The sequence below is a fragment of the Ornithorhynchus anatinus genome, chromosome 14 (genome assembly GCF_004115215.2).
Source record: "Ornithorhynchus anatinus isolate Pmale09 chromosome 14, mOrnAna1.pri.v4, whole genome shotgun sequence".
Lineage (NCBI taxonomy): Eukaryota > Metazoa > Chordata > Mammalia > Monotremata > Ornithorhynchidae > Ornithorhynchus > Ornithorhynchus anatinus.
Genome location: NC_041741.1, coordinates 2,801,749 through 3,081,932, shown reverse-complemented (window position 1 = coordinate 3,081,932; position 280,184 = coordinate 2,801,749). Strand labels below are relative to the sequence as shown.

The window sequence follows — 280,184 nt, the reverse complement described above, 5'->3', positions numbered from 1 at the left end:
CGAAACAGACGAGGGGCAAGAAAATCAGTGCGACGGCATCAAACAGATGTTGAAACAGTCATCTTACAGTCATCCACCAACAGTATTTCTTAAACATCTACTCCCTTCAGGGCTTCCTTTGTAACAAGCACTGTTCTAAGCCCTGAGGGAGACCGAGGTTAATCAAGTTGGACCCAATCCCCCTTCCCACATGGAGTTCACGATCCAAGTAGGAAGAACGGGTACTGAATCCCCATTTTACAGCTGAGGAAATCGAAGCACAGAGATGTCAAGCGACTTGCCTGGGGTCACACAACAGACTGGGGGTGGAACCAGGATTAGAACCCAGGTCCTCCATTTCCCAGGCCATGCTGCTTCCCAAGTACCGTGTGCACTCTACTAAGAGCTTGGGGGAATTACAACCGGGAAAAGAGACAAAACTCCTGCTCTCAAGTGGCTACGTGATGACTGCTCTAAACTCCTAGCAACTTGCTCCTAGCTCCTTGTGGGTTAGGGATCGTGTTTGCCAACTCCACTGCCCTGTACTCTTTCGAGCGCTTAGTACAGAGCTCTGAATAAAGTAAGCACTCTATAAATACATTTGATTGCTGCCTTTTTTTTTTGAGCGCTCTGCCAAGAAATGCAGCTCCACAAGGGTCAGAGATAATCCTTTTCCCCTGGTTTGAAAAGCTTGCTGGTAAACCTTCTTAAGGAATGAAATTCTGTGAATTTCAATAGTTTTTCTATTTTACTGATTTTCTTCAGGTCTGAGTACTCTTTGCGTGGTACAAGACTAAGCAGTGCAGCTAAAATGTACTTTTCCAGAGACCCGTTCATTTCATTGGCAACCACGCTAGTGAAATGCTTTATCATGAAATTGCCATTCACGTTTTTAACCTTTCCTATATAAAACATGCTACACATACTAGCAAATGGATCTCGGACAAGTGATCTAACCCATTCACCGGGTAGATGACGAGAGGTACATATTTACTATGGAACATGTGTCTGTTTTTTTGCACGGTATTTGCTCAGTGCTTACTTTGTGCCAGGCACTGGGGTGGATACAAGCTCGATGAATGCGTTCAACTTGCCTTCAGTAGGAGGAATAATTGCATTTGTGTCCAAAGCCCTCGTGAGAAGTACTGAGAGAAAAATACATGGATCCACACCAGTGCTTAGAGCGGTGCTGGACTTATAGTAAGCATTGAACGGGCAAGTTCACCTCGGCAATTTTGATTCCTTATGATGTAAAAATCACAAGGGAATCCTACACATCCAAACAGGATCGGCTGCCCATTCCCCAAACTGGAAATCAGGGAGGTATACCAAGTTAGTTGGGCTGGGGGAGCAGGGGTGATTTATGTTAAAATATCCGTGTGAAAGTGCAGTTTCCCATAATGTAACGGGAGCTTACAAATTCTGAAGTTACCCCACCGGCCTTCAGACGGAGCCACAGAAGAGGAAACCTCTCGCGTATTCCGAGGATCCTGAGCGTATCGTATACCACACCCCCACCCCTTTTTTCCCCCCTCCTGTGAATCAGAGCCCAGCCCAGGTTTGGGGGTCCTGGGCTGGACTAAGTGTAAGATCAAAGCTCTGGGCCACTCATGATGAGAGGAGAGAGGACTGGGAAAGCCCAAAGAATCAAAGACACAAAGGAAGCAGTGAAGAGATAAGGATCAACCTCCCGACATGACATTCCAACCAGATCAGATCCCAGAAGCTCAAATGGAAGACAAAAAAAAAAAAAAGTAAATACAAGGGAGCGGCGGGGATTTCATGGACCCAATTCCCCATGCTATCCCAACTTCAAGGAGTGGAGAGAGACCCTTATTTGCCAGACACTCAATCAATCAATAGTATTTACTGAGCACTTACTTTGTGCAGGGCACTGTCCTAAGCGCTTGGGAGAGCATAATGAAACTAGTTGGTAGACATGTTCCCTGCCCACGATGAGTTTACAGTCGAGAGGAGAGACAGACATTGTTATAAGTAAATTACAGATATGCACTTCAGTTTACTGCGCAGAAGAAGGCCGTGGTAAAGCACTTCCATATTTTTTTTTTTTAACCAAGAAAACTTTCTGGATCCACTACCAGAACCATTAAAGATGGAGAGGTGGGGCTTTGTGGGACAGATGTGTCCACGCTACGGGTCGGAGACGGCTCGACGGCATAAAACGAGACAAGACCTAAAAGTACCCCGGGGCTGAGGGAGGGGTGCTAATCCAGTTTCAAGGGCAACGCAGAAGGGAGTGGGAGAAAAGGAAAAGGGGGCTTAGTCGGGGAAGGCCTCTTGGCGGAGATGGGCCTTCAATAAGGCTTTGAAGGTGGGGAGAGTCATTGTCGGATATGAAGAGGGAGGGAGTTCCAGGGAGGACGCGGGCGAGAGGAAGGCGGCGAGATAGACGAGGTGGAGGGACAGCGAGAAGGTCGGCATTAGAGGAGCAAAGGATGCATGCTGGGTTGTCGTAGGAAATCAGGGAGGTGTGGTAGGAGGGGGCAAGACGATACCTATATTAGCAGGTCTGGGAAACAATTATCACAGACACCCATTTGGGTACAACAAGACTCTCGTCGCACTTCTGGGAACATATAGTTCACACACAATGGTGGTTGTGCCCTAAACATAGATCCCCATGACTCTGATCCAAACCAAAAGCGGCATGGCCTTGTGGAGAAAGATCAGGCCTGGGAGTCGGGAGGAACTGGGTTCTAATCCCGGATCTGCCGCTCGACTGCCGTGTGACCTCGGGCTAGTCACTTCATTTCCCTGGGCCTCAGTTCCTTCATCCCCGAAATGGGGATTAAAACTGGGAGCCCCATGAGGGACAGGGATTGTGTCCAACCCGACAACCCTGTACCTACCCTAATGCTTAAAACAATGCCTGGTACATAGTAAGCACTTAACCAATACCATTTAAAAACACCCAAACTCAATGGTAACTTTTAAGGTGTAGACCTACAAATTCGGGAAACCCACACGCACATGAAACAAAGGAGCCATGTAGCATGTCTCTCTGAGTCAAAGAGATACAAGAGCCAGTGGTGCTCTCCCAAGTGCTTAGTACAGTGCTCTGCACATAGAAAGTGTTCAAGAAATTCCCTCAATTGAAATGGTTCACGTTTTGTAATTCCTAAGAACCCGTGCGAGCAAGGAAAGAGGTTAGGGGAAAAGCTGGCAGGAGTGGGATAAATCCTCTTGTCAAGGAAGGACAGTTGAATAGTTCCTCCTTCAGATTGGAAACTCCTCGTGGGCCGGAAACAGTCTAGCAACTCTGGTGAAATCTATCAAATCGATCGATCCCTACTTATTGAGCGCTTGTTGTTTGCAGGACACTGTGCTAAGAACTTGGGCGAGTATGATATATCAGAGTTGGTAGAATGAATGAATGAATGATGGTAACTGTTAAGCACTTATGTGCCAGGCACTGTTCTAAGCACTGAGGTAAGTATGAGTTAATCAGGTTGGACAGTCTGAGCCCCAAGTGGGTCAGGGACCGTGTCCAACCGATTTGCTTGAATTCACCCCAGCGCTTAGTACAATGCTTGGCACAGTAAGCGCTTAAATACCATAATCATTCTAATCACGTGAGGCTCAGTCTTAATCCCCATTTTCCAGATGAAGTATCTGAGGCCCAGAGAAATGAAGTGACTCACCCAAGGTGACGCACCAGACAAGTGGCGAGGCAGAATTAGAACCCAGGTCCTTCTGACTCCCAGACCTAGGATCTATCCACTAGGCCATGCTCCTTCCATTGGAAGACTCTCCCCCAACACTTAGTAGAGGGCTCTACACACAGTAAGCGCTCAGTGAATACCACTGATTGATTGATGGATTCCACGGTGCCCAGGTTCACAAACTGGGGGAGTTTGGAAATGCATCCACCAAATCTGTGGATATGTTGAAATGCCACCCTCATAGTTAGCAACATTCCTCCCGACTCTCTCCTGGAAACCAGAAACGCCCCGTTTTCAGAGCTGATACAGAATTTCCAGCCAGATTTGTTTCTGACCGTTTGGGTCTCGATTCGTTCTAACAGCGGGTCTGATAAATTGGGGAATTCAATACGGTGGTTTGGGAGGAAAATCAGGTTTCTGCAGATGGGGGTAGATAAAACGTGACTGGCTTTTCTAGGCCTATTTGTCACTTCATCTTAATACAAATAAAAAATTGCCTCGTGAGCCATTTGCAAATTCAAACATAATCTCTAAGCTTAGTTATATCCCATTAAATTAAATTAGGTTAGCATGCTTTTGGATACTGTTTCAGAATACTTTATTGTATTCGAATTGTTAAAATTCTGAATCATTAGCGACTGAAGGTTAAGCATGAAAAAGGTATGCTCCAGTCTGGTTTTCAATAGATGTTTCAATCCTTCCTATTCTTCCTAGCCTTGAGCACATCCCAAATTTTTACTTAAAAGATTACCCTGAATGGCTGAAAATCTGAATTAGATTTTTCTATACCGAGTTGCTAAACTTGGCAGCTGTGTGACTGTGGGCAAGTCACCTAACTTTTCTGTGCCTCAGTGACCTCATCTGTAAAACGGGGATGAAGACTGTGAGCCTCATATGGGACAACCTGATTACCCCGTCTACCCCAGCGCTTAGAACAGTGCTCTGCACATAGTAAGCGCTTAACAAACACCAACATTATTATTTGAGAACAGTTTACACTGGAAGGTTTGAACTGTTTGTGACAAATGAGGTACCAGGCATTTAGACCAAAGAAATACTGGTATCATTTCCATTAATGACCTAAATTTGCACACATTATTTAGAAAATAGGCTCCGGTACCAGCTGTCGGTTAAAAGTATGAGGCGCTTGGGAGAGAACGATACGGTGGCACTGAAGTATGTGTATCCCTGTCCATAAGAAGCTTACAGTCTAAAGGAGGAGCCCGAAAGTAAAATAAATCACAGAGGGGGGAAATGGCAGACTTTTAAAGGGCATGTACAATAGTGCTGGAGGGCTGAGGTGACAATCAAGTGCTTACGTCTCTCTCGCCGCCAACCTCTCGCCCCCGTCCTGCCTCTGTCCGGGAACGCCCCCCCTCCTCATAGCCAACAGACAGTGACTCTCCCCACCTCCAAAGCCTTATCGAAAGCCCATCTCCTCCAAGAGGTCTTCCCCGACTAAGCCCACATTTCCTCTCCTCCCACTCCCTTCTGCATCACCCTTGCATTTGGATCTGTACCCTTTCTTCGGCCCTCTCTCAGCCCTCCAGGGCTTATGTCCACATCTGTCATTTATTTATTTCTATTAATGTCCATCTCCCCCTCTAGAACGTACCCTTGTTGCGGGCAGGGACCGTGACTACCAAACTCTGTCATATTGCCCTCTCCCAAGAGCTTCGTACAGTGCTTTGCACTTAAAACGGTGCCAGGCACACAGGAAGCGCTTCACAAAGATCATCATCGTGTTAGAGTCCCGTCTGCACCCTGCTTGGCTGTCAGGAGGATTTCGTGTCTCTTGTTCTGGGGCGGGAGGAGGGAGGTCACGGAGGGAGGGGTGAGGCTAGGATAGAGGATGACACTGGTGGCATAGTGGCTACTGTGTCTGGTGGCCAGGGGACAGGGGAGGGTTGGATAAAGTCCTCGCCGGCCCCCAAAATGCTCCTCACTTTTATAGGTGAGGAGAAAGCAAGGCGAGCCAGCCGGCCGGAAACTCCCACAGCTCTTTCAGAGGGGATTGTTGAGGCTAAGATATTCGTCTGTGTGCCCACACACGCACTGTAAGAAAAGCAACCTCAGTTAAGAAAACTTTTCATCCGATGGCAGTGTCTCAACAGGGCTGCTTCCGTCCATTTTCCCTTTTAGGTTCCAAACCTCTATTATGAAATGACTTTAAAATTCCCCATACGGTAATTATCTAATCATGCCTTTACCAGCTGTTAACATGTCTTCCCCCTTGATGATGGTGCGTGTTTTGTTTCTTCTTTTTTTTTTTAATGAAATAGGCTTGAGGAAGAGCTGTTTATGCCACAGGCTGAGACCTTTCACCGGCCTGTCTCAAACACGGTGAGACTCACCATTCGGAGGAACTTCCCTCAGCTCCCTGACCGCCTTCAACTAACTACAGCACATCCCCTATCCACAAGGCGCTTACACTCTAACGGAGAAGACACGTGGAGAGATGCTCCCTTCGATACACCCCAAAACGACTGCAAATCTACCAGCAAACTTCCCAAGCTATAGAAAGTTCTGATCAGGGATACGATCTGTCATCATCGATACTATTTATTGAGCACTTACGGCGCAGAGGGCACTGTATTAAGCAGCCTGGGAGAGTACAAGAGTCGGCAGACACGATCCTTATCCTCAAGCAGCTTCCGGTCTAGCTCCAGGGCCACGAAAGGTGGGAATCCAGCCTCAGTGAGAGTGGCAACTCCTCCCCTTTGACTGTATGCGCATTGTGGGCAAGGAGTGTGTCCGTTTATTGTTGTATTGCAGTCTTCCAAGCGGTCAGTGCTCTGCACACAGTACGCATTCAATAAATACAATTGAATGAACTGGCAGAGGCAAGATTAAAACCCGGATCCTCGACCCGTGCCCTTTCCACTAGGCCACGCTGCTTCATGACATAAAGCTGGGATTGTCCGAGCCCTAAGGAAGAAGGCTGAATTGGATTCCCACTTCAGGTTAGGCCCAAAGTCCTGGTGTCTTCCTTCCCTTCGGCTGAACCGCAGTTCTCTAGAATCCTCCGGAACTGTATTTGTTTTCTTTTTAAATGGCATTTGTTAAGCGTTTAGTATGTGCCAAGCACCGCGCTAAACCTGGGCTAGATGTAAGCTAATCACATTGGACACAGTTCACGTCCCATGTGGGGCTCACCGTCTTCATCCCCATTTTACAGATGAGGTAACTGAGGCCCAGAGAAATGAAGCGACTGGCCCAAGGTCACACAGCAGACAAGTCTCTGGACCGTAAGCTCATCTCTAGACTCTAAGTTTGTTGTGGACAGGGAATTGGTCTGTTTATTGTTATATTGTGCTAGGCACTGTTTTAAGCGCTGGGGCAGGTACAGGAGAATCAGGTTAGACGCAGTCCCTGTCCCACATAGGGCTCGCAGTCTTAATCCCATTTTACAGATGAGGTAACTGAGGTCCAGAGAAGCTAAGCGACTTGCCCAGGGTCACACTGCAGACCAGTGGCAGACCCAGGATTAGAACCCATGACCTTCTGACTCCCAGGCCCGGGTTCTATCCACTAGACCATGCTGCCTGTCATGCTGTCATACCGTACTCTCCCAAGCACTTAGTACAGTGCTTGGCAGGCAGTCAGCGCTCAATAAATATGACTGAATAGAAGTGACAGAGGAGGGATTAGAACCCAGGTCCTGCTGACTCCCGGGCCAGTGCTCTACCCTCTAGGCCACACTGCTTCTCTGACGCCTAGGGCTTCCTCCTTCCGGATGGAAAAAGCCATCTTGGGTTGTCACAAATGTCAGCAGCAGAAAAGAATGCTCCACTGACGCTCCATTGTTCTAGAATGGCAGGAACCAGAAGGCATTTAGAACACACTTTTGACGTTGGAGATTTTTAAGGAAATATTTTTACAGTCTAAGCTGTTTAATTCTTACTTCCACTAATTGGAGAAATCCCTCTCTTGTGCTGCTCCTTTGTGTATTAACTGTGATCTACAGAACGGGACCCAACCCATAATAGGCTTTTTTCCTGAGGAAAAGTGGAGCTTAGAGGAAAGAGCCTAAATCGGGGTGTCGTGAGCCTCACCCCTAGCTCTGCGGCTGGGCTGCCGTGTGATCTTGGGCATGTCTCAACCTCTCCGTGCCTCAGTCACTTCACCTGTAAAATGGGGCAAGATTCCTGCTCTCCCTCCCTCTTAAGCCTGTGAGCTCCCCTGAGTCTTTTTTTTTTTTATGGCATTTGTTAAGCACTTACTGTGTCCCAACCGCTGTACTAAACGCTGCGGTATATTCAAGCTAATCATACTAGACGCAATCCGTGTCCCACATGGGGCTCACAGTCTTACTCCCCATTTTACAGGTGAGGGAACCGAGGCCCAGAGAGGTGAAGTGACTTGCCCAAGGTCCCCAGCGGACAAGTATCAGAGCTGGGATGAGAATCCAGGTCCTTCTGACTCCTAGGCTCTACCCACTAAGCCATGCCGCGACAAGGCAGAACATTTAGTGAAATCTAAGAACGCTCAGATAGCGTAGAGGCAGGGAGGGACAAGGAGCTACTTGTCGCCAAGCCTTGCGCCGAGCGCTTGGCAAAAGACCATGAATGCAGTAGCCCAAAGGTGGGGGGTGGGCCTGTCTCCCTCCCAGTCCATCCCGAAGGTGAGGGGTGGGGTATAGGAGACCCCTTTAGCCCTGAACTGTGGGCTTCACTGTGGGGATCGAATAACCCGCCCTCAAAGCCCCCCGGACACAAGCAGATGTCAAGAAGCTCCGCTGGCTCTCAGAGAACACGCAGGGGGAGTCTTAGACCAGTGGAACTCCACCTTTGTCTTCTATAAATTTTCCACCATCTTCAAAGCACTCCCAGAGGCCCACCTCCTCCAGGAGACCTTCCCTGATTAATGCCCACCACCCCGAGTCACGTCAACACGACACCCATAATACTTGTCGACTGACACGCTCGGCGCCCTCAGAGAAGCAGGTTGGCCTAGGGGCTAGAGCCCGGGCCTGGGAGTCAGAAGGAACTGGGTTCTAATCCCAGCTCTTATCTAATCAGACCACTTGTCTGCCGGGTGACCTTGGGTGAATCGCTTCACGTCTCTAGGCCCCGGTTACCTCGGCTCTTAAATGGGGATTAAAACTGTGAGCCCCATGCGGAACGGGACTGTGTCCAACCCGATTTGCTTGTATCCTCCCCAGCGCTTAGAACAGTGCCTGGCACATATTAAGTGCTTAGCAAGTACCATTTTAAAAAAAGAGCACTGATGCACATACTGTGCACTCCGCTGGAGGGCTAGATGGTTTTTGGAAAATTCAGGATAAATAAATACCCACTCACTCTGTATGCAAAAGCTAGAAGCTCTTTGGAAAATTCAGGATAAATAACCACTCTGTGCTCGAAGGCTAGAAAGTATTTGGAAAATCCAGGATAAACAGCCACTCACTCTCTGCTGGAGGGCTAGAAGGTTTTTGGAAAATTCAGAATACCCACTCACTCTCTGCAGGAAGGCTAGAAAGCTGTTTTAGGGAATTTGGATGCTGCTTGAGTCAACTCTGGGAATTCCACTGCACTTGGGTGAGTTGACTACAGAGGCATATGGAAGTAGGACTCTGGTTTCATAAACGCGATCCAGGCACACCTAAGTGCTTACTTTAACAACATCCTTTCCTTGCTTTTCAGAAGAGGGCAAACTGCTGGCCTGGTGGAAAAACGGGCCTGGAAACCATTAATGTATCGATGCTCTAAAACGGAAACCCTACCTGGAAATACAGAGTAGCCCACACATGTTAACGCAGATCAACTTTTCTTAGGTATTTTCATCCTAAAATGTCACACGGATGTCACACCTCGGGTAATTTCACAATTACTGATTTATATTCGTGTCCGTCTCCCCCTTTAGAAGGTAAGCTCCTGGTGGGCAGGGAATGAGTCCGTTATGCTGTTCTAACATACTCTCCCAAGCGTTTAGCACAGTGCTCCGTACTCCCCCTTCTAGACTGTGAGCCCGTTGTTGGGTAGGGCAATCCTCTATCTATAGACAACTCTCTATTTCCAAATTGTACTTTCCAAGAGCTTAATACAGTCTTCTGCACACAGGAAGCGCTCAATAAATACAACCGAATGAAGGTAAGTGCCCAATAAATACAACTGATTGATACCGTGGAGAGGTTAGGTGACTTGCCCAGGGTCACAGAGCAGGCCGGTGCTGGGACTAGAACCCAGAACTCCATGGGTCTGTACATTGTTCTATTATAGTCTCCCAAGTGCTTAGTCCAGTGCTCTGCGCGCAATAAGCGCTCAATAAATTGAGCAATAAATTAAATAAAATTAAGGGCTCTTGGGCAAGTCGCTTAACTTCTCTGCGCCTCAGTTGCCTCATCTACAAAATGGGGATTGAGATTGTGAGCCCCTCGTGGGACAGGGGACTGTGTCCAACCCGATTTGCTCTTATCCATCCCAGCGCTTAGTACAGTGCCTGGCACATAGTAAGCGCTTAAATACCATAATTATTATTAATAAATAGCATTCGTTGATTGTTCTCCGGTCCCCAGCCCCGTGCGCCGGCTCTCCCTTATATCGGACAGACAGTTCCTCTCCCTGCCCCTTCAGAGCCTTACTGAAGGCACACCTCTGTCCTCCCCCAAGTGCTTATAATAATAATAATAATAAGGGTATTTGTTAAGCACTTACTGTGTGCCAGGCACTGTGCTAAGCGCTGGGGTGGATACGAGCAAATCAGGTTGGTCCCTGTCCCACGTGGACTCACAGTCTGTCTTCCCCTCTAGACTGTAAACTCGTGGGCGGGGTGGTATTTGTTAAGCACTTACTATGTGCCAGGCGTTGTACTAAGCACCGGGATGGATAAGTCCCTGTCCCACGTGGACTCACATAGTTTGCCTTCCCCTCTAGACTGTCAACTCATTAGCAAGAAAGGTGTCTGTTGTATTGTCTTCTCCCAAGCGCTTAGTCCAGTGCTCTGCACACAGTCAGTAAACCCAAACGATGGATTTACTGCTTCCTTTCTACGGGAAGGGACCCAGGAAGGCTGGACTGCCTGGGGGCCCGTCGGAGCCTCCAGGCCTGGATTCGGGGCTTTTAACCACCTGAAACAGGGGTCTGGGGGTGACTCACCTCTGGGGGGTCGGGGGCACCCGGAACCTGGACAGCACACCCTGCCGCAACGCGACCCCCGTCTTCGCCGGGCAGGCGGGGGGAGGGGGATGAAAACTGCGTCTCTTCCCGGCCCCCTCCCTGTCAATGCTAAAACCCTTCCACCTGTGCCCTCCCCCCCTCCTCTCCATCAACTCTAAAACCCTTCCACCTGGGCAGGCTCCCGCCTCTATTTATTTCTATTCAAGCCTGTTTCCTTGTTCTGATGTCTGCCTCCCCCAACTTCCCCCCCGCCCCGGACTGTAAGCCCGTTGTGGGCAGGGATTGTCCCTCTTTATTGCTGTACTGTACTTTCCAAGCGCTTAGTACAGTACTCTGCACATAAGCCCTTGAGAAAGACGATCGAATGAATCTCCCCCTCCCCCCCTTCCATCAACCCTAAAGCCTTCCACCTGTGCTGGGCCCTCGTTCCTTCATTCATTCAATCCCCTCCATCGACCCTAAACCCCTCCACCTGTGCCCACTCCCCCCCCCCCCCACCCCACGTGCACAGTACTAAACGCCAGGGTAGAGAGGAGATCATCAGGTAGGACACGTTCCCTGCCCCGTATGGGGCTCACAGTCTAGATCTCTGAGAAACCTGCCTCTCAATCTCTGTTCCCTTCAGTAAAAAAGGTGAATATGAAAGCGAAATGGGCTTGGGGGGGAGGAGAGTGGAATAATGCCCCCACTTTATCCGTTATCACATCAGCAGCAGTTCAGGATTCAGGGCCTAAGGCTCTAGAAGCAGACTGTATCTCTAATTCTATTTATTTATGTTGATGCTATTAATGCCCGTTTACTTGTTTTGATACCTACCCCCCCCCCCTTTAGACGGTGAGTCCCTTGTGGGCAGAGATTGTCTCTGTTGCCGAACTGTACTCTCCAAGCGCTCAGTACGGTGCTCTGCACACAGTGAGCGCTCAATAAACGTGATTGAATGACTTTAATGATTTGTAGATACGTTCCTGCATTCAAGTTTATTAAGCACTCACTGTGCGCAAAGCACTGTACTAAGCGCTCGGGAGAGGACACCAGAACGATAAAGAGATACATTCCCTGCCCACTACGAGCTCGCAATACATATGGCTAAAGACACTTTCAGATAGTAATGATAGTAGTATCGGTTAAACACTTACAGACGAGGGAACTGAGGCCCAGAGAAGTGAAGCGACTCGCCCGAGGTCACCTAGCAGACAAGCGGCCTGGTGGGGATTAGAACCCATGACCTCCTGACTCCCAGGCCCGGGCTCTGAATGTTCACGTCTGTGGGGCGGGGACCGTTTTCTTAACTAGGCACATGCGATTCACAGAATTTCACGGTAAATTCCCCAGACCAAATATTTGACTGAACAAACAAACAACATTATCGGTTCCTGAAAATAAGCCACTAAAGATGGGGTGGGGGGAGAGGCGAGAATGTGGCCCGGGCCGAAAGCCGCTGGGTCCCGGGGGTCTGGGATAATTAGGGTTAGGGGCCAGAGAGCAGGCATTCCCCTCTTCAATGACACGGAAATTTCAGGAACTTGTTAGAAAACGAGCAAAACCAAAACAGGGCTGCCTGAGGGGGAGAGACGGGCCCCCTGTTTCCCTTGAAAGATTTATTCATCCTCTGTATGATTACAGAAAGGGGCCAGGCGGGTGGGAGGGAGGGAGGAGAGGTGGGACAAGGGGGCTACTTGTCTGCTGTGTGACCTTGGGCAGGCCGCTTAACTTCTCTGGGCCTCAGTTCCCTCATCTGTAAAGCGGGGATTACGACTGGGAGCCCCACGTGGGACAACCTGTGACCTTGTATCGCCCCAAGCACTTAGAACGGTGCTTGGCGCGTAGAAAGCACTTAACAGACACCGGCATTATTATTATCATTTTCAGGGAGTTGGAAGAAAGAAATGCCTTCCCGGGGATCTGCCCTCGTATTTGTCCACCTGTGCTACCCGTGGATGAGAGATTTTGGTGACCCTCTCCCCATTTGAACTAAGCTGGCCCTTTCGGGGCGCCAGAGGACTTCGCTGCTCATTATGGGCGGTGATTGTCACTCTTTATTGCTGTGTTGTATTTTCCCAAGCGCTTAGTACAGTGCTCTGCACACAGTGCTTAATAAATACGACTGAGAGATTAATGATTCAATGTCAAGGGAATATCGGAGTACTTGGAACCCAGGCACAAACCCTGCGCTCCATCACGGGCCACTTGTCACTGACACAAGCTCCTAAAAAGCAGCCTGGGAGAGAGACCAGGGCCTGGGAATCAGAAGTTCCTGGGTTCTCATCCCGGCTCTGCCACTTGTCTGCTGGGTGACCTTGGACAAGTCACTTCACTTTTTGGGGCCTCAGTTCCCTCATCTGGAAAATGGGGATTGAGACGATGAGCCCCACGTGGGACCAGGGACTGTGTTCAACTTGATTTGCTTGTATCCACCCCAGCGCTTAGAACAGTGCCTGGCATATAGTAAGCACTTAACAAATACTATCATTATTATTATTATATAGCGTCTAAGCCCAAATCGGCTGCCCGGATCGGGGTCCACGCCCCCAAGGCCACGGCTTGCCCCATCCCGGCCTCCTCCCCGGGACCCCGTCTTCCCTCTTCACGCTCCCACACATCTGCTCGGTCCGACCCCGAGCTCTTAGAGGCGTGGAAGTAGGGAGGTCTCCCCAGTGAACCCCGAACCTCGGAGTACCTCAAACCCGAGCGAGCCCTGAACCCAAAAGCCCTGAATGCGACAGAGCCCCAAATCTGAGCGAACCCCGGACCCAAATGAACCCCAAACATGAGCAAATCCTGAACCCAAGACCCCCAAGCCCGAGGAAGCCTCAAACCCTCTGTGCTTTGAACCAGAGCAAACCCGAAACCCGAGAGGACCCCAACCTGAGTGACCTCCGAATCCGTAAGCCCCAAAGCCAAGTTATTAATAATAATAATAATGGTATCCGTTAGTAATAATGATGATATTTGTTAAGCACTTACTATGTGCCAAGCACTGGGGTAGATACAAGGTAATCGGGTTGTCCCTCGTGGGGCTCGCAGACTTCATCCCCATTTTACACATGAGCCAGTTGAGGCACAGAGAAGTGAAGTGACTTGCCCAAGGTCACCCGGCAGACGAGGGGTGGAGTCAGGATCAGAACCCATGACCTTCTGACTCCCAGGCCTCTGAACTACCCACTACGTTAGGCTGCTTCTCAAGCGCCTACTATGCCTCAAGCACCGTTCTAAGTGCTGGGGTAGATACGAGGGAATCAGGTTGGACACAGTCCCTGTCCCTAACAGAGCCCCAATCCCGGGTGAATGCCGAGTATCGGCGAGTCCCGGAACCCCGAACCTAAACGTACCCCGGCACCTGAGAGAACCCGAGTGAACCTCCAAACCCGAGAGAGTCCCAATCCCAAATCCGAGCCCCGGAGAAGGTCAAGGAGGGTTCCGCTACCCCAGCGGAGGGGCCGGGCCAAACCCCGGGGAGCTGTCAGTGGGCGTTACCTTCTCCCCGCTGTCCCTGCAGGGGCAGGGGAAAAGACGGGGGGGCGTCCCAACAGTAAGCGCAAGCTCGTGGCCGAACCCCGACTCCCGGACCGCCCCGCTAGAGAGGAGAAGCAGCGAGGCCTAGTGGATAGAGCCCGGGCTGGGTGACCTTGGGCAAGTCTCCGGGCCTCATTTCCCTCATCTGTCAAATGGGGATTACGAGTAGGAGCCCCCAGGTGGGACACGGACTGCGTCCGACCCGATTAGCTCGGCTCCGCCCCAGCGCTCGGTGTGGTGTCTGGCACAGAGTCAGCACTTAGCAAGTACCGTAAAAGAAAAAATAAAACGGGAAAGCTGCGGGCCTCGTTGGTTCTTATGCATTCCGTCCCTCGTCCCGGGGCCTGGAGGCACTTCGTGGTCCAGTCAGAAGGGAACGCTAAACGCTTGACGACGCCATGTCGGAAGGAAAGACCAGCTCCTCACTGGCACACGGCGTGCAGGGAAGAACCCCTGTGCTCCTCCGAGCAGCACGACTCCGCGCTGCCTGCCCTGATGCCCACCCACCCCATCCTAACGATAAAGCGCAATAATCACATCGGTGGCATCGGTTGAGCGCTTACTATGTGCTAAGTACCGTGGCAGAGTCATTGCAGGCAGATGTGAAACAATAACAATAATAATAATAATAATGGTATTTTATAAGCGCTTATTATGTGCCAAGCACAGTTCTAAGCACTGAGGTAGATATGATGAAATCAGGTTGTCCCACGTGGGGCTCACAGTCTTCATCCCCATTTTACAGATGAGGGAACTGAGGCACAGAGAAGTAAAGCGGCTTGCCTAAGGTCACACAGCAGAGAAGTGGCAGAGCCGGGATTAGAACCCACATCCTCTGACTCCCAGGCCCGGGCTCTTTCTACTAAGCCACACTGCTTCTGTCCCACAGTCCCTATCCCACAAGGGGCCCAAGCTTTAAGGAGGAGGGAGATTGCATCTTTCATCCCTACTTTAAAGAGGAAGGAACTGGGACCCAGAGAATAACCGTAGTGTTCGTTAAGGGCTTACCATGTGCTAACGCCGTACTAACACTCGGCGCTTACGCTGTACTCGGCGCCGGGGGGGGGGGGAATACAAGCAAATCGGGTTGGACGGGTTTCCTGTCCCAAGTGGGGCTCACAATCTAATCCCCATTTTACAGTCGAGGTAACCGAGGCCCAGAGAAGCGGAGTGACTCGCCCGAGGTCACCCAGCAGACGAGCGGAGATTGGAACCCATGACCTTCTGACTCCCAGGCCCGTGCTCTATCCCGACAAGTGAAGTTTCTTGCCCCAGGTCCCACCGCGGACAAGCGGCAGAGCCGGGATCAGAACCCGGGCCTCCCGACGTCCTCGCTGTTTTCAACTCGGGAGGAAAAGGGGCGGGGGAGGGGGAGGAGAAAGGAAGGGGAGGAAGCGGGGGGGCACTAAAACAGCAAAAAAAAAAATGAGGTTTACCTTTAAAATAATGACTCCTTTTATTTTTTTCTTTTAATATGTAGTTATAAATATATTTTGTCAAAATATATGATCAATATGGTCAAGACATTTGCACGTAAAGTCATAAATAAGGTCAAGGTGAGAGTTTAAGTTTTCCTTTTTTAAAAAAAAAAACAAAACCCAAAACGATCGAAGTCCGGCTATAGGGAAGCGGTCCGTGGGTGGGAGAGTGTGTGTGTGTGTGTGTGTGTGTGTGTGTGTGTCTGAGCGTGCGTGAGGACGAGGGGGCGGGCAGGGCGGGCGGCCGCCCGTCAGCGACACCCGCAGCCCTCCACCACCATCTCCTGATAGTTCTTCAGCACCACCTTGTCGTACTCGTCCAGGTAGAGCATGGAGATGGCGCTGAGCTCCGTGGGCACGCAGCAGGCCTTGGGGATGCTGGCGTTGACCGAGTTGACCAGGGTCTGGACGATGGCGTGGTTGGTGGAGTTGAGGTGGTCCGCCAGCGGGAAGGGGCAGTCCCCGTGGCAGTAGAAGGCCTGGTAGCCCGGCGGGGCCACGATCCAGTCGTTCCAGCCCACGTCGCTGAAGTCCACGTAGAGCGAGTGGCGCCGGCAGTTCTTGTTCTTCTTGCGGGGCCGCGGCGGGGGCGGGTGGTGGTGGTGGTGGTGCGGGGACGGATGGGGGTGGTGCTGCTTGGGGCTGCGCTTGGCCCGGCCCGCCCGGCGGGTCAGGGCGTGGCCCCGGCCGTCGTGGCCGAAGGTGACCAGGAGCGGCCTCAGCTGGGCCCAGTCCCCGTCGCCGTGAGGTAAGGAGCGGCTGACCCGGACGTGGCGGGCCTGCTGGCGGCGCCGCTGGTGGGCCCCGGCCCGGTGCAGGTGGGTCACCTCCACGGCCAGCCCGTGGTTAGGCCGCCGGCCCCGGGTCCAGCGGGCGACCGCGGGGCTCACGTCGAAGCTCTCCCAGCGGCTCACGTTGTGGTGGACCAGCCGCGTGTCCAGCAGTCGCGTGATGAGGGGGCCGGGGCCGGCCGCCGAGGCCGCCGGGGGCTTCACGACCTCGTAAACGTTTATCCGGTGGAAGCCCTGCTCCCATTCGGGGCTCTGGTCGACCTGCTCCCGGTACAGCCGCAGCTCGGCCGAGGAGATCACCTCGTCCTCGGGGATGGTGCTGAGGTTAAAGACAAAACGAAAAGCCAGGTTTTCGCCGGTCCCTGGGATGCTGTCCAGATGTTCTAGGCACGGCGGCGGAGGCGGGGGGGAGAGTCAGAGAGAGAGAGAGAGAGAGAGAGAGAAGGAGAGGGAGAGAGAAGGAGAGAGAGAAAGAGACACACAAGGGGGGGGCGGGGAGGGAGAGAAAAAAAACACACAAGAGAAGAAAAGGAGAAGTGAGCGTTTTTTCTGTCGCGGTCGACGGCCCGCAGCGGGTGGAGAAGGTGGGGGGCGGTGGTCTCGGCCCCCGGACGGAGTCGAGGGAAGCGCCACCGTCCACCTGCCGGCCTGGGCCCGGTCCCGGAGCCGCCGAAACGGGGAGCCACTCCACCGCCCCCATCCGCCCCCCACCCGGCTCCCCCCACCTCCATCCCGCGTGTGCGCCTCTAATAGCTTCCATGTGTCTGTCCGCTCCTCGCTCCGCCATCCTCCGACTCCCCAGACCCGCCTCCCCTTTAAAAAGCCTCTTGGCTTTGGGGATGGTGTTCTTTACGAGGGACTGTAAAGAAAAGCAGTGGGGGCAGAGAGGAGGAAAGAAAACACACACCCACACGCTTACATTCACACACGCATACTCCACACTCCATAGCAGACACTTTACTCTCTCCCCTTCACTCTCCTTCCTCTCCTTTCTCCTCTCCCCTTTCTCTGTCTCCTCTTCTCTCCTCTCCCTCCCCCTCTCTCCCTCTTCCCATTTTTCCCCTCTCTCATCTCTCCCTCCACTCTCCTCTCCTTTCCCTCTCCCTCTCTCTTCTCTGTCTCCCCTTCTCTCCTCTCCCTCCCCTTCTCTATCCTTCTCTCCTCTCCCTCCCGCTTCTCTTTCCCTCCATCTCCTCATCTCTTGCCCCACACTCTTCTCTCCTCTCTCCCTCCCTCATTTTCTCTCTCTTCTCTCTCTGCCTCCCCTTCTCTCCTCTCCCTCCACCTCCTCGTCTCCCCGACTCTCTCTCCTCTCCCTTCTCTCCTCGCTCTCCCTTTCTCTCCATCTCTTCTCTCTGCCTCCCCTTCTCTCCTCTCCCTTCCCCCATCTGCTCATCTCTCCCCAGTCCCTCTCTCTTTCTCTCCTCTCTCCCCCTTCTCTCCCCTCCATCTCCTCATCTCTTCCCCCACTCTCTCCTCTCCCTCTCCTTTTCTCTCCTTTCCCCCTTTCTCTCTCGATCCCTTCCCTCTCATTCTCCCTCCCATCCTCTTCTCTCCTGCTCCCCTTCTGTCTCTCTCTCTGTCTCTCTCTCCCTCCCTCTTCACCCTTCCGGCTTTATTGCTAAACATTTCCCTGACGATCCCCAAGCACAGAGCCTGCCTTGTTGATCATATTACAGAGGGGGAAATAAATTCCAACGCTGTAATGATGCTAGTGGATTAATAACTCAGATTTACTATGGTAAAGAAACATCCGCTAGGAAACATTCGGCTCGGATTACAAGCCCCCCCGTTGAACAGACCCTACGAAACGTGCGGCTTGAGTATTAAATTCGGTAGGTGCTTTTAAGGAAGAGAGAATGAAAGGAAGACAGAGAGAAAAAAAGGGGAAAAAAAAACTTCCAAAATGCAGGCGGCGATGACTTTGATGTGGCCAGAACAGGCCTGTAGGAGGGGGGAGAGATTTTGCTGTGGCCGGAATGAAGGGGGTCACTCCCATTGCCCGGCCCCTTGGCCTCCCCCAAACCAAACGGGGCCAGGGATCTGGGGCCTGAAGGCAGAAGACAGCATGGGGTGCTGATCTGCCGGTGGGGTCGTGTGTGTTTTTTTGGAGGGGGAGGGCGGGGGAGGAGGACTGGCTCCTGGCTCTATATTAACGGCACCCCCGGGGGCAGTCAGTCTTGCTAAGAGGGGAATCCTACTCAAAATCCAGATTCCTCTACACCAAGGCCCCCAGCCCCGCCGGCCCGGACCTTTGGTCTGGTCTTGCCCCGCCTCCATTCACCGAGCCCCCATCCTGACCTCATTCATCCAGGACTCCTGATTCCCCCAGTCCCCCCCATCCTACTCTGGCCTGTCCCCGGTGTCCCGCTGCCCCCCGACTGCCTCCCCATTTCTCAGGGACCCCGTCCTACCCTGGCCTGATGCCCCCTCACTAGCCCCCCCCCGTCTGCCCAGAACCCCCTATCTCCCGGGGACCCCGTCCTGTCTCCCGGGGACCCGGTCCTAGACAGTGAGCCACGTGAGACGGGGACACTTGGGTCCAGCCTGATTTGCTTGTTTCTACCCCAAAGCCTGGCACATAGTAAGCACTTTACAAATACCACGATTATTACCATTACCCTGCCCCATCTCCGGTCTCCCAGCACCCCTATCCTTCCCTGGCCTGTCCCCAGTCTGACGGGGGGGCCCCTCGCTAGCCCCCCGTTTGCCCAGAACCCCCCCGCCATCCTGCCCTGCCCTGTCTCCCGGGGACCCGCTCCTAGACTGTGAGCCCCACGTGGGATAGGGACACTGGGTCCAACCTGAATTGCCTGTTTCTACCCCAGCGTTTAGTCCGGTGCCTGGCACATAGTAAGCACTTAACAAATGTGACGATTATTATTATTACCCTGCCCCATCTCCAGTGTCCCAGCACCCCATCCTTCCCTGGCCTGTCTCCCGTCTTCTGGCACCCCCTCACTAGCTCAGAAACCTCTTGCCAGCCCGCCCTGTCCTATCTCCCGGGGACCCCGACCTGGACTGTTGAGCCCCACGTGGGCCGGGGACCCTGTGTCCAACCTGATTTGCCGACCGCAGCGCTCAGTCCGGTGCCTGGCACCTAGTAAGCGCTTGACAAATACGACGGCTATGATTATGACCCTGCCCCACGTCCGCTCTCCCAGCACCCCTATCCTTCCCTGGCCCGTCTCCCGTCTTCTGGCACCCCCTCACTAGCCCGGGACCCTCCTGCTACCCTGCCCCGTCCTGTCTCCCGGGGACCCCGTCCCGGACAGTGAGCCCCACGTGGGCCGGGGCCACTTGTGTCCAGCTTGGTTTGCTTGTGTCTACCCCAATGCCTGGCACCTAGTAAGCGCTTGACAATCGGGACGGTTATGATCACGACCCTGCCCCATGTCCGGTCTCCCGGCACTCCCATCCTTCCCTGGCCTGTCCCTCGTCTTGCGGCGAGCCCTCGCCGGCCGAATCGCTAACCCCAGCGTTCAGTCCGGTGCCCGGCATCTAGTAAGCACTTAACAAACAGGAGGGTTACGATTACGACCCTGTCCCACGTCCGGTCTCCCGGCACTCCCATCCTTCCCTGGCCCGTGCCCCGTCTTTCGACGACCCCCCGCCGGCCGAATCGCTAACCCCAGCGTTTAGTCCGGTGCCTGGCCCCTAGTAAGCGCTTGACAAATAGGAGGGTTACGATCACGACCCCGCCCCACGTCGGGTGTCCTTTCCTGGTCCGCCCCCCGTTTTCAGGCGCCCCACGAGAGCCCCGAGGGGATGCTGACCTTCGTGATGGAAGCTCCTGACGGTGTTGGCGCGGCTGGCCGGCCTGTCGGGGTAGTCGAGGCGGCCGGGGCGGGCCGGGGGGCGGCCGGCGGCCCGGTCCCGGCGGCGGTGGGGGTCTTCTTCTTCGTCGTCGTCGTCGTCGACCCCGGACTGGAGGCGGTAGAGGTCCCGCATGTAGGCGGGGACCACGGCGGCCTTGCTGGGCTGGGGCCTGCGGCGCAGGCCGAACATCTGCAGCAGCGACGCCTCGAAGCCCCTGAGCAGGTCCTGGGCCGGGGCGGGGGGCGGCCCGGGGGTCCTCCGGCCTCCCGCCCGGCCCGGGGGGGGCTCGTCCTCCGCCTCCGCCCCCCGCTTCTTGCCCGGGCCAGGGATCAGGCTGGCATGGCCCCCGCCGCCCAGCACCACTTGGCAGAAGAAGACCACTACCAGCATTCGGTTACGAGGAACCATGGTGTCTCTGCGGGCCGGGGGCGACACAAGGGACACACGATCACACCGAGGAAAACGGGGGGCGGGGGACACCGGACACGGGGCGACCCCCACCCGGACAGAGCCCTGTCGCCTGCCCGGGGCCCCGCCAATTCCTCCCTCTGACTTCTTTAAGGCCCAAGAGGGCCTCCCTGCTCATCCTAGATTTTGTCCCCTTTTTTTGGGGGGGGGTCCTTTTGGCTATTCGTCCATTCGATCGTATGGACTTACGGGGTGCGGAGCACTGTACTAAGCGCTCGGAAAGGTTCGGCAACAGATAATATAATAATAAGGATGATGATGATGGCATTGGTTAAGCGCTTACTGTGTGCCAAGCGCTGATCTTAGCCGTCAGGGCAGGGGGGATGGATGGAGGGGGTGACGAGAGGGGGGTCGCTCAAACGCCAACCTCCCCGGACCCCATCCCCTCTCCTTGCCCCGGCCGCCCCCCCCCCCCCCCCGGGCTGGGTCCGGAGGGGCGGTGGGTGAAGCTCGAGTTTAAAGGGGAGGGGGATTTGGGTGGGGAGGGGGGTTAATGATCTGGGTAATAAAGGATGCGGGGTTGGAAGGGGGGGATGCCCTTAATCGCTCTGGCGAGGGGCCGTGCCCACCCCGAGAAGTTTTGCCCCCCTGGCACTGAACGTGTCAGAGGCCAGTCCTTCATTCGATGGCACTTATTGAGCGCTTACTGTAGGCAGAGCGCTGTAGTAGGCGCTTGGATGTGGCTGGGGTGGGGGGCTTAAATCCAGCTTCTCCACCCCCTCCCCCGTTTTCTGCCCCCCGAGGGGGGCAGCGAGGGGAGGGAAATGGGCAGGGCAGGGGCAGAGGGGCGCTAAAGGAGGAGGAGGAAGAGGAGGAAGAAGATGTGCTACTCACTGCCAGAAAACAAGGCACATAAAAACAGTCCATGGTTGTTGGCCACCGAGCCGGAGCCGAGGTCGCCGGACAGGAGGGTCTTCGGGCCGCTGCGGTGGGGAATGGCTCCCGAAAGGAATATTGGAATATAATGAGGCTCCCGGCCAGAACCGGCTGTTTTTCTTCCAGCCCCCTCCGGGTCACGTGAGGCCCCGGGCCCGCCCCCCCCTCCCCACCCCAGTCCCGCCCCCCAAATCTCCCCGCCCTGCCATTGACGATACTAGCGACGAAGCGCCGCCCGACGCGCCGAGCACTGCTCTGAACGCTGGGCCGGCCGCGGCTCCCCCGTGGTCGCCATCCCCATCTTCCAGGTGAAGCCACTCGCCCCAGATCCAAGCGGGTGGCCCAGCTTGGGTGCCGGCCCCTCTTCGAGGCCCTGCCGAGAGCTCCCCTCCTCCAGGAGGCCTTCCCGGACTGAGCCCCCCCTTTCCCTCCGCTCCACCTCCCCTCCCCAGTCCCCCCTCTCCCTCCCTCTGCTCTCCCCCCTTCCCCTCCCCACAGCACTCGTCTCTATTTGTATATATTTATTACTCTATTTTATTCACGATGTGTACATATCTATAATTCTATTCATCTGTTTTGCTAAGGCCTGTCTACTCGTTTTGTTGTCCGCCTCCCCCTTCTAGACTGTGAGCCCGTTGTTGGGTAGGGATCGTCTCTCTCCGTTGCCGAACCGGACTTCCCAAGCGCTCGGTACGGTGCTCTGCACACTGTAAGCGCTCAATAAATACGATTGAATGAATGAATGGGTGACCTTGAGCGGGTCACTTCACTTCTCTGGGCTTCAGTTACCTCATCTGTAAAATGGGGATTAAAAGCGTGAGCCCCACGTGGGACAACCTGATTACCTTGCGTCCATCCTAGCGCTTGGAACAGGGCTTGGCGCAGAGGAAGCGCTTAACAAATGCCATTATCGTCATTATTATTATTATTATCGAAAGGGCCACATGATCCCATTCCACTGGGAAGTCCCGACCCCGACCACGCCGGGAAGCAGCCACCGGCCCAACTTCCCGGGAAGAGGTGAGGGGGCCTTGCTGCAAGCAGCCTTTACGTCCCCGAATCGCAGCAAACCGTCCCACTTAAAAATGGGCACCGCCAGGCACTGTACTAAGCGCATGAGGTCGGATGCGGTCCCCGTCCCGCGTGGGGCTCACGGTCTTCATCCCCGTTTTACAGATGAGGGAACCGAGGCCCGGAGAAGTGAAGTGACTTGCCCACGGCCACACGGCAGCAAGCGGCAGAGCTGGTTTTAGAACCCGTGGTCTTCTGACGCCCAGGCCCGTGCTCTAGCCGCTACACCACGCTGCTTTCCCCTGTTATGTCATCCTCTCCCAAGTGCTTAGGACAGTGCTCTGCACCGCAGGAAGTGCTCAATAAATTCCACTGATCGACCGATTGATTGATTGATCGTGCCTCTGGCGAGAACTGAAGCCCAAGGGCCTGGTTCGCCAACATTAGCCAGGGCCGAGTCGGCCCACACCCTCTTCTCGCCCTCTTCGGCCCTGGGCAGGAGCGTTCCCCGACACAGGCCTTCATCCTGGCTGGCTGCAGATATTTACTGAGGGCTTCCGCTTCCCCTCTCTAACTCTGTTTTTTCTCTGCCTCTGTCTTTCTGTCTCTCATCCCACTCCCTTCCTCCCTCCTCCTTCCCATTTCTCTCTGTCTCTCTACAACTCTGTCTCTTTCTCTCTGCTTCCCATCTCCCTCCCTTCTTCCCTCCCCCTTCCCTTCTCTCTCTGTCTCTCTCTAACTCTGTCTCTCATTTCCCTTCCACCTCCCTCCCTTCCCTTCTGTTTCTCTCTCTGTCTCTATCACTCTCTCTCTCTGTCCATCTCTGTCTTTCTCTCTCTCTCTCTTTCCTCCCCTCCCTCCCGTCCTTCCTTTCTCTCTCTCTCTGTCTCTATCTCTGACAGTCTCTGTTTCTCTCTCTGCCTCTTATCCCCCTCCCCCTCCTTCTCTCGCCTCTTCCCTCGCCTCCTGCCTTTTTCCCTTCTGTATCTCTGTCACTCTCCCTCTATCTGTGTCCATTTCTGTCTTTCTCTCCTCCCCCCCTTCTTCCTTCCCTTCCCTACTCTATCTCCTCTCCTTCCCTCCCCCTCCTTTCTCCCTTCCTTTCCTTCTGTGTCTATTTCTTTTTCTCTTTCTCTCCTCCCTTTTTCCCTTCCCTCCTTCCTCTCTCTGTCTCTCTGTGTCTCTGTCTCTCTCTCCTGCCCCGTCCTTCCTCCTCCTCCGCTTCTCCTGCCGAGCCCCTTCGTCCGGCCCCCCAGGACCCCGAAACCCCAGCCCTGTCCCCCGGTTTCCCGGCCCGTGCCCCGGCCGGGCTGGCGGGATCGACCGGCGTACCACGTGCCCTGCTACTGGAAAGCATGCTGGGACCAGTCTCCCCGCTTACCCCAAATACCCATGGGAGCCTGGGCACCCCCCTCTCTCCCGGTTTAGAGTAACTGCTGCCCAAACCCATGATTAAAACACTGAGTAATCCCAATTTGCCCGGAGTAATTAGAGATAATGAAACACCTCTAAAAATCAGGTTAGGGAGAAAGGAGCAGTCTGGTTAGTTTGAGAAGTGGCCCTCTGCAGATGGCTGGTGGGTGAGTCGTTCCCGAAGGTTACCGGAGGTTCCCGGAGGTGGTTCCCGGAACCTCCCGGGGTTTCTTGGAGGAGGAGGGGGTGCCCCGGGGGTGTCTTGGGGTGGGGGGCCTCAGATCTCCCAATCGAGGCCCGCGGGAAACAGAGTCAGCATCCGACAGCGTGGCGGACGCGGCCTCTTGGCCTGGCCAGAGACTCCCCAGATGGTTTGGGGGTGGGGGGTGAACACCAACGGTTTGGGGGTGAGGAGGGTGGGGGATAGACCATCGATGTTTTTCCACCCCCTTGGATTTTATAAAGGGCTCGAGAAGGAGGTTAATTATTTTAGCAGTTGGGCGGAACTTGAGGCTTCAGAATCAGTGACCGACATGAAGGAATTCACACCGTCCTGCCACTGCTGTTGAAGCAGAGAGAGAGAGATAGCCTCCTCCTTCCCCATTTACACACAGGGAAAGGGGAGGAAGGAGACGGGCTAATAATAATAACTGGGGTATTTGTTAAGCACTTACTACGTGCCAGGCACTGTCCTAAGCGCTGGGGTGGGGGCAAGATCATCGGGGTCGGACAAAGTCCCTGTCCCCCACGGGGTTCTTCCCAGCCGTAATCCCCATTTTCCAGATGAAGGAACCGAGGCCCAGAGGAGTGAAGTGACTTGCCCAAGGTCGCCCAGCAGACGGGGGCAGAGCCGGGATTAGAACCCAGGTCCTTCTGACGCCCAGGCCCGGGCTCTAGCCACTAGGCCACGCTGCTTCTCTGGACAGGTTAAATGACTTCCCCAAAGTCCTTAAGCAAATGGTTGGCTCTGCTCCTAATTTCTGAGCCCGGACGAACAGACTTGCGTCGGGTGGAGACAGCCGGTCGCAGGCTCTGCTCTCCGGCTGGACTGGTTGAGCATTTCCTGCCCCGCCTTCCTCTGCCTCCACGTCGATGAAAGCCGTCGAAAAAGCCGGACGGAGAGGAATCGGGAAAACCCCCCGAGGTGGGAAAAGGGAAGCCGGCATTCCAGCGTTCCGAAGGGCAGTGTCAGCGGCCAGTCTTTGTTTAGATTCCACGTCTTCCTGGGACAGTTGAGGGGAGTAGGGGCCAGTTCTCTGCCTCTGATATAATAATAATAATGATCATGGTATTTTTTAAGCGCTTACTACTTGCCGGGCACTATACCAAGCGCTGGGGAGAGTTCAAGCACATCGTGTTCGACACATCCCTGTCCCACGTGGGGCTCTCGGTCTTGCTGTCCATTGTACAGATGGGATAACTGAGGCCCGGAGAAGGGAAGTGACTTACCCAAGGTCACACAGCAGACGAGTGGCGGAGCGGGGCTTAGAACCCATGACCTTCTGACTCCCAGGCCGGGGCTCTAAACACTACGCTGTGATATAGCGTGGCTCAGTGGAAAGAGCCCGGGCTTGGGAGTCAGAGGTCACGGGTTCGACTCCCAGCCCTGCCACTTGTCAGCTGTGTGACTGTGGGCGAGTCACTTCACTTCTCTGTGCCTCAGTCACCTCATCTGTAAAATGGGGATTAACCGTGAGCCTCACGTGGGACCACCTGATTACCCTGTATCTACCCCAGCGCTTAGAACAGTGCTCTGCACATAGTAAGCGCTTAACAAATACCAACATTATTATTATTATTATATCCGCTCCTCTTGCCCTCTCTGTCATTCGGATCCCAACTCAAAGCCCACTTAATAACAACCGTGATGCTTATTAAGCCCCTATTATATGCTAAGTACGGCATTAGTATTATTACTAGTTATAATAATCATAATAATTGTCATACTTGTTAAGCGCTTACTATATTCCAGGCACTGTACTAAGCGCTGGGGTGGAAACAAGCAAATCGGGTTGGACGCAGTCCCTGTCCCAAGTGGGGCTCACCATCTCATTAGGGACAAGACACGATCCCTTTCCCAATCAAGAATGATAATAATGATAATTGTTGTATTCATTAAGCACTTAACTGTGTCAACCACTGTACTAAGCGCTGCGGAAGATTCAAGATAATCAGGTCCCGTGTGGATCTGCAGTCTAAATAGGAGGGAGAGCGGATATTATATCCCCATTTTCTCTACCCCCTCTGGACCGTAAGATCGATATGGGTTTGGGCGTGTACGACAGAATTACTAGGTATGATCCCTGCCCTCAAGGCGTTTACACTCTAGCTGGGGAAACAGAAAGTTAAATAAATTATCGATAGGAGGAACAGTCAATCAGTCAATCAATCGATCACATTTATCGAGTGCTTTCCGTGTGCAGAAGATACACATTCCCGGCCCACAAGGAGCTTAGAGTCTAGAGGGAGCAAGGGAGTGTATAAGGTTGCTACCTAAGGGCAAGCAGCGTGGCGTCGTGACTAGAGCCCGGGCCCGGGAGTCAGAAGGTTATGGGTTCTGATTGCGCCTCCGCCACTCGTCTGCTGTGTGACCTCGGGTGAATCGCTTCACTTCTCTGGGCCTCAGTTTCCTCTTCTGTAAAAATGGGGATTAAGGTTGCGAGCCCCACGCGGGACAACCTGATTAGCTTTGTATCTACCCCAGCGCTTAGTACAGTGCTTGGCACACAGTAAAAGCTTAATAAATACCATAATTATTATTCTCTGGGCCTCAGTGACCTCATCTGGGTTCTAATCCCGGCTCCGCCACGTGCGGGACCTTGGGCAAGTCAGTTCGCTTCTCTGGGGCGCAGTTGCCTCATCTGTAAAATGGGGATTAAGACCACGAGCCCCAAGTGGGACCCAAATCTGTTCCGATTTGCTCGTATCTACCCCGCCGCTCAGTATAGTGCCTAGCACATAGTAAGCGCTTAATAAATACCGTGATTTTTTTCATCAAAGGAAGAATATTTCTCCATCCCCCATTCAAAGGACCAGCAAATCTTGCGCTGTAGAGTTCCTTCCGATCTGATTTCCAACCCTTCTAATAATAATCACTGTGGTATTTGTTAAGCGCTCAGTATGTGCCAGGCACCGTTTAAGCGCTGCGGTAGATACAACCTAATCGGGTTGGACACAGTCCCTGTCCCACAGAGGGCTCACAGTCTTCATCCCCGTTTTACAGATGAGGGAACCGAGGCCCAGAGAAGTGAAGTGACTCACCCACGGTCACCCAGCAGACACGTGGCGGAGCCGGGATTAGAACTCAGGCCCACGTTCCATCCATTAGGCCAGGCTGCTGCTGCCTAAGCCCATTCTTTATTCCTCTCCCAGAGAAGAGCATTCCCCCATGATCCTTCTAATTACCTTTGAGGCGGTTATTACTGCAAATTACCCCTCCGAATTCTTTTCAGGCTAATTGACCCTGACCATCTTTCATAGGATTTTCCTGCTCTCGCCACTTTCTCCACCCACCGCGAAGCCCCCGGCTTTGGTTTTGGCAGGGCGTGACCCATGGCAAGGTAGAGGGGGATTTGCTCCGTCGTTCATTCCTTCATTCCATCGTACTGATTGAGCGCTTACTGTGTGCGGAGCGCTTGGGAGAGTACGGTACGGCAATAAAGAGAAACATTCCCTGCCCACGACAAGCTTCTGTGTTGAGCATGGTAGGGATGGATACTCCGGCTTCTTGGAAGACATGAAAAAGTGGGTGATGGATTGTGGACAGAGAGAGTGCCTGCCAACTCTGCTCAGTACAGTGCTCGGCACATACAGAAAGTGCTCAGTCAGCAGCGTGGATTAATGGAAAGGACGCAGGCCTGCGAGTCGAAGGACCCGGGTTCTAATCCCGGCTCCGCCACCTATCTGCTGTGTGACCTTGGGCAAGTCACTTCGCTTCGCTGGGCCTCCGTTCCGTCATCTGCAAAATGGGGATTAAGACCCCTGTGGGACAGGGACCGTGTCCGATCGGATTAGCGTGTATTTACCCTAGCGCTCAGTACAATGCCTGGCACACAGTAAGAAATGACAAAAAAGATTTTTTTGAAATGAATTTTTATACTCAGGACCAGAAAGGGGAAGTTTTCCCAAAGTATCCGGTGCCTACATCAGGTAGGCGTTTCTTCCGTCTAACATTCCTGGGATCACAACTGGAACTGAAATGGCTTTAAAGCAGTCAGTCCCCTCGCCCCCTCCTACCTCACCTCGCTCCTCTCCTACTCCAACCCGGCCCGCACACTTCGCTCCTCTAATGCCAACCTTCTCACCGGGCCTCCATCTCCTCTATCTCGCCTCCCGACCCCTCTCCCACCTCCACCCTCCGGCCTGGAATTCCCTCCCTCCTCAATTCCGACACACCATGACTCTTCCCCACTTCAAAGCCTTAGTGAAGGCCCATCTCCTCCAAGAGGCCTTCCCTGACTAAGCCCCCCTTTCCTCTTCTCCCGCTCCCTTCCGCGTCGCCCCGGCTCGCTCCCTTTCTTCACCCCCCTTCCCAGCCCCACACTACTTATGTCCCTTATCTCTCATTTATTTTTTTCTATTCATATCCATCTCCCCTCTAGACTGTAAGCTCACTGTGGGCAGGGAAGGTATCTGTTTATGGTTCTGTTGTCCTCTCCCCAGCGCTTAGTTCAGTGCTCCGCACACAGTCAGCGCTCAATAAATCCGACTGAATGAATGAACCCGGCTTCTGAACAGTGCTGAGTCTGCCGCCGCAGCGAGGAATCAATTACCAGCCCCTCTTCCCCAAATGCTTCTTTGGTCCTGGGAGCAAAGGAGAGTAGATGTGATTTTTTTTTCAAGAAAAAAAAAACCAAAACCCCCTCAGCCAGATTCCCAGAAGGGCAGATCCGTCACCTTTCACCCCATTAAGTGGGCTCGGATGAATTAATGCACCAAACACAAAACTTCATTCAGCCTGGCAGAACTAGGGAGTTTGTTTGCAATTCGCCTCACCTGATGAGCAGATCCCCAATCTTATCGGAAGGGAACCACCTACCTTATTCTATTTCTGTTCTGTTGATACCTAAACTCCCCCCACCCCCCTCCTTTCTTTTCTTTTCTTCTCTTTTTTGGGGGGGAACTGAGAATGTTTAGGGCCCGAGGCCTGCTTCTGGGTGTTCTCAAGCCTTAAATGCCATTGCTTAAAGAGTTAAAGATCTCAATGGCCTCATGCAGTAAAAGGATGATAAGGTAATCCCTCACCCAATGCTGGTTTTATACCTAGCTGGGAGAACCTTGGAATGTGTTCAGCAATTTAAAGACACTGGCCAGGGGAAGACCGAGGATTAATATTCGGTTTTCTCTTTCAAGTTCACACAAGAAAGTCTTCCTTTGTGATCATTTGTCTCCCAAAACAAGCAGTCCCTTTTTTTTTTTTCAGAATCCATCAAGATCTGAAAATTCCCTCTCAGCAAAAAATGTTTCAAGTCGATGCTCCGAAAAACGCTCCCTCATAGTATACCCGTGTTCTCCAAACTGCAGACTTCCTTGGGAAGAAAGAATGGTTAGCCGTCTTTAGGGACTGGATCTCGCTCTCCTGTGTAAGAGTCGGTTCCAAAGGAAGACCATCTTATGCTATTATAGCCTAAAGAACTGTCTTTCATTCATTCAGTCGCATTTATTGAGCGCTTACTGTAGGCAGAGCTCGGTATTAAGCGCTTGGGAGAGTACATACAACAATAAACAGACACATTCCCTGCCCACAACGAGCTTACATTCAGGGGTGAGGGGGGAGATAGACATTAATATAAATAAATATAAATAAATAAAGAACAGATGTGTACATGAGTTCTGTGGGGCTGGGACGGGGGAAGAACAAAGGGGAGCGAGTCAGGGCGACACGGGAGTGGGAGAAGAGGAAAGGGGGGCTTAGGGAGGGCCTCTTGGAGGAGATGGGCCTTCGATATGGCTTTGATGTCGGGGAGAGTCATCGTCCGTCGGATTTGAGGAGGGAGGGCCATCCAGGCCAGAGGCGGGAGGTGGACGAGGAGTCGGCGGTGAGATAGGTGAGACCGAGGCACGGTGAGAAGGTTGGCATGAGAGGAGCGGGATGAGTTGAAGCACAGCTTTCTTTTCTTTTTTTAAATGGTACTTGTTAAGCACTCAGTAGGTGCCGGGCGCTTTACTAAGTACTGAGGTGGATACAAGGAAATGGGGTTGCCTTTAAAGCCTCATCGAAGGCTCATCTCCTCCAAGAGGCCTTCCCTGACTAAGCCCTCCTATCCTCTTCTCCCACTCCCTTCTGCGTCGCCCTGACTCGCTCCCTTCATTCCTCCTCCACCTCCAAGCCCCACAGCGCTCGTGTCCCTATTTGTAATCCATAATAATAATGATGGGATTTGTTAAGCGCTTTACTATGTTTCAAGCGCTGTTCTAAGAACTGGGGTAGATACAAGGTAATCGGGTTGGACGCAGTGCCTGTCCCTCCTGGGACTAACAGTTTTCATCCCCATTTTACAGAGGAGGGAGCTGTGGCCCAGAGAAGTGAAGTGACTGGCCCAAGGTCACTCAGGAAGCAAGGGGCGGAACGGACATGAGAACCCAGGTCCTTCTGGCTCCCGGGCCCGGGCTCCATCCACTAGGCCACGCTGTTTGAAATACTGTTGACGGACTGATGTCGGACCAGGCTGGCCAGGGACTGTCTCTATTTGTTGCTGAATTGTGCTTTCCAAGCGCTTAGTACAGTGCTCTGCACCCAGTAAGCACTCAATAAATTTGATTGAATGAGAGTCCGCATCCTGCTTCATAGCTAGCAGCCTGAAAAAGGTGGTGGTTTCTCCCAAGCGTTTTCACCCGGCGGGTGGAATGAGGGGGAGGTGGGGCCCAGGGTTTGCGTCTGACCCTCCGTCGATCGAGCGGTCGGGAAGTGACATTTATCTAGTCCTTACTGTGTGCAGAGCACTGGGCTAAGCGCTTGGGAAAAGATGCCGCGGCAGAGCTGGTAGACACGCTCCCTGCCCACAAGGAGCCTACGTTAAGTTCTCGGGGGGATCAAGCGTTGTAGGCGTAAGCGTCAGATAATCAGATCAAGCAAGAAGTGGTATTTCTCGAGTGCTTACTGTGTGCAGAGCACTCTACTAAGCGCTTGGGAGAGTATACTATATAATCCTTCCTTTTCTCCCTTGGAGTTTTCAGTCAAGGCAAGGAAGGGGAAGCAGCGTGGCCCAGTGGAGAGTCCAGATCTGGGTGTCCAAAGGACCTGAGTTCAATCCCAGCTCCGCCCCTTGTCTGCTGTGTGACCTCCTGCGAGTCGCTTCACTTCTCTGAGCCTCAGTTCCCTCACGTGGAAAACGGGCATCAAGACCGCGAGCCCCACGTGGGACGGGGACCGTGTCCACCTTGATTACCTGGTATCTACCCCAGCGCTTAGAACAGTGCCTGGCACATAGTGAGTGGCTCTCCCCCCAGCCCCCGTTGTACGTGTATTCAGTCGTATTTATTGAGCGCTTACTGTGTGCAGAGCACTGTACTAAGCCCTTGGGAAGTACAATTCAGCAACAGCTTATCTGCTGAGCGCTTACGGTGTGCAGAGCACTGTTCTAAGCGCTGAACTTAGCTACCGTTGGTGGGTAACTTGGGCTCCGGGCTGCTCGCCAACAGCAATCACGAATTAAATCCCGACGGAACTGATTAGGGAGGCTTCGGGCCGGGAAAGATATTGTTGCGGCTTCTGTGGTGCGATAGCTCTGGGAGCGGGAGGGCTGTGGGGAGAGGCTGGTTGGCCACCAAGCTGTTTTCTGTTGCCGGATCCAATTTTCCTTTGATGTCCCCAGGGGTCTAAAGAGGTCCTCTTTCCTTTGATACACTGAAAATTCAGATTCCCTGCTAATCCTTAATTAATTCCCAGATGGAGCCTCCTCTCAACTTCTCCAAATGGACGATGGGATTTCTCCATTATTCGGGACGTGAAGCCTGAAATCTCTCGGTCCCTATAGAGAACTCATTCATTCGTTCGATGGCATCTCATTCATTCGTTCGTTCAACTGAATTTACTGAGCGCTTACTGTGCGCGGAGCACTGGACTCCGCGCTTGGGAGAGGACAACGCAACAATGAATAGACACATTCCCCGCCCGCAACCAGTTTACGGTCTAGAGGTGGGGGAGAGAGATATTAATATAAGTAAATAAATTACAGATATGTATATGAATGAGCATTCCACCGGTGACGAGTGCTAACTGAAGAAGCAGCACGGCCTAATGGTTAGAGCCCGGGCCTGGGAGTCAGAGGACCTGGGTTCTAAACCTGACTCTGCCCCTTGTCCGCCGGCTGACCTTGGACTAGTCACTTCACTTCCCTGGGCCTCATTTTACCTCATCCGGAAAACGGATATTAAATCCTCCTCCCTGACTTAGACCGTGAGTCCCACGTGGGACGGGGCTGAGTGCACCCTGGTTATCTTGTATCTGCCCCAGTGCTTAGATCAGCGCTTAACCCCTACTTGCCTGCTATGTGACCACAGGCAGCAGGTCACTTTACTTCTCTGGGCCTCAGTTTCCTCAGCTGGAAGATGGGGAATCGAGACTGTGAGCCCCACGTGGGAGAGGGATTGCGTCCTGTCCGATTAGCTTGTATCCACCCCAGTGCTTAGTACAGAACCTGGTGCATAGGAAGCTCTTAACAAATACCATAATTATTATTATTAAGTGTTTAACAAACAACATTAAAAAAACTGAAATGCCGCTTGAACGGAGACCAGGACCTGGAGAAGACAGAGCTACGAGAAACTCCTCTTGGCCTCTCCGTGAGGGTCAGCGACCTCAGAGGAGCGGGCGAGAAGGCCCATCAGAAGGCGGGCTTGGATACCCACTGGGCGGTGCTGAATTCTCCCCCTTCCGTCTTTCCTCTGCCTCCCTCTCCCTGCCGTCTTTGTTTCCCCTGTCAATCGCTCCGTCGGTAGTAATTCCCGAGCCCTGTGCGAAGCGCTTTGGAGAGGACACTGAGCAGGAGACCTCTGGAGGAGGCTGAGGTCGTAGGTAATGTGGCCGGGCAGTCTGAGGTGCTGGATTAAACCTCCAGTCTCTTCGGGGGTGTGGGTTCACTCATTCATTCATCCATTCATTCATTCAGTCGTATTTATTGAGCGCCTACTGTGTGCACAGCACTGTACTGCGTGCGTGGGAGAGGACAAAGGACGATAAACAGACACATTCCCTGCCCGCGACCAGCTCACAGCCGAAATGTGGTATCTGTGAAGCGCCTACTATGTGCCGGGCACTGTTCTAAGCACTGGGGTAGATACAAACTAATGGGGTTGGACACAGTCCCTGTCCCGTATGGGGCTCACAGCCTTCATCCCCATTCTCCAGGTGAGGGAACTGAGGCCCAGAGCAGTCCAGAGGGGAGGCCGACATTGATACACATGGACAAATAAATTACATAGAATTTATTTCTGTAATTTATCCAAGAGGCCCTCCCTGACCAGAGGCAGTTAGCCGGTCAGTCCCCTACCCCAGACCCAGGGCCCCTCGGCCCAAACAAACACACTCAGCCAAACACACACACGCAAACTCACGCATGTGTCCATCCCTCTCTCGTCTCCACAGCCCTGCTTGTTCATTTGGGTTTGGTTTCCAGTTAGAAAGTTTCAACCCTCTGGTCAAACGGGGAGGGGCGGAGAGGCGAGGGGGAGAGGTCGCTATCTTTTTTTTTTTTTTAAAGAATAACATCCTCTCCGGGCCTACTTGGGACAAGTGCTTCTCGAGGCGGTAAGGACTCCCTACGTCACACGTAACTTGGAAACCCGGACCTTATTTACTTTACGTTTCGACTCGTCCTCGCACACGGGGCCATTAGGGGCGACCAGAGCCGTCGGGATTTCTTTCGCGGATCCCCCGCGCCTCCCGCTTCCCCGCGGGCCGTTCGGCGGCTGCCGGATGGGTTGCCGGGAAGCTCGCAAAAGGGAAGGCTGATCTCTGGGAGGGGGACCGCGTCCCTCTCTCAGCGGCGAAGCGCCTGACGGAAGCGAAGCAGATGGACGCCCCGTCTCGGTGACGGAGGAGAGGCGGCGGGGCCTAGTGGATGCGGCCCGGGCCTGGGATTCGGAAGGACCTGGCTTCTGATCCCGGCTCCGCCGCTTGTCCGCCGTGTGACCCTGAGCAAGTCACTTCTTTTCTCTGGGCTTCAGTTCCCTCATCTGGAAAATGGGGATTAAGAGTGGGAGCCCTGTGTGGGACCGGGACTGTGTCCAACCTGATTAACTTGTAACTTCTCCAGCTCGTAGAACAGTGCTTGCGCACACAGTCAGCGCCTAACAAGTACCATAATAATAATAATAATAATCTTTACTCCTATCATTATTAAAGTTCTGGTTTCTGGTTCCAGCAAGGTGGGCTGGTATCCAAGACGTGGCAGTAGGAGCTGAGCAGAGGAGGTGAAGGATTCAATTCAGGACATAGTCTCTGAATTATTTCATTCATTCAATCATTCAGTTGAGTTTACTGAGCGCTTACTGTGTGCAGAGCACTGTACTAAGCGTCTGGAAAGTACAATTCAGCAATAAAGAGAGACAATCCCTGCCCACTTCAGGCTTACAATCTAGAAGGGGGGAGAGAGACATCAAAACAAGTAAACGGGCATCGATGTAAATGAAGAGAATTAGAGATATGTATGTGTCAAAACAAGTAAAAAGGCATCAACAGAAATAAATAGAATTATAGATGTGTACATATATACACAAGTGCTGTGGGGCGGGGAGAGGGGGGTAATTATTTCCTCACTGTGGGCAGGGAACGTGTTTATCATTTCTGTGGTGGTGCATTTCCCAAGTGCTTAGCATGGCGTAGTCACTAGGGCCTGGGGGTCAGAGGTCATGGGTTCTAATCCCGGCTCCGCCGCTTGTCTGCTGTGTGACCTCGGTCAAGTCACTTCACTTCTCTGGGCCTCAGTTCCCTGCTCTGGAAAACGGGGATCGAGACAGTGAGCCCCACCTGGGACAGGGACTGTGTCCAACCCGCTTTGCTTATATCCACACCAGTGCTTAGAACAGTGCCTTGCACGCAGTAAGCGCTTAACAAATACCATTATTATTATTGCAGGCCACACAGAAAGCGCTCAATAAATCCACTGACTGATCGACTGATTTCCGTGTCTGTCTTCCCGGTTAGACGATAAGCTCCTCGAGGGCAGGATCGTGTCGACTCGCTATGTCGTTCACTAGCTCTCCCAAGTGCTTGGTTCAACGCTCTGCGCAGAGCGGGTGCACGATAACCATTACTACTATGGATCGATTGGCATCTGGTATTCGCCCCACCCTCACCCCACAGCACTTCTGTAAATATCTATAAATGACAGGCTCTAAAGCATTAATTTTCACGTCGATTTTCCCTCTAGACTGTGAGCTCACTGTGGGCGGGGAACGGATCTTCCAGCTCTGTCATACGGTATTTTCCCAAGCGCTTGGGTCGGTGCCCTGCACCCGATCGATACGATCGATCGATCGCGGAGGCTCTCCAGGCCTCGGCGAACGGCACTCGTCCCTGGGAGGAGAGCGGGGTCTTGGGGTTTTTTCTGGAGGGGGACTTGGGAGCACAAAGGAATGCCGATTCCACGTGTCTCCGGCACAAGCTCGTCTTTATCTGGTTTTCGCTCAGAATCCACGGGATCGGAGCGCCGGCTGAGGTTCGGACGTACAAAGGGGAGAGAGGCGGGAGGTTAAACCGAACTGTTAACTGCGTCTCTTCAAAACTGACATTTAATACGGGGCATAAATCACGGGGGAAGTCGCTTATTCCTTCAGGAATGCAATTACATAGGGTCAAATAAAACATGAAAGAACCCAACAAGTTTTAAAATGTAGTACGTTCTCCCGAGCGGGCAAGAAGGAATGTCAAGCAGTTCAAATATGCTAACATCTTCATGCTGTCCCGTAGCCGGGGATTAAAAGGAAAAGGTTTCACCTCTTTGACGATTATGTTGTTAAGCGGGGGCGTGTAAACAGGTTCAAGAATCTAGCTAAACACCACTTTACTCTGGGGCTTAGGTAGATTACTTAATGTATTCATTTAAAGCAGGTGCCTTTGTCCGGCCAAGTCAGCCATTCGGTCGATCCTATTTACTGAGCGCTTCCTATGTCCCTCTAGACTGTGAGCTCGTTGTGGACAGGGAATGTGTCCGTTTACTGTTGTATTGTCCTCTCCCCAGCGTTTGGTCCAGCGGTCTGCACATAGTAAACGCTCAATAAATACGACCGCCCCCCCCGACCGCCAGCGCCCATCGGCGAGGGGGCTGTGGGCTTGAACCGAGGAAACCCCGGCCCTGCCGCCCCTGCCCACCGGCCTTGGCAGCCGCCGCTCGAGCGGCGGCCTCCATCTGGCCCGTCCTGCACTGGCCGCCTCTTGGGAATCGTCCGGCCTGGACCTGTCGGCCGGAAGCGGAATCCGCGGCCTTCCAGCCCTGGCCGCCCGGATTCTCGATTCCGGAAATGTCTCGTCCGGCTCTGGCGGGCCTCGGTCGTCCTGAGGCGATCCCCTTGGAGTGCAGTGCTTGACGGAGAGCCTCTCGTTAACGCTCTTTTGTAAACCGATGGTATTTACTGAACGCTCACTAGGTGCGGAGCACTGTTTTAAGCGCTTGGGCGAGGACGATACACCATTCACCCATTCACTCATATTTACTGAGCGCTTACTGTGGGCAGAGCGCTGTACTAAGCGCTTGGAAAGTACAATTCAGCAACAGATAGAGACCATCCCTACCCAACATCGGGCTCACAGTCTAGAAGGGGGAGACAGACAACAAAACAGAGCAAGTAGACAGGCAGAATTAGCAGACTTGTTCCCTGCCCATAACGAGTTTACAGTTTGGAGGACTGTAAATGAATGAAAAAAGCTTTTTTTCTTCCACCCTAGGTCTCTCTCTCTCTCTCTCTCTCTCTCTCTCTCTCCCTCCGACTCTCAACCAATATCCATTTGAGATCATTCACCAGGGAGGCAGAGAAGCCTAAAGAAAGAACCCCGTACTAAGTCAAGAGACCTAAATTCTAATCCCAGCTCTGCCCCGGCCCGCTGGGTGACCTTGGGTCCGTCAGCTAACCTCTCTGGGCCTCCGTCTTCTCATCTGTAAAAGAGGATAAGAAACCCGTTCTCCCCACCTCTTCGACCGTGGGTCCTACGTGGGATGGGACCGTATCCGACCTGGTGATCTCGTGTCATCCCCGCGCGCTTAGCCCGGTGTTTGGCAAACGCTAAGGGTTTAATATCATTTCTGTTATTATAACGGTGGTATTTGTTCAGCGCTTACTATGTGCAGAGCACTGTTCTAAGCGCTGATATTACGAAGGACATCTTCTGGAAGTAATTTTTTCAGGTACTGGTTGAGTGCTTACCATGGTGCAGTACTAAGCGCTGGGGGAGACAGAAAGTAAACAGGTGGTCCCAAGTGGGGCTCACGGTCTTAATCCCCCTTTTCCAGATGAGGTGACCGAGGCCCAGAGAAACGGAGCGACTCGCCCGAGGTCACACAGCGGACAAGTGGGATTAGAACCCAGGTCCTTCTGCCTCCCGGGCCCGGGCTCCATCCACTAGGTCACGCTGCTTCTCTAAGTACCGGCTGGAAGAGAACAGTCGGTCGGCAAACCATCAAAGCTAACAGATGAACATGCCCTGCTTTGAAGGAGATACATAAAGTGCATCCAGAGAAGGGGGATATTCTGCCCTAAGACAATTATAAAAGAATTCAAACAAAACAGGTCAGGTGGGTTCAGATTCCTGTATAATCACTCGCTGACTTCTAGAAGCCAGTTCACACTTCTCCTAAGGAGAGGGAGCAAATTGGAGAAGAGAAGAGATGAGGAAAGAGAAGGGAAAGGGGAAGGGGAAGGGAAGAGTCATTTTTTCGGATCTCACCGCCGAGACGCATCGGTCCGCAAACCAAAACTGAGAAGTGATCACCTGGAAGCTTGTAATAATAATAATGTGGGCATTTGTTAAGCGCTTACTATGTGCAAAGCACTGTTCTAAGCGCTGGGGAGGATACAAGGTGATCAGGTTGCCCCACGTGGGGCTCACGGTCTTAATCCCCATTTTCCAGATGAGGGAACTGAGGCCCAGAGAAGTTAAGTGACTTGCCCAAAGTCACACAGCTGACAAGCGGCAGAGCCGGGATTTGAACGCACGATCTCCGACTCCCCAGCCCAGGCTCTTTCCACCGAGCCACGCCGCTTCTCTAGGGAACGTGTCTCCCAACTGGGTTGTATCCTGCTCTCCCAAGTGCTCAGTAGAGTGCTCTGCACCCACTAAGTGCTCAATAAATACCGCGGATTGCTCAGTTGAAGCGATGGGGAGAACGCAAATGGAAGCCCGCTGCAAGCGAATCGGTTTGGCTCTCGGCAAGTCAGTCGTGCCCCTCCTCTCCTGCTCCCCGATGCCTCACCTGGGCAGTGGGGTTCTTCTTTCTCCCACCTGCCTCTCCCCCCTGCCTCCAGCCCCTCCCAAGGGTGCTGGGCGGGTTAATGACCATCTGCAAAGCGCTGGGAGATGAAAGGGGTTTTAGAGGGAGAAGTGTCATTAAGAACCTGATTGTTAGTCTATTGCACACTGTGAAAGCCAACCTACCCCGGTGTGCAAGATGAAAGCACAGGCCCTTAAAGGACTAGTTGCCGTGTGCCTGGTTGCACGCACGCACGGAGGTGCACGCACGGAGGTGTACGGCGGCGCCGCTGATCCACCCCTCCCACAACAGGGAGGTGAGGTCGTTCGTAAGCACGCCTCCCCGCCTCAACTTTCAGAAGTTGGGGAAGGCTGTGGCTAGAGAAGCAGCGTGGCCTAGTGGCTAGAGCCCGGGCCTGGGAGTCGGTAGGACCTGGGTTCTAATCCCACTTGTCCACTGTGTGACCGTGGGCGGGTCGCTTTGCTGCTCTGGGCCTCATCTGTAAAACGGGGATTGAGGCTGTGAGCCTCACGTGGTCCAGGGACTGCGTCCAACCTGATTCGTCTGTAACTATCCCAGGGTTCAGTACGGTGCCTGGCACATAGTAAGCGCTTAACAAATACCGCAGTTATCATCACTATTACCGTTGCCGTGGCTACGAGCTGGCGTAGCCTAGTGGAAAGACCTCCCGCCTGGGAGTCGAAGGACCTGGGTTCTAATCTCAGCTCTACCATGTACCTGCTTGGCGAGGTCGGGTAAGGCGCTTTGGTTCTCTGGGTCTCAGGTTCCTCGTCTTTTAATGGGGATTCAATATCTACTCTCCCTCCTATTTAGACTGTGAGCCCCAGGTGGGACGGGGGTGTGTCCTACATGATTTTTTGTATCTACCCCAGTAAATACCATCATCATTATTATTATTATCATTATATTAATTAGTAGAGGACTTCACACAATGCCAAGTACTTAATGAAGACCATAATTATTATTAGTTGCCACCTCGGGCCCAATAAGGGAAAAACTCAATGCCCACGAAGGGAAAGGGCTGGCAGTCAAAAAGAGACAGTGTTGCCTAGTGGATCGAGCCCGGGGCTGGGGGTCTGCCGTGTGACCTGGGGCGAGTCGCTTCACTTCTCAGTTGCCTCGTCTGGAAAATGAGGATTAAGACTGTGAGCCCCACGTGGGATGGGCACCGTGTCCAACCTGAATAACTTCTACCTAGTAAAATGCCCTGCGCATAGTAAGCGCTTGACAAGTACCGTAAAAAAAAAATAGCCAATCAAGAGGCTTTTGTTTAGAAAAGTATTATCCTCCTGGAGCAGAAAGCCCAAGGAACCAGCCAAGGGAGAGTGGGACAGATTAGCGAAGAGTCCATTTCCTCAAGAAGTCAATGGTGTTTGCAGGAGAGTAGGGGAAGAAGGGGAAGGGGGCTTTACTCGTCTGTGGGACGCAAACTGGCTCTCCGCCGGAGTTCTGACGTACATTCGGAGTCTGATTTAAACACGGGGTGGGTTCAAGAGGGGGGACACTCAGGCTTGACATCCCGGACACCATCTTTAGAGGCGGCAGTGGAGAGCGAGGAAAACAAAACCACCAAGGAACGAAACAAAGGGGAAACGACCATATTAGATTCCCTCATCCAACTCATTAAAAACCCCCAATTTCCCTGCCCCTCTCTCCTCCCGGACATTTTTGTTTGCTGAAAAGTACAGGTGCCTGAGGGGGTTGATTTGCCTTTTGCCCTTTTTAATGGTATTTGTTGAGCACGTACTATGTGCCAGGCACTGTGCTAAGCGCTGGGATAGATACAAGCAAATCAGATTATTTTTAATAATCACAGTGGTATTTATTAAGTACTAACTATGGGCCAGGCAATGGAGGTAGATATTCCGGTTTGACACAGTCCCCGTGCCTGATGGGGCTCACAGTCTTAATAATCCCCATTTTCCACATGAGGGAACCGAGACCCAGAGAAGTGAAGTGACTTGCACAAGGTCACACGACAGAGAGGTGGCCGAGCTGGGATTAGAACCCAGGTATGTAATTTATTTATTTATATTAATGTCTGCCCCCCCGCCACCCCACCCACCTCTTGACTGTAAACTCGTTGTGGGCAGGGAATGTTTCTACTGACTGTTGTACTGTCCTCTCCCAAGCGTTTTGTACAGTGCTCTGCACACAGTAAGCACTCAATAAATGATTCAATGAATGAACGAAGAGCCTTCTGATTCCCAGGCCTGTGTTCTATCTGCTAGGCCATGCTGCTTCTCCCACTTGGGGCTGACAGTCTTAATCCCCATTTTCCAGATGAGGGAACTGAGGCCCAGAGAAGTGAAGTGATTTGTCCAAGGTCATACAGCAGACAAGGAGCCAGGAGCTGGGATTGGAAGGTAGGTCCTTCCGACTCCCAGGCCCGTGCGCTGTAATAATAATAATAGTTTTTGTTATTATTAATGGTATCTGTTAAGCGCTTATTATGTGCCCAGCCCTGCTCTAAGCACTGGGGTAGGTACAGGGTAATCAGGTTGTCCAATGTGAGGCTCACAGTCTTAATCCCCAATTTACAGATGAGGTAAGTGAGGCACCGAGAAGTTAAGTGAGTAGCCCAAAGTCACACAGCTGACAGGTGGCAGAGCCGGAATTAGAACCCATGAGCTCTGACTCCCAAGCCCGTCCCCTAGGCCATGCCGCTTCTCTGAAGTGCTTACGAAGTGCTTCACTGGGGGCCAAGCACTGCGCTAAACGCTGAGAGGCAGTCAGGTCGGACAAGGTCTCTGGGTCCCATGGGGCTCCCGGTCTTAAAGGGAGGGAGAACAGGCATGCAACCTCCATTTGACAGATAGAGAGCAGACGCCGAATTGTACTTTCCAAGCGTCTGGTACGGTGCTCCGCACCCAGTAAGCGCTCACTAAACACGATTGAAAAATCGAACGAATGAATAAAGGAAACTGAGGCCGAGAGACATCACGTGCCTTGCCCTAGGTCACACGACAGGCAAATGTATGGCGGGGGGGGGGGGGGGAGGGCGGCGGGGGGTCGGTGAGTAGGACTGGAACCCAGATCTCCCGAGGCCACGGCCCGCTCTTTCCGCTAGGCCACGCTGCCTCCTGCTGCCTCCTGAGCGTCTAGCACTCAGTGGATAATAATCATAATCATAATGATCGCAATGACTGTGGTATTTTTAAGTGCTTACTAAGCACCGAGCACTGTACTAAGCGCTGGGGTAGACACGAGATAATCAAGTCCCTCGTGGGGCTCCCAGACTAAATGGGAGGGAGAACGGGGACTGAAACCCCATTTTGCAGGTGAGGCATCCGAGGCCCTGAGAGGTGAAATGACTTGCTCAAGGTCAGCTGGGCGACTGCACACAGTAAGCGAGTCCTGCTAAGGGCTCGGGCTTGGGAGTCAGAGGATGTGGGTTCTAATCCCGGCTCCGCCACTCGTCTGCTGGGTGACCTGGGGCAAGTCACTTGGCTCCTCGGGGCCTCCGTGACCTCGTCTGGAAAATGGGGATGAAGACTGGGAGCCCCACGTGGGCCAACCTGACGACCTTGTATCTCCCCCAGCGCTTAGAACAGTGCCTGGCAATAATAAGCGCTTACCAAATATCATCATTAGTATTAGTATTACTACTACAGTTATTACCATTGCCAATAACACTAATAATAATGGTGGTAATTGTTAAGCGCTCAGTATGTGCCAAGCACTGTTCTAAGCGCTGGAGGAGATACAAGGTCATCAGGTTGTCCCACATGGGGCTCCCAGTCTTCATCCCCATTTTACAGATGAGGGACTTGAGGCCCAGAGAAGTGAAGTGACTCACCCAAGGTCACGCAGCAGACAAGTGGGCTACTGACAGTGTTACGACTACTATAACGTGTTGTCAGTTGGACAGTCCATGAGGGGTTCTAGCAGCATCTTTAAACACCCCGATCGACATTCATTACAGAATTACAGAAGCAGCGAAATATTACAGGAATCCATTCATTCATTCATTCATTCAATGGTATTTATTGAGCGCTTACTATGTGCAGAGCACTATACTAAGGGCTTGGAATGAACAAGTCGGCCTAAGATAGAGACAGTCCATGCCCTTTGACGGGCTTACGGTCTAATCGGGGGAGACGGACAGACGAGAACGATGGCAATAAAGAAATCCAAGAATCCATGAAACAGGGTCGTCCAGGCAGCCATACCGAAAAAAATGGATCGGTGGGAGACCGTAAGCTCCAGGTGGGCAGGGAATGCGCCTGTTTATTATTACGGCGGACCCTCCCACGCGCTCGGTACCGGGCGCTGCGCACAGTAAGCGCTCAATAAATGCCATCGGCAGGCTTAGATGACTTCTTGGCTCCTTGCGGGGAGCCTTTAAGCACGGTCACAGATCCGAAATACTGTTTACCCCTTTACGTTTAATAAAAATTAGCACTTAATTACAGAGCGGTTGAAAGGATTGGCAGATGGAGACCCCCGGTCCAGTGAAAAAGTCACGGCGTTACCGACCGGAAACAAATAGACGCTAATTTGCGTGTTCTTTCGGATTTGCTTTTGCAATGTCTGTTCTCCGTCAGGAAGTACAGACGGTGTGTTTGACCTCTGCTCCTTCCCTTTCATCGTCCTCAGCCCCTAGTAATAATAATAATAATAATTTGTACTCATATCTGTACTTACAGCTGTAATTTATTTATTTATATTGTCAGTCTCCCCCTCTAGACTGTAAGCTTGTCGTGGGCAGGGAATGAGTCTGTTTATTGCTGTGGTACTCTCCTAAGCGCTTAGCACAGTGCTCTGCACACAGTAAGCGCTCAATAAATGAGATTGACCGGCTGGCAATGATCGTGGTATCTGTCAAGTGCTTACACTGTGGCTGGCACCGTACAAGATAATCGGGTTGGACGCGGTCCCCGTCCCACATGGGGCTCACAGTCTTCATCCCCATTTTCCAGATGAGGAAACCGAGGCCCAGAGCAGTGAAGCGACTTGCCCAGGGTCACACGGCGGACAGGTGGCGGAGCCCGAATGAGAACCCCGGTCCTTCTGACTCCCAGGCCCGGGCTCTAGCCACTAAGCCAAACCCTTCACCGGGCACGACTGGATATTCCCTGCGGGCGGAGCGCCGCACCGAACCACTACAAGGGGTAAGGCAGGCGCTGTACTGGTCACGACTGGAGGCTCCCTGAGGGCGGAGTACCGTACTGAACGTCCAAGGGGGGGGTAAAGCGCCGTACTGGACACGTGCTCCTCCACCCTCTGCCCTCGGCCCGAAGGCCAGCTCTCTCTCCGCCTCAAGGAAAGGACCGGGAGGGTCGGAAGGGGTGGGATTTCAGGATGACCCGCAGGATCCCCGGGTCTCTAATGGGTTTCTTCACCCCGGTCTGCGTCCAGCCGCCGGGGCGAGATGGGCCGGTCGACGGCCCCGCTCTCCCCCCGGACCCCGGGGTGTGTCCGAGTACGTGTCCCTGTCCGGGTCTGTGTGCGCGTGTCTGTGTGCGTGCCGGGGAGGCGGGGGGTGAGGGGGCGATCGCACCGATGGATCATAAATACCGTTCACCCTTGTTTACCGAGGACACTCTCGGGTTCGGGGCGAGGAGCACGTTCACCGGCTCCGGGGATCAGAGTGCTCCCGGGTGCGTTCCGGCTGGGCCGTGGAGGCGGGGCTGGGGGGGGGGGGGGGAGGAGGAAAATGAGGAGGAGGGAGGAGGACGTAGTGGAGGAGAGGGAGGAGGAGAAGGAGGAAGTGGAGGAGGAAGAGGGGGAAGAGAAGAGGGGGGGAAGTGTTGGTGGAGGAGGAGGAGGAAGAGAAAGAGGAGGTCCTGGTGGAGGAGGAGGAGAAGGAGAAAACGGAGGAGAAGGAGAAATTAGAGGAGGAGGAGGAGGAGGAGGAAAAGAAGAAGGAGGAAGAGGTGGTGGAGGAAGAGGAGGAGGAGGAGGAGGAGGAGGAGGAGGAAGAGGAGGAGGAGAAGGAGGAGAGTGAAGGAGATGGATGGGGGTGGTGGAGGAGGAACAGGTGGTGGAGGAGATGGGGGGGGAGGAGGAGGAGGAGGAGGAGGAAAATGAGGAGGGGGGAGGAGGAGGAGGAGGAAAATGAGGAGGAGGGAGGAGGAGGAAGAGAAGGAGGAAGTGGAGGAGGAGGGGAAGGAGATGGTGGTGAAGGAGGAGGAAGAGGAGGACGAGGAGGACAAGGAGGTGGTGGAGGAGGAGGAGAGAGAGGCGATGGGTCCACGGTCCGCAAGAACGATCTGTGGCCTGGTCAGATGCCCAAGTCAAGCTCAGCCGCTCCGGCCCGCCTGCCGCTGCTGGGGGTGGGGAGGTGGGGTGGGGTGGGGTGGGGTGGGGTGAGGTGTGTGTGTGTGTGTGTGTGCGTGTGTGTGGTGGGGAGGGCGTGTGCTCAACTCCCGGGGGGGGGATTTCCTTCTTGCGAGGTAGGATTGGAAAAATCCCAGCCATGCCAGAAATGTGCGGGAGGTGTCCTCTCCCGGGACCCGGCAGGCGCCCCGGCGGCTTTTAAGCCCCCCGCGTCTCTCCTTCCCCCGCCCCCCACCAGGGGAGCAGATAAAGATCCCGCCCTCCCCCACCCCCGCCTCCCACCCCCGTCCCCCCCTCCCGCAGCCGCCCCCCGCTCACGCGAACTGGTACTTGGTGCCTTTCGGTCGCCTTTCTGGGGTTCCCTCATCTAGAAAACGAGGATGAAGACTGTGAGCCCCATACGGGGCAGGCGCTGCGGCCAACCCGATTATCTTCCACCTACCCCAGCGCTTAGGACAGTGCCTGGCACATAGAAAGCGCTTAACAGATACCACGATGATGATCATCATCATCGTTATCACGGCAATCCGTGAGCGAGAGCGACGCGTAGGGAGGTCCCCCGCTCAGACCGAGCTGCCGGCCTGGACGGCCGCCGGCGCCGGTATTCGTTGAGCGCTTACTGTGCGCCAAGCGTTGTTCTAAGCGTCGGGGTGGATCCGAGCCGATCGGGACGGACGCGGCCCCTGTCCCACTTGGGGCTCGCCCTCTCCGTCCCCGTTTTACAGACGAGGTCGCCGAGGCCCAGAGAAGTGAAACGACTGGCCCCAGACGAGCGGCGGAGCCGGGATTAGAACCCGGGCCCGGGTCTTATGAACTGGGCCGCTTCTCGCGATCTGTGAGCGAGCGCGATTCCTGCCGGCATCCGGCTTCCCGTCCGGCGGGAATGGAGACTCTGCCGCCCGAAGAGCCGGCGGGGATTTTGCCCGGCGGCGGCGTCTCCTTGACGCCCGGGGGGCTGCCCCGGCGGACCTACGTGTCCCGGCTACCTCTGAGCGCCTAGTAAAACGCTCCGGACGCTTTCAGAGAGAGCTCGGATGTTCAGAAGCAGGATGACTTCGCCTCCCTTGACCCGTTTCACCCTTAAAGCGAGGTATACGATAACGTTTGCACCGACCCGAGCCCCAGTTTTAGACCTTTTTTTTTTTTTTAATGGCATTCGTTGAAGCACTTGCTACGAGCCGGGCTCTGTGAGAAGCAGCGTGGCTCGGTGGAAGGGGCCCCGGCTTAGGAGTCCGAGGTCACGGGTTCTAATCCCGGCTCCGCCACCTCTCAGCCGTGTGACTTCGGGCAAGTCGCTTCACTTCTCGGCGCCTCGCTTACCTCATCTGTAAAATGGGGATGAAGACCGTGAGCCTCAGGCGGGACAACCTGATGACCCTGGATCTCCCCCAGCGCTTAAAACAGAGTTCGGCACACAGTGAGTGCTTAACAAATACCGACATTATCATCATTATTATTATCGTCACTGTACGCCGGAGTGGATACAAGATAATCGGGTTGGACCCAATCCCTGTCTCCCGTGGGGCTCCTTCCCCATTTTACAGACGGGGTAACTGAGGCCCAGAGAAGTGAAGTGGTTCACCCAAGGTCACCCAGCAGACTACTACGCCGCGTTAAAGAGGTCTGTCATCCAAACTGGCTGATCGGGGTTGGAGGATTCGTGGGGAATTGCACCATTTCAACCCTTTGAAGTATTTCATTTATTCCAAGTACCTTTTGGCCTCTGAGCCTATAAAAGCAGGATCCGCTCAGGGATTCTTAAGCGGGTTCCTCGGAGGAGCGCGTCAGAGGTGAGCCAGTTCGGACAACTCCCGAGATACTCGCACCCGCCTCCTGCCAACTTCCGGCCGCAATTCCAGCGGGAAACTTTCACAATCTCCTGTTACCGTTCCCCCAGGAACACTCGATTTTCTCGGGCACTGACCCCTGTCCCGGCATTTCCGGGCTCCCAGCTGGGATAATAATACTACTGATAATATGACTAACAATAAACCCACTGACCGACCGATTGCGATATAACAGAATGGGTAGATCCATCCATCCATCCATCCATTCATTCATTCACTCATTCGGTGGTGTTTACTGAGCGCTTACTATGTGCAAAGCACTCCCTGCCCCCAACGAGCTCACTGTCCAGAGGGGGGGACAGACTTTAATAGAAATAAATATATTATAGAAATCAAAAAATTGTGAAGCAGCGTGGTGTGGTGGATGGAGCCCGGGGCCCGGGTGTCACCGGGTCCCGGGTTCTAATCCTGACTCCGCCACCTGTCTGCCGTGTGACCCCGGGCGAGCCACCTCACTTCTCCGCGCCTCGGTTACCTCGTGTGGAAAACGGGGGTGGAGACCGGGAGCCCCCGGTGGGAAAGGGACGGTGTCCGACCGATTAACTCGTCTCTACTCTCACGCTCGGTACAGTGCCTGGCGCGTAGTAAGCGCTAAACAGATACCCTAAAAGCGAAACAAAAAAACTACACGTCGCTGATTTTGGCTGGTCCGCTGATGGGCGAAGGTCGACGGTGGAATTTGGACACTGCCAACGGAACAACAGTAATAACAGCAATGGTATTTGCTAAGCGTTCGCTTTGCGCCGGGCACCGTATTGAGCGCTGGGGTTTATACGAGCAATTTGAGTTGGACACCTTCCCTGTCCCCCGTGGGGCTCACAGTCTTCATCCCCGCTCTCCAGACGAGGTCACTGAGGCCCAGAGGAGAGAAGTGCCCAAGGTCACACAGCAGACGGGGGAGGGGGCGGAGTCGGGATCAGAACCCAGGTCCTCTGACCCCCCCCCAGGCCCGGGCTCTAGCCACTAGGCCCCGCTCCTCCTCTACTCCGGGCGGGGGGGGGGGGGGGGGGCGGGAGAGTGGGTCGGCCTGCTCCACGTCCCCGGGGGGCGGGCGAGGAAAGAGGAAAGGAAGGAACCACGTCGTCGTCTCTGAGGTTTGCGAATGGAACCCGACCCGCCCGACAACGTGAACCTCAAAGGGCATTTCATCTTCCCCCTGACGGAGGCGGATTTTGCCCTTTCCTCTGGACAAACGTTATTCTCAGAGACGGAAGAATTCGGCCTCCAGGATTTATCACCCATCCGAGGGGGCGGGGGGAGGAGTCGCAGAACAGATTTATGGGTTCGGGGTTGGGGCGGCGCAGGGGGCTGGGGGCGTTTCAGCTCGATATAATCTTAACCGTGCTTCGCTTTTTAATTGAACGTTCAAACGCTGCCTTCCTGCTCTGAGGCTCAGGCTCTCCGGGGTGTCAACGTTTCGGGGAGGTATCACGGGAAAGACTGGGGTGGGTTTTGGGGGGGGGGGGGGCGGGGCTTAATGGAAAATGGTGTGGCAGGCATGAGGAGCAGCGTGGCCGAGTGGAAAGAGCCCGGGCTTGGGAGTCGGAGGTCGTGGGTTCTAATCCCGGCTCCGCCGCTTGTCAGCTGGGTGACTCTGGGCGAGTCCTTTCGCTTCTCTGGGCCTCAGTTCCCTCATCTGGAAAATGGGGATGAAGACTGTGAGCCCCACGTGGGACATCCTGGTCACCTCGTATCCCCCCCAGCGCTTAGAACAGTGCTTCGCACGGAGTAAGCGCTTAACAAATCATCATTGTAGTGATATTTCGCTTCAGAGAAGCGAGTCCTTTCGCTTCTCTGGGCCTCAGTTCCCTCATCTGTAAAATGGGGATTAAAAGTGTGCGAGCCCCCCGTTGGTATCTGTTCAGCGCTCACTATGTGCCGAGCACTGTTCTAAGCACTGGGGTAGACACAGGGGAATCAGGATGTCCCACGTGGGGCTCACGGTCTTAATCCCCATTTTACAGATGAGGTAACTGAGGCACAGAGAAGTGAAGTGACTCGCCCACGGTCACACAGCTGACAAGTGGCAGAGCTGGGATTCAAACTCATGACCTCCGACTCCAAAGCCCGTTCTCTTTCCACTGTGCCACACTGCCTCTCTGTCCCACGTGGGACAACCCGATTCCCCTGTATCTCCCCCAGCGCTTAGAACGGCGCCCGGCACCTCGTAAGCGCTTAACAAATACCGACATCATTCTCATCGTTATTATTTTTCTCTGGCGTGGGCCGAGATACCCTGGGAACCCAGCTCGCGGAGATAAACTGGGGCTGTCGCCATCTCCCCTCCCTGTTTCGGGGAGACCAGGACAGCCAGGAGGGTCTTTAAGTTTGTCTCTAATAATAATAACGGTATTTGTTAAGCGCTTACTATGTGCCAAGCACTTTTCTAAGCCCTGTGGGGGGATACGAGGTGATCAGGTTTTCCCACATGGGGCTCACAGTCTTAACCCCCATTTTCCAGATGAGGTAACTGAGGCCCAGAGAAGTGAAAGGACTCGCCCGAAGTCACAGAGCTGACAAGTGGCGGAGCTGGGATTAATAATAATAATAATAATAATAATGGCATTTGTTAAGCGCTTACTATGTGCAAAGCACTGTTGTAAGCACTGGGGGGGATACGAGGTGATCAGGTTGTCCCACGTGGGGCTCCCAGTCTTCCTCCCCATTTGCCAGAGGAGGGCACTGAGGCCCAGAGAAGCGAGGGGACTCGCCCGAAGTCACCCAGCTGACAAGCGGCGGAGCCGGGATTAGAACCCACGACCTCTGACTCCCAAGCCCGGGCTCTTGCCACCGAGCCACGCTGTTTACTCTAGACAGTGGGCTCGTTGTGGGCAGGGAATGTGTCTGTCTATGATTCGGTCGTCTTTTCCCAAGGGCTTAGTGTAGTGCTTCGCACAGAGTCTGTGCTCAATAGATACAAATAGAGAACGGGAGAGCAGAGAGAGCTCCTTGTCACAGGACACGGAGAGACAAGGAGGCTTGGGGGCTGTGACGTGGACCCCCGCAGGACAAGGACTGGGTCCAACCCGATTAGCTTGAATCTCCCCGGGCGGTTAGTACAGTGCCTGGCACACAGGCTACCCGGGGCCCCCGAGCGTAGGAGCCGCCAGCATCGAGACATTTCGGGCACCCGCGCTTCACATGGTGTAGCGGATAGAGCCCGGGCCTGGGTGTCGGAAGGTCGCGGATTCTAATCCTGGCTCCGCCACCTGTCTGCTGCGTGACCTTGGGCGAGTCACTTCGCTTCTCTGGAACTCAGTTACTTCATCTCTAAAATGGAGATCCAAGACCGCGAGCCCCATGTGGGACCGGGGCTGTGTCCAACCCGATTTGCTTGAACCCATCCCAGCGCGTAGCACGGCCCCTGGCGCATGGTAAGCGCTCAACAAAATGCCATCATCATCACTATTAGTATTATGATGTCCCAACTTGAAGAATGCTCTTCAAAGAAATTCTCAAAAAGCAGCAGCTCAGTCTGGTGCATAGAGCACAGGCCTGGGAGTCAACAGGACCTGGGTTCTAATCCCGGCTCTGACACACGTCTGCCGTGAGACCTAGGGCAAGTCCCTTCACTTCCCTGGGCCGCCGTTCAGTCATCTGTAAAACAGGGATGAAGGCCGTGAGCCCTCCAACCCGATTACCTTGGATCAGCCCCGGCGCTTATACGGTGCCTGGCACGGAGTAAGCGCTTCCCAAATTCCTTCATCCTCATCATCAACAGCAAAGAACATTAAATAAGTAAACGAGTGGGAGAAGGAACGAAGAGAACCAAGCTGGGCTCTCCCCCCCAAGGGTAAACGAAGCCCCGCGGAAGGGCTTTTCCCGCAGAGAGTTGGGCTGAAATGCTGTGGAAAAGCTCTTCCGGGGAATGGTCCGGGTTTGGCCACCCACACGGGTCCTGAGCGGTGCCCACATTCCGCTGGCACGATCGCGGAATGGAATGCGCGGAACGCGTCCGCCCTCCGGGAGGATTTTGGACAGGGCTCCCCGGCTAGGCCCCGGCGGACGACGACCCTCTCCCTCTTCAGAGCCTTCTCGAAGGCCCATCTCCTCCGGGAGGCCTTCCCTGACTGCGCCCTCCTTTCCTCTTCCCCCGCTCCCTTCTGCGTCGCCCCGACTCGCTCCCTTTCTTCATCCCCCCCGTCCCGGCCCCACACCACTCATGTCCATACCTGTATATTTATTTATATTGATATCCAACTCCCCCCCTCTAGACCGTGAGCTCGTCACGGGCAGGGAACGTATCCGTTTATGGCTGTACCGTACTCTCCCGAGCTCTGCACACAGGAAGCGCTCAGTGAATACCGTCGATCGACTGATTGATTACTGAACGGAGGCCACAGGCATTATTATTAACTCCGGGGTGCCTCTTCCTCTGAGGCCCGAAAAAACCGAGGGGGAGATGGATGGCTTTTTTCCCCCTTCACCCCCTCTACCCACGCTCCCCGCCCCGCCCCCCGCCCCACATGCACACGTTCATTCGTTCCATCGTATCTACTGAGCGCTTACCGTGCGCAAAGCACCGTACTAAGCGCGCGGGACAGTAACGGACGCATCCCTGCCCACGACGAGCTCGCGGTCTAGACGGGGAGACAGACACGAATATAAACGCACAACCAAGCTGGACACCCCACGGCCCACCTCTGCTGCTCCGGGTCTGACTTGGAAAAGGAGAACTTGGAAAATCGAAAACGTTTCCGGAAATCCGGGTGAAGAATGAATTAGCTCGGCTCATTCTCGGAGCAGAGGGTGATTGGAGCTCGGGAAGAAAACAAAACGAAGCAAAACAAAAAGCCCCATAGTCTTATGAAAATATTGCTGGCGCTTGGGACATTTTGGCAAAGCACCTTGGAAACATCTGGCCGCGTCCTCTCGACGCTAATTTCTTCCCTAAATGTTGTCTCTAATATGTCACAGTTGTTAAATTTGTAACGAGAAATGCCCTTGAGACTAAACAACGGGGCCCGGTATGCGAGAAATGAACAATACGTTTCCAGCCGTAAACCAGGAGGAAATTTTAAATAAACATTTAATTGAGGACAAATCGTCTGAGAGTTATTTCGACGGCACTCGCCCCGTCTGGGCGCTGACAGGAGCAGCTCGGGGGTCCTAAATAAACTCGGCCGAGAAAGACGCCGTCTCCTGGGTCAGCGGCGGGACGGGTCGTCCTCGGTCCCGGCCGGAGGGCCCGTAGGAAGGGAGGGGGGCGGTCAGGCTTCGGGGCAGGCCCGTCCCCGCCACGACTCCCCGGTGGGGGACGGACTGGGCCGACCGTTCGTTCGTACTAATGACGATAATGACGACGATAATCGTGGTATCTGTTAAGCCAGCCACCGTTCTAAGAGCTGGGGTGGATGCAAGCAAATCGGGTGGGACACAGTCCCCGTCCCGCATGGGGCTCACAGTCTTTATTCCCATTTTCCGGGTGAGGTAAGTGAGGCCCAGAGAAGCAAAGTGAGTCGCCCAAAGTCACGCAGCGGGCAGGCGGCGGAGACCGGGACCCGGCACTGGAACCCAGGTCCTTCTGACTCCCAGCCGCTAGGCCGGAAGGAGGAAACGCGTCGACCGGCAGACGATATCTGCCGGGCGGTCGCGGTCCCGGGGTCCGATTCACTTCCTATGTAACTGGAAGCGTTTTTCGTTCGAGATGACGGCTGTTTTTTCGGAAGTCGCGGGAAGCAGCCGGGGCCGGTGGAAAGAGCCCGGGCCCGGGAGTCAGAAGCACCTGGGTTCTCCTCCCGGTTCCGTCACCCGTCTGCTCTGTGAGCTTTATAATAATAATAATGGTATCGGTTAAGCACTTACTACGTACCGAGCATTGTTTTAAGTGCTCAGGTTGGACGCGATACCTGTCCCGCACAGGGCTCGCCGTCTTCATCCCCATTTTCCAGATGAGGGAACCGAGGCCCACAGAAGTGAAGTGACTTGCCCGAGGTCACCGAGCAGACAAGTGGCAGAGCCGGGATTAGAACCCAGGTCCTCCTGACTTCCACTTGGGAGAGTAGAATACAATGGGGCTGGTAGCCATTAATTCACGTGCCCCTACCCCAGTGCTTAGAACAGTGTTTGACACAGAGTGAGCGCTTAACAAGTACCATAAAACAAACACACAGACACATCCCCTGCCCACAGCGAGCTTCCGGTCTAGAGGGGGAGACGCACATTCACAGAATAAATAAACCTCATGGGAAAAACGGAAGACAGAGAAGCGGACTGGCTTAGTGGAGCGATCCCAGGTTTGGGAGTCAGAGGTCGTGGGTTCTAATCCCGGCTCCGCCACTTGCCGGCTGTGCGACCCTGGGCAAATCACTTCGCTTCTCTAGGCCTCGGTTCCCTCGTCTGCAAAATGGGGATTAAAAGTGCGAGCCCCACGTGGGACAACCCGATCACCCTGTATCTACCCCAGCGGTTAGAACAGTGCTTGGCACATAGTACGCGCTTCACAAATACCATCATCCTTATTTTCCCCGTCCACAAGGAGTTTCCGCCTTAATGGGGGAAGATGGCTTCATCTCTCCGGTTCCCTCGTGGTTGCAGTGAAGATGTAATCATTCGTTCGTTCATTCGATGGTATCCATCGAGCGCGTACTGTGTGCACAGCACTGGGGTAAGCGCTCGGGAAAGCACAACGCCCATTTCCCTTCCCTCTTGGACCGTGAGCCCCGTGTGGGATGGGAACCGTGTCCGATCTCGTTATCTTGTATCTGGCCCAGTCGGTCAGTTGCACGTATGGAGCGCTTACCGTGTGCAGAGCACCGTACGAAGCACTGGGGAGAGGACAAGAGAACAAGAGAACGGACACACTGCCTGCCCACGGTGAGTTTACAGTCCAGACGGGGGAGACAGACATGAATAGAAAGAAAGAAACGAGAGATGTGGACAATAGCGGTGTGGGGCTGGGGGCGGGGGCGATGAAGATAGGGAGCGAGTGCGGGAGATGCAGATGGGACAAGAGGAAGGGAGGGTGCAGTCAGGGAAGGCTTCTTGGAGGAGACGGGTCTTCGGTAAGGCTCCGAATGGGGGGGAGAGATCATTGTCCGTCGGATACGAGGAGGGAGGGCGAGAGGTCGGCGGCGAGATAGCCGAGACGGAGGCACGGTGAGGAGGTCGGCATCAGAGGAGCGAACCGGGCGGGCAGGAGAGCGGCGAGATTGGGGGGGGGGGGGGGGGGGGGCAAGGCCCAGGACTCGACACAGAGTGGGGGCTTAACAAATACCACCATCACCGCTATCGTCAGGCGCTCGGTAACCGCTCCGTACACACCACCGACCGACTGACCTATACACAGTCGCACCCCCACGAGGCCTCAACTTCATATTTGCTGCGCTTCTGTGTTTTTCTTACGAGGTAACTGACCGTTCGGAGCCCTTACTAACTCAAACTTCAACTCGCGCGTGGATTCTTTCATTCAGCTGGTATTTACTGAGCGCTTACTTTGTGCAGAGCACTGTACTAAGCGCTTAGGAGAGCACGCCGGAACGATAAACGGACACACGCCGATCCGATCTGGAGAAGTGAATATCATCGACGGGGGTGATCCTTTCAAGTCCCTCTTGGCCCTGATGAGAGACGTTTCTCATCGAGCCTAGGAAATCCGTTTTGGTTTTTGGGGTGGCTTTTTCCCCTCCGTACTTCCTGAAACCTTAGACCCCGGTCTCACCGCGGCGGTTCTTACCCTCCCAGACCGCTCACGCTATCGACGCATCCTTTTTCCCGAGGACGACCCACCAGAAAATCTGCATTTTCCTTCTTCTTTCCGCTCATTGTGTACCCCGGGGGGTGAGGAGATAAGTTCTGGCTCAGGGTTATGCAATCAATTTCAATAATTACGGTACGCGCTGAGCGTCTGCTATGTGCCGGGCACCGTTCTGAGCGCTGGGGTGGATACGAGCGAATGGGGGCGGACACGGTCCCCGTCCCCCGTGGGGCTCACGGTCTCCATCCCCACTGTACAGATCAGAGAACCGGGGCCCAGAGAAATGAAGTGACTCGCTCGGGGTCACCCAGCAGACCTGCGGAGGAGGCGGGATCAGAACCCATAACCACCCGACTCCCGGGCCCGCGCTCTATCCGCTGCGCCGCGCTGCTTCTCTGTTCAATCTATTTCTTGCCGTCAATATCTGGTAAGAGATTTATTCATTTATCTGTCTTTCTGTTTATTCATTTCACTAGTTTACGAGCTATGTACCAGGCCCTGGATTAAGCGCTGGGGTAGAAGCAGCGTGGCTCAGTGGAAAGAGCCCGGGCTCGGGAGTCAGAGGTCATGGGTTCGAATTCCGGCTCTGCTTCCTGTCAGCTGTGTGACTGTGGGCGAGTCGCTTCACTTCTCTGGGCCTCAGTTACCTCATCTGTAAAATGGAGAAGCAGCGTGGCTCAGTGGAAAGAGCACGGGCTTTGGAGTCAGGGCTCCTGAGTTCGAATCCCAGCTCTGCCACTTGTCGGCTGTGTGACTGTGGGCGAGTCACTTAACTTCTCTGGGCCTCAGTTCCGTCATCTGTAAAATGGGGATGAAGACTGTGCGCCCCACGTGGGACAACCCGATTCCCCTGTGTCTACCCCAGCGCTTAGAACGGTGCTCGGCACATAGTCAGCGCTTAACAAATACCAACATTATTATTATTATTATTAAAATGGAGATTAACCGTGAGCCTCACGTGGGACAACCCGATGACCCTATATCTACCCCAGCGCTTAGAACGGTGCTCTGCACATAGTAAGCGCTTAACAAACACCAACGTTATTATTATCATTGTCGTACAAGTTCGGTCGGACACAGTCCCCGTCCCACACGGGGCCCCTGATCTTAATCCCTATTTTGCAGGTGAGGGAACCGAGGCGCGGGGAAGCGAAGTGACTTGCCCAAGGTCACGCGGCGGATGCGTGACGGGGCCGGGATTCGAAACGGCACCGTAAACCACGCCGGTTTGTGCCCCCACCAGACCGGGCACCACTGACGGCTAAGAACCGAGAGAATTCAATCAGCGAGAAGAACGAGCGCCGAGCTCCCTGTAGAAAGAGAAACCGCAACTTCACCTCGGGGGACACACGGCACGAAAGCGATCGAAAGATCTGGAACATTCCCTCTACGGGGTCTTTAAACCCCTGGTCACTGGAAACGCCTTCGCGTTCAGAACGCTCCGCTTTGCGGGGGACGCGGGGAGGAAATGAGATTCTCAGCATTTCACCCCCCCCCCCCCCGGTCCTTGCCAAGTTAGGGCCGTAAAACACGTTCTGTTATGTGTTTGGCACAGCCCGTGGATAGCTCCAACGCACGGTGTAACTGTATTTCGGGACCCGGGGATTCTCGCTCCGCTGGGAATTCACGGTCGTCGGTGACGGGAAAAGAGAAACGCTGAGGATCAGCAAGTCCGGGCTAGGTCGGTAGGAAGAGAATCAGTGGGCGAGGGAAAACGGGAACGGCTTCAATCCGCCCAACACCCGTTCCCTAGAGCCGTCAGCGACGGAGTCCGGCGGCTCCGGCGGCTTTCGGGCCGACGCCGAATCCGAGCCGGGTGAGCTTCTTCCTGGCGGATCCCCCTCCGTGCCCGATCCCGTCTCCCGGCCCCGACCGCGTCTGAGGGCGTGCCCCTTTAGAGGTCAGTCGGGAGCAGCGAGGGTCATAATGATAATGACGATGACGGCCGCGGGTGAGCGCTGACTTCGCGCCGGGCACCGTACCGAGCGCCGGGGTGGATCCCAGCAAACCGGGCGGACGCAGCCCCCCCCGGCCCGCGGGGGGCTCACGGTCTCAATCCCCCTTTTCCGGATGAGGGGACCGAGGTCTGGAGAAGTGAAGTGACCCGCCCGGGGACACCCAGCAGACAGGTGGCGGAGCCGGGATTAGAACCCGGGACCTTCCGACTCCCAGGCCCGGGGTCCGGCCGCTGGGCCGCGCCGCTTCTCTAGTGGGGGCACTTGTGGAGTGGGGAATGATAACAAGAATAACTGTACCGGGCTTTTGGGAAATACAAAACGAAGAAGTGCTCACCCCCTGCCCACAAGAGGCTTTACTCTTTCGAGAAAGGCGGCTGGAGAGGTATTTATTGGCAGAGTAGGCAAAAGGAATAATCGAACGCCCCACTGGATAATCGTTACTATTATCAGCTGCCGAGCCGTTGCCAATTCACAGTGACTCTACGGATGTACTTACTTGGGAAGCAGCGTGGCTCAGTGGAAAGAGCCCGGGCTTGGCAGAGGTCACGGGTTCGGGTCCCAGCTCCGCCACCTGTCAGCTGGCTGACCGTGGGCGAGTCGCTTCACCTCTCGGTGCCTCGGTGACCTCATCGGTGAAATGGGGATGAAGACCCCGAGCCCTACGGGGGACAACCTGATGACCCCGTCTCTACCCCAGCACTTAGAACGGTGCTTGGCACCTAGTAAGTGCTTAACAAATACCAACATTATTATTATTATTATTATTTACTGGGCGCATACTATGTGCAGAGCACTACACTAAGAGCTTGGGAGACTAAAACTATAACAGAGTTCATTCAGTCATATTTATTGAGCGCTTACTGGGTGCAGAGCACCGTACTAGACACCCACCCTGCCCGCAATGAGCTGACGGTCTGGAGCGGGGAGACAGATGTTCAAATACGGATATGATCATCGACATCAATGGTATTTATCTAATAATAATAATAATGATATCCGTCAAGCGCGTCCTACGTGCCAAGCACCGTTCTAAGCACTGGGGTGGATGCAAGGTAATCGGGCTGTCCCACGTGGGGCTCGCGGTCTTAATCCCCATTTTACAGATGAGCTGACTGAGGCACAGAGAAGTCAAGTGACTCGCCCAAAGTCACAGAGCTGACGAGCGGCGGAGCCGGGATCGGAACCCACGACCTCCGACTCCCAGGCCCGGCCTCTTTCCACTGAGCCACACTGCCTCTGCCTGTGTTCGTGTCAAGTGTATATCTGTATATTTTATTTATTACTCCATTTATTTTGTTAATGGTGTTAGAGAAGCAGCGTGGCTCACTGGAAAGAGCCCGGGCTTGGGAGTCGGAGGTCGTGGGTTCTAATCCCGGCTCCGCCGCTCGTCAGCTGTGTGACCTTGGGCGAGTCACTCGACGTCTCTCTGCCTCAGTGACCTCATCTGTAAAATGGAGGTGAAGACTGTGAGCCCCACGGGGGACAACCTGATCGCCCCGTATCCTCTCCGGCACTTAGAACGGTGCTTTGCACAGAGTAAGTGCTTAACAGATGCCATTATTATTAGCAGCGCTTGGCACTTGGTAAGTGCTTCACAAATGCAAAAAAAAATAATAATAATAAATACGACCGAAGGAACGAACAACTGAGCGGAGATTCTAGGGGGGGCGCTAGGGGGAAGCAGCGCGGCTCGGTGGAAAGAGCCTGGGCTTCGGAGTCGGGGGTCGTGGGTTCGACTCCCGGCTCTGCCGCTCGTCAGCTGTGTGACCGCGGGCGAGTCACTTCACTTCTCTGGGCCTCAGTGACCTCATCTGTAAAATGGGGATTGACCGTGAGCCTCACGCGGGACGACCCGATGACCCCGTATCTCCCCCGGCGCTTAGAACGGCGCTCTGCACGTAGTAAGCGCTTAACAAATACCAACATCATCATTATCATCATCACCTCTGAGGTCTTTCCAGATGCCCCTCGGGAACAAGGCCAGCGGACAGAGGACGGCACGGCAGACAGAGGATGCCCTTTGAACTCAATCCCTCGGCCCCGCTCACCCTCGCCGTCCCGGCAGCTCGTTCCGTCTCGCTACCGTCGGCCTGTGGACGGTCGGAATGCCCTCCCTTACCCTCATTCCGGTCCGTCAGCACGGCCCGTTATCTCACCGATTGCTATTTTCTGAGAAACCCATCCTCATTACTTTGGGAAATGGGATTTGAGGGCGGGGGGGGGGGGGGGGGGGAGCTCCCGACCACACAGAGCCGCCCCGGCATCTCTGAATGCCAGCCGACGTCCTGGAAGCGGATCCGCTCCGGGCCGGGCCGTTTCGAATCTCTCCCTCCGTTTCTCGGGGTCGGGATCGCAGATTCACCTCGGGGGAAAAAAAGCCCTCGGTTCACGTTCGCTCGTTCGATCGTCACCTGTTAGCCGCCCGCTTTGTTCGCGAACGGCGGCGCAGACTGAGACTGTGAGGCCCACGTGGGACGGGGACTGTGTCCCACGCGATTCGCTTGTATCCGCCTCAGTGCCTGGCGCTCAGTAAGCGCTTGGCAAATTCCACGATTATTATTATTACTATTCGTTCGGTCCTAGCCGCTGAACGCCTACTGTGTGCAAAGCGCTGTACGAAGCGCTTGGAAGCGGCCGGTAGAACGAGAGACACATTCCCTCCCCACAACAAGCGCGTAGTAATATTAGCAACGACGGCATTTGTTGAGCATTTACCATGTGCCCCGACTCTGCCCCTTGTCAGCTGTGTGACCGTGGGCGCGTCACTTCACTTCCCTGGGCCTCGGTTCCCTCATCTGTAAAATGAGGATAAGGACCGTGAGCCTCACGTGGGACAGCCTCATTCCCCCGTATCTCCCCCGGCGCTTAGAACGGCGCTCCGCGCGTAGTAAGCGCTTAACAGATACCAACACCATTAGGTGCCGAGCACCGTGTTAAGCACTGGAGCGTATATAAGCCGATCGGGTTGGATACAGTCCCACGTGGGGCTCACGGTCTTCACCCCCATTTTGCAGACGTGGCGACGGAGGCCCAGAGAAGTGAAGTGACCCGCCCAGGGTCACCCAGCGGACGAGCGGCGGAGTCAAGATTAGAAGCCAGGGCCTTCCGACTCCCGGGCCCGGGCTCGAGGAGGGAGAAGGTCTGCGGAGCCAACGGGAAGCTCTCTCTCCGAACGGGCTAGCGGGGCACCGCGCCCGACGGGAAAGGGGTGGGGAGGGAGGATTCGGGAGGCCAACGGAGGTCGAGAAATGGATTCGTCATTTACTGAGTGGTGGCGGGAAATCGCCTTTTCTTCATTCTCCCTTTCGATCGTCCTTCTCGGGCGCTTACCGTGTGCAGAGTACTGTACTAAGCACTCGGGAGAATATACCGTGACAAGAAACGGACCCATTCCCCGCCCGCAGAGAGCTTACGGTCTAGAGGGGGAAGCCCGTCTCCTCCAAGAGGCCCTCTTTTCCTCCCGCTCCCTTTATCCACCCCCTCCCCAGCCCCACCTCTGTCCGTACCCCTAATTCATGGATCTCGATTCACGCCGGTCGCCCCCCCCCCCCCAGGCCGTCGGCTCGTTGTGGGCGGGGAAAGTGCCCGTGACTTTGTTGTATTGCCCTCTCCCGGGCGCCGGGTCCAGCGCCCTGCACATCGTAAGCGCTCCATAAATACCATCGGTCGACTGATCGATTCTCTGAGCAGGGGTTTCGGAAGTTCTCGGCCCCTCCTTGGGCCTCGCGGACCCCACCCCCCATCCTCCAGTGACCACAACCACGGGGAGGGGAGGAAGGAAGAGCTTAGCCGGACGCCCCCCTCCCCGGGCCCACCGCTTCTCGCCCCTCCCTTTTTCCACCCCCGAAAGCACATTCCGATCAGTCCATTCCTCCCCACCTCTCCCGCCTTTAAACCCCGGAAACGGCGGCGGCCGACGCCCCGGCCCCGTGTCCCCTGACGGACACGGTCATCCCCCGGTCCCCGGGCGGGACGGCGGGAGCTCCGGGAAGACCCCCGACAAGGGGCCGTGGCCGGACCTGAGCGGGCCCAGGAAACCGAGGAAACGGCGTGGCCTAGCGGTTAGAGAACGGGCCCTGGGAGTCCGCCACGTCGCGCGTCGGCTGGGTGACCTTGGGCAAGTCGCTTCACTTCTCCGGGCCTCGGTTCCCTCATCTGGAAAATGGGGGTGAAGACCGTGAGTCCCACGTGGGACGGGGCCCGTGTCCAACCCGATCACGTCGCACCTTCCCCGGGGCTTAGGACGGTGCTCGACGCAGAGTAAGAGCCGAACGAACACCAACATCGTCATCGCTATTATTCTTATTATTCTTAGTGAGCCCGGTCCGTGATTAGGATACGCTGGAAATGGCCGGGGGGGGGGGGGGGGTGGAGCGGGGAAGAGTAAGGGTCACCTTGGGCCACCCCCTCCCGCCGCCCCCCGCCCCGGGGGATTTCGTCTTGGCCGCACGGTTCCCTTCCTGCCTCTCCGTGGGCGGAATTCTGAGCCTTGGCCAATCCTCCGGCCGCCCACTCCGAGATCTCCTACGGCCGCCGGCGACAACGCCCATCGGCATCTTCCCGCTCGGGTTATGAGATTCCCACTTCCCGAGCGGCTCCGAGGCACTGAGGAATCAATCCGTCCGGGGGCTCCCGGGCCCGGCCGATCGATTTCTGTTCGGACGGAGAGTCTACCGCCGGTTTCCCGCATGGGAAAAGGGCACGTCACGGTGACTCGGATCTCCGGAATTCTCTCTCTTAAAATGGTACTTATTAAGCGCTGATTTACCGGGCCCCGGGCCGAGCGCTGGGGCCGCTACGAGATCATCGCGGAGCAGCATGGAGAGAGCCCGAGCCTAGGAGTCGGGGGGGTCACGGGTTCTGACCCCGGCTCCGCCGCTTTGCCGCTCTGCGACCTCGGGCGGGTCGCTACGCTTCTCCGTGCCTCAGCTACCTCGTCTGTAAATAGGGATTGAGAACGGGAGCCCCACGTGGGACGGGACCTGCGTCCAACTTGATTAGCTTACATCCACCCCGGCGCTTAGAACAGTGCCGGGCACGTAGTAAGCACTTAACAAGTACCATCGTTATTCTTATAGTCAGGTTGGACACGGTCCAGCGAGTGAAACCTGCCAACTCCTTCCTCCTCCTCAATTTCTAACCCGTTGGCTTGTTTTGGGCCACACAGAGAAGTCACCCGCTTTTCCCGGGTCGCTGAAACCCGGGGAGGCGGCACGGCCCGGTGGCTGGAGCCCGGGCCCGGGAGCCGGGAGGACCCGGGTTCTAATCCCGGCTCCGTCGCCCGTCTGCCGTGTGACCTCGGCCGGGCCACTTGGCTTCTCTGGGCCTCGGTTCCCTGGGCCGTAAAACAGGGATGAAGACCGTGAGCCCCGCGTGGGAGGGGAGCTGGGTCCGACCTGATCGGCTTGACTCCACCCCAGCGCTTAGAACGGTGCTGGGCACACAGTAAGCGCTTAAGAAACCCCCCGTTCACCGTCACGCCCCACGTGGGGCTCGCGATGTTAATCCCCCTTTTCCGGGTAAGGTAACTGAGGCCCAGAGCGGCGAAGCGATCTGCCCGGAGCCCCCCAGCAGACAGGTGACAGAGCCGGGATTGGAACGCGGGTCCTTAAAACCTCCAGGCCCGGGCTCCGGCCGCTAGGCCACGCCGCTTCTCAATTCCCGTTGCCCCAAATCACGGATTCTGGGGAGCCCTGTTCCCCTAGGGCCCGAGCACAGGAGCACAAGTCGTGATGAGAATAACGGCTGTGGTATCTGCTAAGCGCTCACTACGTGCCGGGCACCGTACTAAACGCTGGGTGGGGACGAGCAAATCGGGTCGGACGCGGTCCCCGGTCCCCACGTGGGGCTCACGTCTCAATCCCCCCCGTGCAGATGAGGTCACTGGGGCACAGAGAAGCGAAGCGACTTGCCCGGGGTCCCGCGGCGGACGGGCGGCGGAGCCGGGATTAGAAGCCACGGCCTTCTGACTCCCGGGCCCGGCCTCTACGCTTCCGCTCCCCTGAGGCGTCGGGCGGGACCGCGCCGGGCCGCCGACCGAGGGCAGGGCGCCGCGCCGGGCGCCTACCTCGTGCAAAACCCTCTGCCGGGCCTCAGTTGACAGGAGTGGGCTCGAGCTCGCGTAACCGAACCATTCCCGCGCCAGGGCGAGAGTTTTGAAACGGGTACTACACGGGGCTAACCGAATTACAGGCCCGGGGAGCCCCTTCACTGCCGTCGTTAATTTGATAACTGAAGTTGGCGGCTCGCTTCTTGTTTTTAAACCGTTTTTAAACGATCCGGGAGCTCGCCGCGGGCGGGGGTCATCACCGTTCACCGCTACGTTGTTCTCTCCCGGGCGCTCAGCACAGCGCTCCGCGCACGGTCCGCGCTCAGGCGGTACGACCGAACGAGCGGACGTCGGTGAGCGCGGGCGTCCCGGCCCCGGTCGTCAGGACACCCGTCGGAGAGGGGATTGTGTCTCCTCCGCGTCCTCCCTCCCGCCCAACCCCGGGCCCGTCCGCCAGCCGGGGCGGAGACTCCGTATCCGAGGTCGACGGGGACGTGTCCGTTGGACCAGCGGATGCCTGGGCTGGGACACGGGAGGCGTCCAACGCGGGCGACCGGCGTTTGGGACGGTTCCTCCTCCGACGGTCGGCCCCCAACGCAAGGCGAGACCCGGCATCCCGGCGGGAAGGATAAGGAACCACGGAGTCGGGTTGGTTCCCTGACGGCCGACCGTCTGGAACGGTGCCAGCAGGGACGGGAGAGAAGGAGGCCACCCCCGTCACGAGCGAGGCAACGAGAATTGTGCTTTCCAAGCGCTCGGTCCAGTGCTTGGTACACTGCAGCGCTCGATAAACAGGACCGGATGACTGAACGAATTAGACGCAAAAGCCGCCCCCCGGAGGAACCGACTCCTAAAGGGCGGGACGAGTCCGACGATCGGGCAGTCAATCCATCGGTGGTATTTATCGAGCGCTCGCCGTGGACGGGGCACTGTACCCCTTCGCTTCTCCGTGCCTCGGTTCCCTCAACTGTAAAACGGGGATTGATAGTAATAATGTCGGTATTCGCTAAGCGCTTTACTCCGCGCCGATCGCCGTTCTAAGCGCTGGGGTGGACACAGGGGGATCAGGTCGTCCCACGTGGGGCTCGCGGTCTTCATCCCCATTTGACAGATGAGGTCGCTGAGGCCCCGACAAGTTGAGTGACTCGCCCGAGGTCGCACGGCCGACAGGTGGCCGAGCCGGCATTCGAACCCATGACCCCTGACTCCAAAGCCCGCGCTCTTGCCACTGAGCCACGCTGCCGATTAAGACGGGGAGCCCCGCGCGGGACAGGGACGGTGACCGACCCGATCGGCTTGTATCCACCCCTGTGCTTAGTACAGTCCCTGGCACATGGTAAGCGCTTAGCGAATACCACAACTATCGTTATTATTATTATGACCCAAAGCACCTGGTAGAGTCCAACACGACAGAGTTGGTAAATTGCCTCCCTGCCCACGGCGAGCTTCCAATCCAGAGGCGGGGCTCGCAGCGTAGACATACACGGATAATAACGATAACGATGACGGCATCTGTGAAGCGCTTACTACGTGCCAAGCACCGTTCCAAGCGCCGGGGTAGATATGAGACAGTCGGGTCGGACACGGTCCGCGTCCCACGCGGGGCTCACGGTCTCGATCCCCACGTTACAGATGAGGTAAGTGAAGCCCAGAGAAGTGAAGTGACTTCACGATCACGATAATAATAATGATTTGAGCATTTGTTAGGTGCTCACTACGTGCCGGGCACTGTTCTGAGCACTGGGGTAGACGGAAGGCAATTCAGGTCCGACCCGGTTCCCCGTCCCACAGGGGGCTCGCGGTCTTCCTCCCCATTTTACAGGTGAGGCAACTGAGGCGCAGAGAAGTGAAGCGCCTCGCCCAAGGTCACCCAGCAGACACGCGGCCGAGCCGGGGTTGGAACCCATGTCCTCGGACTCCCGGGCCCGGGCTCCATTAATGGTAATGATGATAACGTCGGCATCTGTCAAGCGCTTACTACAGGCAGAGCGCCGCTGTAAGCGCTGGGGGAGACACGGGGGCAGCGGGTCGTCCCACGTGAGGCTCACGGTCTTCATCCCCATTTTGCAGAGGAGGTCACGCAAAACGGGGATTGGAAACGCGCGCCCCGCAGGGGACCGTGTCCAATCCGACTTGCTCGTAGCCACCCCGGTGCTCAGGTCCTGGCACATACTAAGCGCTTAACAAATACCCCGATCCTCCTTCTTCTTTCTTCCATCTGTAGCGGTAGAAGAAGCGAGCGGCCTCCAATTCCACCCCAGGTCACCTCGGGTAATTCTCAGTCGTCCTCCCTGACGAGCGGGACCCACCGTGCGGATCTCGAAAGAGCCGGGGGTCGCCCCCCTCTTCGGAGCTTAAAAGCTTCCCTGCCACCCCGCGGCGAGTCCCGGGCCCCCCCGGGGAGCCGACCCGGATCCGGATGGGGCCGGGGGGGGGGGGGGGGGGGGGCCGGGCTGGGAGCGGGAGGTTATCCGATCCGGTCTCCCAGCCGGGTGGGCGCCGGGGCGGTTTCTCGAGGCGGCCCGGGCATCCGCCTCGCCCCGCCGAGGGAGTTCGGGCTCGGGTGCGTTCGCGTGGGCGGGTTCGCTCGTTCGTTCATTCGATCGCATCTACCGAGCGCCTACTCCGTGCGGGGCGCCGTACCGAGCGCTCGGAACGGACAACCGGGCAGCAGATTAGAGACGGTCCCCGCCCGACGCCGGGCGGCAGAGCGAAAGAGAACGAAACGAGGCGACGTCATCGAGATAGACGGAACGAGGGAGACGCACGCCTCGTCGACAAAAGAAACAGGGTAGTAAACAGTAAACGCAGAGTGCCAGCGTGGGAGGGTGTCGCAAGGTGGATACTCCTCCACGGGGTGGGGAGCCGACAGAAGCGACGGAGCGGTTGACCGGGGAGAATTCACCCAACCCCATTTTCTTCATCATCATCCGTGAGAGAGAAGAACGGGCGGACGGGCATTTCCCCGGGTAATCGCGTCTCCTCCCCGGAGCGTCCCGCGCCGCGCCGAGCGCCGGGGTCGATACCGGATGATTAGGAGAGATGACGAGTGACCGAGCGTGTGACCGGGGACGATTCACCAAATCCCATTTCCTTCATCGTCATCGGTGAGGGAGGAGGACAACCGGACGGGCATTTCCCCGGGCAACCGCGTCTCCTCTCCGGAGCGTCCTACACCGCGTGCCGGGCGCCGGGGTCGATACCGGGCGATTAGGGTGAACGCAGCGAGCCACCCCATCTTTAGAGCAGGGGATGACGGCCGCGAGCCTCGAGCGGGACCCGAACCGGATCCAGCCTGATTATCCGGTGTCCGTCCCGGTGCTCAGCAGAGTGCCTATCGCGGAGTCGCCGCTCAGGAAGTACCACACCGAAGAGTACAGAGTGACAGAAAGGAAGAGCAGGTCGGTGCTCCCGGGGGTGGCGAGGTGAAGAGAGGCGGCTTTATGGACTCCTACGTGATTTCACTCATTCGGTCGTATTCACCCAACGCTTACCGCGCGCGGAGCACCGTACCAAGCGCTTGGAAGGTCCCAAAGAGCAATAGAGAGAGACGATCCCTGCCCACACTGAGCTCACCTGTCGCTTCCTCGGCGTCTCCTCGAGGGAAGCAGCGTGGACGGAGCGGAGGCCCGGGAGCCGGAAGGACCCGGGCTCTAATTCCGCCACGGCCTCTTGCTGTTGGGACAACTTGGGTGAGCTCTTAACTTGCGCGCCTCCGTTTCCTCATCTGGAAACTGGGGACGAAGACAGCGATCCCCACGTGGGGCAGGGACTGCGTCCAACCCGGTCGGCCCGTATCTCCCCCGGCGCTTAGAAGAGCGCCCGGCACACGGTGAGCACCGAACACCGCCGTCATCGTCATCACTGTTATTATCGTCAATACCTTGGGGCCGGTGGGCCGTTGTCTCGCCGCGGTTCTGGACCGGTTCCCGTGGCTCTGGGATCTGGCCATCGCCCCGTAGGGTTCCGCTCGGGTCGCGCCGCGTCCGATTCCGGCCGAAAGGCCTGGGCAGAACTCTGCTCCGCCCTAGAGGGGAGACCGGGTCCGTCGCCCGGAGGGAAGGACGAATAAAGGGACCGAATCCAAGCGGAAGGAGGACGCCGAAGGGAGTGGGAGAAGAGGAAAGGAGGGCTGAGTCCGGGGAGGCCTCTTGGAGGAGTTGGGCCTCCCCCTCTATAATAATAGTAATAATGATAACGGCATTTAAGTGCTTACTATTTGCAGAGCACCGTTCGAAGCGCCGGGAGAGACACAGGGTAATCAGGTTGCCCCACGTGGGGCTCACGCTTTAATCCCCGTTTTACAGATGTATATATCTTCACTACCCTATTTATTCTGTTAACGAGACGTACGCCGCCCTGATTCTATTTATCTGCTCTTGTTCCGATGAGATGCTCTTCCCCTCGACTCTATTTATCGCCACCGTCCTCGTCCGTCCGTCTCCCCCCGATCGGACCGTGGGCCCGCCGAAGGGCGGGGGCCGTCTCCGCCTGTTACCGGTTTGCCCATCCCAAGCGCTCAGTACGGTGCGCGGCACACAGTAAGCGCTCGATAAATAAATACCACTGAACGAAGAGACCCGTCTAAGGTTCCACAGCAGACGAGCGGCAGGGCCGGGATTAAAACCCACGTCTTTCGACTCCCAAGCCCGGGCTCTTTCCGTAAGCCACACGCCGCTTCTCTAGACCGGAGGCTCGCTGTGGGCAGGCCACGTGTCTGTTCGCTGTCGTGCCGTGCTCTCCCAGGCGCTTAGCACGGTGCCCCGCGCACGGTAGGCGCTCAATCGATACGACCGAACGAGTGAACGAACGAACGGCTTCAGTGAGGCTCCGAAGAGGGGGAGGGCGACGGTCCGCGGGATACGAAGAGGGAGGGCGTTCCGGCGGGACGGAGCGGGAGGTCGGAGGCGAGACGCGAGCTAGACGGTCTGGGGTTCCAATCCCCCACCCCCCTCCTCCCCCCCCCCCGGTCTGCTTCGTGACCTTGGGTGGGTCACTTCCCTTTTCTGGGCCTCAGTTTCCTCATCCGTAAACTGGGCATCTCGACCGTGAGCCCCAGGTGGGACAGGGACCGCCTCCAACCCAGTTTGCTTGCTGCATCCACCCTAGCGCTTAGTACGGCGCCTGGGCCACAGTAAGCGTTCAACAAATACCGAGGGTTTTACCATCATCATTACAGGAAGCGGCACCCGCCCAACGCCCACCCGATACCACGCGGCGGTGCGACGCAGAGCGCCGAACGTTCCCCGCACCCAAGGGGCCGACGGTCCAAATAACCCCACGTCCAGCCGAAGCAGCGCGTTTCCGCTAACGCCCGTCTCCCCTCTGGACGGCGAGCTCGCCGGGGGCAGGGAATGCGTCCGCTAACTCTGCCGCTACTCTCCCAAGCGCTCGGGACGGCGTTGGGCCCGCAGGAAGCGCTCGCCGAATACCGCCGAGCGATCAGCCGACGCGCCCGAGGGGCGAGGCCGGGAAATGAAAGCCAGCAGCGGGAGGCTGCCGGGGGGTGCCGGGCCACGGAGCCGAGGAGCCCTCCGGTCTCCGGGGGAGTACGTCGGCACGGCGCTCGGTGGAGTGCTCTGGCTCACTGTAAGCGCTCGGTAAATACCGCTGATTGATGGACGGTACCAGGACCAGACCCTAAGATCCTCTTCTCCTCCCCCAAGAGGCCTTCCCCGCCCAAGCCCCCGCTCTTCCTCTCCTCCCGCTCCCTCGGTCCTCCCCTCGCAGCCCCACGCCACTTCTGTCCGTGTCTCGCATTTCGTCTCAATCTCCATTCGTGCCCGTCTCTCCCCCTCTAGACGCACAGCTTCTTGGGGGCGGGGGATGTGCCCGTTTATTATTAACAGTAATAACGTTGGTGCCTGTTAAGCGCTGACCACGCGCCGGGTAGATACAAGGTGATCAGGTCGTCCCACGCGGGGCTCCCGGTCTTCAATCCCCACTTTAACGGATGAGGTCGCTGAGGCGCGGAGAAGTGAAGCCGCCCGCCCGGAGTCACACGGCCGATAAGCGGCGGGGCGGGATTAGAACCCACCGGCCTCTGACTCCCGGGCCCGGGCTCTTGCCACCGGGCCACGCCGCTTCTCGATTATCGCCGTGTCGCGCTCACCCGGGCGCTTCGTACGGTGCTCCGCCCGCGGTGGGCGCTCGACGAAGACCGCTGACCGAATGAACCGAGGTGCCCGCCCACTCTTTTATATCGCCCTCCCCCAAGCGCTTAGTACGGTGACCCGTAAATACTATCGGATGAATAAACTCCCCCCCCCCCCCAGACCGGAAGCTCGGGGAGGGGACGCGTTCGGCAACCCTGTCGCGTCACACTCTCCCGAGCGCTCGGGACGGCGCCCGGCGCCCGGCGGGCGCCGGGGAAACGCCGCCGGCCGACCGGTCGGCCGACCGATGGACGGAGCGTGTGTGTGCGTTACGTCCTCCCGGCCGCCGGAGAGCTCTCTTCCGCTCTCCCCCGATTAGACCGTGAGCCCGTCGACGGGCGCAGAGCGGGCGCTCAACGGATACCGGCGAATGAACGAGAAGGAGCCCGACGCAGGCAGTGAGAAGCGGAGAGATGGGATTTTCCCCAAGGACACACCCGGCGGGCCCGGAGCCAACGGGGATGAAATCCGAGTTTTCCGACTCCTCTTTAACTTTTTATCCCCTTGACGCCGCTCTTTCAAAGGGCTCGTAAAAATCCACCGGACTCGCCGTCTCCCCCCCCCCCGATGGGCAGGTGCGGGTCAGAGAGTCTCGGCCGCCGGCCGGCGCCCGGGTGACGTCGGTGAATAAGCCCGCCGTCGGCGGGGAGGGGGTCCGCCTCCGCCGGGAGGGGCCGGGGAGGAGGGAGAGCGCCGGGCGGCCCCGGTGGTTAGAGCCCGGGCCCGGGGGTCGGATCCTCATCTGGAGTTGAGACCGTCAGCCCTCGTGGGACAGGGACCGCGTCCGTCCCGATTCGCCTGTACCCACCTCGGCGCTCACTACGGTGCCTGGCACGTAGTAAGCGCTTACCAAACGCCATAACCGTATCATCATTCTTATTAAGGGAGAGCAAACGGATGACCGAGAAGGTCGTGACTACGTATTAACGTCTGTCCTCCCCTCCAGACCGGAAGCCTGTCGAGGGGAGGGAACGCGTCTATCGGGTCGGGCGTACGGGACCCCCCCCCCCCCCCAGCCGTTCGGAGGCGAGTTCCACCGACTTCCGCCTCCCCCTCTCGACTGTCAGCTCGTCGTGGGCGGGGGATGCGCCCGATACGACGAAACGATTTTTCGACCGCCTCGGGCGCCCCTCCCCGCTGGGAGCCGGATCTCCCGTGGCTCGGCGGGAAGAGCGCGGGCTTCGGAGTCGGGGGTCACGGGTCCGAATCCCGGCTCGGCCGCTCGTCGGCCGCGTGACCGTGGGCGAGTCGCTTCACCTCTCTGGGCCTCGGTTCCCTCGTCCGTCAAACGGGGAGGAAGACCGTGAGCCCCACGTGGGACGACCCGGTGACCCCGCGTCTACCCCCCCGGCCGCTTAGAACGGTGCTCCCGCACGTAGCAAGCGCTTAACGGATACCAACAATACTATTATTATTATTATCTGGGAAGGGGACGGCTTCCCGCCGCTGGGACGGCGGGGGGGGGGGAGGGTTGGAACCCAGGACCTCCTGACTCCCGGGCCCGTGCGCTAACCACTCCGCCGAGCTGCCTCGGTGCCTGGAGGGGTGCGGGAGAAAAGTCTTCATTCCCCGTCCCCGTCGGGCGAGTCCATCCGGGGACCCGGAGAAGAGACTGAGACGATTTCCGCTTCGACTCGCCGACGTCCCTCCCGAGATTAGCCCGTGAGAACTCCGGGGATGTCGCCCGGGAAACGACGGGCTTCTATCCCCTCCGCGGATCTCGGTCCGTCCGCACCGTCCTGTTCAGCCTCCGGACGGGGCCAGGAGACATTCCTTCCCTCATCCGCTCCCTGGCGTTCGCTGAGCGCTTACCGCGTGCATGAGCACCGTGCCGAGCGCCGGGAGAGGACGGCGTAACCACCAACGGACCGTGCCCCGCCCGCATCGGGCCGGCGGCCTGCGGGTCCCAGGCTGGCCGTGGGAGAAGCGGCCGGCCCGGTGGCTGGGGCCCGGGCCTGGGAGTCACAGGGTCGTGGGTTCTGATCCCGGCTCCGCCGCCGGTCCGCTGCGTGATCCTCGGGCGGGTCGCGTCACTCCTCCGGGCCCCGGGCCCCTCGTCTGGAAAACGGGGATCGAGACCGTGAGCCCCACGTGGACGGGAACCGCGTGGAACCGACTGCTCGGAACCACCCAACGTTCGGTAACGGTGCCCGGCACAGAGTAAGCGCTTACGAATGCCGTAATTATTACCGATTATCATATGACCACCTCTCCGAGCCTTGGTTTCGTCATCTGTAAAGCGGGGACGGGACGCCCGTTCTCACTATTCCTTAGACCAAGCTGACATCCCCGAGCTACTCGCGGCCTGCGGGAGGAACGTGAGCCCGGGAGTCGGGGCCCCGGGTTCTAAACCGCGACCCGGCCACCCTTCTGCGGGTGACTTTGCCCGGGGCAAGTGCTTCACTTCCCTGGGCCTCGGGGACCTCACCCGGAAAATGGGGATCGCGACCGGAGCCCCACGTTGGGACAGGGACCGCGCCGACCCGGTTTGCTCGTATCCGCCCCGGGGTCGCCACGCGGCCGGCGCGTAGTAAGCGCTTAACGGACGGCACGGGGGGTAGAGGGATCCGTCCCCGCGCTCATCGATCCATCGGCGGGATTTACCGAACGCTGGCCGCGGGCCGAGCGCCGCGCTGAACGCACAGGCGAGGGCGAGGAGCAGCGTGGCCCGGTGGAAGGGACACGGGTCCGCCAGTCAGACGACCCGGGTTCTCACGCCTGTCTGCCCCGTGACCCCGGGCGGGTCGCCTCGCTCCTCCGAACCTCGGTCCCCGGACCGTGGGGCGCCCCCGGCCCCCGTCTCGAAGCCCACCCCCCCCCGGCCCCGCCGCCCCCGGCAGCACGGGGCGACGGGGCCCAGGGCCGAGGGGAAAGGCCCCGGGACGGACGGAGCCCGGCTTCCCCCCGAGCGGATCGAACGGCGACCGCCGCTCCTCTTCAGGTTTTATTAATCCCGCCTCGTCGTTCCCGCCGCCTCGTCAGTCACCTCCTACTTGGGCCGAGCCGGCGGGGGGGGGGGGGGGCGGCGGGCCGCGGAGGCCCCCCGGCGGAGGCCGACGGGTCCGTCCGGGGAGCTACGGCCCGGGCCCGGCGGTCGGGGGGTGGTGGGTTCCAATCCCGGCTCCGCCGCGTGTCTGCCGGGTGACCTCGAGCGAGCCACTTGGCTTCCCTGGGCCTCGGTTGCCTCACGTGGAAGACGGGGCCCGAGATCGCGAGCTCCACGGGGGACGGGGACTGCGTCCGACTTGATTCGCTCGCCTCCCACCCAGCGCTTAGTCCCCAGCGCTCAGAACAGCGCTCCGCACACGGTAAGCGCTCACCAGATAACGTTATCGTCATCACGGCGCCTGGTGTGCAGTAAGCGCCGAACAGATGCCATTATTCTCCCCCCGGACTGTAAGCTCGTCCCCCTAGACTGTCGCGGGCCGGGACCGTGTCCGTTTACCGTTGCGCTTTACTCTCCCGAGCGCTTAGCGCAGTGCCGTACACGCAGTGAGCGCTCCATAAATACGACCGGATGAATTAATGGCGACGGCGGTATCCGTTTAGTGCCCGCTACGTGCCGAGCACCGTTCCAAGCGCCGGGGCAGATACGAGGTCAGCGGGGCGTCCCCCGCGGGGCTCCCAGTCTTCCTCCCCATTTTACAGACGGGGGAACTGAGGCCCACAGAAGGGAAGCGACTCGCCCACGGTCACACGGCCGAACAAGGGGCGGAGCCGGGATTCGAACCCACGACCTCCGACTCCAAAGCCCGGGCTCCTTGCGCCGAGCCACGCCGCCTCCCCGTGGATTCGGCCCCGGGGATCTCTGGGCTTCCTGGGAGGCTCCCCGGCTACCCGCAGGTGCCTTCGTATTAGCTCGTTACCCCCCCGCCCCCGGCGCTTCGCACGGTGCTCGGCACATAGCGTGTGCTTAACAAATACCGTCACCGTCGTCGGCGTCGTCACCGTCGTCGGCACCTCCCAACTCCGGCTCCAACACCCCATAACGCCCCCTAACGGGTTCGAATTCCAGCAGCCACTCCTCCGGTGCTATTTACTGAACGCCTGCCGGGCGCGGGGCACCGTACTAAGCGCCGGGGACGGTGCAGCAGAACAATAAACGGCCACATTCCCCGCCCCCGACGAGTTGGGACCGTGGGATTTCTTTTGAAGCGCTTACCGGAGGCGAAGCGCCTGGGACGGGACGGTCGGAGGACACATTCCCCGCCCGCGACGGGTTAGGACCGTGGGATTTTTTTTTTTTTGAAGTGCCGGCGATAGGCTGAGCACCGTACTAAGCGCTTGGGACGGTACGATACAGCAAGGAACGGACACATTCCCCGCCCGCGACGAGTTAGGACTGTGGGATTTCTTTTTCTAGTGTTTACTATAGGCTAAGCACCGTACTGAGCGCTTGGGACCGTACGGTAAAAGGACACATTCCCCGCCCACAACGAGTTGGGACTGTGGGATTTTTTTCTTTGAAGGTACTCACTTTATGCTAAGCACTGTACTAAGCGCCTGGGACAGCCCATTAGAACAGTAGGCAGACACGTTCCCCGCCCACAGGCTAGGATCGTGGGAACTTTCTTTAGGCGCTTACCACGTGCCGAGCGCCGTCCTAAACACCGGGGCGGACACGGGTTGGACACGGTCCCCGTCCCCCACGGGGCTCACAATCTAGTGGCCCGGGCCCGGGAGTCAGACGGTCACGGGTCCGGATCCCGGCTCCTCCACGCGTCCGCTGTGTGACCTCGGGCAAATCATTTCACCTCTCCGGTCCTCGGTGACCTCATCAGGAAAACGGGGATTGAGACCGTGAGCCCCACGCGGGACGGGGACCGTGTCCGACCCGATCTGCTTGGGGTCCGTCCCCCCATCCCCCCCCCCCGGTGCTCGGTACAGCGCCTGGCACACAGTAGGCGCTTAATAAGTACCTTAAGGGGGCCCCGGGACCCGCTCGGAATCTGGTCCTTTTTCCGACTTTTTGTTCGGCAGGTGACCCGTTCTCCGTTTCCCACCGGGCTCCGACCGGACCGCGACACGCCGTCCGCCCCCCCCCCCCGCCCCCGCCTTCCAGCCTTCCGCCCCAAATCGGGAACCCTGCGCGGTCCCTCTTCGAACGGCGACGGAATGTTTTCCTCTTCAGCGGGCCCGGTTCCCGGCAACCCGTCTCCGCCACGATTAAAGCGATTTTCCACGTGAATGCAACCCCGGCCCGGGAAGGAATGACCGCTTCCCAAGCCCTCCCACGCCGTCTCACGATCGTCCCGGCCGTTTAAACGTCCTGACCCCGCCGAGCTACGCTCGGCATCCGGAAGGCACCGGCCTCCTCTCCGGAGCGGGAAGCGTGGACTTCTCCAACGGTGACCGGGCCGCGTCGTCCCCCGCCGGGGATCTCCGGGCCGCGACCCCCGTCGCGGGCAGGGAGCGTGTCCGTTGTCGTTCGGTGCAGCGCTCGGCACGCGGTGAGCGCTCCGTAGGTACGACGGAATAAGCGAACGGGAGGGCGGCCGGCCCTCGGCTCAGAGGCAGCCCCTTCCCTTCCCCGCCCCGGCAGGGGCGTCCGACGGCGCCCTCCGTCCTCGACGATCTGCCCCTCCGGGCCGGGCCTGTCCAGGCCGTCTGCCCCCCCCCGATGATAATACTCGCCGAGCGCTTACGGTGCGCCGGGCACCGTACTACGCGCCGGGGCGGATCCAAGCTAGCGGGGTTGGACGCAGTCCCCGACCCACGTGGGGCCCGCGGTCTCCATCCCCGTTTTCCAGATGAGGGAACTGAGGCACGGAGTCGTGAAGCGACTCGCCCGAGGTCACCCGGCGGACGGGGGGGGGGGGGAGCCGGGATCGGAACCCACGATCTTCTGACCCCGGACCCGGCTGTGGGACCCGGGTCCCGAACCCGGCGCCGCCCCTTGTCCGCTGGGGGGCCTCGGGCGAGTCGCTTCACTTCTCTGGGCCTCGGTGACCTCACCAGTCATTCGATCGACGGCATTTTTAGAGCACTCGCTGCGTGCAGAGCGCTGTACCGAGTGCTTGGGCCGAGCCGAGAGATGACAAAATATCTAAAGATGTATTCTGCATTTCTCTATTGTATATAATAATTACGATGCGATAAATGATACAAATTCTCATCTGGAAAATGGGGACTGAGAAGTGGCGCGGCTCAGTGGCAAGAGCCCGGGCTCGGGGGTCAGAGGTCGCGGGTTCTAATCCCGGCTCCGCCACCCGTCGGCCGTGGGACCTCGGCCAAGTCCCTTCACCTCTCTGGGCCTCAGTTCCCTCATCTGGAAAACGGGGAGGAGGACCCGGAGCCCCACGCGGGACAACCTGATGACCTCGTATCCACCCCAGCGCTTAGAACGGGGCTTGGCGCATAGTAGGCGCTTAAGAAATACCATCGTTATTATTGAGCCCCGCGTGGGCCAGGGTCCGCGTCCGTCCCGACTAGCTCGGATCTACGCCAGTGCTCCGTACAGTCTGGCACGTAAGTAAGCGCTTAACGGATGTTATTTTAAAAAGCTCCAGAACGCCGAAAAACCCTCGCGAACAACACGCCGCTCCAGCGTCTCGGGGTCCTCTCCCTACCGCCGGGGCGGGGGGAGGTCTCTAGCTTCGGCCGGACCCCGGGACGATACCGGGGGGGGGGGGCGCCGGCGGGGGGCCGGCGGACGGCCCGGGATACCCGAGTACCTTGGGAAGAGAGAGGAGTGGAATCTTTTCACTCGGCGACCTAATGGAAACTAGGCCGACAGCCTGGCGTTCAATATATAGTTTCCACCGACCCGGCCTTCTTTCGTTCGGAACGATCCTAAGCCCTCAGGGGGAAGAGACGGTTAGATAGAAAGAAATGATTTCCCACGGATGGGTGCGGTGCGGGTCGGCCAAGGCCCGCGAAGGCACAGAAGGCCGAGGAGCAGCGCGGCCTCGCGGAGGAGCCCGGGCCTGGGAGTCGGGAGGGCCGGGTTCGAATCCCGGCCCCGCCGCCTGCCTCGCCGGGCGGCCCGGGGCGAGTCACTTGGGCTTCTCCCGGGCCTCATCTCCCTCGTCTGGAAAACGGGGACCGAGATCACGAGCCCCGCGTGGGATGGGGTCCGTGCCCAACCCTAGCCGGGTGACCCCGGGCAAGTCACTTCGCTTCGCTCAGAACAGCGCTCGGCACGCAGTGAGCGCTCAACAAATGCCGTCGTTACTGTTATCGTAGTGAGCGCTTAACAAGTACCGTCGTCAATATCATTCTCCCTTATCTCATCTGTAAAACGGGGGATTACGGCCACGAGCTCCGTGGGGGCCGGGGGCCGTGTCCCACCCGAGTAGCCTGTATCCCCCCCCGGCGCTCAGCCCGGCGCCCGGCACATAGTAAGTGCTCGACAAAATACCCGAAAGAGTGGCGCTCCCTCACACAGCCATTTCACCGCGCTGACCTTTCAGGAAAGACGATGGAACGCCGACGGGCGGAACCCGGTCCCCGTCCTGCTGCCCGCCTCCCCCTTCTAGACCGTGAGCCCGTTGCGGGCGCGGGGTCGTCTCTCTCTACCGCTGAACGGCTCAGGACGGCGCCCTGCACACGGTGAGCGCTCAGTAAGTACCACTGGATGAATGAATGAATGCTTCGCTCCCAGGAAGCGCTCGCTAAATAAGAGTGACTGGACGAAAACGGTCCACCGGGGACCGGCCGCAAATGACTGAGAGCGTGATCCGGGTCGGGCCGGCCTAGTGCGGCGCCGGGCCCCAACTGAGCGCCCCATCGATCCGTCGGCGCCGTTTACCGAGCGTGGGCCGCGGGGGCTCCCCGTGTTTTGAACGTCTGGGAGAGGGCGATGCCCCAGGGTTGGCAGGCCCGTTCCCCGCCCTCAGGGAGCTCGGGGTCCGGAGGGGGACTTTACGCTGACGAGCTCGTCCGGTCCATCCTTGAAGCCGTCCGTCCCCTCGCCCCCTCCTCCCTCACCCCGCCGCTCTCCCCCGCCAACCCGGCCCGCGCGCTTCGCTCCCCTCACGCCGACCTCCTCACCGGGCCTCCATCTCCTCCATCTCGTGGCCTGTTGGCAAGAGCCCGGGCTCGGGGGCCAGAGGCCGCGGGTGCTAATCCCGGCTCCGCCGCTGGTCCGCTGTGTGACCCCGGGCTTCGCTTCTCTGGGCCTCGGTGACCTCGGCTGTGAAACGGGGATGAGGACCGAGAGCTCCGCGTGGGACAACCCGATGGCCCCGTATCTCCCCCAGAGCTCAGAACGGTGCTTGGCACACAGTAAGCGCTTAGCAAACACCGGCATCATTATCGCCATTACAGGGAGCGCCGCCAACCAGCGGCGCGGCGAAAGGAAAACGGAAAAGATGTCCCCTCTCCCCAACTCGCCCCGGTCCCCGGTTCAGGGGCCCGCTCGGTGAAACGCGACAGTGTTTATCACCGCATTTGAAGTCCGTGATTGGGAACACGGAGAGCCCTCAACTAGAAAGGTTTCCAGCCTGTAATCTCCCTCCGGTTCTGCCCCGGACTTCCTTACCGGGACGCTCGCCGGCCTTTTTTCTTCCTTACCGTGTCCATCGTCAGCTTGTGATTATTGCCGTTCTCAAAGCTATGCCAGATGGCCTCTTCAGAAGCTGGGATCCAGCTCGTTCAGGAGAGACCGGGGGGGGGGGGGGGGGGGGGAGAGATGGGGAGAGAGAGAGGAAGAGAGAGAGAGAGAGCAATGGAGAGAGACAGAGAGAGGGAGACAGAGACAGAGAGATGGGGAGAGAGACAGAGGGGAGAAAGAGAGGAAGAGGGGGTGACAGAGAGAGAGACGGAGAGAGACAGAGGGGAGAAAGAGAGGAAGCGAGGGCGACAGAGAGAGATATGGAGAGAGACAGAAAGAGGGAGGGGGGAGAGAGAGATGGTGAGTGAGAGAGACAAAGAGAGAGACAGAGGGAGGGAGAGGTGGGGGAGAAAGAGAGGAAGAGAGGGCACAGAGAAAAAAATGGAGAAAGAGAGGGAGAGAGACAGAGGGAGAGAAAGACGGGGGAGAAAGTGAGGAAGAGAGAGTGACCGAGAGAGAAATGGGGGGGGAAGAGAGAGATGGCGAGAAAGACGGAGAGAGAGACGGAGGGAGGGAGGGAGAGAGACGGGGGAGAATGAGAGAAAGAGAGAGTGACAGAGAGAGAAATGGAGAGATTCAGAAAGATGGAGGGGGGACGTGAGAGATGGGGAGAGAGAGACGGAGGGAGGGAGAGAGAGATGGGGGAGAAACAGAGGAAGAGAGAGCGACAGAGAGGGAAATGGGGGGGCGGGGGGAGAGATGGCGAGCAAGACGAAGAGAGAGGCGGAGGGAGGGGGAGAGACAGGGGGAGTGCAAGCAAGAGGAAGAAGGGAGGAGGGGATAGAGAGACAAAGGAAGAGAGACTGACAGAGAGAGAGATGGAGAGAGACGAAAGAGGGAGAAACAGAGAGGAGGAGAGAGACGGGGAGAGAGACGGGGGGGGGGAGGGAGAGAGAGAGGATGAGAGTGACAGAGAGAGAAATGGAAAGAAAGGGAGAGAGAGGAAGAGAGACGGAGACAGAGAGGTGGATAGAGAGACAGAGGGAGATGGAGAGAGAGAGGGAGGGAGGGAGAGCAGTAACGTCACTCTACCCAGAGGCCCCTCTGGTGGAGTCCACTCCTGCCCCAGACAACTCCCCACACAGAATGTATGTCCATACCTGTCGTTTCTCTATTCGTCTCAATGCCCGTCTTCCCCTCTAGACCGTAAGCTCCCTGTGGGCAGGGAACGCGTCTCTTCTACTGTTACCTCGTCCTCTCCCAAGCGTTTAGTACAGCGCTCTGAACACAGTGAGCGCTCAACGAATACGATCGAACGAATGAACACTGGCAGCGCGCAAGAGACATCTCAACCTACAGCCCCCTAAGGCCGAAGCCCCTCAAGGGCAGGGAACGCGTCTTTTCTTTCTGCTGCGCCGTCCCCTCCCGGGCGCTTGGTAAAGTGCCCCGCTCACGGTAAGCGCTCGGTAAATACCGTCGACGGATCACGGACCCCCGTGGACCTCGCCCGACTCCATCGGTCCGGGTCTACTCCGGCGCTCGGAGCGGTGTTCGACACAGAGCGAGAGCTTAACCGGGACCACCGTCGTCGTAAATCGACACCCGCTCCCCGCCCACGACGGGCTCACAGCCTAGAGGAGGTCTCCGAGCCTCTCCCGGGCACGCGGTCATTCTTTCGATCGCATTTACCGAGCGCTTGCCGGGTGCGCGACACTGTCCCGAGCGCCCGGGAGAGTACGGCCTAACAGCAGACACGTGTAGCGAAGCGGCGGGGCTCGGCGGCAAGAGCCCGGGCTTGGGAGTCGGGGGTCACGAGTCCGAATCCCGGCTCGGCCACTCGTCGGCCCCGTGACCGCGGGCGAGTCGCTTCGCTTCCCTGTGCCTCGGTTCCCTCGTCCGTAGGACGGGGACTAACCGTGAGCCCACCCGACGACCCCGTATCTGCCCGGCGCTCACAACGGGGCTCGGCACACGGTAAGCGCTTAACAAATACCTACGTTATTATTCGTTATCATCAAGTAGCTCTAGGGCTAGAGCCCGGGCCGGGCGTCAGAGGTTCGCGGGTTCTAATCCCGGCCCCCGCCGCACGTCCGCCGCGTGACCTCGGGCGAGTCACTCGCCCTCTCTGGGCCTCCGTCCCCTCCCCCGGAGGACGGGGATCGGGACCGCGAGCCCCACGTGGGGCAGGGGCCGCGTCCGACCCCCGGCGCTCGCGCCCGCCCCGGCGCTTGGCGCCGAGTCTGGCACGCAGTAAGCGCCCGACAGGTATCGCGGTTATTGTCACTCGGGGCCATTCCCGCCCGCGGCGAGCTGGCCGTCTAAGAGGGCCGGGGTCCCGAGCCCGGTCGGCCCTCAGTGAATCCGGTTGACTGACCCGCCTGTCCGTGGAGATGAGGGGGTCAAGGGGGTGAAAACGGGGGGCAACAGCCCGGAGGCCCCCGGGGGGGGGGGGGGGGGGGTCGAGCCGGCCCCGGGCCGCCTCGATCGGCGCTTAATGAGCCAAGCCACTTTCCACTCGCAGAAGCTTTTAGCCGTCTCCGTTTACTTTGATCCGTTTCGGTTCACCTGAGCCTGGACGGGCTCCTTTTCCCTTTCTGTTTTTTCTTTTTCCCTCCAGATAGACGGCCTCCCCTTCTCCACCTCCCTAACCCCGGACGATAGTATCATTTACCGACCCCCGGCTTAACAAGTCTGGAGATCTCCCGTCAGGGTCCCCGCCACGGTGGAATCGAAACACGGCCCGGCCCGGCGCGGTATCGCTGCGGGAATGTCATTAAAAAGAATCCCGGCGGCCCCCGGAGATAAAGGAGAGGGAAGTCCGGGGTGGGTGACGCACCCGGGAGAGGCTGCGTTTTCGGGGGAGATTTCGAGTTATCTGTTCCTGATTAGGTGAAGTGCTCGTTCTTTTCATCCCTTGTTATTTTATCCGCGTGATGCCAAGAGAGCTTTCTTCGTTGAAAACGTTCCCCGGACGGATAAGACTAATTTGCTGGAATGGGAAATGATCCAGAGAGTAAGGGCGGGGGCGGGGAGGAGGGCGGGGCGGGGGTCCGGGAGTCCTGGGCCAGGAGGAGCCCCGCCTCGGCTAGCGGACTCGCGGGAAGCTTGGCCTGCTTGTCTCTCGGACCGAGCTCCTGATGACGGTGATGACGCCAAGCGTGGTGTTCGTTAGGCGCTTACTACGTCGTGGCGCTGTCCTAAGCGCCGGGGGGAGGTACGAGGTCACCGGGTCCCACGTGGGACCCGCGGCCCAAGTAACGATAATGATAACGTCGGTATCTGTTAAGCGCTTACTGTGGGCAGAGCACCGTCCCAAGCGCTGGGGGAGACACGGGGGAATCGGGTCGTCCCGCGCGGGGCTCGCGGTCTTCGTCCCCATTTGACAGATGAGGGAACTGAGGCCCAGAGAAGTGAAGTGACTCGCCCACGGTCACACGGCTGATGACGAGTGGCGGAGCCGGGATTCGAACCCATGACCCCTGACTCCAAAGCCCGGGCTCTTTCCACTGAGCGGAGGAGGAGGAGGAGGAGGAGGGAGAGCCGGGATGGAATCCCCCTCTGCGCTCGTGACGGAACTGAGGCCCGGAGAGGTGAAGTGACTGGGCCGAGGTCACCCAGCAGACAAGTGGCGGAGGCGGGATTGGAACCCACGACCCCTGACTCCGACGCCCTCTCCACGGGGCCAAGCTGCTTCTAAGCGTATTTTTTAGATTTCGGGAAATGGTCTGGCCGGAGGCAGCGTGGCTTCGTGGGTAGAGGCCGGGCCGGGAGTCGGAGGGCCCGGGTTCCGATCCCGGCCCCGCCGCGGGTCGGCTGTGGGACCTCGGGCGGGTCACTCCACTTCTCCGGGCCTCGGTCACCTCATCTGGAAAATTAAGGAATCGAGAGCGTGGGCCCCACGTGGGCCGTGGACCGCGTCCAACCCGATCAGCTCGTACCTTGGCGTGGCTCGGCGGAAAGAGCGCGGTCTTGGGAGTCGGAGGTCCCGGGTTCCCATCCCGGCCCCGCCGCTGGTCGGCTGTGGGACCTCGGGCGGGTCACTCCACTTCTCCGTGCCTCGGTCACCTCACCTGTCAAATGGGGATCGAGACCGTGAGCCCCGCGTGGGACGACCTGGTCACCTTGTATCCCCCAGCGCTTAGAACGGTGCTTCGCACACAGTAAGCGCTTCACAAATACCGCAGTTTATCGATTTTACCTCCCCCGGCCCCGACTACCGAGCCCGGCACGTAGCGAGCGCTTCACAGACACCATCACCGCCGTCAACTCCCCGGCCAGACGGCGGGCCGGCCCGGCGTCCTCGAGCGGGGAGGGAAATCCGCCCCTTTTCCAACCCAGGATTTCGCCTTTAAAAAACAGAACACAAAACGAAACAACCCGGGAGCGTTTCGGCTTCCGGAACATCGTACCCCTCGAAGAGCCCGTGATCTAGAGCGATTAGAGGTCCCAGCTCAGCCCCGGCGTTCCCAGACTGTCGTATGAATTGGTGGTTTCCTTCCAGTGAGTACCTCGGAGAGGCTGGAGGGGCGGGGGAATCCGGGAGAAGGAGCGGGAACCGGGGGGGCGGGGGGGGGGAGAAATTCTGAAAAGCGTGCGCTGTGTGTGTTTCCGTGAGTCTGGCCCGTCCGGCCTCCGTCCCCGACCTCCGACCCCTTTCCCGTGATTCCCAGGCGGGACGCGGGGCCGGGCAGGGGGATAGAACACGATACAATTCACTTTTATCGAACGTCCTTCGGGAGGGCCCGTCGTACTGAGTTCATCAAAAGGCCGAGGGGGGGGGGGGGGGAGAAAGACGCGGCCCGGGACGAGACTCAGACGGAGGGAGGGAGGGAATTGCAGACGGATGGGGAGAGGAGAGGGGAAAGAGATCCGCCCACGGGGGGAGGGCGGAGGAGGGAGGAGCCAGCCGACGGGAAGCCAGCTAACGGTCGTATCTCTATCCATCTCTCTACCTATTTATCGATATTAACGTCTCTCCCCCTCGAGACCGTGAGCCCGTCGCGGGCGGGAACGCGTCCGCCTGTCGTTACCTCGTCCTCTCCCAAGGGCTCAGTACAGTCCTCCGCACCCAGCAGGCGGTCGATAAATACGACCGAACGAGGGAACGCAGCGCTCCGCGCGCGGTAGGCGCTCGGTAGATACCCCGGGTTGACTCACCGAGCGCCCGGTGGGGGCGACACGCCGTATCGAGCGCCCGGGAGAGCACGACGGAAGCACGGGGCACTGTTCCCTGCCCCGGGGGAGCTTACACTCCCCACGCCGCGCACAACGAGGGGGACGATTCGGAACCGAACTTGGGAGCAGACGGGAAGGCAGACGTGGAAGCGGGGCTCTTGGGGGTGGACGTGAACGGTACGTACCGAACTCCCACTGGGTGCGGGGCAGCGTCCCGAGTGCCCGGGGCTCTGAGGCGGGGGCCTTCCCCCGGGCTGGGGATGGGGCCGGCCCCACGGCTCCGTAACGCTAGAGGCTGGGGGCGGGATTTGAGGGCCGCCAATTCAATTCGCGCGCAGAGTCACGCAAGGTGCCGAGGTGCCAATCGCCGCAAAAGTATAAATGGTCGACTCCGCGGCGTTTCCAGGGACGGCGGATGGATCCGAAAGCCGGACGGCGGAAGAACGGGAGAGAGAGGGCACCGATTCCTTGGAAGCGTCGGGGGTTGGAGGAGGCTTCTGCAGAATACCACCGACGGCCCGAAAAACAGACAAGTGGATTTTGGAGCAAATTAAGCCAAAGTGGTCTTTGGAAGGCCAGACGATTCGACGCCCATCAGCACAGTCTGGACGGGTAATCAGGAGGGCTCGTTCTCTGGAGAGACACTAAGGCTAGGAAAAGTCCAGGGAAGACGGACTCAGGAGGTCATTATTATCATTACGACTGTTATCATCACTATCACGGTATCTGTTAAATGCCTGCCACGCGCCGAGCACCGTTCCCAACCGCGGGCCGACACAAGGCGATCGGGTCGTCCCACGGGGTGCTCCCGTGGCCTCTCGAGGCCGGGGGGCGACGGGGAGGTGAGGGACGGGGGCGAGCCCGGCCTCCCCTCGCGTGCCCCCGGAAATCCACGTCAAATACCCGGGCGATCTAAACGTTAGCCGAGGAGCCGTCGGCCAACGTGCTTCCAATTTAGGGCCGTCGTGAAGTCGCGAGGTCCAACGTGCGTCCCGGCTCCTCCGCTGGATTCTCCCAGCCCCGGAGCCCTCGGGTCCCCACCCGTCACGTATCGATTTGGATCGACGCCCGGCTCCCCGCCCCCGGTCTGGACCGTGAGATGGTCGCGGGCGGGGAACGTGCCCGTTGACTGTCGGGCCGTGCTCTCCCGAGCGCTCGGCACAGTGGTCCGCACGCGGGGATCCCTCAGTAAATAGGACCGAACCAAGGGGATCCGATGCGATCCGAGGGGCTCTGATCAATCACTGAATCGCGGTACTTCTTAGACGCTCGCTACGTGGCAGGCGCTGTTCTAAGCGCTGGCACTGTTCTAAGCGCCCCCCGACCCCGGAATGTTCCAGAGGGCCCCGGACCTCTTCTCTGGGCCTCAGTCACCTCATCTGTCAGATGGGGATGAAGACCGTGAGCCCCACGTGGGGCCACCCGATCGCCCTGTATCTCCCCCAGCGCTTAGAACGGCGCTTGGCGCGTAGTGAGTGCTTAACGGACGCCGGCATTATCGTCGTTATTAGTACTGCCGTCCTCGTCCCCTAGGGCTCGGCTGGGGAAACCGCGTCGTATCTGGGGGGGCGGAGGGGGGACGCGGCGGCCCGGGAAACCCGGGTTCTCGCCCCGGTTCCGCCTCTTGGCCGCTGAGTGACCTCGGGCAGGTCGTTTCGCTTTTCCGGACCTCGGTTCCCTCACCTGGAAAACGGGGGTTAAGACTCCCGTCAGAGGGCGGGGACCGTCTCTACCCGTCACCGATCCGTCCATTCCGAGCGCTCAGTGCGGCGCTCTGCGCGCGGTAGGCGCTCAACAGATACGACCGAATGAACGAATGACCGTGGGCCCGGCGTGGGACGGGGACCGGGTCCGACCCGACGGCCCCGCATCTACCCCAGTGCCGAGAACGGGGCCCGGCACCTAGCGAGCGCTCAACAGATACGACCGTTATTATTATGACGATCCCGCTCGAGACGGGGAGGACGGTGGGGGGGGGGGGGGGTGGGTTCCCTCCCACCCCCGCCGCTGCTTCCGAGGCCACGTCCCGGGTCTGTCTGCCCCTTTTCCCTCCCCCGCCCCCCCGCCCCCCAGAAGCCGGGGACCCCCGCTCCGGGCCCCGAGTAACGAGGCCGGCCCCGGAATCCGGCCGGCCGCCTTCGTCCCGCCGGCGGGGGGGGCCGCGGGCCGGCCCGGCCGCCTTTTTGAACTTCCGGAACTGCCGTCCGCGCGCCGTGGGCCTTGTCAACCGCGCCGTCCCGGGGAGGAAATGGCCGGATTTAGATCGCGAGGAACACTCGAGCCGAGCTGTTGCCGGGCGGGATGCGCCCCGGGGAGAGGGGCCTCGTCTCGGGTCACGCTCGGGCCGGGCCCCGGGATCGCTGACGCTGGACGGGGCAACCCCGGGAGGGGGACCGTGGCCCCGCCCCACGGCACTCGTCTGCAGTGGTACATATTGACTGCTCTGCTTTACTCACGAGACGTACAGAGATCTGCGATTCTATCTATTCTGACGGCGGCGAGGCCCGTCGACCTGTTTTGCCGTCTCCCCCGGCCAGATTGCGAGCCCGTCGTCGGGTGGGGGATTGTCTCTCCATCGCTGCGTCGCGCTTTCCGGGCGCTCGGTCCGGGGGTCCGCACCCGGTAAGCGCTCAATAAGTACGATCGGACGAATGACTGAGAGAGGGTGAGAAGGGAGGGCGGCGGGGCCGGGGGAGACGCTACGAGACCACGGAAGCGAAGCTGGCGAAGGAACCCCTCGCCCTCTCGATCCCACTCCGGAGGGTGGCGGGCCTTGGGTTTCCCGGCGAAGCGAGCCCCCTCCCGAATTTCTCGGGCCCGCTCGGGACGGACGGTACCCGGTCCCGGAGCGCGGCCGGTCCGGCCCGGATCGGGAAAACGCCGCCGGGAAGACCGAAAAACGCGGAGACTCCGCGTTGAGCCCCCCGGCTTGGGCCCGGCCCCGGCCCCCGTGTACGTGCGTGCGTTCGGTTCGCTCGGTCTCATTTATTGAGCGCTCGCCCTGTGCAGGGCGCTGTGCCGAGCGCTCGGGAGAGGACGGACCGCAGCGCACGTGCGCAGGTACGCAGAACGCGTCCCCATCCGGGATTCACCTCCGGACGAGAAGCGTAAATTCATTCTTCACTTCTTTCAGAGAAGCGGCGTGGCTCGGCGGGAAGAGCCCGGGCTTGGGAGTCGCGGGTTCCGATCCCGGCTCCGCCACTCGTCAGCCGTGTGACTTCGGGCAAGTCGCTCCGCCGCTCCGCGCCCCGGTTGCCTCATCCGTAAAGTGGGGATAAAGACCGCGAGCCCCACGTGGGACAACCCGACTACCCCGTACCCACCTTCTGCCGACGCTCAGAACGGTGTCGGTTCATAACGAGCGCTTAACGGTCCCCTTGTTATTATCGTTTATGTCCACTGAGCAATCGGTGAAGTTCGATGAGCGCTTCTTACGCGCAGTGCTCCCTCCTAAGCGCTCGGGGAGGGAGGGGGTGATCCGACACAACTGACCGATGGGAAATCTCCCCGAGAGACCCTCCGTCCCCCGGCTCGCTCTCCCTCCTGCGTCACCTACGCGCCTGGACCCGTGACCGCCGGACGTTCGCTATCCGTCCCGCCCCCGGCCCCGCTCCGTTTCCGTGCTTATCTTTTAACGGTACAGAGTACGTACCGACTCGTAATCGTCGTAATGGTAATCGTCGTGGCATCTGTTGAGTGCCCACCATATGCCGGGCCTGGGGTCGACACCCGCTGACGACGATGACGTTTGGCGGGCGCTCCCTGCGTGCCGAGCACCCTTCCGAGCGCTGGGGAGGATACGGGGTGGTCAGGTTGTCCCACGTGGGGCTCCCAGGCTTCATCCCCACGTTACAGAGGAGGGGACGGAGGCCCAGAGAGGTGAAGCGACCCGCCCGAAGTCACCCAGCGGACGAGCGGCGGAGGCGGGATTAGAACCCACGGCTTCCGACGCCCCGGCCGGGGCCCTTTCCGCCGAGCCGCGCTCCTTCTCTGTTAATGCTTTCCTCTCCGCCCCCGCCCCCCGCCCCGGGAGCTCCTTATAGGTAGGCAGCGTGTCTGCCAATTCCGTCGTACGGTACTTTCCCGAGCGCTCGGCGCAGCGCCCCGCGCACGGCGAGCGCTCGATAAATCCGACCGAACGACCGAATCAATACCACTGATCGACTGATTCGACTGACGCCCGTCCCCCCCCCCCGCCCCGGACCGTAAGCTCGCCGCGGGCAGGGGACAACTCTACCGACCCTCCCGGACGCTCCCCCGGCGTTCAGTACACTGTCCCGCACGCGGGAAGCGCTCGATCGGTGCCGTCCGAACGACGGAGCCGTCCCCCGAGACGGAGTGACTTTTCCGCACGCCCTACACCCGTCCGGTCGTCTCGGGTGTCGGCTGCTGGAAGGCCGCGGGGCGCGGAGTTTTTTCCCTTCTTCCGTAATCACGGCCCTTAACGACGGCGGGGAAGGCGAGGCGGGGACCCGCGGGGTTGGCGCTGCTTTGAAAAGACGGCGGGCGGCGGCTCTGGCTTTCGTTTAGAGGGCCCGACCCATCTGGAATCCCTTAGAACCCGCGCTGGGAAACAGGACCGCTGTTTCCGCCTGTCAGACGACGGCGCGACGATAAGGACGCCGGTGCCGGCGAAGCGCCCGCCAGGTGCCGAGCGCCGGGGGGGGGGGGGGGGGGGTCGTCCCACGCGGGGCCCGCGGCCCCATTTCACGGGCGAGGCGCCCGAGGCACGGGGAAGGGAAGCGACCGGCCCGCGGTCACACGGCCACGCGGGATGGGCTCGGAGGGGCCGCCGGGGGACCGCGGGCGAGTCGCTTCTCCGGGCCCCGCTCTCCTCAGCCGGAAAACGGGGATCGAGACCGTGAGCTCCGCGTGGGACGGGGACCGTGTCCGACCCGCTCAGTCCGTATCTCCCCCAGCGCTCAGGACGGCGCTGGACCCGTAGTAAGCGCTTAACGGATGCCGTCGGTAGTAGCATTAGCATCGGGGCCCCCCGCGGGCTGCCCTTTCCCGTGCCGTAGGGCGGGACAGACCTCCGGACGGGGGGAGGAGAAACACTAAACCGCCCCTTGGTTGCGGGCAGGGGACGTCACCGTTTATCGCCGTACTGTCCCGAGAGCTCAGTAGTAATAACAACAATAACGACGTCGGTATTTATTAAGCGCTCACTGTGGGCCGAGCACCGTTCTCGGGGGAGACGCAGGGTGATCGGATGGTCCCACACGGGGCTCACGGTCTTCGTCCCCGTTTTACGGAGGAGGGGACCGAGGCGCCGAGAAGCGGAGGGACCCGCCCGAAGTCGCACGGCCGACGACAGGTGGCGGGGCCGGGATCGGAACCCGTGACCTCCGGCTCCCGGACCCGGGCTCTCCCCGCCGAGCCGCGCGGCTCCGCACACGGTGGGCGCTCGGTGGACCCGGGCCGGGCGAATGACGCCGCCGCGCTCTCGGCGTGACCAGGCCGGCCCCCGGGAGGAAACGAGGGGCGGCGAGCGTCACTGCGCCCGTTTCACAGACGAGGAGGCCGAGGCCCAACGTGGCTAGACTGACGATGACAACGCTATTCGTTAAGCGCTTACCGTGTGCCAGACGCCATTCTGAACTCTGGGGTAGAGACAGGCGATTAGGTCGGACACGGTCCCGGTCCCACGTGGGGCTCCCGCTCTTAATCCCCATTTTCGGATGAGGGATCTGAGGCCCGGAGAAGCGAGGCGATTTCGCCCGGCGGAGGAGTGGCGGAGCCGGGATTAGAACCCAGGGCCCTCTGACGCCCGGGCCCGGGCTTAACCGCCACGCCGGGCCGCCGGCACATTCATCCCGGGCTAGTGACGGGAAGCCGGGGCCCGGAGAGAACCCCGCGTCGTGCAACGACGCGTCGGTCTCGTCCGGTTTTCCCCGGCGGGGTTGCCCGAGCGCGGGAAAAGGCCAGGCGGGCAGGGCCGGCTACCCTGACCGCCGCGGGACGGACCCGGGAACGTCGGGACCGGATTAGGACGTCATCCGGTCCGGATTTCTGGGACCATTTCCCTTTCGTCACGGGAGAGACCGGCGGCCCACCTCCCCCGCCGCTCCTGATTTAGATCTAAATAACGACCGCCGAAACGCGGCGGCCCGGCGAGCTGCTGTCTATTCGACGGGATCGCCCCGAAGGCTCGCTCCCTCGGGTCGTCCCCGCTCACCTTATCGTCGGCGGAATTTCGGTATCCGTTGGGCGCTACGTGCCGGCCGCCGTACCGGGCGCCCGCGTGGATGCCAGCGGATCGGGTTCGTCCGGTCCCATCTACCGAGCGCTCACCGTGTGCGGAGCACCGCGTCACGCCCTCGGAGAGTACAGTCCGTCAGCTGGGTGACTTCGGGCGGGCCACCTAACGTCTCTGTGCCTCAGTCACCCCATCTGTAAAATGGGGATGAAGACTGTGCGCCTTAAGCACAGGGTAAGCGCTTAACAGACGCCGTCGTTATTATTATTGTCATTATTACAATTCGGCAACAGAACGCCTGAAGCGGCCTGGCTCAGTGGAAAGGGCCCGGGCCCGGGAGTCGGAGGTCGTGGGTTCGAATCCCGACTCCGCCCCTTGGCCGCTGCGTGACCTCACTTCATATCTCCGGGCCTCAGCGACCTCATCTGGAAAAATGGGGATGAAAAAGATGCGAGCCCCACGTGGGACAATCTGAATATCCCGCATCTACCCCAGCGCCTAGAACGGTGCTCGGCACACAGCAGGCCCTTAACAAATAGCGTAATCACTCTTATTATTATTATTATTATTCTCCGGCGGTGGAGAACGGCTGTCGGGCTGAAACTCGCTCGGGTCTGCCGGCCGGTCGAGGGTACGGTGAGCGTGGAAAAGGCCCAGGAGGAGTAGCGGACACCCCCACGGGGCGGGGGGAGGGGGGGAGATAAGGCCGGTTATCGGGATCCCGCTGAGGAACGAGCCAGGGAGGGTCCCCGTGGGGGTTTGGTTTCCGACGGGTAATCTCGCCCGGAAGAACAGAGGCACCGTTCGCCCCGAGACGCCGGGGAGGAGGTCCGGCCCGCTTCGGCAACCCCGCGACAGACCAGCCCTTCTCCCGGCCCCCTCCACCCACCCCCGAGCCCCAGTCTGCGTTAACCCGTCGGTCGGTCGTATCTACTGGGCGCTCACCCCGTGCGGGGCGCCGCACCGGGCACGGTCGCGTCAGTTCACTTCTCCGGGCCTCGACCGCCTCATCCGGACAACGGGGACGAAGACCGTGCGCCCCACGGGGGACCGCCCGATTGAATCTCTCCCAGATTTAGATTTAGGGAAACGGCGCGGTTCGGTGGCGGGAGCCCGGGCTTGGGAGTCCGAGGTCGCGGGTCCGAATCCCGGCTCCGCCCCTCGTCGGCCGGGCGACCGCGGGCGAGTCGCTTCGCTCCGGGCCTCGGTTCCCTCACCCGTCGGAGGGGGATGAAGACCGGGAGCCCCGCGTGGGACGACCCCATTGGTCCGCATCTCCCCCGGCGCTTAGAACAGTGCTCCGCACACAGTCGGCGCCTAACAAATACCGACACCGTCATTATTTAGAAATCCGCGGGGGAACCCATCCCGTTTCCCTCGGGGCGTCCCGGCGTTTAAGCGAGCCGTCGGACCGCCCCCGGCCGTCCCGGAGTTTCACCGGGCCGGGCCCGGTCTTCTCGAGCCTAACCGGTCACTCGATCAGTCGATCAGTCGTATCGATTTAGCGCATACCCTGTGCAGAGCCCTCTGCCAAGGGCTTGGGAGAATACGAGGCGACGGAGTCGATAAACACCACAAGGATCCCGCGGGGAACGCGACCGCCGGCTCTGCCGCGGTGTGCTCTCCCGCGGCACGGACCCGGGAGTCAGAAGGTCACGGGTTCCGACCCCGGCTCCGTCCCCCGTCTGCTGGGTGTCCTTGGGCGAGTCGCTTCACTTCTCCGGGTCCCAGCGGAACGGGGATCGAGACCGTGAGCCCCGCCTGGGACGGGGACCGCGTCCGACCCGATTCGCTCGCACCCACCCCGGCCCCCGGGGCGGGACCGGGCGCGTAGTAAGCGCTCAACGAACACCATCGTTATCGTCACCGAGAGATGCTCGTTATCGTTATCAGGAGGGGCAGGGACTGCGTCCGACCCGATCGGCTCGTACCTCCCCCGGAGTTTAATACGGCGCCCGGCGCGTAGCGACAGACGCTCGTCATCATCGTTATGCGGTGCCCCGCGCACCGTAAGCGCTCAGTAAATCCGACCGAATGAGCGCCACGATCGCCGATAGCGAGAACGGCACTTAGCGAGCGCTGAGCAGCTTCCCCGTTGGCGGCAGACGCCCCGGTTGTTGTCGCCGCCGATCCCCGCTGGCCGGAAAGCCCCGGGTTCAGGCGACGCGGAGGCAAACAGATGGCCTTTCTAGAAACGGTTCTTCCGGGCGGCGGGAAACGGGGAGAGCGGAAGAAGGGGGTGTGGAACCCTCGGAAGAGCAGTAGAAAGGCCGGGATGCCGCCGCCTCCCCCGGGGCACGTGGGAGGGACGGAATGTGGGCCCCGGGCTCCGGCCAAGGCGGGCCGAGATCCCCGGAGCGGGGGGCTCCTCCCCGGCCGGTCCCCCGCCCCCTCACACAGTGTCCAGCAACTGGGCGAGCGCCCCTCCCCCAGCCCCCCACTACGTAAAGGACAGGACTCCTCCGCCTCATCGAGCCCGGCTTTCTCAGGGAAGAGGACCGGAAATCCCGCCGTCGGTGCTCTTCAGAAAATAATAATGATAACGTTGGTCTCTGTTGAGCGCTTACTACGTGCACAGCCCTGTTCTAAGCGCTGGGGGAGATTTACGGGGTGATGAGGTCGTCCCACGCGGGGCTCAGTCTTCATCCCCATTTTACAGATGAGGGAACTGAGGCCCAGAGAAGCGAAGTGACTTGCCCACAGCCACACGGGTGCCGAGTGGGAGAGCCCATTCGAACCCATGACCTCTGACTCCCAAGCCCGGGCTCTTTCCTTCCAAAGCCCCGTTGCGGAGGAAACCTGGGGCGTTTCCTCATCCCTCTTTCATCTTTATGGTGCCCGTTAAGCACCTACTACGTGCCGGGCCCCGGACCGAGCGCTGGGAGACGTCTAAGCTCATCGGGCTGGATCCCGGCTAATCCCATCGGAGGCGGTCCCTGGCCCCCGTGGGGCTCACGGTCTTGATCCCCCTTTTACGGCCCGAGGAAACCGAGGCCCAGGGAAGCGGGACGACTTGCCCGGGATCGCACAGCGGAGCCGGGATTGGAACCAGGGATCGAGAAGCAGCGCGGCTCAGTGGCAAGAGCCCGGGTTTGGGAGTCACCGGTCACGGGTTCTAATCCCGGCCCCGCCACCTGTCAGCCGGGCGACTGTGGGCGAGTCACTTCGCTTCCCGGTGCCTCGGTGACCTCATCTGGGAAACGAGGATGAAGACCGTGAGCCTCGCGTGGGACAACTCGATCGCCCTGTATCTACCCCAGCGCTTAGGACGGTGCTCAGCACATGGTAAGCGCTTAACAGACACCGCCACTATCGTTCCGACTCCCGGGCCCGAGCTCCGTCCACCAGCCGCCGCCGCTCCTCAACCCGGCCCGCTCGCCTGGCTCCTCCGATACCGACCCGCTCCCCGTACCTCCATCTCATCTCTCTCGTCGCCGACCCCTCGCCCGCGTCCCGCCTCCGGCCTGCGACGCCCTCCCTCCTCGTAGCCCACACGATGACCCTCCCTCCCTTCAGAGCCCGACTGAGGACCCACCTCCTCCGAGAGGCCTTCCCTGATTTCCCCTTCTCCCTCTCCCTTCTGCGGCAACTTTGCACTTGAATTTGCCCGATTCCCCCCCCCCCCCCGTACCCAGCCCCACGGCCCTTACCTACAATATTCCTCATTTATTTATTTCTATTAATGTCTCTCTCCCCCTCTAGACTGTAAGCTCGCTGTGGTCTGGGAACCAGTCTGCCAGCTCCGCCGAGCACGGAGGACGGTGCTCCGCTCACGGCGAGCACTCGGGGAACACGACCGATTGATTCTCTGATCGATAATACCCCCCGCTCCCCTCTTAAATGGGCATCTTCTTTGTTCTGGGTTGCTGAGAAGCACCAAGCTCATCTAGGATACTCCCCTGCCTCAGGACGGAGTGCCTTTAAGTTGTCCCAAGCAGGCCTGAGAATGGGCAGTCTACTAAACTGAAGAAATTCCTCTGGATTGTAAATGGGGGAGAGAGAGAGAGAGAGAGAGAGAGAGGCACGCAGGAACCCAGAGGGATACAGAGAAACAAAGACGGTGAGACACAGAGACGGAACGACAGAAACAGAGACACAAATGAGACTGAGGCAGAAACACGGAGAGATAGAGAGGGAAAGAGGCAAAGACACAGAGAGAGAGAGAGAGAGAGAGAGAGAGACACAGAGACAGGGAAGCAGCACGGCCTAGTTTCAAGATCACGGGCTTGGGAGTAGGAGGACGTGGGTTCCAATCCCGACTCCTCCACTCGTCTGCTGGGTGACCCCGGGCGAATCACTTAATTTCTCCGTCCCTCATTCCCTCATCAGCAAAATGGAGTGGAACACCGTGAGCCCTATGTGAGACGGGAACTCTGTCCCGATCTTATATCTACCCCCAGCGTTTACAGAGTGCTCGGCGGACAGTAAGCGTTTAACCAGTAACACGATTATTATTATCGTTATCATCAGACATAGAGACAAACACAGATAGAAACGGAGACCCAGAGAGACACAGAACACGGGTGGAAATAGAGACCCCGAGAGAGAGACAGAGAGGGAGGGGACTCAGACAGGAATGGAGACGCAGAGAGGAGACAGAGAGAGTAGGATTTATCTTCTGTAAATCCAGATGTTGGGGAAGTGAAAAACGGCCCAAGTCCACGACCCCGGGTACTGACGTGAAGGATGGCTTAAAATACGACGGGAGGGGAGATATCGCGGGACGTTAAAAACGCCTCGGGAGCGACGGCCCTACCTAGCAGTTGTCAAAATATTGCGGGCGGAATCCTCGGGGAGGGCCTGGTCGCCCCGAAGACGTCAGGTGGCTTCGCTTGATCGATCGATCGGTGGTGTCTATCCGGCATTTCTATTGTGCAGAGCACTGTCCGAAGCTCTTAGGAGAGTAGAGTATAACAACGTGACAGGGTTGGTAGAGAAGCGGCGTCGCCCGACGGAAAGAGCACGGGCTTGCGAGTCAGATGTCAGGGGTTCTAATCCCGTCATTTCATTCCGTCATTCCTTAGTATTTATTGAGCGCTTACTATGTGCAGAGCACCGTACTAAGCGCTTGGAACGGACAAAGCGGTAACAGACAGAGACGGTCCCCGCCCTCGGACGGGCGCGCGGTCTAATCAACGGGCTTACGGTCTGATCACCGACTTGTATTCCTGCCCGTCTCCCCCTCTAGACCGTCAGCTCGCCGTGGGCGGGGAATGCATCTGTTCTATTATTCTGTGGTCCTCTCCCCAGTGCTTAGTACCCTAATAATATCATTATCATTATTATCATCGGTTGTCGATTTCCCGGGCCCTCGAGGGGACCTGAGGGGAGACACAAGCGATTCGATTCCAAAACTCTAACAGACGCCCGATAGACCATTTCTCCTCTCGTCCGATCCCGGGAAATGGGAGGGGGGCGGGAGGGACACGCCGCTTTCCACCGTCAAGCTGAAATCAAGACTTCCGGGGGTGGAAGATTAGCTTTCCAGAGGGCGGGAATCGGTTGGCGGGGCCCTAATGGGAGAAATCTCCCCCGGCGGGGCGACGGAAGAACACCACGGGCCCTGGGCCCGTTTCAACGGCTCGGGAAAAGTTTCGCGATCAGACACCGGGTCTCTCGGCCTCTACGCCCCCACGGGGCTTTTGAGTTCACTCAGGACGATGATGACGTTGGTTGGGAAGCAGCGTGGCTCAGTGGAAAGAGCACGGGCTTCGCAGTCAGAGATCATGGGTTCGAATCCCTGCTCGGCCATCTGTCAGCTGTGTGACTTCGGGCGAGTCACTTCACTTCTCGGTGCCTCGGTGACCTCATCTGTAAAACGGGGACGGAGACCGTGAGCCCCACGTGGGACGACCCGATTCGCCGGTATCTATCCCACCGCTTAGAACGGCGCTCGGCACGTAGTAAGCGCTTAACGAATACCAACGTTATCGGCGGCGGCGGCGTTTTACAGGCGAGGGAGCTGAGGCCCGGAGAAGCGAAGTGACCCGCTCAAGGTCACGCGGCAGACAGGTGGCGGAACCGGGATCAGACCCCAGGTCCCTCTGGCTCTCTCCACCGACGATAACGACTACGGCGTTCAAGCGCTCACTACGTGCCGAGCACCGTTCCAAGCGCTGGGGTGGACCCAGGGCGATCGGGCCGTCCCACGGGGGGCTCACGGTCTTCGTCCCCATTTGACAGATGAGGGAACCGAGGCGCGGAGAGGTTAAGCGGCTCGCCCGAGGTCACACGGCAGACAAGCGGCGGAGCCGGGATTAGAACCCGTGTCCTCCGACTCCCGAGCCCGGGCTCTCGCCGCCGGGCCTCTCGATCCCCTTTTTATCTTTCCACCGCCGTATTTCTCGGGGAGAGCACAGGGTCGGGGTCTCCGGGGCGGGAAGGGGGACCGATCCGCATCTCGTCCTTTCGCCCTCTCCCAAGCGCTCGGCCCGGGGCCCCGCCGCGCGGTCGGCGCTCAATAAATACCGCCGAGTGACTGAAAACGGATGAATCGCGAGGTCGCGAACTACCCCCTCATTACCGGGTCTTTAAAGCGGTAGGAAGAGGAGGAGGAGGAGGGGGAGAAAGCCCTAAAAAAGCCAACTGTAAACTGACCTCTGGCCAAAGTACACATCAATTATACAGCTTAAGTCGGGCATAATGTTTCACCCAGCTGGGTACCGTGCAGTTCGGCACAGACGCGGTCTAAAGCGCGGCCCGGTCGGTCCGAGTGTCCGTCTGGATTTCGGTCTTCATCAGCGCCGTAATTAAAGCCACGTTCCCGGCGCCGTCACCTGGTCGAGAGAGGAGAGCGGAGGGGCGGGGGCCGGGGGGGGCGGGCCGGGGCCGGGGCCGGGCTCGGACGGAGGCAACGAGGCCCGGAAGCGGTCGGGTCCCATCAGTCGACGGGATCGACCGGGCGCCCGCCCTCGCTTCCGAACCCGCGCCCCGCCCGGCTTCTCCATCCGGCAGGGAGAAGCCGACCCGATTTCCGCAGGAGGGAGCCCCGTCGTTCGGGCGTATTTAGTGAGCGCTCCCTAATGACGTCGGTATCTGTCGAGCGCTTACTACGTGCCCAGCGCTGTCCTGAGCGCCGGGGTAGACGCGGGGGAATCGGGTCGTCCCACGTGGGGCTCGCGGTCTCCATCCCCATTTTACAGATGAGGGAACCGAGGCACGGAGAAGTGAAGTGACTCGCCCACAGTCACACGGCTAAGTGGCGGAGTCGGCATTCGAACCCATGACCTCGGACTCCAAAGCCCGGGCCCTTTCCACCGAGCCTCGCTGCTTCTCCCCGTGCGCAGAGCGCCGGCCCGAGCGCTGGGGAGAGGACGGGAGAACAACAGAGCAGACGCATTCTCCGCCCGCAGCGGGCTTACGGTTTGGAGGGGGAAGAGGCGAGAATATTCCAAGCCCTCAGTACAGTGCTCCGCACATAGTGAGCGCTCAATAGACACTATCGCATGAACGAATAGAAAGAAAGAAATGGCGGATGTGGGCATAAGCGGCGGGGGGCCGGGACCGGGGACGAATAAAGCGGGCGACGCAGAAGGGAAGGATGGCTTCCGGTGGGTCCCGGGACTCAGGGGGTCGTGAGTTCCGATCCCGGCTCCGCCCCCCCGTCCGCCGTCCGAGACCGCGGGCGAGTCGCTTCACTGGGCCTCAGTTTCCCTCACCTGGAAGACGGAGACCGCGAGCCCCACGGGGGACCGGGACCGGGTCCGGCTCGATCGGCCGGGATCCGGCCCGGCGCCCGACGCATTATCATCGTTAAGAGGAGAAGAAGGCTTAGTCGGGGAAGGCCTCTTGGAGGAGAGGGGCCCTCGATAAGGCTTGGAAGCCGGGGCGAGCGGTTGTCCGGCAGATACGAGGAGGGAGGGCGTTCCGGGCCGGAGGCGGGACGTGGGCGAGAGGTCGGCGGCGAGATCGACGGGACGGAGGCCCGGGGAGGAGGCGGCATTAGAGGAGCCAAGTGTGTGGGCCGGATTCGCGGGACACGAGCCGGAAAGGCGGAGAAGCCCGAGGCACCAGAGCAGCGCAGGTCGGAAAACAGTAGGATGTTCCCAGGGTGGATTCCCCATAGATCCTGGAGCGGCAAAGCGGGGAGGAGGAGGCCAATTTTCGGGAACTAAAACAATCCGGCCCCCCCCCAAACCTCCCTCTGAACAATCCCCGGTCCCAGGAGATGGACACCGGAAGACTCCGCGGCGGAAGGAAACGCCGCAAGCTGACGAGGAGGTCCGCGAGTGGTGCGAGAGTCGTTGTTTCTACTATTAATAATAATAACAGCACTTGTTAAGCGCCTACTATGTGCCAAGCGCTGTTCCAGGTGATGGGGGAGATATAAGGCCATCAGGTTCTCCCACGTGGGGCTCACAGTCTTCATCCCCATTCTACGGCTGAGGGAACTGAGGCACAGAGAAGTCAAGTGACTTGCCCGAAGTCGTTCATATTATCGTTAACCGTTGATCGCAACTCTGTTCCCCAAGCAAATGTTTTCTCTACACGCTAGAGGCTGCTGCTCAACGCCACAACATTAGGGCAGGTTCTTCCAGCACCATAAAGACTGTAATAATAATAATAATAATAATAATGACGGCGGTATTTGTTAAGGGCTCACTATGTGCCTGGCACTGTGCTAAGCGCTGGGGTAGATATAAGGTAGTCGGGTTGGACACAGTCCCTGTCCCACATGGGGCTCATAGTCTTCATCCCGAATTTACAGATGAGGCAAGTGAGACACGGAGAGGTGAAGCGACATCCTCAAGGTCACCCAGCAGACAGGCGGCGGGATGGGGATTAGAACCCAGGACCTTTGACTTCCGGGCCCGTGCTCTACGCCTATGCCACGCCGCAAGCCTGTAAGCTCGACTGTCAGCTCGTCGTGGGCAGGGAGCGGGTCTGTTTATCGTTGTACTGTCCTCTCCGAACGCTTAGCCCAGTGCTCTGCGCCCCGTAAGCGCTCAATACATACGACAGAATGGACGAATGAAAGGGATGGTCGAACAGAAGGGGGAAGCTCCCTGTGGGAAGGGAGTGGGTTTATTGTTCTATTGTCCTCTCCCAAGTGCTCAGTCCAGTGCTCGGCAACATAGTAAGCGCTCCATAAATACGACTGAATGAATGAATGAGTGAATGAATGGATGGATGGATGAATGAATGGTCCTTCCTGCAGGGGCATCTGGAAGAGAGGAGCGCCCTCTACCGGTAGAGGCGGAGACTGCTACACCAGGTCATCAGTAATAATAATAATATTTGCTAATAATAATCATCATCATTGTATTTTCTAAGCGCTATGTGAAAAGCACTGTTCTAAGCGCTGGGGGAATCAGGGTGATCAGGTTGGCCCACGTGGGGCTCACAATCAATCCCTCTTTTCCAGATGAGGTAAACTGAGGCCCAGAGAAGCGAAGCGACTTGCCCACAGTCGCACAGCTGACAAGCGGCGGAGCCGGGATTAGAACCCATGACCTCTGACTCCCAAGCCCGGGCTCTTTCCACTGAGCCACGCTGCTTCTGCTTCGCTTACCGTGTGCTAAGCGCTGGGGTGAATCCAAGCAAATCGGGTTGGACGCAGTCCCTGTCCCCCCTGGGGCTCCCAGTGTCCATCCCCATTTTTCAGATGAGGTCACTGAGGCCCAGAGAAGTGAAATGACCTATCCCAGGGGGGTCACACAGCAGCATTCATTCATTCAACCGTATTTATTGAGCGCTATGTGGCAGAGCACTGTTCTAAGCGCTTGGAAGGTGCAATTGGGCAGCAGATAAGGGTCAGGGCGGGGATTAGAACCCATGACCTTCTGCCTCCCAGGCCCGTGCTTGGTCGGTCAGTCTGTCTGGAGGTCACACAACCCCCTCCCGGCAGCTCACTGACCCAGTCGACTGGGGTGGGGGGGGGTCCACTAGAGAAGCAGCGTGGCTTAGTGGAAAGAGGCCGGGCTTGGGAGTCAGAGGTCATGGGTTCGAATCCCGGCTCTGCCACTTGTCAGCTGTGGGACTGCGGGCAAGTCGCTTCACTTCTCCGGGCCTCAGTGACCTCACCTGTAAAATGGGGGCGAAGACTGGGAGCCCCACGTGGGCCCACCCGATGACCCTGTTATCTCCCCCAGCGCTTACAACAGTGCTCTGCACAGAGTAAGCGCTTAACACAGACCAACACTGTTAAGAGAAGCAGCGTGGCTTAGTGGAAAGAGGCCGGGCTTGGGAGTCCGAGGTCACGGGTTCGAATCCCGCCTCTGCCCCTTGTCAGCTGGGTGACCGTGGGCGAGTCGCTTCACTTCTCCGGGCCTCGCGACCTCATCTGCAAAATGGGGATGAAACTGGGAGCCTCACGTGGCACAACCTGATGACCTTATATCTACCTGCCACTTGTCAGCTGTGTGACTGTCGGCAAGTCACTTCTCTGGGCCTCAGTTCCCTCATCTGTAAAATGGGGATGAAGACTGGGAGCCCCACGTGGGACAAGCTGATTCCCCTGGGTCTCCCCCAGCGCTTAGAACGGTGCTCTGCACATAGTAAGCGCTGAACAGATACCAACATTATTATTATTACCTCAGCGCTTAGAACAGTGCTCTGCAACACAGCAAGCGCTTACCAAATACCGACATTATTATTATTACCCACTGTTGGGTAAGGACGGTCTCTTACCTGTGGCCGAATTGTACTTTCCAAGCGCTTAGTACGGTGCTCTGCGTACAGTAAGCGCTCAATAAATACGACGGAATGAATCGTCTCTGTGGCCGAATTTCCAAGCGCTTAGTGCGGTGCTTTGCACATAGTAAGCGCTCAAGACATGTGAGTGAGTGAGTGAGTGAATGTGAGTGAATGTGAGTGAGTGAATGAGTGAGTGAATGAGTGAGTGAATGTGAGTGAGTGAATGTGAGTGAGTGAATGTGAGTGAGTGAATGAGTGAGTGAGTGAGTGAATGAGTGAGTGAGTGAGTGAATGAGTGAGTGAGTGAATGAGTGATTGAGTGAATGAGTGATTGAGTGAATGAGTGAGTGAATGTGAGTGAGTGAATGAGTGAGTGAATGTGAGTGAATGAGTGAGTGAATGAGTGAGTGAATGTGAGTGAGTGAATGAGTGAGTGAATGAGTGAATGTGAATGAGTGAATGTGAATGAGTGAGTGAATGTGAGTGAGTGAATGTGAGTGAATGAGTGAGTGAAAGAGTGAGTGAAAGAGTGAGTGAAAGAGTGAGTGAATGTGAGTGAATGTGAGTGAGTGAATGTGAGTGAATGAGTGAGTGAATGAGTGAGTGAATGAGTGAATGTGAATGAGTGAGTGAATGTGAGTGAGTGAATGTGAGTGAATGAGTGAGTGAAAGAGTGAGTGAAAGAGTGAGTGAATGTGAGTGAGTGAATGTAAGTGAATGAGTGAGTGAAAGAGTGAGTGAAAGAGTGAGTGAATGTGAGTGAGTGAATGTAAGTGAATGAGTGAGTGAATGAGTGAGTGAATGTGAGTGAGTGAATGAGTGAGTGAATGTGAATGAGTGAGTGAATGTGAGTGAATGAGTGAGTGAAAGAGTGAATGTGAATGTGAGTGAGTGAATGAATGAAAGTCACGCGCAAGGCGTCCTTGCTCTACTATAAAGGTCACGCGGTGGCGGGGTGGCGGGGCGGCGGGAGCCCCCCCATTGGCTCAGCGGGGACGGGAAAGGCCCAATGGGCTGGGGAGAGCGGGAGGGGGGGGCGCAGGGCGCGGCGCTGCCGGCGCGCGGCCGGGGCGTCGGGGCCCGCGCCCGTGCGCGCGCCCGGGCGGTTGAGCGCCTCCTCCCCGAGCTGCGGCCGAGCGGGGGATGGGAGCGGGCGAGGCCGCCTCCTCCAGGAAGCCCTCCCTCATCGAGCCCTCTTCTTCCCTTCCGCGTCGCCCTCACTGGCTCCTTCAGAGCCACGATCATAATAATGGTGTTGGTTCAGCGCTCACTCTGTGCCGAGCACTGTTCTAAGAATCATGTTGGTATTTGTTAATGATGACGTTGATACTTGTTAATGATGATGTTGGTATTTGTTCAGCGCTTACTCTGTGCCAAGCGCCGTTCTGATAATCGTGTTGGTATTTGTTAAGCGCTTACTACTACTACTACTAATAATGTTGGTATTTGTTCAGCGCTTACTCTGTGCCAAGCGCCGTTCTGATAATCATGTTGGTATTTGTTAAGCGCTTACTATGTGCCGAGCACTGTTCTAAGCGCCGAGGGAGATACAGGGTCGTCGGGTCGTGCCACGTGAGGCTCACGGTTAATCCCCATTTGACAGGTGAGGTCACTGAGGCCCAGAGAAGTGAAGTGACTGGCCCGCGGTCACACAGCTGACAAATGGCAGAGCCGGGAGTCGAACCCATGACCTCCGACTCCCAAGCCCGGGCTCTTCCCACTGAGCCGCGCTGCTTCTCTGTGTGCCGAGCTGCGTTCTAAGCGCCGGGGGAGATCCGGGGTCATCGGGTCGTCCCACTTGAGGCTCCCAGTCTTCATCCCCATTTGACCGGTGAGGGAACTGAGGCCCAGAGAAGTGAAGTGACTCGCCCGCGGTCACACAGCTGACAAGCGGCAGGGCCGGAATTCGAACCCATGACCCGTTAAGCTATGTGCAGAGCACCGTTCTAAGCGCTGGGGGAGAACCAGGGTCATCGGGTCGTCCCACGTGAGGCTCCCAGTCTTCATCCCCATTTGCCAGGTGAGGGAACTGAGGCCCAGAGAAGTGAAGTGACTCGCCCGCGGTCACCCAGCTGACAAGCGGCGGAGTCGGGATTCAAACCCATGACCTCTGACTCCCACGCCCGGGCTCTTTCCACTAAGCCACGCTGCTTCCTTATGTCTCTGAACGTAAAGACTTGGCAGTTTCTTGCTTTTGATTTTCAAATAGGCCCGGAGAAAGCCACGTGCCGCTTGGCGGAGGGCAGCGCAGTTCACTCATTCATCCGATCGTATGTACTGAGCGCTTACCGTACGCAGAGCGCCGGGCTAAGCACCTGGCAAGGTCCACTATAACAATAAACAGACACATTCCCCGCCCACCACGAGCTTACCATCTAGAGAAGGAGCGTAGCTTAGTGGCAAGAGCCCGGGCTTAGGAGTCAGAGGTCATGGGTTCGAATCCCGGCTCCACCGCTTATCGGCTGCGTGACTCTGGGCGAGTCACTTAAGTTCTCTGGGCCTCATTTCCCTCATCTGTAAAATGGGGATGAAGACTGTGAGCCCCGCGTGGGACAACCTGATCACCTTGTCTCTACCTCAGCGGTTAGAACAGTGCCGGGCACATAGTAAGCGCTTAACAAATACCACCATCATTATTACCTTTAGAGGGGGAGAGAGACGTGAATATTCAAATACGTGAGCCCGTTGTGGGCGAGGAATGTGACTGTTTACTGCTGTACGGTACTCTCCCAAACGCTTAGTACGGTGCTCCGCGCGGCGTAAGCACTCGATAAATACGATCGAACGAATGAAAAAGTTCAATCAGGCTGTCGCGTCTCCTCACGGATTCCCGTCCTAGCCCGGGACAAAACAGACGTGTGAATTTGACTCCTCGGACGAAGAGCCAGTCGAAGGAGAGCGGACTCCATTTCACATCTCCTGGTAAGTCCACGCAAACCTTCTCAGAGAATCACCAGTCTTTGCTCGGCCCATAACGAGCGCTCAGTAAGTAGGATCGAATGAGTACTCTCGGAGGGATCTTTCTCTGAGCAAGTGACTCGCCCGCGGTCACACGGCTGACGGAGCCGGGATTCGAACCCATGACCTCCGGCTCCCAAGCGCGGGCTCTCTCCACCGAGCCGCGCCGAGCCCGTGACCTCGGGGGTCATCCTCCGCTCCTCTCTTTCATTCAACCCACGCATTCCGAAACTCGTCGGTTCGACCTCCACCCCGCTACAGTCCGCGTTGTCGCCCGCCTTCGCCGTCCCGACCGCTCCTTGGTCGAGCCGAGCGTTCGTCCCGTCCCGACTACTGCATCAGCCTCCCCGCCTCCCGTCTCTTCCCCGGCCCCGATCCGTACTTCACTCCGCTTCCCAGATCTTTTTTCCAAGAAAAACGTTCAGGACGCGCCTCTCCACTCTTCAGGAACCTCCGGCGGTTGCCCGTCCGCCTCCGCGACAAACAGAAATTCCTCGCCGTGGGCTTGGGGGGGGGCTCGATCACCCCGCCCCCTTGTCTCACCTCCCCGATGTCCCACCCCAACGCGGCCCTCGCGCTCGGCTCCTCCGACGCCGACCTACTCGCTGCGCCTCGATCCCGTCTGTCTCGTAGCCGAGCCCTCGTCCACCCCCCGAGCTCCCTCCCCCTTGGCGCCCGACCGTCTGTTTCAGCGCCCGTCCCCCGAAGGATAGACCGTGAAGTGACTCGCCCCGGTTTTCCGACGCCGCGGCAATTTTTGTTTCGGTCTTCCAGTGGTTATCGAACTTGCCTTTTAGCGGGGTGGTGACGAAGGCAAATCAGAGCGTGTTTTTCCTCTTGTGCGTGTTTCAGGTTGGACCCGTCACCTGTGCATTATCCACAGTTCCTGGGATTATGCTCTCTCCCAGGTAGGTGACTGCTCATTTTCCCCGCCGGGAAAAATTTCCTCCGTCGCAATTCCCTGGATTCGGAGCCCACGGCCGGGAATCGCGAGCCTTTGGAGCACGAGGATCCCGAAGTGTCAGGTTTGCCACGATGCTACTCGCTGTGGACGGTAAGCCCGGTGTGGGCGGGGATCGCCTCGCTCCAGGGCCAAATTGTACTCTCGAAGTGCTCAGTACAGCGCCCCGCGCCCCGTAAGCGCTCGAGAAATACGACGGAGCTCCTCGGGGGCAGGGATCGGCTTGGGAGAGGGCTCTCAACTCCGTCTCTCTCCTTTCCTAGGTTGCAGATTTAAAGATGTTGGACGAAATCTTCAGAAGGATCTAGGTATGCCAGCTGGGAACTACCAGCCCCTAACTATTGTTCTTTTCTCTCGGGGGAACCATCGGTTCGACGTTTAGCCTTCGTTGCTGGAATCTTTAGGCACAGCCCATTCATTCGTTGAGCGCTTACTGTGTGCAGAACGCTGGACCGAGTGCTTGGGGGAAGGACAGTATAACGGTAAACAGAACCGACACCCTCCGACGCTGTTGATTTTGGATCCCCCAACGTGGATCGCAGCAGAATCCCTGGATTTCTTTCTTCACCGGGCATTTTAGCACTGGACGTTTTACACGCAATACACGCAATGTATCTATAGTAGCGTGGTTTAGCGGCAAGAGGCCGGGCTTGGGAGTCAAAGGTCGAGGGTTCGAATCCCGGCTGTGCCCCTTATCAGCTGTGTGACTGGGGGCAAGTCACTTCACTTCTCTGTGCCTTGGTGACCTCCTCTGGAAAATGGGGATGAAGACCGTGAGCCCCACGTGGGACGACCTGATCACCTGGTATGGCAATAATAATGCTGGTATTTGCTAAGCGCTTACTCGGCGCGGAGCACCGTTCTAAGCACTGGGGTAGATCCAGGGTCATCAGGTCGTCCCACGTGAGGCTCGCAGTCTTCATCCCCATTTTCCAGATGAGGTCACCGAGGCACAGAGAACAACAACAATAATGTTGGCATTTGTTAAACGCTTACTACGTGCAGAGCACCGTTCTAAGCGCCGGGGGAGATCCGGGGCCGTCGGGTCGTCCCACGGGAGGCTCACGGCTACTCCCCATTTTCCAGGTGAGGTCACCGAGGCACCGAGAAGTGAAGTGACTCGCCCACGGTCACCCAGCCGACGGGCGGCGGAGCCGGGATACGAACCCGTGACCTCCGGCTCCCCAGCCCGGGCTCTTTCCACTGAGCCGCGCTGCTTCTCGTATCTCTTCTATCTACATTCTCTCGTACATCTTCTGGTATCTCCCCCCAGCGCTTAGAACAGTTCTTCGCACATAGTCATAGCGCTTAAAAAGAATCATTATATATAAAACGTACATAGACACCCACGGAGATTCTTAGGACAGTGCTCTCCCCTCTAGACTGTAAGCTCACTGTGGGCTGGGAATCGGGTCTATTATTTGGGGTCCTCTTCCAAGCGCTTAGTACAGCGCTCTCCCCCACAGACCGGCGGCTCGCGACGGGCAGGGACCGTGTCCCCGTCTCGTTCTGCCGTCCCCTCCCAAGGGCTTAGTACAGTCCTCTCCGCCTCGCGACCGTAAGCTCGTCGCGGGCCAGGAGCGCGTCTGTTCCTCGCTCCCCCGTCCCCTCCCGAGCGCCGCCGGGCACAGTCGGCGCTCGGTAAATAGCCGGATGAACGAACGTGTGACGTTTCCCGTCCGTGTCGGCCCGGGCAGGGGAACCGAAGAGCTGCGGCGCCCGGGACCTGTTCGTGTTCTGCACCCGAGGAGAACTAGCCAGGTACAGGGTCCCCGACCTGCCGGACGCCTACCGGCGGCCGGGCTTCGCCGTCCACCGCCACCCCTTCCCCGACGGCGACGCCCCGGCCGTGGCCGGCTGCCGCGCCATCCTGGACGAGCTCGCGGCCTGTCTGGACGCCGACCGCAAGACCGTAATTCAGCGCGTCTCGGCCCGCGCCGGACTCCCGATCCGACCGTACCTGCCGGGCCCTCTCTTTCATTCATTCATTCGACCGTATTTACTGAGCGCTTAGTATGTGCGGAGCACTGGACCGAACGCTTGGAATGGACAGTTGGGCCACAGGGGGACCATCCCCGCCCAGTGACGGGCTCACGGTCTAAGCGGGGGAGACGGCAGAGCGTTGGACTAAGCGCTCGGGAGAGGACGACCGAAGAAATACTATCCCGGGCCCTGCCACTTGCCCGCTGTGGGACCTCGGGCGAGTCCAAGAAGCGGAGAGGCGGCGTGGCTCGGTGGCGAGAGCCCGGGCTGGGGGGGGGTCGGCGGTCATGGGTTCGAATCCCGCCTCCGCCACTCGTCAGCCGTGTGACCGAAGTCACTTCTCTGGGTCTCGGTTCCCTCGTCTGGAAAATGGGGATGAAGGCCGGGAGCCCCGCGGGGGACAACCCGATTGCCCTGTATCTACCCCGGCGCTTAGAACGGGGCACGTAGTGAGCGCTTAACGAATACCAACACTATCATCATTGAGTCACTTCGCTTCTCCGGGCCTCAGTTCCCTCATCTGTAAAACGGGGATCGAGACCGTGAGCCCCACGTGGGACGGGGACTGCGTCTAGCTCGATTTGCCTGGATCCACCCCAGCGCTTAGTACGGTGCCCGGCCCATAGTAAGCACTTAAATAATAATGAGGACGGTATTTGTCAAGCGCTCACTGCGGGCCGGGCACCGTCATCGTCGTCGTTATAAAGGTGCTTACGTTTGGTTTCTCTTTCAGCTGTTACGGAGGTCTGGGGCGCTCCTGTCTCGGTAAGGAACGGGCGAGCTCTGTCGTCTCCAAACTCCCGTGGGAACTGCGATCCTCGGGGAGTTTCGCTTTCCGAGCCAGCGGGTTCCCCCGTCTGACTAAAATCGAGCCGAGGCGAAACGCAGCGGGAACGAGGGGACCGACTGCCTCGAAACTCGGCCCTCGAGGCGTCTTGGACCCCGAGCCGATTCCCCTGGAAGGTCTGGAGAGACTAGATTGTTCCGGAAGGGCCGAGGAACCCGTTGACTGGTTAATGAGAATAATAATAATCCTGCAGAGGTGCCCTTCCCTTCCCCCTGGCCCCCCGAGTTGCTTATGATAATAATAATGATATTTAAGTGCTTACTGTGTTCCAGCCACTGTACGAAGCGCCGGTGTGGTACACACGGATCAGGTCGGGCCCGGTCCCTGTCCCCCGTTGGGCTCCCCGTCTTCATCCCCCTTTTCCGGATGAGGGAACTGAGGCCCGGAGAAGTGAAGTGGCTTGCCCGAGGCCACACGGCAGACAAGTGGCGGAGCCGGGATTAGAACCCATGGCTTTCTGACACCCAGGCATTGCTCTATCCACTACGTCAGGCTCCTCCTTTACGGTCTTGGGGTCCCCGGGCCGGCACAGAAAGCTACTTTTAAAGTAGAAGTCGGACATCGGATTTTCAAAGAATCCCACTCCCTCGGCACCGTACTCGTCCGCTCAACTGTATTTATCTTCATCACCCTTTTTATTTTGTTTAAGGAGACGTACATCATCCTGATTCCATTTATCTGCCATCGGTTTTTACGAGATGTTCTTCCCCTCGACTCTATTTATCGCCATGGTTCTCGTCTGCCCGTCTCCCCCGATTAGACCGTGAGCCCGTCAGAGGGCAGGGACCGTCTCTGTCTGTTGCCGATTTGTACATTCCAAGCGCTTAGTACAGTGCTCTGCACATAGTAAGCGCTCAATAAATACTATTGAATGAACTCCCCGCCGTGCCCAGTTACAATCGATAGAATCTTTTGCACCAGCACCAAGTTACACGCAGCTTGAGAGCTCGTTGTCGGCGACTGTCTATTGCTCTGTCGTACTCTCCCAAGCGCTTAGTACAGCGCTCTGCACGCAGTAAGGCTCGATACATACCATCGAACGAAAGGTGAGGCGGAGCGCGGGGTGATGACGACGACAACGATGTTAAGCGCTCACTACGTGCCAAGGACCCTTCGAAGCGCTGGGGTAGATACAAGGAAATCGGGTTGCCTCGTGGAGCTCCCGGTCTTCGTCCCCATTTTCCAGATGAGGGGACTGAGGCCCAGAGAAGTGAAGTGACGTGGCCGAAGTCACCCAGCCGACAAGGGGCGGAGCCGGGATTCGAACCCACGTCCTCTGACTCCCAAGCCCGGGCTCCTCCCGCTGAGCCGCGCTGCTTCTCGAGGCCTCTTTCTGTTCTCTCTCCCTAGTGGCGGCCTGCCTCCTCCTCCGCTTATCCGACACCGGAGCGATCCAGGAAGTCATAGACGGCCTTCGAAACCCAAGAGGGTCTGGAGCAATTCAGACCAGAAAGGTAATGGGAGTCCGGGATTTCGAGAAGGGAGAGACGGCGACGGACCCGGGAAAGCACCGCAAAACCCCCAACGCCTTCATCTCACTGGTTATGATGGTGGGCTGGGTGAGACGCCGACCCCGTGCCAGGCGCTGTATTAGGCGCTGGGATCGATGCGAGCGGAGCGCGTTGGACGCAGTCCCTGCCCCCGTGGGGCTCACCGTCTTCATCCCCCATTTGACAGATGAGGGAACCGAGGCCCAGAAAAGCGAAGGGACTTGCCCGCGGCCAACCGGGCAGAAACATCTGCGACTGCGAGCCCTTGTCGGGGATTGTCTCTGTCTGATGCCGAATTTCGAATCGTACCGTGTCCGGCACCCAGTAGGGCGCTCAGTAAATACGACTGAACGAACGAACCCAGGCCCTTCTGATTCCCAGGCCCGGGCCTCCGCCCCACGCTGCTTTTCAGTCTCCTCCCCAATGGAAGAGAAGAGTCCTCTTGTTTTTGTCCGTCTGTCTCCCCAGTTAGGCCGTGACCCTGTCACTGGGCGGGGATGGTCTCTATCTGTTGCCGAATTGTCCAAGCGCTTAGTCCAGTGCTCCGCACATAGGAAGCGCTCAGTAAATACTATCGAATGGACTAAAGCCCGGTTCGATCATTTCCCAGTTCTCTTCCAGCAATACATTACCTCCACGAGTTCCGGACAACCTGGCCGCTCACGACTCGGCGACCAAAGACCCGGACGGAGACCCTCTCTCGATGAAGCCAACGCGCCCCATTTAGCCGACGGGCCCGGCAGATCCTGTCCGCGGCTCTTCTCCGGACTGACTCCGGGGCCTCTGGAATTGAAATTGCAAATGCAAAGGTCCTACCAACCGTCAGCCCGAGCGAGGTGGGCCCAGCAGCTTTGTGGTGTGCGTTTACATGGCGGCCGGGGGAGGAGGAGGTGTTTTCCGAGCGGCCGCCCCGCGGGGTTTTGGCGAGAAGAAATCTCTCGGGGAAAGGATCTGGGGTCGCCAACAGCTGCGGGACAGAGGGTAACGGCGCACGGCACGTTGCTGAAGGGGAACAGATCCCAAGCGTAGGTGAAGGAGGGAGAGGGCAAGTAGGAAAATGAGGTTGAGATTGGGGATTCTCAAGTCAATCATCCTATATCGATAATAATGACGACGACGGTTTCGGTTAAGCGCTTACTATGTGCCGAGCTCTAAGCCCAGGGGCGGACACGAGATCGTCGGGTTGTCCCACGGGGGGCTCACGGTCTTCGTCCCCATTTGACAGAGGAGGAAACTGAGGCCCAGAGAAGTTAAGTGGCTTGCCCAAGGTCACGCAGCAGACGAGTGGCCGAGCCGGGTTTAGAACCCGCGTCCTCTGGCTCCCAAGCCCGGGCTCCTTCCACTAAGTCCCACTGCTGCTCCACCGAGCCCTTACCGTGTGCAGAGCGCTGAGCTAAGCACCTGGGCGAGTACGACCTAAGGGTTGGTAGACGTGATAATAATTACGGTATTTGTTTAGCGCTCACTATATGCCAGGCCCTGTACTAAGCGCTGGGGTAGACAGAAACAAATCGGGTTGGACCCAGTCCCCGGCCCACGTGGGGCTCACGGTCTCCATCCCCATTTTATAGATGAGGGAACTGAGGCTCAGAAAAGTGACTTAATGATAATGATGATGGCATTTGTTAAGCGCTTACTACGTGCCAAGCACTGTTCTAAGCGCTGGGGGTCGGGGGATACAAGGAATCAGGTTGTCCCACGTGGGGCTCACGGTCTTCATCCCCATTTTACAGCCGAGGGAACTGAGGCACGGAGAAGATAAGCAACTTGCCCGAAGTCCCACAGCCCAAGACTTGCCTCGGGTCACCCAACAGAGAAGGGGGCGGAGGCGGGATTAATAGTAATAACGTTGGTACTTGTTAAGCGCTCACTATGTGCAGAGCACTGTTCTAAGCGCTGGGGGAGATACAGGGTCATCAGTTTTCCCCACGCGAGGCTCACCGTCTTCATCCCCATTTGACAGATGAGGTCACCGAGGCCCAGAGAAGTGAAGTGACTCGCCCACAGTCACAGAGCTGACAAGTGGCAGAGCCGGGAGTCGAACCCATGACCTCTGACCCCGAAGCCCAGGCTCTCTCCACTGAGCCACGGTACAAATCCGAGGGCAAGCGGGACGCAGAAGGGAGGGGAAGGAGGGGAAATGACGGACTTTTCCGGGAAGGACTCACGGAAGAACCGCGCCTTCACTCCCGCGTTCAAAAATCTCTGGAATTTGAAGGCAGAGCCCACTCGGATTCTCTGATCCCCATTTAAGAGGTCAGACCCCTGGGACAGACCCCTGCTGTTCAATTCGATCCTACGTATTGAGCGCTCACTGCGTGCAAAGCACCGTACCGAGCGCTTCCACCGCGCTCTACGCCGTGGGAGAAGGAGCACGTGGAGAAGCAGCGAGGTTGTAGCGGGCGGAGCCCGGGAGCCGGGAGGACTTGGGTTCTAATCCCGGCTCGGCCGCGTGACCTCGGGCGAGTCTTTTCCCTTCTCCGGGCTTCGGTTCCCCCATCCGGAAGACGGGGATCGCGACCGTGAGCCCACGGGGGACAGTGTCCGGCCCCCGTTATCTCGTACCTACCCCCAGCGCTTGGAACAGTGCCCCGGCACAAACGCCGTCATATTATTAGTTATCGTTATTAGACTTCCGAGCTCTGTCGTGGGCCGGGAATCCGCTAACTGTCGTACTCTCCCCCCAAGTGCTTAGTACAGTGCTCTGCACGTAGTTCACGCTCACACGTCGATGGATTAACACGGGTTCGGGCGATAAAGCCAAGCCACCGCCATCGCCACGGATGCGCAAAAAAAAAAAAGACTCCGACTCTCAAGTAAATCAATCAGTCGTATTTATTGAGCGCTTACTGTGCGCACAGCACTGTGCTAAGCACTTGGGAGAGGACAGCAGAACGGTACAACAGTCGGTAGAAACGCGTTCCCTGCCCACGACGAGCTTACAGTCAAGGAGCAAACGACAGATTTTCTTCCCTAAAACCAAGGGGGCGGGAAAAAAGGAGTATTTGAATCTCAGCATTCCAAACCCAGAAAATGAATGTTTTCTCTACCAGCGTGATAAAAGAATTAGATGCCACTTCTACTTGGTGATTTGAACATAATAACAATATAACGTTGGTATTTGTTAAGCGCTTACTATGTGCAGAGCCACCGTTCTAAGACGCTAGGGTAGATTTACAGGGTCATGCAGGTCTTCCCACGTGACGGCTCACAGTCTTAATCCCCATTTGACAGATGAGGGAACTGAGGCACAGAGAAGTGAAGGGATTTGCCCACAGTCCCACGGCTGACAGGTGGAGGAGCGCGGAATCCGAACCCACGACCTCTGACTCCCAAGCCCGGGCTCCTTCCACTGAGCCGCGCTGCTTCTAAGTAGCAACCTCGAAGCTTCCCTTCCCTCGGGGCATCCGTTGATGAAAAGAACGTTGGCCTTTCGACAAGGGGGATAACAAAGAGAGACCTTCGACACATTACTCCAAGTTCCGGCCAATTGGCAAAGCATCGCGATTGCGTAGCAATTGCTCGGTAGTAGCAGTTATCATCGTCGGCGCCCCGCATCTGTCACAGGGAACAGAGAATTCAGGATTCCGTAAAGCACGTGGGTGACGTAACACGTCGGGGAGTCCTATCCTGGTATCCCCGGAATACCCGATTTTAATCTCCGCCGGGCTCCTTGGACGGCGGACGGCTTCGTAATTACAATACCGGTCAGGCGCATACACTGTGAACCGAATCAGGTCGGACACGGTCCCCGTCTCCCCCGGGGCTACGCTCTTATCCCGTTTTCCCGACGAGGTCGCTGAGGCCCCGGAGAAGCGAAGCCACCCGCCCCAAGGTCACACAGTAGACACGGGGCGGAGCCGGGATCAGAATCCAGGTCCTCCCGAGTCCCGGGCCCTATCCGCCGGACCACGTGTTCGTGTCTCACAGGCGAGATCTCCAGGGTCATAATGCCGCTGTCCTTTCTGGGAGTTTCGTATTCATTTAGAAAACAAAAAAACCCACACTCGCATCCGGTGTTTCAGGCCGTTTAAAAATCTGTATATTCTAGATATCCCCTCTAGACTGAAAGCTCCGTTGTGGGCAGGGACGTCTATCGACTGTGTTACAGCCGTACCCTCCCAAGTGCTTAGCATGCACACAAATAAGCACTCAGTAAATAAGATTAATTGATTGATTCAATCTAGACATTGCTGCTAGAGTGTAGCCGCCCCGGGCTTTAAGGGCAGGCATCCGTCTTCTAACTCGACCGTCCTCCCAAGCGTCCAGTTTAGCGCCCCGCACACAGCGAGCGCTCATCGAAACCACCGTCTGAATCGACCGAGGAAACCGAGGCCTCTCTGATCCTCCCGACCGACCTCGGATCTGTTGGCAGGGGAAGCCGGCCCCGTCTGCGGCTTGGAATAAACCACACCCGTACCAATCTTCTCCTTTTTATTAAACGGCACGAACGCCGGAGGAAATGGCGCAAGCTGGAATGACCCTCCTTCTTTGGTCAACTGTACCGGAAGCTCCGTGGGCCACGACGTGAGACACATCTCAACAAAGGAGAGCGAGAACAGTCTACCACCCGCCCTTCTTGGCGATCCTAAGATCCAGAGGGGTCTGCTAACGATTCTACCCCTTCCCCGGGGGGGAGACGACAGAGAAATTGTAACGGAGGAGAGTCACGCCACCGTTAAAACAGAAAAACGATCGCGTACGGTGAAAAATGAACCCCGTGAACGTAGCGCTAAGCTCCCCCCGGCGCCATCGAACGGTTCCCGCGGGTAACCGTGAGCGCCGGGGATTTAAGTCTCTCGGGGATGAAACGGGAGCCCGCGTCTCATAGCGCTATCCCAAATGAATACTTTTAACAGCCCCGCTTGCAAATTAACAGTGAAGTAGCAGGGCCCAGTAGACAGAACGCAAGCTCGGGAGTCAGAAGGGCCTGGGTTCTAATCCCGGCTCCGCCGCTTGCCTGCTGCGCGACCGCGGGCGCGTCGCTTCACTTCTCCGGGCCTCGGGGACCCCATCTGGAAAACGGGGCTCGAGAGGGGGAGCCCCACGTGGGATACGGCCAGTCCTTCTGTGTCGACCCCGGCGCTTAGAACGGTGCCTGGCACATAGTTGACAGAGATCAGTCTCCGGGTCGGCAGGCCGATCGCTAAGCAGGGCTGCGCGTCTTCTCACTCTGTGGAGCTACGGACCAGCCGCCCCAGGGAGTTGTCGATATACCCGAGCGGTCCGCTCGCTATCCAGAGGGCAGGTTTTCGGCCACTGGGCCCCAACGGAAGCAACCTCCTTTCCCTCCGCATCACGCCGAGAGGGTGAGATTAAAATTGCCCACCCCGGGCCGCTGAAGTCCTCGTTTCTGATTGGAAACCCACCGCCCTCGCGGACGTGACCGATCCTACTCGTGGGTTTCGAGCTGGACGGTCCCAGGTTGGCTTTCACGCCAGGTGACCCGGGAGGCCGGTTAAAAGGGCCTCGCGCCCGGCGGCCAGCCCGTCTCAAGGATCGGAAGGGCTCGAGAGTTGGTTCCGGCGAGCCGGGCGGATGCTGCTGTTCGGACGCCTCGCACACCCTAACCGCGCCCCTCGGAAGCAGGCTCCGAGACCGCCACCGACCCATCGGAGTGACTCTAAACTCTTCAACTAATCTAGTACGTCTGTAATGTTACTCTATTTGAGAAACTCGGTTTGAAAGTTACCTTACGAGACAACAAAGGTCTAAAGACTACAAGCAAGGAGGGTGGAAAGAGAGAAACCATTAGGGGTCGATCCAAACACGATTCGCTGAACCCTCAACGCCCCCACGACACTTAAAAAAAAAATCACCCCAGACCATTACTAGATCCGACGGCTTTCATTCATCTTTCAATCGTATCTGAGCGCTCAACTGTACCGAGCGCCTGGGAGAACACTATAGAACGGTTCACAGACACGTCTCCGCAGTTCCCCGTCGCTCGCCGACAGAAAATGAAGTATCATCCGCACGTAGAGTTCTCGAGTCCCAATTCGCCCAGGCCAAGATCAAACCGCAATCTTTCTCGTCGTAATCCTACACTGCAGCGCCCTAATCCGGAATTACTATAAACGTGGATCACCTCGTCGTCTCTCGCTAATCAAGCTGATGCTTACTACACACAAATCACAATCTAGTACAAAAAAACCATTACTGCATTTCAGGGGAGGGGTTGGCTTCTATTACTACTATTATATCTCAAGGCCAGATGATGTAAAGAGGAAGACGATCTGACAGGAAAAAGGGAATTCAAGAGAAACTCGAGAACTCTTTAGTCCCCGAGACGAACAGCTTGAACGGAGGGAGGACGAATTCATCCCTCCGTTCATTCAATGGTATTTAGTGAGCGCTTACCGGGTGCAGAGCGCCGTTCTGCAACGCAACAATAAACAGATACATCCCTTCCCGCCACGGGCTGGAGTCCACTGCCGGCCGGGTCAGGTCTGGAGGCGAGAATTTTAGGGAAGACCCAGGCCTCGAAACTCACGCCGGGAAAAGTCGCGCCCGCCAAGCGGGCCTCCGATTCTCCATCCGCCACAGGCATCCGGACGGGGACGTTCCCCAAGCCCGCCCTCGTGTGCCGGCCGAAGCACGCGGCGAAGACACGTGTCCCCCGGCGGAGCCGAGCGCGGCCGGTTATTCTCATGAAAACCGAAACCGGGCTTTTAAGTGGGAAAGGTGAACGGGCTTTGCGAGGAGCTGCTCCTGCTACTTTTAAGACGACGCACCGAAAGGGGCTTCTCGATTTCACGCTTTTATTGTATTGCACTGAGGAACAGCAAGGCAGGTTCACGAGAGCCCCTCGCGGCTTCCGCTTCGGAAGGTCTAAGGGATTACTTGCCAGTGCCTTCAGAGTAGCTTCGCCGCCGGACTGGAGGAGAAAGCGGACGGATCCGTTCTGTAAATTCGCACGCGTTTCCAATCGTTTTAAATGCCTCCTCTCACGGACAGTTCGGGATACAGTCCTATCACACTGATTTATGCTTAAGTATTAAAGCGGGTCTAATCGTTGGATGGATATAGTCTGGGAAACTTTTCAGCCATGCAATATACGGGGCTATAACGTCCACACGTTAGGGAAAAAGAACATACTAGGCTTAAGTTTGCCAACGGATCTTATAACCGTCTACACATCGATACGCCTGGGTGATTTTATCTTTTTTCTTTAAGTCGTATCTACCAAGGTTTCAGGCCTTCCAAAGGACTCAGAATCTACAGCTGATTTCTCATTAGGGAACATTTCCGCACGACGCCCCCGCCCCAAAAATATATATATATATATATATGAATTGCTACAAATCCCCATACACGGAAACTTGGGAAGGACCCAGGGACGACACCAATGAGTACGGTTACTAAGAGGATTTTATGGCTGTTCCTTATGGAGTGCAAGTTTAAAACCGTCTTCAAGCCAGAGGTAATTTTTTTGCGTGTATTCATTTATCCTTGATTCCATTGAATTTCCCTACCCCCGTGTAACGTAGGCAACGTCTTTCCACGAGCGTAAAAGGTGGAAGCATTTAAAAAAATCAGGAAGGAGTCGCTTTTTCTCTAAAGCAACGGGGACAGATTCCAGAGGCTATTCTCGGGAACGGGTTCCCGGTCGGATCGAGTCCTCTCACTGTGTGGCTTTTTGCATGCACTTAACTGGAGCCGGCTCTACTGAGGGATCCTTAAGAGCTCACCAAAACGTAAATCATGCTGCAAGAGAGGAAGACGGAGGTTAAACGGGCGTCCGTTCCGCCTCGACACTCGACCCGCGTCGAACCGCCCTCGCCTCGATAGCAATCCCTTTCCGAATCCACCCTCGAACAACCTGGAAGTCCGTGTGGGGAAAATAAATACGGGGAGTCAGCCGACCACGAGGGATCACGCCCGGCCAGGTTTCCGAGCGGGGACGGCGTGGGCGGGTGCCGGGCTTTGCCCGGGGTGGGGGAGATGGGCATGGAAAAACAGGCAGGGCGCAGGCACGCTCGCGAGGGACGCAGGGTTAATCTTGCCCTCTGGAGATTAACGACAACCTCCGCTTCACCGTGGAGGCGTGGGAAATCCACCCCGGCTCCAAAAAGAATATTTCCCCCGCCCACAGGCTGCTGTTGCTTCTCCTAAATGGCAGACGTGGGCCCCGAGGGGACGGACGGGTGGGGAGTGGATCGAATAATAACAACTGTGGTTATCCGTTAAGCGCTTACCATGCGTCAGGCACTGTAGTAAGCACTGGGGTGAAACACAACCAAATGGGCTTGGACACGGTCCCTGTCCCGCGTGGGGCTCACAGTCTCCATCCCCATTTTCCAGACGAGGCCCGGAGAAGTAAGGCGACTTGCCCCGAGGCCACGCAGCGGAGCCGGGGTTAGAACCGATGACCTTCTCACTCCCGGGCGCGGGATGTAGCCGTTACGCCGCGCGGGAGCCTGCGGGGGTTGGAACGGGCTTTAAGGAGCCCAGACACTTACCCGTAGAGGTAGTAAAAAACGAGAGAAGGTAAAAAGCTAACTTGCACCAGCCCTCCTTCTGGCAGTAGGCTAAGATGTCGGCGTTCATGATGGTCGTAGGGTCGTACAGTCCCGGGCCGCTCATCACCGGTCGACTCATGTACCTGCGAGGGACGGACTCCGTTAGGCGGTCAGCCGGCGGGCCAGGCAGGCTGCGGGGGAGGAAGACCCCTTGGGAGCCCCTTCGTGCATTCATTTATTCGTTCGAGCGTATTTGCCGAGCGCTGACTGCGCGCAGGACACTGTACTAGACGCTTGGAAAGTACAATTCGGCAACAGACGGAGACGATCCCGGCCCGCCCAGGGAATCGAGCGTGCCGAACGGCGGAGGAAGTTGGCGTCGTAAAGAAGGTGGCGCCTTGAGCCACCGTCCGGGCACGCCGACTCAGGCTCTCTAGCTCGTACTTGTCTCCATTTTTCCTCTGATCTGTAAAGTATTTGTGCCTCTCTCTCCCTCTCCCCCACCCTCTCCCTGATACACTGGAAAACTCCCGTGGGCAAGGATGGGGTCCGACTCTACCGGTCTACTGTCCTCTCCCAAGCGCTTAGCACCGTGCTCCGCACACAGTAGGCGCTCAATAGATACAAGTGCATGAATCTTGTACTCTCTCGTGTGCTTAGTACGGTGCCGGGCACACAGGAGTCCGTAAGCTCCCAGGTGGGATCGTGTCCAACTCTTCAGAGCCCGGCCTTGGGAGTCAGAGGTCCTGGGTTCTAATCCCGGCTCCGCCACCTGTCAGCCGTGTGACTTTGGCCGGGTCACTTCACTTCTCTGTGCCTCAGCTGCCTCATCTGAAAATGGGGATTCAGACTGTGAGCCCCACGTGGGACGACTTCATTACCCTGCATCTCCCCCAGCGCCTAAAACAGTGCTTGGCACATCGTAAGCGCTTAACGAAGACCATCGTTATTATTACTGTTATTATTACTTTCTCAGGTGTTTAGTACGGTGCTGGGCACCGAGGAGACTGTAAGCTCCTGGTGTGCAAGGATTGTGTCTTAACTCTACTGTGATCTCCCGAGTGTTTAGTACGGCGTTCTGTGTTCTCAAGGCACTCTACCGTTCGATGGGCCGGGGCTCCGAAAATACTATCGACTGGTTAGGAATCAATGCGGAGAGCAAAACGGGGAAATCCAAAATGCCTACCAGCCACGAGGTTGAAAGGCGGACAAAATACAGAAAAACGGTTACTCTCCTATCCCCTTCCGGGGCCCCAAGGGAGCAATGAAATCTCCCCGGAGCCGCACTGAGCGAGCCCTGAATTTTCAAAGCTCTCCCTTCGTCGACCGAGGCTACGGGAACTGAGCGGGGACAACTTAGCAAGCGATGATGGTATTTCCCGTCCAGACGTTACCTCCAAATGTGATAGGCCAAGAGGGGTACATTGAGAGCCAGGGTGAGCCACTCTGCCGCACAGAGAAACATGACACAGAAGAAAGCATGGATGAGGTACTCCGGAAGTACGAGCTGGAGGAAAAACACAGAATTAGAGGCTGCAGAACAGTCCGGGCGTCAAGTCGATCCATCGGTCGCATTTACTGGGCGCCGTACCGAGCGTTCGGGAGGGTACGATGTAACAGTCGGCGGTCCCGTCCCCCGCTCGCGACAAGCTGATGGGAGACGATAACAGATCAGGGGTAGGGACAGAAGGGCTGGGGGGAAAATAAAGGGAGCAAATCCCACACAGGAGGGAGTGCGAGAAGAGGAAGGCCTCTGGGAGGAGGTGGGCGCTGAATAAATCCTCCTCCAAACCCTGAGACCCATCTACCCCCGGGGAAGGGGAAAGCGGGGATCGGGGTATGAGAAGACCCGCTTTTTCTTCTCGTAATGAGCTCTCCCCCACGGCGCCCGCTTCCGTGCAAGCTGGCTGGACTGGCTCCACCTTTCCGACTCAGAGTCGGAGCTTCGTGTTCTCGGTCCAACAGTCAAACTGGACAACAGTGACCGGCCGGAATATTTGGAATCGACCGTTCCCTTTACGAACCAATTAGCCTACGGTTTCCTTTCACTAATACTTCGGGGAGACCCAAAACGAAAGACCGGACACGCGACGAGGTGGGAAATCATTGCCGTAAACAAAATCCCCCCGAATTCTGTTTCTGCAGATTACTACTCCCGAGCTCCGACTAAAATCGAAAAGGCTACGTGTTCAATATTCAGAAAACCCCTATGGAAATTAGACGTTTTGGGCTACAGTGACCGGACAATAATCAGCACGGACAAGGTTACGAAGCCCCAGATGCAAAAAAATACAAGCTTCTGCAATTTATTTTTAACTGTGTCTGTTAAGCGTCCAGTACGTAGCGAGCACCGGGGTAGACGCGAGATAATCGGGTCAGACACAGTCCCCGTCCCATGTGGGGCTCACTGTCTAAAGCAGGAGGCGAACAGGCATTAGACGAGGAAACTGAGATCCGGAGAAGTTCAAACTTGCCCGAGGTCCCGGAGCGGGCAAGTGGCAGAGCCGGAATTAGAATCCAGGTCCTCCACCTCCCGGGCCCGTGCTCCGTCCGCTAAGCCGCACCGCTTCTCCACTGCGTCACACTGCAACGTAGGAGGGAGAGTCACCGATGACCTCCTCCTCGCCAAATCCGACGGCTTCTACTCCATCCTAATCCTCCTCGACCTCTGGGCTGCCTTCGACCCTGCGGCCCAGCTCCTTCTCCTGGAGCGTCCCCCAACCTCGGCTGCACTGACTCTGTCCTCTCCCGGTTCTCCTCCTGGCTCTCTGGCCGCTCGTTCTCGGTCTCCTTTGTGGGTTCCTCCTCCCCTGCCTCCCACCCCCTACTTGTGGGGGTCCCTCAAGGCTCGGTTCTCGGCCCCCTTCTCTTCTCCACCTACACCCACGCCTTTGGAGAACTCATTCGCTCCCGTGGCTTCTACTGCCGCCTCTAAGTGGATGATTCCCAAATACATCCCCGGCCCTGATCTCTCTCCCATTCCGCAGTCCGCGTTTCCCCTTGCCTTCAGGCCATCTCTCCCGCCGACACCCCGAACTACAACTGATCTTCCCACCCAAATCCTTTCCTCCTCCTTGAGTTTCCTACCACCACAGAAACCACTATCCTCCCTGTCTCACAAGCCCTTAACCTCGGCGTTATCCTTGACTCGCCGCTCTCATTCAACTCACATATTCGATCCGTCACCCGACGCCGTCGGTCGCTAAAATCTGCATTTTCCCCTCCATCCAAACTGCCGTCGGGTTAATCCGATCACTTATCCCCTCCCGCCTGGACTACCCTATCGGCCTCCTCGCTGACCTTCCTGCCTCCTGCCTTTCCTCGCTCCGGTCCAGCTCTGCTGCCCACACCGTCCTTCTTTAAAAACCATTCGATTCACATCCCCTCACTCCTCGAGAACCTCCAGCCGTTGCCCGGTCACCCCCGCATCCGACGGAAACTCCTCACCGTCGGCTTCGAAGCGCTCGATCACCCTCCTACCTCACCTCCCCGATCGCCTACTACAGCCCAGCCCGCAGGCTCCGCTCCGACCCCGACGACTCACCGAACCCCCATTTCGTCTGTCTCGCCGCTGACCCTCTGCCCGTCCTTCTCTGGCCTGGGGCACCCTCCCCCTTCACATTCAACGGACCGCCACTCTCCCCATCCTCAAATCAATCGATCGGGGGTATTTAGTGGAGCACTTACTGTGTGCAGAGCACTCTACTAAAGGCTTGGGAGAGTCTTAGTAAAATCCCGACTCCTCCAAGGGGCCTTCCCCAACTACGCTCTCATGCGCTTGAACCTGTAGCCTTTAAGCCCTTGATATTCACCCCACCCTCGGCCGCACAGCACGTACGTAACCCGTCCATAATCCATCTTCCCCTCTCGACTGTAAACTCCCGGTGGGCAGGGAGCGTGGCTGCCAGCTCTTTGGCAGTGTAACCTCCCAAGCACTCAGTACAACGTTCTGCACACCGTAAGCACTCTGTAAATACCACTGATCGAGTGATGAAATAATTCGTACACTGCCAGTGATGCCAAGCCCTCCTTTTCCACCTATCGAAACCTTTTTTTAATCTCCTAACCTTGAACACTGTGCCTCACATTAAAGGAAGCGCTTAGTTCAGGGCTCCGCACCCTGCAGGCGCTCAATAAATACCACTGATTGATGAAATAATCCGAATATCATCATGAGCTCTCTTTTTCACCTATTGAAAGCTTTTTTTCAAATCTCCTAAACTTTAACATCGTTGCCCAGGATTAAGGGAAGTGCTCAGTTCACTTGCTCCGCACCTAGTAAGTGCCCGATAAATACCACCGTTCGAGTAGATTTCCAAGCAGAACAGCATAGGTAAAAACTAGTCTTTTGTTATAATCAGTTCAAAAATCAGCCCCCCAAAATTGAAAAAATTATACTCAGTTAAGGGACAAGATGTCTTACATTAAAGTTACTACCCGGAAAGTTTTTAATTCACCCCCAGCAAACCACTGACTCAAATTCACTATGCAACGTTCACTTGCATGGTTTCTAAACAAGAAAATGTCCTCGGGTTTGTCAGAGGAAACTTTAATAGTTATTACTCAAAACTTCTTTAAAACAATATTTTTTAAAAAGTCCTAAGGAGAAATGACGACTCCTGAACTCCATCACCGTTGGGTTGCCCAGATATAAAATGAGAACAACTATTCACGAGACTCCTCTGGGAAAAAAATGATAAATTATATCCTGTCTCCATTTAAATCACTTTAAAATAATTACAAGAAGCTCCTAGCGCTTCAAACGAACAAAAAAAAAAAAACCACCTCTTTTTTGTTACATCCCAAGGATAACCGAAGAACACCTCATATACTCACCAGATAATCCTTTTCTATTCTCCACTAGGCAGCCGATCAAACATTTCGAGAACAAATTCCTTTTTTTTTTTTTTAATGGTACATGTTAAACGCTCACTATAAGCCAGGCACTGTACGAAGCGTTGGGGTAGATACAGGATAATGAACACGGCTCCCGTCCGAAATAGGTCTCGCAGTCTCAAACCCCATTTTTACAGATGAGGTCTGAGGCCCAGAGAAGTGAAGTGATTTGCCCGAGGTCACACGGCAGTTAAGGGGCAGTGCCAGGATTAGAACCCTGGTCCTCCGACTCCCGGGTCCGTATTGTGTCGGTGGAAAAGCAGCACCTCGATTTTTCAAATGACATCTCCCGGGAAGGTTTCCAATTCCCACTACTATCCTCCTCTTGGGAAAAAAGAAAAAAAATTAACGGCTGTGGCCAAGCCCACTGGGCCTCAAAGGAGTCAGTTTACTGCCTCACTTTTTATGGTGTCTGTTAAGCGCTCACTACGTGCCCGGCATCGCGCTAAGCGCTCCCGGATATCTCCTCGCGTCTCACCCTGAAAGTTAAAAGAGTGAAATCTCTTCTGCATCTCTCCTTCAGAGAGCTGCTCCTTTAAGTTGCCGGGTTTGCCGATCAAAGCGAAACGAAAAGTGGAAGCCGGGCCCTTTTCCGAGGCAGAGATCCAGAAAACACGGCATGCAACTCAGCCTGGGGGGACGAGGAAAACGTCTCCTCCCAACATGCACCCCCGAGACACCGCCCCGTTTAGGTTCGCGGTCGGACGGTGATCAAACAATGACCTCTCCCTACGCTTTGGAAGGGAAAACTGGGAAGGGACACAGGGAAAACCGTCAGATGCGCGGCTGCTAAGTCGCCACTGCACATGCTCCATCCTGCCACCCCAGAAGCTTCCCAACCTTCTTCGTTCAACTGTCGCTTGTTAAGCACTCACTGTGTGCCAGGCGCCGTACTAAGCGTTGGGGTAGACACAAGCTAATCAAGTTGGACGCAGTCCTTATCCCGAATGGAGCTCAGCGTCTTAATCCTCATTTTACAGATGAAAGAATCGGGGCCCAGAAAATGATAATAGTAATAATGTTGGTATTTGTTAAGCTCTTACCATGTGCAGAGCACTGTTCTAAGCACTGGGGTAAGGGTAATCAAGTCGTCCCTTGTGAGGCTCACAGTCTTCATCCCCATTTTACAGATGAGGGAACTGAGGCACAGAGCGGTTGACTCGCCCACAATCACCCAGCTGACAAGTGGCAGAGCCGGGATTCGAACCCATGACCTCTGACTCCCAAGCCCGGTCTCTTTCCACTGTGCCACGCTGCTTCTCCAAGAGGACGGAAGGCCAGGCTCCCCCTAAGGAATGTCGCTCGCCTCGCGTCTCTCCTGCCCGTCCTCCCGACCGAGCCAGTCGGGGGTCTCGCTTCCGGACCTCGTCCCACCGGGGCTTTCTCGTGGGAAGCCGGGAAGGGGAGTCCGAAGCACCCGGGTTCTAATCCCGGCCTCCGCCACTCGTCCGCCGGGTGACCCCGGGCAGGTGGCTTCGCTCCTCTGGGCCTCGGTTCCCTCCTCTGTCGAATGGGGATGAGGCCGTGAGCCCCACGCGGGGCAGGGCCGTGTCCAACCTGATCGGCTTAGATCTGCCCCGCCGCTTAAATCAGTGCGTGGCACGTAGTAAGCGCTTAATAGACGCCATAAGGAAGGAAGGAAACCAGGCCCCCAGTTGCTTCACCATTTGCTGGCCACAGCCATCTGCTGCTGACCGGAAGAGGGAGTGACCGGCCGGAGGATCGCCGATAACCGGCCGGAAGCCCAGACCTTCGCGTCCTTCGGGCCGAGGCACGACGCGCTGGATTCTCCGTCTGGTCCTTTCATCCTCCGCTGCAGCCTCGCGGCCTGAACACGCCGGGCGGCAGTGAGGCCCCGTGGGAACCGGAGGACCTGGGTTCTAAACCTGGCTCCTCCACTGGTCTGAGCTATGACCGTGGACAAGTCACTTCACTCATACAATCCCCATCTGTACGAAATGGGGATTAAATCCTACCCTTCCTGCTTAGACTGTGAGCCCCATGTGGGATGGGGGACTTAGCCAACCTATCTTGCATCCCCCCCAGGGTTTAGAACAGTGTTTGACACACAGTAAACAGGTACCGTAATCATTAATTATTACCACCCGAGATCCCGCCCCAGCAGCTGGGCCCCAGAGCCTCCGCGCAAAGGTCTCTTTTAGGAGCCAAGAGAGAAAAAATAAAGAGTTTGAGCCCATGCCTAGTGCTCTTTTTTAGTGCTGACTGAGGAAAAGCAGTCACATCTGTGTGGCTCAAGGTAAATCTCAGTGGAAAAGGAGAGGAAGAGGCGGCTTCTCTATCAGGAGTGGGTAATAATTATTATTATTCTTATGGTATTTGGTAAGCGCTTACTAAGTGCCAGGTTCTGTACTACACGCTGGGGTAGGTACGAGCAAATGGGTTGGACCCCTGCCCCCCACGGGGCTCACAGTCTTAATCCCCACTTTACAGATGAAGGAACTGAGGTCCAGAAGTGAAATGACTTGCCCACGGTCACACAGCAGACAAGTGGCGGAGCCGGGATTAGAACCCATGACCTTCTGACTCCCAGGCCCGGGCTCTAGCCACTAGGCCGTGCTGCTTCTCTGCTTGGGGACTGGAGAAGACAGAGGCTTTACCCCAAGGGGGGGGAAAGGCTACTTCTCTCTCACCGTGACAACCAGAGAAGGGAAGCCCTTCTGGCTCTGGCAGAACTAGATCATTTCTTCCACGTAATAATGATAATTAAAGTACTTGTTAAGCGCATGCTCTGTGCCAAGCACTGTTATGAGCACCGGGGCGGGTACAAGGTTGTCAGTTTGGACACATCCCCGCCCCGCCTGGGACTCACAGTCGAGGGAGGAAGGAGTTGGATTTAATCCCCATTTTGCAGATTCGGAAACTCAGGCCCGGAGGAGCCAATCGACTTGCCCAAGGTCACCCGGCGGACGACGGGAAGAGATCCTCCGACTCCCGGACCCGGGCTCTTTCCACTAGACTACGCTCCTCTACGACCTAAGCGCCCCCCGATCTCCACCTCCAACGCTTAGGAGGAGCGGACACACGAGCACGGGGCATGCGTGTACCGGCTGCACGCATGTAACAGCCTCCCCCCCCCCCCCCCCCCGGTAGAAGCAGGCAGGCACCGGCACGGAGCGAGGAACCGAACTCCCGGGCAGGCAGATGGGCAAGCAAGCGGCAACAGGGCACGGAAGGAAATGCAAACGGTCCTAGCCCTCCTCCCCCGCCGGGCGGGGAGAAGGGGGTGAAGGGGCGGGGGGGGGGGGGGGGGGAGGACGGGGAAGGGAGAGGTAAAACATCGATCGAACTAAAAACCGGTACACACCTTCAATGCAATTTTGACTCTTTTAATCTTTTTGACCTTTTCAACTGTCTTTGTGCCGACAATGCAAAAAGCAGATTGGAAGAACGTTAGTAGACGGCCGACAAGGTGACGGGCGGATTAATGACAGTCGGACGATCCCAGCGGGAGAGGGAAGCTACGGAATTCCGCCCGCTTTTTGGAAATCCGCGTCCGGAGAGGGAGGGGGTGCGACTGAGCGGCCGGTTTCATCGGCTCTTTTTAAACACGACGAGGTACAGCAGAGGGGGCTTATAGGGAGCTAGAGATCAACGCTTTAACGTAACGTGACTTACGGGATTGAGCGTATTACACTGATCTATGGGATTCTTGTAGTCGGTCTTCAGTTCGTCAAAGGCTATGATCTAAAACGAAATGAACACGGTGAGTATCTTCCCCACCCGGCCGACACCCGGGGCCGTCGGACTAGAAGCCGAAGGCCCAAGGCGGGGTCTCGCACGGCCCACCCTGGGCACCCGGGAACTAAAAATACCGGAGCCGAAAGACACGAATCTGGTTCAGAGGCTCCAAAATGAGGCCGACCTCCTTGGAGGGACCCATTCTACCCTCCAGAGGCGTTTACCGAACGATCTTTGCTCTTTCTTCTCCTGGCGCGTTCTCTGCGGTGGTGGAATTTGCTTTAGCAATAAAGACGCAGTGGGTAGAACCCGGGGAGAGATGAAAGCGACGGTTCGCGTGTTTGCGCGCTAGCCTACGTGTAAGAACACACGGGAACCCGGACGGCTTTAGCCGGGCTGCCGTCTCTCCTCCGTCACGCCGGCCTCTCTCTCTGCCCCCCGAGCAGGGCGGCGGCGGAGGTCCAGCGGCCGGCGGGAACCGGCACCGTCCCCGGCCCGGGAGGAAGATTCTGTTTATTGCTACCGTTTCTGTCTGTCTCCCCCGATTAATAATAATAATGTGGGAATTCGTTAAGCGCTTATTATGTGCGCAGCACTGTTTAAGCGCCGGGGTAGCTACAGGGTCATCAGGTGGTCCCACGTGAGGCTCCCGGTCTTCATCCCCATTGAGGTAACTGAGGCCCAGAGAAGTGAAGCGACTTGCCCACAGTCACCCAGCTGACACGTGGCAGAGCCGGGATTCGAACCCATGACCTCGGACTCCCAAGCCCGGGCTTTTTCTACTGAGCCACGCTGCTTCTCTGTAGACCTTTAGACGGTGAGCCCGTCGTTGGGCAGGGATGGTCTCTCTCTGTTGCCGGATTGTCCATTCCAAGCGCTCAGTACGGTGCTCTGCACCTAGTAAGCGCTTGCTAAACTCTATCGGATGAATCCTTGGCGGTGAACGTGAAGGCGGTCCAACGGGAGGGCCGAGCTAGCCGACGTGGAGCCTGGACAAAGAGCAAAGGTGGCGGGAGGGCGAGGTGCCCGGGGGTGGGCCATCCTCGGCGACACCCTGCTCCACTTTTGGGGGGGGGGGGGGGACCCTAAGGAAGCGGCGTGGAGCCCGGGCTTGGGAGGCAGAGGTCGTGGGTTCGAATCCCGGCTCTGCTGGGTGACCGTGGGCAAGTCACTCCTCTGGGCCTCGGTGACCTCATCTGGAAAATGGGGATGAAGACTGGGAGCCTCCCGTGGGGCCACCTGCTGACCCTGCATCTCCCCCAGCGCTTAGAACAGTGCTCCGCACACAGTAGGCGCTTCACAAATACCAACATTATCATCACTGCGCAAAATAAAGGGCAATTGGTGGGGGGGTGTTATAGCGAGGGGCTCCCCAACTCCATCCTCCTCCCGAGGGGGGTGGGATTTGGGGGGGGCGGCCTGCTCAGGATAAGGACATTACACCTTCCCTCTGCTCCTCCCCAACACTGGGGAGGTTTTATATATATTTATAAATTTATATATATTTTTATGACCCTTTTCCTTTCGTTAGTGAGGTGTCCATCCCCTTCCTTCTACTTATTTGCTATTGCTTTTGTCCGTCTCCCCCGATGAGACTGTGAGCTCGTCAATGGGCAGGGCCTGTCCCTGCTGCCCAAGTGTAGATTCCAAGCGCTTGGTCCAGTGCTCTGCACATAGTGGGCGCTCAATAAATACTACTGAATGCATGGATGGATGAATGAATGAATGATGGCCTGCCTGAGGGGAGGCGGGGGGGGGGGTGGGGGGGATGGGGCTGCTACCCTGGGCCACTCACGTGCCAGATGGCGAAGAAGATGAGGGCGGCGGTGAGGAGCAGCGCCAGCATGTAGCAGAAGGCGGCGAAGGTGAAGGCCATGGCCCCGAGGCGGCGGCGGCGGCGGCGGCGGCTGAGGAGAAGCGGGAGGGGCCGGGGCCGGGCCCGGGCGGCGGAGCGAGCAACACCCGCCGCAAAGGCTGCCGGGGAAAACCATTCACTTCCCGCCGCCGCGGAGGCTGCTGGGTAAAATCATCCCCTCCCCGCCGCCGCGCCCCCTCTCTGCGCGTGCGCGGAGGCTGCCGGATCAAACCATTCCCGCGCCACGGCCTCGCCCCCTCTCTGCGCGTGCGCGGAGGCTGCCGGGTCAAACCATTCCCGGCCGCCGCCGCCGCCGCCTCGCCCCCTCTCTGCGCGTGCGCGGAGGCTGCCGGGTCAAACCACTCACCGCCGCCGCGGTCTCGCCCCCTCTCTGCGCGTGCGCGGAGGCTGCCGGATCAAACCATTCCCGCGCCACGGCCTCTCCCCCTCTCTGCGCGTGCGCGGAGGCTGCCGGGTCAAACCATTCCCGGCCGCCGCCGCCGCCTCGCCCCCTCTCTGCGCGTGCGCGGAGGCTGCCGGATCAAACCACTCACCGCCGCCGCGGTCTCGCCCCCTCTCTGCGCGTGCGCGGAGGCTGCCGGGTCAAACCATTCACGGCCGCCGCCGCCTCGCCCTCTGCGCGTGCGCGGAGGCTGCTGGATCAAACCACTCACCGCCGCCGCCGCGCCCCCCTCTCTGCGCGTGCGCGGAGCGCCCTGCCCTCTCCTACCGCCCCCTACCGGCCGCAGCCTCCTTCGCGCCTCCAAGCCTCCTCACCATCATCCTGCCCCCCCTTTTCCTGAGTACGATTGACCTTTTATTATTATAATGGTATTTGTTAATAATAATAATAGTGATAATAATGGCATTTGTTAAGCGCTTACTATGTGCCAAGCACTGTTCTTAAGCGCTGGAGAGGATACAAGGTCATCAGATTGTCCCCCGTGGGGCTCACGGTCTTCATCCCCATTTTACAGATGAGGGAACTGAGGCCCAGAGAAGAATAATACTAATGATGATATTTGTTAAGCGCTTACTATGTGCCAAGCACTGTTCTTAAGCGCTGGAGAGGATACAAGGTCATCAGATTGTCCCCCGTGGGGCTCACGGTCTTCATCCCCATTTTACAGATGAGGGAACTGAGGCCCAGAGAAGACTACTACCAATGATGGTATTTGTTAAGCGCTTACTATGTGCAAAGCCCTGTTCTAAGCGCTGGAGGGGATACAAGGTGATCAGGTTGTCCCACGTGGGGCTTGCCGTCTTAATCCCCATTTTAATAATAATAATGTAGGTATTTAAGTGCTTATTCATTCATTCAGTGGTATTTATTGAGCACTTACTAGGTGCAGAGCACTGTAATAAGCACTTGGAATATACAATTCGGCAACAGATAGAGACAATTCCTGCCCAATGACAGGCTCACAGTCTAATTGGGGGAGATTATGTGCAAAGCACTGTCCTAAATCCTGGAGGGGATATAAAATGATCAGGTTGTCCCACGTAGGGCTCACAGTCTTAATCCCCATTTTATTGCTAATAATGTTGGTATTTGTTAAGTGCTTACTATGTGCCAAGCACTGTTCTAAGCGCTGGGGTAGGTACAGGGTCATCAGGTTGTCCCACATGCGGCTCACAGTCTTCATCCCCATTTTACAGATGAGGTCACTGAGGCACAGAGAAGTGAAGTGACTTGCCCAAAGTCACACAGCTGACAAGCGGCTAAGACGGGAGTCATAAAAACAGGGTTGACAGCACTTGTGTATATGTATACATATTTATACTTCTATTCATTTTATTAATGTATATAGATCTATAATTCTATTTATAATGATGGTACTGATGCCTGTTTACTGGTTTTGATGTCTGTCTCCCCCCATTCTAGACTGTGAGCCCATCGTGGGCAGGAATTGTTTCTATTTGTTGCTGAATTCTACTTCCCAAGCGCTTAGTACAGTGCTCTGCACACAGTAAGTGCTCAATAAATACGACTGAATGAATGCAAGTATTCCCTGCCCTTAGGGAGCTTCCAGTCGGAGCGGTTTCAGTCTATGCTCGTGTTCCTACCCTGGCTAGTATCCCTGTCCTTTACAACCTTTCCAGAGAAGATAGAGCTGCCACAGTTCGTCATAGGATACTCTGACTGCAAAACAGAAAGCTAGAGAAAAATAAAATAAAATAAAAGAGCAGGCCGGAATCAGTTGTTACATTTTATTTGAACCAGTACAGGCATATGCTTAGCAAAGGCTGCGTAAATTAAACATGCAATATGGCTAGCAGAGACTAAACGGTGTTAAGTGAGTGGGGTCAAATGTTGGTACTGTTTAATAACCATGTAAAACTGTTGAGATTCACTAGGCCGGCCTGCAGTTTTGCAAAAAGCCTCCTGCCACGTTGGCGATGGCAGAAAATTACGCCGGGCGATCAAAACACACAGGTCCGACCCGCAGCTCCCAAAGGAAATCCAACCTTTCCTTTGCCGTCTTAACTCAACCTCAGAAGGGATCAGTTGGCTCTCGATATGAAGTTCGGCATAACTAGGAAAACAACTGATCGAAGTTCCTTGGCTCGAGGAGATTTAGCTTGGGGCCCTTAGTTACCTAGGAGATTCCAAGTTATTTACACTTTTCTTAAATACAAAATGAGATTCGACTGGAAGCGCTGAGACGCTTCTTCGCGACACGTAAAAGGCTCAAATACCAGAATCCAGTATTGGCGGCGTGACCTATCGGGAGGGGTAGTCAAGTATTAAAAACATTTACGAGTCGTTACAACGCGTGAGTTGCTTTCTAATCCACCAAATATCAGTATGCAAACTTTTATGAAAATAGCAAAGCACCTCGAGTCCGCTTTATGAATTCCTGATCCACGCAACTCGTGGGTTTTAAAGGGAAGCCGGAAATTTTGAAAAGTTTAAGAGCTTAGACGAAGGGGGGAAAAAAAGCCATTCACGCTCTCAGCATTTAAAAAAGTCACCGGGAAAATAGGTTGGTAATGTGCTCTCCAAACTGGACGTCTTAAGTTTCAGACCAGGGTACACCTAGTCTGGGTGGAACCTCTGGAAAAAAAAGTCAATCCTATTAGAATTATAATTCTCCCACATATTTCGTAATAACACCCTCTTAAACCCACAGGCGTTTTAAGCCAACCTGAAACCCGACCTACATTAGGCAAGAATGAAACTAACAATTCGCTGAATTTTTTTCCAAACACATTCACGAACCAGTCGTCAGAACATTTTGGAACACCAAACCCCCCCACCCCAAAAACCAAAAAGAAATTTTCCAGACCACGGCATAACTTCCTGGCATAAGCCAAGCCGAATGGAAGTCAAACGGTGACTCGCTCAGCCCTGTTCGATCTCACCTGTCCTTCCTACCCCAGTGAAACCTGCTGAGCGCTTAAAGCGGTGCGGATTTAAGAAGCCGGCATGCCGAAACGGAGGTCTGTAAAACCTGGGGAGTTACCGTGGTTCTATCGACCTGGATGAACTGGCTTCCAAGTGACCCGAGGCCCTCGGCCTCCTCACAGTTGGAGATGCTAAGAGGAAGGAGGAAACTGAGGGGCGGAAGGCCCGAACCGACTGAAATACCTAGGAGGAATGTTGTGGTGATTGGTCCAGGGTAGCAGCGGAGACAAACACCACAATATACAACGGTAGAGACATTTAGGTCGTGCAATAGGAGAAAAAGGTAAATGTAAATATGGCAACCATGACGAAAAACCTCTCCTCTCCAAAGGAGACCTTGGCACTGCTCTAGATGACGCGACGTGAAACCAAAGAATCACTAAAAACATTCTGACACGCTAATTCCTCTTATTTCTGCGAAGTAAATTAACGGATAGAAGACACCTATTTCCTTCACTCGAGTGTACTGTGCCGGTATGGAATGTATTTTCCACTCAGGGAGGAGATAGACCGGATATCCTCCGGAAATCCCAGAATCAAAGAGTCATCCGCTGACCTCAAGCGGTTCCATAAAACGGTGGAATAAGTTATTCTATCAAACATTTGCGGGCAGGAAAAAAAAATTAGAAAATAAAGAATCCTTTCCATATTTAACAGAAGTCTAATGTTGTTCTCTCTCTCGCCCCTTCCTCTACGACCCTTAGCGAAGCAGCCTTCATGAACAGAGCACACGCGCTTTGAGAATCTTCCCTCCAGACCGTAAACTCGTTGTGGGCAGAGAATGTGTCTGTTCTATTGTGTTGCCCTCTCCCAAGCGCTCAGTACATCGCCTCGCACAGTGAGTGCTCGATAAATACGACTGATCGATCAACTGAGCGTAAGATTTCCGACTGTGAATCGCGGGAGCTTCGGGACACAGAGCATTTGAATCGGCAAGAAGGAAAATGATCCCGATACGAAGGCCGCCCTTTTTGGCAACGGATAGGAAATCCCTGGTCCTATTCAGACTGGCCCTAATCCCCTCGATGTGCTGATTTCTTAAAAAGACGGTGGCCATCTTTAAAAACGTCGGCGGTCGGACTGACGACAGACCTCTCAACACGCCTATTTTTGCAACGTGGGCCTGCAATTTAACATGTCGATTTCACATCTTTGCTCTCCAGTAGGGGTTCATTACTCTGGAGTCCAGCACACTATGCCATTCGACCCAACAACTCTTACAAGCACAACACGGTCTGGTATCTAGCGACGTGGGTGGTTTTCGAATGAATGAAAGGGCGGGCTTTAAAATCGCTGTTTCCTCGGGAGCCCTCGCCTCATCGCAAACACGTACGCACCCCCTGTAGACTGTAAACTAGTTGTGCGCAGGGAAGGTGACTACCCACGCTGCTCGTGTTGTCGTCACCCACGCAATCCGGAGTTCTGGCAGTGTGACTTCAGGTAAGTGTAAAGCTAATGAGTCAAAGGCACGGTGTTAACAGGTTTAAAAACGCCTAGAGTTCAAACGGCAAGGTCAGGAGATAGGCTCGTCTGAGGAGATGCTTTTAAACTTCTTAAGGGGGTGTCTTGCAACATCTGGACGTGACTTCACCACCTCTGCCCCGTGGCGTCACGTCCCTTAGATTTCTACAAGCCTAAGACGCAGCTTCCTACAAGAAGAGAACCTAATAGTTAAATCACCGTCCCCAGGCAGACAGCTCAAAGATTCAAAGTGGAGTAACTTCATTACTGGAGATTTGAGAAACGGGATTAAGGAAATCGCAGCGGCTCTGAAATCACTGGAAAGAAAAAAAAGCATCCGCAGTTCACGCTACCTTGAGTCAAATATTGAACACTATCGTCGGCTCCAATTGGGGTCGGTGGAACCCTTGACTCGATGGGCTTCACGAGTTTAATACGTAGCGCTGGGCTATTGAATTGCGAATATCCAGTATGTGTCAGAAGGAGGTTTTCGTTGCTCATCACAAGCTAATACCCACTTCCCAAAGGCAACGGGAAATGGGAACATATGAAATTTACGTTCTAAAAATTGGTCTCAAAGAGTGCAAAATGTCCCTGCAGAGAAGTATTCCACTGGACAGTTACAAATATTAGGAAAACAGAAACAAACAAAAACTACTTCACAAAGTTTCATTACTTCAAGGAGAGTGTCTCCTCCTTGGTACAAACTCTGCACGATTGGAGAATTATTCTTAACTGCAGGAAACCGAAAAAAAAAAATAATAAAACTGTAAATAACAGTGCATTTTTAGGCATAAATAAGTATTTATGTCTAGTTCCAGTATGGTCAGGTTAGGACATAAAGACTTGGAGTAATGCAGAGGTTTGCTTTTAGTGGAAAAAGCCCAGTTTCTCCCGTAACCATTCTTCAGTTAAGTCTTCGGTATTTCGGATTTCAAATACCTGAAGAGAAGGACAGTGTGGGTCATTAACGATGAAACAGGTAAGAAGTTAATGAGACGATACTTTCAAACACTAAGGAAAAGCAGGAAAGCAGTGTGGCCCAGTGGGAAGAGACCGGGTCCAGGGAAATCAGAGGACCGGGATTTAATTCTGGCTCCGCCACTAGCCTGTTGTGTGACTTTGAGCAAGTCGCTTCACTTTTCTGTGCTTCAGTTACCTCACCTGCAAAATGGTGATTTCGATAACCATTCTCCCTTAGGACGGGGTGGAACGGGGACTGTGTCCTGCCTGGTTATCTTGCATCTTCCCCAGCACTTAATATCGCAACTATTACTGGAGATTGAGTCTCACGCTTTACACCGAGACGATAATCACAATATTTAAGCGCTTTCTAATGGGCCAGGCAATGTACTAAGCGCTGGGGTGGCTACAAGCAAATCGTGTTGGACCCGGTCCCTGTCCCACATGGGGCTCACAGTCTCAATCCCCATTTTACAGATGAGGTAACTGAGGCCCAGGGAAGAGAGAGAGAGTGGGGAAGGGGGGGGGAAGGGGGGGGGAGAGAGAGGGGGGAAGGGGGGGAAGAGAAGAGAGAGGGGGGAAAGAGAGAGAGGGGGGGAAGAGAGAGAGAGGGGGGAAGAGAGAGAGAGGGGGGAAGAGGGGGGAGGGGGGGAAGAAAGAGGGGGGGAAGAAAGAGGGGGGAAGGGGAAGGGGAAAGGGGGGGAAAGGGGGGAAAGGGGGGAAAGGGGGGAAAGGGGGGGAAAGGGGGGAAAAGGGGGGAAAAGGGGGGGAAAGGGGGGAAAGGGGGGAAAGGGGGGGAAAGGGGGAAGAGGGGGAAGAGGGGGAAGAGGGGGAAGAGGGGGGAAGAGGGGGGAAAGAGGGGGGGAAGAGGGGGGAAAGGGGGAAGGGGAAGAGGGGGGAAGAGGGGGGAAGAGGGGGGGAAGGGGGGAAGAGAGAGGGGGGAAAGAGGGGGGAAGAGAGAGGGGGGAAAGAGAGGGGGAGAAAGAGGGGGGAAAGGGGGGAAAGGGGGGGGAAGAGAGGGGGGGGGAAGAGGGGGGGAGAGAGGGGGGGAAGAGAGGGGGGAAAGAGAGGGGGGGAAAGAGAGGGGGGGAAAGAGAGGGGGGGAAAGAGAGGGGGGAAAGGGGGGAAAGAGGGGGGGGAAGAGGGGGGAAGGGGGGGAGAGAGGGGGGAGGGGGGGAAAGAGGGGGGGAAAGAGGGGGGGAAGAGAGGGGGGGAAGAGAGGGGGGGAAGAGAGGGGGGGGAAGAGAGGGGGGAAGAGAGGGGGGGAAGAGAGGGGGGAAGAGAGGGGGGGAAGAGAGGGGGGAAGAGAGGGGGGGAAGAGAGGGGGGAAGAGAGGGGGGAAGAGAGGGGGGGAAGAGGGGGGGGAAGGGGGGGAAGGGGGGGAAGGGGGGGAAGAGAGGGGGGGAAGAGAGGGGGGGAAGAGAGGGGGGGAAGAGAGGGGGGAGGGGGGGGGAGAGAGTGGGGGGAGAGAGTGGGGGGAGAGAGTGGGGGGAGGGGGGGGAGAGAGTGGGGGGAAAGAGTGGGGGGAAGAGGGGGGGGAAAGAGAGGGGGGGAAGAGAGGGGGGAAAGAGGGGGGGAAAGAGAGGGGGGAAAGAGAGGGGGGGAAGAGAGGGGGGGAAAGAGAGGGGGGAAAGAGAGGGGGGAAAGAGAGGGGGGGAAAGAGAGGGGGAAAGAGAGGGGGAACGGGGAAGGGGGAAGAGGGGGGGAAGAGGGGGGAGAGGGGGGAAGGGGGGGAAGAGGGGGGAAGAGGGGGGGAAGAGGGGAGATGGGGGGGAAATGGGGGGGATGAAGGAGAGAGGGGAGAGAAATGGGGGGGAATGGGGGGGAATGAGGGAGAGAGGGGAAAAAAGAGGGGGAGGGGGGGAAAAAAGAGGGAGAGAGGCGCAAAGAAGAGGGAGAGAGAAAGAACTGGCAGTGAGAACTCAAAGAATCAATATAATCCTCACAGTGATTTTTCTTTTAGGAGAAAATGAGGCTTGGGGCGGGAGGTCAAGCCAAATACTCCGGGTGAACCTACCTTTGTAAGTTCAGCTGTCTGAACCAGTTTATTCTTGCTTCCAGCGTACATCATCTGTTGCTCCGGCTTACATCCTACAGAGGGGAGAAACCAGTTTGGAGAAGTTAGGGTCGTGAGAAATAAGGTGGAGGGAAATGGGGGAGGGAAGGGTCTCGCAAGTTCCACGATCACATTTGAAGATTTCCCATTTGCTTTAGGGAAGCTGTGGCCCAAAAGCATAAGCGCAAGCTGAAATCAGGGACTACTGATGCAAAAAAAACCCAAAAGAAAAACAAAAAAGAGGCACGTCGCCCAGTTTTAATCCAAACTGCAGGTCCGCGGAAATGAAGACAGCCAGAGTGGGGCTTTCTTCATAAAAGTCAGAATCGACAATAACTCACTGAGCCCCGCCCCACCCCCCAGATTCTTGGAGTTGAAGTCGATGCGGATATTGGACCACTTTCCAGATTTGATCAAAAACTTCTAGATAGGATGGAAACAGTAATGTGAAAATTGCCACAAGAAGAGGGAGGATCAAACCATGATATTTATTGAGGGTTTACCGGGGCAGAACACTGTACTAATTCTCTTCCCCTCTTCAAAGCCCTACTGAGAGCTCACCTCCTCCAAGAGGCCTTCCCAGACCGAGCTTCCCCTTTTCCCTCTGCTCCCTCTGCTGCCTATCCCCCCCTTCACCTCCCCTCAGCTAAGCCCCCTTTTCCCCCTCTTTCCCTCTGCTCCTCCCCCCTCCCTTCCCCTCAGGACTGTGCTCGTCCGCTCCTTTGTATGTATTTTTATGAGCCTATTTATTTTGCTAATGAGATGTACATCACCTTGATTCTATTTATCGCTACTGTTTTAATGAGATGTTCATCCATCCCCTTGATTCTATTTATTGCTGTTGTTGTTGTCTGTCTCCCCAGATTGGACCTTAAGCCCGTCAATGGGCAGGGATCGTCTCTATCTGTTGCCGATTTGCCCATTCCAAGAGCTTAGTACAGCGCTCTGCACATAGCAAGCGCTCAATAAATACTATTGAATGAATGAATGAATACTAAGAGCTGGGGAGAGGACCACTGTTGGTAGACAGACTCCCTGCCCCTTAAGGAGCTGCCCATTGAATAATAACGATAATAATAATGGTATTTGTTAAGCGCTTACTATGTGCCATCCGCTGTTTCGAGCGCTGCAATGAATACAAAGAAATCGGGTCGGACACAGTCCCTGTCCCACGTGGGGCTCACAGTCTCAGTCTCCATTTAACAGATGAGGTAACTGAGGCCCAGAGAATAATAATAATAATAATGTTGGTATTTGTTAAGCGCTCACTATGTGCCGAGCACTGTTCTAAGCGCTGGGGTAGACACAGGGGAATCAGGATGTCCCACGTGGGGCTCACACTCTTAATCCCCATTTTACAGATGAGGTAACTGAGGCACAGAGAAGTGAAGTGACTTGCCCACAGTCACACAGCTGACAAGTGGCGGAGCTGGGATTCGAAGTGAAGTGACTTGCCCGAGGTCACAGAGCAGGCAGGTGGCAGAGCCGGGATTAGAACCCATGACCTTCTGACTCCCAGGCCCGGGCTCTAGCCACCAAGCCATGCTGCTTCTAGCGGGTTTTTGCCTAAAACGCCTCAAACGTCCTCACTGCAGGGCCGTTGCTTGAACCCAGCCAACACCCTCTCTGGACGTTGGGAAAAGATGCCATTAAAGTTCATAATTAACTTATTGGCAGGCCCCTCCCTACCGGACTCGATCCACACGCCACACGGTCCGGTTATTTGGCGTCGGCCAAATCGGGGGACGTGGGTTCTCATCCCGTCTCCGCCACGCGTCTGCTGTGTGACCCTGGCCGAGTCACTTCCCTGTGCCTCAGTTCCCTCCATCTGGAAAATGGGGATTAAGACTGGGAGCCCTACGTGGGGCAGGGACTGTGTCCAACCTGATTAACTTATATCTACCCCTGCACGTAGAACAGGGCTTGGCACTTAGTAAGTGCTTAAGAAAAACCAAAAAAAAAAACAAACAAAAAAACACTAGATTGTAACGTCCTTGAGATCGGGCAGACCGTCAATGAACTCCAGGTGCTCTCCCAGGACTCTGTCTCTAGCAGGCGCTCAATAAATAGTACTGACTGGCTGATCTAGCCCATCGTAAAGGGTTGGGGGACGGTGGTTCACTATTCCCGAACGAAGAACAGCAGCGCTGAGCGACACGCTCCTTGGGAAGATCCTGGAACCTCACTGGCTGCTGAGGAGCTGGACATTTTCTCAGAGGCCTCCGGTGGATATCCTCAGCGCTTCGAATTAAATGGCAGGGTGTGTCGGGGGAGGTGGGAAGGGGGAAATGTAAAATTATGAAAGAGCTGAGGGCAGGAAACAAAGTAATTCAAAGCTTTCTAATGATCTAGAAGGAAAGTAATTCACAGCTTTCTAATGATCTAGTTCAACACCGTACTAAATGCTACCGTTCCTTTTGGGACAAAGCAAGATGGGGCGAGTGATAATACCAGCGCCAATAAACTCCCCATTTCATGGTTAATGTGCAGTTGAATTAAAAAGCTACCAATCAGTGGTATTTGAGCGCTTACTATGAGCAGAGCAATGTAACAGCACTTGGGAGCGGACAACAGAGCAGGCATAGCAGACAAAATGCCTGCCCTTAATGAGCTTTCGGCCTATTAGGGGAGTATTTAAGTATTCGGAGTATCCTATGGCTATTTGGTTTTTTTTAATTACAGAACCTAGAGACCATGCTTAAAGAAAAAACAAAACCCACACTTTAGTAGGAAGGACGTCTCCCGAGAGTTAAGGAATTCAACATACACTACCTCATTTCCAGGACATTCAGCACGAGAACCAACTTTAGCGGGAACACGCGTCACATACCGCTGTGCTGTACTCAACTAAGAGAACAGCACAGTGTTCTGCACACAGTAAGCGCTCACACATACAACTGACTGACTGACTCATCTGAGAGCCCCACATCAGAGTCACGAAGCCCCCTCGACCAACAGAACCATCGAAGACGAAGCACAGTGCTCCGCACACGGTAAGCGCTCAATCGGTACGATGGACCGACCTCATCTGAGAGTCAGCCGGGCTGATCGTGAAGGCTACTCACCGACAGGACTGGAGAAAATAAAGCACAAGGGATATGAAACTCTTCCATCGTCGTGTTGATATTTATAGCTATATACAATGAAGGTTTTTCTCGAGTTAAGAAAAGAGAAGCGGCTGCATATTTGAACGAGGCTTTGGGCAGTTTCGGGGACCACGAACGGAAGATCAACGCATCTTAAAAGACCCTAGATGCTTGCGGGTGCGCGATCAGAGAAGAACTCGAGGACCGGTAACCTTTCCAACCAGCGTGGCTGGCTGGAAAGGTTAATATTCGCCGCCATCCGACGCGTACGTAAATAGAATCCTTTGTGTAATTGCCAGAGTTTTCAGCAATGAGCTAAAAATAACTGCCTGGGTTCACGAGATGGGGAGAGATCCTCTCGGCAGTACAATGGAACTGGAGCAGCGTAGCCTAGTGGAAAGAACCCAGGCCTGGGAGTCCGACGACTTGGGTTCTAATCCTGCCCCCGCCACTTCTCTGCTCTGGGTCCTTGGACAAATCATTCCGCCGGGCCTCAGTTCCCTCATCTGCAAAATGGGGATGAAGACTGGGAGTCCCTTGTGGGACAGGGACTATATCCATCCTGATTAATAAGTGCTGGGGTAGATACAGGCTAGAGTGACCGGACACATAGTAAGCGCTTAAATATCACTTTAATAAAATGTTGGGAAAAGTGGGAATTTCTTAAAAATTTCCTGTAGACCGAAAGCTCGTTGTGGGCAGGGAGTACGTCTGCGATGCTGTACTCTCCCAAGCGCTTAGTACGGCGCTCTGCACCCAGTAAGCGCTCAGTAAATACCGACGATTGACGGCAAAGCCTCAGAGGCAGAGGAGGCCACGCTAAACTCGTCTCAAGACCGTAACTCGTCTCCAGACTGTAAGCTTATCGCGGGCAGGGGATGGGTCTGCTTATCGTTCTACTGTTCTCTCTCCAGGTGCTTAGTACAGTGCTCCGCACCCAGTAAGCATTCAATAAATACGACTGACAAAGTGACAGGACGAAGCCTCGTCAACTTTTAGAAAGCTGTGGGGAGGGGTTCGAATTCCAGTCATCAGCGCTTGGGCCGCGAGGGGCGTAAAACTCCCCCTTCAGCATTCCACGGCTGCTTCCGTATTCAACGCGTCCTTTCGTTTCAGTTTTTCTTCCCCGTCCGCCCTTCCGTGGTTAGATCGGCAGCCTGTCGAATCCCAACATTCGGTACAGGGCTTCGCACTCGACAGGTGCTTCGTAAAAGCGCTACTGAATGAACGAGGACGCCTTACTTCAAATTCAGTCCACTCAGAAAGGGAGGAGCGACGTAGCCTTAGTGGATAAAGCCCAGGCCTGGGAGTCGCAAGGACCTGGGTTCAAATCCCAGCTCTGCCACTTGTCTGCTGTCACAACTTCTCTGTGACTCGGTGACCTCATCTGTAAAATGAGGATTGAGACTGTGAGCCCCATGTGGGACGGGGACCGCGTCCAAACTGATCGACTTGTAGCCGCCCCAGCGCTTAGTACGGTGCCTGGCGCATAGAACTCAAACACCACAATTATTATGCTCTGGGTCTCAGTTTCCTCATCTGTAAAATGGGGAATAATAATAATAATGATGGTATTTGTTAGGCAGGCACTGTTCTAAGCGCTGGGGTAGAGACAAGGTAATCAGGTTTGGATACAGTCCCTGTTCCACGTGGGGCTCACAGTCTTATGGGTCATGGGTTCTAATCCCGGCTCCACCACTTATCTGCTGTGTGACTTTGGCCGAGACACTTCACTTCTCTGTGCCTCAGTTATCTCATCTGTAAAATGGGGATGAAGACTGTGAGCTCCACGTGGGACAGGGACTGTATCCAACCTAAGTTGATATCTACCCCAGTGCCTGGAACACAGTACTTAAATACCATTAAAAGAGAGAGAGAGAGAGAGAGAGAGAGAGAAGAAAAAAAGGATATCGAGGCTGTCGCTCGGGTAGCTCGTCTTTGAGTTCATCAGGCGAAATTCCCTGGAAATAGAAGGCAAAAATCAGTAGGGAGAACTTTTCTTTTCCCCCCATTTAAAAACTCATGGGCTGGTGGAGAAATACCCTAAAAGAACACCCCCAACCTCTCCCAAAGATTCGCTTTCGTGCCAAGGTAGATCCGCTCCTTATGTTGAACTGACAACCGGTCCCAAACCTACAGATTCCGTTCAAACCGACTCTGCCCCCTGAATCCCGGCGCCAGGAGACACGTCATTTATCACATCGAGACCTGACAAAAAATGTGTCCTGCCTCGGGCAGGGGGCAGACAGATGAGAAGCAGCGTGGCCTACTGGAAAGAACCCAGGCCTGGGAGTCGGAAGGACCTGGGTTCTAATCCCAGCTGCACCACATAAATAATAATAATGGTACTTGTTAAGGGCTTACTATGTGTCAAGCACTGTTCTAAGCACTAGGGTAGACAGAAGCTAAGCAGGTTGGACACACAGTCCCTGTCTCGCTTGGGGCTCACAGTCTTCATCCCCATTTAACAGACGGGTAACTGAGGCCCAGAGAAGTGAAATGACTTGCCCAAGGTTACACAGCAGACAAGTGGTGGAACCCATATTAGAACCCAGCTCCTTTTAACTCCCTGGACCGGGTTCTATCCATTAGGCCACGCTGCTTCCCCACCACTTGTCTGCTGGGTGACACTGGGCGAGTCACTTAGCCTTTCTGTGCCTCAGTTTCCTCATCTGCCAAATGGGATTAGATCCTACTCCCTCCAACTTTAGACTCCGAACTCCTCGTGGGCCAGGACTGTGTCCATCTTGATTATCTTGTATCCACCCCAGTGCTTAGTACAGTGCCTGGCACCTCTAAGTGCTTGACCAATACCATTAAAAAAGAAACCCAGATTAACGGGCACTTCCCCAGCTCAGCTTCGGGAAAGAAGCTTTAAGTCTCGCTCACGCACGGCAGTCCAAATAAAATCAAATAGACAATTACTCTCCTCAGACCCCCGTGCCTTATTAAAAGCCCATCTCCTCCAGGAGGCCTTCCCCGCCTAAGCCCTCCTTTCCTCTTCTCCCACTCCCTTCTGCGTCACCCTGACTTGCTCCCTTTATTCATCCCCGCTCCCAAAACTTATGTCCAGATCTATCATTTATTTCGATTAACGTCCATCTCCCCCTCTTGACTCTAAGCTCGATGTGGGCAGGGAATGTGGCCGTTATACATCGTGTTGTCCTCTCCTAAGCGCTCAGTACGGTGCGAGCTCAATAAATATGACTGACCAGAAAAAAAAAAATCAAACAGCTCAACAGAAGCACTTAGAACAATGTCTGGCACACAGTAAGCGCTTAATAAATATCCTAAATAAAGAAGTGGGCAGTCAGAGTCTCTTGGCCTCCAAATATCCGCCAGTAAAAGGGGCCAGATCCTTTGCCTGTCAAGTCTGTGGGCACTGTGAGAATCTCCTCCACACTTCAACACGTTGGGACCCCCGAGGCCAATGGCTAACACACTGCCCGGAGGACGGACTCGTCCATTCGATTCATTCGACTGCATTTATTGAGAGCTTACTGTGTGCAGAGCACTGCCCTGGACGCTTGGGAGAGGACAACCATAAACAGACACGTTCCCTGCCCGCAACAAGCTTACGATCTGCAGGGGGAGACGGACAATATGACTAAATAAAGAAATGAATTAGAGCTACGTACATAAGTGCTGTGGGGCTGGGAGGGTTGGGGGGACGAATAAAGGGAGCAAGTCGGGGTGACGGAAAGTGGGCTCGTGGAGGGCATGCGGGGAAAACGTGCATCTGATGGCTTGTCTCCCAACGCCTATTATGCAGGTTATCCAGGTCACACCGCGCCACTCTGAAATGCTTCAAGTCTCTTGACTTTAAGCTCATTGTCAACAGGGAACGTGTCTACCAACTCCGCCGCACTGCCCCCTCCCAAGCGCTCAGTACAGCGCTCTGCAGACGGTAAGCGCTCGGGGTAGAAAAATGTCCCTAAAAAGCAGCAGTAACCCCCCGGCCGCCAATTCCACCAACCTGATGCTCTTCATCCACCACCACCAGCCTTTTCTCTTTGTCGATCTTCACTAGAATGAAAAGGCAAGCGTCAAAAAAAAACAACAGCAGCAGCAGTCACTGCGCGCTTACTACATGTCAAGCACTGTTTAAAACACTGGGGGAGATGCAAGATAATCGGATCGGACGCCGTCCCTGTGTCCTACACGGGGCTCACGGTCTTCATCCCCAATTTCCAGATGAGGGAACTGAAGCGACTTGCCCGAGGTCACACAGCAGGCAAGTGGTAGAGCAGGGATTAGTCAATACTATTATTGAGCACTTACTATGTGCAGAGCACTGTACTAAGCGCTTGAAACCCACGACCTTCTGACTCCCGGGCCTGTGCTCCAGCCACTAGGCCACGCCGCTTCCCAACTGGTCCCTGGCTGGGAGCTACCCTCCCACCCCCATCCCATCCCTCCGCTGGGTGGCTTCCAGATATAAAAATCTCATCGAGGAGAGCCTGTGGGAATCAAATTCATGGACGATTGGCCTTAGGCTCCTCTCAACTCCGTTTTTGTGATGTTCCTTCATCGCACTGCACACGTACTTTGACCTACGCGACACTTTATCTCTGGCCTACCATCTGTCATTCGAATTCGAGTCAGCAGGATGGGGTTTATTTGAGAGACGGCATAACCTAGTCGGGTGGAACAGGGAACTGGAAGTCAGGAGACCCGGTTCTGTCCTAGCTGGCCCAAAGGACTGCTGCGTGACCTTGGTCAAGTCACTTAACCTCTCCGGATCTCCGTTTTCTCGTTTAAAAAAAAAATGGGGATTAGGTATCCTCTCAGACTTTGAGCCCCTCGTCGTAGGGGGACTGGCTCCAACGTGATTGTTCTGCATCTACCTCAGGGCTAACGCACAATAATATTAATAACACTACTCCCAATTTTAAGTGTGTTTTTATTTGGGGCACAGGTAGAGCTGCAGGAAGGCTGCTTTACCAATTTGTCTCGGACACCTGGAACCCTGCAGTTTAAGATGCACGGCCTCAATATTTTCGTCTGCTATTCCCAACCTCACACCTTTCTAATCCCAAGGATATAGAGGAGAGTTTAATCTTCCACCGATTCCAGTTGAAAGACAAATTAGGGGACATATAGCAAATTCTTTCAGCATTGAGGTACTTTATTGAAAATTTTTTTTTTTTTTTTTAAATAAGTGTGTACCAAACTGAAAACTCTAAGTTCCTAAAGAGGGAGCAGATATCTTCTCTCTCTCTCTCACACACACTCCATATTAAAAATAAAAAAAAATTTTAAAAAGATCAAGAAAATGACAAACCTGTACCCTTTAAGCATTTGATATTATAATAATATCTGCCTCCCCCTCTAGACTTTAAGCTCCTTGTGGGCAGGGAATGTGTCTACCAACTCTGTTCTTCTGTCCTGTCCCAAGTTCTCAGTAAAGTGCTCTGCACACAGAAAATCACTCAACACATACTACCGATTGATTTCAACTGTGATATTGAAGTCAACTCTCCCAAGCACTTAGTATAGTGCTCTGTACATACTTGGCGCTCAATACGATTGACTTAAAAAAAGAAATACCCACAGAGTCTCCAGCAGAACACCACATAGATCACCCACCCGTCCTATCGGCCCCCTTAAGCATTTTGATTCGGCCCCAAATTACTTACGCTTGTATCCTCTATTTCTAGACTGTGAGCAGTTCTAGACTAGTTCTAGACATAGTTCTAAAAACTGTGAGCTCGCTGGGGGCAGGGAGCGTGTCTGTTTGTCGCCGTACCCTCCCAAGCGCTTAGCACACAGGAAGCATTCAAGAAATACAACTGAATGAATGAATATTTCCCCTATTTGTAATTTAAGGTCTGTCGCCCCGACGGTAAGCTCCTCGCGGGCAGAAATCAGATCAATCCACTCTGCTGTTTGGTACCTTCCCCAAGCACTTTTCACAGTACAAAAACAGCATGAGGTAGTGGAGAGAACACAGGCCTGGGAGCCACAAGGTCTGCTGCATGGCCTTGGGCAAATCACTTCACTTCTCTGGGCCTCGGTTCCCTCCTCCGTAAAACGGGGGGCGAAGACTGCGAGCCGGATGCGCGACAGGGACTGTGTCCAACCTGACTGGCTTGTACCCACTCCGGCATTTAGTACAGTGCCTGGCACACAGTAAGCGCTTAAATACGACAGTTATTAGTATTACAGTGCTCTGCACAAAAATAAGTACTCGATAAATAGCACCGATGGTTTTTTTGCAGTTGGTGGGAGGGAAGTTCCGGCCTAAAGGTAGGAATGGAGTGGGCATGTGAGTCCTGGCCTCTTCTCCGGGCGCTGAGAGGGTCTGCTCGGGGAAGAGTGCGGGCTCCCACCGCTCCCTTCTCTGGGGTAGATACAAGTTCTTCAGGTTGGACACAGTCCTTGCCCCACATGGGGCTCACGCTCTTAATCCCCATCTTCCAGATGAGGGAACCGAGGCCCAGATAAGTGACGTGACTTGCCCACGGTCACACAGCAGATGTGTGGCGGAGCGGGGAACAGAACCCAGGTCCATCCGACTGGGCCACGCTGCTTCTCTGACAGAACCAAGAGTCGCAGGGGAGACGGACAACATCTTGGAAGCGCGTCGGCCGGGGCTTTGGCTTACTTATAATGGCGGCGTTGTTCGTCTCTTTGCGGAAACGGAACTTTCTCAGTTTCTCCACTAGATCGTCGGCAACATCACAGACCACCAGGGACTCGCTCTGGAAAGAGAGGAGGTGGTAGAAGACAAAAGTCTTAGTCACCTAATAAGAGCTTGGGCCACGGGACGCAGCACGGGGTAGTGGAAAGAGCCCGGGCCTGGGAGTCAGAGGACCTGGGTTCTAATCCCAGCTCCGCCACGTGTCTGCTGCGTGACCTGGGGCGAACCACTTCACTCCTCTGAGCCTCAGTTCCTTCGTCTGTGCTCCCTCCTATTTAGACTGTGAGCCCCAAGTGGGACCTGCCTATCTTGCATCTGTTCCCGTGCTTGGCACAGAAAATGCTTAATAAAATACCACGATTATTATTATTCTATATTATCCTAGGTAACGGGTTATCACCCCTCTCAGGATGGCACCTGGAGAGTTTCCAGTCTCGGCTACTGGGGGGGAGAGTCAAGCAGAGGCAGACCCATTCCGTTCCCAGTCTGGCCAGTGGCTAGCGAGTGGAAGGCCACCGGCTACGAGTCAAAACCCGCCCGTGCCGGGCAGCAGCGGCACGGGAGAGAGTCGAGGTCGGAGACTCGAGTTGACCCCGCGGAAGGCGGCGATGGTCAACCGCTTCCGGATTTTTCCGGAGAAGACTCTACGGGATCCACTACAAGAACGACTGCAGATGGAGATACGACGTTGTGGGAAGAGACGCGTCCACGGAGCCGCGATGGGTCGGAGACGACCCGAAAGGGTAAGACAAGAACGGATCATTACATCTGACGGATGTTGGCTGCAAAAGCAGAGAAATCACGCCCCTAAAGAAGGCACGCAACCCTCAGAAGATGGAGAGTGTCGTAGAAACTTGGCAGCGGCAGAGAACATCCACTCTGTCAGTTGGTCCCCAGCTCGGGGACTCAATCCGTCCAGCTGTCTCGCTCTTCTGCCCCTCGTCCTCCTGGACACCTTATAGTGGTACTCATTAAGCCCTTACCGTGTGCCAGGGACTGTACTAAGCGCTGGGGTAGATACAAGCTCATCAGGTTGGCCACAATCCCTGTCCCACACGGTCTTCATCCCTATTTTCCAGATGAGGGAACCGAGGCCCAGAGAAGGGAAGTGACTTGCCCAAGATAACCCAGACAGGTGGCGGAGCGGGGATTAGAACCCAGGTCCTTCTGACCGCCGGACCCGGGCTCTACCCACTAGCCCACGCCGCTTCTCGCCGCTGCAAGAATTTGCCGTGACCCCCCGGGAGTTAGGCACCGTCTTTCAACCGGAGTCTCCGGGAGGCGCTTGGCTTCCCGGTGGCCGGCACACATATTCTCCCTTTTTCAAAAATTCTCAGAAGATAAAGGAGGAAAAAAAAAAAGCAGGGGATGAGTGGGTGGATATGATTTAGAGACCTTCTTGCAGAAATACACTGGCAATTTGACAAAAGCGTAACCGCGACCTATCACACCCTGCCCTGAAGGCACAATTTTCACTTCCCACAGCTGAAGGAGGAACTAAATTAAGTGCCAAGAATATCAGAAATTTGAGGATTCCTAGAATTATACTTCAGCAAGAGTGTGCAGGACTCCCCGCTGCCTTACATCAAGAGGAGCATTGTGACTTGGTGAGTAGAGCCTGGGCCTCCGAAGGACCTGGGTTCTAATCCCGACTCCGCCACTTGTCTGCTGGGTGGGCTTGGGCAAGTCACTTTGCTTCTCTGGTCCTCATTTATCTCATCTGTAAAATGAGGATGAAGTCTATGAGCCCCCTGTGGGACCGGGACGGTGTCCAGCCTGAATTAGTTTGTATCTACCCAGTGCCTGGCACACAGGAAGTGCTTAAATACCATAAAAAAAGGTAGCCCAAAATTGCTTTTAAAGACAATATTGGGAAAATCACACCGACGGGTAGAAAGTGAATGGGGCTGAAGGAAATGTCGAACGACTTTTAAGGCGGAAACAGCAGTGTTATTGAGCGCTCACTGTGGGCAGGCCACTGTGGTAAGTGCTCAGGAGAGTAAAATAGAATGCTTAGTACGGTGCCTGGCACATCTTTTAAGCGCTTAATACCAGAATTATTATTAGTAGTAGTAGTAGAAATAATTCCTACCCTTGAGGCACTTACAGCCTGGGAAGCAGGACATTCTGACACTAAATGACATTACGAGTCCATAAATAAAACCGGGGCATCAGGAAGTAAGATATACTTCAGTCATCCTGGGCTCACTCAATCAAACAAGGGTATCTACTGAGCGCAGAGCACTGTATTAAGCGCTGGGAGAGTCCAATACAAGAGAATCGGTAGATTTTTTTTTTTTAAAGGGATCAAGTTGGGGGATGATGATAGCATTTGTTAAGCACTGTACTAAGCGCCGGGGTAGAGTCAAGATAATCAGGTCGGACACACTTGTATATATCCGTAATTTATTTCTTTATATTAACGTCTGCCTTCCCCTCTAGACTGTGAGCTTGTTGTGGGTAGGGAATGGGTGTGTGCTGTTTTATACTCTCCCAAGCACCCAGTACAGTGCTTTGCACACACTAAGCGCTCAAATACGACTGAATGAAGACATTCCACGTCCCGCACGGGGGTCACGACCTACGTAGGAGGGAGAACAGATGGGGGACGCTGAAGCACAGAGAAGTGAAGTGACTCGACCAAGGTCACACCGCAGACAAGGGGCGGAACCCGGATTAGAACCCAGGTCCCGTGACTGCCAGGCCCGGGCCCTCTCCACCGCGCCCCTTCTCACCGCTGCGAGAATCTGCCGTACCTCCGGGAACGTACGGCATTTTCAGCTGGAGTCTTTGGAAGTTGCTCGGCTTCCCCGAAGCTAGTACGCACACTCGCCCTTTCTCATTTTTTCCTCGGAAGAGGAGGGGAAAAAAGCAAAGGATGAGGGGGGAGGGTACAGTTCAGAAGCCACAGATCGAGCAGAGGCCCTTTCATTTGGAGTTCACTGGGTCACTCCAGGCGGGTTGGGGCAAATTCCATCTGAGCTTGAAAAGAAAGCTTTCTTGGCGAGATTCCTCGGCTGGGTTTTCTCCCGGTTGGGACGGGGGGCCTCACCCGGCAGCTGCAGCATTCCACCGAGCGACTGTGGAGCCTGCTAATAATAATAATACTAATGATAATAGCGGGATTTGTTAAGCGCTTACCACGTGCCGGACTCCGTACTCGGCGCCGGAGAGGATACGAGCCAATCGGGTCGGACCCGGTCCCTGTCCCCCACAGATCTCACAGCCTCAATCCCCGTTTTACAGACGAGGGGACTGAGGCGTAGAGGGGTGAAGCGACTTGGCCGAGGCCACGCGGAGGACAGGTGGCGGAGCCGGGATTAGGACGCGTGACCTTCCGACTCCCAGACCCGCGTCTTAAACGCCGCCCACCATCCGGTCGTCCTCGGAGGTTCGCGCTTACCACCGTGAGAAGCAGCGTGGCTTAGTGGATAGAGCCTGGGCGGCGGGAGGACCCGGGTTCCAATCCCAGCCCCGCCGTAGGCCTGCTGTGGGACCAGAGTCATCTCGGGCCTCGGTTCCCTCGTCTGTAAAATGGGGATGAAGACTGGGAGCCCCACGTGGGACAACCTGATGCCCTCGTATCTCCCCCAGCGCCTAGCACCCAGTAAGCGCTTGACGAGCACCATCGTCGTCATCATTATTATTGCCGGGGGCCTGGGCTTGTAAGGGAAACCCAACGGTGCCTTTTCTTCCCTTCCTAAAATGAGGAGGAGGGGCAGGAGGGGGGGGCCAGGGCATGGGGAGGGGTGGGAGGCAAGCAAGCCTGAAGCCCCCCCCCCAGCCCGGGAAGAAGGGACGCCGAAAGCAGGGACGGAGGGGAGAGCATCAGGACCCCCACCCCCTAAGCCCACCCGGGCTGGAGGCGGGCGGGCAGCCGGGCCGGGGGGCTTGGAGGGGTGACTGGAGGGTTTGAGATGGGAGGCTGGGGGTCGGGGGGCTTGGAGGCGGGGGGTGTTGAGTGGTCGGGGGGTCTGGGGAGCTGGAGGATTTGAGATGGGGGGCTGAGGGGGGTGGGGGTATCTGGGAGGCTAAAGGATTTGAGCTGGGCAGAGGGGGCTGGAAGGTTTGAGATTAGGGGTGCTGGGGGGTGATCGGAGGGTCTGAGAGGAGGGTCTGGAGGGCGGGGGGCTGCGGGGGTCCGGGAAGCTGGAAGAATCGAGATGCGGGGGTCGAGGGGTGTTGCAGGGTTTGAGGTTGGGGGGCTCGGAGGGGGTCTGGGAGGCTGGAGGATTTGAGGGGGGTCAGGGGGTGTCGGAGGGTTTGAGGTTGGGGGGCTTGGGGGGGGGTCTGGCAGGCCGGAGGATTTGAGATTCATTCATTCAGGAGGATTTATTTAGCCCTTACTCTGTGCAGAGCGCTGTACTAAGCGCTTGGAATGGACAATTCGGCAGGATGGGGGCTGTGGGAGGCTGGAGGATTTGAGAGGGGGGTCAAGGGGGTGTCGGAGGGTTTGAGATTGGGGGGCTTGGAAGGGTCTGGGAGGCTAAGAGGATCTGAGATGGGGGTCGGGGGGGGGGGTCGCAGGGTTTGAGGCCGGGGGGCTTGGGAGGCCGGAGGATCTGAGGGGGGAGGTCAAGGGGGTCGCAGGGTTCGAGGCCGGGGGGCTTGGGAGGCTGAAGGATTTGAGAGGGGGGTCGCGGGGTTCGAGGCCGGGGGGCTTGGAGGGGTGGGGGAGGCCGGAGGATTGGAGGGGGGGGTCAGGGGGGTTGCAGGGTTGGAGGCTGGGGGGGCTTGGGAGGCTGGAGCATTTGAGGGGGGGGCGGGGGGTCGCGGGGTTCGAGGCCGGGGGGCTTGGGCGGGTGGGGGAGGCCGGAGGATTGGAGGGGGGGGGTCAGGGGGGTCGCAGGGTTGGAGGCTGGGGGGGCTTGGGAGGCTGGAGCATTTGAGGGGGGGGGCGGGGGGTCGCGGGGTTCGAGGCCGGGGGGCTTGGAGGAGTGGGGGAGGCCGGAGGATTGGAGAGGGGGGTCAAGGGGGTCGCAGGGTTGGAGGCTGGGGGGGCTTGGGAGGCTGGAGCATTGGAGGGGGGGCGGGGGGGGTTCGAGGCTGCAGGACCGGAGGCCGGGGGCTTGGAGAAGGGGTCGGGGGGGGCAGGCACGGGGCAGGCCCCTCACTCACCATCTTGGCGGAGGGGCGGACGCACGACCCAACAGAGGGCGACGCCCTCCCCTAAACGTGCCGCCGCTCCTCCGGCCGGGCCGGTCCCGTCCGGTCCCGTCCCGCCCCGGGCCCTTTAAGAAGGGCTCGTCCGCCTCCGCTCCTTCCCGGCCCGGCGCGTCGGCAGGACCGCTCCCGGCCAATCAGGAGGGGGCCGCCTCCCTCAACCAATCCGGACGGGCCCAGCCGCAGGAGCCGCCCCCGGCCAATCAGAGGGGGCCGCCCTCTCCGCCAATCCGGAGAGGCCGGTCCGCACCCGCGACCGATCCGAGGAAGCCTCCCCCTCCTCCTCCGCCAATCCGGAGAGGCCGAGCCGCACCCGGAACCGATCCGAGGAGCCCTCCTCCTCCACCAATCCGGAGAGGCCGGTCCGCACCCGCGACCGATCAGAGGAGGCCGCCCCCTCCGCCAATCCGGAGAGGCCGCTCGGCAGCCTCCAACCAATCAGAGGAGGCCTCCACCTCCGCCAATCCGGAGGGAGGGGGGGGCCCTCCCTCCGACCAATCGGGAGAGGCCGATCCCGACCGATCCATCCGGCGGGGCCGCCGAGCGCGTCCGGCCACGTGACGTGCAGCCACGTGACGGCGGTTGGGAGGGGGGAGGCGATGTCCGTTCCCTTCCGCCCCCTAGCGGCCCCTTCCTGCCGGTGCGCCTTCAAAACCCAAATTTATGGAAAATAATAATAATAATAATATAATAATGTTGGTATTGGTTAAGCGCTTACTATGTGCCAAACACTGTTCTAAGCGCTGGGGGGGGATACAAGGTCATCAGGGTGTCCCACGTGGGACTCCCAGTCTTCATCCCCCTTTTCCAGATGAGGTCACTGAGGCCCAGAGAAGTGAAGTGACTCGCCCACAGTCACCCAGCAGACAAGTGGTGGGGCGGGATTAGAACCCACGACCTCTGACGCCCAAGCCCGGGCTCTTTCCACTGGACCACGCTGCTTCTCATTTATTTATCTATGTTAATATCTGTCTCCTCCCTCTAACAATAACTGTGGGGTTTTTTAAACGCTTACTGTGTGCCCAGCACGACACTGAGCACTGGTGTGGATAAAAGGATTCATTTTTATTTACTGAGCGCTTACTGTGTGCAGGGCACTGTACTAAGCGCTCGGATCGTATAATTGGGCAAAAGATAGAGAGAATCCCTGCCCAATTAGGGCTCACAGTCTAGAAGGGGGAAGACCAGTAGGCCACACTGTCCTGGACCTCCGTTGCCTCCTCTGTGAGTCCTATGTGGGTCAGGGATTGTGTCCAACCCCAGCGCTTAGAAAAGTGCTTGGCACATAGTAAGCGCTTAACAAATACCAACATCATTATCATTATCACTATTATTATTATTATTACAGTGCCTGGTACATAGTAAGCGCTTCGCAAATGCCATCATTAGTGGCAAGAGCCCGGGCTTGGGAGTCAGAGGTGGTGGGATCGAATCCCGGCTCTGCCACTCGTCAGCTGGGTGACTGGGGGCGAGTCACTTCACTTCTCTGGGCCTCAGTGACCTCATCTGGAAAATGGGGATGAAGACTGGGAGCCCCACGGGGGACAACCTGATTACCTGTCATAATAATAATGTTGGTATCTGTTAAGCGCTTACTATGTGCCGAGCACCGTTCTAAGCGCTGGGGGAGACCCAGGGTCATCAGGTCGTCCCCCTTGGGGCTCCCAGTCTTCATCCCCATTTGACAGATGAGGGAACTGAGGCCCAGAGAAGTGAAGTGACTCGCCCCCAGTCACCCAGCTGACACCTGTATCCCCCCCAGCGCTTAGAACAGTGCTCTGCACAGAGTAAGCGCTTAACAGATACCAACATTATTATCATTATCCTCTATTATCATCCTGTAATATCGCATTATCATATACTGTATGTTATTTACCATTATATAGTAGGTTGTATCTTATGATTTGTTACTACCCCAGCGCTTAGAGCAGTGCTTGGCACATAACAAATACCATGCTCGTTAGGGTGGCCGAGCGCTCAGTACGGTGCTAAGCGCTCAACAAATACTATCGAATGAACTGCTATCGAATGAATTATTATTCTAATCATCGCTGCAGTCATTCTCTTCCCCCCCCCCCCCCCGCCGGTCGGTCCCGGCGCGCGCCTCATCCGGATTGGCCCAGCGCCGGGGAGGGGGGGCGGGGCTGAGCGCGCGCGCGCGCGCCTCATCCGGATTGGCCCAGCGCCGGGGAGGGGGCGGGGCTGCGCGCGCGCGCCTCATCCGGATTGGCCCAGCGCCGGGGAGGGGGGGGCGGGGCTGAGCGCGCGCGCGCGCGCCTCATCCGGATTGGCCCAGCGCCGGGGAGGGGGCGGGGCTGAGCGCGCGCGCGCGCGCCTCATCCGGATTGGCCCAGCGCCGGGGAGGGGGCGGGGCTGAGCGCGCGAGCGCGCCCCGCCCCGATTGGCCGGCACCGCCCCCCGAAGGGGCGGGGCTTAGAGACAGAGCTCCGTCCTCCTGGTGGTCTCTGATTGGTCGAGAGCGGGGGGAGAAGGGGCGGGGCCTCCCCTAGCCCCGCCCTCCCTCCCTCCCTCCCCCGGGGGCGGGGAGGGGGGTTTGTTTGGCGCATGCGCGGCCCGGGCGGGATGGCGGGCGCTTTCCTGGTGGCGCTGTACGAGTACTCGCCGCTCTTCTACACGGCCGTGGTCTTCACCTGCTTCCTCGTCACCACCGGGCTCGTGCTGGGCTGGTCAGGCACCCCCGCCCCCGCCCCCGCCCCGTCCCCCTCCCCGTCCCTCCGGGACCCTCCCCCCCCGCGCCCAGGGGCACGGACCGCTGCACCTCTCGGGGACCGACCCGGATCGGAGGCAGGGGGATGGACCGGTTGGCCTCCAAGGGACCCATCGCCCGGGGGCAGGGGGATGGACCGGTTGACCTCTCGGGGGTCTAACAGATCGGAGGCCGGGGGATGGACCGGTTGGCCTCCAAGGGACCCATCGCCCAGGGGCAGGGGGATGGACCGGTTGACCTCTCGGGGGTCTAACAGATCGGAGGCAGGGGGATGGACCGGTTGGCCTCTCGGGGGTCTAACAGATCAGAGGCAGGGGGATGGACCGGTTGGCCTCTCGGGGAGCAAAACGGATCGGAGGCAGGGGGATGGACCGGTTGCCCTCTAGGGGACCGACCGCCCGGGGGCAGAGAGATGGTCCGGTTGGCCTCTCGGGGTCCAACGGGACGGAGGCAGGGGGATGGACCGGTTGGCCTCTCGGGGAGCAAAACGGATCGGAGGCAGGGGGATGGACCGGTTGGCCTCTCGGGGACCGACCGCCCGGGGGCAGAGAGATGGTCCGGTTGGCCTCTCGGGGTCCAACGGGTCGGAGGCAGGGGGATGGACCGGTTGGCCTCTCGGGGAGCAAAACGGATCGGAGGCCGGGGGATGGACCGGTTGGCCTCTCGGGGTCCAACGGGTCGGAGGCAGGGGGATGGACCGGTTGGCCTCTCGGGGTCCAACGGGTCGGAGGCAGGGGGATGGACCGGTTGGCCTCTCGGGGTCCAACGGGTCGGAGGCAGGGGGATGGACCGGTTGGCCTCTCGGGGTCCAACGGGTCGGAGGCAGGGGGATGGACCGGTTGGCCTCTCGGGGTCCAACGGGTCGGAGGCCGGGGGATGGACCGGCTGGCCTCTCGGGGTCATTTAAGGGCCGAAGAGGAGTGTCCAGCGGCGGGGCGGGCTTTCTCCGCGTGCTCCTCTTCAGGTTCGGCTGGGACGTCCCCGTGATTCTGAGAAACTCCGAAGAGACGGAATCCAGCGCAAGAGTGTCCAAAAAGCTGATGAGACAAGTGAAGAATCCCTTCAGCTTGGAGATCGCCCGTCCCTCTTCCGCTTCCCTCTCGAGTTAGTGGTCAGATTCGCTTTCCGTCCGGAGTCCGTGCCTCTCCCCCCGGCCCCCCGACCCCCCCCTCGTTCCTACCGTCTGTCGCTCCGGTCCTCATTTGCCTCAAAAGCCGGCCGTCGGTCAGTCGTCTCTATTTATTGAGCGCTTACTGCGGGCGGAGCGCCGTACCAAACGCCTGCAATGGCGTCGGTATCTGGGAAGCGCTTACTACGTGCGGAGCACCGTTCGAAGCGCTGGGGTAGACCCCGGGGGAATCGGGTCGCCCCACGTGGGGCTCACGGTCTTCAACCCCATTTTACAGAGGAGGTCACCGAGGCCCAGAGAAGTGAAGTGACTCGCCCACAGTCACCCAGCTGACGAGTGGCGGGGCCGGGATTCGAACTCACGACCTCTGACCCCGAAGCCCGGGCTCTCTCCACCGAGCCACGCTGCTTCTCTGCTTGTCTCCCGCCGCCGAGTCGTCTCCGTCCCGTGGCGACTGCGTGGACGCCTCTCCCCCGGAGCGCCCCCGCCTCCGCCCGCCATCCTTCCGGGCGTGGATCCGGAGGGTCTTCCCGAGGAAGATCCGGAAGCGGTTGACCCGCGCGGATCTTCGGGACACGAAGCGTTTCCTACGTCCCGGGCACCGTACCGGGCGCTGGGGTAGATACGAGACGGATCGGATTCCCGCCGCCTCTTCCGAGCGTTTGGTACGGTGCCGGACGCCTAGGAAGCGCTCGGTAGATGCGATCGAGGGAAGGGAGGAAGGAGAGGAGGCGGGGAGACCCCGGTCCCGGCCGAGCCCCCGTCGGCCGGTCCCCCCGCGTCGGCCCGGGGATCTTTTCTACCTATCGGAGGAGCGGCCCGGCCCGGGGGACGGAGCCCGGGCCCCGGGAGTCGGAAGAAGGGAGGGCCTCCCGGGCCGGAGACGGGATGCGGGCGAGCGTTCGGCGGCGGGGCGGACGGGATCGTCCCCCTCCGGGCTGATCGGAGGTAGTCCCCGGCCCACGTGGGGTTCGCGCTCGTCGTCCCCGTTTTACGGATGGGGTGACCGAGGCACGGAGACGGGCCGCCGCCCGGCGGCTGGGGGCGACTTGGGGCGGGTCGCTCGACTTCTCTGCGCCCGTTGCCTCGCCTGTGAAATGGGGATTAGTAAGAACGACGACGGTGGCGGTCGTTAAGCGCTTACTAGGTGCCGAGCACCGTTCCCAGCGCCGGGGTAGACACGGGGCTGTCGGGTCGTCCCGCGCCGTTGTCCCCATTTTTCAGCTGAGGGAACCGAGGCCCGGAGAGGTCAACCGACTTCCCGGCTGAAGTCACGCAGCCGACGAGCGGCGGTGCCGGGATTCGGACCCACCCCCTCCGACTCCCGAGCCTGGGCTCTTTCCGCTGGGCCGTCCCGATTATTATTAATAATAATAATGATGTCGGTGTCGGTTAAGCACTCACTACGGGCCAAGCACCGTTCTAAGCGCCGGGGGAGATGCGGGGGTGATCGGGGCGTCCCCCGTTCGGCTCACGGTCTTCATCCCCGTTTCTACAGACGAGGGAACCGAGGCGCAGAATTAAGACGCCGAGCCCCACGTGGGACAGCCCGGTGGCCGAGAAGCGGCGTGGCTCGGTGGAAAGAGCACGGGCTTTGGAGTCGGGGGTCATGGGTTCGAATCCCCGCTCTGCCCCTGGTCAGCTGGGGGACCGGGGGCGAGTCGCTTCACTTCTCTGGGCCTCGGCGACCTCATCTGGAAAATGGGGATGAAGCCCGGGAGCCCCACGTGGGACGACCCGATCCCCCCGTGTCTCCCCCGGGGCCCGGAACGGTGCTCGGCACGGAGGGGGCGCTTAACGGATACCGACGTTATCGTCGTTATCACCCCGGCGCCTGGAACGGCGCTCGGCGTGAAGTGAGCGCTCAAGGGATAGCGTCGTGATAGCATCACGATGATTATAAATGGGGCCACTTGCCCGGGGCCAGCCGGCGGGCGGATTTTGAAATCTTCACCTTACGGAGTCGTTTCCCGCCCCCCCGGCATTCACCGTCGCCTTCTCCTCAATCCGGTCTCCGAGCGGAAACGCTCGTTCCTTTTCTCGTCCCCCCCCCTCCCCCCCCTCGCTGTCTTCCCCCTTCCCTTTCGTCACCGCCCCCGTCTGTTTTCGTCGGTCCCTTCTGTTCCCCTCGCCTCTGTTTCTCCCCCTCATCCTCCTCTCCCTCCCTCGCTTCTCCTCCATACGCTCGTTCATAGCTCCGGTGTGACCGGAGGAAGGAAATCCGTTCATTCGGGCCTGCCGGGGGAGAGTCTTCCTGCCGCGCGTCCGCCTTCCCGTCTGACGGCGCCCGGGCCGAAGGCCTCGGGGGTCGGTCAGGCCGCCGGTCGACCTTAGGGAGGACTTGGCGTGTGCAGGGCGCCGCGCCGAGCGCCTGGGGGAGGACGATGAAGCCGACTCGGCCCCCGTGTCTCTCCCGGGGAAGCGGTGGAGAGAGCCACGGAGAGACGGGCCCGGGAGTCGGAGGATCCGGGTTCCGATCCCGGCCCCGCCGCTCGCCCGCTGCGCGTTCGGTGCTCTGGGCCTCGGTTCCCTCCTCTGTAAAACGGGGGCCAAGGCCGTGAGCCCCGTCCGGGACGGGGCCCGGGTCCAATCCGATCGGCTCGTGTCCATCCCGTTCGTTGGTTCGTTCAGTAGTATTTATTGAGCGCTTACTACGTGCAGAGCGCTGGACCGAGCGCTTGGAAGGGACAGATCGGTAAGAGATAGGGACGGTCCCCGCCCCTCGACGGGCTCACGGTCCGATCGGGGGAGACGGACGGACGAGAACGATGGCGGGAAATAGAATCCCAGCGCCTTGGACCGTGTCCGGCACGTATTCGGCCCTCAACAGGTACCGTGAGCAGAAAGGTCTGCTACGTAACGGTGGTATTTGTTAAGCGCTTACTACGTGCAGAGCGCTGTTCTGAGCGCCGGGGGGATGCAAGGCGATCGGGCCGTCCCCCGTGGGGCTCACGGTCTTCGTCCCCACTTTACAGACGAGGTCACCGAGGCACCGAGAAGTGAAGTGACTCGCCCAGAGTCACGCGGCGGGCGAGCGGCGGAGCCGGGATTCGGGCCCGCGACCCCCGACTCCACGCCGCTTCTCCCTCTGTATAAGAATCGTTATTAATAATTCCGGTGTTCGCTCGGCGCTCGCCGCGTGCGAGGCACTGTCCCAAGCGCTTAAATTCCATTTTTTAAAGTTCGTCACGTGATAACTGTGGAATTAAGCGCTTCCCGTGTGGCCGGCACTGTATCAGGCGCCCGAGAGACCCCGTCGGAAAGCGTCTCGTATAACCGTCACGGTGTTGGAGTGCCGGCCGGCCGCGGGGCGCCGTGACGATCGCGATGGCGGTCATCTCGGGAGCGGCCCGGCGTAGCGGCCGGGGCCCGGGATCCGGAGGGTCGCGGGCCCCGATCCCGGCCCCTCCCGCCCGTCCGCCGGGTGACCTCGGGCGAGTGGCTTCGGCGGCGGCCGTTATCGCCGGGGCCCGGAGCGCCGGGCGGGGGTCGGGCCCGGGGAGCGAGAGCCGGGGGTGACGCCCGCGTTCCCGCTCTCGGCCTTCCGCAGCGGGCGTCAGCCTGACGGTCGACTGCCTGACCGACTGCGTGCTGACCTGTTACTGGGGCTGCAGCGTCCAGCGGCTGCACGAGGCCCTCCGGCGCCACGTCCACTGCGCCCGCATCAAGACGCCGCGGGCGCTGGAGGCCGCCCTGGGCTCCGGATTCCTCCACCGGGAACGCCACCTGTATCCTTTGGGCCCGGCGAGACCGGAGGCTCGGGGCCGGCCGCCGGCGGGTCGGCCCGGCGGACTCTCCCGGGCCGCTCGGTACGGCGCTCCGCGCTCCACGGGCTCGTCGCGGGCGGGGAACGGGTCGGCTCATCGTCGTCCCGTCGGGCTCTCCCGAGCGCTCAGTACGGCGCTCCGCGCCCTACGGGCTCGTCGCGGGCGGGGAACGGGTCGGGTCATGGTCCCGTCGGGCTCTCCCGAGCCGCTTAGTACGGCGCTCCGCGCTCTAGACCGCGAGCTCGTCGCGGGCGGCGAACGGGTCGGCTTGTCGTCGCGTCGGGCTCTCCCCAGCGCTTAGTACGGTGGTCCGAACTCTAGGCCGCGAGCTCGTCGCGGGCCGGGAATGTGTCCGATTAGCGTCGCGTTGGCCTCCCCCGAGCGCTTAGTACAAGGCTCTGCCCCCTAGAATGTACGGCGGTTGGAGGCGGGGACCGCGTCTGTTTACTGCTGAATCGGACTCTCCCGAGCGCTTAGGACAGCGCCCCGCCCACAGACGTCAGCGCTCCGTGACGACGGTTGGTCTCCCTTGACGCCAACCCCCGCGCCCGTCCCCAGCGTCGAGAAAGCCAAGAGAGAGGAGAAACTCTGCCGGCTGTCCCCGGACGCGGGAATCTCCGACTTCGGAGCCGTGCCCCGGTCGCGCTACCCGCTGGTCGCCCTCCTGACCCTGGCCGACGAGGACGACCGCGACGTCTACGACATCGTAAGCCGCCGGGCTCGGGAATCCCCGCACGCGGCACCGCCCGGTCCGGGGAGGGGGCGGAGCGGCGCGGCGGAGCGGCCCGGGAGGCGGGTCGCCGTGGGTTCTGATCCCGCCTCGCTGCCGGGCGACCCGGGGCGAGTCGCTTCGTGTCTCCGGGCCTCGGGGACCTCATCTGGAAAATGGGGATCGAGACCCTGAGCGCTTAACAGACACCGCGATTATTACTGGGCTTCTGGGGAAGTGTCGGAGGTCGGGATTCTCAAGCGGAACGGCGGCGCGGCCTCGCGCGTGGAGCACCGGACTGGAGATCAGAAGGACCCGGGGCGTCATCCCGGCTCCGCCGCTGGTCTGCCGGCTGACCGTGGGCCGGTCGCTTCACTCCTCTGGGCCCTCGGTTCCCTCATCTGGAAATTGGACGTTGAGGCTGTGAGCCCCAGGTGGGACAGAGACGGGGTCCAACCCGATCATCATCCATCTCCCCCAGCTCTTAGTACGCTGCCCGGCACATAATAATAATAACAACGTCGGTATTCGCTAAGCGCTTACCACGTGCCGAGCCCCGTCCTGAGCGCCGGGGGAGATACGGGGTCGTCGGGTGGTCCCACGTGGGGCTCCCCGGCCGAACCCCCGTTTTACAGTTGAGGTCACTGAGGCCCGGAGAAGTGACCCGCCCGGGGTCACCCAGCTGACAAGGGGCGGGGCCGGGATTAGAACTCGGGACTCCGGCTCCCAAGCCCGGCCTCTTTCCCCCGGGCCGGACCGCCGTTACCGTCGGGATTATTCTCGCCCTGCCCGGGCCTCGCCGGCCGTGGATTTGCGGATTCCCGGCGGGAGGCGGGGGACTGACGCGGGCCCGGCCCGGTTCCTAGATCTCCATGGTGTCGGTCGTCCACGTTCCCGACGGGAGCTACGGGCTCTCCTGCAGGATGCTCTATCAGTATTTACTCCTGGCACAGGGCCAGTTCCACGACCTGAAGGTGAGCGCCTGCCGCGGCCCCCCTCCGCCGCGCTCGGCCCCCGTCCCCGTTTCCCTCCGCGGGTTTCCCGGGGTCCCCCCCCCCCCCCGGGCCGGACCCGGCCGGCGAGAGAGGGGGGCGTCGGAGACGTCGGGGATTCCCGGCTGGAACTGGGCTCCCACCGACCCCTTCCCGGTCGGCCCCCGGGGCAGCGTGGGAGGGGTGGCCTGATCCGCGTTCGGTTCCTGCTCGGCCCGGAAGAGGGGCGGCCCCTGTAGTAATACCAATGATGTTGGTATCTGTTGAGCGCTTCCTCCGTGCAGGGCACCGGTCTAAGCGCCGGGGGAGATCCGGGGTCATCGGGTCGGTCCCGCGTGAGGCTCCCGGTCTTCATCCCCACTTTACAGATGAGGGAACTGAGACCCGGAGAAGTGAAGGGACTCGGTCCGCGGTCACCGGGCAGACAGGTGGCGGAGCCGGGATTCGAACCCGTGACCTCTGACTCCCAAGCCCGGGCTCTTTCCACTGAGCCACGCTGCTTCTCTAATAATAATGTTGGTATTTGTTAAGCGCTTACTTTGTGCAGAGCACCGTTAAATAATAATAATGTCGGTATTCGTTAAGCGCCCACTATGCGCCGAGCACCGTCCTAAGCGCTGGGGTAGACCCGGGGGAATCGGGTCGTCCCACGTGGGGCTCACGGTCTTCGTCCCCATTTTACAGATGAGGGAACCGAGGCCCAGAGACGTTAAGTGACTCGCCCGCGGTCACACAGCCGACAAGCGGCAGAGCCGGGATTCGAACTCACGAGCCCTGACCCCAAAGCCCGTGCTCTTTCCACTGAGCCCCGCCGCTTCTGGGCTGGGCAATCCCCCGCCCCCCGGCCCCCGCCCCGCTCTCCCTGCCCCCGCCTCCCCTAAAACCTGCCCGGCAGAGGCAGGGTTAAGACGAGAGAGGAGCCGGACCAAGCGCTTAGCACGGCCCCCGGCGCGTCGGAGAAGCCGCTGGCCATGGCGGACGGAGCCCGGGCCTGGGCGGCCGGGGGACCTGGGTTCGAATCCCCACTCCACCGCTCGCCTGCGTGCGACCTGGGGCGAGCCGCTTCCCCGGGCCTCGGTTCCCTCGCCTGGAAAACGGGTTCGAAGACCGCGGGCCCCCCGCGGGGCGGCGACCGCGTCCAGCCCGGTGACCCCGTACCCACCCCGGCGCTCAGGGCGGCGCCTGGCACGTCACGGGCCCTTAACGGATGCCACAGGGACTGTGATTCCTTCGGCCGCGTCCACCGAGCGCCTCCCGTGTGCAGAGCGCTGTGCCGAGCGCTCTGGAGAGGAGAGAGACCCGCTCCCCGCCCCCGGCGAGCTTATCCTTATTACAGAGGAGGCGCGTTAAGAGGTACCGTCGAGCGGACGGACGGCGGCGACCCCGCCGGCCGAGCGGGCCGCCGTCCCCCCCCCCCGTCTCCGGCGACGCCTCTCTCCCCGCCCCCTCCCCCCCCCCCCCCCGTTTCTGGTCCGCGCGTACTGAGACTCGGGGGGCGGGCGGGCGGGGGGTCTCTCTCTCCCGCGGCCTCCAGCGACTCTTCATGTCGGCGAACAGCAGCGCGGCAGGAGGAGGAGGAGGGTCCGAGGAGCCGGAGCCGCGGGACTGCGTGGTCTGCCAGAACGGGCCCGTCAACTGGGTGCTCCTGCCCTGCCGCCACACGTGCCTGTGCGACCTGTGCGGCCGCTGCTTCCGCCGCTGCCCCATGTGCCGGCAGCCCGTCCTCGAGTCCTTCCCCCTCCGCGCCCCCCGGGACCGCTGAGGCCGGGCCCGTCGGCCGGGAGCCGTCCCCGTCCCCCGCCGCCGTCCCCTCCCCGTTCAACGTGCGACGGACAGCCGACGCGGCGGCGCCGGGGCCGCGCCCGCCCGGCGCTCCGGAGCGGAGTGGGGAGAAGAGAAACGGCCGGCGGATCGCCGGCCCGCCGCCGGCCGGGGGGGGGACGTCTCCGGGGGCGGGGGGGTTCCGACGACGCCGGCGGACGCGGATCGCGAATAAAACCTGACGCGGTCGGGCGGCCGGCGCGGCGGTGGAGCTTCCGTCCCGACAACGGAATGGGTCCGCGTCCCCGCCGCTCGGTCCGGCGGTGATATCCGTCGAGCGCTCACGGGGCGCGGGGCGGCCGCCTGAAGCGCGGGAGGGTCGGCGGACGTGAGAAGCGGTGCCGTGTGGCGGCCGGGAGCCGGAAGGTCACCGGTTCCCCTTGCGGCTCGGGCCGGTCGCTTCACGTCTCCGGGCCTCGGCGACCTCCTCTGCGGAGCGGGGATCGAGACGTGGGGCGGCGTCCGACCTGATTTGCCCCCGGCCCCCCCCCCCCCCCCGGCGCTCAGTACGGCGCCCGGCCCGTAGTCAGCGCTTCAGAAATACCACCGTCGTCGTCTGTGAAACGGGGATCGAGACCGTGAGCCCTCTCCCGTAGCCGCCCCGGCGCTCGGCACGGTGCCCGGCACGCGGTAAGCGGGAGGCGGCGGGCTTGGGGGAAGGAGCACGGGCTTGGGAGCCAGAGGTCGTGGGTTCTCATCTCTGAGCCGGTCGCTTCGCTTCTCTGTGCCTCGGTTCCTTCACCTGGAAAACGGGAGTGAAGATCGCGAGCCCCACGTGGGACAACCTGATTACCGCGTATCTCCCCCAGCGCCTAGACCGGTGCTCTGCACAGGGTAAGCGCTTAAATGCCACGAGGATGTTACCGGACTCCACGGTGACCTTTATTATCATCGTCCCTGTCCTCAGGGAGCTGACTTTCTAGCCCGGGGGAGAGGGATGCTTAAATCACAGTAGTGTTGGTATTTGTTAAGCGCTTACTAAGGTGCAGAGCACCGTCCTAAGCGCTGGGGGAGATACGGGGTCATCAGGTGGTCCCACGTGAGCCTCACAGTTAATCCCCATTTTCCAGACGAGGGACCTGAGGCCCAGAGCGGCGAAGTGACTCGCCCACGGTCACCCGGCTGACGAGCGGCCGAGCCGGGATTCGAACCCATGACCTCTGACTCCCAAGCCCGGGCTCTTTCCGCTGAGCCACGCCGCTTCATCGTAAGCGGCCCCCTCACGTTTCCGAGCCCGCGGAATCCGCCGAGAGAAGAACTAGAAATGCTTGTATTTCCGGTCTCTCCCCGAGCCCTGCCGAAATACGTTTCTGCCTGAAAAAGAAAATAAAAGAGAGAACCGCGTGAGTGCCCTCTCGCAGCCGGGGGTTCGAGGCGACGCGGCGGGTTGCGTCGACTCGGTCTGTGGCCGGCGTCACCGGCCGGCCCTCACGTTTCCGAGCCGGCGGAATCCACCGGGAGAAGAAACAGAAACGCTTATGTTTCTGGCCTACCCCCAAGCCCTTCTGAAGTCCGTTTCCGCCTAAGAAAAGAAATTAAAAAAGGGACTGCGGTCGTCCGCTAGCGTGGGGTTGGGTCTTCACGGTCGCCGTGACAAAGACGACTCCGCGTGTCCTCCGCCGGCCCCGCGTAAGGCCGAAAAATCCCCCGATTCGGCCGCGACGCCGCTCGGCGGTATTTATTGAGCGCTCACAGCCCGCGGGGCGTCGTACTGAGCGCGAGGGAGAGAGCGATAGAACAGACATTCCCTGCCCACGACGAGCTGACAGTCAAGAGGGGGAGACAGACGTCAACGTAAACGCCGGACGTGGACCGAAGCGCCGTGGGGCCGAGGGAAGGGCGACGGGGAAGGGTTCGGGAATCGCAGCGCGCCGTTAGAACCCGCGTCCTGCGGCGACGCGGCAGATACGGTCGGTGGTATTTGCCGGGCGCTTCCGCGGGGGCCGAGCACCGTACCGAGCGCTCGGGAAAGTGATGATCTCGTGATAATGTTGGTATCTGGTAAGCGCTTACTATGTGCAGAGCCCTGTTCTAAGCGCTGGGGGGGATGCAAGGTGATCAGGTTGTCCCCCGTGGGGCTCCCAGTCTCCATCCCCATTTTCCAGATGAGGTCACTGAGGCCCAGGGAAGCGAAGCGACCCGCCCGGAGTCACCCAGCCGACGAGCGGCGGAGTCGGGATTAGAACCCGTGACCGCCGACTCCCAAGCCCGGGCTCTTTCCACCGAGCCACGCTGCGTCTCGTGATAATAACGATGGTGTTTGTTAAGCGCTTCCTAGGTGCCAAGCACTGTTCTAAGCGCCGGCAGGTCGGGGCCGGAGAGGCCTCCCCTTCTCCGTTCATTCAGACGTATTTACGGAGCTCTTACTGTGGGCGAAGCGCTGTGTCTCATCCCCCTTAGTCGTCGTCTAGACGACTCATCTAGCTTCTGCCGGCAACTAGGGGACGCAGCGTGGCTCAGTGGAGAAGAGCGCGGGCTTGGGAGTCAGCTGTCACGGGTTCGAATCCCGGCTCTGCCGCTCGTCAGCCGGGTGACTGTGGGCGAGTCACTTCGCTTCTCCGGGCCTCAGTTGCCTCATCTGGAAAATGGGGGATGAAGACTGTGAGGCAACCTAATTACGTTGCATCTGCCCAGTGCTTAGAACAGTGGTTGGCACATAGTAAGCGCTTAACAAATACCAGCATTATCATTATTATTATTATTATTATCCACTACAAGCACCAGCCTAGTGGAAAGAGCAAGGGCTTGGATTCTCTACCGTGGACTCCCCTGGACTGCAAGCTCGTCGGAGGCAGGGAACGCGCCTGTTATATTGGTCTGTCGTACTCTCCCGAGCGCTCAGTACAGTGCTTTTGCACACGGTAAGTGCTCAATAAAGACGACCGAACGAATGAAGACTTCCAGCTCCACTCCACTTGCCTGCCGGGTGACCCCGGGCAAGTCACTCACCGCCTCTGGGCCTCGGTTTCCTCGTCCGTTCCAGAGGGATTCGATCGTATTTACCGAGCGCTTACCGTGTGCGGGGCACTGTACCGAGCGCTCGGAATGGACAATTGGGCAACAGAGAGAGACAATCCCCGCCCAACAAGGGGCTCCCGGTCTAAAAGGGACGAGATACCTGCCGCCCCGCCCGCCCTCGCTTAGATCGGGAGCCCACGGTGAGACGGGAACTCTGGATCTGACCTTTTTCATTCAGTAGTATTTATTGAGCGCTTCCTATGCGCAGAGCACTGGACTAAGCGCTTGGAATGGACAAATGGGTAACAGAGACAGTCCCTGCCCTTTGACGGGCTCACGGTCTAATCGGGGGAGACGGACGGACGAGAACGATAGCAAGAAATAGAATCGAGGGGATGGACGTCTCATTGAAACAATAGCAAATTAATAAATATTGACCCGATAATGACCTGATTATCTTGATTCTATCCCGGCGCTTAGCAGAGTGCTTGACATAGAGTAAACCCTTACCAAATTCTGCAATGAATATGATGATCTTGATTCTATCCCAGCGCCTAGCGGAGGCCTCGACACGTAGCGAGCGCTTCACAAAGACCATGGTTAGTATTGTTAGTCCCTGGGCCTCAGTCCCCTCGTCTGTAAAATGGGGACGAAGGCCGGGAGCCCCACGTGGGGCAGGGACCGTGTCCAACCTGGTTAGCTCGTAACCTCCCCGGGGCTCAGTACGGTGTCCGGCACCTAGTAGGCGCCTAACAAATATCCTGATTATCACCACTGCTCTCGTGCCGGAGGATGAGGAAGGAGAGAGCCCGTTGTTGGGAAGGGATCGTCGCTATCTGTTGCCGAATTGTCCATTCCAAGCGCTTAGTACGGTGCCCTGCACACCGTAAGCGCTCAGTTACATCCGACTGAATGAGTGAACGGGAGTACTAATCTCGCCACTCGATCCAGGTTTGGCGAGGGCTGGGCTCTGCCCACTTTTTCGTCTGGTTTTTTGGTTCTTATTTGAGGGGTGGGGCTTCTATGATATTTGCGAAATAGGCACTGTGCTAAGCGCTGGGGTAGATACGAACTAGTCGGTTTGGACACAGTCCCTGTCCCACCTGGGGCTGGCGGTCACTTGTCAGCTGTGTGACCGTGGGCGAGTCACTTCACTCCGCTGGGCCTCAGTGACCTCATCTGCAAAATGGGGATGAAGACTGGGAGCCTCTCGGGGGACCACCTGATGACCCCGGATCTCCCCCAGCGCTTAGCGCAGTGCCCTGCACATAGTAAGCGCTTAACAGATACCAGCATTATAATCATCTCTGAGGCTCAGAGAAGTGAAGAGCCCTGCTCGAGGTCACACAGCAGACAAGCCCACGCGGGGGGGGGGCAGGATTCGAACCCAGGGCCTGCCGACTCCCTAGGCCAACAGACTGGGACATTTACTTCTGTTACCCAGTAGATGGCGGCTTCCTCAAAATTTTTCTTCTGTTTTATTTCTTCTCCCTCTGGTTCCGCATCCCCTCCAGCTAATTTAATATCTGCGAAGCGCTCACTACGTGCCAGACACTGAACTAAGCCGTGGGGAATCAGGCTGGACACGGTCCGTGTTTCTACTTGGCTCTCCCAGGCTCAATCCCCGTTCTGCAGTTGAGGGAACTGAGGCCCGGGGAATAACACAAAACAGTAATAATAATGTTGGTATTTGTTAAGCGCTCACTACGTGCAGAGCACCGTTCTAAGCGCTGGGGGAGATACGGGGGTCATCGGGTTGTCCCACGTGAGGCTCCCACTCTTCATCCCCATTTTACAGATGAGGGAACTGAGGCCCAGAGAAGTGAAGTGACTCGCCCACAGATGACAAGTGGTAGGGCCGGGATTCGAACCCATGACCTCTGACTCCCAAGCCCGGGCTCTTGCCACCGAGCCACGCTGCTTCTCTAATAAGTGTGGTGGGTTTTAAGCGCTTACTGTAGATCAGGCGCTGTACTAGACGCCGGGGTGGATGCCGGCAAATAAGGTCGGACGCGGTCCCTGTCCCAAGTGGGGCTCACGGTCTCAGTCCCCGTTTTCCAGAGGGGGGGAACCGAGGCCCAGAGAGGTGAAGGCGACTCGCCCAGGGTCACCCAGCAGACGCGCCGGCGGAGCCGGGATTAGAACCCAGGTCCATCAGACTCCCAGATGCTTCTCTTAACGTGAGAGGGATCAGCTTTATCGACTGTGTTGTATTGGAATCATAATAATAATGATGATGATGGTATCTCTTAAGTGCTTGAAGGAAGGAAGTGTGTTTAAAAGTGACTCTCTTCATTTTTGAACGGGAGGGAAGGGGCTGAGAAGCAGCGTGGCTCAGTGGAAAGAGCCCGGGCTTGGGAGTCTAATCCCGGCTCCGCCCCTCGTCAGCTGTGTGACTTTGGGCCAGTCTCTTCACTTCTCTGGGCCTCAGTTCCCTCCTCTGGAAACTGGGGATGAAGCCTGTGAGCCCTACGTGGGACAACCTGATCACCTTGCATCTACCCCGGCGCTCGGAACAGTGCTTTGCACATAGTAAGCGCTTAACAAATGCCATTATTATTATTTAAAGGGGTCAGTGTAATTCCCGCGAACAAGGTTAAGAGATTCATATACGTCTGTTGTGCGACCATATCCGAGAAGAAACTCCTTTCCTTCCTAGGACGCCAGAGCGTCATCTTGGGGGCTTTCTTAGGTATTAGGAGGAGCTGCGTGGCCTGGGGGGTAGAGCCCGGGCCTGGGAGTCGGAAGGACCTGGGTTCTAATCCCGGCTCCGCCACCTTCTGCCGCGTGACCTTGGGCAAGTCACCTAACCGCTGGGGGCCTCGGTGACCTCATCCGAAAACGGGGGATTGGGATCCCCATGTGGGACAGGGACCGGGTCCAACCCGATCAAGTCGTAGCCACAACGGGGCTCGGCACGTAGCGAGCGCCGAGCGAGTATCGAAATTATCATTAATTATTATCATTATTACCGAGCACAGGAGACCGTCCTTCTCCATTTGTCCCCAGCCAGCCCTGGAAGCTCTCTGCGGCCTCGCGAGGTGGGTTCGGGTCCGCCCGGGGACTCGGCCAGTCTACCCGGTCAACTGGTAACCAGCGCTTTGCTCCATCCATCGATGGTATCCATCGAGCGCTCACTGCGTGCAGAGCACTGCGCGAAGCGCTTGCTCCGGTGACTCTCAGTCGATCGACCGATCGTATTTATAGACCGCCTACTGCCTGCAGAGCACGGTACTGAGCGCTTGGGAGAGGACAGTAATCGATCGGCCGGATTTGCCGAGCGCTCACTGTGCGCAGGGCACCGCACCAAGCGCTTGGGAGAGTACCATCCAACAGAATTAGCAGACGGATTCCCTGTCGGTAATGAGCCGAGAGTCTAGCGGGGGAGACAAAGAGCGCTCAGTACAGTACTTGACATGCGGTAAGTGCTTCAGAAGCACCACAATGATTATAATAATAATGATTATGGTATCTGTTAAGCGCTTACTGTGTGCAAAGCACTGTTTTAGGCGCTGGGGTTGATACAAGGTGATCAGGTTGTCCCCCGTGGGGCTCCCAGTCTTCATCCCCGTTTTCCAGATGAGGGAACTGAGGCCCAGAGAAGTGAAATGACTCGCCCAAAGTCACCCAGCCGACCAGCGGCGGAGCCGGGACTCGGGACTCGGGACTCGGGCTGCTTCTTCCCGGCCCCGCCTGGGAGTCGGTAGGTCACGCGCTCTCGTCCCGGCCTCCTCCGCTTAGGTGCCGTGTGACCCTGGGCCGGTCACTTCTCAGGGCCTCGGTTCCCTCATCGGGAAAACGGGGTGGAGACGGCGGGACGGGGACCGCGCCCGACCCGACGGGCCCGGATCCACCCCGGCGCCCGGCCCAGAGTCGGCACCTGCCGGACGCCGTCGTTCTCGGCGTCGCCGAACTCGTCCGAGCGCTCATCGCGGTGCCGGGCGCTCGGCGAGCGCTCGGGACACGTGTCGGGTCGCCCGAAGGCCGCCGGGGAGGGGGCAGGGGCACGAGGCCTCCTAAAAATATAGCGCGGGCCGGCCGGCTGTCGCGGGGGCGGGGCGGGCCCGGCCGGGGCCGGACACAGCTGCCGCCCGGGCTTCATCCCCTCGGTCGCCGCGGAGGACATTTAAAGGGCTTCTGTCCCCCGTCGCCTGGTGCACACGCCGGTGTGAGGGTGTGTACGCCCGTGCGCACACACCTATGCACACATGTTGATTGAACCGGCCCACCCTGCATCGGGCCGCAACCGGGAGGGAAGGCCTTGATCCCCCTTGCCCAGTTCCATGCTGCTGCACAAGCAGATATTGTGTGTGTGTGTGTGTGTGTGTGTGTGTGTGTGTGTGTGTGTGTGTGTGTGTGTGTGTGTGTGTGTGTGTACAGGAAAAAACTCAAATGTGCTTGTGTGAATCTGGGGCTCTAGTGGGCAGCCCCCCATCCTGGCCCCACCGCTCCCTCTCTCCATACATATATATAGATATCTATATATCTATATATATATATCTTTTTCCTCTCTGTCCATTTCTCTCAGTCTCTCTTTGTGTCTCTCTGTCCCTCTCTCAGTCTCTCAGTTTGTCTGTATCTCTCAGTCTCTCTGTCTGTCTCTCTCAGTCAGTCTCTCTCTATCTCTCATTCTCTCTCCCTCTCTCCCTCTGTCTGTCTCAGTCTCTCTTCCTCTTGAAGTCTCTCTCTCCCCCAGCCTCTCTTCATCTCTGTCAGTTTCTCTCAGTCTCTCTTCCTCTCTCAGTCTCCCTGCCTGTCTCTGTCTCAGTCTTTCTGTCTCTCTCATCTTCTCTGTCTCAATCTCTCTGTCTCTCAGCCTCTCTCAGTCTCTGTCTCTTCATCTCTGTCTCTAGGCCTCTCTGGCTCACTCCTTCAGTCTCTCTCCCTCCCAGTCTCTCTTCCTCTCAGTCTTTTTGTCTCTGTCTCTCAACCTCTCTCTTCCTCTCAGTCTCTCTGTCTCAGTCTCTGTCTGTCTCTGTGTTTCCTCAGTCTGTCGCCGTCTCTCTCCCAGTGTCTCTGTCTCTCTTCCTCTCTGTCAGTCTCCCTGTCTCTGTCTCTCAGCCTCTCTCAGTTAGTCTCTCTGTCTGTCTCAGTCTCTCTATCTCTGTCTCATCTTTGTCAGTCTCTTTGCCTCAGTCTCTCTGTCTGTCTCTGTCTCTCTCACTCTCTCAGTCTCTCTGTTTCTGTCTCTCTCATCTCTGTCAGTCTCCCTGTCTCAGTCTCTCTGTCTCTCAGTCTCTGTCAGTCTCTCTGTCTCAGTCTCTCTGTCTGTCTCTCTCACTCTCTCGGTCTCTCACTCTCTCTGTTTCTGTCTCTCTCATCTGTCAGTCTCTCTGTCTCTCAGTCTCTGTCAGCCTCTGTCTCTCTCACTCTCTCAGTCTCTCTGTTTCTGTCTCTCTCATCTCTGTCAGTCTCCCTGTCTCAGTCTCTCTGTCTCTCAGTCTCTGTCAGTCTCTCTGTCTCAGTCTGTCTGTCTCTCTCACTCTCTCGGTCTCTCACTCTCTCTGTTTCTGTCTCTCTCATCTGTCAGTCTCTCTGTCTCTCAGTCTCTGTCAGCCTCAGTCTCTCTGTCTATCTCTGTCTCTCTCACTCTCTCTGTCTCTCACTCTCTCAGTCTCTCTGTTTCTGTCTCTCTCGTCTCTGTCAGTCTCTCTCTGCCTCTCAGTCCCTCTCATCTCTGTCAGTCTCTCAGTCTCTGTCTCTCAGTCTCTGCCTCTCAGTCTCTCTCATCTCTGTCAGTCTCTCAGTCTGTCTCTGCCTCTCGGTCTCTCTCATCTCTGTCAGTCTCTCAGTCTCTGTCTCTCAGTCTGTCTCAGCCTGTTAGTCCCTCTCTGTCTCTGTGTCTCTCTGAGTCTGTGTCTCTCAGTCTGTCTCTGTGCCCCCCCCCCCCCCCCGTGTGTGTGTGTCCTGTGGTGGGTTGGGCGGGGGGAGGGACAGAGACACAGAGAGAGACACAGAGAGACACACAGAGAGACAGAGAGAGGAATGTGTGTGTGTGTGTGTGTGTGCTCGCCCCTCCCCCGGGGGGCGGGGGGGGAGGGGGGGAGGAGGAGGGGGAGGAGGGGTGGAGGAGGAGGAGGGGTGGAGGAGGAGGAGGAGGAGGAGGAGGAGGAGGAGGAGGAGGAGGCCGAGGCCGGTGCTGCACCGTGATGGTGCTGCGCGGTGCGGTGCGGTGAGCCGGGGTCCGGGGAGGAGGACCGACCACGTGCGCCGCCCCGACCTCCCCCCCCCGGCAGCCGGGACCCCCCACCCCCTCCGGACACCCCCAGGTCAGAACCCCCCGGGACCCCCAGCACGCACGCACAGGGGAAACTAACTTTGGGGAGGGGGATCCCTTCATTTATTGACCCCACCCCCCGTCTGTGTGGGTGTGTGGTGCCCCACGACCCCCCCCCCCCAATCCGTCCAGGGCCTTGGTGCCCCCCCCCAAAAGGGGTCCCCTGGGGAGGAGGGAGGGGGTCCGGTCCTGCAGCCCCTCCCCGGTGGGGGAGGTGGGCGTCCTTCTCATCTCCAGTATTTCAAAAATGCGGGGAGGGGGCAGGGCCTGGGGAGGGGGGCGGAGTCGATTTATGTCCTGCGGGGGGCCCCCCCTCCCCCCCCCCCCCGGGGCCTTGCGGGGGTCCCGGGGGCCGCCCGGGGGCTCCGCCGCCGCAGTGCAAGTTTTCCAGGCGTGAGAGGTCGGTTGCGGCCGGACCACGGGGGCCTGGGGCGCCGGAGCCCCCCCGCCCCCCATCTGCGGAGGAGACGGAGGCCGGAACCTCCCGGGGGACCCCCACCCCTCCCCCCAAGACGATCCCCCTCCCCCAAGAAGCCGAAGGGGGGAGGTGCACATCCGCAAGGCCGGGGAGGGGGCCTTTGCGGTCTCCGTGCGTCCCCTCTCCGGCCCCCCAATCGTGGACCTCACATACCCCGGGGGAAAGATTTAGGGGGTGGGGGGGTCCCTTGCGGTCTCTATGCACCCCCTCCCCCCCGAAGTCGCGGACCTGAAATACCCCAGGGAAAAGATTTAGGGGGGCGGGGGTCCTCGGCATTCTCCGTGCGACCCCTCTCCAGCCCCTCCCCCCAGATCGTGGACCTCGAGTACCCCGGGGAGAGGACTTGGGGGGCGGGGGGGGTCCTTTGCGTTCTCTCCGCACGCCCCCTCCAGCCCCCTCCAGCCCCCTTAGGCCCCCTAAGATCAGGGACCTAAAGTACCCCGGGGAAAAGATTTAGTGGGGTGGGGGGGGGGTCCTTTGCATTCTCTGTGCATCCTCTCTCCAGGCCCCCCCAAATCATGGACCTAAAGTACCCCGGGGAAATAACTTGGGGGGGGGGTCCTCTGCATTCACTGTGCATCCCCTCCCCCCCAAAATCATGGACCGCAAATACCCCAGGGAAAGGATTGGGGGGGGGGGGGGCGGTCCTTTGCATTCTCTGTGCTTCCCCTCTCCAGCCACCCCCCCCCCCCAAAATCATGGACCTTAAATACCCCAGGGAAAGGATTCTTGGGGGGGGGGGGGCGGGAGGCTGCTCTGCTGAATCATAGCGGCTCGCCCCGGTCTTCATCGCAGCCCCCTCCCCTTCTCCCCCCCCCCCCCCCCTTTTCTGTCTTTTCAGCTGTGAACGTGGCCGGGAAATGCGGGTGTGAAGCGAGGAGTCCGGACCGGCCAAACCCCCCCGCAGCCAGGAGAAGAAATCTGGAACCGCCCCGGTCGGGGATCGCCCCCCGAGGGGGGCCGAGAGGCTCCCCCCGGGACCCCCGGACCCGGCTCCGTCCTTAGGAGCTCGCTCTTCTCTTTATTATTATCGTCCTTCTCATTTTTAATCTCCGCTCCCCCGGTGGGGGGGAAATCGGCCAGAACCACGGCTACGTAACGGAAGACGGGCGCAGGAGGATCCCCCCCGCCGCCCCGCAAAAAAATCCACACATGGACTGAAAAAAGCCATTTTCAGCTCCAGATCGGCTCCCCGAGCCTTGCGGTCCCCTCCCCGGTAAACTTCGGGGGCGGCCGGGGGGGAGAGGGGGAAGACGACGACCTCTTTCCTTTTTTTTTTTTCCTCTTCCCCCCCCAAAAATTTGAATTTCGCCGGGCCGGGGTCCGGGTCCGGGGGGGGAGCCGAGGTTTCCTCCCCCAAACATGATGTTTCGCGACCAGGTCGGGGTGCTGGCCGGGTGGTTCAAAGGCTGGAACGAATGCGAGCAGACTGTTGCTCTGCTGTCGCTGCTGAAGAGGGTCAGCGGGACCCAGGCCCGCTTCCTGCAGATCTGTCTGGAGCATTCCATGGAATCCTGCACGGAGCTCCACGTCCTGGAAGGGGAAGCCAACAGTCCCGGTGAGTCCCTCCCGTTATCCCTCCCGACCCTCGCCCTCCCACCCCGGGACATCCCGGACCGACGGCCCGACCCGCCTCTAGCCCCCCTAGACTGGAAGCTCGTCGCGGGCAGGGAACGTGTCCGCTCGGTGATCCTACCGGACCCTCCCCGGCGCTTAGTACGGAGGCCCGGCGATCAGACCGCGAGCCCGGCGATTAGACTCTAAGCCCGTCGGCGGGCGGGGACGGTCTCTATCTGTTGCCAGAGTGTCCATTCCGAGCGCTTGGTCCGGTGCTCTGCACATAGTAAGCGCTCAGTGAATACTGTCGAATGAATGAACTCTCCCCGGACTGGAAGCTCCTCGTGGGCCGGGAACGGGTCTGTTCGATCGCCGTCTCGGACTCTCCCCGGCGCTTACTACGGAATTCTCTCTAGCCTGGAAGTTCGTTGTGGGTAGGGGATGTGTCTGTCTGATTGCCGTGCTGGACTCTCCCCAGCGCTTACTACACTGCCCTTCTCTAGACGGGCGTTGCGATCAGGGAATGTGTGTTTGCGGTAGTGGACTCTCCCCAGCGCTTAGTCCAGGATTCTGTCTAGACTGGAAGTTCGTCGTGGGTAGGGAATGTGTCCGATTGCCCTCTTGGACTCTCCCCGGCGCTTACTACGCCGCTCTTCCCCTCTAGGCCGGAAACCCGTTGCGATCGGGGAACGTGTGATTGATTGCTGTAGTGGACTCTCCCCGGCGCTTAGTCCAGGATTCTATCTAGACTGCAAGTTCGTTGTGGTCGGGGAATGTGTGTCCGATTGCCGTATTGGTCTCTCCCCAGCGCTTACTACGGTGCCCTTCCCCTCTAGGCTGGAAGCTTGTTGTAATCAGGGAATGTGTGTTTGCCGTAGTGGACCCTCCCCGGCGCTTAGTCCAGAATTCTGTCCGGACTGGAAGATTGTTGTGGGCAGGGAATGTGTCCGATTGCCCTATTGGACTCTCCCCAGCGCTTACTACAGTGCTCTTCCCCTCTGGACGGTCAGCTCGTCCGGGGCGGGGATCGTGTCCGATTGCTTAGTACAGTACTCTCCCCTCCTAGACCGTAAGCTCGTGGAGGGCAGGGACCGTGCCTGATCGCTCGGTTGGACTCTCCCCAGCGCTGAGTACGGAATTCTCCCTCGACCGTAAGCTCGTCGTGGACGGCGAGTGGGTCTCTTCTGTTGGACTCTCCCCAGTGCTTAGTACGGCGCTCTGCCCACCGCGAGCGCTCAATAAATAGGACCGGCTGCCTTTATCGCGCTGGCGACTTCGCCCAGCCTGCTCCTTTTCACGGAGAAACTAGCCGGGGTCCCTCGCCTGCGGTAACTACGGTAGCGGGAAGGATTGGGGAATTTTTTTTTTTTCCTCCCATGCAGTTTCCTGCAAAATAAGTCAGTCAGGTCACGTAGAGTCTGGATTTTTCTGGGCTTCTCCAACGTGGCTTACTTTAGGCAAGTCCATTGCCCGAAGCCTCACCTTGGCCCGAGGAGGACCGTAGATTCGGATATCTTGTTTCGGGAGTGTTTGGTGTGCTGCATTTTTTTTTTTTTTTGGAGGGGGGTGTCCCTTCCCGGGAGAGGTCTTTCGGGACCGCACCCTGCCTACCGAGGTCGGATCGATCCCTACCGAAAGGGTCTTGTCGATAGTCTACGGTTCCCCGCTAGCGTTCCCCTCCCCGCCCCCGGCGAGTTTTCCAGCGGTGGTCTGGGGAGGGCGGGTGTGTACGTGTGGCGTGTACGTGTAGCGTGCGTGTCCGTCCCCGTGGATCGGCGGCCTCCCTCTCCCCCCCCGGGATATGCTTTCGTGGAGAAACTTTCCCCGAGACGATGCTCTATTTTCCCGTTATTCGGATGGAAACTGTCGCCCCGGTGTTCCCCTCTTCCCGGCCGGACCGCTGGCCTCTGAGGGGGCCGGGGGGAGGCGATGCTTAAATAGGGGGTCGGCGGGGAAGGGGGCGGGGAGAGGCCCGGCCCTCGTTTTTGGCGATAGGTGAAATTCCTCAGGCCCCGTTGCGGCGGGGGGTCCCGGACAGAACCGCCAGTGTTTCCTCAGAGAGGAGAATGTGACGTCCTCCTCCAGCTGTTTCCCATTAGAGGGGCGAGCTGCCGGATGGATGGGGCAGACCCTCCCCTCGCCCCGCCCTCCCACCCCCCCCCGGGCAGCGGGGCATCCGCCGGGGGGGTGGCTCCGGCCTACAGGGGTGGACGAGGAAGCGGCCCGCCGGAGTCGGCGGAGTGGGTCTTCCCTCTGCGATAATAATAAGGATGATCATTCTGGTCCTCGTTACGGTGTGCCGAGCGCTGTTCTAAGCGCTTGAGTAGACAGGAGGGAACGAGGTTGTCCCGCGGGGGGCTCGCCGTCTTAATCCCCGTCGAACCGAGGCCCGGAGAAGTGAAGCCACCCGCCCCAGGTCACCCAGACGTGGCGGAGCTGGGATTCGAACCCCGGGTCCTTCTGACTCCCAGGCCCGGGCTCTACGCGCTGGGCCACGCTGCCTCTCTGTATGAGTCCGCGGGGGCAGAGAGGGATCTGAAGAAGCCAACTGGCCCCGTCTGCCAACGTAAGGTAGGGTGATGATCATGGCCCTCGTTAAGCGCTCACAGTGGGCGCCGAGCGCCGTCCTAAACACCGGGATGCATACGAGGCGATCGGGTCGGGTCCCGGACCCTACCGCAGTCCAAGTAGAGAGGAGACAAGGGTCGAATCCCCACTCTCGAAACGAGGGAACTGAGGCACAGGGCAGTGACTTGCCCATTGGAGAAGCAGCGTGGCTCGGTGGAAAGAGCCCGGGCTTGGGAGTCGGAGGTCCTGGGTTCTAATCCCGGCTCCGCCACTTGTCGGCTGGGTGACTTTGGGTATGTCATTTAACTTCTCTGGGCCTCGGTTCCCTCCTCTGTAAATGGGGATGAAGACTGTGAGCCCCATGTGGGACAACCTGATTACCTTGTATCCCCCCCCCAGCGCTTAGAACAGTGCTTGGCACGTAGTAAGCGCTTAACAAATGCCGTCATTATTATTATAGAGGAGGGGCATGGCCTAGCGGAGAGAGCCCGGGCCTGGGAGTCGAGAGGACCTGGCTTCTAATCCCGGCTCCGTCGCTTGCCTGCTGGGTGACCTTGAGCAAGTCACCTAACTGGGCCTCAGTTCCCTCATCTGAAAAACGGGGATGCAGCCGGCGAGCCCCATGTGGGACGGGGACCGTGTCCAGTCCCGTTAGCTTGGACCAATCCCAGCGCTTCGTGATGATAACAATAATAACGATGGTATTTGTTAAGCGCTTACTATGTGTCAAGCACTGTTCTAAGCACTGGTTCGGTGCCTGGCACATAGTAAACACTCCACACCTGCTGAAAAACAGACACCAAAAAACCCCACGGCAGAGCTGGGATTAGAACCCGGGTCCTCGGACGCCCAGGCCCGGGCTCTACCCACTAGGCCGTGCTGCTTCTCTTAGAGTAGCAACTAAACCACTGAGGACTGATGAGTTGTCTTGTTTCCAGAGGCCTTCAGTGAGGGTAAAAATAATTCTGGTATTTGCTAATAATTACGGAGTTTGATAATAATCATAATAACGATGGTATCTGTAAAGCACTCACTATGTGTCAAGCACCGTTCTAAGTGCTGGGGGAGATACAAGGGAATCGGGCTGTCCCACGTGGGGCTCACACGCTTTTAATCCCCATTTGACAGATGAGGGAATCGAGGCCCAGAGAAGTGACTCGCCCAGAGTCACCCAGCTGACGAGTGGCGGAGCCGGGATGAGAACCCGCGACCTCTGACTCCCCAGCCCGGGCCCTTTCCACTGAGCCGCGCTGCTTGTCGCTTACCCTGTGCGGACCCAGAGCAGCCAAGTGACTCACCCAAGGACACCCAGGGGCGGAGCGGAGATCAGAACCCACGACCTCCTGACTCCCAGGCCCGGACTCCAGCCCCTCGGCCGTGCGTCGCGTGGCCGTCGGGGCCGAGCGCGGGATACGGCGGTGCCTCCCCGAGGATGCCGTGTCAGGCCTCTCCCTTCAATACTCCCACGGGCTAAGCCTCCGACCGGGCCAGCCTCATTCATTAGAGTGCCAGAGCGCCACGAAGAATAACGGATTGTTGACTGACTTTTAAATCGATCTCTCGCCGAACGGCCCCTCTCACCAAAAAGACCGAAAAAGAAGAAGAAGCGTCGCTTTGGGTCCGCTCTCGAGGGAGGTCGGGTGAACTCGGTGTTCGGTTGACATTTCAGGTTGGGTGACCCTTCGTGTGATCAACGAACGCGCCAGGCCTTAATGAATTTCCCCGTCCCTCGGGGTTTGGAAACAGTTCGATTTCCTAGCGACGGAGGGCTTCCAGCACGGTGATTTCCGCGGTCATTTCCGCTGCCCCCAATGTAGGCCACTCGTTTAAGGACCGCGTTTGCATCCCACTCTCCGGGAAGCTCCTCGAGGGGCGGTATCGTGTCCGTTTACTCTCCCATCCTCTCAGCGCTCGGGCATCCGGTCGGTACTGTCGGTGGTCAGATGGATGAATAAATGCTATTTACCGAGCCCTCACAATGGGCGGAGCACCCTACCCAGCTCCCGGGAGAGTACGAGAGAATCGGCAGACGCGTTCCCTGCCCGCGATGAGTTTACGGTCTCGAGGGAGAGACATTTAAGAGGAATAAATGACGGAATTTAAAGATCTGTGCGTAAGTCCTGCGGGGTGGGAGGTGGGACGATTAACAGGCGTCCACAGGTCACGCCTCCCAGAGCGTAGACGACGCAGATGGGAGAGCGAGTCGGGGAAGAGAGGGTTTAATCGGGGAAGGCCTCCTGGACGAGGTGTGACCTTAATGCTTTGAAGGTGGAGAGAGTTTGGTTGGTTTTCCGGGCGCTCGGTACAGTGCCCACACCGGTAGCAGCGTGGCTCAGTGGAAAGAGCCCGGGCTTTGGAGTCAGAGGTCATGAGTTCGGAGCCCTGCTCTGCCCCTTGTCAGCTGTGTGACTGTGGGCAAGTCACTTAACTTCTCGGTGCCTCAGTTCCCTCATCTGTAAAATGGGGATGAAGACCGTGAGCCCCACGTGGGACGACCTGATTCCCCTGTGTCTACCCCAGCGCTTAGAACGGTGCTCTGCACATAGTAAGCGCCTAACAAATACCAACATTACTATTCTTATTAGTGCCCAGACCTCACTCGGCTACCCGCACCGTTTTTCTACAAAAGATTTTCAGTCCACGTGTCCCCACTCCTCAGGGACCTCCAGCTCCGCGTCAAAGAGGAGCTCCTCGCTTTAAAGCACTCACCTCTCCCCCTCCTCCCTCACCTCACTGCTCTCCTACCACGACCCGGCCCGCACCCCTCGCTCCTCTAACGCCAACCTACTCACTGTACCTCGAGCCATCGATCGGTGGTATTTACCGAGCGCTCACCGTGTACGGAGCACCATATTAAGCGCCCGAGAGAGTCCGGTACAACAGAATCGGCAGGCGCGTTCCCCGCTGTGATCGCGTCGGTCTCGCCGCCGACCTCTCGCCTGCGTCCCGCGACGCCCACCCTCCTCGTGGCCGACAGACGACGACTCATCGAAGGCCCATCTCCTCCATGAGTTGTTCCCCGACTAAAGCCTCATTTTTCCCCTTCTCCCACTCCCTTTTGCGTCGCCCTCGCATTTGGATTTTCACCCTTTCTCCAACCCCACAGCATTTATGTCCATATTCGTGCTTTAGATTAATATCTGCTCATCCTCCATCCTACCAAGTCGGTTATATTATACTCTCCAAAGCATATTGTCCTCCCCCAAGCACCCAGTACAGGGCTCCGCACACAGTAAGCGCTCGATAAATGCGATCGATGTGATCGATGGGAGGAGATACAAGATGATCGGGTTGGAAGTTTTGTCTCTATCCTACTTCAGCTCGCTTAGTAGGGGGCAGGAAAGGTTTCAGATCTCCATTTTACATCGGAGGAAACTGAGGTACAGAGAAGGAAAGTGACTCGTCCAAGGTCACCGAGCAGGGAAGCGGCGGAGACCCTGGGCTACTCATCTCGCTTCTCTGCGCCTCGGTGACCTCATCTGTAAAATGGGGATAGAGACTCTGAGCCCCACGTGGGACAGGGACCGTGTCCAACCAGATTACCCCAGCGCTTAGAACGGTGCCCGGCACATAGTAAGCGCTTAACAAATGCCATTATAAATAAATAAGATAAATTAATTAAAAGAACAGTGCCGGGGACATTGCAATCTCTGAACCAATACCTTTTTAAAAAACAACAACACAGGAGTCGTCTTATCTCGTCTTTTGCCGTGGAGTCGTTTCCGACCCGTAGCGACGCCACGGACCCGTCCCTCAGCCGGCCGTAATAATCCCGGCGTTTGTTAAGCGCTTCTTAGGTGCTGGTCATCTTTGAGCGCTCACTGGGAGCGATGCTCTGTTCTGAACTTTTGGAAAGCTCAAAGCAACGGCGGGCACGACCCCTCCCCGGCGGGGCCGGCGCTCCAAAGGGGGAGAGGAACGTAGTGCGGAAAAAGGTCTTTTTGTGGGGGGGTCTTTTCTCTGGGGTCGGTAGCCCTTATTGAGCACCCACCGGGTTCCCGACACTGGGGGGTCGATGAGGCCGGTAGGAACAACGGAGGGGCCGCCGGCCTGAGAGTTGAGGACGCCCCGTGAAGGGGGTGACGGTACCAAGCTCTGGTCCCTGCTGGCGCGTTCAGTCCGGGCCGCCCCGAGTGAGCGGGCCCTCACGAGAGGAGTTGACCAAGCTCCCCGGGTGGACGGGATTCCCCAGTTCCCAGATCGGTGCCCTTTCATTCATTCCATGGTATTTACTGAGCGCTTACTGTGTGCAGAGCACTCTGCTAAGCGCTTGGGGGGGGCACCGTACAACGATGAGCGGTGACATTCCCTGTCCTCAACGAGCTCACGGTCTAGAGGCGGGGAGGCAGACATCAATATACGTAAAGAAAACAGATTCATTCGTCCAGCCGTATTTATTGAGCGCTTACCGTGTGCAGAGCACTGTACTAAGCGCTTGGAAAGATACGGGCATAAGTAGGATACGGACGTAAGTAGTGCGGGGCTGGCCGGGGACGGTTATGCCGCGCTCCGGTGCTCAACGCGTAGTTAGCGCCCGATAAACACCATCGATCGATTGGTTGAGGCTCTCGCATCCCCCACCGGCTTTGCCAACCTAGCCCCGAAGTCTCTAACAAAAAGCGTTTGTTCGCAAAGGACAGGATCGTGGTCATCGGAGCCGGGCTAGGGGCTACCAGGCTCCCTTCGAACAAGTTTCCACTGTTGAGTCGGAGCAAGGGAAAGAAGCGTCCAGAGATTGCGGGCACCACTTGTTTTCGTTCCGCGTCACAGTCCAAGCGGGGAAAAGTCAAAAGGGGTTCGCCCCGGACTCTTAAGTGAAACGCCCGAATCTTTGAAATAAGAACCCCGCGGCCCGCGATTTGGCATTCCGGGTTAGGGTGATGATGAATAACTGCGGTAGAGAAGCGGCGGACCTGGGGGTCCAAAGGGGCTGGGTTCTAATCCCGGTTCGCATTTTTGCATTCCGCCTCGGGAGGACGATGAATGATCGCGGTAGAGAGAGAAGCGGCGTGGCTTAGTGGAGAGAGCCCGGACCTGGGGCTCAGAAGGAGCTGGGTTCTAATCCCGGCTCGCATTTTTGCCTTCCGTGTTAGGATGATGATGAATTCATTCATTCATTCGGTCGTATTTGTCGAGCGCTTACCGTGTGCAGAGCACTGTACTAAGCGCTTGGAAAGTACAGTTCGGCAATCGAGACAATCCCTGCCCGCATCGGGTTTACAGTCTAGAAGGAGGGAGACAGACATCGAAACAAGTAAACAGGCTGCGATATAAATAAATAGAATTAGAGATATATCCGCAGCCGAACGAGTAAATAGGCATGAATAATCGGGGAAGAGAGAGAAGCAGCGTGGCCTAGTGGCTAGAGCCTGGGCCTGGGAGTCAGAAGGGGCCGGGTTCTAATCGCGGCTCTGCCGCGTATCTGCTGGGTGACCTCGGGCAAGTCACTTCACTTCTCCGGCCCTCGGTTCCCTCACCTGTAAAACGGGGATTAAGACTGTGAGCCCCATGTGGGACGGAGACTGCGTCCGACCTGATTAACTCGTATCTGCCCCGGCGCTTAGAACAGCGCTCGGCACGTAGTAGGCGCTTAATAAGTACCGTAATTATTGCTATCGTTATTGTCCGTTGAACACTGCCTAGGCGCAATCCGATCTGCTTGTGTCCACCCCAGCGCTTAGTACAGTGCCTGGTACGTTGTAAGCACGTACCAAGTATCGTAATTATCAATTATGAGGTGTTGAGCACTGTACTAAGTGTTGCGAGCGACGGTGGGTAGATCTGCGGTCTTCCAACATGGATGACGTTGGAGGCTCAGCCCGGAGATGCCAAGGCGGAATCAGGGAGGCAGTGTGGCCTGGTGGGTAGAGCACGGGCCTGGGAGGCAAAACGGTCACGAGCCACGCGCTTCTCCCTCCCCCTGACTCTCTGAGTCCCCTGGGGGTCAGGGACTGTCCCCTCCGCCAGTCAACCCCAGCGTTTAGTACAGTGCTCGGCACTCAACAGATACCCGGCGGAGTGGCTAGAGCCCGGGCCTGGGAGTCAGAAGGACCTGCCTCTAATCCCGACTCCTCCGCTTATCCGCCGTGTCGTCTTGGGCAGGTCACTTCCCTTCTCTGGGCCTCAGTTCCCTCATCTGGAAAAAGGGGATGAAGACCGAGACAGGGACTCTGTCCAGTGTGATCTGCTCGTATCCACCCCAGCGCTTAGTACATCGCCGGGCACACAGTAAGCACTTAAGCCAAGTTGTTATTATTATGTAGCCTATTGAAGCCGCCCGGGCTAAGACAGATCAGTCGGTGGCATTGACTGAGCGCCTGGGAGAGGTCCACAGCCCTAAGAAATAAGCTCCCTGACGTTAAGGACCTTGCTGTGTGATTGGGGAGAACCACCAAGGCAAGTCTCTCCCTCTCTCTCTGTCTCCTGTCTCCCTCTATCTCTGTCTCCCACTCTCTTCTTCTCTCTCCTGTCTCTTTCTCTGTCTCTCCCTCTGTCTCCTTCTGTCTCCCTCTGTCTCTGTCTCCCACTCTCTCCTTCTCTCTCCTTCTGTCTCTCTGTCTCTCCCTCTATCTCCTTCTGTCTCCCTCTGTCTCTGCCTCCCGCTCTCTCCTTCTCTCGCCTTCTGTCTCTTTCTCTGTCCGTCTCTCCCCCTCCCTTTCTCTCTCCTTCCCTCCCTCTCTCTCTGCTGAGGCACAGTCCTGTTTTAGTTTATTTTTTAATGGAATCCGTTAAGCGCTTACTACGTGTCTGGCCCTGGACTAAGTGCCGGGGTCCAAACAAGAGAGGCGAGACACAGGCCCTGTCCCACGTGGGGCTCACAGTCTTAATCCCCGTTTACCAGATGAGGGAACCGAGGTCCGGAGGAGTGAAGCGACTCGCCCTGGGTCACAGAGCCGGCAAGCGGCGGAGCCGGGATTAGAACCCGGGTCCTCTGACATCCAAGCCCCGGCTCTAGCCACCAGGCCACGCTGCTTCCCACGTGACCCACCGGAAAGTACGGAGATGCCGGATGCGGTCGTGGTTTTTTGGGGGGTTTTGGGGTTTTTTTTTTGATGTTTTTATTTTCATCTGGAAATGGTAAATGAAAGAACGGCTTAGTGTGGAAAGGTCCGGGCCTAAAATATCCTTGTAGCTGGAGCTTATGGATCTCAGTGTAGATACCGAGGCTCAGAAACATCCTATCTTGACCTTTTAAGCGACTGATTTTGCCCCACCGCTCTTTATGTCCTGTGTACACGTGTCGGCCGTGACTGTTTGTTTTTGAAAGGCGAGGATTGAAGGTTTCCCTTCCCTGTAGAAAAACCCTGGGGTTAGGAATTGCTTCCCTTCCCCGTAAGGAAGGGTAGGAGCCCTAGAGAAGCGGTGTGGCCTAATTATAGTAACTGTAGTATTTGTTAAGCGCTCACTGTCTGCCAGACACTGTACTAAGCGCTGGCGTGGAGATAAAGCAAATGGGGTTAGACACAGTCCCCGTCCCGCGTGGGGCTCACGGTGTCGATCTCTGTTTTTCAGATGAAGTAAATGAGGCTCGGAGGAAAGGAAGTGACTTGCCCAAGGTCACACAGCAGATGAGCGGCAGAGCGGGGATTAGAACCCGTGACCTTTTGACTCCCAGGCCCGGGCTCTAGCAACGAGGCCGTGCTGCGTCTCGGTGTCTAGAGCCCGGGCCTGGGAGTCAGACGGGTCAGGGTTCTAAATCCGACTCCGCCGCCTGTCTTCTGGGTGACCTCGGGCAAGTCACTTCACTTCTCCGGCCCTCGGTTCCCTCACCTGTAAAACGGGGATTAAGACTGTGAGCCCCATGTGGGACGGAGACTGCGTCCGACCTGATTAACTCGTATCTGCCCCGGCGCTTAGAACAGCGCTCGGCACGTAGTAGGCGCTTAATAAGTACCGTAATTATTGCTATCGTTATTGTCCGTTGAACACTGCCTAGGCGCAATCCGATCTGCTTGTGTCCACCCCAGCGCTTAGTACAGTGCCTGGTACGTTGTAAGCACGTACCAAGTATCGTAATTATCAATTATGAGGTGTTGAGCACTGTACTAAGTGTTGCGAGCGACGGTGGGTAGATCTGCGGTCTTCCAACATGGATGACGTTGGAGGCTCAGCCCGGAGATGCCAAGGCGGAATCAGGGAGGCAGTGTGGCCTGGTGGGTAGAGCACGGGCCTGGGAGGCAAAACGGTCACGAGCCACGCGCTTCTCCCTCCCCCTGACTCTCTGAGTCCCCTGGGGGTCAGGGACTGTCCCCTCCGCCAGTCAACCCCAGCGTTTAGTACAGTGCTCGGCACTCAACAGATACCCGGCGGAGTGGCTAGAGCCCGGGCCTGGGAGTCAGAAGGACCTGCCTCTAATCCCGACTCCTCCGCTTATCCGCCGTGTCGTCTTGGGCAGGTCACTTCCCTTCTCTGGGCCTCAGTTCCCTCATCTGGAAAAAGGGGATGAAGACCGAGACAGGGACTCTGTCCAGTGTGATCTGCTCGTATCCACCCCAGCGCTTAGTACATCGCCGGGCACACAGTAAGCACTTAAGCCAAGTTGTTATTATTATGTAGCCTATTGAAGCCGCCCGGGCTAAGACAGATCAGTCGGTGGCATTGACTGAGCGCCTGGGAGAGGTCCACAGCCCTAAGAAATAAGCTCCCTGACGTTAAGGACCTTGCTGTGTGATTGGGGAGAACCACCAAGGCAAGTCTCTCCCTCTCTCTCTGTCTCCTGTCTCCCTCTATCTCTGTCTCCCACTCTCTTCTTCTCTCTCCTGTCTCTTTCTCTGTCTCTCCCTCTGTCTCCTTCTGTCTCCCTCTGTCTCTGTCTCCCACTCTCTCCTTCTCTCTCCTTCTGTCTCTCTGTCTCTCCCTCTATCTCCTTCTGTCTCCCTCTGTCTCTGCCTCCCGCTCTCTCCTTCTCTCGCCTTCTGTCTCTTTCTCTGTCCGTCTCTCCCCCTCCCTTTCTCTCTCCTTCCCTCCCTCTCTCTCTGCTGAGGCACAGTCCTGTTTTAGTTTATTTTTTAATGGAATCCGTTAAGCGCTTACTACGTGTCTGGCCCTGGACTAAGTGCCGGGGTCCAAACAAGAGAGGCGAGACACAGGCCCTGTCCCACGTGGGGCTCACAGTCTTAATCCCCGTTTACCAGATGAGGGAACCGAGGTCCGGAGGAGTGAAGCGACTCGCCCTGGGTCACAGAGCCGGCAAGCGGCGGAGCCGGGATTAGAACCCGGGTCCTCTGACATCCAAGCCCCGGCTCTAGCCACCAGGCCACGCTGCTTCCCACGTGACCCACCGGAAAGTACGGAGATGCCGGATGCGGTCGTGGTTTTTTGGGGGGTTTTGGGGTTTTTTTTTTTGATGTTTTTATTTTCATCTGGAAATGGTAAATGAAAGAACGGCTTAGTGTGGAAAGGTCCGGGCCTAAAATATCCTTGTAGCTGGAGCTTATGGATCTCAGTGTAGATACCGAGGCTCAGAAACATCCTATCTTGACCTTTTAAGCGACTGATTTTGCCCCACCGCTCTTTATGTCCTGTGTACACGTGTCGGCCGTGACTGTTTGTTTTTGAAAGGCGAGGATTGAAGGTTTCCCTTCCCTGTAGAAAAACCCTGGGGTTAGGAATTGCTTCCCTTCCCCGTAAGGAAGGGTAGGAGCCCTAGAGAAGCGGTGTGGCCTAATTATAGTAACTGTAGTATTTGTTAAGCGCTCACTGTCTGCCAGACACTGTACTAAGCGCTGGCGTGGAGATAAAGCAAATGGGGTTAGACACAGTCCCCGTCCCGCGTGGGGCTCACGGTGTCGATCTCTGTTTTTCAGATGAAGTAAATGAGGCTCGGAGGAAAGGAAGTGACTTGCCCAAGGTCACACAGCAGATGAGCGGCAGAGCGGGGATTAGAACCCGTGACCTTTTGACTCCCAGGCCCGAGCTCTAGCAACGAGGCCGTGCTGCGTCTCGGTGTCTAGAGCCCGGGCCTGGGAGTCAGACGGGTCAGGGTTCTAAATCCGACTCCGCCGCCTGTCTTCTGGGTGACCTCGGGCAAGTCACTTCACTTCTCCGGGCCTCGGCGACCTCGTCTGGAAAACGGGGATGGAGACCGTGAGCCCCACGTGGGACGACCTGATGACCTTGGATCTACCCCAGCGCTTAGAACAGTGCTTGGCACAGAGTGAGCGTTTACCAAATACCATCATTATGATTTATTGCGCACTTGCTGTGTGCAGAGCTCTGTACTGAGTGCTTGGGAGAGGACAATACACCAGAATTAGCAGGCCCGTTCCCTGCCCGGGACGAGGTGACAGTCCAGAGAGAGCACGGTCTAGCGGGGAGAACCCGGGCCTGGGAGTCAGAAGGACCTGGGTTCTAATCCCGGCTCCGCCCCTTGCCCGCTGTGTGACCTCGCTTCACTTCTCTGGGCCTCAGCTTCCTCGTCCGTAAAACGGGGAATTCAAATCCCCATTCTCCCGCCGGCTTAGACCGGCCCGCATCCCATCCGACGGTCTCGTATTCCCCCCAGCGCTTAGGACGGTGCTCGGCGCTCACGAGACGCCCCGGTAATCGTCATCTTCTAGCCCGTCGACTCCAGACCGTGAGCTCGTCGCGGGCAGGGATCGTCGCCATTTACTGTTGCCTCGCCCTTTCCCGAGCGCTTGCGCGCGGTCAACGCTCAGTAAATACGATCGAATGAATCATCGGGGGGCACCTCACCTTCGGACACCGGCCTTCCGTCCTCCAGCTCGGCGGGCTTTGGATTCGAGACTTCTCAGGGGAGTTGAGCCACCACCTCGCCTTTCCGTGCGTACCCTGTGCGTGCCGGCGAGGTATTTGCTGAACGCCGAAGGGCTCTCGCCGCCCAACCTCCGGCCCCGAGACACCCTGGAAACGGGGAGTTTACGCGGGCTCGACCTGGCCTTTCACGAGCTCCCGGCAGTGGCTAGAAGCCCCCCTCTCCCAAGCAGACGACTCGTTCCACCCAACCGACCTCCCCTCTCACGCCAGCCTCGACAACAGGGCCGGTTCCGGATGAGAATAGTTGCATCGGGGGCGAGGTTTTCCGTTCGTGTTTTCTTTCTCCGAAAGGAGACTCGAGTTTCAGCCCGTCGCGGCTGACCCAGGTGTCTTCTCCTGCAACGGGCCGTCCGTCCGTAAAGATGGGAGAATGAGACGGCGCGTCCTCGGAGGCCGGGGCGCGGATAGGCGTAAACCAAAATGTTTAAAAAACAAAGCGAAACAGAACGAGAATACCAACGAGCTCTCCCCGCCACAGCGGGTCCTTCGTTTGGGAAGACGTGGGTGTGGATGATGAAATTCCATCCGTGCGTGTTGGGTGGGTCTGTTAGTCGGCTCCACTCTCCGGAGGAGTCTCAAATCCGAAGCACGCTGAGCCGGAGGACGTGTCAGCGGGCGTGTAAGCTCGCCGTGGGCGGGAATGTGTCTGTTGTACTCTCCCGAGCGCTTAGCACGGTGCTTCGCACGCAGTGAACCCTCAATAAATACGATTGAATGAATGGAGGACGAAAGAGAAACGACAATAACGACGCCGATTAGTTAGTGAGGTTAGTGGGGTTAGTGAGGTGAAGCGTTGAATCGGTGAGCGATGAAAGCGAACCACGTTTCTCTGGAGGGGGGCCCTTAATTTCTAAATACCGCAGTCACGGTCTCTAAAATCGCGGTGACGGGTTTTGCGAGGAAGAGATGATTTCCTCCTCACCCACCGACGGTGGGGTCTGTCGCCGTATTCCAGAGTAATAAATTCCCCGTTAGACGTGGCTAGTTTGTGACCAGCTGTTCTATTGAGTAACGCTTCTCTCTCTCCCACTCTTTTGGAAGTGACCTTTAAGATATTTCACAAAGAATGAATATTTATAGTGTTTTGTTGCCGAGCTGCTAAAAGCGGTGTCTGTGTAAGTAACAGGTGGCTGGAATTGGCAAGCTTTCTCCGGAATCTGCTTGGCTTCACACAAAACATGTAAATAAATCAGCATCGCGCTAGGCTACCGTGCGAATTGTCGGTGGTCACAAGGCAGCATTCCGTCCCCGGAGTGGCACGGAAGGATTTGGGCTTTCGCGGGCCCGCCCCGGGTGATCGCAGCGGCCTCAGAGGGAGCGCGCGGCACGATCCGTCCGTCCGTCGACGGTGTCGAGCGGAGCGCTGTGCTAAGCGGACCGAGCCCTCCCTTTCCCTCTGCTCCTCCTCCTCCCCGCCGCCCCCACTCCCTCCCTCCGCCCCGGCACTTGTCTAAATCTGTACGTATTTATTGCTCCATTTATTTTATTAATGACGTCCATTCATCTATGGTTCTACCGATCTATTTTGGTGGTGTTGATGCCTACTCGTTCTGTTTTGTTGTCCGTCTCCCCCCTTCTAGACCGTGAGCCCGGTGTTGGGCAGGGATCGTCTCTATCTGTTGCCCAGTTGTACTTTCCAAGCGCTTAGTACAGGGCTCTGCACCCAGTGAGCGCTCAGTAAATACGAGCGAGTGAATGAATGGAGGACTTGGGAGAGTATCACGCGACAGCGTTGGGAGATCCGATTCCCGCCCGCCACCGGCTTGCGGTCTAGAGGAGAAGCCGCGCGGCCTAGCGGAAAGAGCCCGGGCTCGGGAGTCCGAGGACGTGGGTTCTAATCCCGCCTCCGCCGCCTGTCAGCCGTGTGACTTCGAGCGAGTCACTGCGCTTCTCTGGGCCTCGGTTCCCTCATCTGTAAAATGGGGATGAAGACGGTGAGCCCCACCTGGGACAACCTGATTACTTCGTATCTCCCCCAGCGCTTAGAACGGTGCTTCGCACTTAGTAAGCGCTTAACACATACCATCGTTATTATTATTATCAGAGGGGGCGACAGACGGTAGTATAAATGAATAGATATCGATCGATCGGTGGTATTGAGCGCCTGTTGTGTGCGGAACACTGCGCTGAGCGCTTGGGAGAGTACCGGGCGACGGAATTGGCAGATCCGATCCCTGCCCGCAACAAGCTTGCGGTCTAGGGGGTAGACAGATGTTAGTGTAAATAAATGAATGGATATCAATCAGCGGTATCGAGCGCTTAATGTGTGCAGAGCACTGTACTAAGCGCTTGGAAGGGTACGGGGCGACAGAGTCGGTAGCCCCGTTCTCTGCCCATAGTGAGTTTAAAGTTTAGCGGGGGAGAGGCACATTAAATAAATAATAATGGTGGTATTCGTTAAGCGCTTACTGGGTGCAAAGCACCGTTCTGAGCGCTGGGGGGATACAGGCTAGTCAGGACGTCCCACGTGGGGCTCACGGTTTGAATCCCCATTTTCCAGATGAGGTAACTGAGGCCCAGAGAAGTGAAGTGACTTGCCCACGGTCACACAGCTGGCAAGCGGCGGAGCCGGGATTAGAACCCATGACCTCTGACTCCCAAGCCCGGGCTCTTGCCACCGAGCCACGCCGCTTCCTTAAGATAAATAAATTCCCGGATATCGATCAGTGGTCATCGGCGGTGATCGGCCTTCCCCCATTTTACAGAGGGAGAAGTCGAGGCACGGAAAACCGAGAAATCACCCCCGGGGTCGCCAGCAGGCGAGTGACAGTGTGGTCTAGCGGGTAGAGCCCGGGCCTGGGAGTCAGGGGGCCCGGGTTCTAATCCCGGCTCCGCCTTTGGTCTGCTGGGTGACCTTGGGGAAACCGCTTCGCTTCTCGGGCCTGGGTTTCTCATCTGGAAAATGGGGATTTCTTCTTAATTAGCCTGCGAACCCTTTATGGGACAAGGATGGTGTCCAACCCGATTAGCTTGTGCCTACCCTGGCGCTCAGTACCGTGTGTGGCGCATAGTGAGCGCCGGACAGATACCATGGGCTATCCTAATGCTCTACACCTCTTTCCGCCGCAACCTTCTACCCGGGTGTCTGCTCAGAACAGACCGGCGGTAGATCTCCTGAGGAAACAAGTTCGCGTCTGCGCTGCGAAATGAAAAGAGCAGTTATTCGGCACAGCATCTCTCACTCTGAGCCTACAGACGATGCTTATGAAGTCAATTTTGAGTATCTGATACCGGTTCGCTTCAGTCGGCCGTCTTTCTCGAGGACTCCCCCGGGCGCGGAGCGCCGTACCGTGCGCCGGGGAGAGGACACTCCGACGGAGCTCGTCGACCCTTACGGGTCCGGCGGGAGAGGCGGGCGTCAATGTAAATAAACAGATGACGGACGGGAACGTGAGCGGTGCGGGCCTGGGAGCGAGTCGGGGCGACGCAGAAGGGAGCGGGAGAGGAGGAGAGGAGGGCGCAGTCGGGGAAGGCTTCTCGGAGGAGACGGGCCTTCCCTAAGGCTTGGAAGCGGGGCAGACACGTAGTAAGCGCTTTAACCAGTACCACGATTGTTATTGTTATTGCCCTGTGTCTCCCCCAACGCTCAGAACGGCGCTCTGCACGTAGTAAGCGCTTAACAGATACCAACATTATTATTATTATTAACTGCTTGCTGGGCGACCTAGGACAAGACGAGTGTCTTCTCTGGGCCTCAGTTACCTCAACCGTAAAACGGAGATTCAGTCCTCCTCCTTCCAGTTTAGACCGTCAAATGGGGACGGAGCCCGGGAGCCCCGTGCGGGACGGGGACCGTGTCCAACCTAACTTATAGCTACCGCAGCGCTTAGCACGGTGCTTGACAGATAGCAAGCGCTCAGCTGACAGCGGGGAAAAAAAAAAGAACCGACAGGCCCTCGACGCGGATTTCTCCCGACCTCCTCCCTGGCCCCGGGGTGGGCGGCGGCGGGAGGGGAGAACGTGTGGCGTGGGGGGATGACTGGGTTAAGGCAGCTTTGCTCGACACTTGCCGGCCAAACAAATGTTTGGGGGACAAATGGGACGCCCCAAATGGTGTCTGCGTGGCAGGTGCGTCCGTGGGGAGGGACGGAGTTAAAGGGAGGGGCAGAGAGAAAGAACATTCCTCAACAAACACATGGAGGAAAAGATTGGGTGGGTATTTTTTTTTATTTTAATGGTATTTGTTAAGCACTGGCTATGTGCCAGGCACCGTCCTAAGCGCTGGGGTAGATACAAGCTCAGCGTCGCTCGGTGGAAAGAGCCCGGCTTGGGAGTCAGAGGTCGTGGGTTCCAATCAATTGTATGTATTTCCATTACCCTATTTATTTTGTTGATGAGATGTACATCGCCTTGATTCTGTTTATTGCTGTCGTCTTAATGAGACGTTCATCCCCTTGATTCTATTTATTGCTATCGTTCTTGTCTGTCCGTCTCCCCCGATAAGACTGTGCGCCCGTCAGAGGGCAGGGACTGTCTCTATCTGCTGCCGATTTATGCGTTCCAAGCGCTCAGTGCAGTGCTCTGCACATAGTAAGCGCTCAATAAATACTATTGAAAAAATGAATGAATAATCCCGACTCCGCCACTTGTCAGCTGTGTGACTTTGGGCAAGTCACTTCACTTCTCCGTTCCTCCGTGACCTCATCTGGAAAATGGGGATGAAGGCTGTCAGCCCCACGTGGGACAACCTGATCACCTTGTATCCCCCCCCCCCCCAGCGCTTAGAACAGTGCTTGGCCCATAGTAAGCGCTTAACAAATGCCATTATTATTAATCCCAGCTCCACCACTTGTCTGTTGTGTGACCTCGGGCAAGTCACTTCACTCCTCCGCGCCTCAGTTCCCTCATCCGTAAAATGGGGGGTGAGACCGTGAGCCCCACGTGGGCCGGGGGCTCTGTTCAACCCAATTGGCTTGTATCCACCCCGGCGCTTAGTACAGTGCCTGGCACATAGTAAGTGCTTAACAGATACCATAATGATGATAAAAATAATCATTAGTCACTGGTATTATTATCATTATTATCAGGTTAAACCCAGTCCCTGTCCTACACGGGGCTCACAGTCTTCATCCCCATTTCTCAGGTAGGGGAACCGAGGCCCAGAGAGGTGAAGTAACTTGCCCGCGGTCACCCGGCGGGCAAGTGGAGCCGGGATTGGAACCCAGCTCCTTCAGTCGGTCAGTCCAGTCAATTGTATTTATTGACTGTGCGGGACACCGTACTGAGCGCTAGGGAGAGCACGGTAGAACAATAATGAGACACGGTCCCTGCCCAGAACGAGCTTACGGTCTAGAGGGGGGAGACAGGCATCAGTAGAAATAGACCGTGAGCTCGTCGTGGGCGGGAATGTGTCCGTTTTTATGTTGTCCTCTCCCAAGCGCGTAGTACAGTGCTTTGCACACGGTAAGCACTCGATAAATGCGCTTCAAATGCGATTGAGTAAATAACCGACTCCCGATCCAGTCAGTGGTGTTCATCGAGCGCACGCTGTGTGCAGAGGACTGTGTTAAGCGCTTGGGAGAGCGGACACAATCCCTCTCAAGGAGGGTGGAGTGGATGGGAGGAGATGGGCCGATAGGAAGGAGGAAGCAGGCCTTGGGCGGGGTGGTCTCTCTGGGGCCGGTACAGGGGGCCGGGCTGCTCCTGGGGGCTTGGACCCCCCGGGGAGAGGGGGTGGGGGCTTAGTACAGTGCTCGGCACAAGGTAAGCGCTTAATAAATGCGACCGAATGAATGCTGGAAGCGACACAGACTCCGGCCTCCCGCAGCCGAGCGCGGAGAGGGCGATCTAACGAGGCCCGAGGGGTTCCAGAAATAAACATCCGGGCTCCCCAGAGGGCCCGCTTCCCCCCCCCGCGTGCCAGGAAGGGAATGCCGTCGGGAAATGCCGGGAAGGGAATGCCGTCCCCGAGCCTCGCGACGGTACGCGCCTTGGGGGCAGGGAATGGGTCTCTTTATTGCTGTTCTAATCATTCGTTCATTCAGTCAGATTTACTGAGCACTTACTAGACAGACACATTCCCTGCCTACGAAGAGCTTACGGTCTAGAGGGAATTGTACTCCTCCAAGCGCTTAGTACAGCACTCTGCACACAATAAGCGCTCGAGAAACACGATTGAATACGGGCTCAGCAGAAACAGGCCGGGGGCACCGGTCAAGGACGGGACGCAGTGTGGCTTAACAGCTAGAGTCCGGACCTGGGAGTCAGAAGGTCCTGGGTTCGAATCCCGGCTCCGCGGCTCATCCGCTGTGTGACCGTGGGCAAGCCACTTCACTTCTCCGGGCTGCAGTTCCCTCATCTGTAAAACGGGGACCGTGACCGTGAGCCCGTCGTCGGGCAGGGATCGTCTCTATCTGTTGCCGAATCGTCCATTCCAAGCGCTTAGTCCAGTGCTCTGCGCACAGTAAGCGCTCAATAAATACAATTGAATGAATGAATGACAGGGGCTCTGCACCCAACCTGATTAGCCCGGATCTACCTCCGGTACTTAGTACGGTGCCCGGCACATAGGAAGCGCTTAACAGATACGTTAAAAACAACAACAAAGCCCCCCAGAACGGGGGTGGTCTTTCCAGCTCTGGGCACTTCACCCCCTCGGCCCAGGTCCGAGGGCCAGCGGAGCCTGGACGTCGGCTCCTGGTGCGGCGGGCGAGGGGGGTTGCCCGGCCGGGCTCCGGAGACACGGGCCGGATAATGGCCGCCTTGTGCGCCGGGAATGCCTCGCCGTTGATTCCCGCCCGTGGACCCAGAGTTCCCGAGCCCTAATTCCACAGTGTCGGGCCTTGTTCCTCAGGAAGTGGATTATTTGTGTTCCACGGCTCCGGCCAAAGAATTTGTGGTCGAGGCCTTCGTGACTCCCTGCCGCGTTCGGGGTTCTTCGCAGGGAGCGCCTCTCTCCTCGTTTCCCCTTTCCTTCCCTCCGATTTTTTTTTTTTCTCTTCTGTGGTATTTGTTAAGCGCTCATTAGGTGCCAAGGACCCTTCGGAGCGCTGGAGGTGGATAGAAGTTAACCGGGTCGGAAACGGTCCCGTGGCCCACGTGGGGCTCGGGGTCTGAGCGGGAGGGAGGGCAGGGATTGAATCCTCATTTTGCAGATGAGGGAACGGAGGCCCAGAGGAGCGAAGCGACTCTCCCGAGGTCACACAGCGGGCGAGTGGCGGCACCGGGGATGAGAACCCAGGAGCTCTGACTCCCAGGCCCGGGCTCTTTCCGCTAGGCCGCACCGCTTCCCTCGACGGCCGTGGCCGCCCGGAAGCCGGATCTCCCCCACCCACGCCCCCCGGGGACGATAACGATGCCTGGGGCCTCAGTTTCCCCACCTGTAAAGCGGGGGTCGAGACTGCGAGCCCCTCGTGGGACGGGGACCGTGTCCAACCCGATTTGCTTGGGTCCACCCCGGCGCTCAGTACAGTGCCTGGCACATAGTAAGCACTTAACCAATACCATAATCGTTATTATTATTATTATTATTAAGGGGCGGGGAACCTCGTGGGCCGGTAATAATAATAATCCGGCTATCTGTTAAGCGCTTACTCTGCGCCAGGCACTGTTCTTCTGAGCCAGGGGCTGAAATAAGGGGCAGGTGACCTCACAACCCCATGGGCCAGGTGGCTGTTTTAGCCACCGGGATGCAGGCGCTGTCTTTAGCCACTGACCAGTGCCCCCGCTTCCAGCTGTACCCTTGCAAGCGTTTAGTACAGTGCTCCGCGCAAAGTAGGCCCTCAATAAATGCCAGTGATGGATTGAAAGACCGTAAGCTAGTCGTGGGGAGGTCCTCTCCCAAGCGCTTAGAACAGCGCCCCGCACCCAGCGAGCGCTCAGCAAATACCACCGATCGATTGACGGAGGGTAGGATTTGAGACCCGAGACGGCAGAAGCAGGGAGGCCCGGTGGATGCGGCCTGAGCGGCAGAGGACCTGGGTTCTAATCCCGGCCCCCTCCCCTTGCCTCCTGTGGGACCCGCGGCGAGTTGCTTCATTTTTCTGGGCCTCAGTTCCCCCCTCCGAAAAATAGCGACTCGATACCCGCTCTCTCGCCTCCTTAGATTGTGAGACCCAAGCGGGACCCAATTACCCTATATCTACCCCACTTGACTTCTCTGGGCCTCAGTGACCTCACCTGTAAAATGGGGATGAAAGCTGGCGAGCCCCGTGAGGGACAGGGACCTGACTCGATTTGCTTGTCTCCACCCTGGCACTTAGTACGGTACCCGGCACACGGTAAGCGCTTAAGAAATACAATAATAATAATAATTACTATTGTTCGAGACCCTCCCCACCAACAGTGATACTTTGGCCCGTTTTGAAACGGGCAGTTCCCTCTGGCCGGCGGAGGCGCGTATTTTGGGAGGCGACGGGAATTCTCCGGCCTCCGCTTTGCGGAGATTCTCTTCCCGGCCGGAGCGGAGGACGCGGCGGGGGAGAGGGGTCCGTCCCAGAACCGGGATGGGCGTGGAAACGGGCCGGGTCAGGCGACTGGGAATTCCTCAGGCAGCGATTAAAGTAACTCGAGTCAGAGAGCTCGTTCAACGTACCGAGGGGGACGAGGAGGGTGATCTATATATAGATACGCTCTCGGCGGGGTGAGATTCTGACCAGTTCATCAGGTTTCGAATGATGTGCTTCTTTCGGGAGCCGACCCAAGAGGCTCATTAAATGGCAGTAACAATAATAATTATTACGATGATGATGGTAATGATGATATTTGTTAAGCGCTTACTCTGTGTCCAGCCCAGTTCTAAGCGCTGGGGGAGATCCAAGGTGATCCGCTTGTCCCACGTGGGCCTCACGGTCTCCATCCCCATTTTTCCAGGTGAGGGAACGGAGGCCCAGAGACGTGAAGCGATTTAATAATGATAATAATGTCGGTATTTGTTAAGCGCTCACTGTGTGCCGAGCACCGTTCTAAGCGCTGGGGTAGACATAGGGGAATCGGGTCGTCCCACGTGGGGCTCACGGTCTTCATCCCCATTTTACGGATGAGGGAACTGAGGCCCAGAGAAGTGAAGTGACTCGCCCACGGTCGCACAGCCGACAAGTGGCAGAGCCGGGATTCGAACTCATGAGCCCCGACTCCAAAGCCCGTGCTCTTTCCGATTTGCCCAAGGTCACCCAGCAGAGAAATGGCGGAGCTGGGACGCGACGGGACCTTCTGACTCCCGGGCCCGGGCTCTAACCATTAGGCCACGCTGCTTCCCGGTTAATTGATTCTCCCCCTCAGCACATACACACTGTCTCTCTCTCTCTCCCGGGCGGGATTTGGTGGTGACCGATGGTACTGCTCTCCCCTCCCAACCCCCCCAGGGTGTGACAATTCATCATTCAATCGTATTTATTCAGCGCTTACTGTGTGCAGAGCGCTGTACTAAGCACTTGGGAAAGTGCGATACAATAAAGAGTGACCATCCCCGCCCACCACGGGCTCGCAGTCTCGGGAGCAGCGGAACAGCGTTAGCTTAGTGGAAGGAGCAGGGGGTGGGGAGTCAGAGGTTGTGGGTTCTAATCCCGGCTCTGCCACTCGTCAGCCGTGTGACTTGGGCCGAGTCACTTCACTTCTCTGGGCCTCGGTTCCCTCATCTGTAAAATGGGGATTAAAATTGTGAGCCCCACCCGGGACAACCTGATTACCTTGTGTCTACCCCAGCGCTTCGAACAGCGCTTGGTCCAGTGTAAGCGCTTAACAGATACCTGATTACCTTGTGTCTACCCCGGCGCTTCGAACGGCGCTTGGTACAGTGTAAGCGCTTAACAGATACCTGATTACCTTGTATCTACCCCAGCGCTTCGAACAGGGCTCGGCACATAGTAGGCGCTTAACAGATACCGTTATTATTATTATTATTAGAGGAGGGGAGACAGACATCGATACACGTAAATAAAAGGAGAGATGTGGACCTAAGCGGTGTGGGGCGGGGAGCGGGGGAAGAGCAAAGGGAGCGAGTCCGGGCGACGCAGAAGGGAGCGGGAGATGAGGAAAAGCGGGGCTTATTCCGCTCCAGGGCCGCGTCCGTCCCCGCCCCCCCTAGATCCGGAAGCCTCTGGCTGTGGAAATGGATGCCCCGGTGATCTCACGGAGAAGGAATGCGGTGAACCAGTGTCATTTGGGAATCTTCTAACGCACTACGGAAACTCTGCATTCTTCAGACCCGCTTCTGGCCCGCCAGGACATTCCAGCCGGATGAGAGGCGGGCGGCCGGCCCGAGCCCCTGCCCGGTGCCTCCGTGCCTTGGCCGGGAAGGCCGCGGCCCAAACAGACCTGGAATTCCGCTCCTCTCCCGGCCCTCGGCCCCGGCCCGTTTTTAGCTCGCTACCAGGGCGGCGCCGGGAGCGTCTCACCTCGCTGACCTCGTTCTTTCGGGCGACGGGGCTATTTTCGGCCCAGCTCGGCCGGGGCGGCCGGTCGGTCGGTCGTGTTTACTGAGCGCTTACTGTGTGCAGAGCACTGTACTGAGCGCTCGGGAGCGGACCGCACGGCAGTAAACAGACCCATTCCCTGCCGACGGCGGACCGACAGTCTAGGGGTGACTGTCGAGAGAGTCTTGTGAGAGGGTCACATTGGGCGGGGAACGTGTCCGTTTATTGTTGTATTGTCCTCTCCCAAGCGCTCAGTTCAGTGCTCTGCACACGGTAAGAGCTCAGTAAATACGGACGAATGGACATAATCCTCCGAAAGACCCTTTGACTTGCTCTAACCTGGTTCTCTTCTCCTCCTCCTCCTCCTCCCCCCGGCTTTTCTTCAGAGCCCCTGGCCTGCCGAGATGTCCGATGCCCTCTGGCCCCAGGCCCCGGGCTACGTTCCCATTCCCGAGGCCTTTCCTGGATCTATCATTCGTTCGATCGTATTTATCGAGCCCTCACCGAGCGCAGAGCTCGGTGCCAAGCACTTGGGAGAGTCCAACACAACAGTAAACGTGCACATTCACTAGTCATCCCATTCGCTAGCTCGGACGCAAAGGCCGCCGGCCCGACGGCCTGGGAAGCGGCATAGCGGAGCGGATGGAGCACGGCGGTCGTGGGTTCTAATCCCTGCTCCGCCACGCATCTGCCGCGGGACCTCGGGCGAGTCGCTTCGCTTCCCTGAGCCTCGGTTCCCTCGTCTGTAAACATGGGGATGGAGACTGTGAGCCCCACGTGGGACGGGGACTGCGTCCAACCTGATTTGCTCGGATCCACCTCGGCGCTTAGTAGTGCCTGGCACGTAGTAAGCGCTTAACACATACCACAGTTATGATTATCATTACCCCCGGTGGTCACCGACCGCCCGTCGCGAGTCCCCCGGGGACGGGAGGTCTCCCGCCCGTCCCCCCGTCCGTGCCCGTTCTCCATCCCCCGTCCAGGAAGCCCGTTCAAAGATGCATCCGTCCGGCCCGGGGGTCGACGGGTTCCCCGGCGCTCCGGGACGGAAGGACGAAGGTCGGGGAATTCTTTTCGGGGGCCGTCACCGGGGCCTTGAGCCAGTTCTTCTGACCTGTCAGTTGGTCGCGGGCAGGGTGTGTCGGTTCTGTTGTTCTACCGGACTCTCCAGAGCGTTTAGTCCGGGGCTCTGCACGCAGTAAGCGCTCGATAAATACCACTGACTGGCTGACGGATCAGTCAGGCCACGTTTCCCCCCTCCTCAAGAACCTCCGGTGGTCGCCCGTCCACCTCCGCATCAAACAAAAACTCCTCACCCTCGGCTTTTAGAGCCGTCCATCCCCTCGCCCCCTCCGACCTCACCTCCATTCTCTCCTCTTCCAGTCGGGCCCGCGCGCTCCGTTCCTCTCGTGCCGACCCCCTCGCCGTCCCCCGATCTCGTCTAACTCGCCGCCCACTCCTCGCCACCGTCCCACCTCTGGCCCGGTACGCCGTCCCTCCTCATAGCCACCTCCAAGAGGCCTTCCCAGACTGAGCTCCCCCCTTTTTTTCCCCTCTGCTCCCTCTACCACCCCTTCGCCTCTCCGCAGCTAAACCCTCTTCTCCCCCCTTTCCCTCTCCTCCTCCCCCCTCCCGTCCCACCCCCTCGGCGCCGTACTCGTCCGCTCGACTGTATATATCTTCATCACCCTATTTATTTTGTTTATTTCGTTTAATGAGACGGGCATCACCCTGATTCTATTTATCTGCCATTGTTTTTATGAGATGTTCTTCCCCTCGACTCTGTTTATCGCCATCGCTCATGTCTGCCCGTCTCCCCCGATTAGACCGTAAGCCCGTCAAAGGGCAGGGACCGTCTCTATCTGTTGCCGACTTGTCCATTCCAAGCGCTTGGTACAGTGCTGTGCACATAGTAAGCGTTCAATAAATACTATTGAATGAATAGCCGACAGTTGCTCTCTCCCATTTCAAAACCTTATCGAAGGCCCGTCTCCTCCGAGAGGCCTTCCCTGACTGAGCCCTCCTCTCCTCCCACTCCCTTCTGCGACGCCCCGACTCTCTCCTTCTATTCATCCCCCCTCCCGGCCCCGCACCCCTTACGTCCATATCTGAAATGTATTGATTTCTGTTCGCGTCCGTCTCCCCCTCTAGACTGTAAGCTCGCCGCGGGCAGGAAGCGTGTCTGTTTTACGCTGTCATGAGAAGCAGCGTGGCCTAGTGGAAAGAGCCCGGGCCTGGGCGTCGGAGGATCTGGGTTCCAATCCCAGCTCCTCCAAGCGCCCGCTGGGTGTCCTTGGGCGAGTCGCTTCACTCCTCCGTGCCTTCGTTGCCTCAACTGCATTGAAAGAGGATCCAGTCCCCGTTCTCCCTCCTGCTTACACCGTGAGCCCCACGAGGGACGGGAACCGCGTCCGACCTGATAGAGGGCTGAACGAACACCGTAATACCGTTATCATTTCGCTTGGTGTTGTGCCTCGAGACTCTAAGCTCATCGTGGGCGGGGAGAGCATCTTTCAAAACCTCGTACAGGGCTCTGCACAGAGTAAGCGCTCCATGAAGCCCGTCGATCGACTGATCCTTGCACGTTTCAGTGCACCCGCCCGGTCGTCGAAGCACTTCTGTCTCTAAATCGTTCCAGTGTCCGACGACAGGCTCGACTGTGAGCTCGCTGTGGGCGGGGATTCTCTCTCCTACCTCTCTCGTACGATTCCAGGCTCCTCGTTCTTGGCTCTGCACATAAAAATAATAATGATAACGATGGTATCTGTGAAGCGCTCGCCGTGTGCCGAGCCCTGTTCTAAGCGCCGGGGTAGGTACAAGGTCATCAGTTGGTCCCGCGTGGGGCTCACGGTCTTCGTCCCCATTTTACGGATGAGGGAACCGAGGCCCAGAGGAGTGAAGCGACTCGCCCACGGTCACACAACAGACGTGTGGCGGAGTTCATCTATTATATTCTCCCAAGCCCTTAGTACAGTGCTCTGAACGTAGTGAGCGCTCACTACTGTTGACTGAGCGATTGTCTCTGGAGCTCCAGCTTCTCCTCTAGACTGTAAGTTGCTGGTGGGCAGGGATCGTGTCTCCCGCATCTATCACACTGTCCCAGGTGCTCAGTAATAATAATAATAATGTTGGTATTTGTTAAGCGCTTACTACGTGCAGAGCTCTGTTATAAGCCCTGGGGGAGATACAGGGCAATCAGATTGTCCCACGTGGGGCTCACATTTTTTAATCCCCGTTTTTACAGATGAGATCACTGAGGCCCAGAAAAGTGAAGTGACTCGCCCAAGGTCACACAGCAGACAAGTGGCGGAGTCGGGATTAGAACCCACGACCTCTGACTCCCAAGCCCGGGCTCTTTCCACCGAGCCACGCGGCAGCACGGTGCTCTGCGCACAAGGAAACGCCGAGTAAAACGCCGTGGATTGATCGAGTATCCCTGGAGCTCGGGCTTCTGCTGTAGAGAAGCCGCGTGGCCCGGTGGCTAGAGCCCGGGCCTGGGTTCTAATCTCGGCCACTTCTCTGCCGGGTGACCTTTGGCAAGTCACTTGACTTCACTGGGCCTCAGTTCCCTCTTCTGTAAAATGGGGATTAAGACTGTGAGCCCCACGGGGAACAAGGGACTGTGTCCAACCTGATCAGGTGGTTTCCACCCCAGTGCTTAGAACAGCGCTCGACACATAGCTTTTTGTATGCTTTGTATCTCCCCCAGCGCTTAGTACAGTGCATGGCGCAGAGTAAGCGCTTAACCTGGGGGACCTTGGGCAAGTCACATATCTATAATTAGATTTATCTGTTTCGACGCAACTGATGCCTGTCTACTAGGAGAAGCAGCGTGGCTCAGTGGAAAGAGCCTGGCCTGGGGAGTTGGAGGTCATGAGTGCGAATCCCGGCTCTGCCACTTGGCAGCCGTGTGACTGTGGGCGAGTCACTTCACTTCTCTGGGCCTCAGTGACCTCATCTGTCAAATGGGGATGAAGACTATGAGCCTCACGTGGGACCACCTGATGACCCTGGATCTCCCCCAGCGCCTAGAACAGTGCTCTGCACGTAGTAAGCGCTTAACAAATACCGACATTATTATTATTACTCGTTTGGTTTTGTTGTCTGTCTCCCCCTTCTAGACCGGGAGCCCGCCGTGGGCAGGGATCATCTCTATCCGTTGCCGAACTGTACCTTCCGAGCGCTTAGAACAGTGCTCCGCACCCAGCGAGCGCTCAATAGATACGATCGAACGAACGAATACCATTTTTCCCCAGAAAGGACGCGGTGGTCCCTCTCTCGGGGCCGTTTGGTGATGCGAGGTGATTTGCGGAATCTTCCTCGGGGGATGGTTACTGTTGGTCGGGGGTTGCCGGGAGACACCCGCTGTTTGGGGAGGACTCCGATTCCGTCACGCCGCGAAAATCCACGCCGGCCGGGGCCGTTAATCGGCGCCGCCGGCAGGAGCGGAGAGCTCGGTCGATGTTTCTATTTAAGGACGGTGACGGCGAGGCAGTGGGGACCACGGGCCCCGCCTCCACACACACACTCACACTCACCCGCACAACACACGCAGAATCACACACACGTAGTATTCCCGCCTGGCTTCGCTCGGAGTCGCTCTGACTCATTCAGCTTTTTCCCCTGGAAAATGGAGAGGCCCGGGCCCGTTGAGTCATTCCCGGCATTTCCGAGGGTTTTCGTCATGGAAACTGGAGCGATCCCCGCCCCCCCGGGATCGCCGGTGACCCCGGGGCCCCGTCAGGGAGGATGCGGCCCCGAGAAATCGACCCACGGGCGGTATTTACTGAGCGCCCGCTGGGTGCGGAGCACTGAGAGTGGTGTTGGTTCCGTCCGTTCCCTCACTCGTTCGTTCAGTCGTCTGAGCGCTTACTGTCCTAAGCGCTTGGAAAATACAGTTCGGTCCCTGCCCACAGTGAGCTCACAGTCTAGAAGCGGGGGAAGCGGAGTACGTGCTTACTACGCGCCAGGCACTGTGCTGAGCGCCGGGGTGGATAAAGGCAAATTGGGTCGGATCCAGGGAATCTGTTATATCGTTCTGTTGGGCTCTCCCAAGCGCTTAGTACAGTGCTCTGCACACAGCAGGTGCTCGGTAAATTCAGTTAACGGACTGACCTAGAAACGAGCAGCGTGGCCTAGTGGGAGGGACTTCTATCTACCCCAGTCAGGGACCTGGGTTCCAATCCCGCTCCGCTGCTCTGTCTGCTCCGGGACCCTGGCCGAGCCGCTTCACTTCTCTGGCCCTCGTCCGTCGAAGGAAGATTAAGACCGTCAGCCCCATGAGGGACGCGGACTGTGTATCCGCCCCAGCGCTTAGGACAGTGCCTGGCACGTAGTAAGCGCTTAACAGGTAATAAGAAAAAAAAAAGCGAATTCGAGAAATCTCCTTTCTTGTGGTAAATCCCAGGCCTTCCCAGACTAGGCCCCACTTCTCCTCATCTCTCACTCCCTTCTGCGTCGCCCCGACTCGCTCCCTTTCTTCATCCCCCCCTCAGCCCCGCACCGCTTATAATAATGATGGCATTTGTTAAGCGCTTACTATGTGCCAAGCACTGTTCTAAGCGCTAGAGGGGATACAAGCTGATCGGGTCGTCCCACGTGGGGCGCACAGTCTTCATCCCCGTTTTCCAGATGAGGTCACCGAGGCACAGAGAAGTGAAACGACTTGCCCCAAGGCACACAGCTGACAAGCGGCGGAGCCGGGATTTGAACCCATGACCTCTGACTCCCAAGCCCGGGCTCTTTCCACTGAGCCGCGCCGCTTCTCTGTGGGTAGGGGAAGGGTCAGGGTGTGGGAGCGCTGCGGGTCGCGGGTGAGGATGGAAAATGGGGAGAAGAGGTTAGTCGGGGAAGGCTTCCTGGAGGAGATGACGTGTTAGTACGGCTTTGAAGATGCGGAAAGTGGGGGTCTGTTTGATGTGAAAGGGGAGGAAACGAAGAGTACAGGCTGTATGTTTTGGGGTTTTTTAATAATAATACTAATTATGGTATTTCTTAAGTGCTTACTATGTGCCAGGCACTGTTCTAAGCACTGAGGTAGGTACAAGATAGTCGGATTAGACGCAGTCCCTGTTCCACATAGGGCTCACGGTCTTAATTTCAGTTTTACAGATGAGGGAACTGAGGCACAGAGAAGTGATTTGCCCAAGGTCACACAGCAGACAGACGGCGGAGCCGGGATTAGAACCCGTTACCTTCCGACCCCCGGGCCCGGGCTCTAGCCGTTGGGCCATGGGTTTGTCAAGCACTGTACTAAGCGCTAGGGTAGATTCAAGGCAGTCAGATTGGCCACAGCCCCCGACCCACATAGATGAGGCAACTGAGGCCCGGAGAAGTGAAGGTCACAGAGCGGGCAAGTGGAAACGGTGCGGGCCTGAAAGTCACAAGGATCTGGGTTCTAATCCCGGCTCCTCCCCCTTGTCTGCTGCGTGACCTCGGGCAAGTCCCTTCACCTTTCTGGGCCTCAGTTATCTCATCTGTAAAACGGGACAGAGGACTGTGTCCAACCAGATTAGCTTGTACCTACCCCAGCGCTTTGTACGGTGCCTGGTACATAGTAAGCGCTTAGCGAATACCTTAAAAAAAAAAAAGGAAGGCGAGGCGGACCGTTGGGCTCCGTGATTTTAGCGGCCTGGGGCCCAGGAGCTCTCTCCAGCTTTAAGACCGCAGAATAAACGACGGAGGAGCGGAGATTTCTAAAGCTCGCTGGCCCCCGGTGTAGATTCCTTCGTTCGGTGGGATGTATCGAGCGCTCACCGTGGGCGGGGCACTGTACTAAGCGCTCGGGAGGGGCCGATACGGCAATAAACCGCCACGTACCCTGCCCACCGCGAGCTTACACTCTGGAGGGAGAGGCAGATATAAATAGAAGGAAATGAGTGACGGATAAGGACATAAATGCCGTGGGGCTGGGAGGGAGGAAGAGCAAAGGGAGCAAGTAGATATTTTTAGAAATCGGAAAGCCAGAGAGAGAGAGAGAGAGAGGAAGAAAATGGGGGCTTAAAGCCGGATCGCACTGGAATATTCCTTTTAGGTCCGCTCCCGTTCGGAACGGTGTTTGCCGTCTTGAGCTCTCCCCTCCTCCCCGCGCTTATTTTCTCGTGCTTAACGCAGGGCTCTGCACAAATCAAACGCTCCATAAATACCACCGAAGAATTGATTCTCCACCCTCTCTCTCCCAATCTGCCCCGGCCCCTCTCTTCAGTCTAGTAGGGGGACATGAAAGGCGGTTGTATAGAAGAGAAAGTATTAAAATATGATGTCTTGTGGGCGGGGAACGTGGCTAAGAGATGAGAAGCGGCGTGGGGTAGTGGAAAGAGCCCGGGCCTGGGAGTCAGAGGGACCCGGGTTCTAATCCCGGCTCCGCCACGCCTCTCCTGCGTGACCTTGGATAAGTCACTTCTCTGGGCCTCAGTGACCTCATCTGTGAAATGAAGGATTAAGCCCGTGAGCCCTAAGCGGGCCAGGGACTGTATCCAACCCGACTACCTCGTACCTACCCCGGCGCTTAGTACGGTGCCGGGCACGTAGTAAGCCCTTAAGAGCCACAGTTGTTATTATTACCAAATCTCTTATCTTGTACTCTCTCCCAAGTGCTTAGCGCAGTGTTCTGCACACGGTGAGTGCTCAATAAATACCACTGATTGATTGATATGAACTTGGGGGCTAGGGGAGGTTGTGGGTTCGAATGCCGGCTCTGCCACTTGTCAGCTGGGTGACTGTGGGCGAGTCACTTCCCTTCTCTGGGCCTCAGTTCCCTCACCTGTAAAATGGGGATGAAGCCCGGAGCCTCACGTGGGACCACCTGATGACCCCGTATCTCCTCCAGCGCTTAGCACAGAGCTCTGCACATAGTAAGCGCTTAACAAATACCAACATTATTATTATTTTTATTTGAATATTTAGAGGGTGCTCAAACCTTGAACGCTTCCCCCGCCGCCCGCCCCGCCCGCCCCAAACACACACCCGGCATTCCCCGAGAGGAAATTCTCCCCCTCTCGTTGTGGGGGAGAATAAATTATTTTTAGGCAGCACCGAACGTAGCGATGTAATAAAATCTCAAAGAGTCTGCTTCAGAGCAGCTGCGCTCCCCAGCAAGTCAATATTGACCCTCAAGTTCCACTGGTCTCTGCCCCCGGGGGCGAGGAGATTATTGTGGGGTTTGATCACCTCTCCACGTGCCCTGTCCGGACCAACCCGGACGAGGTCGATTCGCCCTCCGTCGCTCCCCTCTCCCCACCCCCTCGGTCGGTTGCCCCGGGCTATTGGCGATCGATCGATCGGATGGCATCGATCTCGGAAGGTAGCCGGGGCTCAGAAGGGAGTAGCCCCTATCGCCCTTTTGGCCCTCAGTTAGGGGACAGTGTGGAGGGAGCAGAGGATTCTGCAAAAAAGCCACACACACACGTCCACCGCTTGTTGGCCTCAGACAGTCTCCCCTCCTCAGGGGTCAGGGCCCGGGGCCGGAAGGAAAAAGGCCCCGAGAGAATCCTCGCGGACTCCTGTTCCTCTTTCTCTTCCCCGGCCCCCTCTTCGTTATTATCGATAATAATAATAATAACGTTGGTATACGTTAAGCACTTACTCTGTGCAGAGCGCTGGGGGAGATCCAGGGTCATCAGGTTGTCCCACGCGAGGCTCCCAGTCTTCATCCCCGTTTCGCAGATGAGGTCACGGAGGCCCAGAGAAGTGAAGTGACTCGCCCACGGTCACCCAGCTGACGAGCGGCGGAGCCGGGATTCGAACCCACGACCTCCGACTCCCAAGCCCGCGCTCTTTCCACCGAGCCACCCTGCTTACTATGTGCTAAGCACTGTTCTGAGCGCTGGAGTAGATACAAGTTAATCACGTCGGACACAGTCCCTGTCCCGCATGGGGCTCTCGGTCTTCATCCCCATTTTACGGAGGTGGGAACCGAGGCCCAGGCAACGAAGTGATTGCCCGAGGTCTCGCGGCGGACAAGGGGCGGAGTGGGATTAGAACTCAGGTCCTTCTGACTCCCAGGCCCGGGCTGTAGCCGCTGAGCACGCTTTAGCCAGCCCGGCCCCTGCCCGGGCCTGAGGGAGGAAGGGAGGGTCTAGTAAGGAGTGTATGGTGTAGTGGATAGGGCCTGGGAGCCAGAAGGACCAGGTTTCTAATCCTGGCTCTTCTACTAGTCTGCTAAGTGAACTTGGACGAGTCACGTCACTTCTCGGGGCCTCAGTTCCCTCAACTGTAAAATGGGGATGAAGACTGGGAGCCCCATGTGGGACGGGGGCCGTGTCCAACCCGACTACCTCGTATCCATCCCGGCGCCTAGTTCGGCGCCTGACACGTAGTGAGCCCTTAACTGACACCGCGATTATTATTATTATTGCCACCGGCAGCCGCCGAGCCTCCAGAGAACGCTTCGACTGAGAGACGTTCGACCTGAGCCGTTCCCTTGGATTGAGCGAAAGTTTAGGCGGGTGTGTTTGTGTGGGTGTAAACTGGATTGAGTGCGTGTCCCTTGGGTGCTGTTGCGTTGGCTTCTGGGAGGGAACTGGATTGAACACGTGTGTGTGTATGTGTGGAAGCGTGTGTGGAAAGTGGATGGAGTGTGTGTGTGGCATGTGGATGGAGTGTGTGTCTGTGTGTGTGTGTGGAAAGTGGACGGAGTGTGGGTGCGTGAAAAGTAGATGGAACGTGTGTGTGGAAAGAGGATGGAGTGGGTGTGCGCGGCACGTGGATGGAGAGTGTGTGCGTGGAAAGTGACTGGAGTGTGTGCTTGTGTGTGTGTGTGGAAAGTGGATGGAGTGTGTGATTGTATGTGTGTGTAAACTGGATCCGCCGAGTGGAAATTGAGGTTAGCCTACATAAACTGGATTATAAACTCCTGGAAAGCCGGGATCATCCCAACCGCCTCTCTACCTTACTCTCCCAGTGCTTAGAACAGTGCTCTGCCTGCAGGAAATGCTCCATAAATACCACTGAGGGATTGATTTTGGGGGGTGGGGGTTGCGCGTGCGCTGGATTGTATGTGGGTATGCGAGATAAGAGAGAGAGTTGGATTTGATATGTGTTCGTAGAGGAACTGGATTGAGGAAGGGCGTGGGGTGCGGGGCGGATGTGTTTCGGAGGAGGAACGGGATTGAATGAGAATGTGTGCGCCAAGTGGCTTGGGGGTGTTTGTGTGATCATTTCTCTTGTGATTTCTCTTGCAATAATAACTGTAACAGTAATTACGGTGCTCGTTAAGCGCTTACTCCGTGCCAAGCACTGTCCTAAGCGCCGAAGACCTGATCAGGTCGTACCCTCCCGAGTCCTTAGGACGGTGCTCTGCACGTAGTAAGTGCTCGGTAAATACCGTAGATGATGGAAATCTTGGATTTCTCGAGGGGGAGAGTGTGTGTGCGTGTCTGTGTGTCCCGAAGCAGGGATATCTTGGATCCCTCGGGGGGACAGGGTTGCGTGGGTGGGTGGGTGTTGCGGACGGGGCGAGCGTAGCCGAGGCGACCCCTTCCGCAGTGGAGCCCGAGGCGGCCTTAACGGGGGGGGGTGACATCACCGCACCCCTTTGATGTCGAAGCCAGGGCCTCGTGCAGCCCCCCGCCCTCGATTGCGTTCGCCCCTGACTCATCGCGTTTTTCCAGCCCCGTGTCACTTGGTTGGAATCCGGGGCCGGTACTGTTTTTGTTTTTGTCTCCGGGTGTTTTTCCACCGCCAGACGGGGAGAGAGAGAGCGGAAAACTTCAATCCGACTCCAGCCGGGCTTGAACCGGCCACCCCGAAAGGAGGATATTGCCGGCGGAAGGGAGGAAGGGATGCTTTCCTCTGGCCAGTCGGAGGGCCTCAAGTCGGGGGACGGATCGTGTTATTCGTTAGGTCGTATCGATCGAGCGCTTGCCGTGCGCGGAGCACTGAGCGCTCGGGAGAGTCCGCAGCGAGGGCAGAGTCGACGGGCCGGGACCTCCGGAAAAGAAAGTTCTGCCCGATTCACTGCAACGCCCAAAAAGGCTGGTTTTCCACCGGGGAACGGGACCCGCCGACGGGTTCTTTTTTAGTTGATTTTCTTACGGTCTTCGGTAAGCGCTTACTGTGGCCCAGGCACTGTACTGAGCGCTGGGGTAGATACAAGCTGGTCAGGTGGGTCGGGAGCAGTCCTGGTCCCGCCTTCAACCCCGAGGTCTCGGGGTGTCACTTCCCCATCTGTGACGGTGGGTATCCGTGATCAATCTGTGGTATTTGTTGAGCGCTCACTGTATGCAGCGCAATCAATCCATCAGAGATTTTTATTGAGCCCTCACTGTATGCGGAGCAATCAGGCCATCGATGGTATTTTTTGAGCGCTCCCTGTATGCAATCGATCCATCAATGGTGTTTATCGAGTGCTGGCTCTATGAGGAGCAATCAGTCCATAAATGGTAACTAAGAAGCACTTACTGTTTGCAGAACACTGTACTGAGGACCTGGGGGAGTCCAGTACAACAGATTTAGTCGATATTGTCGGTCTGGGTGCCCTCCTTCTCCATGCGACCTGACGAGATGGCCAAGTGGAAAGCAGCGGGGCTTAGTGGCTAGATCCCAGGCCTGGGAGTCAGAAGGACTCCACACATACACACACACGTGTTCAATCCAGTTCCCTCCCAGAAGCCAACGCAACAGCACCCAAGGGACACGCACTCAATCCAGTTTACACCCACACAAACACACCCGCCTAAACTTTCGCTCAATCGTGCTAATCCCAACACGTGTCTGCTCCGTGACCTTGGACAAGTCACTTCACTTCTCTGGGCCTCAGTTACCTCATCTGGAAAACGGGGATTAAGACCGTGAGCCCCGTGGGAGACAGGGACCGTGTCCAACCTGATTAACTTGTATCCACCCCAGCGCTTAGAACGGTGCCTGGCGCATAGTAAGCGCGTAACAAGTATCGTAATTACTACCGTTATTATTAAGGTGTGTATGAAATAGCCGCCACTTCCAGCGAGGAGATGGATAAATTGGGGTCGCTAAGGTATCGCGCAGTAACGCTAGTAATCATAATCGTGGTTTTGTTGAGCTCCTTCTACGCGATAATCGCTGAAGTAGATACAAGTTAATCAGGGGGTCTCGGTCTGGATAGAAGGGGCTGAAAACTCGTTATAGCAAGGGACTCCGTCCGTTGATTGTTGTACCGTACTCTCCCAAGCGTCTAGTACAGCGCTCTGCGCACAGTGAGTGCTCAATACGATCGAATGAGTGAAGGCGTGAATGAGGAGAACAGGTATCGAATCCCCCTTTTCCAGATGAGGGAACAGAGGCCCAGCGAAGTGACTCGCCCAGCAGACACGTGGCGGGGATTCGAACCCAGGATTCGAATCACAGTGACATCACAGTGCTGCGACCCAACAATGAGGAGCGGTCTGGGGGGCGGGGGGGACCCCCGCAGGATCCAGGGAGAGGGGAGGACGAGGCGGAGAGAGGGACGGGGCGGAGGGGTCCCCTTCCGCTACGACCCCCGTCGGCCGAGGGGGATTTCACCGTCCGTCTGGGTCAGCAGGGGTACGTCCGGTACGTCCGACCCCCGGGGACCCGGGCCCCCACGACTCCCGAGCCCCGAGATCTGCTCCGGCGGCTTCCCGCCTCCCCATCGGCTCCCTCGGCCTCCGGCATCCCGTCCCCGCAGGTGACCGTCTGGTTCCACGTCTCCTAGCCGTGCTATTTGGTGAGCGCCAACTCGGGGCCGAGCCCTCCACCGAGCGCCGGGGAGGACCGGGTCGGGCACGGTCCCCGTCCCACCTGGGGCTTATGGAGGGAGTACTCTCCCAAGAGCTCAGTACAGTGCTCTGCGTATAGTGAGCGCTCAAAAAATACCATTGATCGATCGATTGATGGATCGAGGGAGAACGGGCACACGGCGCTCTGCACATAGTAAGCACTCGATAAATACCATTGAGTGAATGATGAATTGCGAGCAGGGAATCCATCTACCCCCTCTGTTAGAGCCTACTCTCCCAAACGCTTAGTACAGTGCCTAGCACATAATAAGCGCTTAATAGATACCACAATTATTATTATCATTAAGCGCTTCGTAGAGTGGGTAGGGCACGGGCCTGGGAGTCGGAAGGAAGCGAGTTCCAACCCCAGCCCTGCCACATGTCTAGCGTGTGACCTTGGGCAAGTCATTTGACGTCTCTGGCCCTCAAGTCCCTCCTCTGTAAAATGGGGCTGAAGGCTGTGAGCCCCATGGGGGACAGGGACCGCGTCCAACCTTGTATCTACCTCCACGGTTAGAAGCAGCACGGCACAGTGGATAGAGCCCGGGCTCGGGAGTCAGAGGTCGTGGGTTCGAGTCCCGGCCCCGCCGCTTATCGGCCGTGTGACTTTGGGCAAGTCGCTTCACTTCCCTGTGCCTCCGTTACACAGATTCTGATTACAGATTTGGATTTACAGAGTCTGTAAGATGGGGATTCAGACCGTGAGCCCCACGTGGGACAACCTGATCACCTCGTATCTACCCCAGTGCTTAAAACAGTGCTTGGCACATAGTAAGCGCTCGGCCAGGCCCATAATTATTATGACGATACCACAGACTCACAGAGAAGCAGCGTGGCTTAAGGGCAAGAGGTCGGCCTCGGGAGTCAGGGGTCGAGGGTCCGCGTCCCGGCCGCGCCGCCTATCAGCTGTGTGACTCGGGGCAAGTCGCTTCGCTCCCCTTGTGCCTCGGTTCCCCCGTCCGAAAACGGGGGTGAAGACCGGGAGCCCCGGGTGGGACAGCCCGATCGCCTCGTATCGGCCCCGGCGCTTAGGAGAGCGCCGGCCCCGCGGGAGGCGCCCACCGAACGCCGTCGATGCCGTCGCTTCCCGTTGCCGGCGCGGGCCTGGCCCGGGGGGGGGGGGGGGGCACTCGAAGCCCCCCGCCCCGAAACGCCGCCGCGTCCCTCCCCGCCGCCCGGCGACCGTCCGGGTGACCGTCCGGCCGTTCACCGGGCCCGGGGGCCGTTTGCTGACCGCCTCCTGTTTTCCTCCGCAGGAATCATTAACCAATGGCAGCGGGAGTCGAAGGATAAAGTCATCTGCCTGTTGCTGTCTCACCTGCCCCTGCTGAAGCCGGGCAACCTGGAGGCCAAAGCGGAGTACATGAAACTGCTCCCCATGGTGCTGGTGCACTCCATCGAGCACAACCAGCACGTGGAGCAGAGCCGCCAGCTGCTGTCCTACGCCCTCATCCACCCGGCCACCTCCCTGGAAGACCGCAGCGCCCTGGCCCTGTGGCTCAACCACCTGGAGGACCGGGCCGGCGGCCCGCCCCGGCCCCGCTCGGACTCGGCCGACCCCGGCCAGGCCCCCGGCCGGACCCCCGCCCATTACCACCACCACCACCACCACCAGCGGCAGAACTCGGACGACCGGGCCAACGGCTGGCGGGACTCGCGCGACTCGGGGATCTGCCTCGGCCCGTCCGGCTGGCGGGACCGGGGCCCGGCCTGCGAGGACGGCCACGGCGGGGCCCTCTACTCTTCCTCGTCCGTCCCCGCCACCATCGACGCCGTCGGCACCGGCACCAGTGAGTCGGCGGCCCGGGGGGGACGGGGCGAGGGCGGGGTGGGCGGGCGGAGGCGGCTCCCCGGCCCGGCCCCTTCCCGGCGGGTCCCCCGGCCTCCCCTCGCCGGACGTTCCCGGCCGTGGTTTTCCCGGCAGACGTTCCCCGCGGTCGCGGGGGTCGGACCCTGGGCCCTGCCCCCCTTCCCGCCCCGAGCGCTACGTGCGGTGATTCGCACGCGGTGAGCGCTCGGTGTACGACCGAATGAACGAACGAACCCCCCCGGAAACCCGGGGGGGCAAGGCCTCGGGCTCGGGGGAAGAGAGGAGCGGGTCTGCCGCTTCCTCTTTAGACCGGCCGGCACCGTCACTGCTGGATCGGAACCCCGGTGGTCGGTTGTGACGTCTGGGAGTGTGTATGTGTATCTGTGGGAGAGAGGGAGAGAGATGGAGAGACAGAGAGACAGAGATCGGCGCCTTTTTGTCGATTGTGGCATCTTGGGGCAGAGGTGTGTGAGTGTGTGTGTGTGTATGTGAGAGAGAGAGCAACCAGGGCCCTTTTTGTCGACCGTGGCGTCTCGGGGCAGGGGTGTGTGAAAATGATAATAATCATAATCACCATAATAATCAGGGTACTTGTTCAGCGCTTACTTCGTGCGGAGCACTGTTCTGAGCGCAGGGGTGGATGAGTGATTCAGGTTGGACACATCTCCTAGCCCACGTGGGGCTCCCAGTCCTCATCCCCGTTTGGCAGATGAGGGACCTGAGGACCGGAGAAGTGAAGTGACCCGCCCAAGGTCACGCAGCGGACGTGCGGCGGAGCCGGGATTGGAACCCGGGTCCTTCTCTGGGCCTCAGTTCCCTCATCTGGAGAATGGGGATTGAGACCGTGAGACCCACACAGGGCAGTGTCCAACCTGACTTGCTTGTATCCACCCCAGCACCTAGTACAGTACCTAGCACATAGTAAGCGCTTAGAAAATACCATTACTATTATTATCATTCCGATTCCCAGGCAGTGTGTGGGCGTGTGGGTGTGTGTAGGCAGCCGGGAAGTGAGAAGACATGGTGTAAGCATCCACGGTGTAAGCGTTCCCCGGGGACCCTCATGAGCGTCCGCCGTGACTTGGCGCTCCGGCCCCCGGATCCCGTCGAGCCGCCCGACCCTGCGGGCTTCTGAGAGGCTGCAGCGGGCCACCCCGCGTCTTGTCTTCCCGCTTCCCCCTCTAGTCCCCGCCGCCACTCTCCCCCATTAGATCACAGGCGTGGTGGCAAGAAGCTCTGGCCGGACCCCCTGCGTATTTCGGGGTGCCGGGGGTGCTGGGATTCCCCAGGCCTTTGCCGTGGATGCGGGCAACCTCTAGCGAAAGATCCCGCATGGATTCAGGAGCAGCTGGGTAACTGGGACGGGGTTGCGTGTTGCCGACCCCCGCGCCCCGCCAAGATCATCGTACCCTTTTATGCCTTAAGGGAATTCCGGGGCCTGTGCTGGACGCGCCCCTGGGTGCGGAACTCTGTGCCGGGCATCTACTGAGTGTAGAATAACGTTCTGGACCCCCACTGGATGCAGAGGGCTCTACTGGACCCCACCCTCCCCAGCTCCCATAGGCAGAACTTTGTTCCAGGTGCTTAATAATAATCGTGGCTTAGTAAGTAACAAACACTGTAGGAAATGGTGGGTTAGATTCGAGATAATCAGGTAATAATAATGATAATTATGGTATTTATTAAGCGCTTACTATGTGTCAGGCGCTGTCCTAAGCTCTGGGGGCGGATACGAGCGAATCAGGTTGGATGCAGTCCCTGTCCCACGTAGGGCTCACCGCCTTCATCCCCATTTTCCAGATGAGGGAACGGAGGCCCAGAGAAGTGAAGCGACCTGCCCCAGCAGATGAGTGGGGGGAGCCGGGGATTAGAACCCAGGTCCTTCCGACTCCCAGACCCCGGCCTCTCCGCGCTAGGCCGCGCCGCTTCTCACTCCCTTCCCTCTGCCCCTCCGGGCGGAGGTGGGGGCCCGGGGTGGCCATTTCAGTCCGACGGGGGGCCGGGGGGCCGGGCGGGCCGTCAGACCGCTCCGTTCAGAAGCGGGGGCTGGGGGAGGGCGCTCTGAAGGGTCCCATCTTGCCCCGCGCGCCTTGATAAAAATAATAAGAGTAACGCCGATCGTCATAATGTGGGGGTATCGGCCAAGCGCGGCAATAACTGCTAGGGCGGTAGGAGATAATCGGGTCAGACGCAAAACTTCGAGGAAGAGGAATCACTGAACTCCAATTGGCTGCACCGCACGCTGTGCTAAGCGCTCGGGAAAGGAAGCGTGAGCGTTAGATAATCGGGAGTCCAAATAGGTCAACGTAATGATGATAATAATTATCGGTATAGTACTTGGTAAGCGCTCACTACGTGCCAAGCACTGGTCTAAGCGCTGGGGTAGATACAAGGTAGGCAGGTCGGACCCAGTCCCTGTCCCACACAGGGCTCACACGCTTAATCCCCGTGTTACGGATGAGGTGACGGGCCCAGGGAAGTGAAGCGACTCGCCCGAGGCCACACAGCGGACGGGTGGCGGAGCCGGGATTAGAACCCGTGACCTTCCGACTCCCAGGCCCGGGCTCTAGCCACTGAACCACGTTCCTTCGGAGAAGGGGGATTTAATCCCCGTTCAGCAGGTGAGGGAAGTGAAACGACTTGGCCGGGGACACACAGCAGAGAAGTGACGGAAGGGGGATCGGAACCCAGGTCCTCCGACCCCCCGGGCTCTGGGAAGCGGGCAGTCGCGAGAGAGACCCCCCCCCCCGTGGCTTTGACTTCTAGATGTCTCTCCCTCAAAGTGGATTTTGCCATGGGATGAGTCCCACGCCGCAGAAGGGGATTGATCCGCGCCGTGACGGCGGGTGGCCGAGGGCTCGTCGGGGAGGGGGGGGGGTCTGCTTTGCGCCGGCGGTGTTGGTGGGGGAGAGACATCTCCCCCATCCCTCCAGCTCCTCGCACTCTCCCCCCAGGATCGCGCCCCCGCTTCTAACTGGGCGATCCGCCTGGCATCACTGTTGGCAAGCGTCTGCCCCCCGGGCGAGGCCGGGGGGGAGAGGGGTGCTTCTCGGCCCCGGGTAGGGAGACCCCGGAGCCGGGGCCAGAAGTCAGCGAGGAAGAGGAGGGGAAAGAGGACTTACTAAGCGCCAGCGGGCTACGGTTCACACCCTAAGCGCTTGGAAAGTCCAAATAAAATAACAATAATAATAATAATAGTGGTAGTGATTGTATTTCTTAAGCGCTTACTATGTAATGATAATAATTGTGGGGTTTCTTAAGCGCTTACTCTGTAATAACAATCACTGTGGGATCTCTTAAGCGCTTACTATGCGCCAGGCACCGTACTAAGCGCCAGGGTGGATACGAGCAAATCGGGTCGGACGCAGGTCCGTCCCCCCGTGGGGTTCGCGGTCTCCATCCCCATTTTCCAGATGAGGTAACTGAGGCCCAGAGAAGTGGAGCGACTTGCCCGAGGTCACGCAGCGGGCAGGTGGCGGAGCCGGGATTGGAACCCGGGTCCTCCTGACTCCCAGGCCCGGGCTCTAGCCACTAGGCTGGGTTGCTCCCCAGTTTCTCTTCCTCCTCCCTCGGCTACACGGCTTTCTCTAAGGGGGACCCCGACCCCCCGACCCTGATAGCCACACCCCTGAACCCCTCGCCCTCCGCCTTCGTGCCACCCGGGCGCCATCCAGGCGCCCGGGGCGTTCGAAACAGGCCCGAGCCCTGCCCTCGAGGACTTTCCGGTCCTACGGCTACTCTAACCGTGCTGTAAATGAAACGTGTCGGTAGAGCAGACGCTGGGGCGGAGCTGAGCGTCTTGGGTTTTCCCCGAGCTGGGGTATCTTTCCGATCCTCCCCCTCCTCGACTTGCCTCCCCGCCCTCCGTCTCTCAGTTCCGCCCCGCATCAGTGCGTCGACGGGATCCCAGGAGGCCGGAGAAGACGGAAACGTGGTAGGATGGGTAGGGTCGACTCGGGCAGGGAGAGCTAAGACTGAGACGGGCTCCCGGCTGGGCCTCTGGACATCCTACCCGAGCCGGGAAATCGGAACCTCCGGCCGATTCCCTGGCCTGGGGACGGCAGAGGACGTCGCGAAATTAAAAAAGAAAAGGCGGGTCTGTCCGTTCTGGAAGGATGGAGACTGTGGCCTCGGTGCTCCTTTCGTTGCTGTCCTCAGTGCTCCTCTCAGTGCTCCCCTCAGTGCTCCTTCTAGCGCCTTCTGGAATTCAAATCTAAGCCACGTGCCTCTGGGCACCATCCCTTCCTGTGCCCGGTCCAGGATCGTCCAGTGTCGGCTCGCCCATCACGGCGGCGCCTTGTTCATTCATTCATCGTCGGATTCATCGAGCGCTTACCGTGTGCAAAGCGCTACGCTAAGCGCTTGGGAGTTCGGAGCAGTGCCGTCTATTTTATTTTTTTCTTGGTTAAACACTAAGTGCCAAGCACTGTATAAAGCGCAGGGGCAGATACGAGGTAACGGGGTTGCACGGGGTCCGCGTCCCACTCGGCGATCACGGTCTTAATCTTCATTCTGCAGACGAAGTAACTGAGGCACAGAGAGAAGTGAAGTGACCTGCCCAAGGTCACACAGCAGACAAGCGGCGGAGCCGGGCTCAGAAGCCAGGCCTTCCGACGCCCGGGCTCTTTCCGCTAGGCCACGCTGCCTCTCTGCCCCGTGAGATGGAAAACAGGGGTAATAATACTGATATCAATAATCGTGGTATTTGTCAAGCGCCGACTATGTGCCAAGCACTCGAGTAAATACAAGTTAATCCAGCCGGACACAGTCCCCGCCCCACGCGGGGCTCGCCGTCCCAAGCGGGACGGGAGAACGTGAGTTTCACCCCCGTTTTACCGACGAGCCAACGGAGGCCTAGAGAAGTGAAGTGACTTCCCCACGGTCACTCAGCAGGCAGGTGGCGGAGGCGGGATTGGAACGCAGATCTTCGGACTCCCAGGCCCGGTCTCTAACCGTCAGGCCACGCTCGGAACAGTCCCCGCTGCCGGGCCAACAGTTAGGAGGGGACCCCAGAGGAGGGGGAGGCTCTCCTCGGGGGTCCCTGGTGACCCCGAACGCGTGACAGCTTCCCAGCACGCACTTCCGGCCGAGTCCCCCGCTCATTCGTTCGGTAGTATTTATTGAGCGCTTACTATGTGCAGAGCACTGTACTAAGCCCTTGGAAAGTACAATTCGGCAACAGATAGAGAGACACTCCCTTCCCTGAGGCCCTGAGGGGCGGCCCTGGACACCTCGGGCCGCCCACCTGAGGGGAGAGGAAAAGGCTCCAAGACGCCTTATATCTCCTGGCCCGGGTTTCGCTGGCGATTCCTTAGCGGCCGGCCTTTCCCACTGGCCCGACCTTTTGGGCCGGCAGCTAATTCGCGAGGCCGTCTGACCGGACTTCGTCGACGCTCCCGACGCTGGGCCCCTTCCCTTTTTTTCCACTGGACTACCTCTCCGGGTAAAATTGGACGCCGGATCGGAGGCTGGGGAATCCCCCTGATCCTTCCGTCCCCCCGTCCCCCCATGGACTCCCCTTCCCTCACCCAGCCGAAAATGGACGCCAGGTGGACGGGGAGGCTGAGGATTCCGAATTCTATTCTTTTTTCTGCCCGACTAAGGCCGGCAGAGACTTTTCGGCTAGGCCGCGGCCCTCCCGCCGCCCCCACGCCCGGAGAAGGGCCCCCCCGGTGACGCCGGCGGGGCGCTCCAACACCCCGAGACTCCACGGGGGAGGGAAATAACCTGTCTCCTCTTATTTTTTTATTTTTATTTTTGTTTTGTTTTGTTCTTTCAGTTCTCTCGGGCCAGGCACACCACAGCCCTTTGAAACGTTCTGTGTCCCTTACCCCACCCACGAACGGGCCAAACCAGCCTCTAGGCCACGGATGGATGTCTCATGAGGATTTGCGAGGCAGAGGATCTCAGTGCACCCCTCCCGATCACGCCCCCCTGTCTCCACAAAGCAGTGTAGCCTCTTCGGGAAGTGGCGGGAGCGAACACGCAGAAGATCAGACCCGCGGGCCTAACACATTCCGAGAAGAAGGTAGTGGGATGAAAGGTGAGTTGGTCGCTGAGGTCCCCGGGGAGGGGAGAGTCCCCCCGTTGGCTTCTAGAGAGGGAGGCAGGTGCGAGGTCAGAGGTCATCCACCCCCGCACCCCAAGACTCCCACGGTCTCCCCAGTCCCCCCGGGGGCAAACTGGAGGGCGTCTGGATGGAGCCGCCGAGACCCGGCCTGAGGAGAGGGGGCTGGGCGGCAGGGGACCCGGGTTCTGGTCTCGGCTCCGCCGCTGGGCTGCGGGGGGGGGCCGGGGGCGAGGCACTTGGCTCTTCCGGGCCTCGGTTACCTCGTCCGGAAAATGGGGATTCGAGATCTCTCCTTCCTACTTAGCCTGCGATGATCTTGTCTCTTCCCCAGCGCTTACTACAGTGCTTGGCACAGAATAAGCGCTTTACAGATGCCACAATTTATCATCATCGTCGTTATTTTCCGTGTGGACAGGGATCGTGCCTACCAACGGTTTTCACCGTACTCTCCCGAGGGCTTGATGCTGTGCTCTGCAAACAGGAAGAGCTCAATAAGCAGCACGTCCTGGTGGATAGAGCCCGGGCCTGGGAATCAGAAGGACCTGGGTTCTAATCCTGCCCCCCTCCCCTTGTCTGCTGTGTGACCTTGAGCAAGTCACTTCACTTCTCTGGGCCTCCGTTACCTCGTCTGGATAATGGGGATGAAGACTGCGAACCCCGTGTGGGACAGGGACTGTGTCCAACCCGATTAGCTTGTATCTACCCCAGCGCTTAGTACAATGCCTGGCACGTAGTAAGCGCTTAACGAGTTCCATAAAAAAAAACAAAAAACGCCCAATCCAGGTCCGTTCGTAATGGCTGGCTGGTTGGGGGAATCTGTCTTCACCCGCGGCCCCTTCCGCCTCTCCGCTCTGACCTAGAACCGTCCTCCAGCCTCGTCCGTGCTGCATCTCCCCTGAAGGTGAGATCTACTGAGCGCTCACTAGCGGCGTAGGGCTCCGTCCTGGCCGCGCGGACCTCTGTGCTGAGCGCTCGGGACACTGCGACCGCAGCGTGGGGCCCCACGGGCGACCGCTGGAGGTTCTCGAGGAGGGGGGAAACACGACCGGAACGAGCTGCCTCTCAACAGGCCTGGGGCCTAGGTGGCGGATGAGAAGCGTTGGACAGCATCTCATCTTCCTGGGACAACATTTCCTCGGGCCGCGAGAGGCCCGAGCCGGCTCTGTTTTCATCGAAAGCGCTCCCCGGAGAGACGCTGGCCCGGATTCTTCCTTCGTTGCTCCCCGAGCGCCGTGGGGAGAAACCAGAGAAGAATCCCGCTAGTCTCTCCCCTGGGGAGTTTACGGTCTCATGAGGGAGCGGGGAAGGACGGGACAAACACGTTCCCAGCCCACTTTGGCTCGGTTGGCAGATTTTTCGCTCTTCCCCTTGAGTTGGTTTCGGGACTACGCATTTTCCGGTTAGCCAACACGGTTCGGTTTGTCTCCGGTGGTTGATTGGCGGAGCCTGTCGGTCAGGCTTATTTATTAATAATAACAATAATAATAATTATGGTACTTGTTAAGCACTTAGTATGTGCCAAGCACGTTCTTACGTGCTGGGGTAGATACAGGCTGATCAGGTTGGACGCGGTCCCCGTCCCCCCATGGGGCTCACAGTCTTAATCCCCATTTCCCAGATGAGGTAACAGGGGCCCAGAGAAGGGAAGATCTTGCCCAGGATCACCCAGCGGATAAGTGGAGGAGTCGGGATTAGAACCCAGCTCCTTCTGACTCCCAGGCCCGGGCTCTATCCACTAAGCCACGCTGCTTGCGCCCACGGAAGGCGCTGAGCCGTTACTACTGGTCGACCGTGCCTCCGAAGAAGGGGACTCTTCATTTCCTCCTCAATCAGGCCCGCTTACTTATTTATTAATCACTTACTGTGTGCAGAGCACTGTACTGAGCGCTTGGGAGAGGACAATGTAACAATAAACGGATAAGTTCCCTGCCCTCAACGAGCCTAGGGCGGGAGAGGCAGGCATTAATAGAAATAGATAAATGACAGGCATGGACATAAGTGCTGTGGGGCTGGGAGAGGGGATGAATAAAGGAAGCAAATCAGGGCGGCAGTCATGGTGAACGTGAGGTGGAGAAACAGAGGACTGGGAGAAAAACAGTTCCATCTGAGGAGTCAGAGGACCTGGGTTCTAATCCCGGCATTTCCACTTACCTGCAGTGGGAACTTGGACAAGTGTCTGTGCCTCCGTTTCTTCCTCCGAGAAATGGAGATTCAACATCTGTCCCCCCTCCATCTTGGAGCGTGAGCCCGTTGAGGAACAGGGGCTGGCGTCCGATCTGCTTTTACTATTTCTACCCCAGCGCTTGGTTCGGTGTTGGGCAGGTAGTAAGCGCTTGACAGATGCCATCATTATTATTACCGTTTGAGCACGCTCAGTTCTACATTGCCGGGGAACTGGGGAGCGTTTGGCAGCGGCTGGGTCGGAAGAGAAAGAGAGACAGGCCCTGGAATCGCGGTGTCTTTCCATCCCGACCGAGGCCTTCCGGAGCTGGGCCTGGTTGTGCAGCGCGTTGTGGGAGCGCGGGCCGCGCCCTTGCGGCGACTCAGTGGGGTCTGGTTTCTGAGATTAACCGAGGAGCCGGGCCCCGGCTTCTATTTCCATCTCTTCTCACCTGGTGGGGACCACCGAGAGTTTCTCGGTCTCCCTCTCCTTCTCTCTTCTCCCCTTTCCTGGTTCCGGCCGCCTGGATTCTAACATTTATTTACATTAATATCTGTCTCCCCCTCTAGACTGTCAGCTCGTTGTGGGCAGGGAATGTGTCCGTTTGTTGTTATATCGACCTCTCCCAAGGGCTTAGTACAGTGTTCTGCACACAGTAAGCGCTCAGTAAATACTAGTGAACTGAATTGATTTGAACATCTGTCTCCCCCTCTAATGTGAACTCTTTGAGGGCAGGGAACTCGTTTACCAACTCCGTTATATTTTCTTCGGTTATATTTCTCCCCCTCTAGACTGTCAGCTCGTTGCGGGCGGGGAATGTGTCCGTTTGTTGTTATTTCGAACTCTCCCAAGCGCTTAGTACGGTGCTCTGCGTATAGTCAGCGCTCAGTAAATACGATTGGCTGGACTGACCGAGTGAACTCCCCTTGAGTGCCGAGACTTCCCCATGGGTTTCAAAGACCGTCCGCCGTGGCGGTGGAGCCCGCGGGGGTGGCGATGGAGTGGAAGACCTGTGGCATCAGTGGTCCCTTTTTCTGGTTGAACTCCATCACGGCGAGGTCCAGGAATGGAACCGGCAACTCTTGGGGGGCTTCCAACTTGACGATGGCTAGAGCCCGGGCCTGGGAGTCAGAAGGACCTGGGTTCCAATCCCGGCTCCACCGCTTGTCCGCCGGGCGACCTCGGGCGTGTCGCTTCACTTCTCCGGATCTCCGTTCCCTCGTCTGTAAAATGGGGACTAAGACTGTGCGCCCCATGTGGGACAGGGACTGTGTCCAACCTGATGGCCTTGTATCTAGTCAGAGACCCTGGGTTCTAATTCTGGCTCCGCCGCTTCGTCTGCTGCGTGACCTTGGGCAAGTCACTTCGCCTCTCTGGCCCACTTCTGTAAAAGGAAGATTAAGACTGAGGACATGGACTGTGTCCAACTTGACTAGGTAGTATCCACCCCAGCGCTTAGTACAGTAGTAAGCGCTTAACAAATACCATTACAAAAAAAAAAAAAGTGTGTGTTGGAGGGGAAGTCCGGAGGATTCTGAGCAGACCCTGACTGACTGTCGAGTCAAGGAGAAGGTCTCGGGAGCGTTCCACCACCGGAGACCGCTCTGCCCGCCCCGGCCCGCTGGGTGACCTCGGCCAAGTCACTGGAATTCTCTCCGGGCCTCAGCTTCCTCATCCACAAAACGGGGATGATAATTCTCCTCCTCGATAGATTGTGAGCCCCGAGTGGGGCCGGGACTGTGTCCGGTGGGGTTTTCTTTCCTCCACCTGTACCCTTGACCCGGAGCCCTGCGCAGTGTAAGTGCTTCATCGGTAGCGGCTCCGCCTGGGCGAAGCGTTGATGGTTCACCTCGGCCCGACACCCTCCCGCCCCCCCACCGCGTGGACAGGGCCCCGCCGCAGGCTCGTGACCAGTTGGAGGTCCGGAGGGAAGGCCTGACTTCCCTTCAGATGAATGTCCGTCTCCCCTTCTACACTGGAAGCTCCTCGTGGGCAGGGAACCTGTCTGCTAATTCTGTCCTATCGTACTCTCCCAAGTACTTAGTACTTAGCTCTGCACATAGTTAAGCGTTCGAGAAATAGCCCCAGTTGATTGATTCCTTGCCTGTCGTGCCCCGGACGGTCCAGATTATGTCTTCTCGGCAGCCGTTTTATAATGAGATGTTAAACTATGTGTCTCTCTCTCTCCATTTCTCTCTGTCTTTCCTTGTATCCTTCTCCCCCTTTCTCCCCATGTCTTTTTGTCTCCTGCCTTTCTCTCCTTGCCTTTCTCCTCATCTGTCTTCTCTCTCTCCAATTCTCTCTATCTTTCCCTGTAACCTCCCCCTCTCTCCCCATGTCTTTTCTCACTCCCTCTCCTTTTGTCTCCCACCTTTCTCTCCTCATTCTCCTCTCTCTCCAATTCCCTTTCTCTCCCCCTTTCCTTGTATCCTTCTCCTTTCTCCCCATGTCTTCTCCCACTCCCTGCCTTACTTCTCACTCTCTCCTTTTGTCTCCCACTTTCTCCTTGTCTCTCCCGCTCTCCCTTGTTCTGTCTCCTTTTATCCCTCTCCCCTTCTCCCCATCTCTTCTCTGTCTTCCCACTCCATCTCCATTTGTGTCCCACCTTTCTCTTGCCTCTTTCCCCTCATCTGTCTTCCTTTCCTCTCTCTCTCCCTTTCCCTTTCTCTCCTTTTATCCTTCTTCCCCTTTCTCCCCGTGTCTTCTCTCACTCTCCTACTTCTCTGTCCCTCTCCTACTTTTCACTCCCTCTCCTTTCGTCTCCCACCTTTGTCTCCCTGCCTCTTTCTCCTCATCTCTCTCCCTCTCCTTTGTCGGTCTCTCTCTCTCCTTCTCTGCTCTTCCCCCTCCCGCCCTCCGACCTGGCAGACGTCCCCGCGTGGTTGAAGAGTCTCCGCCTGCACAAGTACGCCGCTCTGTTCTCTCAGATGACCTATGAGGAGATGATGGCGCTCACCGAATGCCAGCTGGAGGCTCAGGTAAGGGGCCAGTCTAGCCACCGCTTGCTCCTCCAGCTCCCCGGCTGGTGCTCGCGGGCGGTCCCCCGCCTAGACGTGGCAAAATCGCCCCCGGAATCACGTCGACCGTATTAGCGCGGTCCCCGGCAGCCCAAACATTAAATTCACCGACGCATCGCTCCCAGGATGAAGCGCTGGGGCGGATACAAGCTAATCCAGTTGGAGACGGTCCCTGTCCCACGCGGAGTTCACAGTCTTCATCCCTCACGAAGTGACCCGCCGACGGTCAAACGGCAGACGCGTGGCGGAGCCGAACCCGGGTCCTTCGGACTCCCAGGCCCGGGCTCTAACCATCGGGCCATGCTGCTTCCCGATTAACTTGATTAAGTCCATCCGAAGGGGAAAAAAGCAAGGCTAATACTGTATTCCAATTGTATGCTAGGCACTATACCATACTCTCCCAAGCACAACCTATAGAAGAGTAATCCCTGCCCGTTCTCTACCCATAGGGAGCTTCGACACTAACACAGCGTGTTCCCTCTTAGCAGGGGTTTTTTTAGTCCGGAGAAAAGTCACATCGATCCATTAGTCAGTGCTATCGATCGGGTGCTTACCCTGTGCAGAGCCCTGTACTGAGCACCGGGGAGAATACAATTCAGTATGGTCGGTTGACACTATCCCTGCCCTCGAGCAGCTTCCTGGGTAGAGGGGGAGAAAGACATTAACAGAAACCCTGTTGTTTTCCCCTTCGGGTGGACTTAAGTTAATCAAGAAGCAGTGTGGCCTAGTGGATAGAGCCCGGGCCTGGGAGTCAGATGGACACCGTTTACTATGCGTGACCTTGGGCAAGTCACTTCACTCCCCGGGTCTCAGTTCCCTCATCTGTAAAATGGGGATGAAGACAGGAGTCCCATGTGAGACAGAGACTGCCTCCAACCTGATTAGCTCCTGTCTACCCTAGCGTTCAGTGCAGCGCCCGGCCCGTAGTAAGCGCTTTGAAACCCCATGAGAAAACAAAAAATCAGTACCAGAAGTAGCCGCGGGTCCGCCGCCCTAACCCAGCTCGCGTCTGCTTGCAGAACGTCACCAAGGGGGCGAGACACAAAATCGTCATCAGCATCCAAAAGCTCAAAGAGAGGCAGAACCTCCTCAAGACCCTAGAGAGGGTGAGTGGGGCTGGGGGTGGGCAGACCCTCCCGCGGAGGGCCCGGGCGGCGGTTGGCACCAGCCCCAACTGGGACCAGAAGCCGGTTCTCCCCATCGGTCCCCAGATGGATGGTGTTTCCCGCGTGCGTCCTGCGTGCAGAGCACTGTACCGAGCGCTCGGGAGAGTACGGCCCGACAGCGTCGGCCGGGAGCGGAGGGTCCGGAGCGGCCGGCCGGACCCTTCCTTCCCCCCGGCTAAGCCCGGCTGTCCCTGGGTGCCCTCCCCCCCGCCCCCCACCAGGACGTCCTAGACGGCGGAAACCTGCGCGTGGCCCTGCAGGAGCTTCACCAGATGATCCTCACCCCCATCAAAGCCTACGGCTCCCAGAGCCCCCCCGGAGACGCCCCCCAGCCGCGACGCCCCGCCGAGGGGAAGGAAGCCGCCCCCGCCGTCGCGGGGCCGGGGCAACCGCAGCAGCTGAGCGGCTGCGAGGGAGAGACGGCGGCCAGCCCGTTGGCCGAAGGGGACCTGCCCGGGCAGTTCACCAGGGTCATGGGCAAAGGTGAGACCCCGCCACCGCGGGAGAGGGACGAACCGGTGCCCGCCCACCCCCCGGACAAGAGGGCCATCTGCCCAGGTAGTCCCCGTCCGCTGCACCACCCGTCGGTCGGTGGTGATTATTGAACGCTTACGGGGTGCGGGGCACTGGACTAAGCTCTGGGGACAGGACCACCGGGTCACCGGGGACCGGCCCCCACCCCGCCGCCTCTTCAGCGTCTGTAGTCGGGACGGAGCGTCGGCTGGAGGCCGAGCACTGTACCGGGCGCCTGGGGGGGAGGATGCAATAGAGTCCCAGGACAGGCCCCCGTGCTCTCGAGAGCCCCCGCCCAGAAGGCCTCATGCCTTTGGACCCGACCCCCCGACCGGGCCCGGCTTGGGGGTCTGGGGCGGGTGAGGGTCCAACGTGCCTGGAATATTTTTTTTTTTTCTGGTCTTTGTTAAGCGCTTTCTGTGTGTCAAACACTGTTCTAAGCATTGGGAAAGGTCCAAATGAATTAGGTCAGACTTAGTCCCCGTCCCCCATGGGGCTCACTGTCTAAGTATTATTATTATTATCATGCAAATTTTTAGGCTCTTACTATGTTTCAAACACTGTTCTAAGTGCTGGGGAAGGTCCAAACGATTTAGGTCGGACACAGTCCCTGTCCCACATGGGACTCCTAGTCTAAGTATTATTATTATTAAAATGGTATTTTTTAAGCACTTACTATGTGTCAAACACTATTCTAAGCGCTGGGGAAGGTCCAAGTGAATTAGGTCGGACACAGTCCCCGTCCGTTTTGGGGCTCACTGTCTAATTGCATCCCGGCAGGACCCCGGGCCGGGGAGGGGCGGTCCCCGGTGCAGTGGGGACCTCGGCCCAAATGTCCGTTCCGCTCTCCGGCTGGCGTCTGCCCCCGTAGCCTTCGCCCTGAGACCGCCTGCTTCGGCCCACTGCCCTGTCCTTAGCGGCAAGGAGAAAAAAGATCGCTCTTCAAGATCGCCTATCTGTGAGAGAGCGTCCGGGCCTAGGAGTCAGAAGGCCCTGGGTTCTAATCCCGGCTCCGCCGCTCGTCCGCTGCTCTGTGACTGTGGGCAAGTCACTTTGCTTCTCTGGGCCTCAGTTCCTTCATCCGGAAAATGGAGATTAATAAACCGTGAGCCCCATGGGGGACAGGGACTGCGGCCAACCTGATTAGCTTGGATCTACCCCAGCGCTTAGCACGGAGCCTGGCACATAGTAAGCGCTTAACAAATAACCCGACAAAAAAAGATCCAGTAACTCAAGAGACTTTGTTACGATGGTTTTTATTAGGCACCTTGTGAGGGCCAAGCACTGTGCTTCACACTAGGGTAGTGAAAATACAAACAGATCGGAGACAATCCCTGTCCCATCAGGGGTGCAACGTCCAAGATGACGAGAGGGTGGAGGATCTTATTTCCTTTTTACAGAGGAGGAAACGGAGGCTTAGAGCGGGAAAGCGACTTGCCCAGGGTCTCCCAGCAGGCTCTGTTAGAGTGCTGGGGCTGGAACCCCGGTGTCCCGATTCTCAGTTCCGTGCCCTTTCCTCTAGCCTGCACTGCCCCCGCCCCAAAGCACATATTTCTGTTAGAATAGCCGGTCTCATCTTCCGCTCCCGACGTGAGCTCCATGCGGTTTTCCTTTTCCCCCCCGGCTCTTCCTCCCTCCTCTCGTTTGCAGTGTGTACCCAGCTCTTAGTCTCCAGACCCGATGAGGAAAATATAAGCTCCTATTTGCAGCTCATAGACAAGTGTCTAATTCATGAGGTGAGTGGTGACAGGGTCCGCCGTGTGGGGAGAGGAGCCTTCTGGCTCGTGACGAATTCGGCTCTGAGGAGGGATTAGGAGCGGCAACTTGGGCCCGGCCCGACCCGGCCTGGTGGCGAGTAAGGGAGGCGAGTCGCCGAGGCGGGCTGGCCTCTGGATTTCTGAGCTTCGGTGGGGCTGGGGACGTTGACTGGTGGAGGGCGAGGGTTCAGACAGGTCATCCCCAGTGTCCCTCCCTCCCTCCTTTCCTTCCTTTCTTCCTTCCTTCTTTCTTTCCTTCCTTCCTTCCCTCCCTCCTTCTTTCCCTCTCCTTTCTTTCCTCCCTCTGTCTCTCCCTCCTTCCCTCTCTCCCCTCTCTTCTCTCTCTCCCCTTCCCTTCTCCTCTCTTCCCTCTCTCTTTCTCTCCTTCTCTTCCCTCTCTCTTTCTCTCCCCACCCTGCCCTCCCTGTCTTCCCCCCACCTCTCCTTCTCTCTCTTCCCTCTCTCTATCTCCATCTCTCTCTGTCTCCCGTCTCAGGGGCCGGGGGTCCTTGGCCTGCAGCAGATGAGGGAGGAAGTGTGGCCCAGCGGAGCCAGGAAAGGCCCTGAGGGAGCAGGATCCCCTCAGGCGGTCCCTCTAGACTGGGAGCTGGTTGTGGGCAGGGAATGTGTCTGTTTACTGTTATCCCGCTCTCTCCCAAGCGCTTAGTACAGTGCTCTGCACCCAGTAAGCTCTCCATAAATACGACTGACTGACTCCCCGGCCAAACCGTCCAGGGCTCGGGCCAGAACTCCCAGTGGAGTGACCCAGAAGCCCAGCGGCCATTCTCTCCCTCCCTCCCGACGTCGGAGGTGGTGGGGGCTGGACCGGCGGGAGTCCCGGTCTGAGGTCCACCCTAACTAGGGGGACGTGATGGACGGGCTTCCTGTCCCCAGGAGGGGATTGATGTTTGGAGAATCTTGGAGTCCCGTTGACTGGAAATGTGCTTGTCAGGCAGTCAGTGGTATTTATTGAGCGCTTACTGTATGCGGAGCCATGTACTAAGCGCTTGGGAGAACCCAGTAGAACGGACACATTCCCTGCATGTTTGGGAGGGGCTCAGCATCAAGCCCACAGTCGGCTGCCCTTCCCCGGGGCGGGCGGCGGGGCCGTCTCCTGGACCCCGTGGGAGGGAAGCGTGGTGAGGGGGGTGATGGGGAGGGAGTGGGGGAGGAGCCAGCTCCACCAGGATGTCCCCCTCCACCGTCCCCCATCTTGGTGGCGGGTTTCCCGTCCCCCGGGGACGAGCCACCCGGCCAAAAAAGAGTCACGTTTGTCTCTGCAGGCTTTTACGGAGACCCAGAAAAAGAGATTGTTGTCATGGAAACAGCAGGTGCAGAAGCTTTTTCGGTCCTTCCCTCGCAAAACCCTCCTCGACCTGTCAGGATACCGGCAGCAGAGGAAGTACGTCTGGGGATCCGGGGTGGGGGTGGGGCCGGGATGCTGGGCGTTGCCCCGGCAACCCCGGCCGGGTTCCCGGAGGGCTGGTAGGAGGCAGCTCCGGACCGCCCGGTTTCAGTTGACCGGGAGAAAGGGCCCACCTGGGCAGCGACTTTGGGCCTCCAGTAGGGTCGGAGCCCTGACTCTGTCATCCTGGAACGTCAGGAATGTCGGCAAAAGGCTGGGAAATTTCACAGCTTTTTTTAAAAAATGGTAATTGTTAAGCCCCGTCTACGGGCAGGCCCGGTACCAAGCGCTGGGGTAGATACGAGCTAATCACGATGGACACAGTCCGTGTCCCACATGGGGCTCATAGTCTTCATCCCCATTTTGCAGATGAGGGAACTGAGGCCCAGAGAAGTGAAGTGACTGGCCCAAGGTCACCCAGCTGACAAGTGCGGGGCCGGGATAAGGACCCCCCACCCCCGAGGCCCGGTCTCTATCCACTAGGCCACGCTGCTTCTAGCGGTGGGGTCAGTCAACAAGTGGGGCCCGTTCGGAGTGACACGGGGAGAGGACAGCAGAAGCGAGCTGGCCTTTCCCTGCCCTCGGAGTTTACAGTCGAATGGGGGAGTCAGACGGTGGTGTTTACGGAGGGTGGCAGCCGGAAGAAATGAGCCCGTCGTGGGTATAAAGATGCCAGGGTCAGATGGCGGACTCAGTATTTGAATGTGCGGTCACAGCTAAGGGGCGAGGGGAGAAATCAAACCCAGAAGTGCTCAGGGCGGCACCAGGGTTGACAGAATAACTAGGGATGTTGTAAGTTAGATGGGGAAGACCTCCTGGAGGAGGGGGATTCTAGGAGGGCCCTGAAGGGGGGGGGGGGGAACCGGGGGTCTTACGAGCGGTGGGGGAGGAGGAGGAGGGGGGAACGGTCCAAGAAGAGGCCCGGAGGCGGAAGAGCCGAAGCAGAAGACTGTGGGAAGCCGAACGGGGGAGGGCCGAAGAGAGCGAAACGGAGAGCGGAGTCGGTCCGTTGGCCGCTGGGGGATTTGGGTGGGAGGGGAGGGCCCTGAGGCCAGTGGCCAGGAGCGTCCGCTTTGAGGCGGAGGGAAATCTCGGCTATCATCCAGTCCGAGGGGGAGCCGAAAACCCGGAGCAGCGCCGTGCCACCCTCGGCCTGAACGGATGGAGGAGTCGTGGGTTTCTCTCTAGCTGCAGACGCGCTAATTATAGTCGGCGTTAGCCAAAGGGGGAGCCATCCAGGCTGCCGGGCTATTTTGGTCCAAGCTACGGCCGCTCTCCTCCTCCTCGACGCTCCAGGCTCCCGGGCCGCCGCCTCGGTGACGGGGTTAAGGAGGCCCGGCTGGGCTCTGGGCCCCGTGGACACATTCCCAGTCGGATCCCCGTAGCCCACTCCCTCCTGAGAGCGGGCCTGAAGGACTAGTCGGTAGAGATCCCGGGCCTGGAAGTAGGAAGGACTTGGAGTCTAATCCCGGCTCCGCCGCTTGTCCTCCGGGGTGACCCTGGGCAAGTCATTTCACTTCTCTGGGCCTCATCTGGAAAATGGGGATTAAGACTACGAGTCCCACGTAGGACAGGGATCTGTGCCTAACCTGCTGATCCTGTGTCTACCTCAGCGCAGGGTGCAGGGTCTGGCATGTAACGAGCGTTTAACAAATACGGTTAAGAAAAAGGGAAAAAAAAACCAGAGGCAGGGCAGTGCCGTCTCCGAATCCTCATTTGGAGGGAATTACAGGGCAGCGGACTAGCCTCTGAGCCCTGAGGAAACGGGTGACCTAGAGAGGGCAGGTGGCTTGCCCTAGGTCACTCGGACAGGCCGGTGACCCAGCTGGGGCCAGAACGCGGGACTCCCAGATCCTACGCTTTCCACTGGGTCGTGCTGCCTTCCCCCTTAGGACGCGCTCGTTATCGGGCAGGGATCGTCTCTATCTGTTCCCGAATTGTCCATTCCAAGCGCTTAGTACAGTGCTCAGTGCGTAGTGAGCGCTCGATAAATACTACTGAATGAATGAATGAACACCTTATCCCCTTGGCCGCCATTCAAGACGGCGGCGGCCGGCCTGAGCGGCCGCTTCGGTCGTGAGGGTTTTCTTGCGTCGTCAATGTGTCCGCGTCTCTCCCGTCAGAACGGGAGCGGTCTGCGGCCAAGGGGGTGGCTCCTTTCTTGAGTCTGTATTTCCCAAGTGCCGAGACGGGGCACCGCTCCCGAAGTCGGCACTCAGATGACGCTGTTTCTGCAGCCGCCACCCTTCCCCATTCAACCCGAGGCCTTCGTTTCGAGAGTGGCAGTAACCGGTAGGGAAGAGCCAAATAAGTGATGCTATTCGTTAAGCGCTTACTATGTGCCAGGCACCGTACTGAGCAGGCACATCGGGTCGGACACAATCCCTGTCCCACGTGGGGCTTCCAGTCTCAATCCCCGTTGTCCGGATGAGGGAACCGAGGCCCAGAGAAGTGAAGCGACTCGCCCGGTGGACGAGGGGCAGAGGCGGGATGAGGACCCACATCCTCGTGACTCCCAGGCCCGGGGTCTACCCGGTAGGCCGCACTGCTTCAGAGGACCCGGGCGGGCGGCGGGCGGGCACACCGGGGTTGCGGGGGGAGCGGCGTCGATGGGGACGGAGGGATCGGGGAGGCCGAACCCCCTGACCCGTCGCCTCCCGGTCTCCCCGTGTCCACGCAGCCGGGGGTTCGGGCAGTCCAACTCCCTGCCGACGTCCGGTTCGGTGGGCGGCGGCGGCGGGCTGGGTCGACGGAATCCCCGCCTGTTCCAGCTCCCCGCCCGGAACCTCCCGACTCCTCGCCTCGGCCTGCTGGGGGCCGGGGGCTTCCTCGGCGCCGCCCCGCGCCCCGCCGGACCCGGCGCCCCCGGCCTGAAGCCGGGAAGACAGGTGATGCCCCCGGGGGCGGCGGGGAGGGCACCTCGGGGGACGGGGAGGGGACGGGGAGGGGACGGGGAGGGGACGGGGAGGGGACGGGGGGACCCGACGCGGGGATCCCTTCGCCTGCCGCCGGCCGGAAGCAGTCTGGTCGGGAGCCACGGAGGGGCCCTGGATAACGGTAATAATAATCGGAATAACGGTGCTCTCTGTTAAGCGCTTACTGTGTGCCAGGCACTGTTCTAAGCGCCGGGGTGGATCCAAGCAGATCGGGGATCCAAGCGAACGGTAATAATAATCGGAATAACGGTGGTATCTGTTAAGCGCTTACTATGTGCCAGGCACTGTTCTAAGCGCCGGGGTGGATCCAAGCAGATCGGGGATCCGAGCGAACGGTAATAATAATCGGAATAACGGTGGTATCTGTTACGCGCTTACTGTGTGCCAGGCACTGTACTAAGCGCTGGGGTGGATCCAAGCAAACCCAATCCCTGTCCCACATAATAGGAATAATAACTGTGGCATTTGTTAGATGCTTACTACGTGCCAGGCACCGTTCTAAGCGCTAGGGGAGATCCGAGCTAATCAGGTTGGACACAGTCCCCGTCCCACATGGGGCTCACAGTCTTCATCCCCGTTTTAACAGACGAGGGACCTGAGGCCCAGAGAAGTAAATAATAAATAGGAGTAATTATAATTACGTGCCGATCACTGTACTAAGTGCCGGGAGGAGACGAGCAAATCGGGCTGGACACGGTCCCTGTCCCCACGTGGGGCTCACAGTCTCAATCCCCATTTTCCAGCTGAGATAACTGAGGTCCAGGGAAGCGAAGTGACTCGCCCAAGGTCACGCAGCAGGCAAGTGGCGGAGCCGGGATTAAAACCCACGACCTTCTGACTCCCAGGCCCGGGCTCCATTCACTATGCCGTGCTCCTATGTGCAGAGCACTGTTCTAAGCGCTTGGGAGAGAATATGGCAACAGAATCAGTGGGCACGTTTCCTACCCGTAACACACTTTCAGTCTAGAGAGGGAAGTGGTTAGTGGGTAGAGCCCGGGCTTCGGAGCCAGAAGGTCCTGGGTTCCAATCCCGGCTCCGCCACTCGTCTGCTGTGTGGCCTTGGGCAAACCACTTCACTCCTCCGGGCCTCAGTTCCCTCATCTGAAAAATGGGGATGAAGACTGTGAGCCCCGCGTGGGACAGGGACTGCGTCCAACCCGACTGGCTTGTATCCACCCAGGCGTTTAGTACATACATTCATTCGATCGTATTTATTGAGCGCTTACTGTGTGCGGAGCACTGTACTAAGCGCTTGGGGCGTACAATTCAGCAACAAACAGAGACAATCCCTGCCCACAGTGGGCTCACATAGTCTAGAAGGGGGGAGACAGACATCAAACCAAGTAAACAGGCATCATTATAAGTAAATAGAATTATAGATATATGCACATCATTAATGAAAATAAATAGGGTTATAATTATAAATACGTACATAGATACGCAAGTGCTTTGGGACGGGGAGGGGGATAATAATAATAATAATGATGGTATTTGTGAAGCGTTTACTGTGTGCCAAGCACTGTTCTAAGCACTGGGATAGGTACAAGGCATTCAGGTTGTCCCAAGTGGGGCTCACGGCCTTAATCCCCATTTTCCAGATGAGGTCACTGAGGCCCAGAGAAGTGAAGTGAGCGGCCCAAAGTCACCCAGCTGACGAGTAGAGCAAAGGGAGCGGGGCAGGGCGATGGGGAGAGGGAGCGGAGGGAAAGGGGGGCTCAGTCTGGGAAGGCCTCCCGGAGGAGGGGAGCTTACGGTGCCTGGCCCATAGTAAGCGCTTAACAGAAACCACGATTATTATTACGATTAGAGTGCCGAAACCACAATTATTATAGGGCAACAGAATCCGTGGGCATCTTCCCAACTCGAAAGGAACTGAGAGCCTAGAGCGCTCCGTCGGATGCCCGGCCCGCAGCGGGCGCTCGGGACCTTCCACCGACGGCTTCCCGAAGGCGGCGGTCGGCGGGATGACGATTAGGGCGGGCCCGGCCCGCGCGCCCCTCCGCTGCCCGTCGGACGGGACGTGCCCCGTGGGGGCGGCGGGGGAGGCGGCCGCCTGACCCCTGCCCGTCGCCCCCCTCGCCCCCGTAGAGCCTGTGGTTCGCCAACCCCGGGGGCAGCAGCAGCGTGCCCAGCCGCACCCACAGCTCCGTCCAGCGGACCCGCTCGCTGCCCGTCCACACGTCGCCCCAGGCCGTGCTCATGTTCCAGCCCCCAGGTAGGACTAGACGCCCCCGGCCCCCGGGGCGTCCACCCCAGGGCCGCACGACGCCCGGCGAAGGGGGAGACCCCTCACTGAGTGCAGAGCGCTCTACTGGATGACTCCTCCGTGCAGAACGCTCTATTGGATGTCTCCTCTGGGCAGAGCGCTCTACTGCATGTCTCTTGGGTGCAGAGCGCTCTACTGGATGTCTCCTCCGGGCAGAGCACTGTACTGGATGTCACCTCCAGGCAGAGCACTCTACTGGATGTCTCCTCCGTGCAGAGCGCCGTACTGGATGTCGGCTCCGTGCGGAGCTCTGTACCACCTGCCTTCTGCGGGCAGACTATTCTCAATCAATCGATCGATCGGTTGTATTTAGTCAGTCCTTACTGTATGCAGGGCACTTCTGAGCGCATGGGAGAGGACAATACAACAGAATTAGCCAGCCCATACCGAGCTTACAGTCTAGAGGGGAGATGGACATTAATATGAATAAATAATTGACAATATATCATTTAAAGATACATACATAAATGCTGTTGCTGCCAACAGTCCTGGCAATCTTTCTCCTGCTGTCACTAGTTTCTGTTTTTCGGTATGTCCTGGCCACCTCCTGTGGGCAGAGCACTGTCCTGAGTGCTTACAGGGTGAAGAGCACTGTTCCAGATGCCTACTCTGTTGCAGAGTGCTGTCTTGGGTGCCTTCTGTGTGCAGAACACCGGGCTATACGCTTTCTGTGCGCAGAGCGCTGAACTGGCTGCCCAGTGGGTGCAGGGTACTGTATTGGGCGCCTTCTGTTTTCAGGGGACCATTGCGGACGGCTGCCGTGCAGGAGGAAGAAGGGGAGGTGCCCGGGCGGGCGTGGGGGCGGGGGAGCCACCCCGTAGACCATTCTCGGGGACCCCGTGGGCCCCCTCACCAACAACCTTTGGGCCTCGGCTCCCCAAGCCCCCCTACCCCTTCTTAACAAAAACGTTAAGCGCTTTTATTATTATTATTCATTCAGTCGTATTTATTCAACAGACCCATTTCCACCCACAATGAGCTCACGGTCTAGAGGCAGACAGGCATTAATAGAAATAAATAACTAATTATGGGAGAAATGAAATTATTAGTGCTCTTACCATTAAGTGCTTACGATGTTATCATCATTATTAGGGTATTTGTTAAGCCCTTACTCCGTGCCAGGCACTGTACTAAGCCCTGGGGTGGCTACAAGCATATCGGGTTGGACACAGTCACTGTCCCACGTGGGGCTCACAGACTTCATCCCCATTTTCCAGAGGAGGGAACTGAGGCCAAGAGAAGTGACTTGCCCAAGGCCACACAAAAGACAAGTGGGAGAGCCGGGATTAAAACCCATGACCTTCCGACTCCCAGGCCCCCGGGCTGTAGCCACTACACCATGCTGCTTCCCGTTGTGTCAGACACTGTACTAAGCACTGGGGTAGATCCAAGGTTATCAGGCCGGACAGAGTCCCTGCCCCACATGGGGCTCACAATCTTAATTCCCATTTTAAGATGAGGGAACTGAGGCCCAGAGAATTGAAGTGACTTGCCCAAGGTCACGCAGCCGGGATTAGAACCCAGGTCCTCCGACTACCGGGCCCGGGCTCTTGCCATTAAGGCGCCCGGCCAGTCTCCGGGCTCCGAGCAGAATTTCCCGTGTGTCCCGCAGCTGGAACACATCCACGCATGGCGAACCTCCCTGTTTGTGCCCCGTGACCCCGCGCTGTTAGTTCAGTGGGGAAGGTGGGGGAGTAAATAACTAAATAACGTCAGGCGCTTTGGTCCTAAAAGCACCACGTGGGTATTATTATTAAGCTTAGTACAGCGCTCTGCACCCAGTAAGTGCTCAATAAATACGACTGAATGAATAAATGGGTCGGCGGGGGAGGCTGAGGGTCCGCTCTCGGCTCTAAATCTCGCTAAATCTCTCCCCCGCCTCAAAACCTCAGTGAAGGCCCGTCTCCTCCAGGAGACCCTCCCGGACTGCGCCTCCCTTTTCCCTTCTGCGTCGCCCCGACTCGCTCCCTTCCCTCATCCCCGTCCTCCCAGCCCCGCACCGCTTACGTCCACACCCGTCCTTTATTTATTTCTATTCCTGTCCGTCTCCCCCTCTAGACTGTCAGCTCACTGTGGGCCGGGAACGTATCCGTTCAATTGTATCGTCCTCTCCCAAGCGCTAAGTACGGTGCTCGCACGGAGTAAGCGCTCAAGAAGTACGACGACGAATGAATTCTCTCCCCTGCCCGGTCTTCCCACCGCTGACACCCAGAGCCCTTTTGTCTCCTCAGAGTTCCAGGTTCCGGTGACCGAGCCGGACATCAACAACAGATTGGAATCCTTGTGCCTCAGTATGACCGAACACGCCCTCGGGGGTGAGCACTCCCTCCTCTCTCCCCGGGTCATCCCGTCTCCGGGGTTTGGGGGGGGACCCGCGGGGTAACTCCGACAGCGGGTGGGGAAACCGGGGAAGCTCGGACACCGGAGGCCTTTGACAGAGTTGCCGCTCCGGGGGGGGGGCGCTTTAGTAGCTGGAATCGGCGGGAAATGGTCTCTCGGGGGAAGGGAGTCAAGAGAGCCGGGCTGAAGATCCAGTGCCCGCATTGGGCGGTCATGTGACCTCGGCTCAGTCACCTCGCCCCCCCCGGGCCTCGGTTTCCCCATCCGTAAAAGGGGTTGGACGACTCACTTCACTTCTCGGTTGCCTCGGTGACCTCATCTGGAAAATGGAGATTGAGACTGTGAGCCCCGCGGGGGACAAGGACGGTGTCCAACCCGCTTGTATCCACCCCAGCGCTTAGTACAGTGCTAGGCACGCCGATATTATTATTATTACCCTCCCTTGCGCTCTGCCTCCCTTTTTTTCATGGCATTTGTTAAGCTCTTATTATGTACCCTCTACTGTACTAAGCGCTGGGGAGCTACAAGCTAATCAGGTAGGGGACAGTCCCGGTCCCACCTGGGACTCCGGGGCTTCATCCCCATTTTACAGATGAGGGAACTGAGGTCCAGAGAAGTGAAGTGACATAAGGTCACGCGGCAGGCAGGTGGCGGAACCGGAATTAGAACCCGGGTCCGGGCCGTGCTCTATCCATTAGGCCGCGCTGCTTCTCGCGCCGATCCTTCCGGGATCATTCAGAGCCCTTTCCCCCTCCTCCCCTCATTCCTCCTCCTCCGTCTTCTCCTCCTTCTCCTCCCCACCCTCCACAACCCCCGCCTGCCCTTATAATCACGATCCAGTATCGTTTAAGCATTTACCAAGTGTCAACACTGCCCTAAGCACTGGGATAAATACAGGAGACTCGGCTCGGCCCCGTGAGACCGATGAGGGGTCTGAGGCCCAGAGAGGTGGAGCGGCGCGGCCGCGGTCACCCAGCGGCGGCGGCCCGGCGGCGGCACCCGGATCCCGGGAGCCGGTCGATCGTATTTATTGAGCGCTTACTGCGTGCGGAGCACTGTACTAAGCGCTTGGGAGAGGACAACAGAACACCCTAACAAACGCCGTTCCCGCCCACGACGAGCTTAGAGTCGAGAGGGCACGTGTACTGACCGGTCTCCCGCTGGTTTGGGACGAGAGAGGGTCAGGTTCCGGCCGGGCCCGGCCGGCCCCGGGGGGGACGGCCGCGGCGGGGGGGGACGGCAGCTCACGTGAGCACCCCTTTCCCCCCCGGCCCCATCCCATTGCAGACGGAGTGGACCGCACCTCCACCATCTAGAGGCGGCCGGACCGACCGTGGGCATCGCCGGCGGGACGTCGGCCGCCCGAAATCGCTCGCCTCCGGCCTCCCCCGCCGCCCCCCATCCTTCCCCCCCGCCCTCCCTACTGCCGCCCCCCGCTGATCCTCCCCCGTGGAGGGTCTGTGAGAGAGAGGGTCAGGCTGGTAAACATATCGTTAGCTCCAGAGGCGGGCGCCTCCCTCTCTCATTGCCAGGCCCCGCCGGCGGACGGGAGGAGAGGGACCCCCCCGCCCCCACCCAGACTCCCCCAGATCCCTTCCAGTCCCCCCGAGCCGTCGTCCTTGCGTCCCCCCCCGGCTCCTGCAGACCTTCCCCCGGCGGCCCCGCTTCGGGAGCGAGGCCTCACGGACGAGGCGCGCTGCCGCCCGGAGGACCCCCGGCTCTCTCTCTCCCCCGAAGACCACCCAGAGACCGCCCAGGGGCCCCTAGAGCCGGGAGGGCACGTTTCCCCCCACCCCCCGACCGCCCCCCCCGGTGTCAAACTCTGCTGTGTGTATTGTTTACATGAGGACTGATCCGAAGGTACATGACGTGGGGCAGGAGGGCCGTTCCGCCGTGGCGTCAGGCCGCAGGTGGCGGCGGCGGCGGCGGTGGAGGATCGGGGGGTCGGCAGGGGCGGCAGCGGCGGGTTTGTCGCTCCATCTCTATCCCAGCAGCGGGTTTGCCTTTGCCCGGGAGCTGCCGGGCTCGGCTCCTAGGGCCGGACGGGGTCAGGGAGAGCGTGGAGCTTCGGCGGCCCGGGCCGGCGGCCGGAACCGAGGTCCGGAGGCCCCGGGCCGTTGAAATGGGATCGTGGAGGAAGGGGACGTCTCTGTGGGGGACGACGAACGGCTCCGGAGTAGCCGGAGATCCGTGGAGACCTCGGCGGGCTTCCTCCTCTCTCCCTCCATCCCTCTTTTCTTCCCTTCCTCCCTTTCTCCCTCCCTTTCCCTCCAACCCCCCGCCTCTCCGTAAGAAGGCTGGAAATGGGATCGCGGAGGAAGGGAAACCTCTGTGGCGATGATGACCCGCTCCAGGGTAGCTGGAGATCTGCCGGGGATCTTGGCGGGCTTCCTTCCCTCTCCCTCCATTCTCCCTCTTCCTCCTTCCCTTTCCCTCCGCTTCGTCCTCCCACCCCCCACCCTTCCGGCCCCCAGACCCTCCAAAAAGAAGCCATCGGACGCCGAGGGGCGGACGAGCTACTACGACGACACTGTGAAGCATTTCTTTTGGCGAGAAAGGCTAAGTTACAGGATCCGGCGAGGGGCGGCGGGGGTAGACGAAGCGTGGCAGACAGAGTCCGGTCACGCCGCGGGGGGGGGTGGGGGGGGGGTGGCCGGGCGGCCCGGAGGGGGTCCCGTCAACGGAGGCCCGTTGAGCCGAGGTCAGGCGGAGGGGAGATCAGGCCGCTGCCGCCCTCTCTCCGTCTCTGTCTCTCTCTCCGTCTCTCCCTCTCTCGTTCTTCCTCTTTCTCCTTCTCCCCTACTCTCTCCCCACACCGCAGGCTAGGGCCCTCCTCCCCATGGGAATCCGGAGTGGGAAAGGACTCCTCGCGGGAACCCACTCCGTCTCCTCCGCGGCCCAGGCGAAGACGCCAGCCAGCACACCAGGCCCGCCTTGAGACCCTCCCGGCGGCAGCCAAGAAAGGCTTCCCGTCCCCGTGGAGAGTCGGGCCTGGGGGGGACGGTACACAATCCCCAGCGGCGAGAGGCGGCGTCTTTTAGCGGTTCGGGGTTTTATTGTCTCGTTTCGGTCATTTTATTTTTGTAACAAACTCAAGTGCCATAACGTCTTCACGTTTCCCGGCCTCGGTCCCTCCTCGAGGTCCCCGTCTCTTCGGCCGGTCGGTTCTGAGGCGGCTGGCCAAGGCGGGGAGCCGGGGGGCTGGGGGAGGACCCCGACTTGCTCGGGAAAGGATGCTCAGAGCGAGCATCCCCCCCGCCCCAAGACGGAACCCGTGGATGGGAAACAACCCCGCGGGCCGCAGAGGGGCAAGGATCCTCTCTGAAAGGAAGACGACAGAAGTGTCGGCCGAGCTAGATTTCTATTTATTCCTCTCACCGAATATGAAAACAAGGGTTATCCGATTATTAGAGGCGTTATTTTGGATAGGCTACTCGTTAACTCGCTCCGGTGGCCGGTGACCATGATGACGGCCGGTACGGATAACCGCGTGATTCGTTTTTTTTAAAGAGAAGCTTATTTTCCATCCACCGCGTATAGGCTATCTACTTGTGTTTTGCTGTTCCGTGTTTTAATTAAAAAGAAAACGACAAAAAAAAAATGTGGCTTCTGTTAAATTTTAGAAGCCTACCCTTGCTCTGGTTTGAGTCCTGTATTGACTGCAGGTGAGGAGCGCAATTAAAAAACAAAACAAAACAAAAAATCCCCCTCCCAAAATATCCCTAAAGCAGAAGAAATCTATTTATAAAAAAAAAAAACCCCAAAACCCCAAAAAAAGTTGCATGCGTAAGGCTGTGAAGTGAGATATTTAGTAATAAAGTGGCAGTGCCTTTCTTTTTTGTATTTACCTATTTATCCCAGATGCAATCATTTTATATCAAGCCAGCCCACAGTGATTCCACCGGGAACTCAGAGAACCAACCGTTTCACCCGATGTCCGGATTTTCGGTTCCGGTTTGGGAATCGCCCGGCGCGGAGGCCCCGCGCGCGGGCTCGGGTCGTGCGTGGTGAGATGGCGGCGCTGCCCGCCCCCCGCCCCGTGGCTGGCGTGGCCCCCCGGTGGGGCTCCGGCCCCCGGCAGCCCCGGCGGGCGGGTACCGACGGTGCCAGGGATTCCCGGGCCCGCCCGGCCCTCCTCGCGAGGGCTCGGCCACGTGGGGGGCCCGGGGTAGGCCGGAGGGCTCCGGCCGCCCCCGTCCTGCCCCGGCGGCTTCGCCCTCCCGTTGGGAGAGACGGGGAGGGAAAGGAGATTTTCTCTGGAGGTGTCTCTGGACCGTCTCCTCCCCGCCGTCCCCTCCGCCCCCCGCCTCGACACTCACACCCGCACACCCACTCGTTGCCGCACGGCACGACCTGCCCGTCCGTGGCTTGCCGGGGGGACGGCGGTGGGGAGGCCGACCGGCACCGGACGGAGCCCCCGACTTGGTCAACGCAGGCCCGAGCCGACGGGTCAACGCCCCCCCCCTCACCCCGGACCCCTCAGTCCGCCCCCGCCGGCCCCTAAACTCGCACACGCGGCCGCCCGAACCCTCACGTTGGTTTTTCTACGAGTCATCAGAGTTTGCCGATCGACTTTTATTTTTTTGTAATTCCTTATCTTTACTTAAAGGTGAATATGTATTCCTCTGGGAGGAACAGGAAGAAAACAGGAATGTTAATAATGTTAAACAGAATACTTCCTCCCTTATTAATATATAACCCCGACGTATTTATGCCTACCGTAAGCTGACTTTTTCCAAAGCTTCTGACTCTCCTCTCGTTGCATGTCACGTCGGCCGACCACGCATGCGTTGAAACCCTCCCGCCCTCTGTATAAAGTCGGTGCCCAAAGAGATATTTTTGCCTAGTTGATGTTGCCGAGCAATGCATATTTTTTAAATTTGTCATAAATGGAAGATCGCATGTTTGTGACATGTAAAAGCTTTACTGATCTACGGAAACACTAATGTTTGGAGATGCCGTTCTTTGCAAGTGTACAGTTTTCAAATGTTGTTAACAGTGAAACGCCCTCGTGGTTCAGACTCGCTGCGATGTATTTATTACACACTCATATTCCCTCCCGGGTCACTGAGAATCATGGCTATATTTCATATCGACGTTATATTGAAAGTGATGGGAGAGGATTATTAATACAAGGTTTTGTAACACTGGCGTGTGTCGTTCGTTTTCATCTCGGACGCCGGGGTGGACGAGGGAGGAAGATGAGGACCCCCGGCCCCCGCCCGGGGGAGCTTTGGCTGTACCCGGATTTTCCGTTCTGCCCTCTGGGTGGGTTTCGTCTCGGCGGGTGGGGCTTTCCCCTCACCCTGGGGCAGGTACCTTATTCCCCTTTTACAGAGAGGCTAAGTGACTTTGCTCGAGGTCACCCAGCGGGCCAGCGGGCCCAGGTCTCTTGACTTCCAGCCCTACGCTAATATAATAATACTTAAGTGCTTACTTCGTGCCAGGCACCGCTCTAAATACTGGGGGAGACGCAAGTTAATCAGGCTGTATCTCACCTGGAGCTCACAATCCTCATCCCCATTTTCAAGTTGAGGGAACCGAGGCCCAGAGAAGCAAAGTGACTCACCCGAAGTCACACGGCAGACAAGGGGCGGAGCCGGGATTCGAACCCAGGTCCTGACTCCCAGGCCTGGCCTCTCCCCTCTGAGACCTGCTGCTTCTCGAACCATGCTCTACCCCCTGGACTGAGCCCATCATCATCATCATCATCATCATCGTATCTTCATCAGTGACGTTCATTAAGAGCTTACTCTGTGCCGAGCGCTGTACTGAGCATTCGGGAGAGTGCAACACATCGAGGTGAACGGCTCATAATTCCCCAGCTCCCACTTCCCCCGCCACCCGACGTCGCCCAGAGAAGGGTCCGGTCTGGATCCCCACCTCCATTTGGACCCCGTGACGTCCCCGGGGCCCCGGGAACGATGAGGTTTTCCGGCTCTCGTCCGTTAGCTCTCCTGCTCCTCGTCGAATCCCTGTCAGATCTGCGGGGTGAATAAAGCGGCGGCAATATCGCCGTCACCGGGCCGGCCGGATCTTTATTAAAATCTTCCCGGCACACGATGTTCCCAATTTGTTCCTTTATTCCTGGTCTCTGGGGTTGGGGCAAAACTGATGTCGGTCTCAGGGATCGGGTCCCTTTCCTCTCCTGAGCTCCTGGAGTGGGGTTCCTCCCCCAAAGGGGAGTGTTTATTCATTCATTCTTTGTCAGTCATATTTACTGGGCGCTTACTATGTGCAGAGCACCGTACTAAGCGCTTGGAAAGTACGATTCAGTAACAGAGATAGTCCCTACCCAACAATGGGCTTACGGTCTAGAAGGGGGAAGAAAGAAAGCAAAAGAAGAACAGGCATCAAAAGCATCCATATAAATAAATAGAATTATAGATATATACACATTAATACAATAGAAGGGAGGCAGGGGAGAGCAGAGGGAGGGAGTCGGGGAGATGGGGAGGGGAGGAGGAGCAGAGGAAAGAGGGGGCTCAGCCTTCAGCCTCCTCCCTACCCTCCGCACCCCCCAGACAACCCCCTAGCCCTGGGGCTTGGCTCATCACCAGCAAGTTAATGATAGTAATAATTATTATGGTATTTATTAAGCGCTTACTAGGGGCCAGGCACCGTACTGAGCGCTGGGGTGGATCCAAGCAAATCGGGTTGGACCCTGTCCCTGTCCCACGTGGGGCTCACAGTCGCCATCCCCATTTTACAGATGAGGGACCTGAGGCACAGAGTAGTGAAGTGACTCAGCCAAGATCACACAGCAGACAAGGAGCGGAGTCGGGAGATTAGAAGCCAGGTCTTCCGACTCCCAGTTCTGTATTCTTTTTCCTAGTAATGATTTCAATATCCACTAGCGATAACAGTGGTATTTGAGCTCTTCCTTGGTACTTAGCACAAGATAAGCAGGTCCCACATGGGGCTCGCAATCTAAGAGAGGGAGAGCGGGTATTGAATCCTCATTTTTGCCGATGAGGGAATCGAGGCCCAGAGAAGCGATGCGACTTGCCCAAAGTCACACAGCAGATGCTTGTGACCTGAACCCAAGTCCTCTGACTCCAAAGCCTGGGTTTTTTCCATTAGGCCACGCTGGCTCTCTACCATTTTTCCCTTTACTCTGAGCTCCATGAGGGACAGAGACCCGTGTCTGATCGGATTATCTTGTATTTATCCCTGGGCTTTTTTTTCCCTCCCTATCTAATCCTCCCAGCCTTATTTAAAAACAATTGTAATAGTAGTATGAGGTCAGTAATCATTTAGCAGGGGGAAAATCCCTAGAATTAGAGATGGACCCTGCCCCCCAAAGGGGACCCCCCCATCTAAGACTAAACTGGGAAGAGGGGGGGACTGGTTTCTGCTGAAAGGAAATGTCTACGTTAAAAAAAAGTTCAGACACTCCCCCGTATCCCGGGTCAACAAGGCAGTTTAAACAGTGCTGGGCACATAGTACTTAACATTATAGCGAGCACCTGGGTGTGGGCCCAAGGGCTCAATGATAATCACGGCATTTGTTAAGCGCTTCCTATGTGCCGGGGACTGGGCATTCGGCCGGAGAGGGCAGGAAGGTGCAAGCTGGGGCGAGATTGGAAACTCGTGGCGGGCAGGAAACGCGTCTGCCAACCCGGGTCGGGCTAAGGGAGCACAGGGGCCCAACCCTGAAGGTTCTGGTCGTGCTTCCAAAAAAGGCAGAGGGGAGGCCTAGGCCTGAAATGGGGCTTGTGGAATCCGTTGTCAGAGAACTACACTTCCCAGAGTCCTCTGAGAAGGAGCCCCTCAATCTAGCCCAGGTGGTCATCTAACCAGGTGGCCACCTCTCCTCCTGCCTTCCTCGCCCATCTGACCTCCCTCCTTGGAGCTCCTGTGTGGTGCTCCTTGTGAGCACCCATGCTCAGAACCGTCTCTGCTCATTTAAGGAATCTTCTTCTGCACCCGGACAATCGATCAATCGCATCTGCTGGGCGGGGAGCGCTGTTCTCAGCGCTCAGGTGAGTACCGTACAGCAGAGTCGGTGGCCTGTAGAACACGGGTTGAATGCACAGGATCTTAGCTCGGGTGTCATCTGTTTCTATTGGTGGCTTCATCAAAGTCTGGATAGTTTTTATAATGGTATTTAAGCACCTACTCTGCACCAGGCACTGTGATAATAATGATAATAATAATGATGGTATTTGTCAAGCGCTTACTATGTGTCAAGCACTGTTCTAAGCGCAGGGGTAGATACAAGGTAATCAGATTGCCCCCCGCGGGGCCTCACAGTCTTCATCCCCATTTTACAGCTGAGGTAGCTGAGGCGCAGAGAAATTCAGTGATTTACCCACAGCAGTAAATGGCAGGGCCGGGATTAGAACCCACGTCCTCTGACTCCCAAGCCCGGGCTTTTGCCACTAGGCCATGCTGCTTCTCTGCATTAAGCACTAGGGAAGATAACTAATCAAGGGGGACAGAGCCTTGACCCCCATTTTACAGGCGAGGGAACCGAGGCACGGAGAAGTCAAGCGAATTCTCCAAAGTCACACAGCAAGCGAGTGGCGGAGTTTGGATTGGAACCCGGGTCCCGTTGGATGACCGAGGTCTGCGCCGGGCTATTGGAACGTGGCTTGACTATCTGGATCTGTTGGGCTGGGGTCGTGTTACGGGGTCTGTTAAGCGCTTACTATGTGGCAAACGCTGTTTTCAGTGCTGCGGTAGATACAAGACAAGCAGGTTGCTGGGTATCTCAGCAACACTTATATCAGGGTCACTCAGTTGTATTCATTCAGTGGTATTTATTGAGCTCCTACTGTGTGCAGAGCACTGTCCTAAGCGCTGGGAAGAGTACAGCACAACGGAATTAGGCACGGTCCCTGCCCATGACGAGCTTACAGCCTAGAGGGGGAGACAGACTTTAATAGGAATAAATCATTTATAATTTGTAATGTAAAGGGGTGTGCAATGAGTGCTGCGGGGCTCAGTGTCAAATGTCCAGAGGTCGCAGATCCGACGGCATAGGTGACGCAGAAGGGAGAGCGAGAGGGGAAAATCGGGGAAGACCTCTTGGAGGAGGTGTGACTTAAATAACGGTTTGAAGGTGGAGAGTGGGGTGGTCCGGGGTACATACGGAGGGGGAGGGTGTGGGAAAGGGGTCGAGATTGGGCACGTTGGGTTAACTGGCACTGGAGGAGCGGAGCGGACGGGCGGGCCTGGGCCTCAGTAGGAGATCAGCGAGGAGAGGTAGGATGGGGTCAGCTGATTGAGCGCTGGTTGTTTCAGGAAGGCTTCTCGGAGGAGATGGGATTTTAATAAGGCTTTAAAATCCTTTATCGAAGGCCCATCTCCTCCAGGAAGCCTTCCCTGACTGAGCCCTCCTCTCCTCCCACTCCCTTCTGCGCCGCTCTGACTTGCTCCTTCATTCATCCTCTGTCCCCTACCCACGGCCCGTATGTATAGATCTGTCATTTATTTATTTAGCTATTTATATTACTGTCTGTTATATCTATACATTGTTATTAATAATTTATATAATTATATATTACATTATTCCCCGCTAGACTGTGAGCTTGTTGTGGGTGGGGAATGTGTCTGTTTATTGTGATATTGTACTCTCCCAAGCACAGGGAACATGTCTGACAACTCTGTTGTATTGGAGAAGCAGCGTGGCTCAGTGGAAAGAGCACGGGCTTTGGAGTCAGAGGTCATGAGTTCGAATCGCGGCTCTGCCACTTCTCAGCTGTGTGACTGTGGGCAAGTCACTTCACTTCTCTGTGCCTCAGTTCCCTCATCCGGAAAATGGGGATTAAGACTGTGAGCCCCACGTGGGACGACCTGATTCCCCTGTGTCTACCCCAGGGCTTAGAACGGTGCTCCGCATATAGTAAGGGCTTAACGAATACCAACATTATTATTATTCATTCATTCAATAGTATTTATTGAGCGCTTACTATGTGCAGAGCACTGTACTAAGCGCTTGGAATGGACAAATCGGCAACAGATAGAGACAGTCGTATTGATAATTAATAATGGTATGTGTTAAGCGCTTACCGTGTGCCAAGCACTGTTCTAAGCACTGACTCTCCCAAGCGCTTAGTACAGTGTTCTGCACGCAGTAAGCGCTCATCTGACGGACAATTAGCAGAAACGTTCCCTGCCCATAATGAGCTTCTGGTCTAGAGATGAACATCTCAGGGCTGAGGGAGGGGTGAATAAAGGAGATGTGGCTTTTGAATAATATCGTATTAATATATAAATAGGTATGGTATTTAGCACTTACTGGGTGCAGAGCACCGTTCTAAGGCCTGGGAAACAATAGACAGTGGAGGATTAGACATGGTCCCTCTCACTAGGGGGGTAGAGGGTGGATCTAAAATTTCCCACTAAGGGATTAATAGTAATAATAATAATAATAATTGTGGTACTTATTCTAAACGAAGGATAGATACAAGTTAATCAGGTCGGACCCAGTCCCCGTCCCCCGTGGGGCTCATGCTCTTATCCCCATTTTCCAGATGAGGTCTCTGAGGCCCAGAGAAGCGACATGCCCGAGGTCACCCAGCAGACACGTGGAGCCAGAATTAGAACCCGGGTCCTTCTGACTCCCAGGCCCGGGCTCCGGCCGCTAAGCCACGTCGCTCCTTAGCTTGCTAAAGAAGTTCTCCCGTGGATTGGGGTGCAAAGCTTTGCTGCGGTGTAGAAAGGATTCCTATTCGATGGATCGGTATCCGGTCACCATTCCCGATCCGACATATCACCGGCAGTATCTTACAGAAGGAAATGAAAATGATTCAGCCTCCCCAGCACTTCCCGAGGTTCCAACACCTACGTCATGCTCTCCTTGGGGAGTGCTTGGCACATAGTGAGCGCTTAACCAATACCGTCATTCTTATCTCCTGCTCTGGCCCGGGACCGGAAGCAGGGTGGCCTAATAATAACCATTATGGTATTGGTTAAGTGCTTACTCTGTGCCGAGCTCTGTTCTAAGCGCTGGGGGAGATACAGGGTCATCAGCTTGTCCCACGTGGGGCTCCCAGTCTTCATCCCCATTTGCCAGATGGGGGAACTGAGGCAACAGAGATGTTCAGTGGCTGGCCCAAGGTCACGCAGCAGACAAGTGGCGGAGCCGGGGTTAGAACCCACGTCCTCCGACTCCCAAACCCGGGCTCTTTTCACTGAGCCGTGCTGCTAGAGCCCGGGCCTGGGAGTCAGAAGGACCTGGGTTCTAATGCCGCCTCCCTTGTCTGCTGTGTGACCTTGGGCAAGTCACTTTGCTTCTCTGGGTCTCAGTTACTTCATCTGTGACCTAGGGACTGTGCTTAGAACAGTGCTTGGCACATAGTAAGCGCTTAACCGGTACCATAATTATTATTATTCTCTGGGCCTCAGTTCCCTCATCTGTAAAATGGGGATTAAGAGTGTGAGCCCTCTGTGGAACGAGGACTGTGTCCAACCTGATCAACTTGTACCTATCCCAACTCTTAGAACAGGGCTCGGCCACATAAAAAGTGCTCAACGAGCACCATAATTATTTTTATTTTTATTTTAGCTCACGCCCTTCCAATATTCATCCGTTCAGGCTTCCTAATCCGTTCCCGGAGATGTCGGTGGCGGATGCCGAGCGCTTTAGCTTAATCTCGAGGCTGTTTGGACTCCCTGTATCGTCCCAGGTGAATCGCCTCTCCCGTCTGGTTTTCTACTCTAATCTCGTTCGTACACAATGGTGCTGTTTCTCCTCTGATCCTCTCTGACGTGGCCAAATCTCTGTTTTGGGGGAATTTTCTCATTGACGCTTCAGGGACCTGGGAGTTTCGGGTTAGTCGAGAGGAACTCCGTCGGGGGGAATCTGTCCAGAAAATACTTAATTTTTTGACCGCACCCGAGTCAGGCGGTCTGGCTGTTTCAGCTCGACCACCCGGGAAAAGGGGGAAAAAAATCTTCTTTTGAAAGCAGTGAGGCTATCTGGAGAGGTCGCTAAGAGAGCTGATTAGCAGTCTCCTTATTAGCCTCCCCTATTAATAATTGTGGTATTTGCTAGGCGCTTACCACGTGCCGGGCACTGAACTGAGCGCTGGAGTTGATAGAAGGTGATTGGGATGGACACAGTCCACGTCCCACATGGGGCTCACGATCTTAATCCCCATTTTACAGATGAGGGAACTAAGCATAGAGAAGTGAAGTGACTTGTCCGAGGTCACACCGCAGACTGCAAGCTCCTCGTGGGTGGGGAATGTGTTTGTTTAATTGTTCTGTTGTCCCCTCCCAAGCGCTTAGTACAGTGCTGTGCACACAGTAAGCGCTCCAGAAATACGAGTGGATGACAAGTGGCAGAGCTGGGATTAGAACGCAGGTCCCTCTGACTCCCAGGCCCGTGCTCTATCCACTGGGCCACACTGCTTCCCAACTTCCAGCCAACGTTGAAGGCCGGGGGCCGGCGGAGTTCCCCTGCTGCTCATCCTTGAGCCCCAGTTAGATCTCCCTGGTGTCAGAAAGCCTCATGCATTTCATTCATTCAGTTGTATTTATTGAGCGCTCGCTGTGTGCAGAGCACTGTTCTGAGCGCTCGGAAAGTACAATTTGGCAACAGATAGAGACAATTCCCTACCCGAAAACGGGCTCAATAAGCTGCGTGGCTTAGTGGATAGAGCCTGGGCCTGGAAGTCAGAAGGTCACGGGTTCTAATCCCCGCTCCGTCACTTGTCCGCTGTGTGACCGTGGGCAAGTCACTTCATATCTCTGGGCCTCAGTGACCTTATCTGTAAAATGGTTATTAAGATTGTGAGCTCCTCCTGGGGCCACCTGATTACCTTGTATTATCTCCCCCAGTGCTTAGAACAGTGGTGGCACATAGTAAGTGCTTAATAATAATAATAATAATAATGATAGGTATCCGTTATTATTGAGAAGCAGCGTGGCTCAGTGGAAAGAGCACGGGCTTGGGAGTCAGAGCTCATGGGTTCGAATCCCGGCTCGGCCACTTGTCAGCTGTGTGACTGTGGGCGAGTCACTTTACTTCCCCGTGCCTCAGTTCCCTCATCTGTAAAATGGGGATTAAGACTGTGAGCCTCACGTGGGACAACCTGATTACCCTGTATCTAGCCCAGCGCTTAGCACAGCGCTCGGCCCATAGTAAGCGCTTAACAAATACCAACATTGTTATTATTATTAGAAGGGGAGGAGACGGACAACAAAACAAAACAAGTAGGTGTCAGTGATCTCGGAGCGACAACGTGAAGTGGCCTCCCAAATCTCCAAAGGACCGCAGATCTGGTAGCTAAATGGCAATACTTTATTGTCTTAAATAGAATCAACTCCAGGAGACGACATCTTCGCTAACATCAGATATAAATAAAACCCGTTGGAATTAGGGCCGTAGTGTAGCCAAGTCAGCAAGTTTTAAAAAAAACAAAACAACCCTAAGCAACACCACCAGTACAAGGCCGCGGCTACAGAGAGAGGTATGTTCAAAGGACCGGACGGCGGTAGAATAAACAGAAAACGGTTCGGGCCGTTGGACTTTAGCCGACGCCGGAGGACAGCGGGAGGGTTGTTTGGGGATTGGGAAGGCGCTGACGGTCAGGTTATACAAACAGCCCCGGGGGAAGACAAACCCTCGCAGGAAGGGAGAAAGTTCCCCTTTGGGCAATTTCTTTGGTCCTTGGGCCGTGGCCCCTCCAGTCAAGGCTTAAACCGGCGACATGGCGTCGTTCAGAGAAAGAAGGAACTGGGAAACATCCTCGGAGCCAACGGTAACGGTTAGACCCCGGGCCTAAAGTTTCTTAAAGCCAGGCCGGTGACTGTAAACCCGCCGGGGGCGGGGGATGTGTCTGCTTATTGTTCTGTTGGACCCTCCCAAGCGCTTAATCCAGTGCTCTGCACCCAGTAAGCACTGGATAAATACGGCCGAACGAGGGCTAAAGTTGGCTTCGATCGTGTGCGCCTTCTGGACCTGCTTGTCCCCTTTAGGGCTGGGAAGAGGAGAGGGAGGGAGGAGAGAGAAGGCCCCAGGCAAAGGATTCTGAGAAGTGGCTGGGAGGAAGCAAACGTCTTCCGTCATCTGGGGGCTGCTGCTGTCGAGTTCTCAGGCGGACGGTAGGGACGTTTCTTTTTTTTAAGGACGGCGGGACGTGTTAATCGTTTACTACGAGCCACGCGTCGTACCGTGCGCTGACGGAGAGGCGAGATGATGGGGTTGGACCCAATCCTTGTCCCACGTGGGGCTCCCAGTCTAAGTAGGAATAAATTTGGGATGATATGGTTCACGCTCACTCTCGCCGCCCTATTCGAGACCTAGGGCCTGGCGGGCGAGGCCCAACTTTCAAAGAACTGGCTTTCTGGGGCAGATCTTTAGGTTTATCTGAAAGCACAGCGGGGGACCTTTTTACTTGAAAGAAAGAAAAAACAAAGCCCACTCCGCAACACCCACGGATGGAGGGAATTTCTCGGGCGACGGTGACTCTTTTTCCGACGTCGCCCGACCTGCCCATCCCACCCGCCGAGGCGGCGTGAACAGCCTCCGACGCGCTAGGCTGTAAACTCGTTGTGGGCGGGGAATGTGTCTGTTTATCGTTCTGTCGTCCTCCCCCAAGGGCTTAGCACAGTGCTCCGCACACGGTAAGCGCTCGACAGATTCCGATCGACCGATACGAGCGCCTGGCTGTCGGGACGGCGAGGGTTTCGAGACGACGCTCACCGGCCGCGCCGAGGGGTGGCCGCCTGCCTCCCGCTGCTTTTGAAAGGGACGGAGAGGGTTTCCGATGGGCTGGCCAAGGGGACGCATTTCCGCCACCGCGCCCCGAATCAGGCAGCCCAGGGGTCAAGGAGGGCCGTCTCCGCGTGCTCGGGAAGACTCCGGCGAAGGAATTTCCCCTCAGAACCTCCTCGAAGGCCCTTCCTCCTCGACTCCAGGCTTCCGGCCGATCTTCCACCCGCCTCTCTGAGCCATTTAACTACGCTTTTAGGTCAGCCGCTTCTCCGGCTTCCCTTTTCGACGGCTGACCGGCACGGGCCGGTCTCACGGGGACGGACGCGCTCGCTTAAGACGGTGGCGGGAAAGGCGAGGGTTCCCGCCGCCTAAATGGCTTCGTCGCCGAGGCACGGAGAGTCGAATTCCCCGTTGACGGGAGGACGCGTCTGTAAACGATTGCGGGAAGTCGATCCCTGCCTGGTGAGGGGAATGGAAAGGCGGCAACTCGGAATAAGAGGCGGGCCCGCGGGAGACCCACGCTTCTTCCGCTTCCTAGAGACGATTTTTCACCGACGATCAGGGTCACACAGAAGTCACGACGATTGTAACGAGACGGGGGAAAGGGAAAGGGGGGACAGCGGGTCACCAGCCCCTTCAGCTCCGGATGAGCGTCAAGAACTCTTCCCGCGTCTTGGGGTCTTCCCTGAAGACCCCCAGCATGGTGCTGGTGACCGTCTTGCTGTTCATCTTCTGCACGCCCCGCATCACCATGCACATGTGCCTGCCGGGAGAACGAGAAGACCAGTCTCCCCTCGCCGGCCGCCGGCTTGAGGTCTCCGCCACGCTGACCACCGAAAAATCTTGGGCCTTCCCGGAGGGCGTTCTATATTATTTTCTTTCCAAAGGGGTACTTGTTAAAGCGCTTACTATGGGCCGGGCGCTTAGTACAGCACCGGGGCGGATGCAAGATAACCCGGTTGGACACAGTCCCTGCCCCACATGGAGCTCAGGCTAAAATCGGAGGGAGGGGGTGTTAATCCCCATCTTACGGATGAGGGAAGTGAGCGGCAGAGAAGTGATTTGCTCGAGGTCTCACAGCGGACAATCGATCGATCGTATTTACTGAGCATGTTCTGGGTGCAGGGCACCGTTCTGAGCGCTTGGGAGAGGACGGCGTAATAATAATAATGACCGTGGTATCTGTTAAGTGCTCACTGTGTGCCAGGCACTGTATTGAGCACGGGGGTGGATACGAGCAAGTCTGGTTGGACCACGGTCCCTGTCCCACGTGGGGCACACCGACTCGATCCCCATCTTACTGATGAGGTAACTGAGGCCAGAGAAGTAAAGTGACTTGCCCAAGGTCCCACAGCAGACAAGTGGCAGAGGCGGGATTAGAACCCACGTCCTCTGACTCCCAAGCCCCGGCTCTTGCCGCTAAACCACGCTGCTTCTCTCCCAGGCGCTTAAACCAGTGCTCTGCACACAGCAGACGCTCAATAAATACGATCGAACGGACGAATGCCTCGGAAAGGGGAGGTCAGAACCAGTCCCCCCGGCCTTTTTGGGTCAGAGGGTTCCAGGTTCCGGGGGTTTCGCCGGAGAACCGTCCACTTACGTGGCTTCGACCACCACGCCGACTCCCGCGGGCTTCAAGGCTTCGGTGATGGCTACCGCGATCTGTTTAGTGAGGCGTTCCTGCACTGTGAACGACACGGGGCTTCCGGTTGGGGGCTGGACCCCGCTGCGGGGCGGAGGGGAGAGGGGTTTCGCTCCGGGGAGCGAGCCCCTTCACTTATTTCTATCCCATCCCAGCCCTTCCGCCCCGTTGGTTTCTCAATCGGGGCATCTACTGTGTGCTAAGCGCCGGGGCAGATCCAAGGTCTTCGGCACGGCTCCCGAGCGCTCTGCACAGAGTAAGCGACTCGGAGGAGGACTACCCGACCCAGTGACCAAAGACCCCCGAGGACCCTCCAGGGTTAACAGAGTAATCAGGGTTAATGGCGTTTACTGCATCGGCTTGGAGAAAGAAGATTTCTTACCTTGTAATCTCCTACTGTAGATTTCCACAATCCTGGAAGAGAGAGAGAAATCGGATGGAGTGAGGCGGCCCTAGGGGGCCCATCTTAGAGACGGTGGCTTTAGTGGCTAGAGCCCGGGCCTGGGAGTCAAAAGGACCTGGGTTCTAATCCCGGCTCCGCCACCCGTCTGCCGCGTGACCCCGGGCAAGTCACTTCCCTGGGCCTCAGCTCCCTCATCTGTAAAATGGGAATGAAGAGCGTGAGTCCCATGTGGGGCAGGGACTGTGTCCAACCTGATTAGCTCGTGACCTTGGGCAAGTCACTTCACTTCTCTGGGCCTCAGTTCCCTCATCTGTAAAATGGGGATGGAGACTGTGAGCCCCCTTTGGGACAAAGACTGTGTCCAACCCGATTAGCTTGGATCTTCCCCAGCGCTTAGAACAGTGCCTGGCATGTAGTAAGCGCGTAACAAGTACCATTATTATTATCTACTCCGACGCTTAGAACAGTGCTTGGCACATAGTAAGCGCTTAACACAGACCATTATTATTGTTATTACACCTCATGTTCCCCGACCACGTACTTACCGTGCAAGCTTGCTGAGCCCGAGGACTTGCTTGTTAGGGAGGTAGCCTATATGGACCTGTGTGTTGGAGAGGGAAAAGAAGTCATTAGCCAAGTCACGAGGTAATAAGGAAAATGATGGTATCTGTTAAGCGCTTACTCTGTGTCAAACGCTGTTCTAAGCGCTGGAATAGATCTACAAGCTAATCGGGTCGGATACAGTCCCCGTCCCCCATGGGGCTCACAGTCTTCATCCCCGTTTTCCAGAAGAGGGTACTGAAGCCCAGAGAATTTAAGCGACCTGCTTAAGGTCACGCAGTAAAAGTGGCAGAGTCGGGATTAAAACCCAGGTCCTTCTGACTCCCGGGTCCGGGTTCCAGCCGGCAGGATCTCGGAAACCCGAAAGGGGCTCAAAACCCAGCTTTTTTTGGCGGGGACGAGGGGGTGGGAGGGGACTCCCGGGGGGAGACCCTCCCCGACTCACTCACGCTAAGCCAACGGCTTTAATTCACAGTGGGCCACGCGAGGTTCCGTTCAGGGCCTTGGAAGGCGGATAGGCCCCGGGAGGGGAAACCTCCCGCGTCGCGGCAGGCGACTCGGATTTTCCTATCCTTTATTCATCTACGCACCCCTCCCCGCCCCCATCTCCGGCTCGGTGGCACCTTTCCAAGCCCCAGCCCCCGTGGCCGGGATTCTTGAGCGGCGCGAGATGGCAGGTCTGGAGATCGTTAAGGTTTAAAAGGCAGGCGGGGAGAATTTACAGAGTAAGGTTCTCCCGACTTTGAAGATGGAAGACGGCAAATCGCCGTGAGGTTTGTCCCGCTGCGCCGTCTCCACGTGGAGGGGCAAGTGGATGGCGATCGACCCTCGAAGCCCGCAAAACCCCCGCCCCCGTCTCCAAGCGGCCTGTCACCCCAGGGGCTTCCCGAAGCACGACGACGGGGCCGGCGAGGTCAGTTCCATCGGGGCCGGACCGAGGAGGGGAGCGGGTCCTGGGTCCTCGTCCCGGCTCCGCCACTTGCCCGCTGTGGGACCTTGGGCAAATCGCTTCACTTCTCTGGGCCTCGGTTCCTCATCTGTAAAATCAATCATCTCCAAGCCCCCTTCCTAACTTTCATTAATTAATTCATTCAGTTGTATTTGAGTGCTTACTGTGGGCAGAGCGCTGTACTAAGTGCTTGGAAAGTACGATTCGGCAACAGGTAGAGACAATCCCGACCCAACAACAGGCTCACAGTCTAGAAGCGGGGAGACAGACAACAAAACGAAACGAGTACCTCACCTCCCTTCTCTCCTTCTCCAGCCCAGCCCGCACACTCGGCTCCTCTGCCGCCGCTCACCTCCTCACCGGGCCTCCTTCTCGCCCGTCCCGCCGTCGACCCCCGGCCCACGTCCTACCTCTGGCCTGGAACGCCCTCCCTCCTCACCTCCGCCAAACCATCACTCTTCCCCCCTGCAAATCCCTCCTGAGAGCGCCCCTCCTCCAGGAGGCCTTCCCAGACCGAGCGCCCCTTTTTCCTCCACTCCTCCTCCCCGTCGCCCCGACTCCCTCCCTCCCCGCCCCACTTGTGTATTGATGTACATATTTATAACTATAATTCTATTTATAATGATGCTACGGATGCCTGTTTACTTGTTTTGATGTCTGTCTCCCCCATTTCAGACTGAGCTCACTGTGGGCAGGGATTTTCTCTATTTGTTGCTGATTTGTACTTCCCAAGTGCTTAATCCAGTGCTCTGCGCACTGTAAGCGCTCAAAAAATACAATTGAGTGAATGCATCTCTGCCAAGAAACCTTCCCTAAGCCCTCTTCTCCCACTCCCTTCTGCGCTGCTCTGACTTGCTCCTTCATTCATCCTCCCTCCCATCCCCACAGCCCATAACTGTCATTTATTTATCTATTTATGTTAATGTGTGTCTCCCCCTCAAAACTGTAAACTCGTTGTGGGCAGGAATGTGTCTCTGTTCTTATATCGTTCTCTCCCAAGCGCTTAGTCCAGTGCTCTGCATATATTAAGCGCTCAATAAATAGGATTGAATGAATGAATGAATCATATTTATTGAGTGCTTCCTGTGTACAGAGCCCTGTCCTGGGAGAGGACAACGTGACAATATAACAGATACATTCCCTGCCCAAGGTGAGCTAGAGACAGACATTAATATAAATATATTACAGATTTGGACATCATAATAATTATGGTATTTGTAAAGCGCTTACTATGTGCCAAGCACTGTTTGCTGTGGGGCTGGGGGGTAAGAGACAGTACAAGGAGCGTGTCTGCTAATTTTTCATTCATTCATTCGTATTTATTGAGCGCTTACTGTGTGCAAAGCACTGTACAACACCTTACTGTAAAAATACAGTTCTCCTGTACTCTCCCAAGCGCTTAAAAACGGTTCTCTGTGCATACGAAGGGCTCTATAAATGCCATTGATCGATTTGTATCCTTCAATCGTATTTATTGAGCGCTTCCTGCGTGCAGAGCACCGTACTAAGCGCTTGGAAAGTACAATTCGCAACAAATAGAGAAAATCCCTGCCTACAACGTGGTTTGTATCTACCCCGGAGGTTAGTACAGTGTCCGGCACATAGTAAGCGCTTAATAAATGCCATAAAAAAGTTCTAAAGAGCGTGCGGAGTTCCAAGCCCGACTGAAGAAGCCGCCCGCTGCCCCGGCGAAGAAGCTGATGTTACCTTTCCGATGAACGGCACTAAATGATGCTCACAAATGGAGAACATGTCTATGTCCTTGACGATCACCATCTCGTCGTGATCCTCGTCAAATATGGCATCGTTCAGGACATCTGCAACGAAATGTTCATTCGGTCGTATTTATTGAGCGCTTACTGCATGCGGAGCACTGTACTGAGCACTTGGAACGTACAGTTCAGCAGTAAAGACAGACAATCCCTGCCCACGACGCGCTGTCAGCCTTGCTCTGCCCCGAGACGACGATAACAATAATAATGGTATTTTTTAGCACTTACTATGTGCCAAGCACCGTACTAAGTGCCGGGGTGGATCCAAGCCAGTCGGGTTGGACGCAGTCCCTGTCCCACGTGGGGCTCACAGTCTCAATCCCCGTTTTACTGATGAGGGAACCGAGGCCCAGAGAAGGGAAGTGACTTGCCCATCCCCGGGCTCTTCCCCACAGCCCACGCCACCACTCTGGGGTCACGTTATTCCTTCCGGAAACCTCGCCCCTTCTCCCAAAGCAATGGGGAGAAGCCGCGTGGCGTAGTGGATAGAACCTGGAAGTCGGAAGGACCTGGGTCCCGATCCCGGCTCCGCCGCGTGTGCTGCGTGACCTTGGGCAAGTCACTTCACCCCTCTGGGTCACCCCATCTGGAAAATGGGGATGAAGACTGTGAGCTCTACGTGGGCAAGGATTGCGCCCAACCTGATCCGTTTGGATCCACCCCGGCGCCTAGAACGGCGCTCGGCACGTAGTAAGCGTTTAACCAGAACCATGATTATTTTTGCCATTAGAGCTAGGCCACTGGGAGAGACTCTGTCGTCAGGGTCACCCGGAACGGAAAGGTCTGAGCCGAAGCGTCAGCCAAAGCGTCGTCGAGGCGGACGATCAAGCGATCAAAATGTTGATCGGAGGCGACTTCTTACGTACACAGGCAGTTTTTATGTACGCAGAAGGCGGCGACGGTAAACGGCCTCTGCGTTTTTACCAAGAAAACCCTATGGAAAAAGAGCCCCGTGAATTGGAAACGACTCGACTTCATTTAAGAGGGAAGGTAGAAACAGCCACCAAAGTGGTAATTTGTTTTCCCTGGAACAAATTGCCTTCATCACAGACTCTGCCTGTGACTCCACGACTCTAATTAAAAACAAGATTCATCAGCCCTCTGGGTTGCGGGGGGTGTGGGGGGGTGTTATCAATTAAGCAAGGGCTCAAAAAAACTCAAGGAGCTGCACTGGAGAAGCAGTGCGGTCTAGCGGGTAGAGCCCGGGGCCTGGGAGTCAGAAGGACCTGGGTTCTGTTTATGCTCCGCCATTTCCCTGCTGGGTGACCTTGGCAGAGTCACTTCACTCCTCTGTGCCTCAGTTACCTCGTCCGTAGACAGGGGATTAAGACTGTGAACCCTGCGTGGGACAGGGACTGTTTCCAACTTGATTACTTTGGATCTACCCCAGCGCTTAGTACAGTGCCTGGCACATATATAGTAGGAAAAAAAATACAATTCCCTCAAGACCGCAATCACCGAGCCCTAACTATTGGAAGCAGCCCGGCGGAGCGGATAGAGCCCGGGCCTGGGAGTCAGAAAGTCACGGCTTCCAACCCCAGCTCCGCCACGTCCCTGCTGTGTGACCTCGGGCGAGTCATTTCGCTTCTCTCTGCCTCAGTTCCCTCGTCTGGAAAACGAGGACCGAGACCGCGAGCCCCACGTGGGACCGGCACTGTGTCCAACCCGGTTTGCTTGTATCCCTCCCCAGCGCCTAGTACAGTGCCTGGCACCCAGTAAACGTTTAACAAATACCAGAATTATTATCGTGATTTTTCGACCTGCCCAGCCACCGCGAAATTCATTTCCGAAAAATCCCAGCCTACATTTTTCTTCAAGTTTGAGTTTCCAGGAGTGGAGTCGCGCCTGCTGTGTTGACTGTTTCTATCTCCTTTACACACGTGTCTATCTGCACACTGCCATCTGAGGCTCATACGGCCAGAATCCGACGGCGGATGGTTTTAATTTCCTGCGTGCTATCAGCAGGGAGCAGGTAACCCTGGAAACGGGGTTTTGGCATTCCTTTTTTTGGTTGTTTTTTTGTCCACGGTGCCGGTCGGAACTAACCGAGGCCGAGCGGAGATGGCCCAGAACGTTCGTCGGGTTAAAGGTTTGCGTAGAACCGCTCGACGCAAATGTCAGCCATCTCTTCTCCCCTCTTTATGTCATTACGAATTTAGACGACGAACTTTTTAAAAAATGAACTACAGCACGTCCCGCTAGCTCTTTAAGGGTGCGGTTTCCCCTTGGTTCAGTGGAAAGAGCCCGGGCTTGGGAGTCAGAGGTGGTGGGTTCTAATCCCGGCTCCGCCGCTTGTCAGCTGTGTGACTTTGGGCGAGTCACTTCGTTTCTCTGGGCCTCAGTTCCCTCCTCTGTAAAATGGGGATGAAGACTGTGAGCCCCACGTGGGACAACCTGATCATCTTGCACCCCCCCCCAGTGCTTAGAACGGTGTTTTGCACATAGTAAGCGCTTAACAAATGCCACCAAATGCCTTAGAGAAAACAATAAAACCAGCCGACGTATTTTGTTCCCTACAGTGATCCACCGAACAGTTCCACTAGACACCTCTCAGCCTTCTAGTTTTAATTTACCATCCCTCTCTCGGTTGAGCTTATCATCCTCGATGAGCGCTTACTGTGTGCAGAGCACTGTACTGAACGCTTGGGAGAGTCCGATCCAACCGAGTTAGACACGTTCCCTTCCCACCATCAGCTTGCCTGCCCTCAGTGGCTTCCACTGGCTAAGTGGGAAGAGCCCGGGCTGGGGAGTCAGAGGCCACGGGTTCTAATCCCAGCTCCGCCACTTGTCTGCTGTGGGACCTTGGGCAAGTCACTTCACTCCTCTGGGCCTCAGTTCCCTCATCTGTAAAATGGGGATGAAGACTGTGAGCCCCACGAGGGACAACCTGATGACCTTGGATCTGCCCCAGCGCTTAGAACAGTGGTCGGCACATAGTAAGCGCTTAACAAAAACCGTCATTATTATTCAACTACCGAAGCTTCACGGAGGACTCTGTTCTACCAACTCTGTTGTAGTGGACTCTCCCAAGTGCTTAGTACACAGTAAGGGCTCAACAGATACCATCATTATTGTTGTTATTATTATTCAACTACCAGAGCTTTGTGGAGGACTCCCAAATCTACCAACTCTGTTGTATTGGACTCTCCCAAGCGCTTATTACACAGTAAGGGCTCAACAGATACCATCATTATTGTTGTTATTATTATTCAACTACCAGAGCTTTGTGGAGGATTCCCAAATCTACCAACTCTGTTGTATTGGACTCTTCCAAGCACTTAGTACATAGTAAGCCCTCAACAAATGCGATCGATGATGATATAAATCTAGAGATAAATCTACCCCTCCTCCTCAACGCCCCATCCACACCTCAAGCTCAACATGCGCTTAGTACAATGCTCTGCACACAGAAAGCGCTCAGTATATACGATTCAGCTCGACCAAATCTGAACTCCACCTCTCTCCACCCAAACCCTCTCCTCTACCAAACTTTCCCCCTCACTGCCGAGCACCCCGTCACCCTCCCTGCCTCTCACAACGGGATCTTCGCCTCCTCTCTCTTTCAACTCCCAAATCCCGTCGGTTCTACGCGGCGTGGCTCAGTGGAAAGGGCCCAGGCTTGGGAGTTAGAGGTCGTGGGTTCTAATCCCAGCTCCGTCACTTGTCGGCGTGTGCCTTTGGGCAGGTCACTGCTCTGGGCCTCAGTTCCCTCATCTGGAAAATGGGGATGAAGCCTGGGCACCCCACGTGGGACCACCTGATGACCTTGTATCCACCCCAGGGCTTAGAACGGTGGTTGGCACATAGTAAGCGCTGAACAAATACCATCGTTATTACTATTTTCTCTAGAATCCATCCCTTCCCTTCTCCCCAGACTGGCACCTCGCTGATCCAAGAACTTGTCCCACCCAGACTCGACTCCTGCATCAGCCTCCCTGCCTCCAGCCTCTCCAACTCGTACTCACTCCGCCGGCTGGAGCGTTTTTCCAAGATGGAGGGAGGGACGGGAAGGGGAGAGAGAAAACAAAACCGCTTCGGGGCTTTCGATCTGCTCGATGCCTACTCAAGCTCCCTCTGGACCGGAGGAGAACGTGCCTACCAACTCTGTTGAATTGGACTGGGCCAAGCGCCGCGTACAGTGCTCTGCACATAATAAGCGCTCAATAAATACCATGATGTTAGAAAAAGAAAGAACAGCATGCTATGATCAAAGCGACTCCTCCCTCCATCAGGCAGTTCACCGCTCTCCCCGTCTTCCAAGCCCTTCTATAACAAAAAAGATCACACCTCCTCCCAGAGGCCTTCCCTGACTAATCTCTCATCTCCCTCTCCCCATTTGAGTCCTCCCTCCCGCTCCCAAACCAAGCCCGTCCTAACCTTGGCCTCCGTCCTCGCCGGAGTTCGACCTATTTCACTGACGGGTCACCTCCTGTCCGTGACGTCAGTTGTTTGGTGACCTTTGTGACGGCTTGGCTTCTGGTCACCGGGCACAGAGGTCTCCGTCTCCTCCGGCAGAGAGACCCGTGCCGGCCTTCTCGGTAGGGGAGGGGAGGCAGCTCGTGGACTAAACGAGGCCAGGCCGACAAACCCGTGGAAATGCTACCAGGAGGAGCCAAGGCCCACCTCCTCCAAGAGGCCTTCCCTGACTAAACCCCGCCTTTCCTCATCTCCCACTCCCTTCTGCGTCTCCCTGACTCGCTCCCTTTGCTCGTCCCCTCCTCCCAGCCCCACACCGCTTATGTCCACAACCGTCATTTTACGTATTTGTATTCATGTCGGTCTCTCCCCCCGGCCCCAGACTGTTGGCTCGTAGTGGGCAGGGAATGTATTATTGTTGTGTTGTCCTCTCCTAAGGGCTTAGTACAGTGCTCTGCACACAGTAAGCACTCAGTAAATACAATTGAATGAATGAATGACAGGCGGGGCCGCTCCAAAACCCGCCACCTTCACCATCCGCAGAACCGCTTCTCCCCATCCCGGTTTCCGGATCCTAGGCCAGGGAAGACCCCGATCTCCAAAGGGAACCGGGTTGGGAATCGGGGATCTCGGGCCAGCGTGACCAAGAAGCCGCAGCAGACTTCCTTCCCCCTGACTCTCATTCCGATCAGTTTTTGTTTTTTTATGGTATCTCTTAAGCGCTCACTATGAGTCAAGTTCTGAGCGCTGAGATAGTCACAAATCAATCAGGTCGGACACAGTCCCTGTCCCATACGGGGCTCACAGTCTAAGCAGGAGGGAAAACCGGGATTGAATCCCCACTCTTACAGGAAACGGAGGCATAGGGAAGTTTAACCATTTGCCCAAGGTCCCAGGCCCGAGCTCCACCTACTAGGCCACGCTCCTTCCCAACCTCTGAATCCAGAGAGGGAACCACCGGATTTTCACCACAGAGAGAACCAGAGTCGGTTCTCTACCGGTTCAGACAAGGGAACGTGCAGCCTACGAAGCCCGCCATTTGCATTTAGCGGCAGGCCAAGCCGAATCCTCTTTGATGTCGAGTCGCCCTCTCTAACCTTGTTGGAGATTATTTGAAAGTGAATAACGGGGGTGCGTTTTTACCCTCCGCCAAGAAAGGAACAGGTGCAGTTTGCCCAGGGAGGCCACGGAAAGCAAACCACCCTTAGATCAACGGACTTCTTTTAGGAAGCTTGTGAATCATTTCCTGTTTGAATGTGCCTCTTTACTCTGCTCTCTGTGAGCATGGAGACCTATTTACTGACACATTCTACGATTTAAGCCCTTATTCATCCGCCTGGCAATTGTTCCAGCCTCCTCTTCAAGATTCGTCTTGCGTCTTTAATAACTAATAATATTTATGGCATTTGTTAAGCGCTTACTATGTGCCGGGCACCGTACTAAGCGCTTTCTCCCCCGTTAGAGCACAAACCTCTTGAGAGCAAAGGTAGTGTCTCTTGAATTTCTTAGTATAATACTCTGCAAACAGTGGGCGCTCCCTAGATACTACTGGTTATTCATTCAGTCAGTCAATCGGATTTATTGAGCGCTTACTACGTGCAAAGCACAGTACTAAGAGCTTGGGAGAGGACAATAGAACAACAGACAGATTCCTGCTCAGAACGGGTTTACAGTCTAAAGGGTGAGACAGACATTAAGATAAATAACAAATAGATCAATACTAAATAGATAAGAAATGATAAATAGAAATAAATAAATCCCTAAGCCCCCCTTTTCCTCTTCTCCCACTGCCTTCTGCGTTATCCTGACTTGCTCCCTTCATTCATTCCCCCCTCCCAGCTCCCACAGCACTTATGTCCACATCTCTCCTTTATTTCTTTCTATTCATGTCTGTCTCCCCCCTTTAGACGGTAAGCTTGCCGTGGGCAGGGAATGTGTCTATTTTTCTGTCATCCTCTCTCAAGCGCTTAGTACACTGCTTTGCACACAGTAGGCACTCAGTAGATACAACTGACTGACCGACTCCTTCCAGTAAATCATTTTGTGTCTGCCTCCCCGGCTTGACCGTAAGCTCCTCGAAGGAAGGGATCCTGTGTCTACTGACTCTCTTGTATTCTCCCGAGCGCCGGTAATAACAATAATAATAATTTTGGTATTTCTTAAGCGTTTACTATGTGCCAAGAACCGTTCTAAACGCTGGGGTAGATACAGAGGAATCAGGTTGGACACGGTCCCTGTCCCACGTGGGGCTCACATCGTCATCCCCATTTTACAGGTGAGGGAACTGAGACCCAGAGAAGTGAAGCCACTTGCCCAGGGTCACACAGCTGACAAGGGGAGAGCCACGGACTTGAAAGCAAAAGCTTCACGCAAAAAGGCCGCAGCTGTGGACGCAGAGCCTTTTGAAGATTCTGTGTCGTGGAAAGGGGGACCTCGTTGCTATGGGAGCGGCGTGCCCGGAGTTTGCCCTGCAGCTGAGCATCTTACTTGTAGTTAAGCGCTTACTGTGTGCAGAGCACTCTAATAATTATAATAAGTATGGTACTTTTATTATGTGCAGAGCATGGTACTAATAATAATAACCATTACAGTACTTGCTAAGTGCTTACTTTGGGTAGAGCACTGTAATAATAATATTAATTATGGTGTTTGTTAAGCACTTACTATGTGCCGAGCACTGTTCTGAGCACTGGGGTAGATATGTTAGCTTATAATGGCACGTGGCAGTGCTCAACAAATTCCCTCACAAAAAGTGGAGCTTGCTCAACGTGTATCTTAAAAGCCGGCGATTATCAGGTCACACGGAAGTGGTTTCTTAGACGCCCTCCTCTCTGACTACTAACTCATGAACTTTTCCCTCCTTCCTCTGCTCTCTAGACTGTGAGCTCGTTGCGAGCAGGGAATGTCCCAAAGGCTTAGTACGGTGCTTTGCACACAGTAAGTGCTCAATAAATACAACCGAGTGGACGAATCTGTCAATCATTTTAGCGTCGGACTCTCCCAACCGCTGGACTGGGTTCTCTCCGAGGGCAAGCGTGATGTCTGCTGATCCCACCCTCCCCATCTAGGGGATGCTCAAGAAATTCAACCGGTGGACGGACATAGTGAAAACAGGATTTATTGAGCAGCCCCCGGGGAGTTTTAAGCGCTCGGAGAAGGGACACGTTCCCTGCCCACGAGAAGTTTACGCTCTTAACTCACGAGTCTCGAATGTATTTGGGCAAAATGCTGATGGCACGACAACCTCCGCTTCGGTAATAGAGTAGCAGTGAGGCCCAGCAGACAGAGCCCGGGCCTGGGAGTCAGAAGGACCTGGGTTCTAATCCCACCTCCTCCGCTAGTCCGCTGAGTGAGCCTAGGTAAATCACTTCGCCTCTCTGGGCCTCCGTTTCCTCATCCGGATTAAGACCGTGAGCCCTATGTGGGGCAGGGACCGTGTCCGACCCGATTATCTTCTATCTACCCCAGCGCTTAGAATAGTGCCTGGCACAGGGTAAGCGCTTAAATATAATTATCATCATCATCGTTATTATTAGTGATACGGGAAAGCATTCTTAATTTGTCCAGAGCCTGAAGCTCAGGGTATAGTCTACCGATGCTGCCGCTAGATTCTTAGCTGGACCCTCTCTCCTTTTCCTGACCCTAAATGAAGAAGAGTACCTTGTAAAAGAGATGGAAAATCAGAAGAGCCGGAAAAAATATAAAATAAAACGGAGATGAGCAAAGGCAGAAGCAAACCTGACCCCCGAACTGTGGATCTAATAAAAAGTCACCAGGACATGATCTAAGATTCCAATTATTACAAAATAAAGGGGGAAGGCAGTGTAAATATTGACTTTGTTCCACAAACAACTTTCAGTGAGATAGGAAGGGAAAAAAAAAAAGGCACCGTTTCATAAAGGTTAATGGTTTCGGATAAAGGGAGAGATTAAGAAGTACAACACCCATCTCCCCGACCCCAGCCCCGGATTAATGAATTTTCCAGAGAGGGGCACCCGCTTTCTTTCAAATTTTAAACGTTCGAAAGGCGTGAAAATGCAACACTTCCCCTCAGAAAGGTTGTGATTCCAGTCTCTGCTCCTCTAGCCTCGGTATCCTATCCCTCCTGCATATAAATAATAATCATAATAATTGTGGTATTTGTTAAGCGCATACTATGTGCCGGGCACTGTAGTAAGGACTGGGGTGGATAGAGAAGCAGTCTGGCTTAGTGGAAAGAGCCCAGGCTTGCGAGTCAGGGGACGTGGGTTCTAATCTCAGCTCCGCCACTTGTCTGCTTTGTGACCTTGGGTAAGTCACTTCACTTCTCTGGGCCTCAGTTACTTCATCGTAAAAATGGGGGTTAAAAAAATGTGAGTCCCAAGTGGGACAATCTGATTACCCTGTATCTACTCCAGCACTTAGAACAGTGCTCAGCACATAGTAAGTGCTTAACAAATATCATAATTATTATTATTATTACAAGCCAATCAGGTTGGACACAGACTCCATCCCACGACGGGCTCACGAGCTCAATCCCTATTTTTCAGATGAGGTAACTGAGGCCCAGTGAAGTGACTCGCCCAAGGGCACACAGCAGACTAGCGGCAGAGGTGGGATCAGAACCCACGACCTTCTGACTCCCAGGCCCGGACTCTAGCCACCACGCCATGCTACATGTAACACTGTTTTTGTGCTTTTAGTTTTTCATCCTTCTTCCGCCCTTCCTCTTTTCCCTCCCTCATCCTTAGATTGTGAGCCCTGGGAGGGGGCAGAGCTCCATGTCTAATTTTCACCAGGGTATTTTTTTCCCGAGCGTCTAGTACAGTGCTCGACCCAAAGCACAAGAAAGAGATTAAAACCAATCCACGACCTTTGGACATCTGAATATTTGCCCCACCTCCAACTCCCACAGCACTTATGTACATAATCTTTAAATTATATACGGGATATTATTTATTCCTATTAATGTCCTTCTCCCCCTCTAGACTGGAAGCTCGCTATGGGCAGGGAACAAGTCTGCTAATTCTGTTGTATTGTGCTCTCCCAAATGCTTAGCGCGGTGCTCTGCACATAGGAAGCGTTCAGTAAATACCACTGATGGATCAAAATCGTCCTGCTTGCTTCTTTGCCTCAGTTGCCATGGTAAGTACCTGGGATCAGTCTGGTTTCCCCTCTAGACTGTCAGCTCACTGTGGGCAGGGAACGTGTCTACCAATTCTGTTATAATCGTACTCTCCCAAGCGCTCAGTACAGTGTTCTCCAAACAGAAAGCACTCAGAAAAATACGACTGATTGACCCAGAGACCTGCTATGATTTTTGTTCCTCATGCAGCTCTGGGAAGACAGAGCAGCAAGGCCTAGTGGCAAGAGCACGGACTTGGGAGTCAGAGGTCATGGGCTCTAGTCCCGTTTCCGCCACTTGTCTGGTGGGTGACCTTGGGCGAGTCACTTCACTTGTCTGTGTTTCATTACTTCATCTGTAAAATGGGGATTGAGACTCTGAGCCCCATGTGGGACAACCTGATGATCTTGTATCTACCCCAGGGCTCAGAACAGTGCTTGGCACATAATAAGCACTTAACAAAACCCAAAATTATTATTATTAAATGGGGAACCGTTTTAGATCATCTCTGTATTTGGCATTTTTTAAATGTTCTTGTGGGATACCCCTAGACTTAAATAAAGGCTCTTAATCCTTCCTCATAGGTCCTTAAAGGGTAAACAAATAAGACTTATCACCCTGTCCTCTGAAGAAACCTGACAAGCCCATACTCATCCAACTGATTTAGTTTCTAAATAAAGCAAAAGTAATAAGTATTTCGGGAGCTCTACCTTCTGGAACTTCTAAGAAGCTGGGGAAGATGAAAGATAATCCATCTGACACAGTTCTTATCCCACAGGGAACTCTCTAGACTGTAAGCTCATTGTGGGCAGGGAACATGCCTACCAATGTTTAATAATAATGTTAATAATGTTGGTATTTGTTAAGCGCTTACTATGTGCAGAGCACTGTTCTAAGCGCTGGGGTAGATTCCAGGTAATCAGGTTGTCCCACGTGAGCCTCACACTTAATTTCCATTTTACAGATGAGGTAACTGAGGCACCAAGAAGTTAAGTGACTTGCCCACAGTCACACAGCTGACAAGTGGCAGAGCCGGCATTCGAACCCATGACCTCTGACTCCAAAGCCCGTCCTTTTTCCACTGAGCCACGCTGCTTCTCTGTTTAGTACGCTGCTCTGTGCACAATAAGCACTCAATAAAACCGTTTGACCCCAAATCTGAGAGGGAAAGGAGCTATTTTGTCCCCAGTTTACAGATAAGAGAAGCAGCGTGGCTTAGTGGAAAAAGCCCGGGCTTGGGAGTCAGCGGTCGTGGGTTCTAATTCTGGCTCCGCCACTTGCCATCTGTGTGACTTTGGGCAAGTCACTTCACTTCTCTGGGCCTGTTACCTCACCTGTAAAATGGGGATTAAGACTGTTAGCCCCACGTGGGACAACCTGGTAACTCTGTATCTACCCCAGCGCTTAAAACAGTACTTGGCACATAGTAAGGGCTTAACAAATACCGTCATTATTATTATTATTATGAGGAAATCGAGGCCCAGAAAAAGGAAGCGACTTGCCTACCCTCACGCAACAGGCAGGTGGCCGAGCCGGAATCAGCGTCTCTTGACTCCCAGGCCTGTAATCTTTCAATTAGGCTATGCTATCTTTTGCAAACCACATAAAAGCTTTCTGTATGTTTTCCCTCAGGAGAAATGTCTCCAAGTGTGCATCTGAGTTGGGTTTTTTCTTTTGCCTCCAACCCTTTAGGGGAGAGAACTTAAAACAGCAGTGTAACTTGTCCTACCAACACACTCTTCTTCAGTTCAGATTTTAACTCCAGAACGGAGCTGGTCGCAATTTCTCAGAATGTTATTCAAGAGAATAATCCCATTTTGCCCGTGAGTGGCTTTCCAAGAGTTGACATCAAACGGGTATGAAATCACCTCGCTACTCTTAGGACTGACTCTGTTTTCTTTGAATTAAATTCAAACTCACTCAAAATCAATCTCTTCCCCTAAACGAGCGCTCCGAACATCGCGGCACGGATAGAAACGCCATTTATCTTTCCGTTGACCAACTGGTGACCGTAATTTAGTTGTTTTCTTTTTCTTCTTCCATCTTAGTCCTTTCTTGACATTTAAATCATTGATGAGGCACACCTACAAATTATATCAGCTAGGGAGACAGAAGAATCGTTTTATGCTCCGATACAAAGGCGTTTTCCTAACTCCCAATCACAGTAAAATACCTTTATTTCTTTTAAACTTTTCATTTTTGCTTGTGATCTCTAAGCAAGGAAAGAGAAGGAAAGACAAGGCATGGGAGGAGGGAGGCTCGTGGTGGGAAGGGGGAGTGTCCGTTTACTGTTCTATTGTACTCTCCCAAGCGCTCAGTACAGTGCTCTGCGCACGGTAAGTGCTCAATAAACATGACTGAAAGAAGAGGAAGGCCAGAGAAATGTTTGCCGAGCCACTAAAGGGGACTAGAGAGATCTGGTTTTTTAACCTGTGAGCCCGTTGTTGGGCAGGGATTGTCTCTCTCTGTTGCCGAATTGTCCATTCCAAGCGCTTAGTACAGTGCTCTGCACACAGTAAGCGCTCAATAAATACGATTGAATGAATGAATCTGGGTTCTATAGCTCCAGCTCCGCCCCTGGCCTGCCGTGGGTGACCTTGGACGAGTCATTTCACCTCTCTTGGCTCCCGTTTCCTCATCTGTAAAATAGAGATAAGGCACCCCTCTCCTTTCCTCTTAAATTGTGAGTCCTCCACGGAACAGGGACTGTGTTCGGTCTGAGTCTCCATTTCGATATCAGGTTATGACATAGGGGAAGCACTTAATAAGCACCATAAAGAATTAACGTGTGATAGATGGGAACAAAGGCCTCCAGAGATTTAATCCTGACACATCCACCGCCCTGCCTAGGTCCGTCCTAGACTATCGGTGGGAAATTACTGCTGCCGAAGGCCCGGTTCAGAAAGTCACCACATTTCTCGCCACGGCCTCGAAGTGCCATCTTTCTTCATCCTGTTCTTCGCCCCCTTGGCACCTTTAACCCCTTCACCCTCCTCGGAATCCCAGAATCAGGAAAGAACAAAGGGCTCCGTTTCTCTGGATCAGGGGAAACACTAGCGTTTCCTCTTCGGGCCTTCTCCACCCTTTCCTTTTAGCATGTGCTCCTTGGACAATGTGTGTTTGGCAAGGGCGAGGGGCAGGAGGGAAATGAGGTGTGGAGAAGTTTACTTCCCTCGCCCACAAGCTACATCACCCTGAATACTGCCTCAAGCTGCCTCGAGGTTTGGGGAGTGACTCGAACTCTGGGCAGGGTCTCTTGGCCATTCGTTTTGGGTTCTTTTTCTATGGTGTTCGTTAAGGGCTTACGAGGTGCCAGGCACGGTACCGAGCGCTGGAGCGGATGCAAGCAAACCGGGTCGGACGCGGTCCCTGTCCCAAGTGGGGTGCGCGGATTTAACCCCCATTTGAGGTGACCGAGGCCCAGAGCAGTGAAGTGACTTGCCCGAGCAGGAGAAGGGCGGCGGAGCCGGGATTAGAACCCGGGTCCTCCTGACTCCCAGGCCTGGGCTCTGTCCCCTAGGCCTAGGAGGGAGGTAAAAACTGAAAAGTCCCTTGCAAATAAATTCGAGTCCCAAGTCAAGAGCCGTTTGGGGCCTGTACTCTGTAAACATCTTGATTTTCACCCCAGCCCCACAGCACATCCGTACATATCAATCTGTAATAATAACGATGATAATAATAATAACCGGTAATAATAATATCTGGGGTAGATGCAAGGTAATCAGGCTGAAACATTGCCACCTTTTGAGGCAAAATTCACTTGCCCCCCGACCTCTCTTTCCTCAGTGGCTCCTGTTTGATCCCTTACACTGAACACAGGAAGCAGGGAAGCAGGCTGGCCAAGTGGATAAAAAGGGGAGAGCCAAAGGACCTGGGTTCTAATCCCGACTCCGCCCCTTGCCTGCTGTGTGACCTCGGACAAGTCCCTTCACCTCTCTGGGCCTCAGTTCCCTCCACTGCGAAACGGGGATCCAATACCTGCGTCGTTCACTCATTCAATCATCTTCAGTGAGCGCCAGTGCTCACTTAGTAAGCGCTTAACAAATGCCATCATTATTACTGCCTGCAGAGCACTGTACTAAGCGCTTGGAAAGTACAAGATAATAAGAGAGAGAGACAATCCCTGCCCACAACAGGTTTAGAGTTTAAGCGCTTGGGAGAGTATGCTACAACAATAAACAGACATATTCCCTGCCCACCACGAGCTTAAAGTCTGGTCTCTCTCCGACTGAAACAGCGTGGCACAGTGGCAAGAGCCCGGGCTTGGGAGTCGGAGGTCATGGGTTCTAATTCTGATTCTGCCACTTGTCAGCCGGGTGACTTTGGATAAGTCACTTCACTTCTCTGTGCCTCAATTCCCTCATCTGTAAAATGGGGATGAAGATCGCGAGCCCCACGGGGGACAACCTGATTACCTTGGATCTACCCTAGCGCACAGAAGAGTGCTTGGCACATAGTAAGCGCTTAACAAATAACTATCACGCTCAGAATGTGAGCCCCAAGTGGGACAGGGACTGTGTCCAACCTGATTACCTTGGATCTTCCCCAGCAGTTAGAAGAGTGTTTGGCACACAGTAAGCGCTTAACAAACACCACCATCATACTCAGACTGTGAGCCCCAAGTGGGACAGGGACTGTGTCCGACCTTGGATCTACCCCAGCGCTTAGAGTAGTGCTGAACACCTAGTAAGTGCTTAATACCATTAAAAAAACCCCGAAATCGCTGGTTTTGATTCGAATTTAAAACTATTTATTTTCCCCCAAATCCCTTGCTACAACCCGAGCGCCTGCGGTTCCCCTCCGCGACCAACAGGAGGCGCAGCCCCCCCCCAGCACTTTCGTCCCTTTCTCTCATTTATTTATTGATATTATTGTCTGCTTCCCCCCTCTATAATAATCATAATAATAATTAAGGTCTTTTTATGCGATTACTAGGTGCCAGGCACTGTCCTAAGCGCTGGGGTAGATCCAAGCAAATCAGGTTGGACCCAATCCCTGTCCCACATGGGGCTCCCAGTCTCCACCCCCATTTTATTCATTCAATTCAATACCATTATTGAGCGCTTACTATGGGCAGAGCACTGTACTAAGCGCTTGGAATGGACAATTCGGCAACAGAGACCATCCCTGCCCCCAAACGGGCTCACAGTCTAAACGATTTCACAGAGGAGACATCTGAGGCCCAGAGAAGTAAAGCGACTTGCCCAAGGTCACACAGCAGAGAAGTGCCAGGGGCCGGAATTAGAACCCATTACCCTGTAGTAGACTGTAAGCTTCTTGCGGGCAGGAAATGTGTCTGATATAGCGTCCTCTCATTCATTCATCCAATCGTATTTATCGAGCGCTTACTGGGTGCAGGGCACTGAACTAAACGCTTGGAAGGGACAATTCGGCAACAGATGGAGACAATCCCTGCCCAGCGCCGGGCTCACAGTCTGAAGTCTCCCAAGCGTTTAGTACAATGCTCTGCCTGCAGTAAGCGCTCAATAAATACTACTGACTGACTGACCCTAACTAAAGGAGTTTCTTGTAGCTCTTCCCTCGCTTGGGTCTACACCGCCTGCGAGTTGAGCTCCAGGAGGAGAGAGGGGCGACAAGCCCGAGCCCGGCACATCAATTGCTATTTCTATAATAATAGTAATTATTATTATCTAATTACATATATTATTATGCTATTTGGTAAGCACTTACTATCTGTTAAGCACCGGGGTGGATACAAGCAAATTGGGATGGACGCGGTGCCCGGCCTACTTGGGGCCCGGCACATAATAAGCGCTTAACAAACGCTACAATTATTATTAGTATTATTAGCCCCACGTGGGACAACCTGATGACCTTGTATCTCCCCCGGCGCTCCGACCAGCGCCTGGAACCCAGTAAAGCGCTTAATAAATATCATTATTATTATCACCATGTGCCCAGCGCTCAGACCAGCCCTTGGCACATAGTAAGCGCTTAACAGATGCCACAGGATCATCATTAGCGCCACGTGGGGCAGCCCCCGATGACCTCGTATGGAGCCCAGCGTGCAGACCAAGGCCTGGCACGTAGTAGGGGCTTGAGAAATTATCCGATCAGTATTGGGATGACCCCAGCGCTCAGACCAGCACCTGGCACATAGTAAGCGCTTAACAGATGCCACGGGATCATCATTAGCCCCACGTGGGGCAGCCCGATGACCTCGTATGGACCCCGGCGCTCAGACCAGCGCCCGGCACAGAGTAAAGCGCTTAACAAATAATGCGATCATCATTAGGATGACCCCAGTGTTTCGACCAGCGCCCGGCACAGACTAAAGCCCTTAACAAATACCATTACTATAATCACAATTACCCCAGCCCTTCGAGCAGCGCCTGGCACATTGTAAGCGTTTAACAAATAAGACGATTTGTATCTGGGGGACGGACAGGGGGTCGGCGCCAGTAGATGGAAAGGGACGGGGGGAGGACAAAGGGTCTTGGAGGGTCAGTGGATGGAGAGGGAAGGGGGGGGGGAGTGGGACGGACAGGGAATCTGGGGGGTGGGGGATGAGGAGATGGAGAGGGAAAGGGAGGAGGGGGATGGACAGGGGTCCTAAGGGTCTGGGGGGGGTGTCAGTGGATGGAGAGGGAAGGGGGGATGAACAGGGAGTCTGGGGGGGGGTCAGCAGGTAGAGAGGGAAGGGGGGGAGGGTGGACAGGGGGTCTGGGGGTCAGTAGATGGAGAGGGAAGGGGATGGACAGGGGTCTGGGGGGTCAGTAGATGGAGAGGGAAGGGGGAAGCGGAGGGACGGGGGGGTCCATAGATGGAGAGGGAAGGGCATGGGCAGGGGGTCTGGGGGGTCAGTAGATGGAGAGGCGAGGGGGAAGGGGACGGAAAGGGGCTCTGGGGTCAGTAGATGGAGAAGGAAGGGGGAAGGAAGGGGGCGGACTGGGGGTCAGTAGATGGAGAGAGAAGGGACGGACAGGGGTCTGGGGGGGGTCAGTAGATGGAGAGGGAAGGGACGGACAGGGGTCTGGGGGTCAGTAGATGGAGAGGGAAGGGACGGACAGGGGTCTGGGGGGGGTCAGTGGAAGGGAAGGACAGGGGTCTCGGGGGTCAGTAGATGGAGAGGGAAGGGACGGACAGGGGTCTGGGGGGGTCAGTGGAAGGGAAGGACAGGGGTCTCGGGGGTCAGTAGATGGAGAGGGAAGGGAAGGACAGGGGTCTGGGGGGGTCGGTAGATGGAGAGGGAAGGGGGAAGGGGGAAGGGGACGGACGGGGGGTCCGGGGGCGGTCCGGGGCTGGAGAGGGAAGGGGGTCGGGGGGCGGACGGGGGCGTGGAGGCCCGGGGGGCGTCGGCAGCTGGAGAGGGCCGGGCCGGGGTGCGTGCGGGGCGCTGACCTGCGATGGTCTCCCGGTATCCCTTGGTGAAGAAGCGCATGGCGGCGGCGGCCCTGGAGGGGGTCCCGAGGAGGCCCTGGCGGTTGGGGTCCTCGCCCAGGCAGCGCAGGACGCTGTCGTAGGCGGCCGCCAGGCCCGGCCCGCCCGGCTCCGGCCCCTCCGCCCTCCCGGGGCCCTCCCCCACCCCGTTGTGCTGCACGCTCCGTCCTCTGCCCCTCTCCATCGCGCACGGCCGGGGACCCGGCCCCTCCTGGGGAGGGAGGCACGGAGGGAGGGGGGCTCCTGGCTCAATTGAGTTTCCCGGGGGGCTCCCGGGTCTCTCCTGGGGGGCTCCCGGGTCTCTCCTGGAGGCTCCGAGGTGTCCTGGGTCTCTCCCGGGGGAGGAGGGGGGGGGGGGGTCCCTGGGTCTTCTGGATCTCCTGAGTTTCCCGGGTGTCTCTCGGGGGGGGCTCCTGGGGGTGGGGGAGCCGTCCGAGCCCCCTGTCCCGCCCTGGCCAGTGGTGGGCGGCGCAGCCGGCTTTGAGGAGGCGGAGATGCCCTCCCGGCCGGGCACGGCTCCCCGGGGGGCGGGGAGGGGGCGGGGAGGGGGCGGGGAGGGGGCTGCGTCAGGCCGGGAGCCCCCCCGCCCCCGCCCCCTTCTAGCCCGGGGATGCCCTGCGCCCCCCTGTGCTCCCCTGTGCGCCCCCAATACCCCGCGTGGACCCCCCGCGCCCCTCATCCCCCAGGGGCCCCCGATCCTCCTCTGGGAATCCCCCGTGCCCCCCGATACCTCGTGAGCCCCTAATACCCCGTGCGCCCCTCCTTCCCCACGTGGTCCCCCGCGCCCCTCCTTCCCCGGGTGGTCCCCTGCGCCCCTGATACCCCGGGACCACCCTGCGCCCCTGATACCCCGTGTGCCCCTCAGTCCCCGGGGGGGCCAGGGCACCCCTGATGCCCCGGGGATCCCATAGGCCCCCCGCTGCCCCGGGGGTCCCCCGTCTGTCCCTCATTCCCTTGATTCCTTTTATCTCGACGACGTGGTCTCGTTTGGTTCGGTTCTGTTTCGCTCTGCCGTCCCCCGTTTAGACCGTGAACCCGTCATGGGGCGGGGACGGGCTCTATCTGTTGCCCAACTGTCCATCCTAAGCACTTAGTACAGCGCTGTGCACATAGTAAGCGCTCACTACATACTATCGAATGAACGAGGGAATTCCCGGGGCGGTTCGGCGCGCCCCTGCTTCCCCGGGATCCCCCGGATCCCCGATTCCCCATGCACCCCCTCATCCCCGGGGGTCCCGTGCATCCCCGATGCCCCGCGAGCCCCCCGGCACCCCTGGCTGGGGGTCCCCCGGGGGCCGGGGAGGTGGGCCGGGGCCGGCGCCGCACGGAGTGCGCGGGGGGACCAGGCCGGAGGGGTCTCGGGGCGGGGGCGCGCTCCTCGGGGGGCGAGCTGGGGTCCCCCAGGTGGCCCCCCGAGTCTCCAGAAGGTGGGAGGAGGCACGGGTAGCGTGCCCGGTGGCCGGAGCGCAGAGCCGAGGAGCGGTGTCCGGCCCGGTGTCCGTGAGCCGCCGCCACCGACGGCCCCGGCCTCCGTCCCGGGAAAGGAGCGGGTCCCTGGTGGGTGGAAAGAACCCGAGCTCGGGAGTCAGGGGACGTGGGTTCCGATCGCGGCCCCGCCGCTAACCGGCTGGGTGACCTTTGACGGGTCGCTTCACTGGGCCTCGGTCTCCTCGATCGTCAAATGGGGATTCACGACCCGCCGCCCTTCCTATGTGCGACGTGAGCCCCTCGGGTGACCGGGACCGTGTCCGACCTGATTATCTTGTCGCTTCCCCGGGACTTGGCATTCAGTAAGCACTTAGCGAATACCATTTTTTAAAAAAACAAAGGGACTCCTGTAGAATCCCCATTTTCCAGATGAGGTGACCGAGGCCCGGAGAAGTGAAGTGACTTGCCCAGGGTCACTCGGCGGACAAGTGGTAGAGCCGGGATTAGAACCTAGTCCCTTCTGACTCCCAGGCCCTTGCTCTGTTCGTTACACCATGGGGTTATTGCTTCATTTTCGGCAAATTTATGACCTGGGACCAAAGGTGAAGTTTAGAGTCTTGAAATCAATTTGTTCCTGGAATATTCTGTGCTTGCGTAGTCATTTTGACCAGAGGTCTTCAAAGTCCTTCACAGATTCTCTCTCATCGGCACATTCTGCCAGAAGAGGAGCGAAAACATTCACCTCCTTTTACGGGAGGGGAAATCGAGGCCAAAAAAAAAAAAAATCGCGATATTCGTTAAGGCCCGTACTATGTGCCGAACACTGTACTTGTTGGGCTCCTGCTATGTGCCAAGCACTGAGGTGGAGAGATGCAAGTTAATCAGGTCGGACCCAGTCCCTGCCCCGCCTGAGGCTCGCACTCTTCATCCCCCTTTTCCAGATGAGGGAATTGAGGCCCCCAGAACCCAAGTGACTTACCTGAGGTCACCCAGCAGACACGTGACGGAGCCGGGATCGGAACCCAGGTCCTTCCGACTGCCAGGCCCGAGCTCTATCCACCAGGCCACGCCGCTTCACGGGCGATGAATATGTCCCGCAAACACAGTGAGCAGAGAGCGCTTGTTAAGCGCTTACTATGTGCCAGGCACTGTTCTAAGCGCTGGGGGAGATACAAGTTTATCAGGTGGTCCCACGTGGGGCTCACAGCCTGGGAGTCAGAACGGACCTGGGTTCTAATCCTGGGCCTGCCACCGGTGACCTCGAGCAGGTCACTTCACGTCTCTGGGTCTCAGTTCCCTCACCTGGAAAATGGGGATCGAGAGAGGGAGCCCCACGTGGGACAGGGTCCGACCTGAGCAGCTTGTATCTCTCCCGGCGCTGAGTCCAATGCCTGGCACGTAGTAAGCGCCTAATAAATTCCCTTAAAGATTAATCAATAAAAAGTGCCCTTGCACCAACGGAGCATCAAGTAAATCGAGTTGACAGAGGATTTATATTCTTATTACTTTAATGGTAGTTACGAAGGTCCTAGGTGCCAAACACTGTACTGAGCACTGGGGCAGGTGAGACAATCAGAAGGTCACAGCCCCTCTCCTCACACGGGGCTCGCAGACTAAGAGGTAGCGAATGGGTGTGACTAGACCGTGGGCAGGGAGTGTGGCTAGGTTGTTATATTGTCCTCTCCCAAGCATTTAGTGCAGTGCCTAAGGGCGCAAACACTGAATTACAGCCCATTTCTATAACCCCTTGGCGATCTCTCTCTAGATCTAGCCCGGGTTCAACACGGATTCATTCAATAGCACTTATTGAGCACTTACTATGTGCAGAGCACTGTACTAAGCGCTTGGAATGTACAAATCGGTAACACATAGAGACAGTCCCTGCCCTTTGACGGGCGCACAGTCTCACGGATGCCGAAGAAAGTACCCACACGCAACTACCGACCTGCGATTTTCAAGAGCGGTTGGCTCTCTCCTCAGTAGAAATTCTTTGTTTTCTATATTGGAAGCTCTTTGAGGGCAGATATTACGACTTCTGACGCTTGTGCTCTCCAAAGAGCCTCCCAGAGTGCTCTGGACGCGGTAGGTGTTCAATAAATGATACCGGTTAATCGATTTCTACCCACCGCATAATTTACTAGGAGATGCTGGCGACCCGGTACGATCCGAGTTGAATGAAAACCCGATGTCACGGAACGTATTCCCGTTTTAGTTGCTTAGAGACTAACAAATCAAACCGCCTCGCCCCCTTATAATTGTACAAAACTTCCACTTCCTTCCTGGTATATTTTCGTGTCGGACGCGGTGGTTAGAGCCATTTAAGTGTTTGGCCTGTAGCTTCTTAGGTACGATTTGTGCCTAAATATCATTCTGGATACATCTGGAGCAAACTTCAATATCGATCTTTTTCTCCCCCTTCATCGCGCAAAGAATATGAAATCCTTTTTAAGGGAAAAAGAGCAGAACGCCACAAGTCACCCTGGTATATTAAGAATCACTGGTGAAGTTGAAGGTCCTAACCCCGGCTCCGCCACTTGCCTGCTGTGTGTCCCTGGACAAGTCACGTAACTTCTCCGGGCCTCAGTTACACCTCATCTGTAAAATGAGGATTAAGACCGTGAGCCCCAAGTGGGACACGGACTACGTCCAACCTGAGTAACCTGTATCTATCCCGGCGCTTAGTACAGTGCTTAGCATATGGCCCTTAAATACTGTTGTTATTATTACTGTTGTTATTACGGCAAGAGGCGGCACGGCCTAGAGGAAAGGCCACGGGCCTGGGAGTCAGGAGACCTGGGTTCTAATCCCAGCTCTTCTCCCTGAGATGGGTCAAGTCACTTCACTCCTCTGGGCCTCAGTTCCCTCGTCTGTAAAACGGGGATTAAGACCGTGAGTCCCATGTGGGACGCGGACTGTCTCCAGCCAGATGAGCTTGGGTCTATCCCAGCGTTTAGTACAATGCTTGGCACAGTAAGCACTTAACATATATACCATTTTAAGAGGGCCCGGCTATGCTTTCTGAGCTCATGTCGTATTCTGCCAACTCAGCGTGCCCTTCTGATGTTCCGCACACTATCTTGTTGGCCCGGGGGATAGCGCTCATTCATTTATGCAATCACATTTATTGAGCGCTTACTGTACGAAAAGCTCTGTTCTAAGCATTTGGGAGAGTACGATATTACAATAAATGGGCCGATTCCCTGCCCACGGTGAGTTTACAGTCTACGGGGGGAGACAGACGTTAACAGAAAGAAATAAATGAGGGATGTGGACAGAAGGGGTGTGGGGCTGGGAGGGGGGCGATGAAGAAAGGGAGCGAGAGAAGAGGAAAGGAGGGCTTAGGGAAGGCTTCTTACTGCGTGGCTCAGTGGAAAGAGCATGGGCTTTGGAGTCAGAGGTCATGAGTTCGAATCCCAGCTCTGCCACTTGTCAGCTGTGTGACTGTGGGCGAGTCACTTCACTTCTCTGGGCCTCAGTGACCTCATCTGTAAAATGGGGATCAAGACTGTGAGCCCCATGTGGGACAACCTGATTCCCCCGTGTCTCCCCCAGCGCTTAGAACAGTGCTCTGCACGTAGTAAGCGCTTAACAAATACCAACATTATTATTACTGAAGGCCCATCTCCTCCAAGAAGCCTTCCCTGACTGCGTCCCCCTTTCCTCATCTCCCACTCCCTCCTGCGTCGCCCTGACTCGCTCCCTTTATCCATCCTCCCCCCAATCCCCGCCCCACGTCACTTATGTCCAGATCCGTCATTTGTGGGAATTTGACCACACTCGGTCCTCACTAAAATTTCCCTCCTACTACACATTTACTACGGTTTGCTTCGCCCACTGGAAGCGAGGTCTGCGAGGCAGAGGGACCTGGGTTCTAATCCCGGCCCGCCACATGTCTGCTGGGTGATCTGGGGCAAGTCACCTCACTTCTCTGGGCCTCAGTTCCCTCGTCTGGAAAACGGGGGTTAAGACTGTAAGCCCCACGGGGGACAGGGACCGTATCCCACCTGAGTAGCTTCTATGTTGGTATTTGTTAAGCGCTTACTCTGCCGAGCACCGTTCTAAGCGCTGGGGGAGATGCAGGGGAATCAGGTCGTCCCGCGTGAGGCTCACGGTTAATCCCCATTTTACAGATGAGGTAACTGAGGCACAGAGAAGTGAAGTGACTTGCCCACAGTCAGCTGCCAAGTGGCAGAGCCGGCATTCGAACTCATGACCTCGGACTCCCCAGCCCGTGCTCTTTCCACTGATCCCGGCGCTTCGTACGGCGCTCGGCCCAGGGTAAGCGCTCAACAAGTACCATTAAAAACAAACAACAACGGACGGTTTAATAGTGTTATTAGCGTCACAGAGGAATCGAAGTCGAGGGTGGGAGAAATGATTCACAGACCCGCTACCTGACGTAAAAATTGGCAATCGATGTTGCCAACCCAGACTGAACACTTGACCTTTTCCTAGGGCCTGTTAAGGGTACGTGAAATCTTTCAATCAAGGCTCTGATTCACCCATGGTTCGGGTCTGGATGTACCCGTTTTAAATAAAAATTGAGTTTAAACCTCATAAAATCTTATTACGCGGCCTTCCCTGCAGCCTGCTTTTAAGCCGTTCGGGATAAATGATTCAGGGACAAAAGCTGCCTTGTTGATCTGATCAAATATCCTGTCGACTGTCTCTGCTCTTGTTATCTCCTAAAGGAGGAATTGAAAATGAAATTTGAGTTATTTTGATCCCAACGGCTCTATTGGAGTAATATTCCTGGGAGATCGTTCAAGCTCAGCGGGGCGTCAGTTTCCTCAGTTTGGACCAGACTAACGCCCAACGAGGCAAATCTTTCATTTCTTCCATTCGGGTGCTCAGTTCTAATCGTTCTAATCCTGGTTTTTTTGCATTATTTGTTAAGCGCTTACTACGTGCCAGACACCGTACTAAGCGACGGAGTAGATACAAGCCAATCAGGTTAGACACAGTCCCTGTCCCACATGGGGTTCACAAGTGAGTCGGTCAGTCGTATTTATCGAGCGCTTACCGTGGACAGAGCACTGTACTAAGCGCTTGGGAGAGTACAACGCGACAATAAACACATTCCCCGCCCACAAGGAGCTGACAGTCTAGAGACGAGCTTAGAGTCTAGAGACTTTACAGATGAGGTCACTGAGGCACAGAGAAGTAAAGACACTTTTCCAAGGTCACCCAGCAGAACTGTGGTGAAGCCGGGACTCGAACCCAGGTCCTTCTGACTCCCAGGCCTTTGCCCTTTCCGCTAGACCACGCCGTTTGGGGGGTAAACACTTGAGACGTTTAGAATATGTCCGACACCAAGACCGTCAACCCACATGCAAACCTGAAGGCGTTAGGTTTAACTCGATCCTTTTGTTTTGCGAAATGGTGGTCTGGATTATCTGTCTTTTAGAATTTCCCCCTCCACAGGTAGTTTCATTACAAATTTTTCTTTCCACAGTGATCCTCCCTCTATTTTTCTGTGGGGGGAAAAATATCCAGAATGCAATTTGGAAAAAAAAAATAATTTAACTCTGAGACTGGCCCTTCCCTATGGCTGCTGAGAAATTAAATATTAGGGATCACAAAGGCGGCAGCCATAAAATATTAAAATAAATGTCTTTAAAATGATATAGAAATTGCCCGGAATTTAATTTAGTCTACTATGGCCCAGGGCTAGAGATTATATCTCAGTACCCCCTTTGCCTGCAAAAGTGGAAAAAACATGGGCCGGGGAGTCAGAGGCCCTGGGTTCTAGGTCCGGCTCCACTGCTTGTCTGCTGGGTGACCTCGGGCAAGTTACTTAACTTCTCTGGGCTTCGGTGACCTCATCGGTTAGATGGAGATTTAAGGCTGTGAGTCCCAAGTGGGACAGGGAGCGTTCACCAGCGCTCAGCACAGCGCCTGCCACGAAGTAGGTGCTTAACAGATACCATCATTATTGTAAGAGGATTCCACATCCCCCTCCAGCAACTCCATAATGATGATGGCATCTGTTGAGCGCTTACTATGTGCCGACCACTGTTCTGAGCGCTGGGGGAGATACCAGGTCATCTGGTTGTTCCACTTGGGGCTCCCGCTCTTAATTCCCATTTTCCAGATGAGGGAACTGAGGCATAGAGAAGTCAAGGGACTTCCCCAAAGTCACACAGCTGATCAGTGGCGGAGAGGGATTCGAACCCATGACCTCTGACTCCCAAGCCCGGGCTCTTTCCACTGAGCCATGCTGCTGCTCCATCAGTTCAGCTCCAGAAAATAGACATCTGACTGGGGTCTGCTTGGGGAAGGGGAATTTTTGAAGATAATTATACCGATTCAAAGAATATCATATATAGCTCTTTGAACTCCAAGATGCTGCCCCTGCCTGTGAAAATTACCTCCGGGTGTATCCAAGCGAAGGCATATTCAATCAGTAGTATTTATTGAGCGCTTACTATGTGCAGAGCACTGTACTAAGCGCTTGGAATGGACAATTCGGCAACAGATAGAGACAATCCCTGCCCACTGACGGGCTAACGGTCTAATAGGGGGAGACAGACGGATGAGACAAACAAGACAACTTAATCACGATAAACAGAGTCAAGGGGATGGACACCTCATTAACAAAATAAATATATATCTCTTTCTCTCTTTTACTCTCTTTTTCTCTCTCTCCCCTCCTCCCCCACCACTTAGATGGTTAAGCCCCCTGTGACTCTGAGATGGTGTTTAAATAAATGTCCATCTAGCCACCCCGGCGCACAGTACAACGTTTCTACATTTTCGTCTCTTAATGGACGCGATTACTGTTGGATCATTACAGACTTTCCCGTCTGTGTGATTGGGGAAATCTTACAGAAACCAAAATCCTCAGCGGAAACATTCTGCAAAGCAGCAAGATCCCCAATTTCCCAGCTACGCTCAAAAGTCTGTGGACTGAAAGCCGGGGATAGTCCCGTTTAACTGTTGATTCCAAATTAAAACAACAAAAAAACCAAATCCACCTCACCGTCGAGTCATAAGAATGAGGAGATACTTGGGCTCTGTTCATCCTAAAGATAATCGGGGCTCACCTTCCATTTTTCCTAAAAATCCTTTCTTTTCTGTCAGCCTCAGAATCAAAGGAGAGCAACTCTTGGGTTTCTATTTAGAGAAAGCCGAGCGACGGTTGTGCCGGCCGTATCCGTTTGCTTATTTAGAACCACCGTTAACCGGGGATCGATACGGTTATTTGTTCACCGGGCTCAGTTTCCTGGCAACACACATCCTGAACAAATTCAGGCAAATTTCCTGTCACTCACGGGCAAAGCAGACGGTGTCAGTGGGTCTCTTTTGAGCCCCGGATAGACACCGGTATTTCATCGGCTTTGGGAAGACCATTGAGGCCTCCTCTTTACACCTCGGGATTTTGAAATTTGCAGAACAAACCACACTCGCTCAAGGCCGTAACGGATCTCTCCCCCGGTCAAAGAGCGTCTATCGACTCTGTTATATCGGACTCTCCCAAGCGCTCGGTACAGTGCTCTGCACTTGGTCGGCGCTCAATAAATACCATTGGCTGAGAATATCAGTGCTAGTCTGTGACTCCTTGTGAGCAGGGAATGTGTCTATCGATTGTGTCATACTGTACTCTCTCTATGCTTATTCGTGCACCCATTCAGTCGTATTTTTTGAGCGCTTACGGTGTGCAGAGGACTGTTCTAAGCGCTTGGAAAGTACAATTCGGCAACAGATAGAGACCATCCCTGCCCAACAACGGGCTCGCGGTCTAGAAGACCTATGTCTTCCCCTATGTCTACCCCAGCGCTTAGAACAGTGCTCGGCACATAGTAAGCGCTTAACAAATACCAACATTATTATTAGAAGAGGGAGACAGACAACAAAACAAGTAGGCAGGCATCAATAGCATCAAAATAAATAGAATTATAGATCTACACACATCATTAATAAAATAAATAGAATAATACATATGTACAAATATACACAAGTGCTGTGGGGCGGGGAAGGGGGTAGAGCAGAGGGAGGGAGCCTGTTGTTGGGCAGGGATTGTCTCTATCTGTTGCCAAAGTGTCCATTCCAAGCGCTTAGTACAGTGCTCTGCACATAGTAAGAGCTCAATAAATACGATTAAATGAATTAGTATGGTGCTCTGCACACAGCAAGCGCTCAATAAATATCATCGATTGACAGTATGAGTACTAGACTGTAAGCTCATTGAGGGCAGGAAACGTGTCTACCGGCTCTGTTATATTTTTTTCCAAGCGTTTACTACAGCGCTCTGCAACCTGCCAGCCATCTTGTCCTCTCCCAAGCGCTTAGGACAGTGCTCCGCACCCAATAAGTGCTCGGTAAATACGATTGATCGGTTGAGGCTGCGTGCAGAATACTGTACGCGGCACTGCCTTTGAGAGGTTAACGATCTAGTATCGCAGACCGGTAGGGCATGAAAGTGTCCGGACCGAAAGTCCGGAATTATTAGTGGAAAGCCGGGACGCTTACCTGCGGCGAGAAAAGCTAGGCCTCCTCTCCCAGTCTGAGCAGTGCCGGTCACCGGAGCTCGAGCAGTGCGGCCTGTGGAAAGAGCACGGACCAGAGTCA

General features: G+C 56.8%; 7 protein-coding genes and 1 long non-coding RNA gene across 19 annotated transcripts; 4 read left to right on the top strand and 4 right to left on the bottom strand.

Annotated features, from left to right (window-relative positions):
• Positions 1-15,738: 15,738 nt before the first annotated feature.
• On the bottom strand, positions 15,739-21,842 carry BMP4 (bone morphogenetic protein 4). The gene is made up of 3 exons (XM_029079359.2): positions 21,684-21,842; positions 20,339-20,796; positions 15,739-16,945 (listed from the first exon to the last, which is right to left on the bottom strand). The coding sequence occupies exons 1-3, from the start codon at positions 21,701-21,703 to the stop codon at positions 16,023-16,025; spliced, it is 1,401 nt and encodes a 466-aa protein (XP_028935192.1). The 5' UTR covers positions 21,704-21,842; the 3' UTR covers positions 15,739-16,022.
• A 60,084-nt stretch (positions 21,843-81,926) lies between these two features.
• On the top strand, positions 81,927-82,948 carry LOC114816412. The gene is made up of 2 exons (XR_003764185.1): positions 81,927-82,408; positions 82,638-82,948. It is a non-coding gene; the product is annotated as an uncharacterized LOC114816412 (long non-coding RNA).
• Positions 82,949-93,946: 10,998 nt separating this feature from the next.
• Positions 93,947-107,698, top strand: CDKN3 (cyclin dependent kinase inhibitor 3). The gene is made up of 8 exons (XM_039914113.1): positions 93,947-94,102; positions 101,905-101,987; positions 102,876-102,931; positions 103,248-103,292; positions 104,682-104,745; positions 105,701-105,732; positions 107,165-107,268; positions 107,492-107,698. Exons 1-8 carry the CDS (start codon positions 93,947-93,949, stop codon positions 107,591-107,593), a joined length of 642 nt encoding a protein of 213 aa, XP_039770047.1. The 3' UTR covers positions 107,594-107,698.
• Positions 107,699-114,048: 6,350 nt separating this feature from the next.
• CNIH1 (cornichon family AMPA receptor auxiliary protein 1) lies at positions 114,049-126,521 on the bottom strand. Of its 2 annotated transcripts, XM_029079022.2 has the most exons (6): positions 126,157-126,521; positions 124,299-124,367; positions 123,988-124,035; positions 117,161-117,273; positions 115,767-115,909; positions 114,049-115,011 (listed from the first exon to the last, which is right to left on the bottom strand). In XM_029079022.2, the coding sequence occupies exons 1-6, from the start codon at positions 126,235-126,237 to the stop codon at positions 115,007-115,009; spliced, it is 459 nt and encodes a 152-aa protein (XP_028934855.1). In that variant the 5' UTR covers positions 126,238-126,521; the 3' UTR covers positions 114,049-115,006. The 2 variants fall into 2 exon arrangements, with proteins under 2 accessions (XP_028934855.1, XP_028934856.1); XM_029079023.2 differs by lacking the exon at positions 123,988-124,035 and having other exon boundaries at positions 126,157-126,512.
• A 1,892-nt stretch (positions 126,522-128,413) lies between these two features.
• Positions 128,414-149,118, bottom strand: GMFB (glia maturation factor beta). 2 transcript variants are annotated; one of them, XM_029079045.2, is made up of 7 exons: positions 148,953-149,118; positions 143,799-143,895; positions 141,168-141,217; positions 139,103-139,152; positions 137,171-137,253; positions 134,067-134,140; positions 128,414-132,028 (listed from the first exon to the last, which is right to left on the bottom strand). In XM_029079045.2, exons 1-7 carry the CDS (start codon positions 148,953-148,955, stop codon positions 131,957-131,959), a joined length of 429 nt encoding a protein of 142 aa, XP_028934878.1. In that variant the 5' UTR covers positions 148,956-149,118; the 3' UTR covers positions 128,414-131,956. The 2 variants fall into 2 exon arrangements, with proteins under 2 accessions (XP_028934878.1, XP_039770004.1); XM_039914070.1 differs by lacking the exon at positions 148,953-149,118 and adding an exon at positions 146,591-146,683.
• A 2,441-nt stretch (positions 149,119-151,559) lies between these two features.
• CGRRF1 (cell growth regulator with ring finger domain 1) lies at positions 151,560-160,235 on the top strand. 3 transcript variants are annotated; one of them, XM_029078522.1, is made up of 6 exons: positions 151,560-151,684; positions 152,690-152,829; positions 156,405-156,582; positions 157,180-157,327; positions 158,197-158,304; positions 159,857-160,233. In XM_029078522.1, exons 1-6 carry the CDS (start codon positions 151,563-151,565, stop codon positions 160,082-160,084), a joined length of 924 nt encoding a protein of 307 aa, XP_028934355.1. In that variant the 5' UTR covers positions 151,560-151,562; the 3' UTR covers positions 160,085-160,233. The 3 variants fall into 3 exon arrangements, with proteins under 3 accessions (XP_028934355.1, XP_028934353.1, XP_028934352.1); XM_029078520.2 differs by lacking the exons at positions 151,560-151,684; positions 159,857-160,233 and adding an exon at positions 159,007-159,050 and having other exon boundaries at positions 151,769-152,829; XM_029078519.2 differs by lacking the exon at positions 151,560-151,684 and having other exon boundaries at positions 151,771-152,829; positions 159,857-160,235.
• An 8,975-nt stretch (positions 160,236-169,210) lies between these two features.
• Positions 169,211-235,520, top strand: SAMD4A (sterile alpha motif domain containing 4A). 8 transcript variants are annotated; one of them, XM_029078955.1, is made up of 14 exons: positions 169,211-169,370; positions 170,698-171,072; positions 171,237-171,414; positions 209,082-209,615; positions 215,415-215,678; positions 220,735-220,844; positions 221,903-221,989; positions 222,271-222,532; positions 224,213-224,298; positions 225,603-225,721; positions 228,405-228,612; positions 230,749-230,875; positions 233,158-233,241; positions 234,554-235,520. In XM_029078955.1, the coding sequence occupies exons 3-14, from the start codon at positions 171,363-171,365 to the stop codon at positions 234,580-234,582; spliced, it is 1,962 nt and encodes a 653-aa protein (XP_028934788.1). In that variant the 5' UTR covers positions 169,211-169,370; positions 170,698-171,072; positions 171,237-171,362; the 3' UTR covers positions 234,583-235,520. The 8 variants fall into 8 exon arrangements, with proteins under 8 accessions (XP_028934788.1, XP_028934786.1, XP_028934789.1 ...); XM_029078953.1 differs by having other exon boundaries at positions 170,698-171,414; XM_029078956.1 differs by lacking the exon at positions 215,415-215,678 and having other exon boundaries at positions 170,698-171,414.
• A 10,980-nt stretch (positions 235,521-246,500) lies between these two features.
• Positions 246,501-270,670, bottom strand: GCH1 (GTP cyclohydrolase 1). The gene is made up of 6 exons (XM_029079293.2): positions 270,147-270,670; positions 253,200-253,309; positions 250,528-250,583; positions 249,962-249,993; positions 249,538-249,622; positions 246,501-248,700 (listed from the first exon to the last, which is right to left on the bottom strand). Exons 1-6 carry the CDS (start codon positions 270,367-270,369, stop codon positions 248,574-248,576), a joined length of 633 nt encoding a protein of 210 aa, XP_028935126.1. The 5' UTR covers positions 270,370-270,670; the 3' UTR covers positions 246,501-248,573.
• Between the last annotated feature and the right edge of the window lie 9,514 nt (positions 270,671-280,184).

Coding starts and splice junctions, on each gene's coding strand:
- CDKN3 (XM_039914113.1), top strand. CDS start 93,947: ATGGGAGAAATCTCCCCCGGCGGGGCGACGGAAGAACACCACGGGCCC. Junction 102,932..103,247: donor GGGATTATGCTCTCTCCCAG/GTAGGTGACTGC, acceptor CTCCTTTCCTAG/GTTGCAGATTTAAAGATGTT. Junction 103,293..104,681: donor AAATCTTCAGAAGGATCTAG/GTATGCCAGCTG, acceptor CGGCCCGGGCAG/GGGAACCGAAGAGCTGCGGC.
- GCH1 (XM_029079293.2), bottom strand. CDS start 270,369: ATGGAGAGGGGCAGAGGACGGAGCGTGCAGCACAACGGGGTGGGGGAG. Junction 253,310..270,146: donor ATACCGGGAGACCATCGCAG/GTCAGCGCCCCG, acceptor ATTTCGTTGCAG/ATGTCCTGAACGATGCCATA. Junction 248,701..249,537: donor GGCGTGGTGGTCGAAGCCAC/GTAAGTGGACGG, acceptor TTCTCCCGGCAG/GCACATGTGCATGGTGATGC.
- CNIH1 (XM_029079022.2), bottom strand. CDS start 126,237: ATGGCCTTCACCTTCGCCGCCTTCTGCTACATGCTGGCGCTGCTCCTC. Junction 124,036..124,298: donor AGTGTAATACGCTCAATCCC/GTAAGTCACGTT, acceptor GTCGGCACAAAG/ACAGTTGAAAAGGTCAAAAA. Junction 117,274..123,987: donor GAGTCAAAATTGCATTGAAG/GTGTGTACCGGT, acceptor TTTTTCCTCCAG/CTCGTACTTCCGGAGTACCT.
- BMP4 (XM_029079359.2), bottom strand. CDS start 21,703: ATGTGCCTTGTTTTCTGGCA. Junction 20,797..21,683: donor ATGTGCCTTGTTTTCTGGCA/GTGAGTAGCACA, acceptor CCCGGCCCGCAG/AGACACCATGGTTCCTCGTA. Junction 16,946..20,338: donor CAGGAGCTTCCATCACGAAG/GTCAGCATCCCC, acceptor CGCCGTGCCTAG/AACATCTGGACAGCATCCCA.
- SAMD4A (XM_029078953.1), top strand. CDS start 171,219: ATGATGTTTCGCGACCAGGTCGGGGTGCTGGCCGGGTGGTTCAAAGGC. Junction 215,679..220,734: donor AGAAGGTAGTGGGATGAAAG/GTGAGTTGGTCG, acceptor CCGACCTGGCAG/ACGTCCCCGCGTGGTTGAAG. Junction 220,845..221,902: donor AATGCCAGCTGGAGGCTCAG/GTAAGGGGCCAG, acceptor GTCTGCTTGCAG/AACGTCACCAAGGGGGCGAG.
- CGRRF1 (XM_029078519.2), top strand. CDS start 152,184: ATGGACCGGTTGGCCTCTCGGGGAGCAAAACGGATCGGAGGCAGGGGG. Junction 152,830..156,404: donor CTCTTCCGCTTCCCTCTCGA/GTTAGTGGTCAG, acceptor GGCCTTCCGCAG/CGGGCGTCAGCCTGACGGTC. Junction 156,583..157,179: donor CTCCACCGGGAACGCCACCT/GTATCCTTTGGG, acceptor GCCCGTCCCCAG/CGTCGAGAAAGCCAAGAGAG.
- GMFB (XM_029079045.2), bottom strand. Junction 137,254..139,102: donor CTACCCGAGCGACAGCCTCG/ATATCCTTTTTT, acceptor CTCGAGAAAAAC/CTTCATTGTATATAGCTATA. Junction 132,029..134,066: donor AGACAGCTGAACTTACAAAG/GTAGGTTCACCC, acceptor CCTTCTCTTCAG/GTATTTGAAATCCGAAATAC.